The 273,254-nt window shown below is 42.9% G+C and overlaps 4 protein-coding genes across 6 annotated transcripts; 3 read left to right on the top strand and 1 right to left on the bottom strand.

The window, feature by feature from the left end:
- The first annotated feature begins 5,164 nt into the window (after positions 1-5,164).
- On the top strand, positions 5,165-26,287 carry LOC119942637 (phospholipase A2-like). Its single transcript, XM_038763514.1, has 4 exons — positions 5,165-5,291; positions 12,536-12,683; positions 13,856-13,962; positions 26,073-26,287. Exons 1-4 carry the CDS (start codon positions 5,207-5,209, stop codon positions 26,249-26,251), a joined length of 519 nt encoding a protein of 172 aa, XP_038619442.1. The 5' UTR covers positions 5,165-5,206; the 3' UTR covers positions 26,252-26,287.
- A 12,318-nt stretch (positions 26,288-38,605) lies between these two features.
- LOC119942663 (phospholipase A2-like) lies at positions 38,606-53,521 on the top strand. Its single transcript, XM_038763550.1, has 4 exons — positions 38,606-38,678; positions 42,687-42,834; positions 44,765-44,871; positions 53,296-53,521. Exons 1-4 carry the CDS (start codon positions 38,606-38,608, stop codon positions 53,475-53,477), a joined length of 510 nt encoding a protein of 169 aa, XP_038619478.1. The 3' UTR covers positions 53,478-53,521.
- Positions 53,522-54,983: 1,462 nt separating this feature from the next.
- BFAR (bifunctional apoptosis regulator) lies at positions 54,984-81,339 on the bottom strand. The gene is made up of 9 exons (XM_038762810.1): positions 81,099-81,339; positions 80,922-81,030; positions 70,798-71,133; positions 70,174-70,378; positions 67,961-68,130; positions 66,108-66,252; positions 63,692-63,856; positions 59,099-59,301; positions 54,984-56,626 (listed from the first exon to the last, which is right to left on the bottom strand). The coding sequence occupies exons 1-9, from the start codon at positions 81,337-81,339 to the stop codon at positions 56,434-56,436; spliced, it is 1,767 nt and encodes a 588-aa protein (XP_038618738.1). The 3' UTR covers positions 54,984-56,433.
- A 2,122-nt stretch (positions 81,340-83,461) lies between these two features.
- PARN (poly(A)-specific ribonuclease) lies at positions 83,462-272,314 on the top strand. Of its 3 annotated transcripts, XM_038763154.1 has the most exons (24): positions 83,462-83,536; positions 90,691-90,768; positions 92,720-92,799; positions 93,276-93,343; positions 93,429-93,510; positions 96,470-96,530; positions 100,012-100,177; positions 102,956-103,021; positions 105,649-105,687; positions 107,767-107,809; positions 108,796-108,876; positions 112,888-112,944; positions 113,905-113,982; positions 117,716-117,759; positions 124,006-124,048; positions 126,085-126,160; positions 127,988-128,098; positions 128,513-128,582; positions 154,254-154,309; positions 155,447-155,533; positions 161,355-161,429; positions 230,098-230,287; positions 256,582-256,769; positions 271,242-272,314. In XM_038763154.1, exons 1-24 carry the CDS (start codon positions 83,518-83,520, stop codon positions 271,292-271,294), a joined length of 1,911 nt encoding a protein of 636 aa, XP_038619082.1. In that variant the 5' UTR covers positions 83,462-83,517; the 3' UTR covers positions 271,295-272,314. The 3 variants fall into 3 exon arrangements, with proteins under 3 accessions (XP_038619082.1, XP_038619083.1, XP_038619084.1); XM_038763155.1 differs by lacking the exon at positions 161,355-161,429; XM_038763156.1 differs by lacking the exons at positions 256,582-256,769; positions 271,242-272,314 and adding an exon at positions 230,397-230,572.
- Positions 272,315-273,254: the final 940 nt, after the last annotated feature.

Here is a 273,254-nt window from a genome sequence, read left to right as displayed (position 1 = left end):
TTGGACACAGTCCCTGCCCCACATGGGGCTCAGAGTCTTAATCCCCATTTTACAGACGAGGTGAGGCTCAGTTAAGTTAAATGACTTGCCCAAGGTCACACAGCAGACAAGGGCAGAGTTGAGATTAGAACCCAGGTCCTTCTGACTCTTTGGCCCATGGTCTATCCATTAGGCTGTGCTGCTTCTCTTTAATTTTAAGTCTTCTATCTTCCCCATTAGATTTTAAGCTCTTTGAGAGCATCTTCTACTTCTGTATGTCCTCCAAGTGGCTAGTTCAGTACTCCGCACACAGCAAGCACTCAACAGAAATTCTTGATGATGATGATAGGATTATTGAAACTATTTTTATTGCTTGTACTCAACTTTAAGGGGCTCTGGTGTTTTTCCTTATTTACCAGATTGAACACCTGCCTCTCTTTGGTTAGAACTCCAACTCAGGCCCTCACTCTCCCGGGTGCGGCTACAAATATTGACTTGCTGGGAAGTATGCATTTGGCTAGTAATGGCACGTCAAGCAAGATAGAGAGCAAAGGTCAAGCAGGAAAAGGGATTTCTACCTTAGAGGGCCAGTAAAAAATCCTCCTGGGCTAGACTTTCATTAGTTAAGGAGAGGCCAGTTGTCCTTTGTATTTGAAGGCATCTATGACGATGCAGATTTCAGCTCTGTGTGCCTATCTGGCTGAAGAGGCCAGCGTGGGAGCCACAGCTATAACGTCAGGAAGCACACATAAAGATCGTCCAATTTTTAGGCCATGGTATTAGTTGTATCATCTATGCCCTCGTGCCATTTTTACCTTTGCCTCTTTACCTCATTTTATCTCACAGCTTCTACTCCAAAAGGACAACTCCTTTCTTGACTGCAGGGCACTGTGCTGGACAGCATACCTTAGTTCTCTCCTAATTTTGAGCTGAGCTGCCAGACTCTCTGAGGCTTTGTTTTCTGCTTGCTTAAAATATTTCTTCTGTCCCTCTTGCTTAGGGTTACCCACTTCCAGCTCAATAGAGAACAGCTCTTCGGGTAGACTACCATTGGTGCCAATGTCGTGGGAGAGATGGGAAAAATGTCCTCACAACTTTCTGAGCTCCGGCTCTCAACCTCACTCATCCTAGGTCTCGGAGAATTTCCCTTCAAGGTTGAAAAGTTCTCAGAACGGTGGCTTTCTAGCCTCTTAGCCCTTTGAAACCTGACCCTCCTAGACTTCATTCCCCGCACTAAAATCCCTTCCCCTTTCCACTTCTGCAATCAAAATTAAAAGTTAGCCCCTTTAATAGTAGTGTCACACAGCAGACAAGTGGTGGAGCAGGATTAGAACCCATGACCTTCTGAATCCCAGGCCCGTGCTCTATTTTCTATGCCAGCTTATAGCCAGTCTCAAAATCTTTGAATGTAATGCACATTTATTCAATTAGGCACTCAATTTTTTTTTACTTTGATTAGTCTGTAAATATTTTTATGTCCATCTTCCCCATTAGAATGTATGCACTTTCTGGGTAGAGCAATTTGTCGTTTGCTTGCTTTAGACTTCTGGAGCAATCAGTACAGTGCACAGCACCCACTGAACGAACGGTATTATTACTACTACCACTCCCACTAATACTATTACTACTTCTAGTATACTACTTCAATAGCTGGTGAGAAGAACTCTGCATGGGATTTTGTAGGCAGCAGAGTTGAGTGAGAAATCTAGCAAGTTGCCTTAATCATGTTCTAAACTTCCCAAGTTCCTAATAAATTGTGCTGTGCCAAATGGACACTCAATAAATGCCATCACTTCTACTATTACTTTAAATACTACTATTACTATGTTTAGCAGAGCTTTGTCTTTACTAGCAGAAACCATGTTCAGAAGAATATTCATGTGTTCTTGCCATCAGGATTCCCTTCTGGCCTATGAGAAGGCCAGAGTCATCAAGCAGAGTAGCTTAGGGAATACAGCACAGGCCTGGGAGTTAGCGAGTCCTGGGTTCTAATCCCAGCTCTGTCACATGTCTGCTGGGTGACCATGGGCCACCCATGACCATGACCACTTCACTTCTCTGTGCCTCAGTTACCTCATCTGTAAAGTGAGGATTAAGACTATGTGAGCCCCATGCGGGACAGGGACTGTGTCCAACCTGATTATCTTGTACCTAGTACAGTGCTTGGGACATAGTAGGGGCTTAGGAAGTATTATAATTATTATTATCACTTACCAAAGTGATGTGATAGCACTTACAGGGTCATACAGATCTCTATTGAGGTATAAAAAGACCTTGGTTGGTCTTTATAGACCTCTTCTGTTTTAGCATCCTCTCACTTACGTTCCTTAACTTAATTTCCTTGCTGTAAAATAGTTTCTTGTAAGCATTTCTTTTGGCTGAAACATGAGGAACTGTAAATTGTTATTGGCACAGTGCTTGTTTCCCTACAAATAAACTTCTTCTGTACAAGTCATCCTCATCAAATTCATTTTGGTGATATCCCTGGTCCTGTGCAATGTCTCCTAAGGCTCCCTGGTGGAACAGTACGGTCGCTTTTCCTCAACATATTTTCACTACACATTTTGGTTAGACAACTACTGGGGAATTATGGACTGCCCTTTTGACAACATGCTCCTGGATCTGGGCTGTGATTTTGGAAGTAATGTCTGGGACCGTACATTCAGCATAGGTCATGGTGTGCACACTGTAAGTACAGTTTTACTTAAAATGAGGTTCATCAAAAACACAGCCTCCCAAATGACTGGAGAACTGATTATATTGCAGAGAGATGCCCATTTATTGTTTATATTGTAGGCTCTGTAAAAAGACACTGTTGCTATCCAGGAATGCATTAAGGAAATTTCACAATACATGACCGAATGATAGTGGCTTGACATCCTGTAACAGGGGAAGGGCACTTCAGGACTGCATGTTTCTATCAGATACTCTGGTTTAGAAAGTTAGGAGGCCTTTTTCCCAATGGTGGAAAAAGATTTCTAATCCATTTTGCTCTGCAAAGAGGGAGCAAATGAAAAATTGCAGAGTGAATCTCCAAGCAGGATATTCTTCTCGATCTAGATATGTATTTTTCATATTACAGCTTGAACCCATTTTATTTTATGTTACTGATCACCATCCTCTTCATGCTAATCCTTCATACATTTGAAGGGCAGCCATCTCTTCTCCAGGGTGACTAATCCTAATTCCTTTCGAAGCAGTGTGATCTAGTGGAAAGAGCACAGGAAGGGGAGTCAGGAGACCTGGGTTCTCATCCCGGCTCTGCCACTTGCCTGCTGTGTCATCTTGAGCAAATTGTTTGATCTATCTGTGCCTCGCTTTTCTCGTCTTTAAATGGGGATTAAATACCAGTCCTCCCTCCCTGTTAGACTGTGAGACCCATGCTGATTAAGGGTTGGGTCGAATCTGATTGTGGTATATCTACCCCAAAGCTAAGTAGAGTGGTTGGCGCATAGTAAGCACTTAACAAATACCACTTTTATAATTTGGTTTTTCTCAAGGGCCATGCTTTGCACTCTTTTAATCACTTTCAGTGATTCCACTGTCTTACTTCTCCACATCCTCAGAGTGTAGCATAGTGGATAGAGCATGGGCCTCGGAGTCAGAAGGTCACGGGTTCTAATCCCAGGTCTGCCACTTGACCTTGGGCAGGTCCCTTCACTTCTCTGTGCCTCAGTTACCTCATCTGCAAAATGGGGATTGAGACTGTGAACCCCACATGGGACCGGGACTGTCTAATCTGATTTGCTTGTATCCACCCCAGCACTTAGTACAGTGCCTGGCGCATAGTAAGCACTTAACAAATACCACACATTATTATTATTAGAATCCAGAACTCGAACCCAATATAATTAATGAGCATGCCCAGAAAGTCCTTCTTCATCATCAATCGTATTTATTGAGCGCTTACCATGTGCAGAGCACTGTAAAGAGTTGAGTAAAGAGTTGGCCTTCTTGACACTGGGCCAACTCTTTACTCAAATATCAATCAATCACTGGTATTTATTGAGCACTTAGTATCAAACAGTCCATCAATGGATCATATTTATTGAGAACTTACTATGTGCAGAACACTCTACTGAGCACTTGGGAGAGTACAATATAACGGATTTGGTAGATATATTCCCCACCCACAAGGAGTTTACAGACTAGAGAGCAAGGTGGACGTTAAAATAAACTACAGATACGTTCACAGTAAGTGCTGTGCGGCTGAGAGGGAGGCGAATCCAATTGCAAGGATGATGCGGAAGGGAGAGAGTGTAGATGGGGAATGTCCTGGAGGGATGGGGTGTATCCTGGAGGGATGGGGTGTATCCTGGAGGGATGGGGCGAGGCCTGGGTGGACTGGGTGTGGCCTTGAAGGATGGGCATGACTTAGATGAATAGGGTGTGGCCTGGAGGGATGGGGCATCTCCTATAGGGACAGGTCATGTCCTAGAGGGAAGGGGTGTGGCCTGGATGGATGAGGCATGGCCTGGTTGGATAGGGAGTGTCCTGGAGGGACGGAGTGTGTCCTGGATGGATGGGGCAAGGCCTGGATGGACTGGAAGTGTCCTGGAGGGACAGGGCAGGTCCTGGAGGGACGGGGTGTGTCCTGGATGGATGGGGCAAGGCCTGGATGGACTGGAAGTGTCCTGGGGGGACAGGGCAGGTCCTGGAGGGACGGGGTGTGTCCTGGATGGGTGGGGCAAGGCCTGGATGGACTGGAAGTGTCCTGGGGGGACAGGGCAGGTCCTGGAGGGACGGGGTGTGTCCTGGATGGATGGGGTGAGGTCTGGATAGGCTAGACGTGGCCTGGAGAGACAGGGCGAGGCCTGGATGGATGGTGAGTGTCCTAGAGGGACAGGGTGGGGCCTGGAGGGACCGGTTGTGTCCTGGATGGACTGGACGTATCCCGTAGGGACAGGACGGGTCCTGGAGGGTTGGGGCGGGGCCTGGATGGCTGGGGAGTGTCCTAGGGGGACAGGGCGGGGCCTGGAGGGATGGGGTGTATCCTGGATGCACGGGGTGAGGCCTGGGTGGATGGGGAGTGTCCTGGAGGGCTAGGGCAGGTCTTGGAGGGACGGGGTGTGTCCTGGACGGATGGGGCGAGGCCTGGATAGACTGGACGTGTCTGGAGGGATGGGGCGGGGCTTAGGTGGACGGGGCGGGCCCTGGAAGGACGGGGCGGCGTGGTGCAGCGGTCCCCTGGCCCCGGCAGCCGGGCTGGCCCTGCCTGTCCGTCCCCATGGAGCCGCGGTGGGGGCAGGGGCCGCTCCCCATCCCGCTCCCGCTCCTGCTCCTGCTGCTGCTCCTGCTGCCGCCGGAGCCCGGTGAGTCCCCTGGGGTCCTGGCCCTGGGGAGCAGGGGAAGGACGGGCCGGGGGGTGGGGGGCACTGGGGACACGGGGACACACGGACACGGACACGGACACACATCTCTCTCAAGTCCCGGGAAACCAAGCCAGGGGGAGGCGGGCAAGGCCGGCAGAGAAGAGGGTCCCACGGGGGGGCAGAGCCAGGCAGAAAAAGCCCGTTCCCAGGGACCGTTTGCAGGGAGGAAAATTCATTGAGCGCCACGTCCGTTTTCTGAAGATGTAGTAGCGCTTCTCATCGGGGTTTCCCCATCCGACCGACGGACGAACTCACTCACTCACTCCCGCACTCACTGACACTTATCCGCATTCGTCGGGGACATACACCCTGAGCGATACAGTCACATTGAGCCACAAGCTCTGTCTCTGTCTCTCTCTCTCTCTCTCACACACACACACACACAGAGAGAAATTCAGACACACGAAACACATACACCACAGACAGAAATCCAGAGACACATAACACATACACACACAGAAATCCAGAGACACACAGCACACACACATACACACACAGAGAAATCCAGAGACACACAACTCACTCATATACACACACACACATACACATGCACTCAGAAATCCAGAGACACACGACACACATGCACACACATGGAGAAATCCAGAGACAAACAACACACACATACATACACACACAGAGAAATCCAGAGGCACATAACACACACATACACACACGCAGAAATCCAGAGACACACAACACACACATAGAGAAATCCAGAGACACACAGTACACACATACACACACAGAAATCCAGAGACACGTAACACACACACACACATAGAAATCCAGACACACAACACACTCATACACACCACACACACACATAGAAATCCAGAGACACACAACTCACTCATATACACACATACAGAGAAATCCAGAGGCGCATAACACACACATACACACACACTGAAATCCAGAGACACACAATACGCACACACAGAGAAATCCAGAGACACACAATACACACATACACACACAGAAATCCAGAGACACATAACACACACACACACACACACAGAAATCCAGAGACACACAACACACTCATACACACTACACACACACGTAGAAATCCAGAGACACACAACTCACTCATATACACACACACAGAGAAATCCAGAGACACTCATACACACTACACATACACACAGAAATCCAGAGACACACAAGCACACATACTTTTGCATACCATGCAGGCTTCTTGGAGAAGGCAGCAGGGAGATGGAGTATTTTCTTTGGCCAGCAACACCGCCACTGCTGTGTGCAAGCTCAGTGTCTTTGAACACCTTCCTTCCAAAACCGACCTGAACTGGGAGCTCAGAGTGGAGCCAAGAAGGGAGTAGCCTCTAAATCAGGCTGTCCCTAAAAGCCGGGTTGTGTGGCATAGGACCGTCAATTGTTTACTCAGTTGGATTTGGAAAAAGCTTCTTTGAGATCTTCATATGGGTAGTGGCCAGTGATTTAACTTTGGTATTTTCTTACCGTGCATCAGTATCGTAATTAGAGTGTGCCGTAGTCACCGTGCTTTCGGGACATATTTGTCCCGGGGGAAAGTATCGTTTCTGGACTAAGAAGAAACGTGGCACGTAGGGCAAATGGTGCTTTATCTGCAAAACAAACAGCCCAACCTGATTATAGTTGCCAGAGTGCCTGGTGTAGCCAGGGTGAACTGTGTTCGCATCAAAGCACTAGCAAAACTAGTCTTCACCCCAAGTATTTTGAAAGGGTCTAGAAAAGGAGGTTGAGACACAACCGATTTTTTCTTTCCCTCAAATGTTCCAAGTTCTATTGTTAGGGTTGAAAAAGGAAATAATAATAATAATACTTGTGAAGCGCTCCCTATGTGCTGAGTGCTGTTCCAAGTACTGGGGTTAATCAGTTTGGACACAATCCCTGTCCCATATCGGGCTTACTGTGAAAGTAAGAGGGCGTGGGATTCAGTCACCATTTTACAGATGAAGTAACTGAGACTCAGGGAAGTTTAGTGACTTGCCCAAAGTCACCCAGCAGATACGCGGCAGATCCGGGATTAGATCCCCGGATCTCTGACCCCCAGGACTATCCTCTTTGCCCCAGGCTACGCTAATTCTCGTCTCATCCGTAACTACCCAGGCTTCAGATAGACTGGCAGGTCCCAGGTGGCACCTCAGTCTGATTGGGCATAAGGGCAGAACGGAAGGAGTAAGAAAGACTGGCAGGGCCAGGAGGCATTCAGGTGGAGAATAATAGTGGTGAGAGAGGTGCAGACATGGGTGGGGGTCTGCCCAGGTGGATAGCAAGCTTCACCTCTTCAGTTATTCAGACGTCTCAGATGGGAAGATCAACATAAACATAGTAGGGAATCTTAATTTTTTTGGTTTCAATTGTATTTGTTAAGCACTTACTATGTGCCAGACACTGTACTAAGCACTGGGTAGTTGCAAGCTAATCAGGTTGGACCCAGTCCGTGTCCCGCATGGGGCACTCAGTCTTAATCCCCATTTTACAGATGAGGAAACTGAGGCACAGAGCAGTTAAGTGACTTGCCCAAGGGCCCACAGCGGACAAGTGGTGGAGCCTGGATTAAAACCCAGGACCTATGTCTCCAGCCCTGATTTCTCTTCCTCCTGCAGTCTCGCATTTCCTCCTGCCTTCAAGACATCTCTACTTGGATGTCCTCACATCATCTTAAACGTAATATGTCTAAAACTTAACTTTTTATCTTCCCACCCAAACCCTGCCCTCCCGCTCACTTTCCCATCACTGTTGATGGCACCACCATCCTTTCTGTCTCAAAAGCCCATAACCTTGGCATTATCTTTTACTCCTCTCTCTTGTTCCACTCGCACATTCAAGCCCTCAGTAATTCCTGTCAGTTCTACGTTCACATCACCAAAATCTACTCCATCCTCTTCATCCAAAATGCTACCACGTTAATGCAAGCACTTATCCTATCCCACCTTGAGTATTATATCAGCCTCCTTCCTGACCTCCCTGCCTCCTATCTTTCCCCACTCCAGTCCTTACTCCATTCTGCTGTCTGAATCATTTTCCTTCAGAAACGTTCAGATCACGTTTCTCCACATGTCAAGAAACTCCAGTAGTGGCCAATCCACTTCTGCATCATACAAAAACTCCTCACCATCAAGTTTAAAGCACTTAATCACCTTGCCTCCACCTACCTCACCTCGCTACTCTCCTACTACAACATAGCCCGCACACTTCATTCCTCTTATGCTAATCTTTTCACTGTACCTCGATCTCATCTATTTCACCGCCGACGTCTCGCCCATCTCCTACCCCTGGCCTGGAACGCCCTCCCTCATATCAGACAGATTATTGCTCTCCTTCACTTCAAAACCTTATTCAAGGCACATCTCCTCCAAGAAGCCTTCCCTGCCTAAGCCCTCCTCTCCTCTTCTCCCACTTCCTTTTGCGCCGCTCTTACTTGCTCCTTCATTCATCCTCCCTCCCATCCCCACAGCACATATGTATATATCTGTAATTTATTTATTCATTAATCTATTTATTTATTTAGTGTCTGCCTCCCCCTCTAAACTGTGAGCTCATTGTGGGCCAGAATGTGTCTGTTTGTTGTTATATTGTACTCTCCCAAATGCTTAGTACAGTGCTTTGCACATTGTAAGTACGTACTCAATAAGTACGATCGAACTAATGAATGAAAGGACATCTGATTCCCAGGCCTGTACACTATCCAATAGGCTACACTGCTTCTAGTGAGGGTATCTTCAAGTGAGGGAATGGCTATCCTTTCCTCCAGGTCTACTTTAAGCATTGGGTAAACTGGGCAAGGGCCCAGACCACTACCTTAAAGCATCTCTACCTACAGCAATAAAAGGACCCCCAGAGACGTCAGGGGGTCCATCTTTAATCGATGGTTTTTATGGAGCAGATACTTCGTGTAGAGCACTGAACTCAGCCCTTGAGAGGGAACAGTACTGCAGAGTTGGTAGACATCTTCCTCACTCACCAGGAGTTTAAGTCTAGAGGGGGAGACAAACATTAAAATAAAATATGGATATGTGCATAAATGCTGTGGGGCTGAGGGTGGGGTGAATGGCAAATTCATTCATTCATTCATTCAATCATATTTATCGAGCACTTACTGTGTGCAGAGCACTGTACTAAGCGCTTGGGAAGTACAAGTTGGCAACATATAGAGACAGTCCCTACCCAACAGCGGGCTCACAGTCTAGAAGGGGGAGACAGACAACAAAACAAAACATATTAACAAAATAAAATAAATAGAATAGTACATATGTACAAGTAAAATAAATAGAGTAATAAATATGTACAAACATATATACAGGTGCTGTGGGGACGGGAAGAAGGAAGGGTGGGAGGATGGGGGAGAGGAAGGAGGGAGCTCAGTTTGGGAAGGCCTCCTGGAGGAGGTGAGCTCTCAGTAGGGCTTTGAAGGGAGGAAGAGAGCTAGCTAGGTGGATGTGTGGAGGGAGGGCATTGCAGGCCAGGGGGAGGACGTGGGCCGGGGGTCGATGCTTAAAGCATACAGATCCAAGTGCATAGGTGACGCGGTGGGTAGTGGGGAGGGCGGGAGGTGGGAAATGAGGGCTTAGTAGGAGAAAGCTGCTTTGAAAGTGGAGAGAGTGGTGGTCTGTCACATATGAAGGGGGAGGGAGTTCTAGTTCAGAGGAAGGTCATGAGCATGGTGTCAGCAGCGAGACAGACAAAATGGAAGTAATAATAATAATAGTAATAATAATTAACAATAATATTATTAATAATATAATCGATATCATTAATATTAATAATTAATAATGATTAATTAATAATAGTGATGATAATTACAATTGTGGTATTTGCTAAGTGCTTACTGTGTGCCAGGCATGGTACTAAGAGCTGGGGTACTTACAAGATAATCAAGTCAGACACAGTCCCTATTCCACGTGGGGCTCAGATTCTAAGAAGAAGAAAGAATGGATAATGAATCCCCATCACAGATGAGGAAACTAGGTACAGAGAAGTTAAATGCTCATCCAAGGTCACACAGCAGGCAGGTGGCAGAGCAGGGATTAGAACTCGGATCCTCTGACGTCCAGGCTCGTACTCTTTCCCTAGTCCCTGTGGGTTGGTGTTAGAGGAGCAAAGTGTGAGGGATGGGTCATTAAGGAATCAGCGAGGGAAAGTAGGAAAGAGAGAGCCCATTGAGAGTTTTAAAGCCGATGATAAGGAGTTTCTGTTTGATGCGGGAGTGGATGGGCAACCACTGGACATTCTTGAGGAGTGGGAAGATTTGGGCTGCACTTTTTTTTAGACAAATGACCCAGGCAGCAGAGTGAAGTAAGGACTGGAGTGAGGTGAGTCAGGAGGCGAGGAAGTCAACCAGGTCAAGGCAGGATAGGAAAAGTGCTTGGATCAGCATGGTAGCAGTTGAATAGAGAAGAAACATCAGATTTTAGCAATGTTGCAAAGGTTGAACTGCCACGATTTGGTGACAGATTGCATATGTGGGTTGAATGAGAGAGATGCATCAAGGATAATGCCACGGTAATGGACTTGTGAGACCGGGAGTGTAGCGGTTTTGTCTAAAGTGATGGGAAAGAGGATGGAGTTTAGCTGGGAAGATGAAGAGTTCAGTTTTGGATATTAAAGTCCAATACAGAACTCCTGGAAGTTGCCAAATTAAAGTGGCCAAACTAAGATTGAAAGGGATTTGAAGAAAAGATTTCTTTAACTTCCATATTATGGTTCTAATTGGCTCTGGGCCCTGAGTCTCCCTCCTTCCTCACTGGGACATTCCACTAGACACTTCCCAGTGTTCCTATAATAATAATTATTATTATGGTATTTGATAAGTGCTTACTATGTACCAGGAACTGTAGTAAGCGCTGGGGTGAATATAAGCCAGTCGGGTTGGACATAGTCTCTGTCCCAAGTGGGGCTCATATTCTCAATCCCCATTTTCCAGATGAGGTAACTGAGGCACAGAGAAGTGACTTGCCCAAGGTCACACAACAAACAATTGGCAGAGCCGGGATTAGAACCCATGACCTTCTGATTTCCAGACCCGTGCTCTATCCACTACCCCACGCTGCTTCTCACATTCCTAGCAATGTGGGACCCAAAGCACTGAGAGCAATCTGAGGCCAACCCAACAGATCAATCAATCCATCACATTTATTGAGCGCTTACTGTGGGCAGAGCACTGTACTAAGTGCTTGGGAGAATATAATACAACAAGATAACAGAGTTGGTAGACATATTTCCTGTCCACAATGAGCTTACAGTCTAGAGGGAGACATTAATATAAATCACTCATGGATATGTACATAAATGCTGTGGGACTAGGGTGGGGAGGGATGAATAAAAAGGAGCAAATCAGGGTGATGAGTCGGAGCTAAGGAAATAAGGGCTTAGTCAGGGAAGAACAGATCATTTCTCCCCTTATTACCTTTGCGCTGCTGCTTTGTTTTATTTTAATGGTATTTGTAAGGGCTTACTATGTGTCAAACACTGTTCTAAGCACTGGGACAGATACACATTAATTAAGCTGGACACAGTCTTTGTCCCACATGGAGCTAACGCCAAGTTAAAAGTAATTTCAATATTTTGAGGAGGGGAAGTTGCATCCAGATCTTAAGGCCCAAGAGTGCTCAGAAGAGAGTGAAGAAGGATAAATTACTGTCTTTGGTGTTGGGAAATACTGGGCTTATCTTTGGTGGTGAGAAATACTGGGCTTACCCTGTCTTGGGGGACCCATCAGACCCTTAAATTGGGTTTGCATTCCTCCTGACCGCATGGGATTTAGAGTTGTTAGGCAACCCATACCCCCAGCATGTTTCCCGGAGGGCAGTTTTAAAAACTTTACTTAAATGGTCATCATGCAGAGTGTGGCAATCAATGGCTCCTCGTTTCTACAGAAGATTTAAGAAGAAGAAATGGATTTAAATTGCAGCCAAAGCGACATACATCTGTCATAAATATGACCTTCCTCCCAGTTGAACGCTGTTAAATGCTGGACGTGGTGACTGAAAAAAAGTTGCAGCTGCTCCTTCTCAGGAGGACTTTAAACGCCAGGGTGATTCTCAGCTCGCTGGGATGGTGGTCTGTCTGGAGTTGGGGGATGGATTAGATGTCTTTCATAGTTCCTCCCAGCTCTAGGAAGCCAAGAGTGAATGTACTTTGAAATCCTTGTCTGTCACTTGAACTCTGTCCCATTTCACCAGCCGGAGGGAAAGCCCGACCCAGGAGGAGTTTCATTGAATTAGCCAAAGCCATACAGTGCAGCACGGACAACTCCCCTCTGAATTACGTGAACTACGGGTGCTACTGTGGTTTAGGAGGAAGTGGTTGGCCCCGGGACAAAACCGACTGGTAAGAACCAAAGGGCTTTGGGCAAGGGCTTGGGTTAGGTGGCAGGAAATTGGGCCGGCTGGTCTCTCCTCTCCATATCATGGTTCTAATTGGCTCTTGGCCCCGAGTCTCAATAGCTTAGTAATAATAGCTAAGGACTGTCTTGGGCATCACCATCTTAGATTCATTCATTCATTCATTCAATCGTATTTATTGAGCGCTTACTGTGTGCAGAGCACTGTACTAAGTGCTTGGGAAGTACAAGTTGGCAACATGTAGAGGCGGTCCCTGCCCAACAACAGGCTCACAGTCTAGAAGACGGAGATGTCTCCTTATTCATGAGGAAATGACGTTTAAGATGGTGGCTCTCAGCCTGAAGAACCCCCAAATAACAGAGCTGGAGAAGCAACAATCCAGATGAGCTGTAGAGGTCTTTTTCAGTCAGAGGGTTCTGAGGTTCTTGGTTCCTCTCCTACAGCCTCATGCCAACTCCCAGAAACCCATTCAGCTAGCAGATCTCTGGCTCTAGATGCTGTTTGTGTAAATCTACAAGGAACAGTTTTGAAATCCTATGGGATCTCATGGGGCTGCAAATTCAGTCCTTTAGAACACTAAGAGAAGGGAACCCAGCTCCACTAATACAACCCAGCCCACACACTTGGCTCCTCTAATGCCAACTTTCTCACTGTACCTCAATCTCATCTATCTCGCCAGTGACCCCTCGCCCACATCCTGCCTCTGTCCTGGAACGCCTTCCCTCCTTAAATCCGACAGACAATTAGTCTCCCCCGCTTCAAAGCCTTGTTGAAGGCAAATCTCCTTAAAGAGGCCTTCCTTGACTCCTCCTTTTCTCTTCTCCCGCTTCTTTCTGCTCCACCCTGACTTGCTTCCTTTTATTCATCCTCCCTTCCCAGCCCCACTACACTAATGTACATATCTGTAATTTATTTATATTAATGTCAGTCTTCCCCTCTAGTCTCTAAGTTCATCGCAGGCAGGGAAGTGTCTGTTTATTGTTATAATTATACTATCCCAAGAGCTTAGTACAGTGCTCTGCGCACAGTAAGTGCTCAGTAAATACGATTGAATGCATGGATGAAATTCAGTCCTTAAAACCAGTAAGAAGAGGGACAAACCACTATGAAGGAGAAAGGATTATCACTGAGGGACCCTCCTCTCTTTTCCACATCTAGGTGCTGCCATAGTCATGACTGCTGTTATGGCCAGGCCGAGGCTAAAGGCTGCCACCCCGTATTGGAGCCGTACAACTTCATGTGCAAAGACAAGAAAGTAGATTGTGGTGAGTAGAGTAACCCATCAATTTGTCAGCCTGGCATTACTAAGCACAGTACTGTTTGGAGCTGAAGAGTTGTAGAGGGGAATAATAGGATGCAGTGGCTCACCTTTGCAGAAGAACAAGAGAGACAAACAATTATACGTGGTCACAGAGTAGAAATAAATTCTGTAAAAACAGAAGAGATATAGATATAGGGATTAATTGGAGAAGGCTTGGTGAAGGAGGTAGAATATTAGGAGGGTTTTGAAGACGGTAAGGGCTGAGGTCTGGTGGATTTGGGAAGCAGCAAGGCTTAGTGGATAGAACATGAGCCTGGGAATCAGAAGGTCATGGGTTCTAATCCCTGCTCCGCCACTTGTCTGCTGTGTGGCCTTGGGCAAGCCACTTTACTTCTCTGTGCCTTTGTTACCTCATCTGTAAAATGGGGATTAGGACTGTGAGCCCCATGCGGGACAGGGACTGTGTCCAACCCGATTTACTTGTATCCACCCCAGTGCTTAGAACAGTGCCTGGCACGTAGTAAGCGCTTAACACATACCACGATTATTATTGTTATTATTATTTGGTGGGGAGGTTTGGAGGTGCAGCATTAAGCAGCATGAGATCAGAGTCAGGAGTTCGAGAGTGAGGGCCACAGAGATTGTGAGCTTGGAAGGAGGTCAGAGTGGTGGCTGGGGAATAATGGGTGAACAGAGCGGATATCATCATCATCAATCGTATTTATTGAGCGCTTACTGTGTGCAGAGCACTGTACGAAGTGCTTGGGAAGTACAAATTGGCAACATATAGAGACAGTCCCTACCCAACAGTGGGCTCACAGTCTAAAAGGGGGAGACAGAGAACAAAACCAAACATACTAACAAAATAAAATAAATAGAATAGATATGTACAAGTAAAATAAATAAATAATAGAGTAATAAATATGTACAAACATGTATACATATATACAGCTATATGTAAGCTAGAGAAAACTGGTAGGCAGCCTCGAAGCCGATGGTAACAAGTTTTTATGTGACATGGAGGGGTATGTGCAACAACTGGAAATTTCTGAGTAGTAAGTAGCAAGTCACTACTTTGTTCATTTTCTGTTGACCTCTGTATCCCTCAACTAGCTTAGCGAGAGAGAGAGAGAGAGAGAGAGAGAGAGAGAGTGTGTGTGTGTGTGTGTGTGTGTGTGTGTGTGTGTGTGTGTGTGTGTAGCTTTCTGGTTCTCCAGCCCCATACCCCCTGGGTAATATGGCAGGGCATAGAGACTCCACGTCATTTAGCTCACATTTATTTTTTTCCACTCCTTCACTGTCTGCAATTGGCACCACAGTAACTGGATCCCTTACGGTTGCCAAAACTTTGCCTTTTGGAAATGAAAATCTCATTCAACAATAGTATTGAGAAGCAACATGGCCTAGTGGAAAGGGCAACCTTCTCAGCGCTGACTATGTGCCAGGCACTGTACTGAGAAATGGGTTAATACAAGGTTGGACACAGTCCCTGTCCCACATGGGGCTCACAGTCTTAATCCCCAGTTGAGGTAAGTAACTGAGGCACCTAGAAGTTAAGCGACTTGCCCAACATCACACAGCAGGCAAGTGGCGGAAGCGGGATTAGAACCCAAGACCTTCTGCCTTCTAGGCTCTTGCTCTATTCAGCGTGGCTCAGTGGCAAGAACCCGGGCTTTGGAGTCGGAGGTCATGTGTTTGAATCCCGACTCCGCCACATGTCTGCTGTGTGACCTTGGGCAAGTCACTTCACTTCTCAAGCCTCAGTGCCCTCATCTGTAAAATGAGGATTAAGACTGTGAGCCCCATGTGGGACAACTTGATCACCTTGTATCCCCCCCAGCGCTTAGAACAGTGCTTTGCACATAGTAAGTGCTTAACAAATACCGTCATTATTATTATTATTATTATTATTATTATTATTATTCACTAGGCCATGCTGTTTCTCAGTTCCAGACCCACTAAAACCTAAATTCATTCCTGGAGAAAACCAATTCTTACCTGATAAAAAGTGAAAACCTGTCACCCAGCTTCCCCGCTCTGAGAGTGCCCCCGGTAAAGGGAACTGAGAACAGGCTGCTGAAACCCAGGAAACTGTTAATGATAATAATAATAATAATAATAGTATTTGTTAAGCGCTTACCATGTGCCAGGCACTGTATGAAGCACTGGGGTGGATACAAGCAAATCAGGTTGGACGCAGTCCTTGTCATACGTGGGGCTCACGGTCTCAAACCCCATTTCACAGATGAGGTAGCTAAGGCACAGAGAAGTGAAGTGACTTGCCCAAGGTCACACAGCAGACAAGTGGCAGAGCTGAGATTAGAACCCATGACCTTCTGACTCCCAGGCTTGTGCTCTATCCACTACTCCATGCTACTTCTCATAAAAAAAAACCCAACACCGCCTGAAAGGCCAAACTCTGTCCCTCCTCCCACCCTCCATCTGAACTTGTTCTGAGGCAAATTCCCCTTCGAAAGATTTGAGAATCAGGGAGTTCCCAGTGGACAAGAAAGTCCAGTCTGGGGGCATTTCTGGTGGGAGGAGTAGCGTGACCATTCACCTGGTTTTACATTAGTCTGGTTTTTCAGGTGATCTGTCATTCATTCATTCATTCAATCGTATTTATTGAGCGCTTACTATGTGCAGAGCACTGTACTAAGCACTTGGGAGAGTACAATACAACAATAAACAGTGACATTCCCTGCCCACAATGGGCTTACAGTCTAGAGTAGGGGAGGCAGACATCAATACAAATGAAATTACAGATACGGACAGAAGTGCTGTGGGGCTGGGATGGGGGGAAGAACAAAGGGAGCAAATCAGGGTGATGCAGAAGGGAGCGGGAGATGAGGAAAAGTAGGGCTTAGTCTGGGAAGGAGGAGATGTGCCTTCAATAAGGCTTTGAAGGGGCGGGGGGACGTAATTGTCTGTTGGATTAGAGGAGGGAGGGCATTTCAGACCAGAGGCAGGACGTGGGCTAGTGTACAGTATTTTTACTTTAGGCATCTAGCTTCCCTGTGCCTTAGCTCAGCACTTATGTCCATATCTGTAATTTATTTATTTATATTAATATCTCTGTCCCCCTCTAGACTAAGCTCATTGTGGGCAGGGAATGTGTCTGTTATATTGTTGTATTTTACTCTCCCAAGTGCATAGTATAGTGCTCTGCGTGCAGTAAATGCTCAATAAATGCGATTGACTGACTGATTCCTGCTGATGAATCCCATGGCCTTGAAGCAGCCCCAGGTTCAAGGGAACCTGAGAGGAGAGCACAGTGGCTCTGGAGCAATGTGGGGCAAATCAGGGGTGCCCTTGGAAAAATGCTCTAGATTCGGGGGGACTCCCACAAAATGTTCTGTAGGATAACATTGTGCTTCTGGTGTCCGTATCCATATAGACCACTCTGGCTTCCCTTGGGAGGAAGATCAGGGGGTGAGTGGTGTCCAGCCTGTTAGTCCTTTTGCTGTGGGAAGGGAATGTGTTTGTTTATCGTTGTACTCTCCCAAGCCCTTAGTATAGTGCCCTGCCCACAGTAAGCATCAATAAATATGTCTGACTGACTAGGAAGTGTTTTGGAGTGCTCCACAGATCAGCATAGAGACATGTTAAATCTTACCATCTCCAGGCAGTGTTCTCAATCTCTCACCTCACCAACTCGACCATTTCACTAATTGTCCATATCCTTCTATCCTGCCTCTTTGCCCACATTCCCTTAACCCCAGATTCTGTCGTCACCCACTGTGGGACCCCTGGACCTTGGACTCATTCTACCTATCAAACAATCAATCAATTAACCATCTTTATGTTGATCTCTGTCTCCGCATCTAGACTGTAAGCTCGCTGTGGGCAGGGAAGGTGTCTCCCAACTCTGTTATATTGTTAAATCATATTCTCCCAAGTACTTAGAACAATGCTCTCTGCACACAGTAAGCGCTTAACAAATGTAACTGATTGATTGATTGAATTAAGCACTTACTGTGTGCAAAGCACTGTACTAAGTGCTTGGGAGAGTACAAAATAATAGAACAGAGTTAGTGGATACATTCCCTGCCCATGAGCCCAAGGTGTTATTGTCGTTATACTGTACTCTCCCAAGCATTTAGTACAGTGCTTTGCACATAGTAAGTGCTCAATAAATATGATTGAATGAATGAAGCTATCCCACCCCTCCTAGACTCCCTTCGAACTGTCTTATCTCTGAGAGTTAAAATCTATTCCTTCTGTTGTATATCAGCATTTAAGTGCTGATTACAGTGCTCTGCTCATAGTAAGTGCTCAATAAATGCCACTGACTGCCTGATGGATTGATTCAACTCCAAACAACTCTATTACCCCCCTGGGCCTCTGGCTCCATGCATCTCCAGGCTCACACCACCATCCTGGGACCCTCTTTTTTCTTCAGTCTTGCACTAGTGCAGCCAAGCTGCTAGTATAAATGCAATGAGTCAGTCAAACGTATTTATTGAGTGTTTATTGTGAGCGGAGCACTGTACTAAGCATTTGGGAGAGTACAACAGATACATTCGCTCCCCACAAGTTTACAATCTTAGAGGCTGACTTTTGCCACTTCAAATTCACTCTCCCCTGCTGTAATTCATATCTCTGTTTCTCCCCTGCCTAGTGTCATTTCTGTCCTCCTCTATTGACTTCCACATCTGCAGCCCACTCCAACTATTCCAAACCTTAAACTGCCTCCTGAAGCACCCAGTGCCCAACCACCTCCCACCCTAATCCTTGATCCTAATAATAATTGTGCTATTTGTTAAGTGCTTCCTATATGCCAAGCCTTGTGCAAAGTGCTGGGATAGATGCACTTTAATCAGATCAGGCATAGTCTCAAACCAGATGGGACTCAGTCGAAGGGGGAGGGAAAGCAGGTGTTTAATCCTCATTTTATAGATGAGGAAACTAAGGCACAGAGAAATTAAGTGACTTGCCCCAGGGTCACTCAGCAGGCAGATGGCAGCTGGAATTAGAATCCGAACTCCTGACTCCCATTCTGTGCTCTTTCCACTAGGTCACATGTCTGATAAGAGACAACCAATGACATCTCTCTCAATTATGGGTCTCTACACAATCCTGGTTTATTTGTTTGCTTTTCCTATTTCGCTTCACCTCCTGTGTTCCTTCTCCCTCCTTCTGACCCTGAGGCCATGTCACTGTTGATATTTCCACTAGAGAGCAGTCCAGGATACTCACAATTATTTGCGGTGATGGGCAACGGAAATCTACAAATCTCCCCTGGATAGGGAAACAATCAATCAATTGGTGGTATTTAATGAGCACTTGCTGTGTTCAGAGCTCTGTACTAAGCACTTGGGAGAATAGAGTACTTAGAAATTTTTTTAAAAAAAAATTGTTCCTTTGATATTTTCCACCTTCATTTTTTACAGCCTCACAAGTGTTTCTTGGCTCCTGAATCACCATAGACCCTCAATTGGGAGGGGTGAGGAAAGTTAATAGATTCAGAGTGATGAACTAAAACATTTGTAGGGATCTAACAAACTTTAACAATAAGCAATCTTATTAAAGAGGCCCAATAGTTTTCTAAAGCAAACAGCTTATTCTCCTATTCCTTTAATACAGGAAACTTTATAGACATTTACCCAAAGGGGTAAAGGACCAAGTTTTTCCTTGTGAAGTAACACTGGTTGAAAGAGTGTTGTTCTGCTCCTCCAGTATGTTGGAGATGGGGGTTAAATCCATTAGATGAGGAAAAGGAATTTTTTTTAGGTTTTTGAGGCTTTCTATCAACTCCCTTTAACATAGGGTTCGTTCATTCATCGATTCATTCATTCATATTTATTGAGCACTTACTATGTGCAGAGCACTGTACTAAGCGCTTGGGAAGTACAAGTTGGCAACATATAGAGATGGTCCCTATCCAACAATGGGCTCACAGTCTAGAAGGGGGAGACAGACAACAAAACAAAACATGTGGACAGGTTTCAAGTCATCAGAATAAATAGAAATAAAGCTAGATGCACATCATTAACAAATTAAATAGAATAGTAAATATGTACAAGTAAAATAGAGTAATAAATCTGTACAAACATATACAGGTGCTGTGGGGAGGGGAAGGAGGTAGGGCCGGGGGGGATGGGGAAGAGGAGAGGAAAGAGGGGTCTCAATCTGGGAAGGCCTCTTGGAGGAGGTGAGTCTCAGTAGGGCTTTGAAGGGAGGAAGAGAGCTAGCTTGGCGGATATGAGGAGGGAGGGCATTCCAGGCCAGGGGGAGGACGTGGGCCGGGGGTCGATGGCGCAACGGGCGAGAATGAGGCATGGTGAGGAGGTTAGCGGTGGCAGAGGAGCGGAGGGTATGGGCTGGGCTGGAGAAGGAAAGAAGGGAGGTGAGGTAGGAGGGGGCGAGGGGATGGACAGCCTTGAAGCCGAGAGTGAGGAGTTTTTGCTTGATGCGTAGGTTGACTGATAACCACTGGAGAATTTTGAGGAGGGGAGTAACATGCCCAGGGTGTTTCTGCAAAGAGATGATCTGGGCAGCGGCGTGAAGTATAGACTGAAATGGGAAGAGACAGGAGGATGGGAGATCAGAGAGGAGGCTGGTGCAGTAATCCAGTTGGGATAGGATGAGAGATTGAACCAGCAACGTAGCGGTTTGGATGGAGAGGAAAGGGTGGATCTTGGCGATGTTGTGGAGGTGAGACCGGCACGTTTTGGTGATGGATTGGATGTGAGGGGTGAACGAGAGAGCGGAGTCGAGAATGACACCAAGTTTGTGGGCTTGTGAGACAGAAAGGATGGTAGTGCCATCTTCGGTGATGGGATAGTCAGGGAGAGGGAAGGGTTTGGGAGGGAAGATAAGGAGTTCAGTCTTGGACATATTGAGTTTTAGATGGCGGGCAGACATCCAGATGGAGATGTCCTGAAGACGGGAGGAGACCCAAGCCTGAAGGGAGGGAGAGAGAGTAGGGGCAGAGATGTAGGGTGTCATCAGTGTAGAGATGATAGTTGAAGCCGTGGGAGAGAATGAGTTCACCAAGGGAGTGAGTGTAGATAGAGAACAGAAGGGGGATCAAGAACTGACCCTTGAGGAACCCCTACAGTAAGGGGATGGGAGGGGGAAGAGGAGCCCTGAAAGGAGACTGGGAATGAACGGCCGGAGAGATAAGAGGAGAACCAGGAGAGGAAGGAGTCTGTGAAGCCAAGGTTGAATAGCATGTTGAGGAGAAGGGGGTGGTCCACAGTGTCGAAGGCAGCTGAGAGGTCGAGGAGGAGGGTTCATAGAGAGACAATGTCATACTGATTTCCTTTAAGACAAAAGGTTGCAGGTGAAGAGTTTGGTTTTGATATTATCTGCATATTTCTGTGTCTGGGCTCCAAAAGAGTTCTCTAAGTGGCTCTATCCATTCAGCAAAACTTTTTCAAGTGGCTCAGAGAGCTAATTGTTCTAAGGTGTTGGACGCTTCTAGGACTTGCTCTTGTGTTTTGACAGGATCCCCAGAGCTGTTGAACTAGAACCACTTGACCTCATCTAAAATATGAGGAGTCTGATAACCCAACCTCTGTCTGCTATTTAGTGTTTGGCATTTCTGACAAAGAGGCTTAACAGGCACCTGAAGCCAGAAATTCTAGTGCGTGTTTTTTGGGCAAGTCACTTAAATGATCTGTGCCTTAATTGTGGGGGTGAGGTAGGAGGGGCAAGGTGACAGTGCTTATGTCACTTCCCCAAGGGCCCTCCTCCTCCCACCTATCTCTCCTCCTCCAACACTAAATTCGCAAGCCTCTCTGTTGATCCTAACCTCTTCTAGTTCCACTCTCAAGTCTCTCTGAAAATCCAGCTGTTCACAGTTTTAACTGTAACCTTTTTGCCATTGACTCCCCAGTCTACCTCACCAGTCCTGTGCCTGACAATTTTGCGTTTCTTCCTGCCTGGTGGAGAGACTCTTCTTAGCATCTCAAGCTTAAAATGACAAAAACTGAATCAATCAGTCAATCAATCATTGGTATTTACGGAACACTTACTAGATGCAGAGCACTGTACTATGTGCTTGGAAGAGTATGATACAAAGAGTTGGTAGGCACCGAGTTTCTCATTTTCCCTCCTAAGCCTACCCCTCTGCCACTCTGCTGCCCAAATTGTTGATTCATTCATTCATTCAATCGTATTTATTGAGCGCTTACTGTGTGCAGAGCACCGTACTAAGCGCTTGGGAAGTACAAGTTAGCAACATATAGAGACGGCCCCTACCCAACAGCGGGCTCACTGTCTAGAAGGGGGAGACAGACAACAAAACAAAACATAGAAACCAAATAAAATAAATAGAATAAATATGTACAAGTAAAATAAATAGAGTAATAAATATGTACAAACACACACACACACACATATATATATATATATGAGGCTTATATATATGTATATATATATATATATATATATATATATATATATATACAGGTGCTGCGGGAAGGGGAAGGAGGTAAGGCAGGGGGTGGGAAGGAGGAGTAGGGGGAGAGGAAGGAGGGGGCTCAGTCTGGGAAGGCCTCCTGGAGGAGGTGAGCTCTCAGTAGGGCTTTGAAGGGAGGTGGATGTGCGGAGGGAGGGCATTCCAGGCCAGTGGGGAGGATGTGGGCTGGGGGTCGACGGCAGGACAGGCGAGAACGAGGTACGGTGAGGAGATTAGCGGCAGAGGAGCGGAGGGTGCGGGCTGGGCTGTAGAAGGAGAGAAGGGAGGTAGGGTAGGAGGGGGCGAGGTGATGGACAGCCTTGAAGCCTTAGCTACCCATTTTTGTTGTTTTCAGAGAGAAACCTCCCACAATTGGCAAGGTTTCAAGGTTTTAGGAGAAGTAGCATGGTCTAGCGGCAAGAGAATGGGCTTGAGAGTCAGAAGTTGTGGGATCTAATCCCGGCTCCATCACTTGTCTGCTGTGTGACCTTGGGGAAATCACTTAACTCCTCTGTGTCTCAGTTACCTCATCTGTAAAATGGGGATTGAGACTGTGAGCCCATGGGGGTCAGGGACTGTGTCCAGCCTGATAACCTTATATCTACCCCAGCGCTTAGTACAGTGCTTGACACAGAGTAAGTGCTTAACAAATACCATAATTATTAATTAACGCACTCCCTTAGCCCTCTTCCCACTGTTCTCTCCCAGTGCTTAGTACAGTGCTCTGCACATAGTAAGTGCTTAATAAATACTATTACTACTACTCTTCCAAGTGCTTAGTAGAGTGCTCTGCACATAGTAAACACTCAATAAATACCACTGATTGATCGATACTACTACCGCAGTCTTTTTTTTCTTTCTGTTTTCTTTCTCTGATACATCTCAGTTCACTCCTCCCAAGCTGACCTCCTAGCAAGACAGAGTTGTCCCTCAGTTTGGCAGAGAAATATCAAATGGTGACAGTGAGACTGCATCCGTGAGCATTCGTGTCACTACAAGAAAGCCTGCTTGCCCTCTCGCTTCCTGGGTCAATGCAAATACAGCAAGTCCGAAGAAACTGGGTTCCAAATCCGGTTCTACCACTTGTCTGCTGTGTCACCTTGGGCATGTCACTTAATTTCTTGGTGCCTCAGTTACCTCATCTGTAAAATGGGGATTAAGACTGTGTTCCCCATGTAGGACGCGGACTGTCCAATCTGATTATTTTGTATCTACCCCAGTCTTAGAACAGTGTAAATGCATAACAAATACCACAAAAAAAATGCAGTTTCATTGGCAGACACGATTTTGCCCACAGGGTGCTCACAGAATCATAGAAGGAAGGGGAATAATAATAATAATAATAATAATAATGTTGGTATTTGTTAAGCACTTACTATGTGCAAAGCACTGTTCTAAGCGCTGGGGTAGATACAAGGTGATCAGGTTGTCCCACGAGGGGCTCACAGTCTTCATCCCCGTTTTACAGATGAGGGAACTGAGGCCCAGAGAATCAATCAATCAATCATATTTATTGAGCACTTACTGTGTGCAGAGCACTGTACTAAGCACTTGGGAATATGCTTTGACTAGGTAGAAGGGTCTGAATGAAAATGCATTTTGGAGAAGAGCCCTGAAGCACCAGAGACAACACCTCTAGGGACTCAATCAATCAATCATATTTATTGAGCATTTGCTGTGGGCAGAGCACTTTGCTGAGCATTTGGGAGAGTACAATATAGCAAAGCTGATAGACACATTCTAGGCTACAGCACCTTTTAGCATCTGTCTCCCCTTCTAGACTGTAAACTCGTTGTGGGCAGGGAACATATCTATTGTACTCTCCCAAGTGCTTAGCACAGTGCTCTGCACACAGTAAGCACTCAATAAATACCACTGCTGCTGCTGCTGATGGTGATAGTGTATGTTTTCTGGCCCCTTGCCATGTGGGGGAATCATTACCTAGACAACGACGGTTAAGAAGAGCAAGGTAAATCCCAATGCCAGCAGGGCTTGCACTTGAATTGTTTTTATAATAGTGGTAATAATAATTGTAGTACTTTTTAGTTGCTTATTATATGCCAATCACTGTACTAAGTGCTGGGGTAGTTACGAGGTAATTAGGTTGGACACAGTCCCTGTCCCACATCAGGCTCGCAGTCTCAATCCCCATTTTACAGATGAGGTAACTGAGGCACAGAGAAATGAAGCGACTTGGCCAAGGTCACACTGCCGACAAGTGGAGGAGCTGGGATTAGAACCCAGGTCCATCTGACTCCCAGACTCGTGTTCTAGTGTTAATCGTTTGCATCGAGCCGTCCGTCCTCTCAGGTGGAGAGGCAGGCCCGCCCTGAGGCGCAGCTGGAAGGTAGAGTTTGTGGTCGCAGAATAGAGTATATTTGAGACCCCAAACAGCAACAGATGACACTGGGTCTTCACTCATATTCTAAGTTCTCACTGAACGGTTTAGTAAGAGTCAAGGGGAGTCTTTTCAACTTTCTTACAAAAGCCCCTGCACAACCACGGCTGAAGAAAAGGGGACAAAAAGCGAAAATACGAAGAACTGTGGGGCGGGGGGCCACATTTTCCCAGAAAGCCCCTTTTCCTTGGGTATGAAGGTATGAAGAAAAAGCAAACATAGCATGAGAGAGAGAGAGAGAGAGAAAGAGAGAGAGAACACTCCAGGGCTGCTCCATGTTTAACTAAATGTAGATAAGTAGTTGGATAATTCAAGTAATGGAAAGTTTTATCAATAGTTTTGGTTGTGGTGAGCTGATCTTTATCTACAAAGAGCAAGTCTTTCTTCATTCATTCATTCGATGAGTGCTTATTGTGTGCAGAGCACTGTACTAAGCGCTTGGGAGTGTACAGCGCAGCAATAAACAGTCATGTTCCCTGCCCACAATGAGCTTAGTATTGATTTGTTGTATTTGAATAACTTTCTTTAGCCTTCTGTTAATGGTATGTTTCAGGCAAATTGTACAATCCCTGATGATAGGAACTGCATCTTCTCCAAATTTTGTAATACTGTAGCTCCAAATAATATTCTCAATAAGTATTTTCAGATCTTTCTGTTCTCAATAAATGTTTCTCTGATCATTATTTACTTTTGGGCATCTAGAGGAGGATCATCATCATCATCATCAGTCGTATTTATTGAGAGCTTACTGTGTGCAGAGCACTGTACTAAGCGCTTGGGAAGTACAAGTTGGCAACATATAGAGACAGTCCCTACCCAACAGTGGGCTCACAGTCTAAAAGGATCAGAGATTATACTTTGAATTAATTGATTTTTTTGAGGTCAGAAACCAGTAAAGTCTGGGAGTCACAAGGACCTGGGTTCTACTCCTGACTCTGCCACTTGTCTGCTGTGTGACCTTGGGCAGGTCACTTCATTTCTCTGTGCCTCAGTTGCCCCACCTGTAAAGTGGGGATTAATACTGTGACCCCTATGTGGGACAGGAACTGTGTCCAATCTAATTAGCTTGTATCTACTCCAGTGCTTAGAACAGTGATTGACACAGAGTAAGTGCTTAACAAGTACCATTATTAAAGAAACAAGGGGAGACACAAAATAAAATGCAACAGTGATGAAGAACAAAAGCCAAAAAACCGTTACATTTTGTAATATCAAATTTTAAATTGTGTTACAGCTTTCTAAATTCATTTTCTGCATGCTCACTCTGACCTTTTTAAATAACTAACTTGCTTTTTCTAATCTCTTCCAGACTCGCTGGAAGACAGATGCCAAAAAATGATGTGCAGGTGTGACAGTGAAGCTGTCAAGTGTTGGGCCAAAGTCAAATTGAACCGAAAGTATGAATTCTTCCCCCAGCATACATGTGGAAAGAAGCAACCCTCGTGCAAGGCAAGCAAGAACAAACGCACCATCTCAAATAAATATTAAAATGCAAAAATAAAAATTATTTTCATGGAGTAAAAATGGTTCCTCATAAATTTAACCTGAGGACTCGGGAACTGAAATATCTTGCGCATGCCCAGTGTCCTTGTCCTTGTTCCTTTTCCCACTCCTGATCATTGCCCCATTCCTGTCACTATTCCCAGTAATCCCTGCTTCCCCTGTGGCTGGACTGGCTCCAGATGCCAACTCTGTCCCTTTCTTCCCCTCCTCCCCATCCAAATACGATGGCTCTAACTCTCAAGCCCCAGTCTCTCTGGCCCCAGGTCCTTCAATCAATCAATCAATCAATGCTATTTATCGAGCGCTTACTATATGCAAAGCACTACTGAACACTTGGGAGAGTATGACACACCAGAACTGGCAGACACATTCCCTGCCCATAATGAGCTTACGGTCTAGAGGTGGGGACAGATGTTACTAGGAATATATAACATATAATTTGAGGATGTGATGTGAGGACTATGGGGTTGGGAGTGAGGTACAGATCCAAGTGCCTAGATGATGTAGAAGGGAGAGCGAACTGGGAAAAAGAGGGTTGGGGAAGGCCTCTTGGAGGAGATGTCACCTTAATAATGCTCTGAAGGTGGGGAGAGTGGTGGTCGGCTGTATATGTGGAGGGTGAGGGATTTCCAGGCTAGGGGGAGGATGTGTGTGAGAAAGTGGTTGGCAGTAAGATAGATAGATGATGGATAGATAGATAGACAGATGGATAGATAGATAGACAGATGGATAGATAGAGATAGATAGATAGTTGATAATAATAATAATAATAATAATAATGGCATTTATTAAGCACTTACTATGTGCCAAGCACTGTTCTAAGCGCCGGGGGGAAACACGGTAATCAGGTTGTCCCACGTGGGGCTCACAGTCTTCATCCCCATTTTACAGATGAGGGAACTGAGGCCCAGAGAAGTGAAGTGACTCACCCAAACTCACACAGCTGACAAGTGGCGGAGCCGGGATTTGAACCCATGACCACTGACTCCAAAGTCCGTGCTCTTTCCACCGAGCCACGCTGCTTCTCTCAATAATAATAATGGCATTTATTAAGCGCTTACTATGTGCAAAGCACTGTTCTAAGCGCTGGGGTGGGATACAAGGTGATCAGGTTGTCCAGATAGACAGACAGACTTATCCAGTCTCCTATTGTCCCCTTTTTTTCCTATCACCACTCCAGCTCTGGTTCCTCTTGGTGTCCAGCTTACTCACCAATCACTGCCCAGGATTCATTCATTCAATCGTATTTATTGAGCGCTTACCATGTGCAGAGCACTGTACTAAGCACTTGGGAAGTCCAAGTCGGCAACATATAGAGACGGTCCCTACCCAACAACGGGACCACAGTCTAGAAGGGGGAGACAGACAACAAAACAAAACATGGAGACAGGTGGTCATCTCCAAGCCAGTCACAGCATCCAGGGGTTTCCCGGACTACACTTGCTTTAGGCTTAGATATAATACCCAACGCCCAACAAATGGTTTAGAATATTGGTTGGGGTTTACTTTAAGAGCAGGTGAGGAAAAAAATAGCCCAGTTTCCAGCCTCTCTTAATTCCTCGGCTTTCGTTTCCTCTGCCATTCACAAAAGAGCTTGGCAGTCTTTATTGCGGGGCTGAGGAGTGAGCAGAGCCAAAGGGAAGCAGTGTGGCCTAGTGGAAAGGGCATTGACCTGGGCGTCAGAGGACCTGGGTTCTAATTCCAGCTCCACCACCTGTCTGTTGTGTGACCCTGGGCAAGTCACTTAACTTCTCAGTGCCTCTGTTCCCTCATTTGCAAAAATGGGGATTTAATACCTGTTCTCCTTCCTACTTAGACTGTGGGACCTGATTATCTTGTATCTACTCCAGTTCTTGGCACATAGTAAGCACTGAACAAATACCACAGTTATTAATTTATGTGTCTGTGCTTAATTTTACCCAACTTACTTCTTAAAAGCTTATAGGTGAAAATATGCAATTCCTCACAAGTAAGTAGCAACGGTTAAAGTGTAGTTTGTGAAGTCAAAATAACACACTTTGGATCTGGTGTGCTGAGGCCGGGTATCGTTTTTAAAACATGTTGTTTATCTATTGACAGCCGTAATTCAAACCATTCCATATTTATAATCACAGTTCTTGGCAAACATATCCAGGACACAGTAAAAATACATCACTCAGCGTGAGGTCAAATTATAAAACATCTCCTTTAACAAAAGCTAAGCTAAGATTTTATTAAGGGATTAAATTAAACGTTTTGCAAGGAAGCAGCGAGACAGCAGAGTGACTTAAATTAGTCTTCATTAATTGGAAATGAAGTTCCAGGAAGCCACTCCAGAAAAGATATTCATGCCAAAGGTATGCTAAGACCCAGAAGCAGCGTGGCTCAGTGGAAAGAGCATGGGCTTGGGAGTCGGAGGTCATCGGTTCAAATCCTGGCTCCGCCAATTGTCAGCTGTGTGACTTTGGGCAAATCACTTAACTTCTCTGTGCCTCAGTTACATCATCTGTAAAATGGGGATTAAGACTGTGAGCCCCTCGCGGGACAACCTGATCACCTTGTATCCTCCCCAGCGCTTAGAACAGTGCTTTGCACATAGTAAGCGCTTAACAAATGCCATCATCATCATCAAGAGGAACTGTTGCTAGCCAACGATGATGCTACTCACTGATGTAATGTAATCACTCAGATAAGCAAATGAAGAAGATATTACTAAAAGCCAAACAGTTGTACATTTGGTGTGATGAAATTTATCTGATTGATCCCAAACACCGAGTAAAACAATGAAATTCAAATTCGGCACCACTTGGACATAAATAGATATGCGGGAGGCTGTTAAGTGACTTGGCCAAGGTCACACGGCAGAAAAGTGGCAGAACCGGGATCAGAACCCAGGTCCTTTTGACTCCCGTGGCCATGCTCATTCCACAAGGCCATGTTGCTTCTATGTCCTGTCTGTCTCTCTGTCTCTTCTCTGACTGTCTCTCCATGACTCTATTCAGGTGACGGGAGTCTTATTTTGAGCAAGTCATTACTGAGCACCTGATGTATAAGGAGCACTACATTGAGCCCTTAGTACCAGACCACAACAGAGAAGCAGTGTGGCCTTGTGGAAAGAACATGAGTCTGAAGGACCTGGGTTCTAATCCCCGCTCCTCCGTGTGTCTGCTATGCTTGAACAAGTCACTTCGCTTCTCTGGGCCTCAGTTCCCTCATCTTTAAGAAATAGGAATTAAGACTGTGAGTCCAATGTGGGACAGGGATTGTGCCCAACCCAATTACACTGTATCTACCCCAGCACTTAGTACAGTGCCTGGTACATAGTAAGCACTTAAACAAATACCACAATTATTATTACTATAATTACAACAGAAATGAGGAATTTGGATCCGGTTCGTGAGGGAAGATTAGTTGGTTTAGTGACAGGGAACTGTCAGGTTCAGCTACCTGGAGTCCAGCCGACCTCAAAGGAGAATTGGGAAAGGAGGAAAAGGCTGGAAGGAAGAGAAGTCCGTCAGTCATTTTGAGAGAGAAGCTTCTGAGATGTAATCTTGGAGAGTGAGAACATACCAGAGAGGATCACAGATGTAGTCGTGGAGTAACGGGCTTACAGGAGTTCCCTGCCCACAAGGAGCTTACAGTCTAGAGGGGGAGACAGATATTAAAATAAATTATTGATGTGTACATAAGCGTCACGGGTCTGAGGGTCGAGTGAATATCACATGCTCAAGGGATAGGAGCCTTCCTTCTCAATCAATCAAGTATTTATTGAGTGCTTACTGTGTGAAAAGCGCTGTACTAAGCTCTTGGGAGAGTACAGTGTAACAATTCATTCATTCAATCATATTACTGTGTGCAGAGCACTATACTAAGCGCTTGGGAAAGTACAATACAATAAACAGAGACATTCCCTTCCCACAACAAGCTCACAGTCTAGAGGAGGGGAGAGACAGACATCAATACAAATATGAGACACATTCCCTGCCCACAATGAGCTTACACAGCTGTGGAGAAGCAGTGTGGCTCAGTGGAAAGAGCATGGGCTTTGGAGTCAGAGGTCATGGGTTCAAATCCAGGATCTGCCAGCTGCCAGCTGTGTGACTTTGGGCAAGCCACTTAACTTCTGTGTGCCTCAGTTACCTCATCTGTAAAATGGGGATTAAAACAGTAAGCCCCCCTGTGGGACAACCTGATCATCTTGCAACCTCCCCAGCACTTAGAACAGTGCTTTGCACATAGTAAGCGCTTAACAATGCCATCATTATTATTATTACAGTCTAGAAGAAGATATTTCCTTAAGGGGTCACCATGTGTTCTAGCCAGAGGATAATGTCTTCTGCAGTCCATTTATCTACAGACTTGTGAACAAGTTCGGATTCTCTGCTGCTCCAGTGATACACAAACAGAGCAACCTAAAAACTTAACAGCAGCTGCAGTAAGAAACAGGAGGTGGCTAACTCATTTATGTGTTAGCAAATAGAGTTTGTGGTGCAAATTGTTAGTAAGTAACTCTGGAACTACACCACTAAAAATGCCCTCTGGTTCTCTCTCTACAAACAACAACACCCTGATGAGAGTCTGCCGGGGTTTGGACAGCACAGAAGAAGCCCCAGATTGTCCTCAGAAGTGTCAAAATGACCACAAAATACCCAAGAGTCGCTACGGCTTGTAGCTACCCCAAGTGACTTGGGCAGTACAAACTGCCTAGATATGGCCAAAGTCCCATTGATCCTGTATTTCGATCAGTTAATCAACCTATCAATCATATTTATGGAGCATTTGCTATGTGCAGAGAGCACTGTACTAAGTGCTTGGGAGAATACAATAGAACAATATAACAGAGTTGGTAGACACATTTATTCTTTAATTTATTAATTATTAATTTATTCTAAAATGCAACACTCAATTTTTCAACATGTACAACCTACTGGAAATCAATCAATCAATCAAGCCATGATAGTTATTGATCACTTACTATGTGCAGAGCATTGTACTAAGCACTTGGGAGAGTACAATGCAACAGAATCAGCAACTGTAATGAGCGTACAGTTTAGTGGTGTATCTTTGGGAAAGTAGGTGTTAAAAAATGCCAAAACACGACGCTAGTATTCATTTCTTCCTTGAGGAGAGGTTCAAGACGTCCATTGCTGAATTATTTGTTGAGCTCAGTCAAATATCACACTATGCTACAAAGAGGATTTGACTGGAATAAATTATATTTAAAGTATGATTCAATGTTTAAGCCAACTAGTCAGGTAGCCTTTATTGCTTTGGTAGAGAAGAACAGTCTTGTTGATAAGATACCTTAAATTGCACATCACCGACAATCAGGCAAATGTAGATTTTGTTTTGAGGTATTAATTTTGCAGCTGCAATACTGAACTCAATGCTGATACTGTGAAATGTTTGGGTGGTGCACTTGATTAGCTATATATCGATGGAATTTTTTTTTTTGCTTCAGTATTTGGAAGGCAAAAGTGCTGTCAAAGGTGACAGACATTTAAATTATTTGAACTAGAACATGTATATTTTTTCAATCTTTTTCTTAATAAATAAGTCTGTTTATCCCCCTGCTCTTCCTTGCCTTTAATCACTATGCCCTCCTAATCCTCTTTTCACTGAATTTCTTGAAATATTACTTTGAAGGTGGCTTGACTGTGTGAACAATTACTAAGAATTGACAAGTACTGCATTTTTACCTCCCATCTTCTAGTTCTGCCGTTAACAAGGATGTTATCTCTGAGGACACAAAGTCCAAATTTGAGGCCTGAAACCAAGTGTTCAGGGATGAATGGTTCGCAAGTCTCAAGCTGTGCTGGACTTCACAGGGAGGATTTCAAAGGTCCTGGAACAAGAGGGAGGGGGCTGAGAGAGGAGTAAGGGAGGAAGAGGGGATAGACTCAGATATCAACATGGAACCCGTGCAGTTTGTCCCGTTGTCTGATACAAGATGGCAGCCTCTCCTGCCTTGAGGACTGGAATCCATTCTGGAGTCAATCGTCAATCAATCATATTTATTGAGCACTTACTGTGTGCAGAGCACTGTACGAAGTGATTGGTGGACTAAAATATAACAGAGTTGGTAGGCACATTCCCTGACCACAATGAGCTTACTATAGTCTAGAGGGGCAGACAGACATTAATATAAGTAAATAAAATTACAGATTTGTACTTAAGGGCTGTGGAGCTGGGAGCGAGGATGAATAAAGAGAACAAGCCAAGGTGATGCGGAAGGGAGTGGAAAAAGAGGAAAGGAGGGTTTTGTCAGGGAAGGCCTTTTGGAGTCTTGTCTCATGCCGTCGAGTTGTCTCCGACCCATAGCAATGCCATGGTCACATCTCTCCCAGAACGCCCCACCTCCATCTTCAATCGTTCTGGTAGTTTATCGATGGAGTTTTCTTGGTAAAAATACAGAAGTGGTTTACCACAGCCTCTTTCCGCGCAGTCAACTTGAGTATCTCCTTGCCCTCTGCTCTGTCCCATGACTCTGCTGCCAAGTACAGGTTTAGTTTTGTCTTGCAGCAGATCGCCTTCCACTTTCTAGCCAATGACCAAGCTAGGGATGGAGTGGATATGCCTCTGCTTGACTCTCCCTCCCAGAGTCGAGGCTGGTAGGGTACTGGAAACTCTCCAGGTGCAATCCTGAGACGGGCCTATTGGAATAGCTTGCCTTTAATAAGGCTTTGAAGTGGGGGAGAGTAATTGTGAGATGTTAGGTGGGAGGGCTTTCCAGGCCAGGGGCAGGACATGGGCCAGATATCGATGGCAAGATAGACGAGATAGAGGTCCAGTGAAAAGGTTGGCATTAGAGGAGCGAAGAGTGGGAAATGAGTCAAGGCAGAAAGTTGGGAACCTCCTGGCCGGAGCTGCTGCCAAGCGGAGACCTCTTGATAGAAACATATAAACCTGAACCAACACCATTTTTTTCCCTTTCCCCATTTTGTCCCCTACACTTCAGCTGTCCATTGTTCCACATTGAGCAATGATATGGCCCAACCCCTGTCATGTCTGCATTATCTGAACCTGCACCGTTTGCTTGTAATAATAATGATGGTATTTGTTAAGTGCTTTCTATGTGCCAGGCACTGTTCTAAGTGCTAGGGTAGATACAGGGTAATCAGGTTGCCCCACGTGGGGCTCACACTCTTAATCCCCATTTTACAGATGAGGTAACGGAGGCTCAGAGAAGTTGTGACTTACCCAAAGTCAAACAGCTGATAAGTGGCAGACCTGGGATTAGAATCTCTGACTCTCAAGCCCGTGCTCTATCCACTAAGCCATGCTGCTTTGTAACCCCACATCCACAGAATCTGGGCTATAGGGTAAGATAAGGAAAGGGAAAAAGTATCAAGTGCCTGATGACTTGTTTGGTCATTAACTCTTTCATTCATCTAATTGTATTTATTGAGCGCTTATGGTGTGCAAACACTGTATTAAGTGCTTGGGAGAGTACAATATAACCAAAAATAGACACATTCCCTGCCCACAACAAGCTCACAGTCTAGAGAGGAAGACAGACATTAATATTAATAATAAATAAATAAATATGTAAATCATAGATATATGCAGATACATACCTATGTGCTGTGGGGATGGGAGGGCAAATGAGTGAAGGGAGCAAATCAGGGTGATGCAGAAGGGAGTGGTAGAAGAGGAGAGGAGGGTTTAGTCATGCTTCTTGGAGGAGATGTGCCTTCAATAAGGTTTTGAAGTGGGGGAGAGCAATTATCTATCAGTTATGAGGAGGCAGGGTGTTTCAGGCCAGAGGGAGGATGTGGGCGAGAGGTCAGTGACAAGATAGATGAGATCAAGGTACAGTGAGAATGGTAGCATTAGAGGAACTGAGTGTGTGGGCTGGGTTTTAATAGGAGAGTAGTGAGGTGAGTTAGGAAGGGGCAAGGTGATTCAGAGGAAGTGTAGAGGAGACCCTCTAGAGGGTCCGTGAGGGAAGATTAGTTGGTTTAATGGTAGGGAACTGTCAGGTTCAGCTACCTGGAGCCCAGCCAACCTCAAAGGCAAATTGGGAAAGGAGGAAAAGGATGGAAGGAAGAGAAGCCCCTCAGTCATTTTGAGAGAGAAGCTTCTGAAATGTAATCTTGGAGAGTGAGAACATACCAGAGAGGATCACAGATGTAGTCGTGGAGCAAAGGGCTTACGGGAGTTCCCTGCCCACAAGCAGCTCACAGTCTAAAGGGGGAGACAGATATTAAAATAAATCATTGATGTGTACATAAGCGTCGTGGGTCTGAGGGTGGAGTGAATATCCACTCCAACGGTGCCACCGGGACCGTTTAAAGCCAATGATGAGGAGTTTTTGTTTGATGCAGAGGTGGCTGGGCAACCACTGAAGTTTCTTGAGATGTGGGGAAACATGGCCTGAACGATTTTGAAGGAAAATGATCCGGGCAGCAGAATGGAGTATGGATTGGAGTCGGGAAAGAGAGGAGGCAGGGAGGTCAGCAAGGAGGCTGATAAAATAATCAAGATAGGAGAAACTGCATGATTTAGTGGATAGAGCCTGGGCCTGGCAGTCGGAAGGACCTGGGTTCTAATCCTAGCTCTACCACATGTCTGCTTCGTGACTTTGGGCAAGTCAGTCCACTTCTCTGGGCCTCAGTTACCTCATCTATAAAACGGGGCTTAAGAATATGAGCCCTGTGTGGGACATGAACTGTGTCCAAACATGTGTCTACACCACCACTTAATACAGTGTCTGGCGCTTAACAAACACCTCAATTATTATTATAGGTTAAGTGCTTGTGTTAATGTGGTAACAGTTTGAACAGAGAGAAAGGGGCGGCTTTTGGGGGTGTTCTGAAGGTAGAACTGATGGGACGTTGTGATGGCTTGAATATGTGGGTTGAATGAGAGAGAGAAGAGTCAAGGATAATGCCAAGTTCACATTATACATGTGATATGTGCTATACACATGTTTACATGCATAAAAGCTCCCTGCTTGCTTCCATCAGTCAGGGAGAACATTCTTAAAGGGGAGCACTCTATAATCCTTCTCCCCACCTTGCAATTGCTCCAATAAAGGTTTTACTTGCTTCTTAATCAAACAAAAGAGCGTAATCTCTGTATACTTCCACATCATCATGGATAGTATTTATTGAGCACCAACTTTGTACAGGGCACCGTACCAAGAACTTGGGAATGTAAACTAAAATTAGTAGACGTGATGTCTGCCCTCAAGGAGCTTGTAATCTAACAGGAGAGTCAGACACAAATAAATTATAGATTGAAAGAAGGCATTCCGTTCCCTTATTTCTGAATGTCTGCAAAATTATAGCTATCAACAGCATTCATCACAATTCCATGTTTTTTGGTATTATTATTATTACTATTACTATTGTTACTGCATTTGTTAAGCAACTACTTTGTGTTATGCACTGTTCTAAGCACTGGGGGAGATACAAGTTAATCAGGTTGGACACAGTCCCTGTCCCACATGGGGCTCAAGCCTAAGTAGGAGGGAGAACAGATAATGAATTCCCATTTTACAGTTAAAAAAAACTGAGGCACAGAGAAGCTAAGTATTTGCCCAAGGTCACACAGCAAGCAATTGGCAGAGCAGGAATTGGTCCTCTGCTGAATATCATTGACTCTTTGTTTAAAGGCCTTTTAAAGCCTGGGTGTGGAGCAATATGAGTCAGCCTTAATGCAAGGAAGAGCACTCTACAATCTACAGATCAGGCTTTAAGAATAGAATTACTTGTTTTATTATTTGGGCATAAGAAGTCAAAGAATTCTGTTTATTCTAACCATTCCCCCTATTACTAATGTATTTTAACATCTTTCTCCCCCTGTGGATTGTAAGCTCCTTGAAAGCAGGAATCACATCTACCAACTCTGTTGTACTTCCCCAGGCACTTAAGTACAATGCTCTGCCCACAGTAAGCACTCAATAAATGCCACAGATTGAGCAAAACAGTTGAAAAGTCCCATTAACAATTGGAAGGCTTATGAAAAATAATATGAACTTGAAAATTCCTTATTTTTTTCCTTCTATTCTCTTCCAGGCATCAAGGAACCAGTATTCCCAGAGGGTGGAGAGAAGAGAAGAGAAGTCTCCTCCATTATCCTCTTTGTACGGACAAAGGGGAGAATGTGCTAGCTTCCCTCCCTGCCACTGAGTTCCTTATTCTTAGCTGTGTAGCAGTGGACAGAAGTAAACCTTCCATTCCACTAGAGATCACGGATGACTGTGTCTTCATTCTAGAGAACGGAGCAATCTAGTGGAATTAGCAACAGCATTTCAGGGTCTTCCATGCTATCGATACACTACCAGAACGATTGCAGATGGAGACCGAGGCGTTCTGGGAGAGATGTGCCCACGGTGTCGTTATGGGTCAGAAATGACTCGACGGCATAAGACGGGACATGCTTGATGAGATCCTACTAAACATGGAAAACCAGGTAAAATGTGAGGGCATAGTTTTAATTCAACTACTACAATCACAGTTCATGAAGGGAACTTAATTCTGAAGACATTCTTATAGGAATCTTCAAGCTAGGAGATTAATATTTCAATGTTTCCCCAGGCTTTTCCTTAAACATGTGGCATCTTAAAGAAATGCCATTGGAAACCATGGAAAAACCACCATCTTTAAGAAGGTGAAAACTAATGTTGAAAAACTGGACTATTTCACTACTCTCTTTTACCAATAAGATACTGAGCCAGCATGGCATTTCTTCTGCTCTTAAACACCTTAGCACTCTCTCTCTCTCTCTCTCTCTCTCTCTCTCTCTCTCTCTCTCTCTAATCTATTATTTCCATTATGAAGATTACTAAATACCTACAGTTTGTTGGGCATGTTCAGAACATGTAAAAGTTAGTCATTGTCTAAGAATAATGAGGTCAGGCACTGTGTTGTCATCAACTCATATTTGCTGGAGGCATCGTGCCATTACTGTGTTATGCAAACTAGGTATATTCATCATTAAGTATTATGTTTGCTTTCAGAATTTAGCTGTCAGCAATGTGCTTAAAGCCCAAATCTGGGTCTACATAAGGATATGTAGGGCTTTCAGGAGGATGGGTATTGTGTTCATTTATTCATTCGATCGTATTTACTGAGTGCTTCCCTTGTGCAGAGCACTGTACTAAGCGCTTGGGAGAGTACAATGCAATAATAAGCAGATACATTCCCTGACCACAACAAGCTTGCTGTCTAGAGGAAAGTGTAGAACGGGTATTGTAGACAGAGACACCCCCACTTAAGCAGGGCTTGTTAGGTCTCTTGCAAGGAAGCTCTACCAGGGACAGATCAGGGCACAGTCGGATGGTAGCTGGCCTCTACCCCAGGACTGTTGCCTGCCCTCTGCCAGCCTGCAACGACGGGATTGACCACCTTCACCCAAACCCAATTGACCCTCAGGATAAAGAGGTGGGCAGCGAGCCAGAAGGAGCAATCAATCAATCGTATTTATTGAGCGCTTACTGTGTGCAGGGCACTGAAGTAAGTGCTTGGGAAGTACACATTGACAACATATAGAGACAGTCCCTACCCAACAGTGGGCTCACAGTCTAGAAGGGGCAGGATGGAGGTGATAGGGGGCGGGAGAGAGAAAGGAGGAGGAGGAGGAGGAGGAGGAGGAGGAGGAGGAAAGGAGAGGGCAAGTCTGGGGGGTAGGGGAAGGGAGATGGGGTGAGCAGAGCAAATTCGGGGGGGGGAAGGGATGGGCAGAGCAGATCTCGGGGTGGGGGTGAGGAGGGAAGGAGAGGGCAAGGCAGAGGAGGAGGGAAGGGAGGAAGGGTGGGCAGGTCTGGGGAGGAGGAGGAGCGGGAGGATGAGGAGGGAAGGAAGGATGGGCAGGCCTGGGAGGAGGAGGAGGAGGAGGGATGGGAGGAGAGGGGCAGATCTGGGTAGGAGGAGGAGGAGGGGAGGAAGGATGGGCAGGTCTAGGGAGGAGGGAGGGGAGGAGAGAGGCAGATCTGGGTAGGAGGAGGAGGAGGGGAGGAAGGATGGGCAGGTCTAGGGAGGAGGGAGGAAAGGAGAGAGGCAGATCTGGGTAGGAGAAGGGGGAGGGGAAGAAGGATGGGCAGGTCTAGGGAGGAGGGAGGAAAGGAGAGAGGCAGATCTGGGTAGGAGGAGGAGGAGGGGAGGAAAGATGGGCAGGTCTAGGGAGGAGGGAGGGAAGGAGAGAGGCAGATCTGGGTAGGAGGAGGAGGAGGGGAGGAAGGATGGGCAGGTCTAGGGAGGAGGGAGGGGAGGAGAGAGGCAGCCTGGGGAGGAGGTGGGGAGGAGAGAGGCAGGTTTGGGGAGGAGGAAGGAGGGTTCGGTGGGGGTGGGTTGGAGTGGTGGTGCAGCGGGCCCCCGTCCCTGGCGGCCGGGCTGGCCCTGCCTGTCCGTCCCCATGGAGCCGCGGGAGGGGCAGGGGCTGCTCCCGCTCCTGCTCCTGCTCCTGCTCCTGCTGCCGCCGGAGCCCGGTGAGTCCCCGCGGGGCGGACAGCACTGGGGACACGGACACACACACACACACACACACACACACACACACACACACACACACACACACACACACACACACACACACACACACCCCACACCCCCCCTCTCTCTCAAGTCCCGGGAAACCAAGCCAGGGGGAGGCGGGCAAGGCCGGCAGAGAAGAGGGTCCCACAGGGGGGCCGAGCCAGGCAGAAAAAGCCCATTCCCAGGGACCGTTTGCAGGGAGGAAAATTCCAAAGATTAACGTTTCCCACCTGGCTACACAGGCAAGGGCAGACAAGGACCCAGAGAACCAGTCAAGCAGTGAGACCTAGACCCAGAAGCACACACACAAGCACAGTCACTGCCTTGCAGAGATCCAGAGAGACACACAAGCACACAGCCTTCTACAAAACCAATGCACACACCTGGGCCTCTTGGAGAAGGCAGCGGGGAGATGGAGTGTTTCACTTGGCCAGCAGCACTGCCGCCGCTTCACGCGAGCTCGGTGCCTTTGGATGCCTCCTAAAATCAACTCGAAACGGGAGTTCAGAGTGGAGTCAGGGCTGTCCCGAAAAGAGAGAGCTACAGCCCCTAAATCATTCAGGCCCGGAAAGCTGGGAAATGGCTGGGGCCTGCCTCCTCCAGCGGATTCAGTTGGGCTCTAGAAATGAACTCCTGGAGTGAGCGATGCCCGGCGTTCCACCTTTTTTTTTGCATCGTATTTCATGGAATCAGCGTTGGTGGTTAGAGAGTGACTAGTTCACCTTGCTTACAGGACATGTTTGTTGCTCTTGGAATGAAAGTATCCGTTTCTGCACTTAGAGAAAGGTGTCCTGAAATGCGATGTGTTTCACCAGCAAGGCAAACAGCCCACCCCGATCCTACTTGCCAGATTGCTTGATGCCACCAAACTGAACTCCTACTGAGACCTCCTCCAGGAGGCCTTCCCAGACTGAATCCCCTTTTTCCTCTCCTCCTCCCCATCCACCCCACCCTACCTCCCTTCCCCTCGCCACGGCACCTGTACATATGTTCGTACAGATTTATTACTCTATTTTACTTGTACATATTTACTATTCTATTTTGTTAATGATGTGCATTTAGCTTTAATTCTGCTAAATTAAATCTCTCTCTCTCTCCCTCTCTCTCAACACCCAGTTTGTTCTGATGACTTGACACCCGTCCACATGTTTTGTTTTGCTGTCTGTCTCCCCCTTCTAGACTGTGAGCCCGTTGTTGGGTAGGGACCATCTCTATATGTTGCCGACTTGTACTTCCCAAGCGCTTGGTACAGTGCCCTGCACACAGTAAGTGCTCAATAAATCCGATTGAATGAATGAATGAATGAACTGTGCCCATCTCAAGCGCTCCGGTACACTAGCACATTTATGCTTGCGCCAAACTCGCTGAGCCTACCAGAGGACCGTCAAGTAAACTTTGTCTTTCCCCCAATTGTTTTCAATCCCATCTCCAAGGTTTGGGTTTGGCTGGCAGGAACCTGGTAGCGACCCGGTCTCTGATTGGACCTAGGTATGCCAGGAGGTGGGAATGGATGAATCGAGAAAGACTGGAAGGTGCAGTTATCACTCAACTGCAGAAGAAATGGTAGGGAAGAGGCTTGGATTTGGGGAGGAGCAGCCCCACCCTGGGGAGAACAGCCAGATTCGCCTCGTTCACCTAGTGGAAACTAGGCCGGATTGGGAAGCTTTAATCATTGGGTAAACTGGGCCGCCATCCAAGGTCACAGTCCTTTGAGCACCACTTGGGACCCTCAAGGAGCTCCCATAGCTATGAGGGGACCCACCACCCCAGGGACCCAGCCCCCTCCAGATTGAGTGCTCGAGGTTTAGACAGGGCCATTCGGAAAGTTTCTGAAACAGTACTGGGGAGGATTTGTCGGAGGGAGGTGGCCAGTGGAAATACCAGGAGGAATGCAAGGTTTGGCACCTCTTCACTGTGGACCAGTTCATCCGGCCCGGGCTTTCAGCTACCTGTTGGCCCTGGAACCCAGTCTATCACCACCCTCCCCCTGGGCCTGGTTTCCAAGGCAAAGGAGGCAAAGCTGTCCTACTTGCTCCCTCCTCCCATCCTTCTTTCCTCCTGCCGTCATCACCACTGGGTGTTCGGGGTGAAAATCTGGTAGGGGGCTTCAGGGGCTTCTGTCCCTGGGCAGACAGAGGGAAGCCTGGCACTTACTGCGATATCTGTCCTCCGGCCCGATCCATGATGACGTCACGTTATGTTGCGTGCCCAGGGCAACATGTGCAGTCATGGGTATAGTGGCAAATTTTTATTTTTTAAATTTTCACTCTTGCTTGCGTGGGAAGGGGAACTCATTCCTATCCACTAGGGCCCATCGGAGCCTCAAATTAGCTTTGCCTTCCTCCTGACTGTATAGAATCGAGAGTTGCTAATCAATTCAGCGCTTAGAACAGTGCTTTGCACATAGTAAGTGCTTAATAAATGCTATTAAAAAAAACCCAACACCAACATATTAGTCTGAGAAAAATTTCAAAGGTCATCATGCAGTGTTATCATTTTTATAATTATATATTATTACAACATTTGTTAAGTACTTACTATTGTCGAGCACTCTTCTAAGTTCTGGGGTAGATGCAGGTTAATCAGATAACACACAGTCCCTGTCCCACACGGGGCTCACAGCCTCAATAGGAGGGAGTATGTAAAAACAATCAGCAATGCTCCATCAGCCTGAAAGACTGGACAAGAATTTAATTTAAGTTATGGCCAGAATGATTTAGATTAAATACTGAGATTCCAGCCAGTCAAATGCTGTGTGGTGCTTGAAAGGGCTACTCTAGGAAGTTGCAAATAATTACTTCACTGGAGAACATTAAAAATAAGAGCGACTTTCAGCTGCCCAGGATGGTTTAAGTATTATCATGCCCGTAAGTGGGTGATGAATTAGATTCATTCATTTATTCAATCGATTGTATTTATTCAGCACTTCTATGTGCAGAGCACTGTACTAAGCTCTTGGGAGAGTATAACAGGCACATTCCCTGGCCACAACAAATTTACAATCTAGAGGAAAAACGGACATTAATAGAAATAAATTAGGAATACTGATATAAATGCTGTGGGGCTGGGAGGGGGGATGAACAAAGGGAGCAAATCAGGGTGACGCAGATAGGAGTGGGAGAAGAGGAAAGAAGGGCTTAGTCAGGGAAGGCTTCTTGGAGGAGATGTGCTTTCAATAAGGCTTTGAAGGGGGTGGTGAGCCATAGTAGGGGCCGCTGCTGCTCTTAGAGCCTGGAGCCAGGCACCCCAGGCAGCCCCAAGAATAAGGGACTCCGTCCTCCATCATCTGTGAGAAGCTGAGATGAAGCATGCCCTAGTGCACAGAGCACAGTTCTGGGAATCAAGAAAGTCATGGGGTCCAATCCCGGCTCCGCCACCCTTCTGCTATGTGACTTTGGGCAAGTCTCTTCACTGGGCCTCAGTTACCTCATCCATAAACTGGGGGTTGAGACTGTGAGCCCCACATGGGACAGGGACTGTATCCAACCCGATTTGCTTGTATCCACCGCAGGGCTTAGTACAGTGCCTGACACACAGTAAGTGCTTCACAAATGCTTTTATACTATACTTCTATACTCTCTCTAGAGGCCAGTCCCAGAACCCCTGGCTTGCTACTACCCTCCCCATCTCTCCCTGGCCCCCCCAGGCCCTGAAGAGCTCCTGCCCTGGCCTATTCTTCTGGAGACAACCACCCCTTCCCCACTCGGGAGCTGGGCATTGCCTGCAGGATCCCAGGGTCCCCACCTGACACTCAATGGAAGCAGCGTGGCTCAGTGGATAGAGCACAGGCCCGATAGACAGAAGGTCATGGGTTCCAATCCCAGCTCCACCACCGCCCACTGTGAGGCCCTGGGCAAGTCACTTCACCTCTCTCACTGTGCTTTCCAATCTTAGGATGTCGTAGGTGAATCATTTTTGACAATCCTCGACCTGGTCACTCAAGTTTTGCTTTGTTTTACCAGGTGATGGGAAGTCCCGGCCCCAGAGGAGCCTAATTGAACTGGTTGAGGCTGTTCAGTGCAGCACCAAGGTATCAGTTTGGGCGTATACTGACTACGGATGCTACTGTGGCTTAGGTGGAAGTGGCTGGCCTCAGGACAAAACCGACTGGTAAGACCCACAAGGTCTCGGGCAAATGCGCACGTTTAATGATGGGAAACTGGGCGGCTGGGTGCCCTCAGTTAGACAGGTTTCTGAGGAGAGACTTTGGCAAGGAACCATGGGGAAATAGCAGATTGGGATTTGTCCCAGAAAGTTGCCACTGAGTCAACTTTACCTGTAGCTGAAAACTAAGAGAATTTTTTTACATTTAATTTACTCGGGAATAATCGATCAGCTCTTAAATCGTTTGACCTTCGAGGCACTTGGGAGTTCCCAGACACCCCCGTCCCAGCAACGGCTCAGCATTTCGTTTCAAACTGAGGGTCTCCTCACTTGCATCTGGGCCACAAGACAAGTTGAAGGCAGAGAGGAGAGCGCGATGGGAGTCGGCGTCCGCGTCTGACTCTCGTCAGGCTAAGAGGAGCCACCTTTAGGGCTCGGGGTTCAGTCGAAGGTCTGTGCATTCCAGGGAACTGTATTCCCAATTACTGAAAGGCGAAAATAAGCCAAAATATAAATTCTGTATGCTTCATCATGAAATCTAGTTATGTTACATCACAACAGTGATAGGTTAAATGATAGTGGAATGTTAATATGACCCTGTGAGAAATGAGGCACTGGATCCCGTTACCAAGAATCACTGATGTGGCAGCTCCTTTAAGAAATGGAAATAAATAGCTGCCCTTCCGGAGAAGTTGGGTTGAGTACGCCTCTGAGCAGGCTGTGAGGTGATCTACCTCTAAAGAAACTTCAGGAGCTCTTGTGTGCCCCCAAATTTTGGTGGCTCCGTGGATTTTATCATGCTCCTGAGCACGCTTTTTAATCAGTCAATCAGTGGTATTTATTGAGTGCTTTAAAAAAGAAAACGGTATTTGTTATGTGCTTACTATGTGTCAGGCACTGTACTAAGCATTGGGATAGATACAAGATAACCAGATTGGACGTTGTTCCTGACCCACACAGGACTCAGTCTTAATCTCCATATTACAGCTGAGGTAACTGAAGCACAAGGAAGTTAAGTGACTTGCCCAAGGTCACACAGCCAACAAGCGGAGAAGCTGGAATTAGAACCCAGATCCTCTAACTCCCAGACACAGGCTCTTTTCACTAGACAACACAGCTTGTTCGTGTGCAGAGCACGCTACTGTGTGGAGAGAGCTCTTTTAAGCCCTTGGGAAAGTACAGTACTATGGAATTGGTAGACATGATCCCTGCCAACAAGGAGTTTACAGCTTAGAAGTCTTGAAGCTTACTGTCTTTTCTGAGCATGCATTGTGGCATGAAATAATAATAATAATGATGGTATTATTAAGCGCTTACTATGTGCCAAGCACTGTTCTAAGAGCTGGGGTACATACAAGGTTATCCAGTTGTCCCATGTGGGGCTCTCAGTCTTAATCCCCATTTTACCGATGAGCTGAGGCACAGAAAAGTTAAGTGACTTGCCCAAAGTCACACAGCTAAGTGGCGGAGCTGGGATTCGAACCCACGACCTCTGACTCCCAAGCCCCGTGTTCTTAAATGTGCCAGTAACATCCTGGGGGTCTGGAATCCCACCATGTTAGATGGTGGTGAGGGGGAAGATGACTGAATAGGGGTGGAGGGTGGAGGAAGGGAAGAAGATGATGAGCCCTATTCAGAGAATTCTGTGTTTTTTTGTTTCTTACTTTCATTTTTATGCCACCCAGGTACACACACAGCTAACAAATGTGTGTCTGTCATCGCTGTTTGTGTAGCATTATAAGGATTGGGTGTGAAATCCAGCAAACTCTCATAAATTCTCAAATAGTAAGCGCTTAATAAATGTTATCATTAAACTCGGCCCTCAAGCTTCAGGAAAGGCCAGTAAAAGGGACTAGGAAGTGGAGGGAGGAGATGCTAGGCAAAGTGGTAGGAGTCACCAATCTGGGACCCTCCCTAATGTCTTTGTCATTCAAAGGTGCTGTCACCATCACGACTGCTGTTATGGGAAAGCTGAGGTTGCTGGTTGCAGCCCCATGGTGGATCCGTACAAATTTGTGTGCAAAAACAAGCAGGTGGAATGTGGTGAGTAGGGTATCGGTCAGTCAGAACTGAGTACTATACATAGTCCTGAGGTGTTATAGAAGAATAACATGAAGTGAGCCCTGCCCTCTCCCCGTGGAAACAAGAGAGACATACAATACACCCAGACACAGAGTAGACATAGTTTATGCCCAGTCAGAAGAGGCACTGAGCATAAAAATAGAGGAAAACAAAAGAAAATTATATGTCATTTATGTGGATCACTATAAGTACTGAGGGGAGTGTGTTTGGACTCAACAAAATCAGACGGAGTAAATCTGGGAAGACGTATTAATTGCTAGTCACAATGCAGCCCGGTAACCAGGAATTAAATGTCCAAAACTGAACTCACATCCTTACCCAGACCTTGTCTTCCCGTGACTTTCCTATCACTTTAAACAAACCACCTTCCACCCTGTTTCACATTCCCACAGTCTTAGCGTTATTCTCTTCTCATCTCTGCTTCAATCTGGATATTCAATAAATCATCTCCATCCTCACCTGCTTTAATTCTCTCTCCTCTCATCTGCAAGGCAACAGAATTTCTCTACCCTTACTGACTCCAACTACAACAGCTGTTTCTGACTTTTAAGTCCCTCTTCAAATCCCCTATCCCCAACACCCCCATCTCTTGCCCCATTGACCTACCCATGCACTTTGTCGATAAAACTATTAGGCATGGTCTCCCCAAAATCTCCCCTTCTTCTCCAGCATCCTCGACTCTCCCATCTTTTCCAGCAGTATCTCAAGAGATCTCCTGCTTCCTTTCAAATTCCACCCACTCCGCCTGTGCTATTGACCTCATCCTGTCTCATCTTACCAGAGCAATTGCAAACTTCCTTCTTCCCTCCCTGCCCTTCATCTTTAACTGCTCACTTTCCAATGGCTTCTTCCCCACTGCTTTCAACCACATCCATGTATCCCCATCCTTAAAAATACCCTCTCTTGACCCTCGGTCACCCCCCAGCTATCATCCCCTCTCTCTCACCATTCCTCTCCAAACTCCTTCAACAAGTTATGGAATTTGTTAAGCACTTCCTATGTGCTTAGCACTGTCTTAAGCTTGGCACATCACACAGTCGATGCCTCCATTCCCTCTCCAATTCTCTCCTCAATCCCCAGCGATCTGGCTTCCATCCCCTTCACTCGGTGGGTATGTCCCTCTTTAAGATCACTAATAACCTCCTTCTTGCCTCTCCTCCATCCTAATCCCCATCTAATTTTCTGCTGCCTTTGACACTGTGGATCACCCCCTCCCCATCTAGAAACATTATCTAACCTCACTTCACCAATACTGTTCTCCTGGCTCTCCTCCTCGTCTCTCTAACCATTCCTTCTCAGTCTCTTTCGGGGGCTTCTCATCTGCCTCCCACTCTCTAACTGTGGGGGTACTCCTAGGCTCAGTTCTGGGTTCCTTTCTATTCTGAATCTACATGCACTCCCTTGGAGAACACATTCGCTCCCAGAGCTTCAACTACCATCTCTACATGGATGATTTTCAAATCTACCTCTCCAGCTCTTACCTCTCTCCCCCTCTGCAGTCTTGTATTTCCTCCTACCTTCAGGGCATCCCTTCTGGGATGTCCTGCCAGCACCTCAACTTAATATGTCCCATCCAAATCCTGTCCTCCCCCTGACTTTCCTATCACTGTAGACAGCACCACCACCCTCCCTGTCTCACAAGCACATTACTTTGGCATTATCCTCAACTCATCTCTCTCATTCAGTGTCATGAATCCCGTCGGTTCTATCTTCACAAAATCGACCTCTTCCTCTCTATCCAAACTGCCATTATGCTGATCCAAATACTTGAATCAATCAATCAATCGTATTTATTGAGCGCTTACTGTGTGCAGAGCACTGTACTAAGCGCTTGGGAAGTACAAGTTGGCAACGTATAGAGACAGTCCCTACCCAACAGTGGGCTCACAGTCTAAAAGGGAAAAACAGCTTGACTTGACCCATATCAGTAGCAGTGATAATTGAAGAGCAAGGCCAGAACTCAAGATTTCAGAATCCCAAAATCTCAAGAAGTCTTCCTTTCTGGGCCCCCTCCCTCCTTTCCCCTGAAGTTCTCAAGCATACAGCCATGCCCTTAAGCCTGCTAGAGTCCCAATGAAGTGAGCTCCATTAATGTGTCTAAATGATAAAATCGGATCTTTTAATAATAATGATAATAATGGCATTTATTAAGCACTTACTATGTGCAAAGCACTGCTCTAAGCACTGGGGAGGTTACAAGGTGATCAGGTCATCCCACCGGGGGCTTGCAGTCTTAATCCCCATTGTACAGATGAGGTAACTGAGGCACAGAGAAGAAATGTGACTTGCCCAAAGTCACATGGCTGACACCTCTACTACTGCATCAGCCTCTTTGCTGACCTCCCTACCTTTGGTCTCTCCACACTCTAATCCATACTTTATACTCTGCTGCTTGGATCATTTTTCCTAAAAACCACTCAGTCCATATTTCCCCACTCCTCAATAAACCTCCAGTAGTTGCCCTTCCACCCTTTATTTGCCCTCTGTACCTACTATGCACTTGACTGTGTACCCCGCAAGCACTTTGATATTCACCTCTACCCCACTGTACTTAAATATACTTATACTCTACTATTTCCCCTAGCCCTATTTTAATGTACACCTCCCCATTATAGGCAGGGATCACATCTACCAACTCTGTTGTACTTTCCCTAGTGGTCAGTGTAGTGCTCTATCTACATTGATTGGTCACCAAATCCTATCAGTTCTACCTCCACAACATCTCTAGAATCTACCCCTCTCTATCCAAATTGCTACAACCCTGGTATAAGCTTTTTTCATACCCCACTTTGTTGCATCAACCTCACTGACCTCCCTGCCTCTAGTCCAAATTTGTTTTCTAAAAAAAAATGGACTCTACCACCCTATCACCCACATCCTACTTCTGGCCTGGAACATCCTCCCTCTTCATACCCAGCAGACATTCACTCTCCCCACCATCCATGGCATATTAAAAGCACATCTCCTCCAAGAAGCCTTACTCAACTAAGCCCTCATTTCCTTTTTTCCCACTCCCTTCTGCACCACCCTTGCATTAAGATTTGCACCTTTTATTCACTTCTCCCTCAGCCCCATAGCACTTATGTTCGGATCCATAATTTTATTTATATGAGTATCTGTCTCCCCCTCTAGACTGTAAGCTCATTGTGGACAGGATGAGCTCTCCCCTGTTCTTAATACAGTGCTCTGCACACAGTAAGTGCTCAATAAATACAACTGATTGATTGATGACTTTTGCTAAGAGTATCATCTCCGTGTGGGCAGGGAAAACATCACCTCCCTGTGTTGTACTTTCCCAAGCACTTAGTACAGTGTTTTCACCAGTGGGTGCTCAATAAATCCCACTGATATTGCTTGGTGACACTTGCCCCACGTTAGATTTGCTGTCTTGCCCCTTCAGCCCTTTTGGGTACCATTTCTCTCTGTTCTTCCTTCTCAGATTGATACCTTACCAGGGGATTCTGTGCTTTGTGTAGGCTTGAATAGAAGGTCTCTGCCTCCCTACGTCTTGCGCCTGCCATGTATTTTTCCTACAATTTACCAAATTAGAAACCCCACTGTGTGTCAGGCACTGGACTAAGCACTGGGGAAGATATAAGACATTGAGCTTGAACACAGTCCGTGTCCCACGGTCTTAATGCCCATTTTACAGATGAGGTAACGGAGCCACAGAGAAGTTAAATGACTTGCATAAAGTCACACAGCAGACGAGTGGTGGAGTAGGGATTAGAACCCAGGTCCTCTGACTCCTGGGCCTGTGCACTTTGCACTAGGGCATGCTGCTTCTGATGAGTGGCCTGTCTCATGCTTTCTCGTCAAGTACTATCGGAAATGACTCCACGGAACTTGATGATTGATTGATTGATATTTATTACTCTATTTATTTTACTTGTACATATCTATTCTATTTATTTCATTTTGTTAATATGTTTGGTTTTGTTCTCTGTCTCCCCCTTCTCGACTGTGAGCCCACTGTTGGGCAGGGACTGTCTCTATATGTTGCCAACTCGTACTTCCCAAGCGCTTAGTACAGTGCTCTGCACACAGTAAGCGCTCAATAAATATGATTGATTGATTGATAATAATAAAGTTATTCAAGCACTTGATAAATACCATCATCAGTGAATCAGTCCTCCATAGTAAGCAACTTTAGTGGGAGTTTGACTCTCTCAGACCGTTAAGAACCATTCAGCGCAGGGCAGCAATTTATTTGCTTGTTGTTGGTTAGGGACTGTCTCCTTCCATTACCGAACTGTACTTTCCAAGCACTTAGTACAGTGCTCTGCACACAATAAGCGCTCAATTAATACGAAGGAATGAATGAATGAATGGTGAAGCGTTCTGAAAGATAGTGGTAAGCTCTCTAGAAGGCGGTCCGTAGCTGGGGAGGGGGTGGGGGGGCCTTACTTCCTTCCCCTCCCCACAGCACCTGTATATATGTATATATGCTTGTACATACTTATTACTCTATTTATTTATTTTACTTGCACATATTTATTCTATTTACTTTATTTTGTTAATACGTTTTGTTGTCTGTCTCCCCCTTCTAGACTGTGAGCCCGCTGTTGGGTAGGGACCGTCTCTATATGTTGCCAACTTGCACTTCCCAAGTGCTTAGTACAGTGCTCTGCACACAGTAAAAGCTCAATAAATACGATTGAATGAATGAATGAATGAATGAATGAATTTGCAATACATGCAGCAATGTCCTGGACTACCCCCTGGTGGTTTAGAATGGTAACGCTTCTCTGAAAGTGCCCTATTGATGCATTGGGGGAGACTTGGGCTCAGTAATCGATATTGACAAATATCACCAAGTTTGATAAATGCTCCAGTGCCTGAGGTACCAGCACCTACCGGCATCTTCATGTCCTCTCTAAGCTATTCTTTCCCATTTAGTTATAATAATAATAATAATTATGGCATTTGTTAAGCAGTTACTATGTGCCCAGCACTGTTCTAAGCGCTGGGGTGCTGGACTCGGATCAAAGGAGAGAAGACTAATGGGTTGTATGACCTTGGATCGGTCCCCTTAAAGCACTTTTGGTATCCACCTCTCCCTGAGCCCCACAGTACTTACCTACATAAACATAATTTATTTTAATACCTGTCTCCCCGTCTAGGCTGTAAGCTCCTTGTGGGCATCATCATCAATCATCAATCATATTTATTGAGCGCTTACTATGTGCAGAGCACTGTACTAAGCGCTTGGGAAGTACAAATTGGCAACGTATAAAGACAGTCCCTACCCAACAGTGGGCTCACAGTCTAAAAGGGGATTCTAGACTGATTCTAAAAGGGCATGTTTACCAACTCTGTTGTATTCTATTCTCCCAACTTTAGTATAGTGCTCTGCACACAGTAAGCATGCAACTACCATTGATGGATTGTATTTTTTAAATGATACTGGTTAGGCGCTTTACTATATGCCAGGTACTGTACTAAGCGCTGGAGTAGATACAGGCTAATCAGACTGGACACAGTACGTGTCCCACTTGGGCCTCACCGTCTTAATTCCCATTTCACAGATGAGGGAACTGAGACACAGAGAAGTTAAGTGACTTGCCCAAGGTCACACCGCAGACAAGTGGCAGAGTCGGGATGTAATTGGCATGGCCTAGGCCTGTCTGAACCGTTTCACCTCACTGGAGTCAATCAGGCCTATGTGGTAGGTCCAGTTCTATTGCATATTACTGTCCCTGAAGGTACACTGAGATATTTGGAAGTTGGAGGCCAAAAATCCTTCTCAGCCACTGGGAAACTCTTCTAACTCAACAGACTACTGGCACTAGCTCAGATTCTTTTGAGACAATAGCCAAGATACTGCTAATCCATTAGCAAAAAGGCCAGCATGACTTTTGGCACTATCATAGGACATCAAGCTCCATACCAGGATCCCAAATCTCAAATTTGGAGTCATTTTGTCTAATTGAAGGCTTGCAGAAAGTAACAGCAAATGTCAAGAGCTGGGGAGTTGAGGCCAGACTTATTATTGTCATTAATAGTGCTAAAAAAAGAGCTTTAATCTATAATACAAGAAGGCGAATTCAAGTGAAAATATTTTATGGATGAATTATTTTAATGACCTCAGCTAAATTTTGGATCAGGGAAGCAAAATAATTTCCTTTATTTCATATTTCTATACAGGTAAAAGAATCCTGGGAATTAGTTTTAGAAATAGCCTAATTTTTATGGTATTTGTTAAGTGCTTGCTACATACATGCCAGGCACTGCAGTAGATACAAGTTAATCAATTGGATATAGTCTGTGTCCCACATAAGGCTCACAGACTTCAACTTAACTAAGATTTTAGTTGAGAAGATTTATAGAACTGCTTGAAATGGATTTGGATAGAAGAGCAAAAGTTTTTGCCCTAAATGTCTTTCAGTTGTATGTTTTTTTAACAGGGAGATTTGCTAAGCAGCCTCCTGTTCCCTGATATCATGTCTCCTCCTAGGTAGCCTCAGAAATCCTCTGCACTTCCACATCAGGTTAATGGGTTCTATCAATCAATCATTTATTTACTGACAACTAAACTGAGCTTAGCTTGGGAGAGTACAGTAGAGGTAGAATGCACAATCCTTGCCCAGGAGAAATTTGCAATCTAGTGGGAGAGACACAAACTAAATTACCGAGAGGAGACCAAAGAGCCTGGAAATGTGGATATGGGGATGAGTATGTACTTAAATATTAAGTATGTAAATTACAAGGTATAGATGTGCTGGTGATTCAATGTGGAAGTCGTACAAAAGTGCTTGGGTGATATTTGAGAGGAAACCATCAGGGGAGAAGAAAAATTCAAAGGCAAAAGTCTCCTAGACAAGGTAGGAATTCAGAAGAGCTTTGAAGATGGGGAGGGCCATGGTCCGACAGGATTTGAAGGGAAGAGGGAGTTAGACGAAGGGGTGGATTAGTAGATTAGCTTTGAGAGGAAAGAAGCGTGGGTACTGGAGAGATTGACAAGATCGAGGTACAGTTCCTAAACTGGGGTTAGAGGAGTGAAGTAGGTGAACTGGGTTGTAGTAGGGAATCAGCAAGTCCAGGTAATAGGGAAAGGGATGATGGAGTGGTCGGGAGCTTAGTACCATGTCTCACTCTCCCCAATGTATTCTCTTCCAGCACTTAGTACAGTGCTCTGCACTATAACTATCACTACTAAGGAGAGAAATGGGAAGCCACTGAAGGTTGTTGGGAAATGGGTACCGGGTGTTTGAGGAAAAAGACCCAAGTGGCAGTATAGTGTGATTAGAGGCAGGGAAGCCAGTGATGAAGCTGGTGACTCAAGTGGGATATGATGAAAAATTCCTCTCTTCCACCTAACTTTCCCATCACATTTGTCAATGTTTGAGAATCAGCGTAGCCAGTGGATAGAGCATGGGCCTAGGAGTCCGAAGGACCTGGATTCTAATCCTGGCTCCGCCACTTGCCTGCTGTGTGAACTTGGGCAAGTTCCCTGTGCCTTGGTTACCTCATCTGTAAAACGGGGGATTAAAACTGTGAGCCCCATGTGAGACATGGACTTTGTCCAACTTGATTAGCTTGCATTTACCCCAGCACTTAGTACAGTGCCTGGCATACGGTAACTGCTTAATACCCTTAAAAAAAAATCCCGTCAGTCCTTCCACAGTATTTCCAAGATCTGTCCCTTCCGCTTCACCTAAACAGCCGGGCCCTTGTCCTATCCAAGATAGACTGTTATGGGACAACCAGGATTTTCCTTACTTGCAAAAAAAAAATGCTGGAGTGTGTGTTGACTGCACATCCATCTTTTCAGCCACATTGGCCCACATGGACAGAACCTCCCCACCAATAGCATCACCTATGAACCCTTAGGGCCGGTATAAATATGGAGTCCTATGGGCTACTTTTCTATCTTTAACCAAACAAATGGAGCCAAGAATTTGAGTAACTCCGGTGAAGGGCAGTTTGTGACAACAGTTGTTTGGGTTTTGGAGAGCTCCACTTTTTCTGCAAAGTCTGATTCTCTCCGAAGGAAAAAAAAAGATTTATCCATTTGTGCATAATTTTCTTCAGCTTTCTACCCAACAGGTAGATTGTAAAATCTTGAAGGTCAGAGAATGCAACTACTACTTACTTTGCAACCTATAGTTCCTAATAATACTCTTTACACCTAGTAGGCACCCGATAACTGCTTTCTGATTATGTATTTTTAAGCATCTGGGGAAAAACTAAAGATTCCTAAAAATGAATTGGAATTTGGACTTCTTAAATCAGCAAAGCTTAATGAAACATGGTATAACATTGCTCAAGAATAAAAGCCAGATACTGCTTCATTTTTATATCTATTTTAAACCTTGCTATTGCTTCCTATATTCATTTGCTTGTACCCTTGTAAAATAACTTGCTTTTTCTAACCTCTTCCAGATTCCCTGAAAGACATATGCCAAAAAATGATATGCAAGTGTGACAGTGAGGCTGCCAAGTGCTGGGCCAAAGCTAGATTCAATCCATCACTTAAATACTTTCAACAAAATTCCTGTGGAGCGATCCAGCCCTCGTGCAAGGCAGACAAGGACAAAAAACATGTCTTCTCAGAAAACCATTAAAATGCAAAAAATAAAAATTTTCACTAATTAAAATCGTTCGATTATTCGGCCAGGGTAAGAGGGAGTCGGACTTTTTTCAATTTCCTGAAGGTGACAATGAAACTTTTTCCACTTTGCTTCTCACCATATAGGTATTAAGACGGCTTAGTTGGTTTTCCCCAGAGAACGCACGGTCATGTTTTAATCTGGACTGTCTGCTTTTCAGGTGGTGTGTTCCCTGTCGGGTACGGATTCGGCATCGGATGCCTTTATAGCCAGGATTTTTATTTTAACTCCTAGCCTCCCCTCCACCTCGCTTTCTTGCTGCCGAGTAGACTGTGAGCCCACTGTTGGGTAGGGACTGTCTCTATATGTTGCCAATTTGTACTTCCCAAGCGCTTAGTACAGTGCTCTGCACATAGTAAGCGCTCAATACATACGATTGATGATGATGAGTTCCACGGCTCAGAAGTAGCACGAGTGTTCCCAGTGACCTGGGAGGGATTCACAAAAACTTGTGTGTGTATGTGTGTGTGTATAGGATGGGGATTACGGGCAACCATTTGTCTTGGAACACATGAGAACTGTCAGAGATCACCTTAGATAATAACAGTATTTGTAAACATTTACTGTATGCCAAGCACTGTTCTAAGCCCTGGGGTAGACAACAAGTTATATCAAGTTCTCCCCCTTCTAGACTGTGAGCCCGTTGTTGCGTAGGGACCATCTCTATATGTTGCCAACTTGTACTTCCCAAGCGCTTAGTACAGTGCTCTGCACACAGTAAGTGCTCAATAAATACGATTGAATGGATGAATGAGTGAATGAATGGCACAGTCCCTGTCCCACAAGGGGCTCACACTCTTAACCCCCGTTTGACAGATCAATCAATCAATTAATCATATTTATTGAGCGCTTACTGTGTGCAGAGCACAGTACTAAGCGCTTGGGAAGTACAAGTTGGCAACATATAGAGACAGTCCCTACCCAACAGTGGGACAGATGAGGGAATCAAGGTCCAGAGAAGTGAAATGACTTGCCCAAGGTCTTGCAGCAGACATATAGCGGAGCCGGGATTCCCTCTGACACCCAAGTCCTTGCTCTATCCACTAAACCATGCTCCTTAGCTGCAAGGCTAGGTAGAGAGCACCAAGACAGGAGAGGATCTGTGTGTTTGGGTCGTGGAGTGTGGTAGAAAACCACAAACATACACCTGTAAATGAACCAGACCTGGCAGCTGAAGTTGTGAAGGCCTAGAGGGAGGGACTAGGAAGAACCACAGTGGAACTAGGACTTTAGGATACCTAGATAATTGGGAGGAGAGGACAAAGCACGGAAAGAGAATAAGGGAAAGAAGTAAGTTTCCTTTTTAGAGTATGTGTGAGTTCTCTGCTCCCAACAGCCCTTAGGAATTTGGAAATCAAGGTAGACTAGTACCAGCATCTCTGCCAAAATGTTCAACGAGCGAGAGGTGATTCCTCAACTCTGTTCACCTCAGATTCAGTTCTTGCGCAAATCAGAAGGGGATAACTGAAAAAAAAAAGCTTTAATTTTGCCTAAATTAATTCTTAAAAACCTTCAGATGCAAATATGAAACTCTCACTAAGAAACAAATGGCTACAGAGTGGTTCATGAAGTCAAAATAACACATTTTGGATCCAATTCATTTGTTTGTGGCCTGGCCTCGGGCAGCCCATTTGGAACACGTTGTTTTCACGTGAAAAGCCATAATCCAAACCATTCCGTAGTTACAATCACGGCTATTGGACATGCATATCAGAACACAGTAAAAATAGATCATACAGTGTGAGGTCAGTTTACAAAATGTACCAACAAAAGTACAATCTTGGAAATTATTTTAGGCATTAAATATAGCAAAAAAGATTCCAAGGAAGCACTGAGACAGCACAGAGTGGGTGGATAAAATTAGTTTGCATTAATTGCTTGGTGTCCTTCTCAATTCCCCTTTCCCTAAAAAGGGAATCAAATATTTATGATCAGAGGTGAAACATACCCAGTACTATTGAAAATGAGTCTACTTATCAAAGCAATTTACCATGTTTTCCCAAGTCTTTCCAGAATATCAACCAAACCCCTGACCAAGACAATCCCTTTGATCAAAATTTGATTTTTCACTCTGTTCTTCCTTCTGTGGCTGCTTCAGAGTTCTTGGCAATTCTAAAATTCTCAACCAGGGTTTCCTACATGTTGCTTGTTGCAGGGACTGAAAAGCAAAAGCCCTATCAAACCTTAAATTCACTTTTCATAATCGGAGAGCCAAATACAATTCCTTCTCCCTTACCAAGACACAAGCAATGCAACGCACTCTAATCATCCTAAACAGCCTAGGAACATCAGATACTACTAATGTACCAATAAAGGTAGTTCTGTTACAATCTGTGTTTTTATAGTGAGATTTAGACAGACAGCTCTTGAGGAATTAAGGGCCGTTCTTCCTACAGCACGCACCTGTCTGGATAGAAAGCAGTCCACAAGTTGGTCCAAGTAGATGCAGCTTAGGAAGAAATGGTAGGGAGCGTGCATTTGGTAGTCAATCTTTCCTTAACACCAAGTTCTTTCAGAACACAATTGCTGCTTTCTAGGATAACTGGGGGACTTCTATCTAAAGAATGCTTTCTTTTCTAAGGAGCTCAAAAAGCAATGCACAATCATTATCCCAATACTCCTCAATGACATATTCTTATTGATCCTCACAACAGCCCTGTGAGGTAGGTAGGTGGTGAGAACAATATTATTAGGAATAAGCAAAGGTCGGCTTTGGGATTATGGGCCCTGCTGCCACTGTCAAAATCATAATAAAATACAATATTCCTTGACATGGGACATCTTTTTTCCAACAAAGCAGCACCTTTTATCACTATAGAAAATATGTATTCATTTTGTTTGTTTTTTCTCCTCTTGTAAGCTTCAAAACTAAACTTTACGGAGGCTGGGCTATTCGCTCAGAAAGCATCAATCATAGTACTTGGGTTTCCAGTCGTCGTACTTCTTTGACCACAAGATCAATGTTAATAATTGGATTAAAGTACAGGGCCCAGTAAAATAGACAGTTGCAAACGAACTGAGGAATAACAGGCCAAAAAATGGCAACAAAAAGGCCCTGTGTTGATACTTTCCAGAAATGGCTCCACATTCTGTGAGGTACAGTCCTGAGGAAAGAACAAAGAGGATTCCTTTAGCACTGAGATCCGAGTGGGTATTTGGTGACTAATACCTTGGCTGATTATCAAAGACTCTTTGTCCTCATTTTTGTCCAAAAAATAATTCTAATCCAAGCATGAGATTGTTAACCCAACTGAAACATATTCAAACTATAAAGATGCTTCAGGTTTAAGGCAGAGGTGTACAAATTGGCCTGGGGGCCATTCCTGCCCTACTGGAGCTTCTTATCAGATTCCCCTCCCGTGGCAAAGAATGCCCAGGTCTTTCCTCCACCCACTACCCCCGCTTCAACTACCTCAGCTTCACGTATACACATATAATAATAATAATAATAATGGCATTTATTAAGCACTATGTGCAAAGCACTGTTCTATTCATTTTATTTTGTTAGTATGTTTTGGTTTTGTTCTCTGTCTCCCCCTTTTTAGACTGTGAGCCCACTATTGGGTAGGGACTGCCTCTATATGTTGCCAACTTGTACTTCCCAAGCGCTTAGTACAGTGCTCTGCACACAGTACGTGCTCAATAAATACGATTGATTGTCTGATTGATTGATTGTTCTAAGCACTGGGGACGTTACAAGGTGATCAGGCTGTCCCACGGGGGGCTCACAGTCTTAACCCCCATTTTCAGATGAGGTAACTGAGGCACAGAGAAGTGAAGTGACTTGCCCAAAGTCACACAGCTGACAATTGGCAGAGGTGGGATTTGAACCCATGACCTCTGGCTCCAAAGCCCGGGCTCTTTCCACTGAGCCACGCTGCTTCTCTATAACACATATATAACACTATATATACATACACTATAACACATATACATATAACACTATATATAACTTCTCTATATAACATATATAGCACGGAACGCACCATCCCCCAGCAACCCACGTAATATCAAAGTCCACCTCCCACAGGAGCAAAGATTAAATGAAGGAATGTGGCCCAAGCCCTCTAGCACAAATGTAGATGGGGCCTTAAATCATTCAGCCTGCCTCCCTCAGGTTTGCATTATCTACCCCACAGCACACTCAGGTCTGCTCTTGACTCACCTGCCAAGTATTTCCTATGTCTACTGCAAAAGAAAGTCTCTTTCCCCTGAGTATTAAGTCCCTTTAAGGATCACTAAGATCACGTTCGAAAATAATTCCTCTCCAAAGGCGAATGCAAAACTTTCTTGAAAAACAGGATCTTGGGATATCACCCCAACACTTAGAACCGTGCATGGCACCTGGGAAGCGCTTAAATACCATTAACAACAACCCCAAATTTGTGTGGCCTCTTCCTTCTCTACCATGAGAGCAGAGGAGAAAGGAAAGGACAGTGTGGCGTTGAAGCCTCCAGCCTTCTGGGAGGTCTGGGCTATAAATTCCTGAATGCACTGGGATCTAAACTGAGCCTGTTCTAGCCCAGATGTGAAAGTCCAAGAATTTACAATGAGTAAGAACTGTTCGGACTTGGGACAAAGTAGAATGACAAGTCCATTTGGTACATTTATGATACATAGTTTTAAAATTGCCCACAATGTTTCACAAAAATCCAGTTTAATTTGAACATATGGCAGCCTAGAATATCCTAAAGGAAAAGACAAATGCTCTATCCTCAATCCTTATTTATTTTTTTAAGGTATTTGTTAATTGCTTGCTATGTGCTAGGCACTGTACTAAGCAATGGGGTAGATACAACCTAACTACGATGGACACAGCCCATGTCCCTCATGTGGCTCACAGTCTTAACCCCATTTTACAGGTGAGGTAACTGAGGCACAGAAAAGTTAAGTGACTTGCCCAACGTCACATGGCAAAGTTTTGGTGTTAGGTTTAGAACCCAGGTTATACTGTTGTGGTATACTTGCCAACTGTGAGCCCATTGTTAGGTAGGGACCGTCTCTATATGTTGCCGATTTGTACTTCCCAAGCGCTTAGTACAGTGCTCTGCACACAGTAAGCGCTCAATAAATACGATTGAATGAATGAATGAACTAGAGTAAAAACAGTAATGGTAGCAAAGGCAGTCACCTGGGAATGTGAAAAAAGGAAGACTTAAAATGGGAACAAAAGAGATTCCTTCAATAATCATGGCTCTCTTCTGACACAGAAACATTTTTATAGGCAAAGAGTCTAATCTACACTTCAGAAATTATTCTTCCAAAGACATTTTATATAATAATTTAAACTGTGTTGGCAAAATGGGAAAAATATTTACTTTTCAACCTTTAATTTTAAAAGACCGCTAAGTAAATCATATATAGAATAACGGTCACAGGGCACTTATACAATTGTATAGGTGAAAACTGAAAACTCACATTTAAAAAGTGATTCAAGCCTATCACTCCAATATAAATTACATTATTTTGATGAATACTTGTCTTGACTCAGAATGTTTTCCTCAAGAAAGATTTATTTGCCTCAAACCTGTGCCCTCCCCAGTACTCTCCCCGATCTTGTATAAATGCATACTTACTTCATTTCACTTCTTGACCAAATCCTCCAAAATGAGAATAATTCCAGGACAGACAGTAACATGGCATTGACAATGAGGAATCGTGATGTCCAATAATGTACCTCCAGCCAATCCCAAGCAAATTCAGCAATTAATTGATATGGAAGGAAGGAATATTTAACAAGGAATTCTCTCCACTGCTTCCATGAGGGATCTTTAAGGTCCTTTAATAATAATAAAAAAAAAAGTGGGGAGAGAAAAACAGCAAAAACAGGTGAATATTTTTCAGTAAATATTTTATGTTTTATGGCACTGATTCATTTACTTATTTCATTTCCTTTACTGGATAACCTTATGGAAAAGTGTGTGTGTGTATGTGTGTGTGTGAGAGAGAGGAAGAGACAGAGAGACAGATAGAGTACACACACACACACACATATTTTTCCTTAAGGTTACCCAGGAAAGAATACATATATATGTATATACAAACATACACCCAATTAAGATGAATTGCCTCCAAAAGTCTGAACCTGAGATTATAGGCACATTCATGACTGCGTTTTGAAGAACAGGTAATAAAACTATGGAAAAATGATCTAAGCGCTTAGTACAGTGCAAGCGCTTAGTACAGTGCTCTGCACACAGTAAGCGCTCAATAAATACGATTGAATGAATCTCCAAAAGTATGTTAATTAATAGTGATGTTAAAATAAACCAGTCAGTAGACTACAACTTTCTCCACAAAGATTAAGATATCAAAATTTGGAGGTGTATGAAAACCCAGAAATCTAGGACTCAAGCACTTGTCCGTTAATGATTTATTTACTCATGAACTATTTTCTCACAATCAACAATTTTTACTGAATATGTACTGTTAGAACACTATAAAAAGCCCTCGGGAGAGTACAATGGAATCGAAATAATCACTGCTCTCAAGGAGCAGTGGAAGAGACAGCCACAAAAAAGGGAACAACATAAAAGAGGAGAGAGAAAAACAAATATATAGATGGGCAAGTGCATAAAGAATCAAATCAATACACGCGTTAGCACTACAGGTGGGTGGGAATGTAAAAAAGCATGCAGTTAATACATAAGTGCTGAGGTGGTATTGGAGAGAGAAAAAATACGATTCCCAAAAGGCTTTGAAGATGAGGAGAGCTATGGTCTGGCAGATTCGAAAGGGGAAGGCTCGAGCAGGGGGTTGGTGAACAAGGCAGAGTGATTACATTAGCTTGAGGAGAACAGAGTTGGAGCTGGAGTGTAATGGAAGAAGAGAATGGATACGTAAGGAAGAGTTGATGAAGTGTCGAAAAGCCGACAGTCAGCAGGAGTTTGTGCTTGATGAGGAGAGGAATGGATAACCACTGAAAATTTTTGAAGAAACACTGAGAAAAATGATCTCATTCTTTCATTCAATCGTATTTATTGAACGCCGTGTGCAAAGTGCCACACCAAGTGCTTGGGAGAGTACAATATAACAATGAACAGACACATTCCCTTCCCACAATGAGCTTACAGTCTAGAGGGGGAGACAGACATTAATATAAATTAATGAATAAATAAATCTGGGCAGCAGAGTATTCACTGGTGAGGGGAGACAGTGGAGATAGGGAGAGCAGTAAGGACTTAATCTTTACATTCATTACTTGTTGTCTTTTTCCTCCCTTATTACATTATAAGCAACTTAAGGGCAGGGATCCCAATTTAAGAAGCGCAAGAGCCCAGTGCTAAACGGAGCTCTGCCCACAGTAGTGCTCAGTAATACTGCTGATTATGATATTCAGGGAGTAACACATTCCTAATGCCCACTTAGACATGACTTCAGATAAATCATTTTTCTCTTAGAGATCACCAGACAAGAATATTATGACTAAGGGCAAACTTTCATCTTGAACATAAGCGTGAACTGGCAGGAGGAATGGGCAGAGAGCTCCTCCCCGAGTCATAGAGGAACAATACAAAATACAATACAAACAATACAAAACAGAACAAGACAGGGAGTCAAGACTTTCACAGAAAAACAAACCCATCCCTGTTCTTCCCCAAATGGATCAGCCTCCTCCCTACTGCAAAGGACAGCAAAAGTCTTTGGGCTCCCAATTCCCAGGGTTTGGTGACCTCTTCTCTCCCCAAAGCACATAAAATTATACTGAGTCCAGGTCAGTCTACTGCCACTAAAATCTACTGGTAAAAATGGCCCCAAGGTATAATAGCCATATAGCAGTTTCATTGCTCTCATTTCCTCCTGGGCCTAACCTACTGGAATCTATCCTTCTTAGGTAGGGCTTGGTAACTGTATCTCCAGGTATAGTTGTCTGCTGTGTGACTTTAAGCAAGTCACTTAACTTCTCTATGCCTCAATTACCTCATCTGTAAAATAGGGATTAAGATGGTGAGCCCCATGTGGGACAGAGACTGTGTCCAACAGATTAGCTTATATCCACCCCAGCACTTAGAACAGTACCTGGCACATAGTAAGTGCTTAATACTATTATTATTATTATTATTGTTAACATTCAGGTCCAACCTCAAATTTGGAACAATCTTCCAATAGCCTTTTCCATCCGTGTGCAGTTTAAATCTAGCGCCTTTTGTAAGTTCAAATTTGAGTACAATAAACATTACCCTGCTGGTAACCAGCACGGAGAGAAATCCAAATTTCAAACACCAACCAACTTTTTCTCATCATGTTAAACCTGGGGCCTCAGTGCTCTTTATCCAAGCCTGATTTAGCCTGCTTAATGGGGAAAACGATCCTCACGGCTTTTGGAGGTGGTCTTTGGCCTTGCTAATCCCAAATTGCGGATACGAACTGAGAGTTCCTGGTCAAGACCAAAAAGACCCCAAATGGTGACTTTTTTTGTCTACTAGCTCTTTGAATTTCTTCCCAGTCTCCGTCTCTACTCTTCTCCTCACCCCCATTGCACTCCAGTGCTCACAATGAAAAGTAAGCATCTCTGGACACAGGATAAATTATTTACCTTTAAGGCCGAAAGATCATCTTCAGAATTTCAAGAATCTCCTAGGCAAATGGCTAGGAAAGGAAGAGTCCGTCCCAGAAAAGGGATTTGCCCCTCTGCTGTTTCCATCCTTTGGTGCTCACCACTGACCAGATCTATTGCCAACACCCTCCAAATGACACTGCTTACAATAGTGGGGGAGGCAGTGATGGGCTTTCTTTTTAGTGGTTGCTGATAAGGGAGGGAAACTAAGATAATAATACTACTAATAATAGAGATATTTGTTAAGTGATTACTATATGCTAAGCACTGTACTAAGGGCTGGGGTGGATACAAGCTGATTGGGTTGAACATAGTCCTTGTCCCATGTGGAGCTCACTGTCTCAATTCCCATTTTATACATGAAGTAACAGGCCCAGAGAAGTGAAGTGACTTCCCTGAGGTCACACAGTGGACAAGTGTGAGAAGCAGCACGGCTCAGTGGAAAGAGCCCGGGCTTTGGAGCCAGAAGTCATGGGTTCAAATCCCAGCTCTGCCAATTGTCAGCTGTGTGACTTTGGGCAAGTCACTTCACTTTTCTGTGCCTCAGTTACCTCATCTGTAAAATGGGGATGAAGACTGTGAGCCCCCCGTGGGACAACCTGATCAACTTGTAACCTCCCCAGTGCTTAGAACAGTGCTTTGCACATAGTAAGCGCTTAATAAATGCTATCATTATTATTATTATGAAGTAGCAGGGCCAGGATTAGAACCCATGACCTCTGACTCTCAGGCCTGTGCTCTACCCACTACATCAGGTGGGAAAAGGTGACAGCCAGGCAACAGCTGGTGATGCAAAAATGTAAAGAATATTATTTGGGATCTGTAGTTTATCTCTAAAGAGAGCCTCGTTTTGCCATTCCTGTTTATTCAGTAAAAACACTAGCCTCAAATTCCATCAAAAGAGGGTAGGGCTGGCATAGATACAGTGCATAGGTAAGTCTCATATTGGTTACTGCTAAATTAATTCAGATTTTTTTTAACCATAATTGCTGCCAATAGCAAAACTGATTTGGATTGTACTTCCTTTCCCCGGCCCCCTTGGTAGTGATGCTTGTGAAGAGACAGGCTACAAAATCAAGTGGCTTGACAGAACAGGAGAAGTAAAGAGTCTGGACAATCCACCACTGAACAGTCACACACAGATAATAGTATGAAAGAACTGACTGCTTTCTTAGAATTTTTAAAAAGCTGAATGAATGAGTGAGCCTATGTCTGATGTGTATCCCCCTCTAGATTGTAAGTTCATTGTGGGCAGGGAATGTGCCTGCTTATTGTTATACTGTACTTTCCCAAGTGCTTAGTATAGTGCTCTGCACACAGTAAGTGCTCAATAAATACGATTGTATGAATGTGGATGAAGGCAACCATTCAAAGAATAAAACCCCTGCTGGAATACATGTCCACATAGCAAAGTGTTTTCTCATTCGTTAAAGCCCAAATGGTCTCTCTTTCTCCCGCCTCCACCCCACCTTTATTTCTTTCAGAGTGCTCATCCGGTAAACAGAAAAACTGGGTTACTTCATAATCTCTTAATAGTTAATCCACGGATGGTCATTTTGATTCTGTTACAGATCTGTAAAAAGGATCGTTTCAGTCGAGCTTTACCACTTACTAGAAGTTTCGTGAGAATATCCTCTTCGAGATCTTCAGGACAGATTGTGTGAATAAACGGTAAAAAGGTGTCTGCATAGTCAAACAGATACAAATAGAGCATACTGAGTCTTGGGGAACTCTTCAGGGCATACAGCAGGAACAGTGACTTGCCTGGGTTCACTGCCTGAAAAACATGAAAAGGTGGGAATTCCTCTTAAAACTCAACTTCATTCACATTTACATTTTCTACCCCTTAGCTGGTTTTAACACAATTTACAATGCTGCCTGGTTTTTTTTGTATACAAATGCCAAGTGCTTAACACAGTGCGCTGCACATAGTAAGTGCTCAATAAATACCACTGAGTGATGAATGCATTGGGAATTGGTTTGAGCCTATGAAATTACCTTGGAAAAGCCTCATTTTTATCTTTACACCTCCTCCTCTGATGCCTATGGGAGGGGTGGCCTCAAGCAAATGCTGCCTCCAATTCTAAAGAATAATTACCCTTTCTGTTCCACGCTATCATTCCATTGCAGCTTCGTTCCAGAAATGAAGCCTGGTTATGCCCAAGCTTGTCACAGTTCGGATCACCACATTCTGGGAAAGAGGATCCATGCCAAGGACATGCTAAGATTTTCCCTAAATGAGCAGAAACTTAACTACGATGGCACGCCAGAAATGATGCCGCTCACCGCTGTTCCCATTAGATAAACACAGAGAGAAAGAGATTCATTCAGAAACAAGTCATCACATGCTTGGTTTGACACCATGCACCTGGGAACCTTCAAATACTGAATAAAAACAATCATTTTTTTTAATGGTATTTATTGCTTATTATGTGCCAGGCACTGTTCTAAACACTGGGGTACATACTAGATAATCAGGTTGTACACAGTACTTGGCCCACATGGGGCTCACAATCTTCATTTCCATTTTACAGATGAGGAAACGGAGGCCCACAGAAGTGAAGCGACTTGCCCAAGGTCACAAAGCCGACCAGTGGCAGAGCTGGGATTAGAACCCAGGTCCTTCTGTCTCCCAGGCCCGTGCTCTCTCCACTGGGCCATGCGAGTGTTTACTGGGCGCAGAGCACTGTACTGAGCGCTTGAGAGAGTACAATATAACAATGAAATTGTACTCAATTAATTTAACATAACTTGGTTATAGATAGAGAAGGGGGCTGCTGAAAAGTTAATTTCCTTCTTACTGCAACGGACAGAGACGACCACCATGGCTAAATGGGCAGGTGACTCACCAGACAAACCTGGCCGCGGGATAAGCGCTGAACACTGTGGGTTGCAAGCTCGCCTTGCCACTTCAGGGCTTCGCTTAATTCCTTAGCTACCTTTATTCCCATTCCCAGACCTCTGTTGATTCTTCAGCTCTCTAACACTCTCGTCTGCCTCTCCAAGAACTCAGTCGGTGGTATTTTTTGAGCGCTTTACCGTGTGTAAAGTATCGTACTAAGCGCTTGGGAGAGTGCACTGTTGGTACAAATAACAGGACTCTACTCAGGTCGCAAGAGTCTCATTTCGGCTCTCAGTCGGAAGCAGTGTGGCCTCATGGTTTGAGCACGGGCCTGGACCTGGGTTCAACTTCTGGCTCCGCCACTTGTCTGCTATGACCTTGGGCAAGTCACTTCACTTCTCTGTGCCTCAGTTACCTCACCTGGAAAGTCAGGATTAAGAATGAGAGCCCGATGTGGGACGGGGGCCGTCCAACCTGATTCGCGTGTAAATATCTCCGCGCTTAGTACAGTGCCTGGGACATGGTAAGTGCTTAACAAATACTACAATTATCATCATCTTCAACATCTTTTTACTGATGGTCTACTGAATACTAGGCCGGGGAACAGGTAACAGAAGGAAAGAGGTTCCTGTCCTCAAGAAGCTTACAATGTAATGGGTTTCCAGTCAGCAGTTCCTGGGGGAGAGAATATCACATACAGCAGAACCCAAGAACTGAAAGACAAGGGCAGTCTCAGAAGGACACCCATTCTCAAGCTAGCTGGCAGGCTTCCCGCCCACTTTCCTCCTGTACAGTTAACAAAACGTTACGGCCGATTCCTTCTCAATCAGTGGAATCTGAGCGCTTACTGTGTGCAGAGCACTGTACTACACGCGTGAGAGAGTACAACAGAGTTGGCCACCGCGATCCTTGTCCTCAAGGAGCTTACAATCTAGTATCGGTAAAAGTGTCTTCCTCCAAAGACCTCTATGACTCACTCTCTAAAGAGTGGGTGGGATTTGGAGGATCTTTGACTGATGAGCCTGCTATACCAAAGTGAATACATAAAGCACTTTCAGACAGAATGGGCTTTTACAACTCTGACAAAAATAAACTATTCGGGAAAATTTCCAAAATTTCTAAGGAATATGAATCTATTTGAAACCAAATTTCCTTTGAAGACATAACAGTAAATACACAGATTTACCTTGTATTCCCAAAGATTCTGGGGAGGTTTAACTCCTAGTGCTTTAACACGCTCTAGTTCCATGAGAATGGCTTTTCTGTGACTACTGTTTTCTATACTATACGGGATTTTTGAAAATTCTTCATCTGTCAGTGTTAAAAGTAACCTGTAGTGATGGGGGATAAAAACCAATGTTATTTATTGAGCATTTACTGGGTAATGTTCAAAAAAGTGCATCAAAAGCAATACACATACCCCCTGGACTCTAGGGGGCTCATTCATTCATTCATTCAATCGTATTTATTGAGCGCTTACTGTGTGCAGAGCACTGTACTAAGCGCTTGGGAAGTACAAGCTGGCAACATATAGAGATGGTCCCTGTTATAAACTAGTGAGCGAAAAGATGGAAGCTGTAGAAAAAACAGGGACAACACAGATAGTAGCCGAAACATGGCAGGATGAAATAGCTGAAAAATACGATATAATATACAATAATCCAATATACGTATCTAAATGCTGCACAAGGTGTATAAGTACAGTGATAGAAAATTTTTCATATCCTAAATTCCACTTTGGAAATTTCCTCAAATAAATATTTAGTTAAAATATACCTCTCCAACTAAATAAACATGCAGTAGATGCAATCCTTCTATTTATACCCATTCACATCCCATGATGATCAGAACCTGTGACCTACATGGCTCCATACTCATGGAGTGACAGTTCACAGTTGAGCCATGCAACTGAATGGGAAGTACAGCATAAAGGTATTATCATTGAAACTTGACAGAGAACAGAACACAAATGTCACCCACAAGACCGAAGCTCACACGCTGTGGCCAGATGGGCACCGTTGTCTTTACAAATCATTTAGTCAGCCAGGGAGCTTGTCTGCTACTTGATCATAAATGTTTTATTTGAATAATTTGGCTCCTTTTCTACCAGGGCATCACCTGACAAGGTAGTCCAACTATATGGTATCATAAGAAGTTCAGTTTTGCTTCTGAAAATTAAATCGTTAAATTGTTTTGCTTTGTTTATCAAAAAACATGGCATTTTATACACTTTTTGAAGTTCTCATCTTTGGTGCATCGTTTCTATAAAAATAAAAATTGGCAGTAGCCAACATCATGAGGTCATTTATAACATACAACTATGTCAGAAAGGGATAATACACTATTACAGAAAGATAGCTATTTCCTTTTTTCAAAATTCCCAAAAGAGAATGAACTTTGAACCTTGATTCAAAGTTAAATTACTTTTGTTGGACAGTCTTCCCATTTGATTTACCTCATCCCCTAATTTGATCATTCCCAATTTTAACATGACTCTATAAGGCAGCTCATCCAATTTTTTATCACCAGGAATTTTAAAGATTACAATAAACAAGTTTCACCAAAAAACAGTCAGTGTATTAAACCAACCAAACCACTCGCTTGCCTCAGTACTCTCATCTGCAAAATGGGGATTAAACATCTGTTCTCCCTCCTACTTAGACTGTGAGCCCCATATGGGACAGGGACTGTGTCTGACCTGAAAATCTTGGATCTAACCCAGTGCTTAGCACATAGAAAGTGCCTAATATCATTATTATTATTACTACTATTCTATTGTTTACACTCCCACAACAATAAGAATTTATTGAGGATTATGACGTTGATATTCCTTTTTTGAAAAGTGTGAAAATTTAGCACTGTAATATACTTACAGCCCAAATCCCGCAAACGCCTACAAAGTCACACTACGAGTTTGTGATACGACTCAAGTCCATTTACCACCAAGTACAGGAGAATCAATATCAACACAATATCAACTTAATTATCCCTTTGATCACCCATATCAGTGCCATGGGAGCTTGTGATCCTGCTTCTCACCTGCCATTAACTCTCTCTGATAAAAATTTCTCTTTATAGAGAGAAGCCCAGGGTCCCAGCTGTTCTAGCCACAGGATAACTTCTTCTGCAGTCCACTTAGCTACTGACTTGTGAACAAGTAAGTCGTGTTCGGATTCTCTGCTGCTCCAGTGGTACACAAGCAGAACAACCTGCAAACACAACAACAGCTGCGGTAAGAAACACGGAGGGGATCTAACTCATTTATGTGTTAGCAAATGGAGTTTGTAGCACGAACTGTTGAGTACTGCAAGCCCACTAAGGGAGGGGAATCTGTTTACCAACTCTGTTACATTGTACTGCTTAGTACAGTGCTCTGCACACAGTAAGCGGGCAATAAATACCATTTGAACTAGCCCTGGAACCATTAAAAATGCCCAACAGCTCTCCCTCTGCCGACAATTCCAGCCTTTCGTGAGGCTGCTGTAGAATGGGCGACACACGAGAAGCCCCCGTTTATCTTGAAGAGTGTCAAAATGATAACACGATAACGGGAAATGGCTTTAGCTTGTGACTCGGGGACTACAAACTGCATACATTTGGCCAAAGTCCCACTGATCCTATGTTATTCTCAAGTGAAACTCTCAAGTTTTTTCATTGCTGGAAATCTGATTTTAATACCGGGATCTCTGGAAAAGGCAGTGTTAACAATACCAAAAAAAGATCCTAGTAGTCGCTTCTCCCTTCCCAGGGGAATGTCTTCAAGATGAGCAGTTCTCGAAGGCTGCTGCTGAACTATTTGCTATTGACTCTGATGTCAAAAAAAGTACTCAAATTATGACTCAATGCTTAAATCAACTGGTGAGCAATCTTTACTTAATCCTTGCTAATGTATATGCTAATACATATTCTTGGTATTCAAATATCTCATTATGTTATTTACTTATGTCAATAGTCTTGTTCTCTGCAATTTTCCCCAACTGTGATTTATTTTAATATCTGCCTCCCCTTCTAAACCATAACGTCCTGGATGGCAGGGATCTTACCTATCAACTCTTTTGTACTGTAGTCTCCCAAGCCTTTAGTAGTGTGCTCTGCACACGGCAAGTCCTCAAATACCACTGACAGATTACAAATCAGAATTTCCTTTTGATAAGGATGGCGGGAATCTCGTCTATCAACTCTACTGTAGTCATCCAAACCTTTAGTACAAATCAGAATTTCCTTTTGCTAAGGTATTAATTTTGCAATCAGGTTACCAGTTTCATTAGTTGGTTAGTTGCAACTAAATTACAGTTTCTGTGAAATGATTCAATCTCACTGGATTAATCACTGATATTTGAGAGATTCCCGTCAACTTCCTATTTGGAGGACAAAACTGTGACCGAAAGCAAGACTTCAATTTCTGACTTCTCCAACCACCTGTGGATCACTTACGCATTTGGGTACTCCCCCGGCTCTTCCTACCCTGGCAACACTTACATCCTCTTGATGATTTACCATCTCCTCCAATCTGTAATTTTAATTTTAATGTCCATCTTCTCTGTTAGATTGCAAACTCCTTGAGGGCAGGGATCATGTCTAATTCTACTGCACCCTCTCGAGCACAAGTACACCATTCTGCATGCATCAGGTGGTCAGTAAATAGTACTGACCAAACTAAAACGGGTATGCTTAATCTTCTCTTTGCTCCCCGTTCCCTAGAATTACCTCACCCTCAGAATGTAGACAGCGGATTCACCGTATGTATAGACTTGCTGAGAATTTGTTGGGCACTCTTGCCTTTCCCCTCATCTTCCTCTCAAATACTATCTCCGGAGACCCAAAATCACAGTTTGAAGCCTAAAACTGAACATTACAAACGCTCGTTTCTGACCATGGGAACCCTCTAACCCTTATGCTGAAATTCATCGAGCTGAATGGCTGTCCATCTTTATTCATAGAGAGAACCCATTTCAGGACACCATATGAGTGGGCTGCTTCTATTGCTGCCTAATAAGAAGAATTTCATAGATAGATTCCATGGCGTATTTGAGAGAATAAATTAGAAATGGTAATCCCACAGTACGATATCTGAATGCCACAAAATAAAAATTTATAATTCCAAAAGCATTTTGAAAATGTAATTAATTTTTATTCACTCAGTCATCCTGTCATGTTTTCAACTGACATTTGATTTTATAGTAGCAGACACAGGCTTCAGTCGCCAATGTAACCGGGACCGGGGGGAGAAATACAGGTAAAATTAAACTTACCGCCACACCAGTTAAAGCTGTGAGCACGCCAGAAAAGAATCCCCCTCCTCGTTGCTGATTAGCACGTCCTGAATTTGGAGCAACAGAAATCTGGTTGTTCCCATATTTCTGAAAGGCTGCAAGACTATGGACTACATCGCTATTCTGCTGAATATCTTCAATTCTTTGTTTAATGGCATCAGGAAACAATTTTTCAATGGCATCCCTGGAGAGAGAAGAAATTAGGAAAGTCCCTTTATTGAGGGTCATTCCAAAGCACGGATGTTAAATAATAATAACAACAAGAACAACAATAATAAAGATAATAATAATAATAATTGTACTTGTTAAGTGCTTACTATGTGTCAGGCACTGTTTTAAGCGCTGGGATAGATACAAGGTAATAAGGTTGGACACAGTCCCTGTCCCACATGGGGCTCACAGTCTTAATCACCATTTTACAGATGAGGGACCATGTAGACAGGTGTCAAAACTGTCAGAATAAATAGAATTATAGCTATATGCACATCATTAACAAAATAGAGTAGTAAATATGTACAAGTAAAATAAATAGATTAATAAATCTGTACATATAAGTTAAGATTGCTATATATACATTTGCTCTTAATAATGGCTGGAAATTACCTGAGGAGAATGTTTACTTTAGGGAATCCTTCCCATTTCTCTCTGCATTCTGGACACTCTGTTTTCTTCGAAGACACCCACCACAAAGCTAAGCAGTGGCGGCAGAAACTGTGCCCACAGTTCAAGGTGGTCGGATTGACCAGAATGTCATAACAGCAGTGGCAAGAAAATTCATTAACAGAAATCTGGCCACTGATGTCTGTGTCAGGTTCTTCTTCCTCATGGCTCATCATGTTACTTTCACATCTTATAGGTGCATCTTCCATTTTTCGAGCCTTCTGTGACCCATAGAGATTTATATCGGTAGAGTCTGCATCCTTAAAGGCATAATCAAACCTGAAAAACATTAGAGAATGGCTCTGTTTGGAATGGTTTCAACTTTAATTTTTCCCCTCGGCTTAAAGCACTAAAAAAGTTATTAAAACTTTAAATATCCAGGAATGATTTAACAATTTTCATAACGATACTTAGAGAAGATAAACAGTGGATTTCTCTCTTCCCCACATTCCCACTTCAATAAATTCCTAAAACTCGGTTCCTGTACATACTAAAAGTCCTCGGCGTTAGCATTTGGTACTCAAAAACCGAAGAACTGCACGAAGGAACACTCTTCTTTTCCCTTAATATCCTTTCCTTTAGGAAAGCACATCCAGTTTTCCCTACTGCAGGGGTTGTGTTCTTGCCAAGCCCTATATTAAGGAAAACTTGTAGTACACTCCTGTCCCACACTGCATGAATATGTACAAACAACCATTTCTTCTGACACAACAACACGCTGTATCCAAAACAGGCTTGCTTTGTCAGAAGAACATTGCCTAATCCCTTAACGGAGTTTTCATCAAAGCAAACCGTTGAACGCCACAAAAAGTCTTTGGAGGTGCCTATGGACAAATACTTTGGTTCCCAACTTCTTTTTCCACCCAGGAAAGCATTAATTGCTTAAAAAAAAAAAAAAAAAGGAATCCCGAGGACCAAGAATATTTCTCTGGGAAGGAGAGAAGTTTAAGCAATCACTCACTTCCCATTTAGGGGCATTTCAGCTTGATAGACAGAGCAGTAAATGAACTTTAATTGTCAGGATTTGTGTAAGGATAAATACTTGGGTCTACTACTTTGACTGTGAGCCCCATGAGAGATGGGGACTGTGCCCAACCTGATTAATTTCTATCTACCCCCAGTGCTTAAAACAGTGCTTAGGACATAGTAAGCGCTTAAAAAGTGCTATTAGTTTATTATGGGCAGGGAACACATCTACCAACTCTGTTATAATGTACCCCACCAAGCCCTAAGTACAGTGCTCAGCACACTGTAAGCGCTCAATAAATATGATTGATTATTTTATATTATATATTATATATATTTTTATATTATTGATTATTGATTAATAATAATGACAGAAAAATCATTGACACCTACTGCAAACAAAGAAGGGTAGAAAACTTCCGTTCAAGAAAATCAAAGGTGGCAAAAAAGGTAAATATGCTTCCTGGTTATGACGCTCTGGAACAGCCATAACATTCTGCCACGGTAACTTCATCCTTAATGAGTCCTGCATTTACAAAACCTCTGCATGGACTTTCCATCGTGTTATGCCCTTGCCTGCCACTCGCCTGTTGCCCAGTGAGACCGAGACCAGCAGGAAGTAGAAAGAGCGTGGGCCTGGGGTTCTAATCCTGCCTCCGCCACTCGCCTGCTATGAGACCTGAGAGAATTCGCTTCACTTGTCTGGGCCTCAGTTCCCCTACCTGCCAAATGGAGATTCAATCCCTGTTCTCCCTCCTACTTACAATGTGAGCCCCACGTAGGACCTGATTATCTTGTATCTATCCCATGCTTAGTACACTGGTTGCAACATAGTAAGCATTTACATACCACAAGTATTAGCAACCAGAGCATTTGGCTGGCGTTGTGAAAACCACTAGCATCAATTCCTTCCTGCTGGTTCTTGGTTCTGAAGTCTCAGGACTGTGGCTCATTCACTGTTCAGTGGAAGATTCCATCATCATCATCGTCCCACTTCTGACAAGACCCTTAACCTAGTTACTTTCCTAAACACTGCTTTTTGCTAATTCTGAAATGAGCATCACTCACAGGGATTTGGGGATAGATCTTTGAGGGGGCCTGAAAAATGAGAAGCGATGCAAGAGATCAAGAAAGGCATTTATTTCAAAGCAAAAGCTGTCTGATGGGGGTGCGGAAAAATATATCCCAACACTACACATTCTACATGAATGTCGTAGATACACCTTTCTTATCTTTGGACATACGACTGAAATTTAGAATAAAATGCATTCATGTCCATCTTTTAACACATCCTATTTTCTTCTAAAGATGGTCCCTTGCAGAAACCACCTAGATCTGAAAATTATCGTCACAAGAGGAAAAAGAGATATGCACTTCAGAAAGAAACCAAGATCTGTCACCTTTCTGGTATCAAAGGCATTAACAACATACTTTTATCAACTGCATTCTAAAAACAGATCAAGTGAAGAAGCACACAACCCTTGGAAAAAGTTGCCAACTGTCATGCAAGGGCATAAGAGATACTGAGAGGGAATTTATATACTCCATTATTCAAAAGATCACCAACAACCCTGAGCTTCTTGGAATGTGGTGAATGTTTTGGAATGTTGCTAATTTCCTAACTTCATTCAATTTCAGAAACGAAAGCTAAATGAGTAGCAAAACGGCCCCCTTCGTTTTGTCCCCGGGTGTACACCGCTCAAAAAACCCGGCTGAGGTGTATGAAATGATTAGCTATAGGCACATCCTTTACTCAGTTCGGGCACATGCCTGCGCTACTCGCTGAACTTTCTGGAAACGACATTCTGACTATATTCTAGTGCAGAGCAGCAGTGTGGCCTAGTGGAAAAAGCAAAATTCTGGGAATCAGGAGACCTGGGTTCTAGATTCCTGCCACTTGCCCAGAGTGGGCCTTGCTCAAATCGCTCAACTTCTCTGTGCCTCAGTTTCCTCATCTGTAAAGACGGAGACGGTACCTGTTCTCCCTCTCCCACTAGACCTTGAGCATGTGGCTCGGGCACTGATTATCCTGAATCCACCCCAGCAGCGCTCACTGCAGCGCTTAGTATAACGTAAGGGCTTAAATACCACGATTACTACTATTATCTGAAACCTGAAATTCAGAGTCAAACTTCTCTGTAATTGTTACTCTTTCTTAGATTCCCCTCCTCATTTCCAGGGCTTCTACATTGCTCGGTTGAATCTTCGGTTGAGCCCCTTCCTTCCTCTCCCCCTCGCCCCCCTCTCCATCCCCCCATCTTACCTCCTTCCCTTCCCCACAGCACCTGTATATATGTATATATGGTTGTACATATTTATTACTCTATTTATTTATTTATTTTACTTGTACATTTCTATCCTATTTATTTTATTTTGTTGGTATGTTTGGTTCTGTTCTCTGTCTCCCCCTTTTAGACTGTGAGCCCACTGTTGGGTAGGGACTGTGTCTATGTGTTGCCAATTTGTACTTCCCAAGCGCTTAGTACAGTGCTCTGCACATAGTAAGCGCTCAATAAATACGATTGATTGATTGATTGATTGAATCTCATTCTGTAGAGAGAAATAGAAGGGTTTCCCTCAAGTGTTTAACCAGACTTTGAAATGAAGGCGGGCTGTGGTTTGAGGGCAACAATTCCATCAATACCACTCTTTGTTCAAAGTCAATGATTAGACTGATCGCTGAAAAGGAAGTTGTATCCTGCATGGCGCAATTCTGCCCACCGCTCAGGTTTAACACGGCAACGCTCAAACTACGGGGCTTGGATGAAGTGAACTTCTGGCCATTTTATATGGGGAACAAAGCACTTTATGCCCTTGGTGTTAAAAGAGGCCACTCCTCTAACCCAGAAAGGGTCTGAGGGAGGGCCCAAATGGTGGCTCCATGTTCCCCCCCAGACAGGAGAGCGAGCCCATGGCGGTCTCCCTCCTCCCGCATGCTCAGCCCACCAACGGCGAGAGTGTTGAGGTGGGCTGGCCAAACCCGTTCACCTTGTCAGGTGCAGAAGCCGAGAGCAGTGGCCCCATTGTTGGCACCCTGTGCACTGGCTAAATGCTGGGCAGAAAGCGCTGGGGGACAGGGAGAGCTCAGCCTACTGACGCTCCGCCTTCCGCGGGATGAGCCTGAGTTCACCGGAACGACCAACTGGACTGATAATACTTGATCTCTTTTTAATGGTATTTATTAAGCACTTACTCTGTGTCGAACACTGCTCCAAGCACTCGGGTGGCTACGAGTTAATTAGGTTGGACCCACTCCCTGTCCCGCATGGGGCTCACAATCTAAATAGGAGGGGAACAGGTTTTGAGTGCCCATTTTTCAGATGGGGAAACTGCTGCACGGGGAAGTTGAATAACCTGCCCAAGGGCACATAGCAGACAAGTGGCAGAGCCCGGATTAGAACTCAGGTCCTAGGACTCCCAGGCTTGGGCTCTTTCCACTTGGCCTCACGGACATCTTTAGGTGAGCTGCTGCTTTTCCCTCTCCTTTGCTTCCCTTTCCCTCACTTACCCTCCCTCTGGCAGTAACAGCTGTTCCTATGTAGCAGCACAGGGCAATGGCATCAACCCACCACGTTCAGGGTGGGTGGCAATAAACGGTTTGGCTTTTTATGCACTGACTACTCTAAGGTTTCATTTTGATTTCAGAAGAGCCAAACAAAAAAAGGTAGTCTACCTCTGCTGTCACGCGATCTGGACGTCAGGAACAGATGAAATTGATATTTATGAAGCTAGAAACTACAGGGATTACATTTTTATGAATAAAAGCGATGCCTTGCTTTTGAGACGCGCCTAAACTTAATATTCCAATTTTGTACAAATACAATTGTATGAAATACTAAGTTTACTAAGTAGAACGGCACACCGAATCTGTTCCTTTCATTTGTTCCCTCCTACTTAGAATGTGAGCCCCATGTTGGACCTGGTGATCCTGACTCAACCCCAGTGCACAGTAAGTGATTAACACAGACCACAATTATTCGTCTCCTGCCATAAAATACTTATACCAATAAAAGAAAATCTCACATGTGAATTGTGCCAGTCATTCCAATCATCGGCACAGAGTCCTTAGACCTCATTTTAAACAAGATCACTTATCTTCCTCTTATTCAGTTCTACCCAGCTCTCTTATAACACTGGGCTGTCCTCTTTTCTTGCCAAACCCCACATCAAAGAAAATCCTCTTTGTGGTTCTCGCTCGCTCAGGTACACACATATGTGCTATGAATGGTTTCCTTTGATTCCCTGATGCGCCAGATCCCGTCTTACATCATGGGCTAACATTTCCCAGTTACACTCTAGCCAAAACCCCTAACTCTTCTATTGTAGTACCTTTTTATATGGTATTTGCTAAGCGCTTACTATGTGCCAGGAGCTGTACTAAGTGGTGGGATAGATACAGGCTAATCAAGGTGGACACAGTCCCTGTCCCACATGGGGCTCACAGTCTTAACCCCCATTTGACAGATGAGGTAATTGAGGCCCAGAGAAATGAAGTGACTTGCCCAAGGTCACTCAGCAGACACGTGGCAGAGCCAGCCAGGATTAGAACCCAGGTTGTTCCGACTCCCGGGCCCGCGCTAGCCATGCTGCACTTCCACTATGAACACTTGGTAAATAGCTACAGAAATCTGAGCAAGTTCAGAACATGGAAAAGCTAAATCGCTGTCCCACCTCAGGAAGCAGTGGGGTGGATTTCCTGGAATAAACACGTGACTGCGAAGGAGCCCTGAGTTCTGATGTCAGCTCTCTTGTGCCTCAGTTTTCTCGCCTGTAAAATGGGAATAATAAAAACCCTTCCTCTTCTACTTCAAAGGGATGTTGTGAGGATAAAGTGTGAAAGCCTTGAGGAAACATGCTATCAGAAAATAGGTTATCAATTCATATTTTACTAAGTGGCATGACATCACTGCTGTGTTCTTGTGCCTGAATATAGTCACGTTTGATGATGTATTATGTGTGTTCCCAGCCAAATCCGCCATGTCTTTAGAGCCCAAATCAAGGCTCGGGTGGGGTGTGTGCAAGGTTTTTTTTTTGGTCTGATGGGTTTGGGTTAAGGGAAACGGTGTTTGACGTAAGCCAAAAGCCACGTGTTGCAGGCACCAAGGTTTGGACTTCGGTTGTACATCGCAGGCAAAATAGTTTACGATGACCAATCAGTTTCACCAATATTGTACTCTGCTCCCAGTATTAAAACACAACAGTGTGTGTTTACGATGCAGAAGGGGTGACACAAGGAAGTAAATTTGGTCCAGGTAGTATGTAATCAAAAAGATTCTCTTTCTCCTAAATTCTGCTGTTTGTGCACTGCCTACGGCTCAACGTGGCGACCCAACTGCTAAAACAATGATCACCAGCCTTTGGAGGAAAGCGGGGGAATGGTGGAACATTTAAAAAACATCCTTATGGGCCCCCGTTGTCCCCACGGACAAAACTCACACCGGCCTTCAGGATCCTGTCAAACACAATCACCACTGTCATCATCATCATCCCTAAGCACCTAGTACAGTGCTTATACTGATGCCTGTTTACTTGTATTCCTTCCTCTTCCCCTCGTCCCCCTCTCCATCCCCCCATCTTTCCTCCTTCCCTTCCCCACAGCATCTGTATATATGTTTGTACATATTTATTACTCTATTTATTTATTTTACTGGTACATATCTATTCTATTTATTTTATTTTGTTAGTATGTTTGGTTTTGTTCTCCGTCTCCCCCTTTTAGACTGTGAGCCCACTGTTGGGTAGGAACTGTCTCTATATGTTGCCAACTTGTACTTCCCAGGCGCTTAGTACAGTGCTCTGCACAAAGTAAGCGCTCAATAAATACGATTGATTGACTGATTGATTGCTGTCTGCCTCCCCTCCTCTAGATGGTGAGCTCGTTGTGGGCAGGGACTGTCTCTCTTCATTGCTGCACTGTACTTTCCAAGCACTTACAGTGCTCTGCACACAGTAGGCACTCAATAAATGTGATTGAATGAATAAGCATTCAATAACACGATCGATCGATTGATCCCTAACAAACAGCAATGCTCACCAAGCACTCGCTGGGCACTGCCCCTTTGGGGGTAGGGGGAAGCTGCTCGAACTGAACGGTCCTGGCCTCCCTCGAGGGGCTTTCAGTTTGGGCTTTGTTTTTAGAGGTCAGGGGCAAAGGGGGGAGGGATGGAGAGGTGGCTGGGGGCAGGCCCACCCTGCGGTCTTGCCCCCTACCCGCTTTTGGTCTCCTCCAGGTGAAGCTTCCTGGGGCAACATCAGTAAACTGGGCCCAGGCCCGGGGGAGATGGAGGATGAGAGGTGGGGATGGCGGACAAGGGGTGGGGGAATAATAATAATAATGGTACTTATTAAGCGCTTACTGTATGCCAAGCACTGTCCTAAGCACTGGGGAAGATACAAGGTAATCAGGTTGCCCACGTGCGGCTCACATTCTTAATCCCCATTTTACAGATAAAGTCCCTGAGGCACAGAGAAGTGAAGTGGCCTACCCAAGGTCACCCAGCAGACAAGTGGCAGAACCGGGATTAGAACCCACATTCTCTGACTCCCAAGCCAGTGCTCTTTCCACTATGCCACACTGTTGAGAGATGGGGGATGGGGGGGATGAGGGAATGAGAGATGGAGAATGAGAGATGGGGGATGAGAATATGGGGATGGGGGATGAGGATGGGGGATGAGAAATGGGGGACGAGGGATGGGGAAGAGAGATGTGGGAAGGGAGATGGGGGATGAGAGATGGGGGATGAGAGATGGGGGATGAGGGATGGGGTGAGCGATGAGAGAAGGGGGATGAGAGAAGGGGGATGAGAGATGGGGATAGGGGATGAGAGAAGGGGGATGAGAGATGAGAGGTGGGGGATGCGAGATAGGGGCTGGGGATGAGAGATGGGGGTGGGGGATGAGGGAGGGGGATGAGAGATAAGAGATGAGAGATGGAGGATGAGAGATAGGGGACAGGGATGAGAGATGAGGGATGGGGACAGGGGGATGAGAGATAAGAGATGAGAGATGGAGGATGAGAGATAGGGGACGGGGATGAGAGATGAGGGATGGGGACAGGGGATAAGAGAAGGGGGATATGAGATGAGAAATAGGGGATGGGGATGAGAGATGGGAGATGAGTAATGGGGATGAGAGATGGGGGATGAAGGATGGGGACAGGGGACAAGAAAAGGGGGATAAGAGATGAGAGATGGGGATGGGGATGAGAGATGGGAGATAAGGGATGGGGACAGGGGATGAGAGAAGGGGGATGAGAGATAAGGGATGGGGATGAGAGATGGGAGATGAGGGATGGGGACGGGGATGAGAGAAGGGGGATGAGAGATAGGGGATGGGGATGAGAGATGGGAGATGAGGTATGAGAGATAAGGGATGGGGATGAGAGATGTGAGATGAGGGTTGGGGATGGGAGATGGAAGATGAGGGATGGGGACAGGGGATGAGAGAAGGGGGGTGAGAGATAGGGGATGGGGATGAGAGATGGGAGATGAGGTATGGGAGATAAGGGATGGGGATGAGAGATGTGAGATGAGGGTTGGGGATGGGAGACGAGGGATGGGGACAGGGGATGAGAGAAGGGGGATAAGAGATGAGAGGCAGGGGATGGGGATGAGAGACGGGAGGAGATGAGGGATGGGGATGAGAGATGGAAGATGAGGGATGGGGACTGGGGATGAGGGATAGGGGATGGGGATGAGAGACGGGAGATGGATGGGGATGAGAGATGGGAGATGAGGGATGGGGACAGGGGATGAGAGAAGGGGGATGAGAGATAGGGGATGGGGATGAGAGATGAGGGATGGGAGATGAGGGATGGGGATGAGAGATGTGAGATGAGGGTTGGGGATGGGAGATGAGGGATGGGGACAGGGGATGAGAGAAGGGGGATAAGAGATGAGAGGCAGGGGATGGGGATGAGAGACGGGAGGAGATGAGGGATGGGGATGAGAGATGGAAGATGAGGGATGGGGACTGGGGATGAGAGATAGGGGATGGGGATGAGAGGCGGGAGATGGATGGGGATGAGATATAGGGATGAGGGATGGGGACAGGGGATGAGAGAAGGGGGATGAGAGATAGGGGATGGGGATGAGAGATAAGGGATGGGGATGAGAGATGTGAGATGAGGGTTGGGGATGGGAGATGAGGGATGGGGACAGGGGATGAGAGAAGGGGGATAAGAGATGAGAGGCAGGGGATGGGGATGAGAGACGGGAGGAGATGAGGGATGGGGATGAGAGATGGAAGATGAGGGATGGGGACTGGGGATGAGAGAAGGGGGATGAGAGATAGGGGATGGGGATGAGAGATGGGAGATGAGGGATGGGGACGGGGATGAGAGATGGGAGATGAGGGATGGGGACAGGGGATGAGAGAAGGGGGATGAGAGATAGGGGATGGGGATGAGAGATGAGGGATGGAAGATGAGGGATGGGGATGAGAGATGTGAGATGAGGGTTGGGGATGGGAGATGAGGGATGGGGACAGGGGATGAGAGAAGGGGGATAAGAGATGAGAGGCAGGGGATGGGGATGAGAGACGGGAGGAGATGAGGGATGGGGATGAGAGATGGAAGATGAGGGATGGGGACTGGGGATGAGAGAAGGGGGATGAGAGATAGGGGATGGGGATGAGAGATGGGAGATGAGGGATGGGGACAGGGGATGAGAGAAGGGGGATGAGAGATAGGGGATGGGGATGGGAGATGAGGGATGGGGACAGGGGATGAGAGAAGGGGGATGAGAGATAGGGGATGGGAGATGAGGGATGGGAGATGAGGGATGGGGATGAGAGATGGGAGATGAGGGTTGGGGATGAGAGACGGAAAATGAGGAATGGGGACAGGGGATGAAAGAAGGGGGATAAGAGATGAGAGGCAGGGGATGGGGATGAGAGATGGGAGGAGATGAGGGATGGGGATGAGCGATGGACGATGAGGGATGGGGACTGGGGATGAGAGATGGGGGATGGGGATGATGATGATGGGGACAGGGGATGAGAGAAGGGGGATAGGAGATGAGAGATGGGGGCTAAGGGATGGGGAAGGAGGGGTCCCCCGCCCGCCCGCCCGTCCGCCCGTCCAAGCGGTCTCCACAGCCCACCTGCGGGGCCACGCACAGCCGAGGGTCCGGATCCCTCCGGCCCTCCGGGCTCCTCCTTTCCGTCGGGGCGCCCTCCGGCCCGCTCGCCGCGGCGCGGCGCTGCCCGGCGCTGCGCTTACCGCCGACACAGTCGGGCATGCGCGCGCGCGCCCCCGCCCCGCCCCGCCCCGCCCTCACTTCCGGAAGCAAGCGGGGCCGCGCCCGCGCCCGCCCCCCGGCGACCATAGAGAGGAGCCCCCTCCTGCCCTCCAACCTTCGGACCTCCCACACTTGCTAGAGAGGCCCGTCTGCCCCGAGGTTGGCGCCTGCGCACAAGGGGCGACCCAGCGCTTCGCTCCGGAGCGCGCGCGCGCGCGCCGCGGTCGGGGTCGCGCGCGTTTGACGCCGCCGCTGCGGTGTACCCTGTACGTTCATTCATTCGTTCGCTCATTCATTCATCCATCCATCCATTCATCCATCCATCCATCCATTCATCCATCCATCCATCCATTCATTCATTCATTCACCCATTCATTCATTCACTCACTCACTCACGTTGTTGAATAGGGACCGTCTCTATATGTTGCCGATTTGTACTTTCCAAGCGCTTAGTCCAGTGCTCTGCACACAGTGAGCGCTCAATAAATACGATGGAGTAAATTCATTCATTCATTCATTCATTCATTCATGTAGTTGAATAGGGACCGTCTCTATATGTTGCCGATTTGTACTTTCCAAGCGCTTAGTCCAGTGTTCTGCACACAGTGAGCGCTCAATAAATACGATGGAGTAAATTAATTAATTAATTGATTAATTAATTAATTAATGTAGTTGAATAGGGACCATCTCTATATGTTGCCGATTTGTACTTTCCAAGCACTTAGTCCAGTGTTCTGCACACAGTGAGCGCTCAATAAATACGATGGAATAAATTCATTCATTCATTCATTCATTCATTCATGTAGTTGAATAGGGACCATCTCTATATGTTGCCGATTTGTACTTACCAAGCGCTTAGTCCAGTGCTCTGCCTGCACACAGTAAGCGCTCAATAAATACGATGGAGTAAATTCATTCATTCATTCATTCATTCATTCATTCATTCATGTGTTTGAATAGGGACCGTCTCTATATGTTGCTGATTTGTACTTTCCAAGCGCTTAGTCCACTGCTCTGCACACAGTAAGCGCTCAATAAATACCATGGAGTAAATTCATTCATTCATTCATTCATTCATGTAGTTGAATAGGGACCGTCTCTATATGTTGCCGATTTGTACTTTCCAAGCACTTAGTCCAGTGCTCTGCACACAGTAAGCGCTCAATAAATACAATGGAGTAAATTAATTAATTAATTAATTGATTCATTCATTCATTCATGGAGTTGAATAGGGACCGTCTCTATCTGTTGCCGATTTGCACTTTCCAAGCACTTAGTCCAGTGCCCTGCACACAGTAAGTGCTCAATAAGTACGATGGAGTTCATTAATTAATTAGTTAATTAATTCATGTAGTTGAATAGGGACTGTCTCTATATGTTGCCAATTTGTACTTTCCAAGCGCTTAGTCCAGTGCTCTGCACACAGTAAGCGCTCAATAAATACGATGGAGTAAATTAATTAATTAATTAATTAATTCATTCATTCATTCATTCATGTAGTTGAATAGGGACCGTCTCTATATGTTGCCGATTTGTACTTACCAAGCGCTTAGTCCAGTGCTCTGCACACAGTGAGCGCTCAATAAATACGATGGAGTAAATTAATTAATTAATTAATTGATTAATTCATTCATTCATTCATTCATGTGGTTGAATAGGGACCGTCTCTATATGTTGCCGATTTGTACTTTCCAAGCGCTTAGTCGTGCTCTGCACACAGTAAGTGCTCAATAAATACGATGGAGTTAATTAATTAATTGATTAATTAATTAATTAATTAATTCATTCATTCATGTAGTTGAATAGGGACCGTCTCTATATGTTGCCGATTTGTACTTACCAAGCGCTTAGTCCAGTGCTCTGCACACAGTAAGCGCTCAATAAATACGATGGAGTAAATTAATTAATTAATTGATTAATTCATTCATTCATTCATTCATGTGGTTGAATAGGGACCGTCTCTATACGTTGCCGATTTGTACTTTCCAAGCGCTTAGTCCGGTGCTCTGCACACAGTGAGCGCTCAATAAATACGATGGAGTAAATTCATTCACTCATTCATTCACGCAGTTGAATAGGGAAAATAAATAGAGTAATAAATATGTACAAACATATATACAGGGACAGTCTCTATGTTGCTCTATTGTACTTTCCAAGTGCTTAGTACAGTGCTCTGCGCACAGGAATCGCTCAATAAATGCGATTGAAGACGAAGAAGAAGGACGATGGAGTGAATGAATGAATGCGCGGAAGGGAGGGGCGTCCAAAAAGGATTCCCCTCAGGCGAGGGGAGGCCGCTCCTTCCCGCCGGGGCGGGGCCGCCGCCGCCGTGACGTCACCGGGTCACGTGACCGCGGGCGGGGGCGCGCGCTGTTTCCGGAAGTGGCCGCCGCCGCCGCCGCCGCCGCCGCCGGGGAGAAGCGTTCGGGAGGGCGCGGCGCGCGCCGGGCTCGGCACCATGGAGATGATCAGGAGCAGTGCGTGACCCCCTACCCCCCACCTGACCTCTGACCTTTGACCCCGGACCGGCCTGTCCTTCCCCGCTGCAACCTCGTCCCTGCACCCCGGGCTCCCTCCTTGCCCCCCCCCCAACAGCCCATGGCCTTTTCCCTCTCCCCCTCTCCCCCAAAGCCCTTGTGTCTATTTGTACAGATTTATTATTCTATTTTACTTGTACGTATTTATGCATTCAGTCCTATTTATTGAGCGCTTACTGCGTGCACTGTATTAAGCCCTTGGAAAGTACAAGTCGGCAACATATTCCCCCTGCAGCTGCCCATGGCCAGGCCCTTTTCCCTCTCCCCCTCCATCACCCCCTTCCCCAAAGCCCTTGTGTCTATTTGTACAGATTTATTACTCTATTTTACTTATACGTGTTTATGCATTCACTCCTATTTATTGAGCGCTTACTGCGTGCACTGTACTAAGCCCTTGGGAAGTACAAGGCGGCAACATATTCCCCCTGCAGCTGCCCATGGCCAGGCCCTTTTCCCTTTCCCTCTCCCCCCCATCACCCCCTTCCCCAAAGCCCTTGTGTCTGTTTGTACAGATTTATTATTCTGTTTTACTTATGCGTATTTATGCATTCAGTCCTATTTATTGAGCGCTTACTGCGTGCACTGTATTAAGCCCTTGGAAAGTACAAGTCGGCAACATATTCCCCCTGCAGCTGCCCATGGCCAGGCCCTTTTCTCTCTCCCCCTCCATCACCCCCTTCCCCAAAGCCCTTGTGTCTATTTGTACAGATTTATTACTCTATTTTACTTATACGTGTTTATGCATTCACTCCTATTTATTGAGCGCTTACTGCGTGCACTGTACTAAGCCCTTGGGAAGTACAAGGCGGCAACATATTCCCCCTGCAGCTGCCCATGGCCAGGCCCTTTTCCCTTTCCCTCTCCCCCCCATCACCCCCTTCCCCAAAGCCCTTGTGTCTGTTTGTACAGATTTATTATTCTGTTTTACTTATGCGTATTTATGCATTCAGTCCTATTTATTGAGCGCTTACTGCGTGCACTGTACTAAGCCCTTGGGAAGTACAAGTCGGCAACATATTCCCCCTGCAGCTGCCCATGGCCAGGCCCTTTTCCCTCTCCCCCTCTTCCCCAAAGCCCTTGTGTCTATTTGTACAGATTTATTATTCTTATTTTACTTGTACGTATTTATGCATTCAGTCCTATTTATTGAGCGCTTACTGCGTGCACTGTACTGAGCGCTTGGGAAGTACAAGTCGGCAACATAGTCCCCCTGCAGCTGCCCATGGCCAGGCCCTTTTCCCTCTCCCCCTGTTCCCCAAAGCCCTTGTGTCTATTTGTACAGATTTATTATTCTTATTTTACTTGTACGTATTTATGCATTCAGTCCTATTTATTGAGCGCTTACTGCGTGCAGAGCACTGTACTAAGCACTTGGGAAGTACAAGTAGGCAACATAGTCCCCCTGCAGCTGCCCATGGCCAGGCCCTTTTCCCTCTCCCCCTCCTCCCCATCACCCCCTTCCCCAAAGCCCTTGTGTCTATTTGTACAGATTTATTACTGTATTTTACTTATACGTGTTTATGCATTCAATCGTACTTATTAAGCGCTTACTGCGTGCACTGTACTAAGCGCTTGGGAAGTACAAGTCGGCAACATATTCCCCCTGCAGCTGTCCATGGCCAGGCCCTTTTCCCTCTCCCCCTCTTCCCTATCACCTCCTTCCCCAAAGCCCTTGTGTCTGTTTGTACAGATTTATTACTCTATCTTACTTGTACGTATTTATGCATTCAATCGTATTTATTGAGCGCTTACTGCGTGCACTGTACTAAGCGCTTGGGAAGTACTAGTCGGCAACATATTCCCCCTGCAGCTGCCCATGGCCAGGACCTTTACCCTCTCCCCCTCCTCCCCATCACCCCCTTCGCCAAAGCCCTTGTATCTATTTGTACAGATTTATTACTCTATTTTATTTGTACGTATTTGTGCATTCAATCGTATTTATTGAGCGCTTACTGGGTGCACTGTACTAAGTGCTTGGGAAATACAAGTTATTGTGCACTTACTGGGTGCACAGTACCAAGCCCTTGGGAAGTACAAGTCGGCAACATACTCCCCCTGCAGCTGCCCAAGGCAAGGCCCTTTTCCCTCTCCCCCTCCTCCTCATCACCCCCTTCCCCAAAGCCCTTGTGTCTATTTGTGCAGATTTATTATTCTATTTTACTTGTATGTATTTATGCATTCAATCGTATTTATTAAGCGCTTACTTCGTGCACTGTATTAAGCCCTTGGGAAGTACAAGTCGGCAACATATTCCCCCTGCAGCTGCCCATGGCCAGGCCCTTTTCCCTCTCCCGCCCCTCCCCATCACCCCCTTCCCCAAAGCCCTTGTGTCTATTTGTACAGATTTATTATTCTATTTTACTTGTATGTATTTATGCATTCAATCGTATTTATTAAGCGCTTACTTCGTGCACTGTATTAAGCCCTTGGGAAGTACAAGTCGGCAACATATTCTCCCTGCAGCTGCCCATGGCCAGGCCCTTTTCCCTCTCCCCCTCCTCCCCATCACCCCCTTCCCCAAAGCCCTTGTGTCTATTTGTACAGATTTATTATTCTGTTTTACTTGTACGTATTTATGCATTCAATCGTATTTATTAAGCGCTTACTTCGTGCACTGTATTAAGCCCTTGGGAAGTACAAGTCGGCAACATACTCCCCCTGCAACAGCCCATGGCCAGGACCTTTTTCCTCTCCCCCTCCTCCCCATCACCCCCTTCCCCAAAGCCCTTGTGTCTATTTGTACAGATTTGTTATTCTATTTTACTTGTACGTATTTATGCATTCACTCCTATTTATTGAGCGCTTACTGCGTGCACTGTACTAAGCTCTTGGGAAGTACAAGTCGGCAACATATTCCCCCTGCAGCTGCCCATGGCCAGGCCCTTTTCCCTCTCCCCCTCCTCCCCATCACCCCCTTCCCCAAAGCCCTTGTGTCTATTTGTACAGATTTATTACTCTATTTTACTTATACGTGTTTATGCATTCAATCGTATTAAGCGCTTACTGCGTGCACTGTACTAAGCCCTTGGGAAGTACAAGTCGGCAACATATTCCCCCTGCAGCTGCCCATGGCCAGGCCCTTTTCCCTCTCCCCCTCCTCCCCATCACCCCCTTCCCCAAAGCCCTTGTGTCTACTTGTACAGATTTATTACTCTATTTTATTTGTACGTATTTATGCATTCAGTCGTATTTATTGAGCACTTACTCTATGCACTGTACTAAGCCCTTGGGAAGTACAAGTCGGCAACATATTCCCCTTTCAGCTGCCCATGGCCAGGACCTTTTCCATCTCCCCCTCCTCCCCATCACCCTCTTCTCCAAAGCCCTGGTGTCTATTTGTACAGATTTATTACTCTATTTTACTTGTACGTATTCATGCATTCAATCGTATTTATTGAGCACTTACTGCGTGCAGAGCACTGTACTAGGGAAGTGCACATGGGTGCACTGTATATATGTATATATGTTTGTATGTATTACTCTGATTTGTACATATTTATTCTATTTATTTTATTTTGTTAATATGTTTTGTTTTGTTCTCCGTCTCCCCCTTCTAGACTGTGAGCCCACTGTTGGGTAGGGACCATCTCTGTATGTTGTCAACTTGTACCTCCCAAGTGCTTAGTATAGTGCTCTGAACACAGTAAGCGCTCAATAAATATGATTGAATGAATGAATGAATACTAAGCGCTTGGGAAGTACAGGTCGGCAACATATTCCCCCTGCATCTGCCCATGGCCAGGACCTTTTCCCTCTTCCCCTCCTCCCCATCACCCACTTCCCCAGAGCCCTTGGGTCTATTTGTACAGATTTATTACTCTGTTTTATTTGTACGTATTTATGCATTCAATCGTATTTATTGAGTGCTTACTGGGTGCACTGTACTAAGTGCTTGGGAAGTACAAGTTATTGTGCGCTTACTGGGTGCACTGTACTAAGCCCTTGGGAAGTACTAGTCAGCAACATATTCCCCCTGCAACGGCCTATGGCCAGGCCCTTTTTCCTCTCCCCTCCTCCCCATCACCCTCTTCCCCAAAGCCCTTGTGTCTATTTGTACAGATTTATTACTCTGTTTTATTTGTACGTATTTATCCATTCAGTCGTATTTATTGAGCACTTATTGGGTGCACTGTACTAAGCGCTTGGGAAGTACAAGTCGGCAGTATATTCCCCCTGCAGCTGCCCATGGCCAGGACCTTTTCCCTCTGCTCCTTCTCCCCCTCCTCCCCATCACCCCCTTCCCCAAAGCCCTTGTGTCTACTTGTACAGATTTATTACTCTATTTTATTTGTACATATTTATGCATTCAGTCGTATTTATTGAGTGCCTACTGCATGCAGAGCACTGTACTAAGCGCTTGGGAAGTACAAATCGGCAACATATTCCCCCTGCAGCTGCCCATGGCCAGGACCTTTTCCTTCTGCCCCTCCTCCTGCTCCTCCCCATCACCCCCTTCCCCAAAGCCCTTCTGTCTATTTGTACAGATTTATTACTCTTACTTGTACGTATTTATTCATTCCATAGTATTTATTGAGCGCTTACTGCGTGCAGAGCACTGTATTAAGCACTTGGGAACTACAAGTCGGCAACATATTCCCCCTGCAGCTGCCCGTGGCCAGGCCCTTTTCCCTCTCCCCCTCCTCCCCATCACCCCCTTCCCCAAAGCCCTTGTGTCTATTTGTGCAGATTTATTACTCTATTTTATTTGTACGTATTTATTCATTCAATCAATCACATTTATTGAGCGCTTACTTCGTGCACTGTACTAAGAGCTTGGGAAGTACAAGTCGGCAACATATTCCCCCTTCAGCTGCCCATGCATGGCCAGGACCTTTTCCCCCTCCTCTCCATCACCCCCTTTGCCAAAGCCCTTGTGTCTATTTGTACAGATTTATTACTCTTATTTTACAAGTACGTATTTATTCATTCAATCGTATTTATTAGGCGCTTACTGCGTGCAGAGCACTGTACTAAGCGCTTGGGAAGTACAAGTCGGCAACATATTCTTCCTGCAGCTGCCAATGGCCAGGACCCTTTTCCTCTCCTCCTCTTCCCTCCACCCTACCCCCTTCCCCAAAGCCCTTGTGTCTATTTGTACAGACTTATTACTCTATTTTATTTGTACGTATTTATTACTCTTTTTCATTTGTACGTATTTATGCATTCAGTTGTATTTATTGAGGGCTTACTGCGTGCACTGTACTAAGCGCTTGGGAAGTACAAGTCGGCAACATATTCCCCCTGCAGCTGCCCATGGCCAGGACCTTTTTCCTCTCCCCTTCCTCCCCGTCACCCCCTTCCCCAAAGCCCTTGCGCCTATTTGTACAGATTTATTACTCTATTTTACTTGTACGTATTTATTCATTCAATCGTATTTATTAAGTGCTTACTAAGTGCACTGTACTAAGCGCTTGGGAAGTACAAGTCGGCAACATAGTCCCCCTGCAGCTGCCCATGGCCAGGACCTGTTTCCTCTCCTCCTCCCCATCACCCCATCCCTCTCCCTGCCCTTCTGCCTTCCCCAAAGCCCTTGTGTCATTTTGGACATATTTATTACTCTATTTTATTTGTACATATTTATAACTCTATTTCATCTGTACATATTTATTCCCCCTGCAGCTGCCCATGGCCAGGACCTTTTTCCTCTCCTCCTCCCCTTCCCATCACCCCTTCCTCCCCCCCTCTGCCCTATCCCCTTCCCCAAAGCGCTTGTGTCTTTTTGTACATTTATTACTCTATTCATTTTATTTGTACATATTTACTACACTATTTCATTTGTACATATTTATTCATTCATTTTCAGTCGTATTTATTGAGTGCTTACTGTGTGCAGAGCACTGTACTAAGTACTTGGGAAGTACAAGTCGGCAACATATTTCCCCTGCAGCTGCCCATGGCCAAGACCTTTTTCCTCTCCTCCTCCTCCCCTTCACCCCCCTCCCCAAAGCCCTTCTGTCTATTTGTATGTATTTATTACTCTATTTTATTTGTATGTATTTATTACTCTATTCCATTTGTCCAGATTTATTACTCTATTTGTCCGTATTTATTACTCTATTTCATTTGTCCGTATTTATTACTCTATTTCATTTGTCCGTATTTATTACTCTTATTTGTACGTATTGCTCTAATTTCATTTGTACATATTTATTCCTCTGTTTTATTTGTACATATTTATTTTACTTGTACATATTCACTATTCTATTTCTTTTGTTAATGATGTGCTTAGTGGAAAGAGCATGGGCTTTGGAATCACAGGTCATGGGTTCAAACCCCGGCTCCACCAATTGTCAGCTGTGTGACTTTGGGCAAGTCACTTAACTTCTCTGTGCCTCAGTTACTTCATCTGTAAAATAGGGATTAAGACTGTGAGCCCCCCGTGGGACAGCCTGATCACTTTGTAACCCCCCAGCGCTTAGAACAGTGCTTTACACATAGTAAGTGCTTAATAAATGCCATCATCATTATTATTGTATAGACATAAATCTATTTATTTTACTTGTACGTAGTTACTATTCTATTTGTTTTGTTAATGTGCATATAGCTATAATTCTATTTGCTCTGATGATTTTGACACCTGTCTACATGTTTTGTTTTGTTGTCTGTCTCCCCCTTCTAGACTGTAAGCCCGTTGTGGGATAGGGACCGTCTCTATATGTTGCCAACTTGTACTTCCCAAGTGCTTAGTACAGTGCCCTGCATGCAGTTAGCACTCAATAAATACGATTGAATGAATGAATGAATTACTCTATTTTATTCAGGATGTGTCTATACCTATAATTCTATTTATTCTGAGGCCTGTCTCCTTGTTTTGTCGTGTTGTCTGTTTCCCCCCTTCTAGCCTGTGAGCCCGTTGTTGGGTAGGGATTGTCTCTGTTGCTGATTTGTACTTCCCAAGTGCTTAGTCCAGTGCTCCGCACATGGTAAGCGCTCAATAAATACGATTGAATGAATGAATGACCTGCCCCCTGCAGCTGCCCCTTCTCCTTTCCCCCCCAGCCCCTGACCCTCCATGTGGCCACCCTCGCCCCTTCCTTGCCCCCACACTCCGGGGCCCCAGCCTCATCCTCGGTGGGTTGTTTTTGTTTTCGCAGATTTTAAGAAAAATCTTAACAAGGTCTACCAAGCCATCGAAGAAGCGGATTTTCTGGCTATTGATGGGGAGTTTTCAGGTACTCCGTTGACTGTTTGGGGCACCCCTTCCAGGGCCCGGGGTTCTTGCCGGAATCAGCTCAATCCCATTTATTGAGTGCTCACTGGGTGCAGTAGTGCCTGATCCCATCGTATTTATTGGGCACTTACTGGGTGCAATACTGCTTTATCCAGTCGTATTTATTGATCACTTACTGGGTGCAATAGTGTTTTCTTCAATTGTATTTATTGAGCGCTTATTGGGTGCAATAGGGCCTTATCCAGTCGTATTTATTGAGCTCTCACTGTGTTCAGTACTGCTTTATACAGTCGTATTTATTGAGCACTTACTGAGTGCAATAAGTGCTTTCATCAATCGTATTTATTGAGTGCTTACTGGATGCCATAGTGCTTTCTTCAATCATTTATTAAGCTCTTACTGGGTGGAGTAGTACTTCATTCGTATTTATTGAGTGCTTACTGGGTGTAGTAGTGCTTTCTTCAACCCCATTTATTGAGTGCTTACTGGATGCTATAGTGCTTTCTTCAATCGTATTTATTGAGCACTTACTAGGTGCAATACTGCTTTCTTCAATCCTATTTAGTGAGTGCTTACTGGATGCTATAGTGCTTTCTTCAATCGTATTGAGCACTTATTGGGTGCAGTACTGCTTTCTTCAATCCTATTTACTGAGCCTTTACTGGGTGCTATAGTGCTTTCTTCAATCATATTTACTGAGCACTTACTGGGTGCAGTACTGCTTTCCTCAATCGTATTTATTGAGTGCTTAATGGGTGTAATACTGCTTTATCCAGTCGTATTTACTGAGCAGTTACTGAGTGCAATAATGCTCTGGTCAATCGTATTTATTGAGCGCTTATTGGATGCAATAGCGCTTTCTTCAGTCATTTATTGAGCACTTACTGGGTGCAGTAGTGCTTTAATCAATCCTGTTTATTGGGCGCTTACTGAGTGCAGTATTCAGTCAATCGTATTTTTCATTCATAGTGAAATAGTGCCTTATCCAGTCGTATTTATTGAGCGCTTACTGGGTGCAATAGTGCTTTCTTCAATCGTACTTATTGAGCACTTACTGTGTGCAAAACTAGCATCTCTTTGCTTCTCATCCCAACACCGCAGTCGCCTTGCTGTGCAGTTTTTGCAGATGGATTCACCTCTTTCGATCACCTCTTATATAGTCTGGGGGGCATTATAGAGACCCCTTAGTGTTGGTTTTTGTGCTTAAAAGGGCTTGGCTATCTGCAGCTCCAAGAGGCAGTGTATGTGCAATGTAAATCAGTCAAATTGAATGTATAGCACTCTGTCCATAAGCCTGCAATGTAATTATCAACATGATTGAGGAGCTGTGTTAGACAATAATACAGTCCTCAGAAAATGCCATTAATTCTTTGGGCACTAACAGCCAGCTATTGCCCTCACAAGTTAACCAAGACCTACCATGTTTTAGAGTACTTCCTTTTCAGTTTGTATTTTATGACTTATTTGCATGTGTGAAGATAACAAACCTCTTTAAATGTTTGGTTCTGTTTGTTTAGAGTCTGCACAAATGACTCTAAATTATCACTTTTCAGAGATAGTGGTTTTTGAGGGCTGGGAACTCATTGCTAATTAAAGGTCTCCTGATAAGAAAACTTCCTTTTATCTTGTCTGCTAAGAATGACAATGAACTTTATTGTCTATATTGAAGGGTATTTAAGTTCAGTTCAGCACTTAGTACATGCTTGGCACATAAGCGCTTAACAAATACCTTAAGAGTTATTAATTAATTGCCGGGGGCAGATGTTGTAGTAGCACTTGCAATTGAGCTCTTTTCCCGAATGCTCACATTCATTAAAATATGGAAGAATTGAGCCCTAGATATATGAATTTCACATAGAAAAATATCTCTTTGCGTTGGTGGCCGTTGAGCGCTGTTTCCGATTTGTGTTTTAGTAACTGTGTATTAAAACTAACGTTTATTGAAATTCTAGGCATTAGTGATGGACCATCAGTCAGCGCGTTAACAAATGGTTTTGACACCCCAGAAGAAAGATATCAGAAACTTAAAAAGGCAAGTTGTAATCTAATTCAAAATTAGTATTTCTCTAAAGGCTGTCAATAAAGGCAAATGACTGAAAATGTAATCATGTAGCTTTTCCTTATTAACAAGAGTAATTTTTTCCAATTCCCAAACATAAAACAATAATATAATTTTATAGTAAACAATAAAAATAAAAGCTGGAAATACTGTGGAAAGTCCTCAGAGTATTGGAATTGACTTTTTAGTAACTGATATGGATGACCTTTGATATAACATTAATTAATGAGCCTAAATAGGCTTTTCTCAAGGAAAAATGCCTAATTTAAAGAGAGAAGTTAATCAGTGCAAGTGAAAAAACTAGTGATGCTTCCAGTAAGTTGCCTAAGGAAACATTTTGCCAAAGCGAAATTGTATGATGGAGAAATCCCATATTTTTCAAACCAGTCCTGCCGCTGTTGATAACTGTTCCGCTATTTGTTTTACTGGTTATATATTTTCTTTTCCAGCATTCCATGGACTTTCTGCTATTTCAGTATGGCCTCTGCACTTTTAAGTATGACCACACGGAATCAAAGTAGGTTATTCTTTAAGGCATTACTAATTTTGCTTTGGTAAGTAACATCACACTTTAAATTCTCTTGCATCTTTTGTTTCCACAGGTATGTAATGAAGTCATTTAACTTTTATGTTTTCCCGAAACCCTTCAATAGGACTTCACCAGATGTTAAGTTTGTATGTCAGGTTAGTAGGACCAATAATTTCTTTCTGGATACACAGTTAGCTCTTTATAAACTGTGAAAATGGGCAAAAGAAAAAGCACGAATGAATGACCCCCTTCCCTCCCCTTCATACCGTTTTGCTACTTCAACCTCTTCCTCCTAAAGCCTTCGTAGTGTTAAACTTTAGTGTGTAGCAGAAGACCCAGTGAGTCATCTACTCTTTCTTCCACTCTGGGGAGGAAGGGGGTGTCCTTTGCCCCCAGAGATTAATATATTTAGGGCTCAATTCTCCCATGTTTTGTCCCCCAACAGCTCTTCTCTGGATTTTCCTAATAAACTGGATTCCCAGCTGCCTCCCAAAGTATGCTAGTTTGAGAGCAGTTGATGACTACGGTTCCTTTCCGTAACTACTAATATTCAATTGTAAACCCCCCAGGAATAAGGAACTGTATCTTTTACTTCTGTTGTACATTCTCAAAAGCTCAATACTGTGTCCTACACACCGGTGGTCTCAGTAAATGCTGAACGTGATGGTGAGTGATCTGTGAAATCAGACAAATGAACCATCAGGCTCATATTCTGTGTTTGAAGTGGCAACAGGATGCCTGGAAAATCCATTTTCATTGATGTATCAACTAACATTCCTTCATTTCTTGTCATCCAAGAATTTATCCAAATCCTTTCTTGAGGTTATTGGTGTTTTCTGCCTGCACAGCTTCCTGTGGTAAAAAAAAAAAAAAAAATTGCAGGTGCTCACCATCTGCCATGGGAAAAATGTTATCCTTTTATTTTGAATTTCAAACATAAAGTGTCGTAGAGTAGACATATTCAGGTCATGGGGTAGGGACCGGTATGATCAGGAGCAAAGAAGAGTCACTCCGGAGGGGAAGATGCTGGAAGCTTTTGTGACCTGCAGGTTATACAACTCCTCTTGCAGGAGATGAAAGATTTGAGAAGAAGTGGCAGCAAACAGTGGTAATAGCCATGCATCTCCTGGAAGTCCTCCGGAAGTTTTTTTTGAAATAGCAAAATTGATTGAATTTTGCATCCTCTTTCTTCTTGTGCCCTCACTGTCATGGAAGTGCTGTGTGGAAAGGCCTTGCTAATCTACCAACTGGGCAATCGTTCCCTGTAATATACATTCCAGTTTCCATTGTTACTCCACAAGAGAGAAGGTGATAATAATATTTTGATTCAATTCTGTAGTAGCCTATTCGCCCAATGAGCAAACCATTTGTAATGCTTTTAGTTACTCCCATACAGCTTTTCATTGAAGGGACAGAGCTTGAAAATTGCAGGGAATTGTCCGTCCGACCGAACACTTTTCCTATTAAAAGATAATCAAATTAATACTGTCTACTGCTAAAAACAAATAAGAAGCCCCCTTGTCCACTCAAGCTGTATGACTTGGGTTTCTTCCTTGGCACATTGTTCTGTACGTGATAAGAGCTCAATAAATACCATTGATTGATCAGCATGGTAGAATTGTCTTGTCTTATGCCGTCGAGTCATCTTCGACCCATAGCGACGCCATGGACGCATCTCTCCCAGAACACCCCACCTCCATCTGCAATTGTTCTGGTAGTGTTTCCATAGAGTTAGGTCAAAGCAATCCAGTATTTGCAGCAGGACTCACTAAGGGTGTTTTTGAGAGATGGAGGTCTGTAGTGTATGGGGTTTTGGTATAAAGGAGGGGGACATTTCTCAATTTAGTGTTAATGGCGGCGTGAGTCTGTTGGCCATGGGCTAGCAGGAAGGAGAGCAGAGGAAATACCCATTTGCCAGGAGCAAAACCTTAAATATCCTGGATCCATGTTTGGGGGACTACTTGTTTTGATGTCTGTCTCCCCTCTTCTAGACTGTGAGCCTGTTATGGGCAGGGATTGTCTCTGTTGCTGAATTGTATTTTTAAAGCACTTAGTACAGTGCCCTGCACACAGTAAGCTATCACTCAATATGGTTGAATGAATATTTTTGAAGCCCGGTTTGCATTTTGTCCAGATGGCTCACATCCCATTTTCTCTTGATGATTTTTTGAAAATCGACTTAAATATTCCTTGTATTGAAAATCTAATTTGAAGCATAAACTTGAATTTTTCTCCCAGTCATGACAGTCTCCTAGATGGGCATCCCTCTCGCCACTAAACCTCGATTGATTTTTAATCTTTTTTTTTTTGCCCCAAACATTTTCATATGCAGAAAAAATAATTTGAAATGGGTAAAAGTGTTGTGGTTAAATTAACATGGGGTCATCCAGCACAGTATAAGCACCTTCCAATTTGGAAACACCAAATTAAGCATCACAAAATTCTGGTGATGAAAGGATATTGGTGTATTATTCTGATTTTATAGGAGAGGAAACTGGGACACAGGCAGATGTGCCAGCTCTTTGGCCAATTGCTCTCTTTGGATTTACAGTTGAGGGGGCAGAACCATTGGTTTGCCCCTGCAATTTTTTGAGCTGGATTCCCTGCCTCACTCATCCAGGAACAGGAGAGCCTCAGAATTACTGCCCAGTTGGTTTCCTGAAAACTGAGTCTGAAGAAGAATGTAAGTTGGAACCAATTTTCTCACAGGAACAATATCATAAATAGGGGGATTCATTCTTGACCCAATAAGTTCCTTATTTTTACCAAATCACTCAGCTGTGTACTCAGAGCTGAATAATACAGCTTTTATTGTTGTATTACACTCTCCCAACTCTTTGTACAGTGCTCTATATGCAGTAAGCGCTCAATAAATATGATTGAATGAATGAATATGAAGGCAGATATATTATTATTAAGTGCTTGCTGTGGGCAGAACACTACTATGTGCTGTGGCCAAAAAAACAGGTGAGATAGATTTGGTCTGTCAGTCAGTGATATTTATTGAGCACTTACTGTATGCAGAGCACTGTACTAAGCACTTGGGAGAGTACAATATAACTACTGGCCCTGCAGGAATCTAGTTCATAAGTGTTTTGTTTTCTCTTGTTTTAGAGCTCAAGCATAGTGTTTTTGGCCAACCAAGGATTTGATTTTAATAAAGTGTTTCGCTGCGGTAAGTTTTATTCACTTTTCTTAAAATATCTTCAAAGTAAAGCTTGAGTTAATGTTTAAATGTCTAAGCATGTTTAAATTTTGAAGGAAGTCCATGTCATTTAGGTGCATAAAACATACTCCTTTCTTAACTCCCCTATCCCTTCACCAAGTGCTCTTCTTCCTGGATGAGCCCTGGTGGGTAGGAGAAAGGAAATTCCAAAAGTATTCGAAGGGTGGTTCAGTGGGTTTATAGTAGAATAACAAATACTAACAACAGGTTAAGTGTAGATGGGAGTTTTTTTTTTTATGTTAGGCCTGAGAATAAGGTGAGGAGAGGATAGAAAAAGAAACTGCTTCTTTACCCCTATTGTGATAGGACTCTATTAGCGTCAGAAACGAAAGCCAAGGATCAAGAAGTGAAGTAGATGAAAAGGAGTTTAGGCAGCTGAAACACAGGATTCTTGGGATTCATGCCCTCTAAACTTTTGGGTCTTTAAAAAAAAAAAAACTATAATCTTAGTCCATGAAATACAGTTCTTTCAACTGTACTGAGTGTTTACTGTGTGCAGAGCACTGTACTATAAGCCTGATGTGGGCAGGGATTGTCTCTACTGCTGAATTGTAATTTTCAAATGCTTAGTACAGTGCTGTGCACACAGTAAGTGTTCAATAAATACAATTGAATGAATGAATAATAAACCGACACATACCCTGCCCACAGCGAGCTTACAGTCTAAGAATACTTGTAAGTGAGGGAGATTAGTATTATATTTGTGTGTGTGAGCACGTTATCTAAGGGGAGAGTGAGAAATTCTGATAGTCTGTGCTGCCAAGAAAAGTTTTCTTCATTCACCAAGTAACCATCTCTTGACTCCTTTCCTGCTAGGTCCCCATGAGTTGAGCTGGGGCTCCCTAGCTTTTATGTGGTCCCAAAAGAAGAATGGGAAGCTTCTCCAGGTTCCCATTCCACCCTTTTTATCCCCTTCTTGCTCACTTTGCCTCATAGTGTTTTCCTTTTGAACTTTCAGTGAGTAGAATCACCATTTCTGTGCTGCTATTTTCTTTTCCCAGACCTTATGGGACCAGTAAAAGAGCATAAACACATTCTTGAGGGTCCAGACTGCTTTACAGGGTACATTCAGTTTACAATTAGAGAAGAAAAAAATATCTTCTGAGTATTCTCATAGGATGCCTTTCCCCAACCTGTGACCTTTTTTTTTTTTTGACTGTCCATCTCCCCCTCTAAAGTCAGATTTCATTCTGGGCAGGGATTGTGCCCACCAGCTGTATTGTATTGCACATTCCCAAGCACTTAGTATAGTGCTGTGCATGCTGTATGTGCTCAATAAATAGCATTGATTGATAGTGGGAAGAAAAAATGTTTTAAGAAGCCCAGTGCCATTTAGGGGACAGTAGCGGCGGCTGACTTTCAGTTCTGAACTGATTATGTTAATGAAAAAATAGAAAAAGCAATCCCGGGAGAACGGAGGAAAAAAGAACGAAACTTCTTTAGTAATGTATTCAGTCACTCGTACTCTTTGTGGATGTTCTGCCCTCCTATATTTTAGCACTTTATAAAATGGAAGAGGAATATATTAAAAATGGTTAAGAATATTAATTCCTCTCCTATAAAATTAGAATAATACGCCAATATCCTTTCATCACCAGAATTTTGTGATGCTTAATTTGGTGTTTCCAAATTGCCCTAATCTTTGGAAAGGTGCTTATACTGTGCTGGATGACCCCATGTTAATTTAACCACAACACTTTTATCCATTTCAAATTATTTTTTCTGCATATGAAAATGTTTGGGGCAAAAAAAAAAGATTAAAAATCGATATATTAAGAATGGCTTCTTGAATTGATGCGTTGGGAGCCCATGATTGATGGGCAATGAAAAGCGTAAAAGTTAGGTTAAGCCTCAGAATTAGGCAGTGAAGTACAACTGAACAGTTCTTTTGAAAGCTAATATATGTTCTCACCTAAGGTTAAAAGGTAAGAGGTTTGAAGCTTGAATGAGTGGGATGGAAAATATAAGAGGAAAAAAGGGTACATGGGCTCAATTCTGCTAATAGTTTTAAAAGAACCTTGGTATCAATATAGTGCACTACAATTCATCTTTTTGGTGGCTGTTTGTATTTACTGTGCCTCTTCCCAAGGGTGTATGTAAGTAGTTTATCTCCTTCAGAATGGTGAAGTCTTCTAGACTGTGAGCCCACTGTGGGGTAGGGACCGTCTCTATATGTTGCCAACTTGTACTTCCCAAGCGCTTAGTACAGTGCTCTGCACACAGTAAGCTCTCAATAAATACGATTGAATGAATGAATGGTGGCATAAATTAATGAGAAGCAGTTTGGCTTAGTGGAAAGAGCATGGGCTTGGGAGTCAGAAGTCGTGGGTTCTAATCCCAGCTGTGCCATTTATCAGCTGTGTGACTTGGGCAAGTCACTTAAATTCTCTGGGCCTCAGTTACCTCATCTGTAAAGTGAGGATTAAGACTGTGAGCCCCACGTGGGACAGCCTGATTACCTCGTATCTACCCCAGTGTTTAGAACAGTGCTCGGCACATAGTAAGTGCTTAACAAATACCATCATTATTATTATTATCATCATCATCATCAATCGTATTTATTGAGCGCTTACTATGTGCAGAGCACTGTACTAAGCGCTTGGGAAGTACAAATTGGCAACATATAGAGACAGTCCCTACCCAACAGTGGGCTCACAGTCTAAAAGGGGAAGACAGAGAACAAAACCAAACATACTAACAAAATAAAATAAATAGAATAGATATGTACAAGTAAAATAAATAAATAAATAGAGTAATAAATATGTACAAACATATATACATATATACAGGTGCTGTGGGGAAGGGAAGGAGGTAAGAAGGGGGGGATGGAGGGGGGATGAGGGGGAGAGGAAGGAAGGGGCTCAGTCTGGGAAGGCCTCCTGGAGGAGGTGAGCTCTCAATAGGGCCTTGAAGGGAGGAATTAATGCCAAAACCTCTGCCGTGTTGGTCGGGTACCAAAGATGGAGATTTGGAGGCCCTCAAGTGTGCCATTTTTGGGCACTCTCTTCCAGGTTGGGCCCATGCCCTCCCTTCCCGGCACTTTTTCCTGTTACCTTGGTGAGTACTGGTGTGCTCTGAGACGAGTTCCTTACCTCCCACCGAGTGTATGCTGCTGGCCACTGGGCCCCAAATTACACCGAAGCACCTGTTCCAGACATACCATTAACTAAACCATTGAACATTTGTTACTCATTTCAAAGGGGGGAAAAGAAAACACTTGGAAGCTTCGCTAATTGCATGTAGCTGAAATTGCAAATTAGGGTTTCCTTTTACATTTTTTTCCAAATGGTCAATTACGGTAACGCCAAGGTAGCTTGCTTCTTTAAGCAAGTGGTTTTAGGTTGTGGGCTAACATTAGCTCGGGCTTTGACTCCTTTGATATCAGTTTCCATGATGATTCCCTAAGGTGTGTTTTTACTGTTTTTCGTAGGAATTCCCTATCTGAACCAAGAAGAGGAAAGACAGTTGCGGGAGCAGTACGATGAAAAACGCTCTCAATCGAACGGTGCAGCGACTCTGTCATACGTATCGCCAAATGCCTCTAAGTGCCCTGTGACTATTCCCGAGGATCAGAAAAAGTTTATTGATGAAGTGGTGTAAGTTGACATGACGGGAAGTTAAGGCTCATGTGGTAATTCGGTGTTTCAGAGTCTCTGGGAATCAGGTGACCTGGGTGATAGCCTGGCTCTGTAAGTAAGAGAGTCCATACTGGGGCCTTTCCTTCAATAGTGACGGTTTCTGACGAAAGAACTATCTAGGCTACTTCATGATGTGGACCAGCCCAGCAGGAGTCCTGGAAAACAGCTGGCTAATGTGGGCAGCAAGTCTGCGCCTCTCTCCTTAAATCCGACAGACGATTACTCTCCCGCCCTTCAAAGCCTTATCAAAAGCACCTCTCCAAGAGATTTCCCTGACTAAACCCCACTTTCCTCTTCTCCCACTCCCTCCTGCGTGTCCCTAACTTGCTCCCTTTATTCATCCCCCATCCCAGCCCCACAGCACTTAACATACATATCTGTAATGTATTTTTTTTTTACATTAACGTCTGTCTCCTCCCTCTAAGCTACTGTGGGCATGGAATGTGTCCGTTTATTGTTGTATCATCCTCTCCCAAGCGATTAGTACAGTGCTCTGAACACAGTAAGCGCTCGATATGTAAGATTGACTGACTATAGACCGTCTCTATATGTTGCCAACTTGTACTTCCCAAGCACTTAGTACAGTGCTCTGCACACAGTAAGTGCTCAATAAATACGATTGAATGAATGAATGAATACACTTGCCAGGTTTTGGAGCTCTGGAACAGCGTTGATACTGTGTTGCAGTCACACTGACCATTAGTGGGGCCTGAATAGTAAAATCACAGTGTGAAGCCCCTCTGCTTCCTTACTCTGCCGTTGCATCCCATGTCCTAGCAGAAACCTGAATCATAGTGACAAGAGAGGGACTCTGCGGCCACTGGCATTATAGAGAAGCAGCATGGCCTAATGAATAGAGCACGGGCCCGGGTGTCAGAAGTTCATGGGTTCTAATTCCTGCTCCCCTGCTCGTCTGCTCCGTGACCTTGAGCAAGTCATTTCACTTCTCTGGGCCTCAGTTACATCATCTGTAAAATGGGGATTAAGACTGTGAGCCCGTTGTGGGCCAGGGACTGTGTCCAACCCAGTTTTCTTGTATTTCCCCTCTGCGCTTTGTACAGTGTCTGGCACACAGTAAGCACTTAATAAATAGCATAATAAAATAATAATTTCCTTTGTGCAGGTTCTCGATTCTGAGGCTTTGGGGCCTGAAGCCTGTCCATTGTTCTCGATGGGAGACTGCATTATCGGCGTCACCATCATCTAAACTCGATATTTTATTTAGCATTTCTCGAGATAGTGAAGTTTCTTTTTGTTTGGCTAGAATGCTCTCAGATTGACTTGGTGTCCAAGAGAGTGAAAGACTTCATTTACTGAGTAGTAATGTGGTTCTGGAGTTTTGATCATGGAGTTGTTGGAAAGGGAAATCAAATTTTGCTGATGACAGCAACAAAGACTTTAAACCTCTCTTCACCTAGTTCTTCATTTCTCAAATTGGTAGAGAAAAGTAACGATACTGACCGTAAAAGTTTTTTTCATTGTTCTATGGATGGTCAGTATATGTAAGGATAAAGAAGATGCTTGGTTGCTGAAAATATCCCAGCAGTGTCCTGAAACAAAAGCCCATTTCTTGAAAATGTTTTCCACGGGATCGTTAATAGTCTAGAAATTGCATGAAAGATACTTTCAGTATGTTTGAATGAAGAATTATTCTGGAAACTGAAGCTGTGTTTTCCGGTAGTCTATTAACTGCCTAATCCATAAACCCTTGGCCATCATAAGAAATCTTTGCTTTTCAAAGAGTAGCTTCAGGTATTAATTATTGTGGTATTGAAGCGCTCACTATATGCCAACCACTGTACTAAGTGCTGGGGTAGATACAGGATAATCAGATTCCACATGGGGCTCACAGAGTAAGTAGCAGGGAGAACAGGTTTAGAATCCCCTTTTTGTGGATGAGGGAACCAAGGCACAGATATGTTATGTGACTTGGTCAAGATCACACAGCAGTTGTGGGGTGGAGCTGGGATTAGAACCCAGGTCCTTCGGCTCCCAGGCCCAGACTCTTTCCACTAGGTCACACTGCTTGGCATTGCCAAGGTTCAATGAAAAACAGATATTTATAGGTGTTGTAAAAAAAAAAATTGCCATCTCCCTCTCCATGCTTTCATTTGTTGGCATATTTTAATGATAGTTCAAATTTAAAATTGAAGAAGGGGAGGAACTGTTAGAAAAGTGCCTACACTGATTTTAAAATATATAATTTCTTTTGAAAATATATTGCAATAAAAAACTGCAACTAATATTAGGAAAAACTATTGTATGGAAGAGGTATGACTAGTGCAGTTTAGATGGTTCTATCGTAGTTTTAATCAACAATATGTTGAATATATATTGAATTAAAATTAATTCAGTATTAAATATTAATAAACTAATAATTTGAAGAATACCGGTAAGTGGAACAGGTAGCACACCTGAATCTTATAACCAAAGCTAAACATTCAAAAAATTCAAATTCTGTTTGAAAACTCTGAGACATTGAGAAATCAGCCTTGCAGCCCCTAAACTTTAAATAGATTTGGAAGCAGGAAATATTCAATTTCTAAGCATCGGCTGGCCCAACCCCTGCTAAATATTTTAGAAAATAGGAACATTTGGGTATGTTGTGAAAATGTGATTAATATTGCTCTTAGAATATATTCATTAATATATATTGGTAAATGAAGGAATGAAATGGCTCATCAAATATAATGTGCATAATATTTACTCCTCTAACACTTTACTCCTCTAACACAGAGAGAAAATTGAAGAACTGCTACAAAATGAAGAAAACAAGAATTTGGATTTGGAGCCATGCACAGGGTTTGTGTTGAAAATAATTTTATGTTCACAATTGGTGTGGTATAAAATTTCTCTTGCATATTCATTCAGTCGTATGTTGCACATTGTCTCAGGTCACTCCTATGAGCAGTTTGTAATAACTAAAATTTGAACTTTGACCATCTCTGGCAGAGCACAGTTGAATATTTAGATAATGAATGCTTTCACTCGTAATTCGTTCTGCTACCTTGTGGGGAGAAAAAAGGCAAGTTGACCTCTACTGGCTTTACAGTTGTGTATATTTTCACATTTAGTGTAAGGGAATGAGATGGTGGTGGGAAATTGTTAGAGATTGAGTGGTTTCAAAAAGGAATCAAGCTTCATATCACATTTTAGGTCTGTCAATCAAAGGTATTTGTTGAGTACTAACTGTATGCAGAGCAGTGTACTAAGTGCTTCAGAGAGTTGAGCACAATTTAACTGTTAGAACGGTCCCTGCCTACAAGGGGCATACAGTCTAAATGGAAGAGTATATCCTTATATGTAAATAAATGCAGTTGGGGTTGGGTGAATATGAAGTGTTTAGTACTTTTCCAAGTTCATAGGAAATGTAGCAGGCAGGGCATATAGGGAAATGAAAGCTGAGTGAGGGAAGACCTTTTAGAGGAGATATGATTTTAGGAGGGTTTTGAAGGTGGAGGTAGCAGCGCATATGAAGTGGGAGGGAGTTCCAGATCACAGGGAGGTCATGGGTAAAGGGTTGGTGGTGAGTGAGGGGTAAGCGACGTACAGTGATGAATTAGAAAAACTAAGTGGCCAGATTGGGTTTTCGTAGGAGATCAGTGAGTTAGGGTTGGAGTGGGTGAGGTGAATGCCTTCAGGTTGATGGTAAATCAGTTTCTGTCTGAGGCAGAGATGGAGGTTCTTGAGAAGTGGGGAGTTGTGGACTGAACAGTTGTTTTAATAAAATCTTCCGGGCAGCAGAGTGAAGTATGGACTGGAGAGGGAGGCAGAAGTCAGAGAGGTCAGCGAGGAGGCTGATGAGATTTATCAGGTGGGTAATGAAAAGTGCTTGGATCACTGTGGTGTACTTTTAGACTGTGAGCCCACTCTTTTAGACTGTGAGCCCACTCTTTTAGACTATGAGCCCACTGTTGGTTAGGGACTGTTTCTATATGTTGCCAACTTGTGCTTCCCAAGCGCTTAGTACAGTGCTCTGCACATAGTAAGCGCTCAATCAATACGATTGATTGATTGATTACTTTGAATGGAGAGGAAGGGATTTTAGCGATGTTGCAAAGGAAGGGTTTGGTGACAGGTTGAATGGGAGAGGGTCTCCTAGGCCCTGTCTCATAGGCCCATAACTTTGACATTATCCTCAACTCATCCCTCATTCAACCCATATACAGTGTCACCAAATTTTGTCAGTTCTATCTTCTCGACATGTCTAGACTCTGCCATTTCCACTCCATTCAAACTGCTACCACACTGATCCAGCACTTATATCATGCCATGACTACTGTATCAGCCTCCTTGCTGACCTCCCTGCCTCCTGTCTCTCCCAACTCCAGCCCATACTTCACTTTGCTGACCAGATCATTTGTCCAAAGAACGTTCAGCCCAGGTCTCTGCACTCCATAAAACCCTCCAGTGGCTGCCCGTCCACCTCCTCACCCAACAGAATCTTCCCAACATCAGGCTTAAAACAGTCAATCGGCTCCTCCCTTCCTACCTTACCTTGCTGATCTGCTACAACCCGGCCCATACATTTGGTTGTTCTTAATCACTGTACCTCGATTTCATCTATCCGGCTACTGATCTTAGCGCTTAGTACAGTGTGTTGCACACATTAAGCTCTCAATGAATGAATGAATGATCATTCATTGCCCAAATTCTCCCTCTGAAATGGAACTCCCCCCACCTTTCATATGCAGCAGACACCCCCCACTCTCCCCACCATCAAAGCCTTCCAAAACACAACTCCAAGAGGCCTTCCCTGAATAAGTGCTTATTTCCCCTACCTCCCCTCCTTTGTGTGTCACTTATGCACTCGGATGTATACCGCTTAAGCACTTGATATAATAATAATAATGGTATTTGTTAAGTGCTTACTATGTGCCAAGCACTGTTCTAAGCACTGGCGGGTCAGGGGTTGGGGGGATGTAGGGCAATCAGGTTGTCCCACATGGGGCTCACAGTCTTAATCCCAATTTTACAGATGAGGGAACTGAGGCACAGAGAAGTTGTGTGACTTGCCCAAAGTCACACAGCTGACAAGTGGTGGATCTGGGATTAGAACCCATGGCCTCTGATTCCCAAGCCCGTGCTCTTTCCACTGAGCATAGCTGCGTCTCTATATTCCTCCCACCTTCCACTTCACAGCACTTAAGTTCATATTCTTACACTCTCATTTCCCCAATCTGTAATTCATTTTAATGCCTGTCTTCCACTGTAGACTAAGCCTATCAACTCTATTGACTTGACACTTGTACTTGATTTGTACTTTCCTTACTGAAGTGAAGTGCTCTGCATACAGTAAGTGCTCAATAAATATCAAGTGATAAGATACCTAACAAATACTTGACCACATATGGTTTTTCCCTAAAATATATATCTATATGTGTGTATATATGTATATATAAAAAGATATTTTTTTCTTGCCCATCTAGATTTCAAAGGAAACTAATCTATCAGACATTGAACTGGAAGTAAGTGCTAATATTGTGTGTGTTATTTCTTTTCGAACCATCTGAATTGTTTATACTATGGAATGAATCTCACCTTTTTGGTTTACTAACTGTTAATGCCTAAATGTTATAGATGTTACCCTAAATATCAAGGATTAGTTCCTTGAATGCGGCGTATTTCTAGCGTACAATTCCAGTAAATCCTATTAAAGGGGAAGATCAGGCCAAAGCTGAGACATGATGAATCCCAATTTTGGCTTATTTCTTGTGTTTGTTGTACTGTTTCCTCTTTGATCTTTTCTCTTCCGCCGAGAAACTCCTTGCTAGATGCTTCATTTTGCAAGGGATCCAATCCAGAAGTAGAATTTCCAACACTAATCTTCCTCCACTGTTCTGGTGGTCCTCTCTGCCCAGAGTGTATACTACTTTGCTGTGCTAATTTTCTATGTGGATTCTCCCCTACTTCTTGCGAACTGTTCATGTATTGCAAAATGTTTCAGTATGGTTGGGAAGGGAGCCAAAAGTTCTGGGACATGGAGAGCAGGGCACTTTGTTCAGTTTTTTTAGGCAAGAATCTATTTTTTAGTTCCATGGACTGATATTTCCCATGATCATTATTCATTAAGTAGTGTTTAGAATAGCAAAAAAGTTTGGGATTGAGCACAGTTCAAGTATATAATTTTAGAGGAATGGAAACTATGGAATGGACTTGGTCCTTTCCATTCTGGGGTGATAAATTCAAATTATTTTTATTAAAACTTCCCCCTCCCCACTCTTTAGCCTCATCTGGCTCCACAGTAGTCCACTACCTTTCCGAATGACGTGAAGCTTTCAGTGGGGAGGGAAGGGGGAAAAGAGAGGAACAAGACGGAAGTACTTATAGAGATTACTTTCTAAAGAAAGGGGATTTATAGAGAAAAGATATTTCAAAAAATAGATTTATCTAATGCAGAAAATTGAATGAAATTTAACAAAATAAAATTTATTTAGTGCTGAAATTACTTTACCTTAAATATATGTCCTCCGGCACAAGTAATTTTGCATCTGTAAAACACATGACACTTTGCGGTTATTTGTGTTAGTGTTTGTTGTAATTCCCAGTTTAAAGTTAAATCTATTCCTGACTCTTTGGTCAAAATACCAATTAGAAATTTTCAAGGCTTGATATTTTTAACAGGTTAATACATTTTTGTTTTTCCAGAAGGCTTGGAAGACAAAATTTTAAACCATTTGTGTGACCAAAGAAGTGTTCTTGACCCAGTTACATTAGGGAGGGATGTTTATTACCGCTTCCAGTTTGTTTACCGGATTGAATGATCCAATTCTAAATACAGAGATATTTTCTTTGAACACTAGAATTAACGGAAAGCCTAAAATGCTAATGCCCTCCCTATCACGAGGCAAGGGCTTCAGTTTACAGAAAGTATAATTTGGACACTTTTTAAAAATAAGATAGACTGCATGTGGACCCCAGGATAGGACAGGTGTGTGTTTAAGCCCCGATGGACTATCTCTCCCTCCCTCTCCCTTGACCCCAGGAGTAATATAATGCGGAGCTCCAAGTAGCAGCCTGGGGCTGTCTTCTCTCTCCTTTCCCTGCCTTTCCAGTTCCCTCCACTCTTCAGAGTTCTCTGGTTGCCTTCTACTGCCCGTGGCTCAGATTGCTTGAAGTGGAATCCAAAATGGTAGCAGAAAGCTAGTTCCTTTCAGGGCAGAAAGAGAAGTAAGTTCCTTTTTCTCCTCTTCCCTGCCTAGAATTCCCCCGGTCTCCTGTAGCTGCTTGGGGCTAGAACCAGTTGAAAGTTTCAGGTGGAGGGTAAGGGGATTAGAGGGAACAGCTCTTCCCCCATCAGTTCCAATTCCACCCCACTCCCAACCCCACCAGGCCTGTGTTAAGGTGGGGTCCAAGTCAACTAAGCCCCAGGGGCTCTAAATTAGAACAGCTTGCCTATGGTGGGTCTACAGTTTCATCTTGTATTTAATGAGACTCATTCCATTTCACTGGAACAGAGCTTTGCATTTTCTTCCATTAAGCATGGTATTGAAGCAATAGCAACACCGTCGGTGCTCGCCTGCTAATTAAATGTTTTTGTTTGGTAGGTATCCCAAAGGCATACATATCGAGACCTTAGAAACAGAGAAGGTAATCGCTCAGATGAACAGTGGCTGATATTCAATAGATTCTTAAAACCAACAGGTTGAAGCGAATGTATTGTGTTTTTTTTTTATGGCATTTGTTAAGCCCTTACTATGTGCAAAGCACTGTTCTAAGCGCCGGGGGGATATAGCATGATCAGGTTGTCCCACGTGGGGCTCACAGTCAATCCCCATTTACAGATGAGGTAACTGAGGCCCAGAGAAGTTAAGTGACTTGCCCAAGGTCACACAGCAGACATGTGGCGGAGCTGGGATTTGAACCCATGACCTCGGACTCCAAAGCCCGGGCTCTTTCCACTGAGCCACGCTGCTTCGTTTCCATTCCGTGAAGTGAGATGAAACTAGGTATCCAAGCCCATTGGGTGTTAAAAGTTATAAAATGAAGTCTAAATAAGAATTGGAATGTTTTGCCCCCTTAACAATGAATAAAAGTCCTGAAATTTATGAATAGACAGTGAAGTGGGTTTCTGAGAAATGTTTGTTATTACACGGGTGTGAACTCATGACATTAAGAATGGATATTTATGGCTCAATAATAGCTTGCCCACTAATTATTAGGAAGTTGAGCTTTTATTAGACCCTACTCATAAGAAGTCCTGCAAATCTTAGTTTCAAATTGATATTTTCTAAGATGAAACTACCAGATGAATCAGCAGTCTTTGTGGGACTAGAAATTCCCGTCATGAAAAATAGCATTTGGATAATGACGTATTGATGCTTTTAACTGAAATCAGTGCATCTGAATGGATAAAACTGAAAAATTAGTATTTGTAATGGAAATGTTGGAAATTTTTTGTAGTAATGCTGCAAGTAAACTTTAGTTGCATTACAAAACACATATTGACAAGTTGGACTCCCAACAGACTATGAAGATGATTTTAAAATGGTGACTTGTAGTATATAATAGGACAAATTCAGAATTCTTTTTGTTCCTTGCTTCAAGTAATTTGTGTGTAATTTTTTATTTTTCAGAAAGAGCGATATATTACAGTTAGCAAAGTAAATGAGGAAGAACGCAAAAAAAAGGAACAACAGAAACAAGCTAAAGAGCAGGTAAATGGATTTTTATTTTCTTCTGTAAAGCGGAAATCATTTACACATGTATTTATCAATGTAGAACCTGCTTTTGATTTCAGATAAGCTTAGTGGATGTGTATAGAATGCCATATTAAACAAGCCTTCCTTTTCCATTGTCATGAAAATGGTAGGATGTTTGATATATGACTGAAGCAGTAATCAGAGTTTCTGAAATCTATTTGGAAAACTTAGTTTATTGTACTGGGGGATGGGAGTCGGCCAGGGGGAAGCCTAGTTTCTTCAAAAAATTAAAGCCAGATCAATCAGTCATATGTATTGAGTGCTGACTCTTTGCAGAGTGTGCTTTTTTTATGATATTTAAGCATTTACTATGTGCCAGGCACTTTTTTAGCGCTGGGGTAGATGCAAGGTAATCAGGTTGGACACAGTCCATGTCCTAAATGGGGCTCACAGTCTTAATTCCCACTTTACCGATGAGGTAACTGAGGGACAGAGAAGCTAAGTGACTTGCCCGGGGTTACACAGCAGACAGGTGGCAGAGCCGGAATTACAACCCAAGTCCTTCCGAGTCCCAGGCCCGTGCTCTATCCACTAGGTCATGGTCTTGGGAGAGTACAGTATAACAGAGCTGGTAGACACATTCCCTGCCCACAACGAGCTTATGATCTAGAGATGGAGCTAGATGTTAATATAAATGAGTAAATACTGAAGTGTACATAAGTGCTCTGGGACTGAGGGAGGGGTGAATAAAGGATACAAATCCAAGTTCAAAGGCAAAACAGAGGGGAGTGGGAGCAGAGGAAATGAGGACTTCGTTGGGGAGGGCCTCCTGGAGGAGATGTGCTTTTAATAAGGTTTTTTAAGGTAGGGAAAATGATCGCGGGTCAGATACGAAGAGAGAGGGTGCTCCAGGCCAGAGGCAGGGCATGGGCGAGTGGTCATCGGCGTACTAGACGAGGTCGAGGTACAGTGAGAAGGTTTGCTTTAGGAAAGTGAAGTCGGCAGGCTGGGTTGCAGCAGAAAAGCAATGAGGTGAGTAGGAGGGGCCAAGGTGACTGCTTTAAAGCTGATTGTGAGAAGCTTCTGTGTGATGTGGAGGTGGATGGGCAACCACAGGAGGTTCTTGAGGAGTGGAGAAACATGGACTGAACGTTTTTGTGAAAAAGGATCCGGGCAACAGAACAAAGTATGGACAGGAAGGTGGGTGGTCTGCAAGGAGGCTGATGCAGTAATCAAGGTGGGATAGGATAAGTGATTGGATTAATGTGGTAGTTTGGATGGAGAGGAAAGGGTGGATTTTAGCAATGTTGCAAGGGTTGAGTCGACGATTTCGTGACAGATTGAATAGGTGGGTTGAATGAGAGGGATGAGTCAAGGATAACACCAAGGTTATGGTCTTGAGACAGGGAGGATGGAGGTGCTGTCTACAGTGTTGGGAAAGTCAGTAGGAGGACAGGATTTGGGTGGGAAGATAAGGAGTTCTGTTTTGGACATAGTAAACTTTAAGTGTCAGTGGGACATCCAAGTAGAGATGTCCTGAAGACAGGAGAAAATGTAAGACTGCAGATATGGAGAGAGGCAAGGGCTAAAGATGTAGATTTGGGAGTAATCCACATAGAGATTGGTGGTTGAAGCCATGGGAGTGAATGAGTTCTTCAAGGGATCTGATGTAGATGGAGAATAGAAGGAACCCAGAACTTAACCCTGAGGGTCTCCCACCAGTAAGGGGGTGGGAGGCAGAGGAGGAGCCTGTGAAAGAGGCTGTGAATGAGTGGCCAGAGAGATAGAAGGAGAACCAGAAGAGGACTGTGTCAGTGAAGGCCAGGTTAGATAATCAATCAATCAATCGTATTTATTGAGCGCTTACTATGTGCAGAGTTGACAGTGTTGAAGTCACACCTGAGAGGTCGAGGAGGATTAGGTTGGTGTAGGATTTGGTAACAAGATCATCAGTAACATGAGAGGGTAGTTTTGGGGGAGTAAAAGGGTCAGAAGCCAGATTGGAGGGGGTCAAGGAGAGAATTGGAGGAAAGGAACCAGAGACAGTGGATATGGAATGCTGGATCGGAAGACTGGATCTAAACGCTGGTGTAGATACAAGCTAGTCAGGTTGGACACAGCCCCTGTCCCACATGAGGCTCACAGGTGAGGTAACCGAGGCACAGAGAAGTGAAGTGACTTGCCCAAGGTCACTCAGCAGGCAAGAGGTGGAGCCGGGATTAGAACCCATGACCTCCTGCTTCCTAGGCCTGTGCTCTATCTGCTACGCCATGCTGCTGGTACTCTCCAAGCGTTGAGTACAATGGTTTGCATCCAGTGAGTGCTTAGTAAATACCATTAATTAATTAAAAAGCAATATTCATCTATTTTAATGTTGAATTGCCATTGGTTTAGTTTATGCTGCTCATATGAAGGTATAGCCATTTAGTTACTAATAAATATTAATAATCGTTAAATCATCCTAGAAAAAATTAAGTCAGAGAGCCTTGAGACTTCAGGTCTGGCTACTCACTGACGGCTCATTTTCTCCCAGGTTGTGTCTCACTAACCCTGTCTTAATTTGTGCCAGAAATCTCAAGTAATTCATGGCATTTATTGAACACTTACTGTGTGCAAAACACTGTAGTATACAATACTGCCATGTGCTTAGTGCAGTGGTCTGCACACAGAGCTCAGTAAATACTGCTGATTGATGTGGTCCTTTGAAAACTTGCCTTAAATCAGAATCAGGAGAGTTAATTGTCTTATGGTGTTCTAAATGTTTTTAAAATACCTTGTTTTAGAGAATCAAGAGGCAAGTGTGTGGACAGTTTTGGGGAGATTGATCAGGTCACTGTTTAATTTTTGACAGCTCCTTTTTTAGGATCTGTAATTTGGGGCAATTTATAATCTAGCCACCAGGAGGCAAACTTTTTCCTTGGTTTTTAATTAATCAATCAATCAATCAATCAATTGTATTTATTGAGCACTTACTGTGTGCCGAGCACTGTACTAAGCGCTTGGGAAGTACAAGTTGGCAACATTAGGTAATAGGTAATTAGGTAATATTACCAGTTCATTTTACCAAAATGCTGCAGAAACAGGACTAAAATAATTTTGCCAAAGTTTAAGACTTGCGGGTGTCCTCAATAATTTTTGTAATAATTATTATCTTACAAATTTCTTCCATGTGAGTACCTTAGACCTTAAAGCACTCAGCCACCTTGTCCCTCTCCTACGTCACACTGCTGCTCTGTTACTATAACCCAGCACACACACTTCGCTCCTCTAATGCTAACCTTCTCACTGTACCTTGATCTCCTCTATCTTGCCACCGATGTCCTGCCTCTGGCTTGGAACGTCCTCCCTTTTCATATCTGACAATTACTCTCCCCATCTTCAATGCTCTATTGAAGGCACATCTCCTCCAAGAGGCTTTCCGTGACTAAGACCTCATTTCCTCTTCTCCCACCCCATTCTGCATCACCTTTATTTGCCCCCTTTATTCACCCCTCCTTCAGCCCCACAACACTTATATATATATCCGATTTTTTTAATATTAATGACTGTCTCCCTCTCTAGACGGTAAGTTTGTCTTGGGCAGGGCTTGTGTCTACCAACTTTGTTACATTGGACTCTTCCAACTGCTTAATACAGTGCCCTATGCTCAGTAAATATGAACAATTGTTAAAAAAAAAAAGCCTGTGGTATTTGTTAAGCACTCACTATGATTATGTATCAAGCACTTAATTTGTGCCAGGAATCTCAAGTAATCAGTGGCATTTATTGAGCACTTACTGTGTGCAAAACACTGTAGTATAGAATACTCCCTTGTGCTTAGTGCTGCTCTGCACACAGTGCTCAGTAAATACTACTGATTTTCTAGGCTATTCAAGTTAATCAGGTCTTTTTTCCAATTCCCCCCTTCTTCAGTCTGGGTCTTCAATGAGCTCAGGGGTTCACACCCTCCTTATACTTATAATTGATAAAAAATCAATAATCCTATCTTTCATGGTATTGTACTTTTTTAAAATTACTTTTTTACAGGAGGAATTGAATGATGCTGTAGGATTTTCCCGAGTTATTCATGCTATTGCCAATTCTGTAAGTAAATTTTAAGTATGTTGCATTAGATGTTTCATGTTGTTACTGCTCATTTTCTTAGTAAATATTTTTGAGAATTAAACAGTTAGTTAACATGTAAATTTAAATTTTTATTACATTTGAGAATTTACCTTAGTACTTACATTAGATCAAGGAAAGGACAGATGCTTTGCAGTGTGAGTGGTTTGTTAAATTCTAGTTAAAGGGGAGTAATTAGGAAAAACATCAATTATTGCAATCTCTTGGTAGGTGAAAAATAATTCAGCCTTTTCCCTTTTCCCTTTCCATGGAAATGTCATATTTAAGAAAATCACACTGATGAACTTTATATACTAAAGATCATATTGAGACTGAAACATTTAATCTATAATTGCATTACTAGATACCTGTTAACTTTTACTTATATTTTACTGTTTTAGGACTTATTACATTGTGAATTTATAAAAGAATAGCCTTTCAGTTGCTCAGCATCCTAAACAGATATTTTCACAATTTCCTTACAAAGAAATCGATAATATAGAATAGTAACCACATGATCACAACTAAGAGAAAAGATCATTTAGAAACAATTCAGTCTTAATTTTCTCAACTTATATTTGTTTCTGTCTCCCAAAAACAAAATATACTTGGGATTTGGGAACAGCCAGGGAAAATGATAGTAGTATTTATAGTAATGGTATTTAAGAAGTGGTTCCTGGGAGCAGAGCACTGTCCTAAGTGTTGGAAAAGAGTATGCAGGTGGAAATTAGGTCTGGCAAATGAATTGGGACAGGGGTTTAACACTACCCGCCCACCCCATTGTTAAATGAGATGTTGATTGTCAGTGAAATCACCCTAAATAAACTTTCTAGAAATTAGAATATGCACATAATTCACATGGACCCAGAATTGTTTATTTTGTCCCCAAATTTGTATTGTACACTGCTTTTAAAATCATTTCATAACATTGACTTTCTTCAGGGAAAACTTGTTATTGGGCACAACATGCTCTTAGACGTCATGCATACGATTCACCAGTTCTATTGTCCACTGCCTGAGGTGAGTGTCTTGTTAACCCACAATAAAATAATAGTAACCGTGGCATTTAAGTGCTTAATGTGTGCCAAGCATTGGGGGTAGATAGAATGTAAGCAGATCAAAAAGAACTTGAAAAGGATGTGTTCTCTTAATAAAATGAAATTTTATTTTTGTTTTTCTCAGAACAATGAAAATATAAGCTTTGTTTAGGGGAGTATTGCTTCCAGTGCTCTTCACAATTGTTAGTATTCTTGCAGTTCCACACTTTGCTCACTCTGCCTCCAGCTGCGCAAACTCCCTATTTATACCATTGAATAACATGCTATTAAAATTAAATGTCTTGTTGTCTCAGGATAACTTGAAGTCTCCAGGATAGAGCCCTGGTTTTTTTTACTCTGCCTTCAGTATCTGCTAGGCTGAACTCTAATTCTAACCCATTAGTAGCTGATTTCTTCACTTATCTAGCTTTATGAACGAAATTGCCTTATTCTTCCCAAATTGCTTGTGGGTTCAAGCCTTATCTAGCCTAGGCACTTGATGCTAGCAAGCACTGGAGGGAGAAAGGGTAGAGCAGGAGGCTATCAAGGGACCTGATTTTAATTCCAGTTCTGATGAGTTAACTAGTCTGTGGGCTAGTTCTGCAGCGTCATGAGAATAAGTTAAAAGGGGTATAGTATTCTGAGTGAAAGAAAGGTATGGAATAATTGTGATGACTTTATTATATATTAGTAGAAGCCACATATTTGATCATTTCTGCATATAGGGATGGTGGAGTCTCCTCAGCCCTTCAACCTGAGCAAAACTGCCCCCAAATCCACTTAGGAGGACCAGGATGCCCAGTAATGCAAGCATTCCCCATTCCTGCATCTTTTTGGCCATTACCCTCAACCCATGACTCTTAAATAAGCGACAGGATCATTCAGGTTCCAACCAACTTGCCTTACCTCCTGAGACTGACGGCAGGAAGCATAGAGGAATCTTACCTCCTTTCCCTCCCTCACATGTCCTTTCCTTCCTACACTTCCCAGGCAGTCAGGTCTCCCCTGCATCCCAAAACTTTCCCAGCCTCTACTGCAGTTAGACACAAAGATTGGAGCTCTAAATGGGTTTTTAATAGATGAATTGGAAGGAGCTCTAACAAGTTAAGTAGAAAACAGGTAAAACAATTCTAACACAGAGTGGCTTCCTCTTGCCTCTAACACTTTTCCCCTGTTTTCCCAGGACCCTCTTTTCTGTAAGCATCCTGGTGCACCCACTCTTGGCTATTTCCCATGGGAAGTCCAGGGTTTCCCAATTCACTCTCTGGATCCATCCTTCCATATGTATAGGTGCCAGGATCTGTTGCCAAGCCACATGATCATTTTCCATACTCAGGGGTAGGAACTTCCTCTACGATCCTAATCTTTGGACCCCAGCGTGGAGAATTGTTCTCCTGCAACCTGTCCCTTCAGGATTGCTTCCTAGATCCTCTCATGCCCTCTCCCTCCAAAATCACTTCCCAACTCTGATTCAAAATGGTTAAAGGGCATCCTCCTCCCATTAACTAGCCCCTGCCCTTTGTTTTCCCAGTTCTCCCCATCAGTTTCAAATGGAGGCAACCAAGCTAAGAAAACTAAGTAAGCAACCAAGCTAATCCAGTGAACCTTCCCTCAGGGATGGGGTCATTAGGAGTGTATTTTCTTCACTCTTTTCTGTTTCTCCTGCCTTTATGTGTGGGACTAGCTTGGATAACTGTCAGTCAATCAACTGTATTTATTGAGCATTTACTGTGTGCAGCGCTCTGTACTAAGCATTCAGAAGAGTACAATATAACAAGAGTTGGTAGGTGTTCTCTGAATGGGTAGTCCCTTATTTTGTGCTCATGTTTTAGAAACCATGCAATTAGGGAAGGAGTGTGGGCTTGTAGAAAGAGCACAGGCCTGGGTGTTGGAGAATCTGGGTTCTGAAACCAGCTCCACCCATTGTCTGTTGTGTGACCTTGAGCAAATCACTCAATTTCTCTGTGCTTCAATTACCTCATTTGTAAAATGAGGTTTAAATCCTCTTCCCTCTCTATTTAGACTGTGAGTTCCATGTGGGACAGGTTTGGTGTCCATCCTGATTATCTTGAATCTGCCCCAGCCCTTAAAACAGTGCCTGACACATGATAAGCACTTAGCAATAAAAAAAGATTAATTCTATAATTTTAAAATGTTACTGACATTTTTGTTTAGGCTTAAGACAATGGATTGTGAGTATGCATTGTAAATTTGGCTAATTAAAAATGTCCGAATTTCAGACTAGGTATGCCATCCCTTTGACATTTATAGACAGATAGTAATTTCAGTGTTTACCTAGTTATGAAAAGCAAATTGAAAATGACAATTTCCTGTGAAGAATGAATAATGATGATGAGAAGTGTAATTAGTTAGGGTCAACACTATAACTACTGACTCTAGTAATTATAGATGTAAATTAATTCATTCAAAGATGCAGAAATCCCATTTCAGATCTGGGCTTTCTGATCAAAATAAACTAGGAAAATTAATAGTGTAATATTTGCATTTAGATATGTGAAGCTTCAGTAATAGTCTGAGTAGTTTACAAAAATTGCCTGAGTGCAATGTATTCTATGCCTAATTTTAGTGTCTAAATTCAAAGCAAAGGCCTAATTTCATATAAAAGTGTCCTAGGGCATTGATGACACTGTAAATGCTTAGGAGAAAAAGTGCTATATAAATAATAAAATCACCCTTTAGACTGTGAGCTCATTGTGGGAAGGGAAAGTGTCTGCCAACTCTGTTGTATTGTACTCTCCCAAGTTCTTAGTACAATGCTTTGCACTTAGTACTCAATAAGTACCATCGATGATGATGGTGGTATTCAGTTTTATTTATCAAAATAATTTAGTCCTAATTCAAGTAAATTGCCATATCTATTGTTGATATTAAACAAAAATCCCTAGTTATGGGACAAGTACCTAGTAGTTGAAGTCTACCTGTTGGTGTACAATCTTAACAACATTTTTGTGACTGTTCGTATAACCCACCACAGCCTCAGGCATACTTTATTCATTACATGTTGAATTCTTTTGTTAACCACCATAACTTATCAACATTTAGTAAGTATGTTTTTATTTAATATCTGCCTTCAATCATTTTTAGTACCAATCCCCTTAAACTGAAAAGCCACAGCAAATCTTTCACTCTTTGCAAGCAATAAGCATTACTTAATCCATATTAAACATCATTTTATCTGCGTTTTTTTGACTGAATTGGTATGAATAGTTTATAGCATTCTGTATTGGCCTAGTTTCAGTCCAAATTACAGACCATAGTACCCTACATTTTATAGCTGAGAATGCAGAGGAGCATTTCATCCTGTATTGTCAATTTTGATTAATTTTTAGGGTATCTTGTTGTACTGCAGTATACTTTGGGGTCTTAGACTATTAAGTAGAAATAGTTATAAAGGAAAATTTGAACTTGATTGTTTTAAAGAGCCACAGTCAAGCTGTGTGTGTGTGTGTGTGTGTGTGTGTGTGTGTGTGTGAGAGAGAGAGAGAGAGAAAGAGAGAGAGAGAGAGAGAGGAATGTGGTAAAAATTGGTAGAAATAGTTTTTCAGTTTGTCTTTACATACAGAGACTGGAAACGTTTGTAACAGTTTGGAGAAAGCAGTTGAGGTATTGTCTTACCAGTTTGGGTTGTGAATATAAACTATATCATGAATTTTGAGTACACTTGTCTAACCATCAACCACTACCTTGAATTTTAGGATTTGAATGAATTTAAGGAAGTAACAGCATGCGTCTTCCCCAGGTAAATTTTATTTTACATATCTTGGTAGAAGATGACCAGTAGCTGCAATTGTCATGTATGTGTGTATATAATATGTTTGTGTATGTGTAGATGAAAATTCTGTGTATAATTTCATAGAGTGATGGGGCCTTAAGTAGTCATTAAGGGCAGTTCCCTGTCTCTGGGCAGAATATCCAATCTTTTTAAGAACTGCCACCTGCTACCTAATTTTTGAGCCCAACATTTCCTGAATCAACCCATTCCTCTCTGCCCTGTCAGTCCTTTGTGATCAATCAATGGTATAGAGTGCTTACTCTGTGCAGAACACTGTTCTATACACTTGGGAGGCTATATCGGTTAATAGACTCAATTCTTGTCCACAAGGAGCTTAGAATCTAAAGAAGATAGACACAAAAAGAATTACAGCACTTAGAAAAGTGACACAGTAAGCGCATAAACTCATTCTGGGCAGGGACTGTGTCTGTTTATTGTTGTACTTTACTCTTTCAAGCGCTTAGTATGGTGCTCTGCATGCAGTAAGTGCTCAATAAATAAAATTGAATGAAGGAGGAACAAATCCAATTTTTTAAAAAATGGTAGGGGAAGAGGTAGAGGGTAGAGATTTTTATGTAGGTTCTCTAGCTGTGGAGTAGTGCATAGGTGATATAGAAGGGCCGAAATGATACAAATGGGGAAATGGGGTGGGGAGATGGGAGATTAATTAGGGAAAGCCTAGAGGAGATGGGATTTCAGAGTGGCTTTGTAGATGGGGAGAGCAGTGACCTGCCAAATGTAAAGGAGGAGTGATTTCCAGAAAGAAGAGAGAGGCTGTGAACAAGAGGTCACTGGCCAGACAGATGAGAATGAGGCACAGTGAAAACTTTGGCTGGAAAAGAGTGAAGTGGGGTAGAGTGGAAGAAGATAAGTAGGGTAGGGAGAGCTGTTTGAAAGCCTTACAGTGATCAGGAGTTCCCAGACTGAGCCCCCTCCTTCCTTTACCCCTCCTCCCCCTCCCCATCCCCCCCGGATTACCTCCTTCCCCTCCCCACAGCACCTGTATATATGTATATATATGTTTGTACATATTTATTACTCTATTTTACTTGTATATATTTATTCTATTTATTTAATTTTGTTAATATGTTTTGTTTTGTTGTCTGTCTCCCCCTTCTAGACTGTGAGCCCGCTGTTGGGTAGGGACCGTCTCTATATGTTGCCAACTTGTACTTCCCAAGTGCTTAGTACAGTGCTCTGCACACAGTAAGCGCTCAATAAATACAATTGAATGAATGAATGAATGAGTTCCTGCTTGGTGTGGAGGAATAATAATAATAATAATAATAATAATGGCATTTATTAAGCGCTTACTATGTTCAAAGCACTGTTTTAAGCGCTGGGGAGGTTACAGGGTGATCAGGTTGTCCCACGGGGAGCTCACAGTCTTAATCCCCATTTTACAGATGAGGGAACTGAGCTCCCAGAGAAGTTAAGTGACTTGCCCAAAGTCACACAGCTGACAATTGGCGAAGCCGGGGTTTGAGCCCTTGACCTCTGACTCCAAAGCCTGTGCTCTAGGAATGTGGTGTTTGAGGAGTGGGGAAAGTTGTGCAATAAACAAAGTTGTAGAAAAACAGTGGAGTATAGACTGGAGAAGAATAAAGAGAGTCTGAGAGGGGAGAGTCTGGAAACAGGGTAGTCTGCTGCTTTGTCTACTGTATCCACCGCCTTAGTTTCAGATCACTACTTTCAGATCATTTTTCTGAAACACTGTTCTGCATGTCTCTTCTTCCTTTTTCCCCTTTTTTCTCTCCTCCAATCAGTCAATCAATCATATTTATTGAGCGCTTACTGTGTGCAGAGCACTGTACTAAGCGCTTGGGAAGTACAAGTTGGCAACATATAGAGACAGTCCCTACCCAACAGTCCCCATCCCCCCACCCTACCTCTTTCCCCTCCCCACAGCACCTGTATATATGTTTGTACAGATTTATTATTCTATTTTACTTGTACCTATTTACTATTCTATTTATTTTGTTAATGATGTGCATGTAGCTTTAATTCTGTTTGTTCTGACGACTGGACACCTGTCCACATGTTTTGTTTTGTTCTGTCTTCCCGTTCTAGGCTGTGAGCCCGTTGTTGGGTAGTGGCCGTCTCTATAAGTTGCCAACTTGTACTTCCCAAGCGCTTAGTACAGTGCTCCGCACACAATAAGCGCCCAATAAATACGATTGAATGAATGAGTGTCTCTCCACTCTGCAAAAGCCTTAAGTTGTCACCCATCTACCAGAAACTTCTGACCAGTGACTTCCTAGCCGTTCCATCGGCTGTTTCTTACTGGTGCACTCTTATTCCACTATACCTCAGGTCACTCTCTTTGTTCCTCTAAGACTAACCTCACTGTAACTCATCCTCACCGCTCACCCTCACCTTTGCTTATACCTTCCCGCTTCCTGAAACATTTTCCTTCTCTTTATAGGACAGACCATGGTTTGCCCCATCTCCAAAGCCCATCTCCAGGTGGTCTCTCCCAATTTTTTATTTTTATTTTTTTTATGGTATTTATTAAGCGCTGACTGTGTGCCAGACACTGTTCTGACCACTGAACAAGACAATTGGGTTGGACACAGTCCCTGTCCCACATGGGGCTTACAGTCTTAATCCCCACTGTACAGATGGGAATTAGCGTGGCTCAGTGGAAAGAGCCTGGGCTTTGGAGTCAGAGGTCTGGGGTTCAAATCCCGGCTCCGCCAACTGTCAGCTGTGTGACTTTGGGCAAGTCACTTCACTTCCCTGTGCCTCAGTGACCTCATCTGTAAAATGGGGATTAAGACTGTGAGCCCCCCGTGGGACAACCTGATCACCTTGCAACCTCCCCAGCGTTTAGAACAGTGCTTTGCACATAGTAAGTGCTTAATAAATGCCATTATTATTATTATTATTATTATTATTATTATTATCATTATTATTGTTATTATGAGGGAACTGAGGCCCAGAGAAGGGAAGTGATTTGCTCAAGGTCTCACAGTAGACACATGGCAGAGACAGGATTAGAACCCAGGTCCTTCTGACTCTCAGGCCTGTACTCTATCCACAAGGCCAAGTTGTTTCCAATTGATTTCAGGTGCTTCGGTTGATTTCTAATCTTCCCATTTTATATCCTCCTAACTTACACTTCAATAATCTCCAGCCCCTAAACCCTTAGGTTGTCAATGCCTCCAGCACTTATTTACGTATAATAATAATAATGATGGCATTTGTTGAGAGCTTACTATGTGCGAAGCACTGTTCTAAGCGCTGGAGGGGATACAAGGTGATCAGGTTGTCCCATGTGGGGCTCACAGTCTTAGTCCCCATTTTACAGATGAGGTAACTGAGGCTCAGAGAAGTTAAGTGACTTGCCCAAGGTCACTCAGCAGACATGTGGCGGAGCCGGGATTCGAACCCATGACCTCTGATTCCCAAGTGTGTGCTCTTTCCACTGAGCCATGCTGCTTGACTCCTGGGAAGATGTTTTCAACTGTTTTCTCCCTACCCTAACTGGGTTTGACAAAGGACAAATTCAGCCATAGGACTTACAAAAATATTTGTCATTCGTGACCTGCTCCAATAATAATAATAACAATAATGATGGCATTTATTAGGTGCGTACTATATGCCAAGCACTGTTCTAAGTACTGGGGTAGATACAAGCTAATCAGGTTGGACAGAGTCCCTGTCCCATATAGTGCTCACAGTCTTAATCTCCATTTTACAGATGAGGTAACTAGCCACAGAGAAGTTAAGTGACTTGTCCAAGGTCATAAAACAGACAGGTGGCAGAGGTGGGATTAGAACCCAAGTCCTTCTGGCTCCCAGGTCCATCTCTATCATCATCATCATCATCATCAATCGTATTTATTGAGCGCTTACTATGTGCAGAGCACTGTACTAAGCGCTTGGGAAGTACAAATTGGCAACATATAGAGACAGTCCCTACCCAGCAGTGGGCTCACAGTCTAAAAGGGGGAGACAGAGAACAAAACCAAACATACTAACAAAATAAAATAAATAGAATAGATATGTACAAATAAATAAATAAATAAATAAATAGAGTAATAAATATGTACAAACATATATACTTATATACAGGTGCTGTGGGGAAGGGAAGGAGGTAAGATGGGGGAATGGAGAGGGGGACGAGGGGGAGAGGAAGGAAGGGGCTCAGTCTGGGAAGGCCTCCTGGAGGAGGTGCGCTCTCAGCAGGGCCTTGAAGGGAGGAAGAGAGCTAGCTTGGAGGATGGGCAGAGGGAGGGCATTCCAGGCCCGGGGGATGACGTGGGCCGGGGGTCGATGGCGGGACAGGCGAGAGCGAGGTACGGTGAGGAGATCAGCGGTGGAGGAGCGGAGGGTGCGGGCTGGGCAGTAGAAGGAGAGAAGGGAGGTGAGGTAGGAGGGGGCGAGGTGATGGACAGCCTTGAAGCCCAGGGTGAGGAGTTTCTGCCTGATGCGCAGATTGATTGGTAGCCACTGGAGATTTTTGAGGAGGGGAGTGATATGCCCAGAGCGTTTCTGGACAAAGATAATCCGGGCAGCAGCATGAAGTATGGATTGAAGTGGAGAGAGACACGAGGATGGGAGATCAGAGAGAAGGCTGATGCAGTAGTCCAGATGGGATAGGATGAGAGCTTGAACAAGCAGGGTAGCGGTTTGGATGGAGAGGAAAGGGCCGATCTAGGCGATGTTGCGGAGCTGAGACCGGCAGGTTTTGGTGACGGCTTGGATGTGAGGGGTGAATGAGAGAGCGGAGTCGAGGATTACACCAAGGTTGCGGGCTTGTGAGACGGGAAGGATGGTAGTGCCGTCAACAGAGATGGGAAAGTCAGGGAGAGGGCAAGGTTTGGGAGGGAAGACAAGGAGTTCAGTCTTCGACATGTTGAGCTTTAGGTGGTGGGCAGACATCCAAATGGAGATGTCCTGAAGGCAGGAGGAGATGCCAGCCTGGAGAGAGGGGGCGAGAGCAGGGGCAGAGATGTAGATCTGGGTGTCATCAGCGTAGAGATGATAGTTGAAGCCGTGGGAGCGAATGAGGTCACCAAGGGAATGCGTGTAGATCGAGAACAGAAGGGGACCAAGCACTGAACCTTGGGGAACCCCCCCAGTGAGAGAATGGGAGGGGGAGGAGGAGCCTGCAAAAGAGACTGAGAAAGAACGACCAGAGAGGTAAGAGGAGAACTAGGAGAGGACGGAGTCTGTGAAGCCAAGGTCAGATAGCGTGTTGAGAAGAAGGGGGTGGTCCACAGTGTCAAAGGCAGCTGAGAGGTCGAGGAGGATTAGGACAGAGTAGGAGCTCTATCCACTAGACCATGCTGCTTCCCAAGTGAAAGGAGCTTGAACCTGATGGAAGTCAGAAAAAAACAATTCTCGGCCCCTCATGTCATCCAGGAGGGCCTATGCAGAGGCTTACCGCAGATGAAGAATTGGCAATTGGCCCACTAGAGTTCAACACACCTAAATCAGCCTCATGACCCAGAATCCAGAAACTGGCATGAGGCTTTGTAATCTCCTTTTGCAGGGGGACAGAGCTCATATTCCTCCACTCTTACTGGCCCGTCCCAGAGAATAGGCAAAGGCATCCTGCAGGCTAAAGAGGAGTGAGTGGGGAGGGATGGAGGGAGGCTGGAGCAGCTCTATCTTTTTCTGACCCAAATTAAGGGGAAATATGGGGGAAAGATGATCTCCACAACCACCTCAGCAACATGAGCTATAACACTTCTTCACCTGGGTCCTGTTCCCCATCCCCCCCTTTTTTTTATGGTAATTGTTAAGCGCTTACTACATATCTTATATTCACTATTACTTCTCCCTATCTAGTATAATTCAGTGCCTGTCTCCCCACTAGGTTCCTTTAAGGCAGCAACCAGAACAATTAGATGTGAACGCGGTGTGGGCAGGGAATGCATCTGTTGTTATAGTATTCTCTCCCAAGCGCTTAGTTCAGTGCTTTGCACACAGTAAGCACTCAATAAATACGACTGAATGAATGAATGAACTAGAGCATTCTGTTATATTCTTCCAAGTGCTAAGTACAGTGCTTTGTACGTAGTAGACCCTCAGTAAGGGATATCGAATGTTTGAAACTATAGTGGGAAGCTCTCTCCAATGAGTTTGAGCGATAGTCCAGCCTCTCTTCAAGCACACAAAGCATTTTAATAAAAACGAGGAATAAAATAGATGTTTTTGTACTTATCTTTTGTTAATCACTTTCATTCACTCTTTCAATTTTAGGCTATTAGATACAAAGTTGATGGCAAGCACCCAGCCTTTTAAGGTATTTAAAAAATCGGAACAATTGCATTTTTGGTTCTAACTTGTTTTGAAATTCAAACGTTTTGTAATTAGCATTTAAATAGTAAAGTAACACGGAGCAAAGTGAATAATAATGAATGACCTAATAAAATGAGTAGTATCATCATTAAAATGTTGGAGAAAAGCTAGGCCATTCTAATAACTGTATTTTACTACATTAAACTGTACTTAAGTCATAAGTGTGTATTTCGTTTTCTGTTGTTCGTATTTCATTCAAAATGTGTCCTGGGTTACATTTGAAAAGTCAGTGGTCCGGGATTATGATTACCAAATGGAACCGTCTTACTCTATATGTGTTAGATATTAGTAACTTGATCGGACACCCTGTATTTGGTGGGATAATCTCACGTTGGTGTGTTCTGTCCTTCCACCTGCAAAGCCTCTGGCAGAATGCATTAGGATCCTGTTTCCATTTGCGATGGAGCGAGGAAAACCAACAGTTACAGTGGTGGCAGAGCAGTTGCAGGGAGGTTAAGGAGGGGAGACTTTTCCTTTTCTTCCTTATTGGATTTGTGTCAGCTGCTGCCATTGATACTGTCGCTGTCACCCGAAGTAGATCAGGTCCTGGATGTTTCTCGGGTGGTCCCTATGAGTTATGCTGGAAACCTTCAGGATACAATCCAGTCTCACTGGTGATAATAATAATAATAATAATGATAATGGTATTAAGTGCTTACTATGTGCTTAGCACTGTTCTAAGTGTTGGGGTGGGGGAATACAAGGTGATCAGGTTGTCCCACATGGGGCTCACAGTCTCAATCCCCATTTTCCAGATGAGGTAACTGAGGCCCAGAGAAGTTAAGTGACTTACTTGCCCAAAGTCACACAGCTGGCAAGTGGTGGAGCCGGGATTTGAACCCATGACCTCTGACTCCAAAGCCCGTGCTCTTTCCACTGAGCCACGCTGCTTCCCCACCTGTTGTGGTGGTCACAACAACCAGAATTGCCATTACCCGTACCACAGTGATCAGGAACACACCCCTGCAGTGGCCAGAGCAGTTGGCAGCATTTGCTGTCATGGTGGTGTAGTGAAGCAAGTAGCAGTGGCAGGTATTTTGGTTTGTTGTGTGGGGGTGTATTTATTTCATTCATTCTTTTCCAGCTCTCCCTCTCTTTTGATCTCCTCTCTTTTGATGGTTCTCCCTTTCTCTGCCTTCCCCTTTCACCATCCCTTCCATTTTGCTAAAGAAGCAGCGTGGCTTAGTGGAAAGAGCACGGGCTTGGGAGTCAGAGGTCGTGGGTTCTAATCCCGGCTCCGCCACTTGTCTGCTGTTTGACCTTGGGCAAGGCACTTCACTTCTCTGGGCCTCAGTTACCTCATCTGTAAAATGGGGATTAAGACTGTGAGCCCAAAGTGGGACAACCTGACCATCTTGTACCTACCCCATCACTTAGAACAGTGCTTGGCATGGTGTAAGTGCTTAATAAATACCATAATTATTATTCCTGTCCTTCTCCCCCTTACTCTCATCACCGTCTCCTCCTCTATCCCCCACCTCTCTTTTTTGCTTTGGAGTCCCTATTCTGCCTTTGACTCTTCATTCCTGAGCATTGTCAGTTGAGGAAATATAGCCTTCTGCTTGCTTTTCACAACAAAATAATTTGGGCATCCACTAATTAAAGAACAAAAGATGGCAATGTTAGATACTGATTATTTGATAATAGCCAGCCGACACAGGGGCTCAATATTTTGCTGCAGTCGCTATTACATTTTGTTGGCCACACTTTCTTAAAATTGGAATACAAATGATAAACTAGAAAATGTGCTTTAAATATATAGAGGCTGTTAAATACAGTTGTTTTTGGTGTCTCTGTGTTTTGCTGAGCCTAATGACTGGTTTTTGTCTCCGTGTACCTGATCTCTCGATTTTATCTCTAGATCAGTCCATCTAGTTGTTTCTGGTAGCCTGAAAGTCCTTTAGTTGAAAACTTAGGTTATTAAATGTGATTTAATTTAGTATGCTGTTTTTGCTTATATTGTGTGCCTTCTTCTTGCAGGAAATTATTAACAATACATCCCTTGCAGAACTGGAAAAGCGACTAAAAGCAACTCCATTTAACCCTCCTAAAGTTGGTAAGAACAGCTAGTTAAAAAGCAGTTGTCTGTGAAAAGAATGAAAATGTTGTGGAACTGGCATGTCAACCCATTGGTTTCAGATAGAACAAAGCAATCCTGCCAATTCATGTTATCTGTAATCTATATTTAATGTCGATATGATCTTTTAAAAATTCTGGCAGCACATCCACTAAAAGAGCAGTTAATCCCACAGTACTTGGATGGTGTTTAGATGTGGAGATAATGTGGTATTTTCAGTTTTTATTGATTTAATTTCTCCACCCGTTAAGGTATTTCACCCATGGTGTTTTTTTACATTAAAATAAACGTGTGCAGTTTAGTGTTTTTAACATTCCATTTGTTTCACAAAAATATTGGCTGAAAACTTTTAAAGGTACCTATCGTAGGGCTAAAACTTTTAGAATAGAATACCTGGCTATGAATCCAAACTACAGATAATTGTTTCTTTTTCTGGAAACTAGCCCTAGTAAGAGGGAATCAGAGTCTCTCAGTCAATCTTATTTGTTGAGCACTTACTGTGTGCAGAGACCTTTACTAAGCGCTTGGAAGAGCACAATATAACAACGTAATGGACACATTCCCTGCCCACAACGAGTTTACAGTCTAGAAGGAGACTTAAAGAAACTAGACCACTTCTTATAAAAACAAGATGGGGAAATAATTGATTTTTAAAAAGTATACTTGTTAGCAGGGAAAATGGAGCTAATCAAGTAGCTGGTTAGCATGTTGAAGTAGGAAAAAAATGGCCCTTTTAGGAAAATTTTGATAAATTAATATTTTTCAATTAGTCATATTTATTGAGCGCTTACTGTTTGCAGACCACTTTTTTGTCTAGAGAATATTGTTATTCAGGTTTAGATTGTCTTATAATGTGAAAACTAATGTTTTTATTATTCCATTATCACTGTCTTCATTTTGAATATTAGTTTCTAGCATTGGAGTTTTCCTTTTATCTCTTAAAAGCACTTAATGTAACTAGGAAATTTGTCAAACTTTTCTGAGGCAATAGTAAGTGTTCTCTGATATTTTTGGATACTCTGTGCAATTTAGCAAAGTTAAATGGTTGGACTCAGTGATGTAATAAAAATTTCAAGAAAAACCATTCTGACACTTTTGCCAAGCTAGCTAGCTAGCAGCTTTTCCCCATGATTTTTAAGAGAACAAATTTTTCATTGATTTTGTGAAAATAGAAAATAAAATCATTTTGTACTAACAGGGTACTTATTAATTAGCATAATCAAAGGACAGGTTTTTAAATTTCATGTAGCTTTTGAAAGTATCTGAGCAATTAGCATACTCTAAAATAAAGCTAGTTGTATGGAAGATAGGTGAAGAAAGGGTTATTTTGATGGTAGTCTCTTATATATGTATGTATGTTTGTACATATTTATTACTATATCTATTCTATTTATTTTATTTTGTTAATATGTTTTGTTTTGTTCTCTGTCTCCCCCTTCTAGACTGTGAGCCCACTGTTGGGTAGGGACTGTCTCTATATGTTGCCAACTTGTACTTCCCAAGAGCTTAATACAGTGCTCTGCACACAGTAAGCTCTCAATAAATATGATTGATTGATTGATACCAACTCTAGTATTTGCCTTGTATTCAGATCAATAGCCATCTTAATTAAGCTTCTGTCTAGGAATAAATATCCTTCATTTTTAGAGATCGTTTTATCCATTTTGAAGCAAGTCTTGCATGGTAGAAGAAAGAGGAAATGGTTCTGGTTAGTTTTCTTATAGTTTAAAACCTTTCCATAGTCTGATGGATAGAGTGGAGTGCGTCATTATCACACTCGGGACAAAAAACACTTCTGTTTTTCAGAAAGCGCAGCAGGATTTCCCAGCTATGACACCGCTTCTGAACAGCTCCACGAAGCAGGCTATGATGCGTACATTACAGGACTGTGTTTCATCTCCATGGCTAACTTCCTAGGTACCAAGTACACACTTGTCTCAAACAAAGAAATGGTTTAAACAACTGTATCTGGGACTCATTACCGTGCTACAAGTGGGAGGGATGTTGGGGCTATCCGAGTCAGTCAATTGTATGTATTGAGTGCTGTCTGCAGAGCAATGCCCTAAGTGTTTGGTAGAGTACAATATAACAATAAACAGACACATTCCCTGCCCACATTGAGCTTACAGTCTAGAAGGTTGTAGTTCAGTATGACCCAAATATGCTTGGGAACGCAGAAGGATAAAGGTTTCTCTTGCTAGTTGGCATTTGGCTAAGGCAAGCTCTCCCTCCTCTTCGCCAAACAAACTCCAAAGAGTAATTTATATTTATTTTTCCCTTTTTTTGTGTTTGTTGAGCTGATCGTAATATCCTTCCTCTTTTTTTATTCAGGTTCTTTTCTCAGTCCTCCAAAAAATCACGTGTCTGCCAGATCAAAACTCATTGAACCTTTTTTTAACAAGTAAGTAATCAGCAGGACCCAATGGCAGTGCTACCTGAAATAACTTTGAATGAAATCTGTCTTTTAATTTGAATACTTTTTGATTGCTAGTTTTGTAGTAGTAAAAATATAGATGTGGGATGAATGGATCATTTTCCTGTGATAACTAGGATATTCTTTTTCTATTATTTTTATGCACGTGGGCACTAAGCAGACCTAAATGGACAGTGTTAGGAAGGGCCCAGTTTAAAGTAGTGTATGTTTTGTGTGCATCTCCTTGGTGTGGGCTGAAATGTAAGGAGAGGAAACATGCACGTGTATTTAGTTATAGGAATTTCATTTACCGGCACTAGGAAAATCAAATTATGAAATACATAGCTGGACTGTGAGAATGGATTATGCACTTGTAACAGTTGGGTGTCGTAGTTTTAGTTTTAGTGTTCGTCCTAGAATTTCAAAATGCTACACTTTTTTTTGGTGAACATTTCTGACAGGATGGGAAAGCACAGAGTCAGAGATTTAACTATGAATCCCATGTCACAGTGATGCCTCTCTCTGTATGGTTCAGGGACAGTGTGTCAGCGGAAAGGGCTGGGCATATTTTGAACCCCATGTTCTCGGCACTTTCTACCTATCGCTACCAAGTGTGTACTTAAGGGAATTTCTTTCTCGGGTTGTTGTTGCAGAGCCATAGTGTAGTTTTGGGTCTTGGTGAGAACCTTCTTCCTTGGAAGCCCAGGAGAGGGTAAGAATGCAGGAGAAGTTTGGAAAAGGGGTCGTACAGGAAACCCATTACTAACCCCCCTCTCCCATGGGTATTGAGCGAGTTTTTATTTCTAGGAGAAAATCAATTCTGCATAAAGAAATAAACATGTTTGAATGAAGTGCATAGTCTGTGGGGAGAATGATGAGATTTTGATAAACTCTGAAACTTTCCTTAAAGTAACTTTTGTGTGGTCTTTACCTTCATTTGAATTTATACCTATGCGAGTGGTGTAAGTGAGTGCCTTTTTGGGATGAGCAGGCATTTTCATTCATTTCAGGTAAAAACCCTTGATGAGGAAATCATTTTATCTAAAGCAATTTAAATTCCCTGAGGTATTTTGTGAAATTAGAAGACATTTTACTGATCATTCCCTCTCTGAAAATGAATGCCTTTTTTATTTGAGATTAAATTGTCTCTGTGCTGTATTTTCTTTAAGTACTTATAAGTACATCTGAACAGAACAAACAAAACTAATTTTCAGATGTTGCCTCAGTGAAGTAACAAGGGAAAATGAAGAGTTGACATTTAGTCATTAGTTTTGAGGAGAATCGTTTTTTGTTTTGTTTCCAACTTCCTCCCAAAGTGAGAGTATCAGAGGGGAGTTTAGGAAAGAAATATTATGGATTGTATCAGTTAAGTAAAAAGCATATGATCCTCACATGCGTTGCCACATAAGAGAATCTGTGGAAAACGTTTGATATTGTGAAAAATGTTTCCACCTCAGTAAATTTAAGCAGGTTGTTTTTTTTTGCCTTAATCTTAGGGGGCATATTGAATTCAAAAGTTTGTAAGGACTTTCTCCGTAAATCCAACTCCAAACATACACTTGGGTAATTAGAAATTAATCTGACAAGTGTAGGGTTAATTTGGGGAGATTTAGGAGGGCATTTTAGGTGGGGGGTGATTTCTTTTCACCAAAATAAATGGAATAGGTACAATAGTGGAAAGAGGACAAAAGTATTGTAATTACACCTCAACTCCCACACTGGATCTCCAATTGGCTCCGTGCGTGTATTTTTTCCCGTCCCTTTTTATCAGTGCTTTCTTAAATAGATGGGTACAGCAGCAGCAGTAGTGGTAGTAGTAGTACTAGTAACATCAGCATTTATTTAATGCCCTCTTGGTACACTGTACATGGTGCTTGAGAAGTATAGAAAAAAGTGATGTTTCCTGCCCGCAAGCAGTTTGTATTCTAAAGAGGGGGTCAAACCTAAAAATATTTAATAATAATAATAATAATGATAGTATTTTTTAAGCGCTTACTATGTGAAAAGCACTGTTCTAAGCGCTGGGGGGATACAGGGTGATCAGGTTGTCCCATGGGGGGCTCACAATCTCAATCCCCATTTTACAGATGAGGTAACTGAGGCACAGAGAAGTTAAGTGGCTTGCCCAAAGTCACACAGCTGATGTGTCAGAGCTGGGATTAGAACCCATGACCTCTGACTCCCAAGCCCATTCTCTTTCCACTGAGCCATGCTGCTTCTCAATTAGTGATTTACAACTAGTGATCAAAATAAATTGAACAGATGTATATGCATAAGTGCTAAGGAGGGGTAATGTGTTCACAAGGTTAGAATTGTCTAAAGGGATGATGATGCAGGTGCTGGAAAATTAGGGAAAATTTATTAGAGGAGCTATGGTCTGGTCTGTCTGACAGTTCTCCCAAAGCATGTTTCCACTGTACACTTTAATAGTGCCAAGTTGCTTTGTTCAATAATTTGCACACAGTTAAGCACTCAATAAATGTCATTGATTGACAAAACTCTTTTGGGGAATTAGCATTCTTTTTGTAACATGTTGCTGTCTGAATAGAGCATGATCCATTATCAGAAGAAGTGGTTGTGCACATATGTAGAGTGGATGCCATAACAAGTTTGCCATAAGTTTCCCTAGTCTGTCAAGAATGTGGTCTTGCCCTCTCTATAATTTATTTCAATGTCTGTCTCCCTCTGTAGACTTTAATCTCCCTGTGGGCAGGGATTGTGCCTGCCAATTCCATTGCATTGTACTCTCCCAAATGCTTAGTACAGTGCTCTGCACACAATACTTAGCTACTGTCTAGAGTAGGAGACGGACATCAGTGTAAATAAATTGTGGATATGTTCATAAGTGCTGTGGGGCTGAGGCCAGGGTGAATAAAGGGTATAAATTCAAATGCAAGGGTGATGCAGAAGGGAGATGGAAAAGAAATGATTGATTGATAATACCCTCTTAATAATTATGGTATTTGTTAAGCATTTACTATGTGCTAAGCATTGTTCTAGTGCAAGATAATTGGGTTGGACACAGTCCCTGTCCCCCACAGGGCTCTCGGTCTTAATCCCCATTTTACAGATGAAGGAACTAAGGCCCAGAGAAGTGAAGTGACTTGCCCAAGGTCACACAGCAGACAAGTGGAGGAGCTGGGATTAGAACCCATGACCTTCAGACTCCCAGGCCTGTGCTCTGTCCACTAGACCCTGCTGCTTCTGTATTATTGGAGAAATGACTGCACAAAGATGGTTTGATAATGGCAGAGTAACTAATGAAGGAATGTTAACAGCAGCAACAGAAAGAGTGGTCAAAAGGCCAAAACCTAAGCTCAGGAAAGATAAGTGGAAGGAAGAAGTTTATCAGAGTCCTCCCCCACCACTACCAAACAGCTATTCAGAGTTGTCCATGTCTTTTCCTTCCTCCCCAGGTCTTCCATTTTATAGCCAAGATTTGACCTAGTTTTTTTATTTCCTCATGGTGTTTGTTAAACACTTACTGTGTATCAAGTGCTGTTCTAAATGCTGGGGTACATACAAGTTAATCAGATTGGACACAGTCAATATCCCACATAGGGCTGACACCTTAAGTAGAAGGAAAAGCAGGTATTGAATCCCCATTTTGCAGTTAAGGAAACTGAGCCCCAGAGAAGTTCAGTGAGTTGGCTAGGTCACACAGCAGGCAAGCCCAGATCCTTTGGCTCCCAGGCCCGTGTTTTAGCTTTTTCTTTTTTCTAATAGAAAAAATGGGCTTTTGCACTTTTGTCATTCTCTTTCAAAAGCAATAGAAAGTGTTGGATTGTAGAATAAAAGAATATTTTTATTTTGTAATTTCAGGCAATATCATAATGGTTGTCAGTAGGACTGCTTCATCTCAGAATGAAATATACTATACCGAGTCAAAGGATGGGACTTGTACCCTAGAAACTATGAGATTCTCCTGTTTAGTAATTCATTTTAATTGAATCTTGAAAATATACCCTATGAATTTATTTCAAGAGGAGGATTAGAAGTGTTAATTTTTGAAGGAGGAAATCCCATGCTGTTAAGACAGTTCATTTGACAGGCAACATAAACGACTATTCAGCCTGCAGCTACCATAAGCTATCGTAGAAGACTTGGTGCTAATCCTCTTTTCTTGCTGGCCTCAGTTGTATATTTTACATAATTTTTAGGACAAAAGTATTCCTGTATTTATCAGTATTTCAGAAAGTACAGTGCTCTGCACACAGTAAGTGCTCAATAAATACGATTGAATGAATGTCCAACTCACAAACCCCTCTGAAGTAGGGTAATGAACAGCGTAGAATCAAACGGTCGGTGCTTGATAATGATTTGTCACCTGTCACTCCTAATACATAGATCAACCAAAAGGGAGCTTTCTATTTTTAACAAGATTAACGAAATACATCCCGAACTCAGTTTGTTTTTGATGTGGTTAAAGATTTGAAAGAGTGTAAATTAAATCATACTGCAAACTCATTATTGTAATGTAATGTAGGAAATTTGCGCATTGAAAATTTCCTCCTAAATCCGATAAGTACTTTGTGCCTGTTTCTTCATCTGTGAAACACGGATTAAGTCCTACTGCTTCCAGTTTAGATTGTGAGCCGTATGTGAGACAGGAACTGTGTCCAACCTGCTTATATTGTATCTACTCCAGTGCTTCGCACATAGTAAGCTCTAAACAAATGCTATTATTATTTACTAAAAAGTTGTTTTTCCAAAGGCTAGTCTGATGCTATCTGATTCTTTGCCTGAACATGCCTGATACAAATTGCTTTATTTTTTTTCTAGTATGAAAAAAAAATTTCTCCTTGGATCAATGAAAATCATTCATGTTTGATGTGACAAAGATTAATCTATTTTTATTCTTACTATGATCATGTTGTCACCTGTTCTTTCAGTCCTTATAACTGAAAGCTCGTGGGCAGGGAATGTGTATACCAATTCTGTTGTACTGTGCTCTTTTAACCACTTAGTACAGTGCTCTGCGTACAGTAAGTGCTCAATAAATACCATTGATGGATATTAATATGTAGAGAGTGGAAAATACAGATAAGCGTTCCAACTGATGTTACCTTTTCCCCTTGAAACAGGGACATGTCTTAATCTTTCGGGCTTTTTAAAGGCCACTTTTACAAATAATTGTTATCATAGAGACAATTATCATCAAGCTAAATCAGTCTTTGACATGGATACATTTTTGGATAGATGTTTGGGCATAAGTTTTTGGGGTTTTTTTACTCACTATTTTTCTCAGCATGAATTCCTAACTCCAAATTGGATGGAGGTAGACAGCCCAAGTATCCAAATACCTTTTGGTTTTGCTTTGGCCTGGCTAGTTTATTGAAAGAGCAAATGTATCAAAACAAAAATCCCATTTTACCATCCATTATCCCAGATTAGCATTTGAGTGTGTCAGTTATGATTTAGTAACTATGTTGTCAAAGATTTAGACATTTTTGGGGCAGCTGCTGTTTAGACAATGTGTGAATGATTGTGGGAGAGACTTACTGAAATAGAAATTGCTTTCTAATGATTATATTTTAAGAAATATGCTGTTTGAGGCTTTGGATGTAGCACTGTTATCACGTTCTAGTACACAGATACTTCTCATATCAAGCCTGGTTGCAAAAGGGAGAGAATGAAGAGGTGGTTGCAGAATGAAATTACTGGAGGAAGTGAGATTCAGGCATTGAAATAAGTATCAACCAATTAATCATATTTATCGAGCCTTACTGTGTGCAGATAACTGTATTAAGGCTTAAATTTAGCAAAATTAGAAATCTCCAGGTTTGCTTTCACTAAAATCATTTTCACACACTTTTTACATTCAAAATGTTAATTTTTAGAATTTTTAAATGTTAGTACACAATAAAGCCAGATTGCATAGGGCACAATTCCTACGTTTAAGGTTATGTGATAAAATGGCGCAGCTGATGTAGTCTGGATTCAGGATCTTGCCCGCTTCTGTCTGAAATCCACAAGCCGCAGTGAGTTTAGAAAGAGAAGTAGGTCAGTGGCAGTGATCAAGCTGGAAATCATTAATCCAAGGTTCATTATTGTATTACAGCCCGCTGTTGGGTAGGAACCGTCTCTTTTTGTTGCCAACTTGTACTTCCCAAGCGCTTAGTACAGTGCTCTGCACACAGTAAGCGCTCAATAAATACGATTGAATGAATGAGATGAGTTGGCAGATACGTTCCCTGCCCGCAAAGACCTTAGCATTAATCAGTTTCCTTTATATACATATACTTTTTTGTATATATATTATATCTATCTTTCATATGCTCTACTTGTTTAGAGAAAGTGCTGTCCTTCAGGATCAAAGATGACCTTTTGGACAGTAAGAGTTATTAGTATCAGCAAAAGCGAGAGGCTTTTTTGTATATTTTTGTATTGGCTGGGGGAAAAATTTTCAAGTTTCTGAAGCAAGGTATGGAAAAACCTAATGTAGATTATTTTAACCCACTCATATAGTTTGGAAAGGAAAGATGCGTATTCTCACTAAACTGAGAGCTCTCAGAGGTGCCTAGAAATTTGTTAGGTTTTTTTTTTTAATGGTGTTTGTTAACTACTTACTATGTGCCAGGCACTTTTCTAAGCTCTGGGGTAGATACAAGGTAATTAGGTTGGACCCAGTCCATGTCCCACAGGGGGCCTCACTGACTTAATCCCCATTTTACAGATGAGGGAACTGAGGCACAGAGAAGTAATGAACAGGGCTATTAAGAGACCAGGTTGTAAATGAAGAGGCAGGTAATCACTTTCTAAAGCCACTGACTGGTTGTCAGTAGTGCTCTGACTGAGAAAATGAAAGTGCCCTATTTTCCTTCTCTCAGTTTGGGGGTCAGGGCTGAGATTTGAAGAGCGAGGGTGGGGTAGGAAAGAAGACAAAAGAATGGCTCCTTTTGAACAAAGTGCCATAGGTTGCAAAGGGTTTCAATCAAAGCAGATGGAAGGAAATTTAATGGCCTGGAAGCAGGCAGTTTGCATACACATGGCAGTGTGATGTGTTGTAGTGTGTACTTTGTAATTATAAGCAGGCAAACAGTAACGCGTGGAATCAGGTTGGTTGTGAAAATTCAGGCGACGTAGAATTAGAACCCCGATATAGCAAATGAAGAACATTTCCTCTCAAGTGCACCTACCAATCACTGTTTGCTTATGAAATATCAGGAGATGCCTGAGTATTTAAATTGATATATAATAGAGGAAGCACAGATTACTTTGATCTGGAACACATGTCCTCTTTCTTGAATGGGCATAATCAGCAATTTATGGGGTCTATGTAATTTTATACAGCAGACTTAAGTAAAGGAAAAAAAATCCCTGTTGCCTGAAGCATATCCTCTGAATTACAGTGGAAGGGAATGTTTCTAACCCATCATCCTATCTTCCCTCACTCAACCACCTCAATCTCAAAACCCTCCTAAAACATGCAAGTTAACATGTGCTGATGAGGAAATCATTTTTCCGCTTATTTGCTTTATTTGAATTTAAAAGGTCAGTAAGAGTTTATACAAGAGCTACACATGCTAGGGCAGGGGATTAGTTTAGAAAACTTGAGTCTCTCTTTATATAAGTCTCCATTTTCATTGGGTGACCCAATTGTAGTTCTAGGTTGGATGTGTTTAGGAAATACCTCATAAATTATTCAGAATTTATGTGGTTTGAATCTGTTTTATTAAAAATACATTGATTCTTGGTTCACAAAAAGCACCCCAACTTTTTTCTCTTAATATTAAGCAAGCTCTAGGACCTTCTATTCAACTGGCATAAATGGGTGATAATAATAATAATAATTTAGAAAATGCTGAGAGTGCCAAGAATTTGTAAATACTAGATAATCAGATTGGATATAATCCCTGGCCCAAATGGGACTCATGATCCAAGAAAGAAGACAGGCATTTTTATCCCCGTTTTACAGACGAGGAAAGAGGTGAGGCATGGAGAAGTGACTTACCCAGCAGGAAAATGGCAAGGCCAGGACTTGAATCCTGGTCTCCGGACTTACAGTCCCATGCTCCTTCCACAGAGTCACTATAACCGGGACAAATGTAAATCTGGTGGTGCTGAAAGAGGGTAAAATCAAACACTAAACCCCAACAAAACAACTGGAAGATAAATAACAATGCTATTTATAGAAATGCGCAATTTCATGTCAGCCTTGTAGCTTCTGTACGTTTTTTAAATTCTCCCTCCTAACTCTTTCCCTTCATACCTGGAACATTACTGTACCCAGGTATTGCTTGAGTCTTCATACATATTCAAGGAACTTCCACCATCCTTTCTTCTCCCCTATAGCCTATCACTTTTTCTTCCTTCACACAAGCCCCAACTGGCTAGTTTACTCATTTATCTCTTCTGGAACAGATTAAGAAGATAAATCTTTTGGAGAGGAGCAAGTTATATAAAAGCTGGTGTGGATAGAATGTTGTATCCTGATAATTTGCTTTCCTCTGAAGAATCAATCAATGGTATTTATTGAGCACCTACCGTGTGCAGTGCACTGTACTAAGAGCTTGGGAGAGTACAATGAAGTGTAGGTGGTAGACATGTTCCCTGCTCACAAGGAGCTTACAGTCAAAAGAAATGGTTAGGACAATGTTTTTTGTTTTTTTTTTAAATGAAACGGCTTTCCTTCAAGGGTGTATAGGTTATTCCAAACAGTATTTTAACCAGGGAAAGTTAGGTAGCAAATGTTGCTTGCCAGATTTCACAGATGGAAAGTTTTGGGAAGCTCATTGTGGGCAAGGAATGTGTCTGCCAATTCTATTGTATTTTACTCTCCCAAGTACTTAGTACAGTGCTCTGCACATAGTAAACACTTAATAAATACCATTGAATGAATAATGGTAGTAATAAAAACTAAAAGCTCTAAGGGTTGACATGTTGAGGATAGGACAATGAATTCAGACACTGTTCCTGGCCCTAAAAACAGTATTTTTCAAGCAGTTGATGATTAATAAATGCTATTACAACTAGGAGAGGAAGGTACAACAGAAATACAGAGAAAGACTTTGGCTCTATTTAATCCATCAATGGTATTTGTTGAGTGCTTACTCTGAGCTGCACACTATACTAAGTACTTGGGAGAGTACAATTCAACAGAATTAGCAGACACATTCCCTGCCCAGAATGAGCTAACGGTCTATTTAGCCAACAAAACATCCATAGAACAAAAGAAAGAACAATAATAATAACAAGAAGAACTAATTACTGCCTGATGAGCTGGGGTGTTGTGGGAAAAGAGGAAGGAGAGGGCTGAGAAGTGGAGAGAGTGCTTGAAAGACAATGATCTATAGTTTATACTTGATTTGGAGAGGACTGGGTGACATTTGAAGGCTTTGAAAGAGGAAAGTACAGAACAGTGTTCTAGGAAATTGATGTGGGCAACAGAGTGAAGGAGAGATTGGAGGCAAGGGAGACCAGTGAGGAGACTGTTGCAATAGTCAAAGCGGGAATAATTCTATTTATTTATATTGGTGCCTGTTTACTTGTTTTGATTTCCATCTCCCCCCTTCTAGATTGTAAGCCCGGTGTGGGCAGGGATTGTCTCTCTCTGTTGCTGAATTGTACTTTCCAAGTGCTTAGTACGGAGCTCTGCACACAGTAAGCGCTCAATAAATGATTGAATGAGTAAATGAATGAATCTGACTAGTTCTTGGACCAGTTTGATGAATATGTGAGTAGATAAGAAAGGGCAGATCCTGGAAATGTGGAGGAAAAACCCACAGGATTTTGTAACGGACTCAGTCAATGATATTTGAGTGCTTGGGAGAGTACAGTGTAATAGATTTGATAGACACGTTCCCTGCCCCTTCTAAAGGAAGAGGCACACATTAAAATAAATAAATTACCGACATGTAAAAAAGTGCTGTGAGGATGAGGGTAATAGTAGTGTAGAATAAAGGGTACAAATACCGGGTGTGCCCTTCGCCACACACACCCTCACAAGAGTGAGGGAGAATTTGCCGGGCGCACCTCAGCCCTGTCTTCAAGGACTGATGGTTGGTGCAGTACCATGGCTCAGTCAATCACTCAGTCAATCACTGGTATCTATTGAGCACCTACCTTGTGCCGAGCACTGAACTAAGTGCTTGGGAGGGAGGGTACAATAAGTGCTTGGCACGTAGTAAGTGCGTAACAAGTACCATCATTACAATATAATGTAGTTGTATCCACCCAACTTGCATCCATTCCCATGCTTAACTTAGTACAGTGCTTGGCACATAGCGCTTAACAAATATTATTATTATTTATATTAAATAATAATAATAAAAAACAAATGCCATTATTAGAGTTGGTAGACACATTCATTCAATCATACTTGAAATTTGAACATATAAATACACGTTTCCATCCCAAAGTGCACAGCTTGCAACACCTACACACAGTAAGCACTTAATAAATATGATTGAATGAACCTAGGGCCAGGAGTATAGGACCTTCTGGTTCTCAAGGCCCCCTCTCCCTTCTTCCTTCACACAACCTCCTCCCCTCTGTCGACAGACTCCCCCCCCCCCCCCATCATCAATTTGTCTTTTTGCTTCCCCATTAGATTGTTTATTCATTTATTCAGTCGTATTTATTGAGCGCTTACTGCGTACCGAGCACTGTACCAAGTGCTTGGAAGAGTACACTATAACGATAAACAGATAAAATTCCCTGGCCACAGTGAGCTAAGCTCCTTGAGGGCAGAGACTGTCATTTACTTCTGTATGTCCTTCAAGCCCGTAATGCAGTTTCCTCCTGCACATAATAGATACTTAATAACTACCAATGATGATTTATTGGGTACGATCACAAAGGGGACCCATAGAAGCAGCATGGCATAGTGGATAGAGCGTAAGCCTAGGAGTCAGAAGGTCATGGGTTCTGATCCCGCCTCCGCCAATTGTCTGCTGTGTGACCTTGGCCTCAGTTACCTCATCTGGAAAATGGGGATTGAGATTGTGAGCTCCATATGGGACAGGGACTGTGTCCAACCCGAATTGTGTGTATTCACCCAAGGGCTTAGTACAGTGCCTGGCACATAGTAAGCACTTTAACAAATACCGTCATTATTATCACTATTCAGAGCTGGGCTTGGATTATCCCAGTTTAGAATCAAAGAACTGGTGAGGGAAGGCATGCCCACGACTTTTTTCCGAACTCAAAAACGGCCTTTTTTCCACTGATTTTTTTTCACTTGTCATTCTTTTGTAAAATCCAGTAAATTCCTAAGAAAAATAGTAAATTAAAAATGAAGGGCCCTTCATACAGGGCAGAAATACCTTCACCCACAGAACTTTTTTTTATTAGGTCAGCAATTTTATTTCTAAAACAAAAGTACATTTTCCTGTTGGCTTCATCTTTAATTAACAAAAAAAAAAAAACTCACCCCAAGTTGGATTTTGGTGGTTTGTGTGTATATATGTGCGTGTGTGTGCATGTATATACACACATGCAAGCTATCTATATTATATATAAGCCCATAATTTATATTATGATGGAGATGAGACTGTTTAGAGGAAGTCTGAGATTGAAGGTACGACGCAGTTTTAGGCAGACTCCTGAAAATCAGCGGCCTTGCCCAGACTAGACCATGTAAGGCTCTAGCAATAACTTGGAGTGCTACCCCAAACACACATTTCCATAAAACCTAATTAACAGATCTTGTAAGTGGAATTTACAGTATATTAAGTTTTATTTAGACTGCTGTCTGATTTCTTTCAAACACCTTCTAGTTTTATTTAGCAGAGGGCATGCCTTAAATTGGTGACATTCTCATACCTGTCTCGCTGGTATCAATAGCCCAAGGGGTAGGTACCAGGGGATTTTTTTCCCAATAAACTTTTCCTGTGCCTAAGGATTCTTCAAAAAATATGAAAGGGAATTCTCTTGGTGCTGATATCTATTGAGTGCAGAGGGCAGGGTGCATAGGCAACTCTTCAATTTGAAAGTTGGTTGTGTGGCATAGTGGATAGAACATGGGGCTGTCAGTCAGAATGTCATGGGTTCTAATTCTGACTCCACCACTTGTCTGCTGTGTGACCTTGAACAAGTTACTTCACTTCTCTGGATCTCAGTTACCTCATCTGTAAAATGGGGATCAAGAATGTGGGACAGGGACTATGTCCATCCCGATTTGCTTGTATCCAACCCCAGTATTTAGTAAAGTCCCTGCACAAAGTAAGTGCTTAACAAGTACCATTATTGTTATTATTATTGAGGCAGCTCATACACAGTCCTGGCAAAAAAATTAAAGCTGCTTCTCTGCTTTGAATCAATTAATCATTCATAATTTTTTGAGTGCTTAATTTGTGTGGAACACTCTACTAAGAACTGGAGTAGATACAAGGGATTTCCAGGTAGGACAAAGGACATGAGCAAGGACTCACTTGGCTTTTTTTTAATGGTATTTGTTAAGTGCTTACTATGTATGAAAGTAGCGTTTTAATTTCTGGGACAGATATAAATTAAATAAGGTCAGACAGAATCCCTGTCCCACATGGGATTCATAATCTAAACAGGAAGGAGAACAGGTAGTGAAACTCCATTGTGCAGTTGAGGCGACTGAGGCACAGAGAAGATAGTAATTTGCCCCAAATCACACAGTAACAAGTGGCAGAACCGGGATTAGAACCCACGTCACATAGCAAGAATAGAACCCAGGTCCTCTGACTCCCAGTCCCAGGCCTGTGCTCTTTTCACTAGCTCATGCTGCTTACCAAGTGCTTAGTACAGTGCCCTGCACATAGTAGGTGCTTAGTAAATACCATTGATTGAAGTAATCCCTTCCCTACCCAAAATAATAATAATAATAATGATGGCATTTATTAAGCGCTTACTATGTGCAAAGCACTGTTCTAAGCGCTGGGGAGGTTACAAGGTGATCAGGTTGTCCCACGGGGGGCTCACAGTCTTAACCCCGGTTTTACTGATGAGGGAACTGAGGCGCAGAGAAGTTGTGACTTGACCAAAGTCACACAGCTGACAATTGGCAGAGTTAGGATTTGAACCCGTGACCTCTGACTCCAAAGCCCGTGCTCTTTCCACTGAGCCACGCTGCTTCTCTAAAAGGTGCTTACACTCCAAGGGTGAGACTGACATAATACTTACAAACAGGGTAATCAAAATAATTGAATGTGCAATTGAATAAACACAGATACAAAAGTGCCGAGAGTGGGTATAAGTGCTAGAGATACTTGGCTGATGGGGTTGTATTTGGGGTGCTTGGGAATTAATCAGGGAAGGTTTGTTAGAGGTATACCAGAAGAAAGATGAATGAAGCTGATATTCTTTTGAACATCACCCTCATGTAATTTATTTTTCACTCAGAGCACGAAGGACGGTGGCTATATTACAGACTTCATTAGCTGCTTCTAATATGCTGTGATTTTTTTTAAGCCTCTTACAATAGAAAGACCTAACTCCTGCCCTGAAGAGGATTCCTTCTAAAAGAGACATTTTTGGTATCTTTTGAGAGTGGCTTTTGTTTTCACCTTTGCCTCAAGAAAGGATTTTGATCCAATGATGTAATTGATGATTTAATTAAGCTGAACTAACAGGGTAGTAGGTGGCCTACCCTGACCTTTTAAAAACAACCCTTCTTCAGAACCTGCCGATATTACATTTGTTTAATGCCCACTTTTAACGTTTTCATTACTGTACATTGTAGATCTAATTTGATTCGGTTTTTAGGTATACTCCGTTCAGATACTTTTTTCCCTCCAATGCTGCTGCTGAATGTGTGACAAGATAGGGCATGAGTTGGCCTCGGGACAAATACCGGGCAATGCTCTATTTGTCAAAACAGCAAGCGACTAGATTAAAAACTGTGTCCACACCTGAGTGGAATTAAAATAAGTAAAGCTGAAACAACTCTCTTCTATCCAGAGTTCTCACCCGTATTTCACACAGAAGCAATTCAGTGAACGTTCAAAATAAACCTGCTTATTTGGGAGAGATTCCTACTTTTTCCCCCCGTCCCCCCTCCTCTGACTATAAATTAGTTTTTCATAGTGCATAAATATGTATATTGATGAGTTTTAGTACACAAGCTTCTTCCTCAGAGCTTTTACTGCTGCGGCTTGAAGGAAATGCCAGGAGTACTGGCAAGTACAGTAGGGTCGGTGAGTCGTTAAAGGTTTCAATTTTCAATTGAAAGATTTGCGAGCTGAGCTGTGCGGCAAATTAATTCACCCCTAAATTTATATCGAGGCGAGATTTTATGTAGTCGGGTGGTGTCCTGGTCTTCGGTGGGGTGAGGGGAGAGCTATTTCACTTGAAAGCGTGTATCTTGAGGTGTCGCTTACTGGAAGTAGAAGTGTAGTTGTGATGAATTGAAGTGAATCAAGCATTAATATTAAGTTGGATGAGTGGAATATTTATACACCGATGAGAAGGTTGAGACATTCTTTGCGTGACTTTTTGCTTTTCATAAAGAAGGAGAGGTGCTGTCTGTCTTTTTGTGTTTTTTTTTTCTGGATGGGATGGGTTTTTTTTTTTTTTGGTTATTATTATTAAATGCACAGGGATCCTACAGCAGCATGATCTTTCACTTCTCTCCCCATGAGGGCCGTGGGGCCAGGCTGATGATCCAGAGTTTGAACTTGAGGCCTCTGGTATTCAAGCACATGGACCCTGATGCTAAGCTTCCCAAGTAGTCCCTGCTGTTTATGAAGAGTTTCATAGTATAATTTGCAACAATCCAGTAGTTTTTCTGCTCTTATAATTCAGATCAATTAATGCAGTTAAAACATTAAGATTAACCACTTCTGTAGGAATTGGGTTAAAGAAGTCATCTTCCAGCTGTTCCTTGAGTCGACTATTTCTAGTTAACACGACGCCATTGCAGGTTGTCTTTTCATCTTATCACTTTGTCGCCCAGGTGTGGAACCAGGGTACCCATAAAAGAATAGAAGCCATCACTTGTACTGAGAAGCAACATAGTCCAGTGGAAAGACATGAGGCTGGGAGTCAGAAGATGTGGTTTCTGATCCCAGCTCTGCCACATGTCTGCTGAATGGCAAGTCACTTCTCTGGGCCTCAGTTACCTCATCTGTAAAATGGGGATTAAGACTGTTGAGCCCGCTGTGTCCAACCTGACTACCCTGTATCTACCCCAGAACTTAGAACCGTTCTTGGCACATAGTAAGCTCTTAACAATACCACTTGGTACTAATAACATTGTTAATGACCTACTGTAATGTTCAGAATAAGGAGAATAAGAAGAAATTGGGAAAATGCTATTATGCTAACCATTGATTCATTGGGAATTAGTGGGTTAAGGGTAGGTGGTCCGAAGATACCGCTATGATTGATATTATTTTGATACAGATTAATTTTATTTTTATGTCCACCCCTAGCAGAATGATTTAATCCTGAGCCACTCAGTGTTATTGTACAGTGATAAATGCTGTAAAATTGCAGAAACACCAAGTCAGTCTGCGGCACTCAAGCTGAGAAGCCCCTTAAACGAAGTCACAAGCATCTGTAGAAACTTTCCTTCCTACACCAAATTTACTTATGGCAATTTATGGATTCTGTTATGCCAGAACAGCCTCTTGTGGGAAGAATGCACCTTCTAGACTGTAAGCTCATTTGGGTCAGGGAACGTGCCTGCTAATTCTGGTGTATTGTACTCTCCCTAGCGCTTGATTGATTAGGCAGAATGCGGTATATTTATCAAATTACAACTTGGAGCAAAGAACTGTACCCTGAGTGGTGAGGGAAATTCCAAAACAAGACTAAGATATGGGTCTTGTTCTTGAAGGTTTTCTTTCATTCATTCTTTCTTTCTTTCATTCATTCATTCAGTTGTATTTATTGAGAACTTACTGTGTGCAGAGCACTGTATGAAGCGCTTGGGACAGTACAATACAGCATTTCAAGAGAAACAATCCCTGCCCACAACGAGGTCACAGTCTAGAGTGTGGGAGACAGACATCAATACAAGTAAACAGACATAAATATAAATAAACAAATTTACAGATATGGACATAAGTTCTGTGGGGTGGGGAGGCGGGGGAGAGCAAAGGGAGCAAGTCAGGTTGACGCAGAAGGAAGTGGGAGATAGGAAAAGTGGCTTTAGAGTCTTTACTGGGGATAGGGAAGTGTATCGGGTTGTAAATCGAAGTCAGATGTCCCTTTTCTGTTTGTAAGTCTCCCAGCACCCAGGACAAGATTGTATGCGTAGTTAGAGGCTAGTAAAAAGGATCTAGTCAAACTAAAATGCCATTATCTGTTACAATCTGAACCGGCACATAGGAAAGTTGGAATCCTGGCCTTGTGTTTGTGCGCAGGGTTGATTACTTGATTTTTGCTACTGATCCCTTGCCTTTGACCCCCTCCACTGCCTCCTGGCCTGGAACTCTCTCCTTCTCCTCCCTACCTTCAGAACCTTACTAAAATCACATCTCCTCCAAGAGACCTTCCCCGAACTAAGCTTTCATTTCTCTTTTCCCCTTTCCCTTCTGCATCTCCTATGTACTTGAATCTGTACCCCTGAAGCGCTTGCTATTCATCCCACGCTCAGCTTCTCAGCACTCCCGTACATATATCCCTAATTTATTTTAATGTCCGTCTCCCTCTAGACTAAGCTCACTGCAGGCAGGGGACATGTCTATCAACTCTATTGTATTGTACTTTTCCAAGTGCTTAGATCAGTGCTCTGCACTCAGTAAACTTTGAATAATTACAATCTATTGATTGATTAATTCCACAGCATCAAGCACTTACTTTGTGCAGAGCACTATTCTAGTCTGGGAAAGATCTTACAGATACAGTCTGACCCACAAAGGGGCTTAATGTGGGAGCTAAAGCCAATGGGCAAGTAAAGGAAAATTAAAAAAGAAATAGAAATAAAAATGTAAAACAAGAACAGTAAAACAATGAAAGCTTAGTTGGCTCATTTACCAATAACTTTTGGGGGCACATTATGGGAAAAGGTATTTTTGGATTCTTCAGTGTTCCAGGTGTCTTGTTCAGAGTCCAACAGCAGTAGCCTTCCTAGCATTTTCCACATGGCAGGATGCCGTGGTTGGTGTTTATTCTTTCATTCATTCAATCGTATTTATTGAGTGCTTACTTTGGGCAAAGCACTTTACAGAGGTGTTAAATGTTGCAGCGGGAGTTACATGTAGCAGTGGCTCCAGTCGAGGTCACGTGGTGCTAATGCTTTTTTGTTTCTTTTTCAGTCCAGCAAAATACTCCTTGGGTGCGTGGCTTTGATAGGTTGGAGCAAAGAAAATTAGTAGTATTTTACTGACAAGAATAACGTTGTCTAGTAAATTATTTTCCTGGATAGTATATAGATGATAGCAAGATTGCCTTACTGGGCTGACTTGAGGACTTTGTCGAGGCCTCATATTTCATTTTTGGCTCTGGTCCTGACTTTAAATTAACCACCCAAGGCATTTTATCATTTCCAAGAGTTTAACTCTTCTCTAAGACAAAGGCAACATTTCATAAGAGTGTTGCAACAAGAAGAGAAAAACCTCTCTTTCCAGAGATGAGGGTTCCCACGGTAGTGATTACTGTCTTTCTTTAACAAAACCCATAGTGAAGCCAATCTCCTTCCATGTATTTATCAGCATTTCCACCTGCTTGGTGTTTTTCTGAATTTTTTTGAAATGGAAACTGTCAAGGAGGGTGCCCATCCACCTCTGCGTCAAACAAAAACTCCTCACCATTGGCTTTAAAGCATTTAATCAGCTTGTCCCCTCCTACTTCCCAATTTCAGTGTATACACCCCAGCTCTTAGTGTAGTGCCTGGCACATAGTAAATACTTAACAATTACCATCGTTATTATTACCTCACCTTGCTACTCTCCTACTAAACCCAACCTGCACACTTCATTCCTCTAATGCTAACCTTTTCAATGTACCACAGTCTCGTCCATCTTTCCCCCGACCTCTTGTCCACATCTTACCTCTGGCTTGAAATGCCCTTCCTCCCCGTCTCACACAGATAATTGCTGTCCCCCACTTCAAAGCCTTATTGAAGGTACATCTCCTCCAAGAAGCCTCCTATTACTAAGCCCTCCTCTTCTCTTTTCCCACTCCCTCTGCATTGCCCCGATTTACTCCATTTGCCCTCCCATCCCCCCACCCACGTATGTCTATATCTGTATTTATCTATAATTTATTTATTTATATTAATATGTGTCTCCCCCTCTAGACTGTGAGCTCATTATGGGCAGGGAATGTTTCTGTTGTTACATTGTACTCTCCCAAGAGCTTAGTACAGTGCTGTACTCGCAGTAAGCTCTCAATAAATGCGACTGAATGAATGAGTGAATGAACAAAACAAGCCAGAAAAACACATCAGAGTTTGGAGTTCTTCCAGAGAAGTGTACCAAGTCACATTCAAGAGTTCCACAGTTGTGTGATTTTTGCAGCAATTGCTGTCAGCCAAGGTATATATTGGTGGTTTCAGCATTCTTCTGGGGTTTAGAGTCATTTGACAGTCCCCTAGGCACATCATTAAATTAGAGTCATAGAAGATAATGGACTAAGAATACAACAGCAAGCCTAGTTACAGCAAACTTCAAGGAGCAAAAAAACTGAGGTTACTTGAAGCCAAGGAAATTAAATAGCAATTTTTTTTGTATTTCTCTCCTTTCCCTTTCCTTGTTGCACTGCTGTTCTCTGTCTCCTTTCATCCTGCTTCTGGCATGACTCTGTTCCAACTTCCAGGCCCCAGCGACCCTCTTCCTTGCTCCGTTTCCTGTCCTAGTCCAGCCTTCTTTCCTATTACATCTGTGTTAGAGACAAGTTGATTCTATGAGAAAGGGAAATGTAACCAAAGTAAAAATACTGTGAGGCATCTGCTGGGACATGTTTATATGGACCATAATGTCCAGGTTGATGTCTTCGGTGTAAACATTTAAACCAGTTGTGCAGTATGAAATTCTGGGGAAAGGTTTTTCTGTTAAGCCAAAGTAACAAGTAAATAGACAAGAGAATGTAATGGTCTAACTTTCTGTCATCAGGATATTTGAACCAAAAGTGTATTAGGAAACTTTTTAACACATTTCCAATTAATTCCACTTTAAAATACAATTTTAGGTAATTATTGTTGATAATTATATTATATTGTTGATAATTAAATGCTTATATGTGCTAAAGTTTGGGTTACATACACAGTAACCATATCAAATGCAGTTTCTATTCCACACCGGGTTTGTAGTTTAAAAGGGAGGGAGAACAGGTATCACCATCTCTATTTTCAAGAAGAGGAATATGAGGCAAAGGGGTTTTGCTCAGGGAAACTCAACACACTAGTGCAGTGTTGGCATTACAACCTAGGTTGTAAAACACTCAGTCCCATCCCAAGCTCTTTCCATTAGGCCATGCTGCTAAACTGTAGAGTTTGAGTAAATTCTTTGGATTTCCCTAGGCCAGCATCAGTTGAAATGCCTAATCTTTCTTTACAACATTTCCAAATGTCCTCTTGCCTCTCCTTCCTCTCTTTGAGAGTGATCATGCCAATAAATTAGTTTTATTTATTTGCACGAGTTATTTTAATTGTTATGAATCCTTGCATGTTGTGAAAGTTATTATTTATCAATGTGTGTTAAGTACAGTTATTGAATAGGTACCCTCATTTGGTAAATACAGATGCATTTGGTCTGTTTGCTATTATTGAGTTCCACATTGAAAAATGATGGTTAATTGCATATTTCTTGAAAATTGCACAATTGAATATCACTTAGAAAATCAACTTTAGTAGATTAGTCTTGGTCTCATATTTTCCTGTTAGTGAATGGCATTTGAAGTACAAGAAATGTCAGCAAGAATCTAAACAGTGTCCTATTCATTCATTCAGTTGTATTTAATGAACGCTTACTGTGTGCAAAGCACTGACCCAGAAGCAGGGGCACCAACGAAGACATTGCCTGGAGGAATTGGGAGGGAGCAAGATGCTACGGGCGGAACTTTCTCCAACCACTTTCAGTTTACATCGACATTGCTGGGACGAAAAGTCCCTGAAATGTTCATGGCGTGCAGCCCCTTTCCCCTTTTCCCCTTTCCCTCCTCCTCCTCCTCCTCCTCCTCCTCCTCCTCCGCCTCCTCCTCCTCCTCCTCCTCCGCCCCTTTTCCCCTTTTCCCCTTTTCCTCCTCCTCCTCCCATGCAGTCCCTTTCCCCTTTTCCTCCTCCTCCTCCTCCTCCTCCTCCTCCTCCTCCTCCTCCTCCCATGCAGCCCCTTTCCCCTTTTCCTCCTCCTCCCCCTCCTCCTCCTCCTCCCCCCATGCAGCCCCTTTCCCCTTTTCCTCCTCCTCCTCCTCCTCCCCCTCCTCCTCCTCCTCCTCCTCCTCTCCCCCCCCATCCTTGAGGAAGGGGAGATGAGATGTTGTGCTGTCCCTGGCCAGGCAGTCCTGGACACAATCGATCCCTGTAAACTGCATCTTAAACTAAAACCTAAGTTGGAACCTGTTTTCTCCTAGTAACAAAGTTTGAAACGGGAGCTGGGTTTCTGAACCAGGGTCGGGGGCCCAGTTTTAACCAAAATGACCCAAAATTGTGTATTTGGTTAATTATCGAATTGCAGTATAGCTCCTTCAGTATATTTCTGTTCTCAGGCAAGATCTGTGGAACTAACTTTAATGCAGTAACATGGTCATGTCAGCCCTGCCTGATGACTGCCTCTGCTTGGTGAATAGCTACCTCCCCACCCATCCACCTCGACCGCTCCACCCTCTTGTTCTTTGAAAACTTTTTTGCCCTCTCCGTCTAGCACAGTGCACCACATCAAGTGGGGGATCAATGAATACCGCTTCTTCTACTACTACTATTACTAGTACTGTGATTCTCACCATCCCCAGCAGTTATGGCTGTAAACATTTGTCTCCCTTTTTTGGTCCAGGTCCCACCAGAGTCGAAGTTCTGGGACTGCAAGGAGGGAAGGCCAGTAGCGGCCTGGGCTTCCTCCCCCAGCCCAGCTGGCCCAGACCAGCTCAGCCCCATAGCTGTGGTGGTCCCAGTGGGTGGGGAAGGGGCCAGCCGTGTGCTGAAGCACATATGTGCTGAAACACGTATGTGCTGTACTGTAAAAGCGGTCCCAGGCGGGGGGGTTGGGGGGGAAGAGAGGGGTGAGGCTGGGGGCAGATTCAGCAGGTATGGAGGAGAGGAGGAGCGTGGGAGCTGTGGAAAAGCTATATATCAAGTTATCAATCCTATAGCACAATGCAGCATTACAAAATGGAACCTTTTTTTTAAATGGTATTTGTTAAGCACTTCCTATGTGCTAGGCACAGTAGTAATTACTGGGCTAAAATACAAGCCAATCAGGTTGGAAACAGTTCATGTCCCGCACGGGCTTACAGTCTTAGCCTCCGAAGCAGTATGATGATGTTGATGGAGTGTGGGCCCGGGAGTCAGAAGGATCTGGATTCTAATCCCTTCTCTGCCACTTGTCAGCTGCATGACCTTCAGCAAGTCGCTTTACTTCTCTGTGCCTGTTACCTCATCTGTAAAATGGGGATTGAGACTGTGAGCCCTAAGTGGTACAGGGACTGTGTCCAAACTGATTTGATTGTATCCACCCCAGTGTTTAGTACGGTGCCTGGCACATAGTAAGCACTTAAAAATACCATAATAATCATTATTATTTCACAGCCAAGGTAACTGAGGCACAGAGTGACTGCCCAGGGTCAAGCAGACAAGTGGCAGAGCTGGGATTAGAACCCAGTAGCATGACCAAATGGACAGAGGTCCAAGGTTCTCTAGGTTCTGTAGGTTTTCAGAAGGACTTAGGTTCTAATGCGGGTACCACCACTATTCTGTGTGTGACCCTGGGCAAGTCACTCAACTTCTCCGTGCCTCATTTACCTGATCTGTAAAATGGGGATTAAGATTGTGAGTCCCATGTGGGACATGGACTATGTCCAACCTGACTAGCTTGTATCTACCCCAGTGCTTAGTACAGTGCCTGGCACATAGCGCTTAACAAATACCATAAAAAAGGGCAGTTTTTGTGATGACATCTTCTCCTATAGTGCCCGGGTTCCCCTGCTGGAACAGTAAGTCCCTAAACTCCTTAAACAGAGATTTCACTCTAATTTGGAAATTGATGTATGGATCTACTGGACACACAGAACTATCTTATTTTTTTGTAAAATCATATGAAAAGTGAAAACAACATGCATACGTTATTGGAAATATATTAAGTTTTTCTTCTGCAACTTAAAAAAGATCCCATTTAGGCATTAAATACAGTTAATGGCTTTCCCCAGAGTAATCAGGTTACTACTCCCTTGCCTCTGGTGGGCTCAAGCCCATTTAATTATAATCCAAGTGGGATATTGACAGATTGCTAGGTGAAACACTCATTACCATGAGTAACTGCAGTTGTTTTTTTTTAACTGGAAGGTTTTTCCCATGCTAACAGCTCCATTTATAGGAGAGATTCTTCCCATGCTAATAGCTCCATTTATAGGAGAGGTGGTGACACACTTCACTTGGGTACTACTTAGTAATTCTCCTGTAATTGCAGGTTAGCGAAACCAGTCTTATCAAATACTCTTTGAGAGATTGGATTGGTCTGTGAATTGAGAAGCAGCATGGCCTAGTGGATAGAGCACAGGGTTGGGAGTCAGAAGGTTGTAGGTTCTAATCCCAGCTCTGCCATTTGTCTGCTGTGTGACCTTGGGCAAGTCACTTCACTTCTCAGTGCCTCAGTTACCTCATCTATAAAATGGGGATTGAGAGTATGAGCCCCATGTGGGACATGGACTGTGTCCACCTTGATTTGCTTGTATCCATGTGCCTGGCACATGGTAAGTGCTTAGCAAATACCATAATTATTATTATTATTGTTATAGATAATGTAACCACAGCTGAAAAGGAGCGGGCCTGTACAATAACTTATTAGTGAGGTAAAACTCTTTGGAAAGCATCATTATAACAAAGTGACTCCATTTTGATATATTGTTTTCCAAATAAAAGAGAAGATAAGTTGTTTTGAGAAGAATGATTTTTAAATGTGCATTTTGGTGGTTTTAAGGATCTATCCTTTAAAAATCTACATTTCATTTCATTGCAATGCCACTTTCCACTAGAGATCATTTTGCTTTATACTCTTGAATGCTTTTTTTTATTCCATATGTGTTTTAAAAGAGCATCAGCTTTGCAATGAATTTTTAAACTTGTCTAGATGCAAGTTTAGATGAAACTGTGAGCCCCATGTGGTACAGGGACTGTGTCCATCTTGATTTGCTTGTATCCACCCCAAAGCTTAGTACAGTGCCTGGAACATAGTAAGCACATAAAAAATACCACAATTATTATTATTATTATTATCTGATTCCCCCAACAGAATACTAGGCCACCATCATCAATACATTTTCTTTGGATAAAAAAAGATTAATTAGAAATGCACTGAATCCTTCCAAGTACCCAAACTTCCCTATCTCTTCCAAATACCCAAACTCCCTTCAAAAACATTTTTTCTTTTACTCTTTATGATATCAGTAATAGTAATTAGTTTAATAAGCTAATTAAAACTCATCTTTGTGTTATTTCTGGCTAAGTAGTTTTGGTACCTTACAGTGTGCTTAATTCATCTAATTTGTAATGGAAGAAAAACTTAATGATGCATTAATAAGATTCAACTACTCTCCCATCTTTCCCAGCAGTATCTTCAGATGAGATCTTCTCCCTCCTCTCAAGTGCTACTCCATCCACCTGTGCTTCAGACCCCATTCCCATCTTATGAAATCTCTCGCCCTTTCCCTTCTCCCCTCCTTAACTTCCATCTTCAACCGCTCATTCTCCACTGGTTCCTTCCCCTCTCCCTTCAAACATGCCCACATCTCCCCCATCCTAAAAAAAACCCCTCTCTTGACCCCACCTCCCCTTCTAGTTATCACCCTATCTCCCTCCTACCCTTCCTTTCCAAACTCCTAGAACGAGTCATCCACACCTGCTGCCTCAAATTCCTCAATGCCAGCTCTCTCCTTGACCCCCTCCAGTCTGGCTTCTGTCCCCTACACTCCACCGAAACTGCCCTCTCAAAGGTCACCAGTGACCGCCTTCTTGCCAAATCCAATGACACCTACTTTATCCTAATCCTCCTTGACTTCTCAGCTGCCTTCGACACTATGGACCACCCCCTTCTCCTCAACACGCTATCCAACCTTGGCTTCACAGACTCTGTTCTCTCCTGGTTCTCCTCTTATCTCTCCGGCTGTTCATTCTCAGTCTCCTTTGCGGGCTCCTCCTCCCCCTCCCATCCCCTTAACTGTAGGGGTTCCTCAAGGGTCAGTTCTTGGTCCCCTTCTATTATCTATATGCACTCACTCCCCTGGTGACCTCATTCGCTCCCACGGCTTCAACGATCATCTCCACGCAGATGACACACAAATCTACATCTCTGCCCCTGCTCTCTCTCCTTCCCTCCAGGCTCGTATCTCCTCCTGCCTTCAGGACATCTCCATCTGGATGTCTGCCTGCCATCTAAAACTCAGTATGTCCAAGACTGAACTCCTTATCTTCCCTCCCAAACCCTGCCCTCTCCCTGACTCTCCCATCACTGTAGATGGCACCACCATACTTCCTGTCTCACAAGCCCGCAACCTTGGTGTCATCCTCAACTCCGCCCTCTCGTTCACCCCACATATCCAATCCGTCACCAAAACCTGCCATTCTCACCTCCACAGCATCACCAAGATCCGCCCTTTCCTCTCCATCCAAACCGCTACCTTGCTGGTTCAATCTCTCATCCTATCCCGACTGGATTACTGCATCAGCCTCCTCGTTGATCTCCCATCCTCCTGTCTCTCCCTGCTTCAGTCTGTACTTCACTCTGCTGCCCAGATTATCTTTGTGCAGAAACGCTCGGGTCATTTTACTCCCCTCCTTGAAAATCTCCAGTGGCTGCCTGTCAACTGCGAATCAAGCAAAAACTCTTCACTTGGCTTAAAGGCTCTCCATTACCTTCCCCCCTCCTACCTCACCTCCCTTCTCTCCTTCTACAGCCCATCCCGCACCCTCCACTCCTCTGCCGCTAACCTCCTCACTGTACCTCGTTCTCGCCTGTCCCACCGTCGACCCCCAGCCCATGTCCTTCCCCTGGACTGGAATGCCCTCCCTTCACACATCTGCCAAGCTAGCTCTTTTCCTCCCTTCAAAGCCCTACTGAGAGCTCACCTCCTCCAGGAGGCCTTCCCAGACTGAGCCCCCTTTTTCCTCTCCTCCTCCCCATCCTCCCCATCTTACCTCCTTCCTCTCCCCACTGCACTTGTATATATAGTTGTACAGATTTATTACTCTATTTATTTTACTTGTACATATTTACTATTCTATTTATTTTGTTAATGATGTGCATATAGCTTTAATTCTATTTGTTCTGATGATTTTGACACCTGTCTACATGTTTTGTTTTGTTCCCTGTCTCCCCCTTCTAGACTGTGAGCCTGTTGTTGGGTAGGGACCATCTCTATATGTTGCTGACTTGTACTTCCCAAGCGCTTAGTACAGTGCTCTGCACACAGTAAGCGCTCGATAAATGCGATTGAATGAATGAACTAATCTTTCTTTTATTAAAGGAGAACTTGATGTTGCTAAAAACTGTATAATTACACCACTTCTATGAAACATTGATAAAAGCTTGTGTTCCTATCTATTCGAAAGAAAATGGAAGTTATCTAATTTCCATTTGTTTTTCATTCTCACTTTAGGTTATTTCTTATGAGGATCATGGATATCCCATATCTCAATTTAGAAGGACCAGACTGTAAGTGATTTTCAGCTTTGATTTTGAGAATTTGAGAGAGTTGCCTGTAAGGAGAGCTAGCAAAATATTCCTAAAGAAATTGTTTGACTCTTTTAAACTGCAGTGATGGTTAAGTGTATGAGAATAACGACATTTCATTTGCACATCTAACTTTTGTTTAGTTTTCCAAAGCTTGTAGAATGTCTGTTTAACTCTCTTCTAAATTTTTTCAGCTGAACCAAAACACTGCAGAATAGAACTGCTGCATGATTTTTTCTAAACATCTTTGTTCCCATTTTTGAGACTGATTTATTTGCTTGCCTAGTATAGTTGCATTGTGGAAAAAAAAAGGTTCCTTGTACAGCCATTTTATTTGGGGGGAATTTAAACCCAGGAGCTTTATTGGAATACTTTTGTTTAAACCTTTGTTCCTACAATTCCTACAGGTTTTTTCCCTTAAAAGCTTGTAGCATAAAAAGTCTATGGGAGAGAAACTGACTTTTCTTTTTTTCCCCTCTCCCGGTCTCTCTTCCTTTTCCTTCTCTCCTCTAATCCACCCCCTCCCTTTTTCCCTGCCTCTATTTAATTCTTGATTGTGTGCCTCAGGGATGTAAAATTGGGAAAACCATACTTAAACAAAACCAGTCCATGCGGTTGAGTAATCAGTTATTTAGGCTTTGTTAAAACAAACAAAACAAAGAAAGGGTAAACTAAAAAGGGAAACAGAAATAGCCTGCCATAGCAATCCTAACAAAGAGTTGATGCTCCGTGTCTTAGAAAGAGCCACAGTGAGACCTTAATAGTCTGAGAGAATACTGCAGTCTAGAATCCCAGCAGGTATAAACTCAGCCTAGATGAGTCTGCTGAAATTGGAGTAAACCAAGAGATGACTGAACCCTACTAATCCTATTTAGAAAGCCCAACTCGAGGTTGTTTAGGAACCATGCAGGGTTCACAGAGTCCATAAGCTGTGATGTAGTCTAGCCTGGGTTTGGCTCCAAAGCTTCTGGATATTTTTTTTGTCTTCAAAGAAACCCCTGGAGCAATGACTCAGTGACAGCCAAAAATAGAACTTAGAGTTGTCTGTAGAGCAAGAAATGTTGTAACGTTCTTGGTCACCTTTCAAATATAAACCTTCCATTAAAAATTTTCTTGTAGTGCAGCCCAAGAGAGATCATGTTCTCCATGTGACCTTCCCAAAAGAATGGAAAACTAGCGACCTTTACCAGCTTTTCAGTGCCTTTGGTAAGTGATTCACAATTCTGAACTTCAGTTTTCTTTTGGCCTGGATAGTGGTTGGTGTAGAGACGAGGAATGATTCATTTGAGAATAAAAGCATGTTAAGGCCCACACTTTTCCCCTTTCCTGTTTGTCACCTTTGCCACCTTTCGTAGGCTGTTGCAGTCCAGAGCCGTGAACCAATTCAAGAGTAATATCAGTGGGTGATGTGTCTCAAAAATCAGGTCTATCTTTTGAATAGATTTTATTATACATTTTGCTCTGCCCAGAAAAAAGTTTACTAAGAAGACTTAGTAAGTCTTGAGTAATAATGAGTAAGAATGACCTGTATAATTTTCTTCTATAGTCTAGCCCACACACTTCATTCACTCCTCTAATGCAAACCTACTCACTGTACGTCAATATCGTCTGTATCACCACCGAACCCTTGCCCAACTCCTGCCTCTGGCCTGGAACCGTTCCTCTTCCCCCACTCCCTTCTGCATCCCCCTGACTTGCTCTCTCTCTTCTTCCCACCTCCCTGCACCACAGAACTTATATACATATATGCAATTTATTTCATTCATTTATTCAATCATATTTATTGAGCGCTTACTGTGTGCAGAGCACTGTACTAAGTGCTTGGGAAGTACAAATCGGCAACATATAGAGACGGTCTGTACCCAAAAACAGGCTCACAGTCTAGAAGGGGGAGACAGACAACAAAACAAAACAGGCAAGATACCTATCATTAGCCCCCAAAATATAAATGATCAAAAATATATAAATAGATATGCTTAGTTTTAACACCCCCAAAATGTGTTGCTCAAGACACCAGAACATTTTTAAAGGTTGTTCTATGAGATTTCCTCACCCAAAGGATTTGTTGAACATTTCAGTCCTAACTCAGTGAAGAATAAATGGTCAGTAAGTATTTTTCCAAGTAGCAAACGGTAATTTCTTCTGCTTCTCTTAGTTTTAGAATGACCCTTATTAATGTCTGTCTCCCCCCCCAAAGACTATAAGCTCACTGTGAGCAGGGAATGTGTCTGTTTATTGTTGTATTGCACTCTCCCAAGCACTTAGTACAGTGCTCTGCACACAGCAAGTGCTCAATAAATACAATTGAATAAATGAATGAATGAAATATGACAGTCCACCACTCTCCCCACCTTCAGAGCCTTATAATCACATCTCCAAGACACCTTTCCTGATTAAGGCCTCATCTCCCTTATCCCCTCTTCCTTCTCTGTCACCTATGCACTTGGATCTGTATACTTTAAGCACTTGATATTCATCCCACACTCAGGCCCTTAGCACTTTTGTACATATCCATAATTTATTTTAATGTCTGTCTCTCCTTCTAGACTGAGCTCCTGATGGGCAGGGAACGTGGCTGCCAGTTTTATTGTGATTGTCAAATCGATAAATCATTGGCATTTATTGAGCCAGCTTGTAGTCTAGAGGGGGAGACAGGCATGTCTGTAAAAAAAAAAAAAATGTATGGGATAGGTACGTAAGTGCGTGGGGCTGAAGGAGGGGTGAATAAAGCATGCAAATCAAAGTTCAAGGGTGACACAGAAGGGAGTGAGAAGAGGAAGTGAAGGCCTAGTCGGGGAAGGCCTCTTCGAGAAGATGTACCTTCAAAAGGCTTTGAAGGTGGGGAGAGTAAGAGGCCTTTCCTGACTAAACCCTGAGGTAGTGCAGTGTTCTACAGACAGTAAGTGCTCAAAAAGTACCATTGATTATACTGGGGTCTTTTATACTTTCCTTCAAATACTTAGTTTCCCGTCTTTATACAGTAAGCACTCAATAAATACAATTGATTGAGTCCACTTGTAGTGAAAAATTTCTTTAATGGTATTCATTAAAGCAAGTATGTTGTGCCAAGTGGGGATATTAAGTTGAATGGCCTCCTTTTCTTCCTAAACCACCTTTTGGTAGGCTGCTTCTGAGCATCTTCTTCTGCCCTTCTGAACATCTCTTCCCATCTTTAGACTCCTGTATCAGGGTTGTCGTCTTCAAATATTTTTAAAAGGTCACTTGCTTTCTTGAATATTGATATGAGGCTTTTTCATCCAAAAATCTAAATCCTAGCTGGTTGTAGAGCAAAGTTTAGTCTAGTCTTAGTGAGAACCCTGGGCACTTCCTCCTTTTCTGCCAGAGAACAGGCATTTCTCTCCTTCATCCGAAAGCAGCACAGATAGGGGGCAGGTAGGTGACTTTAGGTGGAGTTACTCGGCCTCTTTAATCTTGCTGACTCTTAGTTTGTGTTGAGGGAGTAGCTCTGAAAGAGAGAATTTCTTGCTTTCACTTGAAAGCAGTATAAAATTGGGGCAGGAGAGGCAGCTCTAGAATCTAAGCTCATCTTTCATTCATTCATTCAATCGTATTTATTGAGCACTTACTGTGTGCAGAGCACTGTACTAAGCGCTTGGGAAGTACAAGCTGGCAACATATAGAGACGGTCCCCACCCAACAACGAGCTCACAGTCTAGAAGGGGGAGACAGACAACAAAACAAAACATGTAGACAGGTGTCAAAGTCGTTAGAACAAATAGAATTAAAGCTAAATGCACATCATTAACAAAATAAATAGAATAGTAAATATGTACAAGTAAAATAGAATAATAAGTCTGTACAACTATATATACAAGTGCGGTGGGGAGGGGAAGGAGGCAGGGCAAGGGGAATGGGGAGGAGGAGAGGAAAAAGGGGGCTCAGTCTGGGAAGGCCTCTTGGAGGAGGTGAGCTCTCAGTAGGGGTTTGAAGGGAGGAAGAGAGCTAACTTGGCGGATGTGTGCAGGGAGGGCATTCCAGGCCAGGGGAAGGACGTGGGCCCAGGGTCAATGGCGGGACAGGCAAGAACAAAGTACAGTGGGCAGGAAATGTGTCTGTTTATATTGTACTCTCCCAAGTGCTTAGTATGCTTCAGTACACCTAAGATTTCTGCCTTTGCTATCTGATCCCATCTGTGATGTAGCCCTCCTGAGAACCCGGCTGAGACAGAGAAGCTGTGCTTCATTTTGGTGTACAGAAAGGGGCCAGGAGGGAATAGAATTCCTGGAGGTAATTGGATGTCAGCTGGGGCTTTCAAATCCTGGGTTACGTCAGCATTTAGCGTAAGACATAGCCTTGGGTCTTCCATATTGTGTTTCGAACTGGGGATCTACCTCTACCAAAATCTCAGAATCTAGAAAGTGCTCAGATTCTTGAATCAATCAATCGTATTTATTGAGCGCTTACTGTGTGCAGAGCACTGTACTAAGCACTTGGGAAGTACAAGTTGGCAACATATACAGTCCCTACCCAACAGTGGGCTCACAGTCTAAAAGGGGGAGACAGAGAACAAAACCAAACATACTAACAAAATAAAATAAATAGAATAGATATGTACAAGTAAGATAAATAAACAGAGTAATAAATATGTACAAACATATATACATATATACAGGTGCTGTGGGGAAGGGAAGGAGGTAAGATGGGGGGGATGGAGAGGGGGACGAGGGGGAGAGGAAGGAAGGGGCTCAGTCTGGGAAGGCCTCCTGGAGGAGGTGAGCTCTCAGTAGGGCCTTGAAGGGAGGAAGAGAGCTAGCTTGGCGAATGGGCAGAGGGAGGGCATTCCAGGCCCGGGGGATGACGTGGGCCGGGGGTCGACGGCGGGACAGGCGAGAATGAGGTACGGTGAGGAGATTAGCGGCGGAGGAGCGGAGGGTGCGGGCTGGGCTGTAGAAGGAGAGAAGGGAGGTGAGGTAGGAGGGGGCGAGGTGATGGACAGCCTTGAAGCCCAAGGTGAGGAGTTTCTGCCTGATGCGCAGATTGATTGGTAGCCATTGGAGATTTTTGAGGAGGGGAGTAACATGCCCAGAGCATTTCTGGACAGAGACAATCCGGGCAGCAGCATGAAGTATGGATTGAAGTGGGGAGAGACACGAGGATGGGAGATCAGAGAGAAGGCTGATGCAGTAACCTTTTGAACCTTTTGTAGCTTTCCTTCAGTGGCTATCTGGCCTTGAAGCCCTGCTGTTGGTCTGGTGAACAGAACCCTGGTTTAATGCCTTCAAATGGTGATGGGTTTTTAACCATGGAATCACTTAAGTATCCCACTAGGTAGACAGACCTAGCAGGAATCCTGAAAACTGATGACTGAAGTGGACAGCAAAGACTGCAGTGGCTAACAAAGCAGCCAGTTGGTGGATCTTATCACTTCGACACAGTGTCGGCTTATGCTACTGCCATTTATACCATAAGTGTGCCTAGATTCAGTGCTTAGAACATTGCTTGGCACATAGTAAGCACTTAACAAATACCATCATCGTCATCATGGAAAAAACAATCTGTGCATCAGCCAATCAATAGTTTTTATTGAGCACTTGTTGTGTGCAGAGCACTATACTAAGTACTTGGGAGAGCATAATAGAATCAGACAGGATCTACCTACTCTCCCAAGCGCTTAGTACTGTGCTCAATACCCAGTGCTCAAATAACATTAGTTGACTGATATCAGTGTAGTGGGGAAGATAAATAATACAATTAATTGCATATAGAAAGAAAAGGGGGGGGCTGTGTTCATGAATTAGAGCAGAGTTGGTAGACACATTCCCTGCCCACAAGCAGTTTACAGTCTAGAGAGGACAAGCAGAACTGTAGTCTGGAAAGGGGAATTGGGGAGGAATTCCAGGCAGTGGGGAGGAAATGAGCAAGAAATTGGGAGCAGGAGAGACGAAAACGAGGGACATTGAGTAGGTTAGCATGATAGAAACCAAGAGTGCGAGCTGGGCTGTTCTGGGAGAAGAGTGTAGGTTAGTAGGATGGAGAAAGCTGATGGAGTACTTCAGAGTTAATGGTCAGGAGTTTCTGCTTTAGGCAGAGAGGAGTGGACAACAACCATTTGACGTTTTTGAACCAAGAGGTCGAGGAGGATTAGGGTAGAGTAAAGTCTGCTAGATTTGGCAAGTAGGTCATTCTAAAGAGCACTTTGTAATGTCTGCATCCTGACCTGCATATTTGTTCTTTGTACAGTTCGGTGAGATAATAATAATAATAAGGTATTTGTTAAGTGCTTACTATGTGCCAAGCACTGTTCTAAGCACTGGGGTAGATACAAGGTAATCAGGTTGTCCAACGTGGTGCTCACAGTTTTAATCCCATTTTCCAAATGAAGTAACTGAGGCACAGAGAAGTTAAATGGCTTGTCCACGGTCACACAGCAGACAAGTAGGAGCAATGAAGAGTGTAAGCAGATGGAAAGAGCTAACGTGTAAGATAGAAATGGTAAGGATCCTTGAAGCCAGTGGTAAAGGTCTTTCTGCTAGATACCTGTATTTAAAACCACGCATTTTGTTATTGACGTGTAGCTCTGCGGTTTTTCAATAGACACTTAGTTTGTCTTGGAAGCACCTTTCTGTTGCTTTGTCGATAGAGGATTGGGAAGAGAGACCCGAAAATGCCGAGGTAAACTACTCCTTCCCTAGAGGTGGTTGAAATTGAAATAGGCTACTTAGAAAAGTTGAGGATTTTCCTCCCAAGATTAATATAAAAATCATGGATCACCTTTTCTGGAATGCTTATAAGCATTCCATAGGTGGAGGAAAATGAAGCAGTTCGTGCTTTAAGTTCCTTGCAGCTTGTGATTCTGTTTAAATTCATAAGTGTAATGGAAATATTAGTGTACACCTTTTCACACTAATAGGGTTTAAATGTCATCTTGTATTGCTAGAGTACTTGGCGTGTGTCGATCCTTAAGTGCACTTTTAAAAATTATTTGCATAGAGTGTGTTTCTTTGATTAAATTGTACCTGATAGTATATATGGGCAAATATTCACTTTCTGTGTTTGAACATTTCAGGAAACATTCAGGTGTCTTGGATTGATGATACATCAGCATTTGTCTCTCTTAGTCAACCTGAACAAGTGCAGATAGGTAAGGATTTTTGAAAATGAATTTTCTTGCCCGATCTATGGAGTGCATATTTCACCACAGTAATTTGAACAAAATGCAGTGAAACCAGTAGATTTTTAGGTGTTTTCAAGTTGCCTAGATATGGACATAAATATGATACTATAACCAGCTTCTGGAACCTGAGCTTATTGTCATAAGTTGTTTTCTTCTGAATAAAAAGAAACACTTAATGGTATTGGAACCATATTTATTTATTACAACATTCCCTCACAATCTCCAGAAGAGGCCCATAATAGATTTTGCTTCGTTACCTCCATTTCCTATCATTTTAAGATATTAGTGGATTGGTCAGCTGCATTTCACTGCCTGGGGGTAGGGTTTTTTTGTAAGAGCAAATGTGGCAGAAATTAAAGGGGCAGCCAAATTGATGCCAATATTTGTCTTTCCCAATGTGAACTCCACATTTATAAATTGTTGTATTGGAAGATTCCAGATTAATCACGTAATATTGAGGCTTTATAGAGTGTCAGTTCACAAGCAGGTGTACAGAAGGCTATTGTATTTTCTCCTCAGATTAGATTTGAAAAGTATTGCTTCAGTGGAGCTTCTCTTTTCTGAATGAAATGGTTTTGCAAATCAATCGCTGGTATTTATTGAGCGGCTACAGAGTGCATAGCACTGAATTAAATGCTTGGGAGAGTACAACAGAAACAAGACATGTTCCCTCCCCTCAAGGAGCATACACTCTATTGGGGGAGACAGACAGACAAAAATTCTGTACAAATAGTGGAAGCAGGAGGAAGAACAAGGATATAACAGGTAGTAGTACAAATATTAGGTTTAAATAGCTAAATCAATAATTGAAATATACAAATAAATATATATGTATGCTGAGGATACGATTAAATACTCAGTACAAAGCTTTATGCCCCTTAAGTGGCTTTCCTTAGGGAGAAACTCTGAGAATCTTATTTTGGGTTTTGAAAAAAGCTGTATTGCATTTTAATGTCTAAGGATCTGTATGGCACCTTCAATTTTAGCATGAAAGGTGCAACTAAGATTACTAGCAGATACTAGATCATTTTAATGGTACTAGGTGGTTGTGCATTTAAGCTAAATAGCTCTAACCATGGAATTATAAGAAGCTTGAGAATTTCTACCAAGAGCGTACTTGTCTGGTAAGATCTTGGCACAGCATTAACTGAGAATGCTGTTCTAGGCATTTAACTAACTTGGGAGTGCAGGCCCCCTGAACTTGTGATGGTCATTCAGAAAACTGAAAAATAAGTTCATGCTGAGACATATATCTATTTGCTTGTGGAGTAAGTACTAGAGTGAGAGAGGGCAAAGGTGGAGAGACGTGCAGAAACAGGATTTGTTAGATTGGGGGGTTGTCCCAAGGGTAATTGTTGACCTTTTGAAAATCCATTTTTTCCCTGATCCAGGACTATTACATTTAAAAAGCTAAGTACTAGTTACTGATTTTAAATGCACTGGGTAAGAAAGGTTTTTAAATTTCATGATATTTCAGATTTAATGCTCTGTACCTATGAGGTTTGTTGTTGCACCATAAATATGTGACTACATATTTCCCCACACCCAGATAGTGCATATAAGAAAATCCCATTTTACAGGGAGAGAATCGATTGCTAATGTAATATAGGAAATAAAACCAGAACAGAACCCAGTAATTGGCTTTTTTTTGTAATCTTTCTGCTTTTCTACAAATAGACTGCTATGTAGATGATTTTTTCTTGAAGCCATCTTCAGCGTTACTAGCACACTTTGAAGGTCATTGCAGTCTTCTTTCTTGGGCACTAGAAAACGATTAGGATTTAAACATTGCCTTTAACCAAATCAGTGATTTTTATAAAAATGCTGCTATATGAAGCACCGAGAGAAACACTTTAGCCTCAGGTAGGCAGTGCTGGTGACTTTGGTCCATTGCTTCAGCTTCTAAAATTGTGTACATGTCATTAATTTTTTTTTTTACAGCAGTGGAAGTCTTAATAATAATAAAACATATTTTGTTATCTTAAATGTCCTGTTAGAAACCCCAGAGCTAACTTAAACAATTTACGTAGTCACAGCGATGGAACCAGTGGGGCCTGATAGATCAATAATACAGCAGTGGAAAAATCATTAAATTCCTATTTATAAAAGCAGCTCAAAGTGCTCTCTCTGGCTCTTCTACAAACTATTTTTGACTCAAGCTCAAAGATGATTTTACTGACACCTGTTTTTTGTAAATGGATAATTTAAGTAGTTTTTAAAACTTTGTCATGCATTTTGCTGAGAACTGATCATATTTGAAGTTTGGGCAGTGATTGGTTTGCACTACTTTTAGGTATATTGGATGTTTAAGATGAGCTACTTGGTTCAGGGAAATAAATTTAAAATGTTTTTATTCTCATGGAAAACCTTCACTGACTAGGTACAAAGTTATTTCATTCAGGGAATCTCAGTACAACCCGCTCTATGTCAAGGGGTAAATTTGCCCAGTGTATAAATGAGCATGAATGCAATGTATGAAAGCAAGACTGAAGGGAAATTAAAGCATTGTACTATTCGAAAGGATTCTGTGGGATGGTCTTGTGACATTACCTAGGGGAATACAAAATGAATAGATTAGTAGGTCTGTTCTGGTCTTAATATCAGTATTAAAATATGGTCTTTTCTTTCACCCAGAATAGTATAAAATATGCTTTCTCGTGCCAGGAATTCTTTGGAAGTGTCTTTTGCAGTGGTGGTTAATATCACTGGAACATTTATTTTGGATAATCATCCTTACCAGTGGTATTTATTGAGTGCTTACTGTGAGCAGAGCATTGTACTGAGCAATTGGGAGAGTAGAACAGAGTTGGGAGACACTTTCCATGCCCACAGCAAACTTACAGTCAAGAGATGCTGGAAAATAGGACCCATGTGAATAATAAAATGCAGTTAAAAAAGCTGATGATGCAACATAAACATTTTAAACAAAGGGAATATCAAAAATGTATTTTTTGCAAAACCACCTGAACATAGATGATTCCAAAAATGCCTTAATCTGCTTGAGTTAGGTCTACATTAGCTTATTTGTTAAAAGGAAAAGATGAGTGTGACTCCAGAATTTGTATTCTACCTGTTTGTACCAAACTGAACTACATAAAAAATCGACTTCTGTGTGGATAGGTAAGCTAAAGATGTTGGTAAAATTATGTTGACAGTTTATATAGTACTTGAATTGCTGGGCATCATTGAAATGTTACTGGTCATTTAGCAAATAAAAAAAGGGCAAATTTTGCATAGAAGCTACTAATGTACTTCTGTTAGTATTCCGTTAATTTGGTTTTGAGTCGTTAGCTTATCAGGATTCATGTTGGGTAGAAAATTTAATATACGGGCATTCTCCACAGTAAAGCTGTGATGTGTTCCTCGAAAATACGGTTGTATGGTGAAATGCTGTGTTGGGGGACTTATTTTACCATAGACTTACATATTGGGATTCAATCAGTGTTATTCGTTGAGTGCTTATGCTGTGCAGAGTACTGCACAAAGCAAGCACTTGAAAGATAAGTATAAGTATAAGGAACTTGGTAGACCCAATCCCTGCCCACGGAGAGTTTACAGTCTACAAGGGTCAACAGACATTAAAATAAGAGTACGTACTGGGGCAATGGGATATGTTGCAAAACCTCTGGAAAAGTAGGAAATTGTTTTTGTGCTATTTTACTCTTATGTTAATCATCACTAAACTACTGTGTAATATTTATCAAAATAATTCAAGGCATAATAGCCCAGCAGTAACTAAATGAGGATTTTTATGATTATGAAGCTCTGCAAAAGTAGAAACGTGTTCTGCTGACTGTATGTGTGGTTTTTCTTCTTTAATTGGATACATTGAGATTGAACCAGGCTTCTTCTTTTCTTCATAAAGCACCTTGATTACTGGGTGTAAGAAGGGTCCTGATAATAGTAATGATTTAAGGTATAAAATAGGTAATCTGCAGGGTTAAACTCCAAGCTCACCATAGCCAAATTACGTATGTTAAACTGAATATGTATTTAAAAAACTGTTTTAACTGACTTTTATATAAAGTATGTTCTCTATGCAAATTACAGTTGGAAAAGATAAACGGAAATCTGAATTGAATTTTATTTCTCTCGAAATTTCTAATTCCAAATAAAATGAGTAGATAGCAGTATGGTCCTTCAGTTTTTCTGTTTTTTTAAGAGCAAAAATAATGCAACTTTAATTTTAACCTGAGAATCAAGGTAAAAACATTTTCTGACATAACAAAAAAAATTCTTAGTGGGGGCATATTTAATATTTATCACCTGTCAAGTCAGACATCATGAATATTGATTTTTGGTTGGCTTTGTGACACCATTCTGTAGAATTGGAATGTTATGGTAAGTAAAGTATTTTAAAAGCTATTTTAATGGTTAAATATTTTTCGGGTGAAAGATATTTAACAAAACTGCTGAGTTTCATATATTCCATTTGGACCAATGAAACATATGACTGGCAATTGTAATGAAACTGGAAGAGTGAATGGAAGGATTTATGAACATAGAAACTCAAAAATGTGTAACTGTGAACTATCCAAGCTTACTAGAGAATTAGAAGCAGCATGGCCTAGTGGTGAGAATTTTGTGAGTCAGGGATTGTGGGTTCTAATCCCGGCTCTGCATCTTGTCTGCTGTGTGACTTGGGCAAGTCACTTCACTTCTCTGGGCCTCAGTTGTCTCATTTCTAACATGGGTATTGAGACCATGAGCCCCACGTGGAACAGGGGACTGGGTGATGTGTCCTAGGGATTAATAGATGAAAACCTCCTGGAGGAGGTGGCTTTTCCTGAAGGTGTTGAATGTGGGGGAGAGTCAAAATTTTTCATGTAGTTATAGTTTGTTTTATGTCTGTCTCTCCCTGTAGATAATAAGCTCCTTATGGCAGGGATCCCATTTACAAACTATTGAATAGTACTTTCCCAAGTGCTTGAGTACAGTGCTGTGCACATAGTAAGAGCTCAATAAATACCATTGATTCATTGATAATGTGGCAGATTTGAGAGGGGAAGGATTTTCATATAGGGGAAAAGGTATGAGAAATAAGTAATGAAAAAATGGTATTTGTTAAGCACTTACTATGTGCCAGGCACTGTACTAAGCACTGGGATGGATATAAACTCATTGGGTTGGACACAATCCCTGTCCCATTTAGGTCTCACTCTCCCAATCCCCATTTTACAGATGAGGTAACTGAGGCACAGAGAAGTGAAGTGACTTGCCCAAGGTCACGCAACAAATGGCAGAGCCAGGATTAGAACCCCATGACTTTCAGACTCCCAGTCCCTTACTCTGTCCACTATGCCATGCTGCTTTTCGATGAAAGACACGAGATTGGGAAGGAAGAGCTGGGAGGCAGCCTGAAGGTAAGGAGGAGACAACTGGTGGAGTACCAGTGAGAAGAGAGATTAGTCAGAGAAGGCTCTCTGGAGGAGATGTAATTTTAATAGGGCCTTGAAGACGGGGAGAGTGGGAGTCAATTGGTTATGAAGAGGAATAGAGTTCGGGCAGGAGGAAGAGCGTGAGCAAGAGGTTGGCAGGGGGATGAGAGCGAGGCACCATGAGTAGGTTGGGATTAGAGGAGCTAAGTGTGTAGGGGAGGATGTAGTGCGAGAGGAATGAGTATAGGTAGAGGGGGGGATACACTACCAGAACAGTTGTAGATAGAAGTGAGGCGTTCTGGGAGAGATGCGTCCATGGCATCGCTATTTGTCAGAGACGACCCATCAGCAAAAGACAGGCAAGACAAAAGGGGAGAGGGACGATTGGTTGCCTAAAAAAGCAACGGCGAGGAATTTCTGCTTGATTCGGAATTGATAGATCGGCAAACGGAGTATTTGGAGGAGTGGGGAGATGTGTGCATAACAATTTTATTTATTTATTTATTTTTAGAATAAAAGATACAGCTAGCGGAGTGATGTAGTATTGTCTGGAGAGAGGCAGAGAGGTGAATGAGGAGATTGATGCAGTAATTGAGATGGGACATGACAAGTACTTGGATTAGCCCACTGTTGGGTAGGGACTGTCTCTATATGTTGCCAATTTGTACTTCCCAAGCGCTTAGTACAGTGCTCTGCACACAGTAAGCGCTCAATAAATATGATTGATTGATTGATTGATTAGCGAGGTGCAGTTTGGATGGAGAGGAAGAGGTGGATTCTGGAGATGTGGTGAAGATAGAACAAACAGGATTTACTGGCTATGGGGGTTGATGGAGAGAGATGAGTAGAGGTTAGTGCCACGGTTTCAGGTTTGTGAGACAAGTAGGATGGTGGTCTCTGCAGTGATGGAAAAACGGAGGGGAAGGGAAGGTTATGGAGGGAAGATGGAGAGTTCAGTATTGGGCATGTGGAGTTTCAGGTGACAGCAGGACATCCAGATGGAGATATCCTGAATGCAGGAGGAAATACGAGATTGCAGAGGAGAAACACAGGCTGGGGAATCAGGACCTGGGTTCTAATCCCAGCTCCTCCATTGGTCTGCTTGGGCATGTCACAACTTTTCTGTACCTGTTTCCTCATCAGTAAGAAGGGGATTAAATCTCACTCTCTCCAGTTTAGACATTGAAGATGGAAGTTGGCACCTCTCAGACCTTAAGCTTTCTGATATAGTTAGTGGACCCAAGCACACTATCTAAGAGCTTAAAACGAAACCCACTCACTAAATTTAATCAAGAATAAAAAAGTTGTAAGGGTAGCCTAGTATTTCATTATTTGGACCGATACATGTTCTCAGATGAGTCATTTGTGACAAAAATTGTGAGGAAATGACTCAGTTCTGTTATGATTAAATTTGTTCTATCAACAATAGAGTAAATTTCATCTCCATGTACTTAAAATTTAAGTGCAGGGCTTTGGGGGAACCAGAAGGTGTACATTGCCTAATCCAATTTGCAGCATTCTTGTAATACGGAATGTTATAGTGCATCTAACAGTTAAACACACACACACACACACACACACACACACACACACACACACACACACACACACACACTTACATTAGATGCCAAGATTGAGCCTGATGTTAGAAAATCCCAAAATTTTGCTTGATTGCATAACGGGGTATTGAATGTGAATATAATAAGTCTTTGTGAGATTTCTTCCTGAGCAAGTTTTTAGTGTCGAATCCAAGACATTCCTGATTTAATTATTATTAAAAATCTGCCCTTATGAGCTTGAAAAAAAAATGAAAACTAGCTAGCATTTGACTTATTTGCTCTGTTTATTTGGTAATGCTTCCCCAGTGGGATTCAGAAATTTCAAACTGATCTTTCACTTAAGAAAGATCACAGTTATTGCATCAGCCTCTTCATTGACCTCCCTGCCTCCAGCCTCTCCCCACTCCAATACGTAACTTACTTTGCTGCCCTGATCATTTTTCTAAAAAAAAGTTCTGCGCACATCACCTCTCTCCTCAGAAACTTCCAATTGTTGCCCATCCATCTCTATAGCAAACAGGAACTCCTCACTATTGGCTTTAAGACACTCAATCAGCCCCCCCTCCCCAACTCATTCTCCTTCCTATTTCGACTGGGAACCCCCAAAAGGGACAGCGACTGTGTCTGAACTGATTATCCTTAATCTACTCCAGCACATAGCTCAGTGCTTGGCACACAGTAAGTGCTTAACAAACATCAAATTTATTATTACCTAACCTTGCTAACCTACTCCCTGTCATCCTGCACACTTCTGTCCTGTCACGTACCTACTCACTGTGCCTCAATCTCATCTCTCTTGCAACCGACTTCCCTGCTGACATCCTCCCCCGGGCTTGGAACTCCCCCCCCCTTTCATATCCGACAGACCAAGGCTCTCCCTTATATTGAAAGCCTTACTAAGATTATGTCTCCTCCAAGAAGCTTTCTGGGATTGACCGCTCCTTACCCCAGGCTATTTGCCATCCCTTCTGCATTTATTGCATTAAAATATCTCGTCCCATTGTAATAATAATAATGATAATAATGATGGTATTTGCTAAGCGCTTACTATGTGCTAAGCACTGTTCTAAGCACTGGGGGAGATATAAGTTTTCAGGTTGTCCCAGGTGAGACTCACAATCTTAATCCCCATTTTACAGATGAGGTAACTGAGGTACAGAGAAGGGAAGTGATTTGCCCAAAGTCACACAGCTGACAAGTGGCGGAGCCGGGATTAGAACCCACGACCTCTGACTCCCAAGCCCGGGCTCTTTCCACTAGGCTATGCTGCTTCTAATAGAAGTGGCGTGTCCTATCCTCTCCCCAAATGTAGGTTAACTTTTGCTGATCTTTTCTCCCTCTTTCCCTTTATTTGTCTCTCCTTATTTGTTGTGTTGTGGTAATCTTGACCTGGCCCTATACTCTGTCTTTCTCTCCTGGGACTTCTCATTGCCTTTGTAAGTATCCTCTTCACCTGGTATTCAGTGTTACTGTTTTCCCTTGTTCCGTAACATTACATTCCCCTCTGAGACTTCTTTTAACTTACAGGATTTCCCCGAAGACTTTCCCCCCCATCTTGTCCCTCTTCCTTTTGCTTTTCACTCTCCTTAGGAACCTTTCACCTTGCCCATTTCCCTGGTTATGGCATAACGATTTATTGAGACCCTATTGCACAAAACACTATGCAAAGTACATCAGAATTTAATAGCCGTGCTCTCTGACCTCAAGGACCTGACAATCTAGTGAGAAAGACACACAGTAATATACTTTACAGTTAAGAGAAACTGGGCTATGTGCATGATCTTATGCTTAGTAGCCGAACCACAGTCACTTTCCCAAAAGCTCTGATGAGGACATTTGATTTATCTGTCTGATTTGATTTGATTTGATTTGACATTTGACATTTGATTTGACTGTCCAAGCACTAGGACCTTTAGCTCTTTCTTCATATTAATCTGGACAACAGAATGGAGAAATAGTCATTTTTAGTTGTGAAATCACCTCTGATTGTTGCACTTTTTGTGCTGAGCTCCGTCAACTAAATGCAAAGCTGCAACTCCTGCTTGGAACAGAAAAAGGCTGTTTTGGGAGTACCACAGATTCAGGGCAAAGAATTTGCACACAGTAAGTGTTTAATAAATGCCATAAAAAAACTTAGCAGTTGGGAATTTTTTACCCAAGAACTCTAATGGAAATTTTGCTTAGTGCTCAGAGCTTAGAACAGTGCTTGGCACATAGTGAGCACTTAACCAATACCATAATTATTATTTTGCTCACTGTAACAATGCAGCGATCATAGCAACTCTGTTGCTCTGCTCTAGATATCCTTCAATTTGATTCCAGTGTACCAGGCAATTGGATAATAAGTCATGCTTACTTGGAATAATGGATTCATTTTCGCTCTGTCGTGTGAAACCCCAGAATGAGTTTGATTCAGTTCTCAGTGTCAGCAAACTAGCTCACACAGGATCATTCCATTGCATCAGCTGCTAAAACATCTCTCTTGTTCTATGACCATATAGAACTTGGCACCTGTTAGCATCTCCATCGAAAGATTTGTCATTTCAGAAATTTAACACTCTTTATTGTGTCTCTTTTGTCTCTCTTTAAATAAAGAAGGGATTTTAGTTTTTTCAGCTGGCTGCCATTTAGAGAAAGACATCTTTCGACTTCTGAATTGTTCCTCAAATTAATTGATTTTGAATTTTTTCTTCTGATTTAAGTACAAGCAATTGATCCTAAACAGTCATTATAGTCCATTTTCCAAATTCTTCCTCATATGATGTTCCGGGATTGAACCTTTAAAATGGGCTACCGTTTGCATTTAGCACATATGCATATATGGCAAGGCTGTATTTATATCCCATGTAATTAACACCGTTAGGACAGATTCAAAAGTTGATTTATACTTTCAAGCCTGTGCTTTTAATTTTTTTAATGTGGAAGGTGTATTGCTTACGCATGGAATTCCGTAGCTGCTTTTTCAGCCCTGCTCTTCCCCCAATGAACTCAATAGGAAAGGTGGCTTTGGACAGTATACTTAGTGTCGCATAAAATGCTCACAAGAATACCAGATTATTTTCTAGTTGTTAGGAGTCTGTTACTGAGCATTTACAAGTTATTCTTCATGAAAATGTCCCTAGATAAACTAGCCTTCACAGTAACACACTGGGCTGTTTAACTTTTCATTTTTGTCAAGCGAGTGAATTGTTTGTTCCCTTTGATATAGGTTTTGTACGAGAACGTTAATCAGCCATGTATTTTGCAGCCTCCCCCCACCCCCCCTGCTCCACTCTGCAGGGAGAATTAACCTCGAAGGGACAATTCAAATAAACCAAATTCCTAAACAGCAGAGCCAGGAGCATTTCCTTCCAGTGCAAGGAGACCTCTCTCCTGGGAGAAGGCGCGTGACTGCCACCGACGGCGTCCCACGAGCCACGAGATGGTGCTGTCATGCTAGCCATCGCAAAACCCCAATCCCATTTGAGTCAGAACTTTCAAATTTACCAGATTTGCATCTCATTCTTGTGGCCACACTTTCACAAGGTTGACTTTACCACGTACAACCCAGACAAAACGAATCTCTCAATTCTAGAGTGAAGTTTTTGAAAGTGTTAGACTGGAACATTAGCTAGGCAGGCGGTACTTTTGTAGTGACTTTTTGTATGGTATTCAAGTGCTTACTACGTGCCAGACACTGAACTAAGCGCTGGGGTAGGTTGGACCCAATTCACGTCCTGCATGGGGCTCACAGTCTTAATCCCCCATTTTACAGATGAGGTTACTGAGGCCTAGTGAAGTGACTTGTCTGTGGTCACATGGCAGATAGTTGGTGGAGCCGGGATTAGAACCCAGGTCCGTGCTTTTTGCACCAGGCCACGCCGTTTCTCAAACTTTTACCAAAGAACTGAAGATGCTGAAAACCAAGCAGGGGCAATCATCGTGCTAGCAATTCATCTCACAATCTGATTGGGTCTTGGCATTTAGCATAAATGACCTACAGAATGAAAAATGTAATGTAAGTTTATAACAAACCCTCTTGCCTAACCTGCATGCAGACCAGGACAGATAAGCTTCAGGGCCTGTTTGTGTAGGTCAGGTGAGCTCGCAACAATAAGACCTTTCTCTTCATTCATTTCATTCATTCATTCAATTGTATTTATTGAGCGCTTACTGTGTGCAAAGCACTGTACTAAGCACTTGGGATGTACAAGTCGGCAACATATAGAGACGGTCCCTACCTGACAACGGGCTCACAGTCTAGAAGGGGGAGACAGACAACAAAACAAAACATGTGGACAGGTGTCAAGTTGTCAGACGGACAACAAAATACCATCATACCATAATAATGATGGCATTTGTTAAGCATTTACTATGTGCAAAGCACTGTTCCAAGCGCCGGGGGGGATACAAGGTGATCAGGTTGTCCCATGTGGGGCTCACAGTCTTCATCCCCATTCTGAAGGAAAATATGAGGATCACATGTATTCCAGGGATCTGCTAGCCAGTAGTTTTATTGTTTTTTGCCATACCAAACTTTACCAGAGCTCTAGAAAAGCAGCTGAGACGAGTGATTCAGAGGTCGACTGTTCTAGTCCCAATTCCACCACTTGTCAGCTGTGTGACTTTAGTCAAGTCACTTGTCTGTGCCTCAGTTACCTGATCTGTAAAATGGGGGATTAAGAATGTGAGCCCCACGTGGGAAAACCTGATAACCTTGTATCTACCCTGGTGCTTAGAACAGTGCCTGGCACATAGTAAGCACTTAAATACTGTCATTATTATTATTATTGTTATTATTATGTCCTCCTTTCTCTGCCCACGCTCACCTAAGGGAGGAGGTGTTAATGAGCAGAGTGCAGCAGCTAGAAAGGAAACAGCCTGTGAGAGGAGGAAAAGCAAAGGCTTCACAATAAATCCGAGTAAATGTAAATCCAGATCTAAATGAGCAGAAACTTTCTACTCTTCCCCCAGAATGATCAGTGGCATGTTCAAGAGGAGGGCAGAATTTGAAATGAACAAATGGATTCTGACCATCATGGCCTGGAGACATTGTGTGGCTTTCAGGTTATCGTCACCACTTAATTTCTTGCTTTAGTAATAATAATTATGGTACTCGTTAGGCACTACTCTGTGCCAAGCAGTGTTCTGAGTCCTAGGGTAGATACATATTAATCAGATCGGACGCAGTCCCTGTCCTACTTGGGGCTCACACTCTTATCCCCATTTTACAGATGAGGAAACTGAGGCACAGAGAAGTTAAGTGACTTGCCCAAGTTCACAAAGCAGATATGTGGCAGAGCCAGGATTAGAACCCAGGTCCTTCTGACTCTCAGGCCTGTGCTGTATCCACTAAGCTGCAGTGTTTCTCTACAATATTAGTCTACAATTTACTATTCGATTTACTATTAAGTTTTCATTGCAGGGCAAAAAAAACCATGAGGAACTTGCTAGTCTACAGTAGCTGAACCAGTTTTGTGATTTAAAAAAAAATCAAACTAAAGGTATTTGTGAACCATTCGTGATCCAAGTCATTTACAAGGTCTCTTAAGTTAGATTAGAACCCTACCCCAACCAGTTTTAGGCTGTCTGGCCCCAACGATCCAGTGTACCCTAGCAACGAGGTTTCACATTTTATTTTCATTTTTAGATCCCAGTTTTGAGGTTTTGGGGGGCTTTAAATTGGCTTTTCCAACAGCTGTTAATGGAGCTTCCCATCAAAAACGATGAGCCTCTGGCAGGAGACTAGAGGGCTAACCATTCATTCATCTATTCAATCGTGTTTATTGAGCACTTACTGTGTGCAAAGCACTGTACTGAGCGCTTGGGAAGTATAAGTGGCAAAATATGGAGACAGTCCCTACCCAACAGTGAGCTCACAGTCTAGAATGTGTGAGCTATGTGCACGTAGGAGTTGATTGCTGGTTCTGGGGGGTTTGTGCTGTGCCCGGTATGTTCTCTCTTCTGCCAGTCATGTCCCAACTCGGGTACAGGGTGTATCGAATGGAGAGAGCATGGGTGTGGCACATTGCAGAGTGCATGTTTTTTACATGCAGAACCCATTTACAGCCAAAGTGGCCACAGTATAATGCCAAAATGATGATGATAATAATAATTATGGTATTTGTTAAGGACTTACTATAAGCCATGGCACTGTACTAAGTGTTGGGGTGGATACAAGCAAATCATGTTGGACACAGTTCCTGTCCCATGTGGGGCTCACAGTCTCAATCCCCAGTGCAAGGCAGTGAAGATTTTACAACTACTTTTATCATAGCCTCTACCATGATCTCTTTAGCAACTCAATAGCTAGACCTCCTAGATCTGTGAATTCTCAGGTCCATTTTGGTAGAAGATGACTAGTTTTGTCTAGTGGAAAGAACATAGGACTGGGACATGTCTGCTGTGTGACCTTGAGCAAGTCACTTAACTTCTCTGTGCCTCACTAACCTCATCTGTAAAATGGGGCTTAAAGCTGTGAGCTACATGTGGGACAGGGACTGTGTCCAACCTGATTACCTTGTATCTACCCCAATGCTTAGAACAGTGGTTAGCACATAGTAAGTGCTTAACCTAAACCACAATTATTGTTGCATATAGCCTCAGCTTTTTTTTGCCTCTTAGTCATTCAAATTAGAGGCCTCTCTTAGAAAAGTTACAGTCAGTTTGGCTTTTGAAGGAGTATGACATGACAGCTTACAGTGCTTTAGGAATACTAATTAATTCCACATTTTAATCAAAATAACTTCATAAAACTCCAGACGATATGCTTTCTACTTTACATAATACGCCTTCAGGGACATTGCAAAGTAATGGTTAAAATAGAACGTGTCTGCATGCAAGTGAATGAGTCAAATTGAGGGTAATATGCCTAGCATCATTGTTTTGTTTTTGCAGTGATATTAGCACACCAATCTATCAATGGACTCAAGTCTTTTCTCCAAACTATGTGAGTCTGTAACAAGACTGACCGATGGGAAAGATGATGTGGTCTACCCCAAAGTCTGCAGTGTGGGCTGATAGTATAATCAGCTTTATTGAGCACGAATTTTGGGCAGAACACATATCGAGTGCCTGGGAAGATGCAGTAGAATTAGGAGACATGACCAAGCCATCCATTAATGGTATTTATTGAGCATTTACTGTGTGCAGAGCACTCTACTAAGCGCTTGGGAGAATGTGACATACCAGAGTCGGTAGACATGCGCCATGCCCACAACAAGCTTTCAGGCTAGATCCAGGCCCTCGGTGAGCTCACAAGCAAGTATGGCTAAGTGTAGAAGCTAGAGCAAAGGTCTAAAAAAAATTATAGTGGTCCCATTTGCAGCCTTCATAAGATTTAGGTGATTGAGCTTTTTAAAAACTAGACTCATTATAAAGCCCAAAGCGTTACCATTAAATTCTTGCATTCTTCTTGGGCAGCCCCCTCTTAACTGACCACCTCGTTCCATCTTTCCGTCAGGCTGTCTTCTTTTCCAGTGTCTCCTTGCTTGCTCAGTTCCCATTTTTCCAGTCTGGGCCCCTCCTTAAATCAGTCAATCACTGGTTTTTATTGAATGCTTAGTGCATGCAGAGCACTGTACTTCTGCCTGCCCATCTCGTCTCTATTAATTCTGACCTAGGCATACACCTGGAACCAGGGTGATCCCTGGCTCTGGGGGAGCATGGCAGACCCTGCTTCTGTAGGCACGCAAAGTATCCGATGATGCTTTTAAAACCGTTTATCTAGGCTCAGCATCAGCCCTTGCTGCTAACCTCTTAACAAAGCTTCTGGATTTTGTATGTTTTTAGTACAGTGGTAGCAAGTGGTACACACTGTGTGATTGGAAGCCCAGAGTTAAACTGATTCAGCAGTTATCAAATCTGTTTCAGCCCCCCTAGATCTGGTGAATGGACCTCCAAAAACTTTTATAATTAGCTAAATGCTCATCCACCTCTAGTAGATACATGAAATGTTAATAATAATGATAATTGTGCTATTTAAGTGCTTGTTATGTGTCAAGCACTGTACTAAGGGCTGGGGTGGATACAGGCAAATCGTGTTGGACATGGTCCCTGTCCCATGTAGGGCTTACAGTCTCAATCCCTATTTTACAGATGAGGTAATTGAGGCCCAGAGACGTGAAGTGACTTGCCCAAAGCCACACAGCAGACATGTGGCGGAGCCGGGATTAGAACCCATGACCTTCTGACTCCCAGGCCCGTGCTGTTTCCACAACACCATGCATTTGACCCACACAAATTTTTCAGGTCAATAGTTCTATTTATTGATTTATTAAATACATTTTATTTGTATTATTTATCCAGCCATTAGACTTATTAAATAAATAAAATAAATAAATGCCAGAACTGTATTACTAAGAAGACTCCAGGAACAGACAATCTAGACAGTTTTTATAAAATCCACCCCCGAGAATAGTATTTACTGAGCAATCATTGGGTGTAATACATTGTGCTGAACACTTGGGAAATTCAGAAAAAGCAAGTGAATCATTCCCTGTGCCCGCTGGGCACTTATATTTTAACGGGGAGACACACATAAAAGTATTAACAAATGTAGTGATCAAATAAATCAAAGAAATACATATATATATATAAGGTTTGGGGATTGGGAATAGGTTGATACAGAAGTGCTAAAGATAATAAATAGGGTTTATTTGACTTGCGGAGCTGAGACTTGAGTGGAGAAGCTGCCTTCAAGCAGATCTTGAGGTGGGGGATATACCTTACTGTATTAATTTTAATGCAGTGATCCTGATCAGCTTTCAGTTGTATAAACATTTGATTAAATGTTTTAGACTGTGAGCCCACTGTTGGGTAGGGACTGTCTCTATATGTTGCCAATTTATACTTCCCAAGCGCTTAGTACAGTGCTCTGCACACAGTAAGCGCTCAATAAATACGATTGATGATGATGATGATGATTAAACGGACATGTTACAGTGGAAGTCATTTTTCTGCAAACATAGAAGTTTCAGGATGTTGTGTACATCACTACAGTTATTTAGTTCACTAAAATATGCCAAGCTCTGTAAATAAGCCCTGGGGGAAAATATTCACTAAAATATGCCAAGCCAATATGCCCATATGTAAGTAGGCCCTGGGGAAAAATACACCAAAAATTAGGAGTCAATGTAAGAAACTCACAAGAAATTCACAGTGTAAATAGAGGGAGGAACTGATGGAAGAAAAATCCAACTGTCATGTCCAAATTGAGGTCCTTAAGGGAAGTAGCATCGCCAAGTGGAAAAAGCACGGCACTGAAAGTCAGAAGGACCTGAGTTCTAATCCCGGCACCTACACTTGTCTGCTGTTTGACCTTGGGCGAGTCACTTCTCTTTGCCTCAGTTACCTCATCTGTAAAGTGGAGATTAAAACTGTGAGCCCCATGTGGATAGGGACTGCATCCAACCCAATTAGCTTGTATCTACCCCAGCGCTCAGAACAGTGCTTGTCACATAGTTACCAGTTAGTTCACTGTCTTAAGGTTTCATAGATGATCATCATCATCATCATCATCAATCGTATTTATTGAGCGCTTACTATGTGCAGAGCACTGTACTAAGCGCTTGGGAAGTACAAATTAGCAACATATAGAGACAGTCCCTACCCAACAGTGGGCTCACAGTCTAAAAGGGGGAGACAGAGAACAAAACCAAACATACTAACAAAATAAAATAAATAGAATAGATATGTACAAATAAAATAAATAAATAAATAAATAGAGTAATAAATATGTACAAGCATATACATATATACAGGTGCTGTGGGGAAGGGAAGGAGGTAAGATGGGGGGGATGGAGAGGGGGACAAGGGGGAGAGGAAGGAAGGGGCTCAGTCTGGGAAGGCCTCCTGGAGGAGGTGAGCTCTCAGCAGGGCCTTGAAGAGAGGAAGAGAGCTAGCTTGGCGGATGGGCAGAGGGAGGACATTCCAGGCCCGGGGGATGACGTGGGCCGGGGGTCGATGGGGGGACAGGTGAGAGCGAGGTACGGTGAGGAGATCAGCGGTGGAGGAGTGGAGGGTGCGGACTGGGCTGTAGAAGGAGAGAAGGGAGGTGAGGTAGGAGGGGGCGAGGTGATGGACAGCCTTGAAGCCCAGGGTGAGGGGTTTCTGCCTGATGCGCAGATTGATTGGTAGCCACTGGAGATTTTTGAGGAGGGGATTTTTGATGCAACTGACATCAAGACTGCAGGAGTGTCATTAAGAGTTGATCTCTTCCGCACGTATCCAGGAAAAAAAATGAAGCCCTTTCGAGCCCCACAGCTATTGGAGTGACCGTTGGATCGGAAATAGGATTTGATAAAGTGATCCAAAAGTCAAGTGCTGCTGAAAGGCACTCTACATGAAATTCAGATGGGGTTGACAAATTTATTTAGGATTTTAGAGTTGGGGAAAGTGGCAAGGTATATCCAACCATAAGCAGGAAGTGTGATGTGTTTTTGCACTAGAGGTGATAGTCCATCAATCAATCAGTGGTATTTATTGAGCCCTTACTATGTGCAGAACACTCTAAGTGCTTGGGATAATAAAATGCAAGAGTTAGTAGACACATTCCCTGCCCAACGCGAGCCTGTAGTCCAGAGGGGGAGACAGATATTAAGTAATCAATGCTATTTATTGAGCACCTACTTTCAGAGCCCTGGACTAAGTGCTTGGGAGAGTATAATACAACAGAGTGGGTAGACATGATCCTTGCCCACAAGAAGCTTACGGGAGGTTACGCCGATTCCAGGCTCCATCTCTGTGAGCCATGCGGCATGCATTTGAGGTGGTTGCCTGGGAAAGCAGGTGACGTTTATGGTGCTCGAACTGAATGCATTCAGTTCTTCCACAAGGCAGATTTTCACTCTTCTTTTTGGATAGAATACCGTTGGGGGTTTGGGAACGTTCTTCCGGCAACACTGTGTGCCTGGAGAGAACCTGTCATGAACTTAGAAGATACAGTTAAGTGCAAGAGAGCAGGGTTGATTTTTAATGTGGGGGTTCATTCATTCAAATGTATTTCAAATGTACTAAGCTCTTGGGAGAGTACAGTATAACAACAGACACATTCCTGCCCACAATGAGCTCATGGTCTAGAAGGGGAAACAGACATTAATATAAATAAATAAAGTAAATAAATTACAGAAAGATATATAAAGATATTTACATTTGCTGTGGGGATGGGTGGAAGGATGAACGAAGGAGCAAGTAAGAGCAGCACAGAAGGGAGTGAGAAGAGGAGAGAAGAGTTTAGTCAGGGAAGGCTTCTTGGAGGAGATGTGCCTTCAGTAAAGCTTTGAAGTGGCGGTTGGGGGTGGGGGTCTTCAGGAATGTAGCATCTGCATTTCTGTGAGACTTCAACAGCAGCAGACAGTGTGGTTTCCCCACATATGTACAAGTCACAGTGTAATACAGTGCTTGAGTTGGTGGGAGTAATATAGGTAAGCTTACTGTGGGCAGGGGATATGTCTACCAACTCTGTTATATTTTACTCTCCGAAGCGTTTAGTAAAGTGCTCTGCAAACAGGCACTCAATAAATATGATTGATTGCTATCAGGGATCTTCTCACTCTTTACAGAATCAGAGGAAAAGCGTAATAGATATTGAGCAAATGAAAAAAAACCCCAAAACCAATGAAGATACAAAAGAAAATGGAAAAAGGGAAAAAAGTTCTGCATTGGGTGGAATATGAGAGTGAGATTCAGTTCACACAATCAGCTGGCCCTCCGGAGTTCAAATTATTCACCGCATTTCAAATGGACTAAAGGCCACATAAACAAAGGTGGAAGAATGGCATCTTGGTCCATCCATTCACTTTTCACGGTATCTTTTATTATATAGCCTACAATGCCATTACACCTGGAGAACCTACATAGCCTAGAGCCCCGTGTGGAACAGGGATTGGGTCTGACCTGATTAACTTGTATCTACCCTTTAGAACAGTGGTTGATGCATAATAAGCACATAACAAATACCATAACCGCCCCCCCCGCCAAATCTCTGTATTTTAATTTCTTCCATTCAGTATTTGGAGGTTTCTTTTGATCTTCTTTTTGGTTCCCTCACCTCTTTATATATATTTTCTTGTTTCATTTATCATTTTTGTGATTGAACTCAGCGCTGGCTTCTGGCCGGGGTATTTTCCCAACGTATTCATCTCTCTTGGACATAGCCAAACTATCTTAGACAAATGCCATGAGGCTTTCGGATGGAGGATAGCGTTGGTTTTAGAGTTGGAAAGGGAGAGTTTTAGTCCAGTTAGGTTCCAGTAGAAGAACATGTCTATAAAGTGGCCATCTACTTAAGTATCAGTGAATTCATTCTCTGATTAATATGTTATCTGAGGAAGCATCATGAAGCATATTTGGCCATTAGTGAGGTTAGGCATTTTCAATCTTCTTGAGAAGTTTTAAACTATTAGGAGATGATGAACAATTATGCTATTATGCACGCTCTCCTTTCACCTCTGCACATCAACAGAGAGGATGGTCAATTTTCTTTGGAGCCCATAATTACAAAGCATTGCTTAATTGTAATGCACTAAGAGATGTTCAGCTAATTAAATCATTCCTTTGGCTGAGTAGCCCTATCCCTCTAATCTGGCACACAGAGTCCTTTAGCACATGAGTGAAAATGAAAAGTGTACATAAGGATTCTTAGCTGTATCGGCTTCACATAGGGCAGGCCCATCATTTAGCTCTGTCTTCTTACTGAAAATTTATTTCAGAAGGCAGTAAATCAGTGCATGACACACTTCATTAATCTTAAGGTGGCTGCATGTTTAGGTCCATTTTTGTATGTATCCTGACGATTCTGCCTGCTTCTTTGTTTTGCATAGTCCGTAAACATCTGAGCATGCCGTAAATGTAAAATAACAAATTCATAATTTGCATAATTATAAAAAAGTTGAAACCAAGCTTCCTAAACTTTCCAGAATCACCCAGGGATTTTAATCTAGCAGTGATGAGATGTAGTCTGGTTCTGTTTCATGCCTCTGAGCATTTGATTTCACAGCTGCCAAGTCCTACATTTATTAAAAATTAGTAAGATGTTAATTTACACAGATACTCCAGGAATCTCCAAATTGGAATTCTATATGAAATACATTGAATAACTATCAACAAGCAGAGAGAGTGAAGCACTGCTCTCCAGATTTCCCATCATTTGTTAGATTCTTTTGCTAACTACACGTTTTTTTAAAAATGTGTCATTGTGTCCTCTCTGTAACCAATTATTTTTGTTTCAAATGTTGCATTGCAGTGGGTTCTGCCAGGATTCTAAATTAGATTAATATTTATAGGAATTGGAAGTAATTTAAATAAGTGCTAGTAAATACTGTATTTTGTAGCTGATAAGAGAATGGGCCTTGGATGGCTTTTGAGAGAAAAAGTTAATAAAGTTCTGTTTTCATCCATTATGTGATGTGGAAATTTTAACATCATCAGTGATATTTATTGAGTGCTTACTGTGTGCGGAGCACTATACTAAATGTTTAGGCATTTTCAATCTTCTTGAGAAGTTCTAAACTTAAGGAGATAATGAACAATTATGCTATTATGCATAATAAAATAATATAATACAACACCAGAAAGTTTGATTACCAGGCTTAATATTTTTCCAAAACTTTATGGTGGAATAGTATTTTAAATAGATATTTTTTTCCAAATGGCAAGCATTAAAGATGACTTTAAAGTTTGAATGTTTTATTCGGGAATTCATTTATTGGTTTTCCTTCCAATAAGAGCTGCTCTCTGGCTTTAGAAACACAGTTAAGTTTTTGCAGTCATTTTTAAAAGAGTAGGGAATATCTATTAAGGTTTTTTTTAATTATTTCTTCCTATCCCGTTAAGTTTGAATTCATGCAGTGATGTACTTCAGCTAAAATTTCCAACTTTTGAAGTAAAAGCACTTTTCATAGCTTCATAACTAATGTTCAAGTAGGAAAGTGTCCCAAGTATGAATCTTGATTCTTTAAAAGCCCAAAACAGCCCTAAGAGATGAGGTATTAGTTTCCCTTGAAGTCGGAGCCATAAAATGTCTAACTTGCCCCTTGTTTACTTTTGAGGTCTTCCCAAGTTAAGAGTTAAATCCTAAGAAAAAGCTCTTTACATAGTTGGGTAGGGAAATTCATTAAAGATTTTACCTTTAGTTTATGTGTAAGGACTCTTTTAAATTTGGAAAGAAAATCTGTGTTTTTGGTATGTTTAAGTTTCATGAGTTCAAAGTGGCAAAGTCTTAGTCATTCACAAAGTATTCATAAAGAAAATGTTTTACAGTAGAACTCTGCTAGCATTTTATTTTCCACAATGCCTCAGTACTTCCATCTGATTTTGTGTCTGGGTATACATATATCTGGAGATTTGTAGTTATGTTTTTGGAAGATTAAAGGACTTGTTTAGATTCAGAACAAAATCCAGTCATTTGATTATATTTGTAACCCAAGGTATATGAAAGTGGTAAAGGAAAGAGGCTTTTCTCTTTCTTTCAAGCCCGGTAATATTTGGAGCTCTATCTAGTCCTCATGCTCTAATGCTGGATTAGGGCTGCTAATAAGACAGCACCAAACAAGTGTGAGACCCTGTCTTCAGTACTGAAATATTTAGCAGTGTATCACTTCATTGTGGAAAGCTAAACAAAAAGAGTGGAAGCCACATGAACCTTTAAGAAAAACACACAAAAAACCCTCAGGAATTGAACCAGGAAAACGCAAAGGATCTTCTCTTTGTGGGATAGAGGAGATCGATTGTTTAAAGAATGTGAAAGAAGTCTATCACAAACAACTGGTTAGAAAATTGACAAACTTTCAGAGTGAAATGTAAGTCAACTCTTATTATAGCCTAGGCCTACAGAGATCATTTTTCTTAAAGCATAAACAGTGTAGCTTCAAGTTACCCATCAGGATGACTTTCCACCCTTTTGCTAAGATATTTGCTAGAAGAGATTAAGAAATAGGATAAACCAGGCCCTGCTATGCATGCAAGCCACTCCCTTGGTTTGAGGCATTTGGGGAGCTGAATCTATTCTACAGGCCCCTGAGGTACAACAGCAGCTTCTGTTAACATCAAGAAGTTACTGCACGGCCTCCTAGGAGCAAATCTGAAATCTAGGTGTGCTTGAAGCAAAATAATTTTTTTACTTCACCCTCAGTTGCCAAAAATGTCATTTTCCAAAGTACTGAAGACCAAGGTACTAACTTTACCAGCGAACCTGACTACTTATATTCATACTTTTCTTCAAAAGAAGAGAAAATACTTCAACGGCACCATCTCCACAATCCTCACACCACCTCTAGGAGATCTTTATTGGGTTGGTTGTTGTCATGATTAGTGCTCTGGTTTAATCTTTATCCATTATCCTTAATACCATTCCAGAGCCCATTACCCTTTGCTGTAGGTCACATAACATTTTAATTCAGACGGTGAAAGCAGTAGGCATAATCTATACTTAGAAAAGAGGTCGAACTTGTCACTTGCGAAAACAGTGGGTGTAAACAACTCACTCAACGAGTTTGGCAAGGAATGGGGAAGACGGACGGAGATGGGGTGATAGGCAGAGGAGCAGTAGTGTTAGGGAAGGATGTTTTTTTTTGGATAGGGGTTACGTGGGCAAGTTTGAAAGCAGTGGGGAAGGAGTGCATTTAATGAAGAGTGAGTGGTTGAAGGTGGTAGTTGGGGGTGAGGGGTGTTAATAATTCATTCAATCATATATATTGAGCGCTTACTGTGTGCAGAGCACTATGCTAATGAAGTATGAAGAGGCCTTTCCTATGAAGCCCATATCGTCCCCCTTTAACAACCACCCCAATTACAAGTCATAGTCATTTACCCCTCCCTGTCTCAGAACCTTACAAACTTACTTCTCCCTCTCTTTTAACACTCCTATTCAGTCTGGAACTAAATTTTGTCTTTTTTATGGCATTCATTAAGAGCTTACTTTCTGCCCAGCAGCGTAGTATGCGTTGGGGTTAGATACAAAATGATCAGGTTAGACACAGTCCCTGTCCCACATGGGACTTACTGTCTAAATAAGAAGAGCAGGTATTGAATCCCCATTGTACAGATGAGGAATCTGAGGCCCATCATCATCATCAATCGTACTTATTGAGGGCTTACTATGTGCAGAGCACTGTACTAAGCGCTTGGGAAGTACAAATTGGCAACATATAGAGACAGTCCCTACCCAACAGTGGGCTCACAGTCTAAAAGGGGAGGACAGAGAACAAAACCAAACATACTAACAAAATAAAATAAATAGAATAGATATGGACAAGTAAAATAAATAAATAAATAAATAGAGTAATAAATATGTACAAACATATATACATCTATACAGGTGCTGTGGGGAAGGGAAGGAGGTAAGAAGGGGGGGATGGAGAGGGGAACGAGGGGGAGAGGAAGGAAGGGGCTCAGTCTGGGAAGGCCTCCTGGAGGAGGTGAGCTCTCAATAGGGCCTTGAAGGGAGGAAGAGAGCTAGCTTGGCGGATGGGCAGAGGGATTGGGGGCATTCCAGAAACCATATGAGCTGCTCAAGGTCTCATAGCAGTGGCAGAGCTGGGGCTTGAACACTCGCCCTCCCACTCCCAGGCCTGGGCTACCACTGGGCTGTACTGCTTCCCACATTTCTAGGTTCCCTCCCTTGCTCTCTATTCAGACATTGTTCAGGCAGTTGGCATGTTGTGATTTCTTTTTTAGGAAAGTGGCATTTGTTAAGTGCTCACTATGTGCCAGGCTTACTTTGGCACATAGCTCTTACTTTGTGCCAATCAGTGTAGTAAGCATTGGGGTAGGTACAAACTAATCAGGTTGGACACAGTTCCTGTCTCACATGGGGCTCAGTCTTAATCTCCATTTTACAGATGAGGTAACTAAGAGAAGTGAAATGACTTGCCCAAGGTCTTACAGTGTACAAGTGCTGGTGTCGGAATTAGAACCCGGGTCCTTCTGACTCCCAGCCCCATGCTCTGTTCACTAGAATAAAAGCAGCATGACTTAGAGGCAGAAACACGAGCTTCGGAGTCAGAGGACGTGGATTCTAAACCCAGCTCTGCCATCATTACCATACCATCATTATTATTATATCCATAGTCTTCCTCCACTACATCTTATCTTACCCTCTTTATTATACTCAAGCTCCTCTCTTTGCTTGTTCTCTCCTTAAATACAGTGGATTGATTGACCTCTTACTCTGGTGTGGAGTTCCTTTCCATTTCAAATTTGCCAGACCATAGCTCTCCCCATCTTTCAAGCTTTCCTGAAATCACAGCTCCTTCAGGAAGTCTTCCATGATTAGATTATATCCAGGTTATAAATCCCCACCATCTACTACTTCATTATTTCTACATCAAATATGTAAAATTGCACAAGTATTCATGTGCAATTGACTCATGTGTAAGCAGCCATCTGTACCACTTTACATTCATATTAATTTACCCTACTATTTAAGTCAGCTCATTTGCATATCTACTTTTCCTTCTATATGTAAATTATTTCAGTGCCTGTGCCCCCCATTGAATTGTAACTTCCTTGGGGGTAAGGTTGGGTCTAACAATAATAATAATAATAGTGCCAGGCACTGTACTAAGCTCTGGGGTAGATGCAAGCAAATTGGGTTGGGAGACAGTCCCTGTCCCACGAGGGGCTCACAGTCTCGAACCCCTTTTTACAGATGTGGTAACTGAGGCCTAGAGAAGTGAAGTAACTTGTACAAGGTAACGCAGCAGACAAGTGGAGAAGCGGAATTAGAACCCGTGACCTTCTGACTCTTAGGCCCATGCTGCTTCTCATGGCGTACTAAACTCTTTTGTATTCTTCCAAGTGCTTCACACAGTGTTCTGTACATAGTACAATCTACTGTACATATAGCTGATAAGTATATTGATTTTTGTGATAATAATAAGCTTGGTATTTGTTAAGGGTTTTCTATGTGTCAAAGAGTATGCCAACCTCTGGGGTAGATAAAAAACTTCCAGTCTAAAGTGGGAGAACAGGTTTTCTGTCTTCCTGGATTCTGCTCTTTCCACTGATGATGAAGATTGGGAGAAAGAAGAAGGGAATTGGGAAAGAGAGGGAGAGAAAAACCATTCTTTTAACTTGTCAGTTATCTCAGGAGCTTGAAATCAGAGTTCCTAATTTTTACCTGCTGAATCATTGCTACTCCATTTAACTCAGAATCTCGATCCTTTTTGAATGTTCCAGGTGTAGAGCAACTGCACTTCTTTACTGGTATTGAGAGTTGTTAAATTGTTCCATGTGTTCATAGGCTGACATGTGACACCATGCAGGATTTCACACGTGTCAGATGTTTAGGAGATAGGGAAGCAGAAATGCTAAGAGAGCTGATGACTTTAAACAGTGTTGATTTGCTTTCAGACAGCAGGTGAACTTTGGTCTAGAGCAGCTGCTACAGCTCAAATTTTCCTTTATTTTTGCCCTACCCTTACATGAGCTGTTTATCCACCTGAGTGAGTAAACTTCTCGGGGAGCCAGATTCTGAATGAGCCATTTTAACAAAATTTTAGGACTTCCCCTAATCTTGAGACAAAGAAATGCCAATTTAGAGCAATCAATCATATTTATTGAGCACTTACTGTGAGCAGAGCACTTCACTAAGCGCTTGTGAGAGAACAGTATTACAGACTTGGTAGACATGATCCCTGACCACAAAGAGCTTACAGGCTAGGCGGGGAGACGGACATTAATACGAATAAATAAATTGTAGATGTGTGCACTTCATTCCATTTTCAGTATAGGATAGGAAAAATGTAGGACAGTTCTTATTTTCATTCAGCGCAGTAAAAAAATAGTCACCACCAACCTTTATTGAGATTTTGTGAACTGGAAAAGTGGAAGGTAAAGGGTTGTCCTCCAAAAAGCCTTCCCTGACTAAGCATTCCTTTCCTCTTCTCCCACTCCCTTCTGCGCCTCTCTTACTTGCTCCTTCATTCATCCTCCCTCCCTTCCCCACAGCACATATGTATATATGTGCAATTTGTTTATTTACCTATTTATATTAATATCTGTTTCCCCCTCTAGACTGTGAGCTCGTTGTGGTCAGGAATGTGTCTGTTTATATCGTATTCTCCCAAGTGCTTAGTACAGTGCTTGGCACACAGTAAGCACTCAAATACAATTGAATGTATGAATGATTATGGAATACCTTTAAAAAACAGTACAATTTGTCAGTACTTAATAAAGATTGCACAATCTCTTGTTCGTCACCCATTTCAAGATTGGGGTTTTGAAGGGGGCTAGTTGCTTTTGTGACTTTGCCCAGCAGTAGAGTAAGAGTTTTCTTCCTTTCGGAGAAACTTTGAAACCAGGAGTTGAGGAGTTAATATTGATTTGCCCCTTGATCCTATTATCATGGGCCTCTATTCAATTTTCAGCCCACAGATTTTGCCTGAAATGAAATGCCTGGGCCATCCTTGTTGAGTGAATGCTAATTTTTATGTCTAACAGTTTTCATTTCTTCATCAGCTATAAAAAAGCAGTTTGCATTTGCAAGTCTGCAGATATCTGTCCCTTTTGGTGTGCAAGTTGACAGGCAAGAAGAGAGAAAGAGGCTCACAGTTTTGAAAGCTGTCAGAGCAGAAAAGTACAGAAGCAGCGTGGCCTAGAGGGTAGAGCATAGGTTTAGGAGTCAGAAGGTCCTGGTTTTAATCCCAGCTCTGCCACTTGTCTCCTGTGCGACCTTGGACAAGTCACCTCAGCTGTAAAATGGAGATTAGGACTGTGAGTCTCCATGTGGGACAGGGTCTGTGTCCAACATGATTTATTTGTATCCACCCCAGTGCTTATTACAGTGCCTGGCACATAGTGAGCGTTTATGAAATGCCACAGTTATTATTATTATTATTGTCATTATCATTATTATGCAACAGGTCATCTGTGATATGGGGATTATAAGAAGAAAACAAGTTGGCATAGTTGAATTGCACTGAATTCAAATCCATTTGCTCTGCTGACCTACTCTCATGCTGCCTTATTATCTAAGTATAAAGTGCAAGGTGACCTCTTTAACAGTGATTTCCCGCAGTTTTCCAATGTTGCTCTTACTGGCATATTTAAATGGCCCCTTCGATTCAGAGACTTTTGATTACATTATTAATATGGCGAAAAGAAAAGTATTTTAAGAATCAAGACCCATCATGAAATATTTGATGGGCAACACTTGAATCCATTTTCAATAAGGATGGGCAGGGATCTTTTTTTCCCCTCTCTTCCCCTCTCTTTAGTAGCTGCTCTAGAATATCAGAACACTTATGCTAAAAGAATAAACCACAAAGTAATCAGTGCTCCACTTTCACTGTAGTCAAATGTATTCAGGTATTAAAACTAAGCAGTGCAGATGTTCGATTTGTGCCTCCTAGAGAAAAATGATAGTCGTGATGCAAATCATGATTCAAAGGAATTTAAAGTTTATCTTTAACAGGTAAAATAACCGTCTGTTTCTGAAAGCCACACAATTGTGGTGTGAACTAAAGGATAACTTCTGTCAAAATTGTAGAAAAGTCTTCCTTCTCGAAATAATCGATTTCATTTGCCCATGCCCGCAAATATGTTATTTCTTAGCTAGATTTTGTTTGAACCCGAGCATTTTTTCTCAAATGGGAAATGCAGTCTCATGCAATTTAATTGGGGATAGGCACTAGATAATTGCTTTAGGACCTTTCTGTGATCTCTTATAACACAAATCTTCATCTAATGTCATTTTATATTGATTTTTACAATCCTCCTTGTATTCTCATGCCCCCTAAAAAATGCTCCATATGACAAATTCGCAAGGTCGAGAATCAGTCCTGAATCAACCAATAGAGGTCCCTTTAGTTTTGTTTAAAAACTGTGTAATCGAAACAGCTTGTGTCTCTCTTAATCTTGCCATCTAGTGAGTGGAGACTTCCCAAGGACGCTGTGCCAAAGGAAATATTCCTGGAAGCTGAACAGCCGAGCTATCTAGAATTTTGGCTAATATGCTATTTTCCATTAATGCAAATCATTTGAGAGTATAGACAAATGTTGGCTTCAGTAGTAGCTTGCATTTGAAATTCAATTTTAATAACTTTATATTGGCTTTCTACAAACGACATGGCCCAGAACTATCCCTGACAATCAGGTATCCTTGATATTACTGTAGCCGAAACTTCCATCAGCATTTCTAGTTTTGCCAACTAAATATCACCCCACATATTATTCTGTTTTAGATAACCTGACTTTCTAATTGGTCCATTTGAGTTAATTTCCACTTTAAAGGAAGGCTTTGGAATAAAATGTATAGATAACTTTTTTAAGTTTAGCTTTATCCTCGGTTTAGTTATCTGAGTTTGCTACTTTTTACTTCCATTTTATAGAGTTGGAACCATTTGAAAAAACAGACTGTAGAGGAAGTTTTCAGCAAGCAGAGCGTTTATTAAAGCATGCACCACAGTTTTTCTTGTTTCTTCAACAGTCAAAATAACAAAACTGTAGAAAGCATTTCTGTAAACAGTGCACCACTTTTATTAACCTGATGCGAACTGCAAGATTCATTTTGGTACTGAACCAAATTTATTCCATATACAACCTTCTACATTTGTATCTAATTGTACTCTCTTCTTGACAAATCTTGTTTATGCCATAATTGCAAATCCTGTGATAAACCCTTTACTGCCTTATTTCTTGAGGGTGGCATGATGATGATGGTGGACATTCTTGATAATCATAAAAAGCTGACGTGCTAATATCTTTTGCCAAGTGCTGATACAGTTAAAAATATATTGGGTTCATTTCTCAGCCTATAAAGTAGGATGTTTTGTATTGTATTGCTCAACTGAATGAGCAGCTCAGCATTGCATCACCCCTTATATAGAAAGTGGAGTAACGTCCGTCTTTAGAGAAAAATCTTCACAACAGCTTATTCATTTGAGTAACATCGCAGCACACTTTTCAACCAGCATTGAGCATAAACTTAAATATTAATCAATTAATGGTATTTATTGAGCACTTACCCCGTGTAGAACTCTGAACCAAGCTCTTGGGGAATTACAATACAAGAGAATTGGTAGGTGCAGTCTCCACCCATAAGGAGCTTACAAGTCCACACGGTGAGATTGACATTAAAATAAGTGACAGATAGGGGAAATAGTAGAGTACAAGGCTATGTAAATATGTGCTGAGTTTCAAAGTGCTTTAGGGTTGCCCAGTCCTTATCCCTCTCATTCTACCCACATACTCATTCTGTTACTAATTCATAACATCTCCAGTATCTGTCCTTTTGTCTCCATCCAAACAGCTACGACACTGATCCAAGTACTTATTATGTACTCCCTTGACTACCTCATCAGCCTCCTTGCTGACCTTCCTGCCTTCTGCCTCTCTCCACTCCAGCCCATACTTCACTCTGCTTCCTGGATCACTTATCTACAAAAAAAATTTAGTCTTCGTCTTCCCACTCCTTAACCACCTCCAGCGGTTGCTCATCCACCGCCGCATCAAACAGAAACTCCTCCCCATCGACTTTAAAGTACTCAACCAGTTTGGCCCCTCCTACCTTCCTTCACTGATTCCCAGCTTACACACGTCAGTCCTCTAACACCGACCTACTCACTGTACCTTGATCTCGTCTGTTCGCCACCGACCCCTTGCCCATGTTCTCCCTCTGGCCTGGAACTCCTTCCTCCCTCATATGTGGCAGAAGCAGCGACACATATGAAGCAGCGTGGCTCAGTGGAAAGAGCATAGGCTTTGGAGTCAGAGGTCATGGGTTCGAATTCCGGCTCCGCCAGTTGTCAGCTGTGTGACTTTGGGCCAGTCACTTAACTTCTCTGTGCCTCAGTTACCTCATTGGTAAAATGGGGATGAAGACTGTGAGCCCCACGCGGGACGACCTGATCACCTTGTAACCTCCCCAGTGCTTAGAACAGTACTTTGCACATAGTAAGCACTTAATAAATGCCATCATTATTATTATTATTATTTTTAGAGCACCATTCTCCCCACCTTTGAAGCCTTAGTAAACTCACATCTCTGCCAAGAGGCCTTCCCTGACTAAGTCCACATCTCCCCTACTCCCTCTCCCTTCTGCATCACTTATGATGGATCTGCCCATTCACCCCATCGTCTCCCCCCAGGCACTTATGTACGTATCCATAATTTATTTTAATATCTGTTTCCCTCTCTGAATTATTTGTTCCAAATGAGCAGGGAGCGTGCTGCCAAATTCTCTTGATAGAGTACTTATTCTTCATTTGTTTAACTGCAGGTGAAACAGTTGCAACCTTTTTAATAATTATGGCATTCGTTAAGCGCTTACTATGGGTCAAGCACTGTTCTGAGCTCTAGGGAAGGTACAAGATAATCAGGTCAGACACCGGCCCTGTCCCACGATCTAACTAGAAGGGAGAACAGGGTGAGACTGACATTAAAATAAATTACAAATAGGGGAAGTAGTGGAGTTACGTACATATGTGCTGAGGCCTTGGGAGTCAGAGGACGTGGGTTCTAATCCCGGCTCCGCCACTTGTCTGCTGTGTGATCTTGGGCAAGCCAGTTGACATCTCTACACCAACATTTTTGGAGGGTCAACAAAAACGGTGATGATTTTGCGCATTTCTAGGGATCTTACATAGTTCAACAGGGTTCAGACAAGATATCAGCTGGCATCCTGGAGAAGCAGCGTGGCTCAGTGGAAAGAGCACGGGCTTTGGAGTCAGAGGTCAAGGGTTCAAATCCCGGCTCCTCCAACTGTCAGCTGTGTGACTTTGGGCAAGTCACTTAACTTGTCTGTGCTCAGTTTACCTCATTTGTAAAATGGGGATTAAGACTATGAGCCCCACGTGGGACAACGTGGTTACCTTGAATCTACTCCAGTGCTTAGAACAGTGCTTGGCACATAGTAAGCGCTTAACAAATACCATTATTATTATTATTACACATACCTTATCCCTCTCATTCAACCCATGTAGTCACTCTGTTATTAAATCATGCCGATTCTACCTTCATAACATCTCTATTGAGCGCCCCTTTTGCAGGTGAGGTAACTGCAGCACAGAGAAGTGAATTGACTTGGCCAAGGTCACACAGCAGGTTTGTGGCGGAGCCAGTATTAGAACCCAGGTCCTCTGACTCATAGGCTCGTGTTCTTTCCACTAGGTCAGGCTGCTGCTGGGAGGATGGGGCATTGAGGTGGGGCAGGAACGAGGTGCTACAAAGAGCAAAACCCCCATTAAGTAGGGGATGGGGGGGTCAGAGATCACAGGCAGGAATAATGCATGGCCAGTTCAACCAGCCTGTAGTATCTTGGATCCTTTGCTTGCTTAGGGACTGTGATGCTCTGCAGTCCTCCATGCCGTTAGCACCCTTGGCACGTGCTGAGCATGCCCAGGTTGTAAAATTTTGCCCTCCACTCCCATGCTCACAGTCCTGCTGTGGCAAATAGGGAAACTTGCAACAGCAGGTGGTATCAAGCACTGGAGAACCTAGCTTTGAGCGTGATTGTGCTTCACACACGTGAATTTTAGGCGTGGAGTCTGTGATGTTTGCTATTTTTTCTTTAAGAGGCCTCTAAAGTTACGTCCTGTCAAACATTCATTAAAACTAAACCCAAGAGAAGCAGTTTGTTTAAATAGTTTTCAGATGAATTAAGTGTTTTGGGGGGATCAAGTATGAGTGAGGAAATAAAAAAATAGGTATTCAAGTCTCAGAATCTCTCATTATTCTCTAAAGCTCCAACTTAATAATAATAATAATGGTATTTGTTAAGTGCTTACTATGTGCAAAGCACTGTTCTAAGGGCTGGGGAGGTTACAAGGTGATCAGGTTGTCCCACGGGGGGCTTTCAGTTTTAATCCCCATTTTACAGATGAGGTAACTGAGACACAGAGAAGTTAAGTAACTTGCCCAAAGTCACACAGCTGACAGTTGGTGGAGCTGGAATTTGAACCCATGACCTTTGACTCCGAAGCCCGTGCTCTTTTAGACTGTGAGCCCACTGTTGGGTAGGGACTGTCTCTATATGTTGCCAACTTGTACTTCCCAAGCGCTTAGTACAGTGCTCTGCACACAGTAAGCACTCGATAAATACGATTGATTGATTGATTGATTTCCACTGAGCCACACTGCTTCTCCTAACTTGTCCATGAGAATAGTTTATTTTAAGCCTTCAAGATGAAAATATAATTTAAATAGAAGTTTTCTATTTGTAGTTGTTTCCCTTTGTGTTTTTTTTCTTTCTGATGTTTGTGACTATCATCCCTTCTTTTTTGTCCTTTTCTGCTCTCCCCGTTTGGCATAGCATTCCAGTTTTCTTGGATAGATCTTGTACTTTCTCTGTAAAGCATTGTCAAACATCAAGTTTTAAGATTTTCATATTTGGGTGGTCTGCCGATCTGCCCTTCAAAAGGGCAGGCTTCTTCCAGTTCACCCCGTCAGCCTTGTTCCTGCATCTGTTGAGTCATGTGCTGAAATTCTGGAGTGACTGGATTTAAAGGAAGAGTAACCTTGTGATGCCTTTGGAAATGTAGAATGATTAATTGTGGAAACGGACAAAGCTCATGTTGTAAGTTCTTCCTTTATTATATTCCCTTCTCATCTCCAAATTTATGGATCAAATTTACCAAGGAAGGTTTAACATTTTTTCTAAATTCACATTTTCTTTCTTCTATATGGTGCTTAGCACACATTGGGCATTCAAATGTTCAGAAGCATTGGGGCTCGTTTTTCATTTTGAGCACGGAACTGGGACCTCGCGGAGGGCAGTGAACAAAAACAGAAAGCGGAGATCCAGTCGAAGATTCCGCGATGGAGCTGGGAATGAAGTTAGAAACCTAGCCAGAGAAGGCCAGAAATACATCCAGTTACTCAGCTGGATGCGGGGCCAGACTCCCAGGGTCGTAACTGGAGCCAGAGGCAGACCCGCAGGGGAGTATCCACCCCAGGCCACACCAAGACAAGAAAGAGGGCCCAGCGCATCCAGTCCTGGCTCCTTCCCTCTTTCAGGGAAGTGAATCCCAGGTTGGGGCCTTCACTGGGAAGAGTGAATTTGGGTGGAGCTCTGGCGGAAGGGATGACCCAGGACTGAGGCTTGTTATTTGGGATACGGAGGAACTGATTTCTAGCTGCTTCTGCTGCTGCTGCTGCTTCGACTGCTGCTGTTAACCTGAATCAGAGCACTGGAGAGGGAGGGGCCCGAAACCAGGCTAGAGCCACCCCTCCGGAAGTGAGTCAGGTCCTTAGGCAATCGAGGCGTCAGGTCCTTGGCTGAGAACCATCTGGATGGAAAGGGTAGAGGTGTCAGCTGGAAAGTTCTGAACAGTTATTGAAGCTGCTATTTTAGCGTAGTTTGAGTTTTCTCTTCCTGCCTCCCCCTTCCTCTCACAGCCTATTTCCTGGCCACCGTAAGGAAGAAGTTCTAATCACCAGCATCATCATCATCATTGGTATTTATAGGACACTTTCCCTGGGTGGAATACAGTACTAAGCACTTGGGAGAGTACAGAAATATGGAATTCAGAAGCTATTTACCATCAGCTTTAAAGCACTCAGTCACCTTGCCTCCTCCTACCTCACCTCGCTACTTTCCTACTATAGTCCAGCCCTCACACTTTGTTGCTCTAGTGCCAACCTTCTCCATGTTCCTCAGTCTCATCTAACTCGCCTCCAACCTTTTGCCCGCGTCATGGCACTTACCTGGAATGCCCTCCCTTTTCATGTTTGACAGATGATTACTCTCCCCATCTTCAAAGCCTTATTGAAGGCACATCATCTCCAAGAGGCCTTCCCTGACTAAGCCCTCATTTCCTCTTTTCCCACTCCCTTCTGCCTCACCCTGACCTGCACCCTTTATTCACCACCCCCGCACCCAGCCCTACAGCATTTGCATATATATCTGTAATTTATTTATATTTGTCAGTCTCCCCCTCTAAACTGTAAGCTCATCTGTTATATTGTTGTTGTACTCTCCCAAGCACTTAGTACAATGTCCTGCACATAGTAAGCACTCAATAAATATGATTGATTGATACAGCACAACATAGTTGATAGACATGCTCCCTGTGCACAACAAGTTTACAGTCTGGGAGGAAGACAGAAAAGTACCAGCATCAACAGACCTTAAAATACTCTCCTTGCTACCCCAACTCTGTTGCCAACTCCATAGGGGTGAAAAAGTGGCAACATGCCCACAGCTAATTCATCAAGGGGTCCATCATCTCCTTCAACTTGACATCCTCTTCATAAGTGCATAAATTCCCCCGTCTTTAACCTCATTCTCGCAGGTGATCATGAAAATAAAAAAGAAATGATGACCTTCGACTTTGAAAGTCAACTGCCTCTTCTGTGTTAGACTAGAATACTAGTTGAGATCCATGAAGCATCCACATAATGTCATCATGAGTTTTGTTTTTCCTTTCCATTATACTCTTTATCATCAGCATGGCCCAGTGGAAAGAGCATGGGCTTTGGAGTCAGAGGTCATGGGTTCAAGTCATGGCTCCACCAATTGTCAGCTGTGTGACTTTGGGAAGTCACTTAACTTCTCTGTGCCTCAGTTACCTCATCTATAAAGTAGGGATTAAGACTGTGAGCCCCTTTTGGGACAATCTGATCACCCTGTAACCTCCCCAGTGCTTAGAACAGTGCTGTGCACATAGTAAGTGCTTAATAAATGCCATCATTATTATTATTCCACTTTCTTCTCCATTTTATTGTTCTCCTGCTACAAATATGACCATGTGTTTTGGGTTTTGGACATGTCCATGTCCACGTTCTTGTGTATGTGGGTAAGGCATTTTTTTAATTTCTAGGCTGTATTCAGGTGTGTCTGTATTAGTGTGATGATCCCTTTGTATGTGCTGTAATTTCTTCAGTATTATGTCAGTCAGTCTTATTTACTGAGCACTTTCTATGTGCAGAGTGCTGAACTAAGCACATTGGAGAGTACAGTGTAACAGACACAATGAGCTTACAGTCAAGAGGTGTGTTTTCGTGTATCCATATGCCTTTATGTGTGATTGTGCCAGTATGTTTCCCTGTTTGTCAGTGGGAGTGTTCCTCTAAGAGTTTATTGGTGAGGATTTGAATCAGTGGGTGTATTTATCTTTCTTCATGTTGGATGTCCTTATATATTTCTTTTTTTGTGTACATGTGTGTGGCATGCACTACCGTGGGCGCCTCCTGATATCCATGTATTTCTCTGGGTATGTATTTCCAGACGTAGGATTTTTCCACATTTGGGAGAGTGAGATTTGGTGCAGATATCCAGCCCTCACCTCTTTCACCTCACCTCCTCGCTATCATTATCCTGTGCATTGAAACCCGGCTCCTGCTAGATGATATGCTTTAGAGTGTCGGATGTTTGTGTCAGTTTAAGATATTCATTTGCCAACAAGTCCATCTCGCTTGGGGAAATTTATTGCTCGATGGCATTAGAAGTGAGCCTGACCTTTTTCTCATGTGTCTAAACTTATATTTTTTTCCTTGGCACTCTACTGTTAACTCCATGGTATGGGATTCTCATGTTGCAAAGATGCCTGAGATGTTCTGGCACAAACACCGGGAAAGATGAAAAAAAGAAACACAGGTCTGAGTCTTTGAGAAGACTCTGCAGAATAAGAAACTTTCCATCACGGCGCTCTGCCATAGCTGAGGTTGCATGACTATTTCTGCAGGATAAAAAAAATTGTTTTGAGATTCCTTAAGTCAGGAGTTGAAACACTGCCCTTCATCTGAGGCATATTTTGATTCTAATGACTGGTGGTAGAGCAAGGTCATCTCCAGCCAGAAGCCAGGAGGCTGGGTGGCAGTATGGCCTAGTGGAAAGAGCACGTGCCTGGGAGTCAGAGGACCTGGGTTCTAATTCCGGTTCTAGCAGTTGCCAGCTGAGTGACCTTGGGCAAATCACTTCTCTGTGCCTCAGTTGCCTCATCTGTAAAATGGGGATTAGGGCCGGAAGGCCCATGAGAGACAGGGACTGTATCCTACCTGGATTAGTTTGTATCTACTTAGTACAGAGCCTGGAACATAGTAAGCACTTAACAAATACCATTAAAAAAAAATGGGTAATATCCCAGAATGCCAGTCTACTTGGCAGAGTCTCCAGGGATGAGACATCTTGAGACTGTTGATGTCATTTGTAACATTGTGAGTGGGTTTGAGGGATGCTTCGGCCCCTTTCTCCTCCACAGTTTCCTCCACTCTGTAAAAGGCCACCATTCAGTTGCCCAAATTTTCTGGTGTAATCCCCGATACTGAACAAGAGTATTATTTCTTGCGAGGCTCAAAGTAGTGGCACAGACCCTTAACCGTACCCATCTTTTGGTTCCCCTCTTTTGTTGAAGTTAATTCTAAAGGGATTGGGCACTCCTTCAGGAACTGGGAAATTGGGATAAATCCCCACATAAAGCTGAGGTTCTACTCCCTGAATGTGCCTATTTTCTGTTTGAGGCAAACTATGGACAAATACATTTTCCATCACTAAAATCATCTTAAAATGGCCACAGCATGTTTTGCGCTCCTACTTTTTTGTTTTCTAACTGAAAAATTTTCTCAATTCCCTTGACTTGTAGCAAAGTTTTCAAGAGTTTCCAAGTTTAAACGTTGAAAGATGTAAAATCTGGAATGTTCAGAGGTCTTTGAACTCTTTTCTGTTGCTGGATTTAGGGATTAAAATTTAGTTCAGAAAGGTAGTTCAGTTAATCTGGAAATGAGTAAATTGCTTTTACCGTTTAGATTTTCCTTAGCCGTAATTTCTGAGACAATAGTTACTATTCACACTAAGTTAGTTTGATTAAACTATAGCCTCTAACTCCTTTCATTCTGTATTTTTAGGTTTGTTCTAAGTAACCTTTGTCCTGAATTCGTCCAGAATGAAGTGAACGTTCTGATCAGTCCCTGTTCTTAGATCAAAAATAATGTTTGACAAATTAAAAAAATGATTGAGCCGAGTACTCCGTATCAGGTGTCCCCTGACATTTGGTCCGCATCCTTCCCTTCTTAGATCTAATAAAAGAGTCGTCAGTTTGTGTACATCTTCTCTTTGTCAGTTTCTCAGTCATACTGCTTACTGCAGGCCTGTCTGTTGCTGCTTATCTGTAATGGAATGGTGGGAAGATGTTTTACTAAATAATGGAAATTATCTTTCTCAAAAGCGGGTTCAGTGAACACTCTTCTCTAAATATGTGTTTTGGATTTAAGTTCCTCATTATCAATTTTTAAATTAGCAAAGCTTCTGATAATGTTGTGTTGTACTTCCTAATGAGTTAAGATGGAGTGATAAAGAACCAGTCTGAACCCAGAGATGATCAGTCAACCCAGTCTACATAGCAAGTTAATCAAGTAAAATACTTATTTTTGGTTCTGAACAGATTGAATTGTCCTATCCTCAAAATCTGATTTCCTTCTCTTAGTATGTGGCATACATACTAAGTCTTAATATTTAACCTCATTCATGAGGCATTAATTTGATCTTAAAAAGCATCACAGCAAAGTGCAAAACACCCAAAACCACCAAACTAAAAACACAAACATGTACAAATCAGTTCATTACTTATTTAGTCTACAGTGTGTCATTGATGTTTATTTTAATTTCTCTTGCTGAAGCCATGTTCTGTGCATCTGCTTTTGTGTTCATTGTGTAATTAGGAGAAAGGATACCCTGAGGCAAAAGACCTGAGCATCAATTGTGATAAATTTAATAAGTGAGAATAAATGTGCACACCCGTTTATGGTGACTGCTGATGTGATCTCCATCAGATGTGTAAAGTCATTTTCTTCAGGAAACCTCCTAATTATCATTACTATATTAACCCTCAGTCAGGAAAATGCCATTCCCTTCTCTTCAGAAGGGGTGATAACAGAATCTCTGCCAACCTTTTCAGAGTAACTTTTTAAAAACCCATTTGCAGATACCTAATATGCAGGGCTCTGGCCAGGGGATGTTCAGCAAACCTCAAGATGACAAATGTTATTTGGGCATTTATTTGATAAATTTGGAGACTCAGCATGGCTTAATGGAAGGAGAAAGGGACTGGGAGTCAGTGGGTCTGGGTTCTAATTTCAGCTCTGCCAGTTGCTTGCCATGTGACTTTGGGCAAATCACTTAACTTCTCTGTGCCTGTTTCCTAATCTGTAAAATGGGGTTTAAATCCCTGTCCTCTCTCCCAATTAGTGAGTCCTATGTGGGACAGGGACTGTGTCCAACCTGATAAACTTGTATCTACTCCAGTGCTTAGAACAGTTGCCAACTTGTACTTCCCAAGCGCTTAGTACAGTGCTCTGCACACAGTAAGCGCTCAATAAATACAATTGAATGAATGAATTGAATGAACAGTGCTTGACATATAGGAAATGCTCAACAAGTACTGTAATTATTAACAAATAGTAATTAATTTAGTAGTGGAAGATGAAACTTTCTTTCCTGCTAATGTAATATGCCCTGTGGTTGGTTACTTTGGAACAGTTCCTTGTGATTTGACTTATAATCCTATAATTTATTTTCTCCTAACTGAATTAGGCTTGCACAAATTCCATTTTTGACATGCTCTGTTACTGATTCAGTGACTAGCCAACCACTGAATTGAAAAATTGTAGCTGTTGAGAATTATCATGAAGTAATTGGCCCCTTTGGTTCAATGTTGCCCAAATCATCCTCCTCATCCTTTGCTCTTTTGTACCATAACACCCAAGCATATATCACACAATTTCCCAATTGGACCAAAGGTTTGCTCCAGCCAGAAAGGGTGATGACACAGAAGCACTGGAACACTTTTTGAATGTTGGGAAGGTTATTTCTGTGGCTTTTATGAATGTTAGGCAGTGAACATCAATCTACCAGGGCAGAGAGGAGCCTGCAATTCTTGTCCTTTCTGCTTCAAAGTGCTGCTGCTCCTCTTATATTTATGAATGTTTTTTCTTTTAATGTTTTCTAGTTCTACAAATTTAATCTTTCCTTAGGTGGCTGTCACCAGTCTGCCCACCCCCCCTCACCCCTGCATTTTATTCTTTAATTATGAGCTTATTAGGAGCCAAGGATTGTGTCTAATTCTCATCCTTGCATCTTTTTCCTCAGATCTTAGCACAGTGCTCTCTCCCAGGAGGTGTGAGCCCACTGTTGGGTAGGGACTGTCTCTATATGTTGCCAATTTGTACTTCCCAAGCGCTTAGTACGGTGCTCTGCACATAGTAGCGCTCAATAAATACAGTTGATGATGATGATAAGCCATTGAATGAATGAATGAATGATAGCTACAGTGGATGTGGGTAATTCATATGTTTTTAAGTATAAAAAATTGTTAGAGAAGCAGCGTGGATCAGTGGAAAGAGCACGGGCTTTGGAGTCAGAGGTCATGGGTTCGATTCCCAGCTCCGCCACATGTCTACTGTGTGACCTTGGGCAAGTCACTTAACTTCTCTGAGCCTCAGTTACTTCATTTTGTAAAAAATAGGGATTAAGACTGTGAGCCCTACGTGGGACAAACTGATCACCTTGTATCCCCCCAGCACTTAGAACAGTGCTTTGCACATAGTAAGCACTTAACAAATGCCATCATTATTATTATTATTTTAATAAAACTGATCCCTCAGCAGTGGATTTCTTTGGAAGGTTTGAAATAAGCAATGGTTTTTATTAAGAAAAGGTGAAGGTTTTAATGGGATTTTTCATGGATATGGCAAAATCATCAACAAAAAGAGTATCCGATTTTCCGGTACCCCAGACCGAGACTCAGGAATGCAGGCCTGTACCTCGACTAAGGCTCCTGCCACTCACCTGATCGTGCATCTAAGGTAGAGTTAGCAGAAGTAATAATGGTATTTATTAAGTATGTAATGTGTGCAGAGTGCCATAGTGAGCATTGTTAAAGAATACATAAATGCAAATTAGACACGACCCTCAGGGGGGCTCACAGGGGGAAGGAGGAGGCAGGTGTCAGAAACATAAGGAGACAAGACAGAAAACAATGAGATAACATAAGGCATGGACAGACATGCAACATAAAAACAAAGTTCAGAGGGGTACCATGGATAGCCGAGCAGAATTTCAGGCTCCCCTTGTCTCATATTCCACTGTCACAGCAACTGTTACAGCCTCAGTTACAGTCCATGGGAGTAAGAGGTTGAGAGGGAGGGACATTCAAAGGATCGATGGGAGAAATAGGTTTGAAGAGGGGGAACATGAGGCAAACATTTAAGTGGTCTTGAAAAATACAGGTGGGTCAGGAGGCCAGCAACTGACAGTGATTTATGGCACATAGTGGAGATGTGATTCGGATATCTGCTGAAAGACTGTTAGATGATGGGATCTAGAAGTGGATCTGAGGAAAGATCAGGCCAACCTTCTCTTCCCCTGCCTTTCCTGTGGTTTGTTGTAATGTGTTAGACTGTCTCTAAGGAAAATTTGCCCGATGAGGGAGCACCGAAAGAAAAGTTAGAACAAACATGGGGGAATTCCCTTTAGTTTAGAAAGTTGGGATGTGATTGAAGTTTACACTATCATCAAAAGATGTGGACAAGATCAATATGAAGTTCTTCTCCAAATCCCATAATATCAGGATGAGGGGACAGTTATTGAAGCTCAACAGAGGTATGTTCAGAACAAACTGGAGGGTGGGACAGCATATGAAAATCATTAATTCAGGAAGTGTCAGGTACAGTTGTATGGTCTTTTATTTACCACGCTATTCCATCTTGATATAGTCATACAACTACTACTCGTATCCTTGTTTTTCCTCTAGCTCTCTCCATTGGTAAATTATTTGTGTATCCTCCATTAGATTGCAATCTCCCTGAGAACAGGGAATTATAGGACGTGCTTCTGGCGTACTCTCTTGGTCATTAGTACAATGTTCTGCACCCATTAGGGACTCAATAAATTTCATTAATTGATCGGCAGTGGCTCAAGAGGAAGGTAGATAAATTCATGGATGAGGAGAATTAATATTGAATGTTGTGATGAACTTAATTTCTTACCAAGAAACATTTGGAGAAAACTTCCTTGCGGGTGAGATATTGGGTTTATAATAGAGTTATTTAAATAGAAGTCTTTCTAAATTGGTATTTTTAGCTCATTTCACTTTTCAATCTGTGGCGTTCAAAAGCAAAACAAATACGCACCAAAATAGACTGACCATATTATCTGACAGCAAAATAATAATTATTGTAAAGTGCTTCCGCCTTGCCAAGTTTTAAGGAAAACACCATGGTAGGTGCAAGATGATCAGCCTTAATTGGTACTTGGACACTGGGCATTCTGTGGGAGTGAAGAGTGGCCCGTACCCTGCCTTGTTAGAGATAGTCTTCAACAGCTATTTTTGGACTACATTTCTCAGAAACACTTGAGAAAGTGGAAAAAAACAGGTTGTTAAAGACAACTTTCAAAGATATTTTTCCAGGTATCAACTGGCTACCTTCTTCTCAGCTTTTCCATCCACCTGCCCCTGCTCCCCTCCAGGCAGTGGTAGATTATAAAGTCTTCAAGGGTAAGGATTATGTCTTTTAATGAATTGGATTTTTCCAAGTACCTTAGTAAAGCACTCTGCAAACAGTAGAGCTTCCTGATTGAGTAGAAGTTGGGATGACCATTAGGTAGCTGTACTAAACTCCCAGAAATTGTGATAGTGATATCATTCCAAGATGAGATGCCCCAAATTCAGAAACTTTCCAGCATCATCCTACATATCCCAGTGTTTCCTCATTGCCTTTTTCTGCTTGTGCTTGCCTACTCTCTCTGTTCACCTCTCTTAGGCCATCCTGATGCCACCCTTCAGTTCCACCTTTGTAGAAAAATAGGTTTTTAAAATTCTCCCCAGCCCCTTTATTCCAGTAGCCCGCACCTATCACTCCGTGATTCTGTAATATTGTCAATCTTTTCCAGCCTGACCAGAAGGAACCCTACATTGGCACTCTTAACATCCCATTGTTCGTACTTATTGATTTTTCATTCTGCGTGAGACACAAAGTACAAAAAAAAAATCAATTCTTAAAAACTAATGTACTTAGGTACTCATCACTTTGCAACTGGAAATGAAAAACCCAAGGTGTAGCCAACCAAGTTTATAAAGTAATCCCAGACCATCGGGGTGAAATCTAGATTGCCCACAAATGTTTAAAAGTATTTTCAAATCTTAGATAATCAAATTGATTAACCACAAAAATATTACTCATTCTGGGACTCTGAAAGAAGGTGCACAAATTCTGTTGTTCATTTTCTGATTTGTCTATTTGATTTAAAGAGAGAAACGGAATTGGATGTGAATTACAATTCTTTGATATAAAACTAAAAAGAGAACGAAGGCCAAAATTGATTCCAGAGAATGAGATTGGCATTCATTTTTGTGGAATTTATGTCTGTTGTCGAGTAGCTGTTTCCTTAATACATTTCCCATCATCTCCAAGTGTACATTAGCTGCAGAAAATGTGCGTGTGGGAGGCAATAGGCAGGGAACTCTTCACTTCATAGGTTTGGATTGTCGCCTCCCGAAAGTTGTATGGTAGAACAAATGTCTCAACATTCCATCAAGCTACAACACTTTTGAGGATAGTCCCAGTTATAGCTTTATTAAAATGGTGACATGTTGCTCGATAACCTGCAAGCTAAAAAAAAAAGCCAAAAAACCCCAAACCCACCATTTTCTATTAGCTTTTAGCAATAAATGACATTTCCAGCATTATTAGTTGGCAGTTACTTATGATGTTCAAGATGAAGTAAGAGGCAAGCTTGGCTATTTTGTACAGCTTCCTTTTTCCTCATTTTATTCTTTGCCAACATTTTCACCATCTATCTTGCTTTTTCAGCTTTTATTTACTTTTCACTTGTGTGATGGAAGTTGGATAGGATGATCATTTTTACCCACGAATCAAGTGTCTGAGGAATTAGCGCTAGAAATGATATCCTGCTTTATATTAACCCCGTTCAGTTTCGGACCCAGGTCTTTAAGCCCATTTTCACTGAACTTGAGATTATTTTAGCAATGGGATTCTTTGCTTTTAAATTGATTCCATCAGAAATGACCCAGTTATAGCTTTTATACTGAACTGGGCTTGGCCATTTGCTAGTGGTAATGATCATCAACTGGTTCCTTTGTCTGGGAAGGGGCAAAGAATTGTGTTTAAAATAGACTTTAGAAACATATGGTGGATTGTGTAAACTTGATGTTTGAGATTTGCACTGGTCTTAAAGCGTGCTTAACGTATAGTTGCCTCTTTTTCTCCTTGAAAGCTCAAAGAAATCTTGTCTCTCCATATTTACCTTTTGAAAGGTAATTGCAGCTAAGGTCCGGAAGAAAGTCTAGCTTGGCAAAAGGTTTGATAGTTTTTAAATGGGTTAGGGTAGGCAAGTAGATATAGTGCAGACTCACTTATCTAAGGGCATCGTAAACACAGTCTGATCTTGCAAGGTCAAAAATTCACTTTAACAGAATATTTGGTGATGAATGCACACACAAATCCCTTTTTTTAACTTGACACCTTTACTTCACCCAGTCTCCAGTACATAAGCTTCCAAGCTTCTTTACTCGTCAGCCTATTCACTGTGGTTCATTCTCATCTCTTTCACTTCCATCCCCTTGCTATGTCCTCCTTTATTCCTGGAACTCCCATGCACTTTTCACATCCAGCAGACCACAGCTTTCCCCAGCTTCAAGGTCCCTCTGAAAGCCCGTCTCCTCCAGGAGCCCTTCCCTGATTAGCCTCTCATCTCCTCTATTTTATCTCCCACCTGCCCCTTTAGGACTTTCATCTCACTTAAGCACTTGGGTGGTACTTCTTTCGCCAGATTCCTTCCCCTTACCTGTAAGAGGCAGCATGGCTCAGTGGAAAGAGCATGGGCTTTGGAGTCAGAGGTCATGGGTTCAAATTCCGGCTTTGCCAATTCTCAGCTGTGTGACATTGGGCAAGTCACTTCACTTTTCTGGGCCTCAGTTCCCTCATCTGTAAAATGGGGATTAAGAAATTGAGCCCCCCGTGGGACAACCTGATCACCTTGTAACCTCCCCAGTGCTTAGAACAGTACTTTGCACATAGTAAGCACTTAATAAATGCCATTAAAAAAAAGAAAAGACTTTCTTTGTGTCTCTCTTCTCCAGCTAGACTCTAAGCTCCTTGAAGCAGGGATCATGTCTGCTACCTCCGTCGTACTTTAAATGCTTATACAATGCTCTGTACAGAGTAAAACCTCAATAAATCACATTGATTGAGTGCCAAACTGTTTCCTGGATGAAGAAACAAAGATCTAAAGGGAAAAAAAATCCCAGAGCCTCCCCATCCCCAACAAAGCACTTTGCCTCCACCGCTTATCTGCTGTGTGACCTTGGGGAAGTCACTTCACTTCTCTGTACTTCAGTTACCGCATCTGTCAAATGGGGATTAAGACTGGGAGTCCCATGTGGGACAGGGACTGTGTCCAGCTCGATTTGCTTTTATCCATCCCAGTACTTAGTACAGGGCCTGACACATAGTAAGCGCTTAACAAATATAACCATTGTTACTGTATAGTCTTTCAAACTGTGGCGTAACACTTGGCAGTATTTTTTCAAATCTGTGGTGTACCATATCTTCTCTATTAAAAGTGCAGCCTTCTTAAAAAAGATGAGATCACCCCATTATAGGTAAATTCCTTAAGGGAATTTCCTTCCTTTGCAGCGAGAACCCCATTTTAAAGAGTTCCTCTCACAGTCATTAACGAGCTTCTCCCTTTACTCTGCTATTAAAGACAACTGCTTTAGCTTTAACCTTTGAAAACATTTTCTCCTCAAAACCCTCTCCAAATGTGTGTTCTGTCAGCAGGAACTGTAGCCTGGTGTGGGCAGGGATTGTCTCTCTTTATTGCTGAATTGTACTTTCCAAGTGCTTAGTACAGTACTCTGCACACAGTAAGTGCTCAATAAATACGATTGAAAGAATGAACACAGTACTAAGCATTTGGGAGAGTAAGCTCCTTGTGGACAGGGAACCTGTCTACGAACTCTGTTATATTGTACCCTCCCAAGTGCTTCGTACAGTGCTCTGAGCACAGTAAGCGATCAATAAATACACTTCATTGATACAATACAATAAAGTTGGTAGTCATGATCCCTGCCCTCAAGGAACTTACAGTTTGGAGGTGAGAGACAGACAGTAAAATAAATTACAGAGAGGAGAAATTGCAGAGTATAAGGATATGTATATAAAAGTAGTGGGGCTGGGGATGGGGTGAGTGTCAAAGTATGTGAAGGTTATACAACCAAGTGCACTGGCAACACAGATGTGAAAGACTGTCATGTTGTCTTCAAATGTAGGTTTCTAGTTGCCAATAATTACATTGTAATGTATTCTAGGTAGTATTCATTCATTCATTCAATCGTATTTATTGAGTGCTTACTGTGTGCAGAGCACTGTACTAAGTGCTTGGAAAGTATAAGTTGGCAACATATAGAGATGGTCCCTACCCAACAACGGGCTCACAGTCTAGAAGGGGGAGACAGGCAACAAAACAAAACATGTGGTCAGGTGTCAAGTCATCAAAATAAATAGAAGTAAAGCTAGATGCACATCATTGACAAAATAAATAGAATAGTAAAGATGACAAGTAGAATAAATAGAGTAAAAAATCTGTACAAACATATATACAGGTGCTGTGGGGAGGGGAAGAGGAAAAAGGGGGCTCAGTCTAGGTAGTACCTAGAGCAAAGTGGTTACATAGAGAAATAAAAATATTAGAGAGTAAAACAGTAAACTGTGATCAAAGCAAGATTTGTGCCCCATCCACAAGTCTTGTTACAGTGGTTTTCCTTCTGACTTTTTTTTTTATGGTATTCATTAAGTGCTTACTCTGTTCCAGGCACTGTACTAAGCACTGGGATAGATAGAAGATAATCAGGTCGGACACAGTCCATTTCCCACTTGGGATACACAGTCTCTTAATCCCCAGTTTGCAGATGAGGGAACTGAGGAACAGAGAAGTTAAATGAGTTGCCCAAGGTTACACAATGGAAAAGTGGCAGAGCTGGGATCAGAATCCAGGTGCCCTGACTCTCAGGCCCTGACTTTCTCCACTAAGCCATGCTGCTTCTCTCTTTGAGGGCATCCTCAGGTTAATGGAAATTATCTATGATATTCACTTGTAGTAAAAACATTTTACAATAACAAAAATTACACCACCTATACTTGTGCGGGACTTTTAAAAATGGAAATGCGGTAGCTAATTGAACTTTAATTGACTTTAATTGAACATTCTGAGATCCTAATCGCTAGATGTATTGCTTATGAAAGCTGTGGAAGTTCAGGAGCATTCAGCTAAGAAGCAACTAGGGCTTAGAATTAAATGCCTTAAGACTACAAAATGTAGGTACATTGGGGAATTCCTTTCTCTTATTCCAACCTTCCTGTCAAATATTTCACAAAGTCTGTTGTGCCACAAGTGGTCAGGAACTTGGTATTCTTATAAGACTTAGCGTCCGTCATCTCAAAATCCTAATCTCACCTCGTCTCTAAAGGGGGGAAAAGTTTTCATGCCGACTCATAGAAAATGCATCTCTCTTGAATCTCCTGCTCTTTTCGGTTTTTATGCATCAAACGATCGATGGTATGTATCGATCACTTGCTGTTTGCAGAGGATCCCTTGAAGATCTCTTGTTCAATCATTGATCTGACTCTGTCCACCCTAATGCAGCTGATTAGAGTAAACTCTTTATAAGGTTTCCTGCCTCAGGTAGCTGGCATCCTTCCTGTCGCTCTCAGTATAGCGTATGTGCATTGATACTGCCATGTAGTTTGTCAAGACCTAGATAACAGAATCTCATATAAGGGGGAAATAAAGAAAGGGAGCAGTGATGGTTTCATGCCATTAGAAGTGAAGGGTTGTTTTTTTTAAAAAAAAAGCTGTAGGCAATGTTGGGGTTTTTTTTCTTGAAATGGAGCAGTAAATGTAAACTCCGTGTTTTCAAAACAAATTATTTTGTGGCCCGTGTGCCGAGTACAGAGCAGAACAAATTGATAGCTAGATAATTGATGTCCACAAAGAGTCAAAGAGTGCAGTACACCTGAAAGTGGAACGAATCTCTCCTCCCTCTTCTTACGATTCCTCCCGGGCAGAGTTTGCTCCCCAGTTAGGTCAGTGTGTTCTTTGACAATTGCTTGTCCTTCGGTCAGATGTTGCCAGGCAGACGCAGATCAATTAGAGTGTCCCAGGGCAATGTGTTCTATGCCGCAAGGACTTCAGTCCTCCAGAGTCATTAGCCCATACTTCCCTGCGCTTGAAAAAAAAAAGTTTAATAACCTCTTCAGCATTCTTTGTGCACCCCTTCTCGAGTTACAGAAGGAATTTTTATGAAGGAATAGCTGTTATTTTTTTTACCTCTTTATGGATTTGCAATCATCTGCTTTGGAGAAAGAATGAAAATGATGTTTTTAAAAGACCAATTTGGGAGCAAATCTTTGAACCCTGGTTCTTAAATCTCAACCTATTTGCATTCCCACAATAATGCCTTCTTGCCCCTCAACAAAACAGCTCATTTTTTTCCTCAGAGAGAATATGAAGTTTTGTAATACCCATTCTGCTTTCCTGGCAGCACCTATGTTTTTAGTTGTTGGATACAGAACTTAGATACTAAGCAAAGCAAATTAACATGAATCATGGCCTTGTATACTGCTGACAGGCTGCACGTGAAGCTCTAAGGTGCTGTAGTTCATTTCTCTTCAGGATGAAGTGTCCAGATGGCCTAGTGAGAAGGACACAGAACTGGGACTACTTTGTTGGTTTTGGGGTTTTTTTGTGGTACTTCTTAAACCCTTACTATATGCCAGGCACTTTACTAAACACTGTAAAGTAGACACATTGGGGTAGACACATCAATCAGGTTGGACACAGTCTGTGTCCCACATAGGTCTCACAGTTTTAGTACGCCTTTTTCAGATGAGGTAACTGAGGCACAGAGCAGTTATGTAACTTGCCTGAGGTCACACAGCAGACAAGCAGCAGAGCAGGGATTAAAACCCAGGGCCTTCTGATTCCCAGGCCTGTGCTCTATCCACTAGACCACACTGCTTCTCTGGAACTGGGAGTTCCAGTCCCAGCTCCCCCACTTGCATTTTGTGTGACCTTGGACAAGTCACTTAATTTCTCCAAGCCTCGCTTTCTTCTTCTATAAAATTATTTCCCTTCCTCTTCAACTCTTGAGTCCCATGTAAGACAAAGAATGTTTTCAGTCTGATGATCTCGTGTGTCTTCCCTTGCTTGGCACATAGTAAATGTTTGATAAATAGAGTTGTCATTATTATGTTGTTATTATTATTACCATTATTATTTTGCAAGGTTATTAGAGACAACTTTAGTGGAAGCCACGCTTGCCTTCCGCATCAGTTTATCCAAATAGATATTTAGCTAAATTATACTGTAGCAAAGCAACTCTCCATTTGTAATTTGCACATAAACATCCTTTTACATTTGAAAAGTATTTAAATAGTAAAAGAGAACCCTGAATTGTGGAAAATCATGTGGATTTCACACTTTAACAAATTAATAGGGGGACCCTTTTTCTGATGAAATTCAGGATTTTAACTGTGGCATTTGTTAAGCACTTCCAAGTGGTGTGCTAAGCACTGGGGAAGATACAGTGCAAACAGATCAGATACGGTCCCTGTCCCACATGGGGCCCAGAGTCCAAGAGGAGAAGAGAACAGGTATTGAATCTCTTGATGAGAAGACTGAGACACAGAGAAGTTGAGATTTGCCCAAGCTCACCCATGAAGCAAGTGGTAGAGCTAGGATTAGAACCCCTGTTTCATGACTCCCAAGCCTGTGCTTTTCCTGTTCCATGGGAGAAAGAAAATTGCTCATCCTATTAGGCCACACTGCTTCCCAAGGAATAACTTTTACCTCTGAGGGAGTCTGCAGATGTCAACAGTAAAAGCTAAAGTTTCCCAAGGCCAGTGTTAAAGCTCTCCTCCCACAAATGTCACAGCCGCCCTGGGCCCCAGAAATGATTATTTCTGGTTGATGTGAACTCTGCCAGGCCTGGCCCTTGAGTAGACTGGTCCAAGAACAAATCACAGTTCCCTCTCTTACCTTGGGTTTGGCTGACTCAGTCCTGGGAAGATTACCACTCTTGGCAAGCATGATGGTCGGGTGCTGCTGTCCAGTAGGTGCGTAGGAACTAAAAGCCCACGGAGCAAGCACACATACCCAACCTAGCACATGTATACACTCCTACACCTTCAGAAATTAGGGTAAGCGGGGGCTGTTTTGAAGTAGGCAGGACTAGACTCTGGGATTTTTAGCTATGCAGTTGCAGAATCTTTTTTTAATGGAAGAGGCCTTTCAGACATATGGGACAGTGGTTCAGATGGGAAGAAGGGGCAGTCAATCAATCATTCAGTAGTATTTATTGAGCACTTACTGTGTGCGGAGTACTGTACTCAATTGGGAGAGGACAATGTAACAAGAGTTGGTAGACATGTTCCCTGTCCACAACAAACTCACAAAGGGAAATCCTCTGAAGTACCTATTCATTCAGTTGCGTTTATTGAGTGCTTACTGTGCTAAGCGCTTGGAAGAGTACAGTATAACAGCAGACACATTCGTGCCCACAATGAGTTCACAGTCTAGAGGGAGAAGATACCTAGGCAGTATCTCTCCTCACCCCCTTGACATCAATAAATACCAAAGGTTGAGTGAATGAATGAATAAATAATGACACTCTCTTTCAAAGTTCCTGGGAGCAGGGCAGCCAATGAATAAGGAAAATGACAAACTCCTGAAATGGGTGAAGCCCGCCCATGGTTTGGGATGGCCAACATAAGATCAGTGGGACAGGCTAGTCGGATGTGGGACCAACTTGCCTATTTCAGGACAGCTTTTTGCCTTTCCTACATTACTATTCTTTTGCTTTGTCAGAGGTATTACAATCTCTTGCTCAAACATTATTTTTAAAGAACCTTCCATGCCATTTTAACAGTTTGGCCTATATAAACAGAACTGGAAGATATTGTTCCAAGCCATCATATACCTAGAAACCCAGCACTTTCTATTTGACTGCCGTGGTGAAATTACAGTAATTTGATCAATATTCCAGCCTTTGTAAGATCTGTTTTTTTTTCTCCAGGATTTTTTTTAAGGCTTGTAAAGTGTGTCTCTTCAGGAAGCTTGGCGCGACTAGTGTACCAATCTTAATTTTCCCCTTTAAGTGAAAAGAATGTTGTCAGTGGTTCAAATCATCCAGTTGTCTGCCAGTTTGCTATGATTGTTAAGTATTGATCAAAACTGTGATTGAGGTTTAGTGGAAAATTTATCCAACTTCTGGTCTAGTCTGAGTTGAATAGTAACGCTGTTTCTCTACTTAGATGTTCATATACACTTGTATCTACAATTATAATATTTCTCTTTAAATAAGTGCAATATACAAATGTTTCTCATACATTTTGATTGTCAATGAAAAGCTGCATTACGCCTGCTATCAGTAACAAATAATAAATAAATAATAGGAATGATAAATATGTCTAGTGCAGTTTCCTGTTTATTGTTTACTTACAGTCTGGTATTTTGGAGAATTGTCATTGAGGTTTGCTGCAAGTAAGAGTATAGTAATTTTAAAGGCTAGCAAACCAGGAGTAGTGTAGTTTTAACTTCTCACTGATCATGATCATGTGAAAAGTCGAGAGGGGTTGGGAAGGTAGTGGAGAGAACAGGAGTGTCTTATAGAAGTTTGATGACAGTATTTGAAATCTAAGCACTTCTGCACTTAGGCAACTAAAACTGTGTATGTAATTGTGTTTGAAGACCTAGGTGAAGGTGCATTATTTTACCACAGCACTTTTCTAACAGTGCATGCTTGATAACCGGTATAGTGGCAAGCACAACAAACCCTTAAGTATCAGAAATGTTAAATTCTGAGAGGGTGATGGGTCTCATTCTTGATCCAGGAAAGAGATGTATGCAAATGGAAAGGTAAATAATAGTAATAACAATTATAATGTATTTGTTAAGTGCTTACTATGTGCCAGGCACTGTTCTAAGAGCTGGGGTAGATATAAGATATTTGGGTTGGACACAGCCTCTGCCCCACATAGGACTCACAGTCTTAATGCCTATTTTACAGAAGAAGGAACTGAGGCACAGAGAAGTTAAGTGACTTGCCCAAGGTCACACAGCAGACATGTGGCAGAGCTGGGATTAGAACCCATAACCACCTGACACCCAGGCCCGTGCTCTACCCACTAAGCCATGCTGCTTCTCATTATCTAGGATGCACCTTGTAAGAAAGCATACCAACTAAGTAAAATATCTGTAATTTATCTATATTAATGTGTTTCTTCCCCTCTAGACCGTAAGCTCGTAATGGGCAGGGGATGTGTCTGTTTATTGTTATTGTACTCTCCCAAGTGCTTAGTAAAGTGCTCCGCATACAATAAAAGCTCAATAAATACAATCGACTGACAGACTAAATAAGGAACTGTGATATGATTATTGGCCTCTGCAAGAAACTGCAGAAGGAAAAGTTTGCTCTACTGACTGGTAATGGCTTTTTAACGTTAGTAAAAATGTGCCCGCTCTATGTTGAGTAACAGCCTTTCTTCATTTCTTCATAGAGGATTTTGCAGTAGGCTAAATCCTTCTGAGCATCTCTGCATGTCTTTGAATCCTCTGTCAATTAGGGTTTTCTTAAATCATTTAAAAGAAAAGCCACTTTATTAAAAATTGTTACCGCAGCCTTAGCAACAGCCATGGCAGACTCATAGCGGAAATTTCCTCTTCTTCATCTGAAAGTGGCTCAGAATTGGGATTAGGTAGAAGAGCAGACATTTTAGCCAGATTTAGCAGCATTTTCTACCATGTACCATTTTCTGCTGCTTTGGGATCGATAGTGAAGAGAAGCTGACTTTCAGTTTGTTTTTAGGTAGAGGAAGCAGTAGGGCAGGGGAGGGGCTATAATTCCCTGCAGTAATTTGACATAATTTCTGGAAGGATTTACAGATCTTGGGCTATGTCAGCAATTAGCCTGTGATAATAATAATGGTATTTGTTAAGTGCTTACTGTGTGCCAAGCAAGGACTGTTCTAAGCTCTGGGGTAGATATAAGATAATCAGGATGTCCCATGTGGGGCTCACAGTCTGAATCTCCATTTTACAGATGAGGTAACTGAGGCACAGAGAAGTTACGTGACTTGCCCAAAGTCTTACAGCTAAGTGGTGCTGCCGAGATTAGAACCCATGACCTCTGACTCCCAAACCCATGCTCTTTCCACTAAGCGACGTTGCTTCTCTGTGATGTATCTGTGTACTGCGGTTCATTAATTTGAACCTTTCCTTTCCATCCATCCCTTTCCTCTCCATCCAAACTGCTACCCTGCTCATTCAAGCTCTCATCCTATCCCGTCTGGACTACTGCACTAGCCTTCTCTCTGATCTCCCATCCTCGTGTCTCTCTCCACTTCAATCCATACTTCATGCTGCTGCCCGGATTATCTTTGTCCAGAAACGCTCTGGACATATTACTCCCCTCCTCAAAAACCTCCAATGGCTACCGATCAATCTGCGCATCAGGCAGAAACTCCTCACCCTGGGCTTCAAGGCTGTCCATCCCCTCGCCCCCTCCTACCTCACCTCCCTTCTCTCCTTCTACTGCCCAGCCCGCACCCTCCGCTCCTCCACCACTAATTTCCTCACTGTACCTCGCTCTCGCCTGTCCCGCCATCGACCCCCGGCCCACGTCATCCCCCGGGCCTGGAATGCCCTCCCTCTGCCCATCCGCCAAGCTAGCTCTCTTCCTCCCTTCAAGGCCCTGCTGAGAGCTCACCTCCTCCAGGAGGCCTTCCCAGACTGAGCCCCTTCTTTTCTCTCCCCCTCGTCCCCCTCTCCATCCCCCCGTCTTACCTCCTTCCCTTCCCCACAGCACCTGTATATATGTATATATGGTTGTACATATTTATTACTCTATTTATTTATTTATTTATTTATTTTACTTGTACATTTCTATCCTACTTATTTTATTTTGTTGTTATGTTTGGTTCTGTTCTCTGTCTCCCCCTTTTAGACTGTGAGCCCACTGTTGGGTAGGGACTGTCTCTATGTGATGCCAATTTGTACTTCCCAAGCGCTTAGTACAGTGCTCTGCACATAGTAAGCGCTCAATAAATACGATTGATTGATTGATTGATTAATTAATTCATTCATTCATTCAATCGTATTTTTTGAGCGCTTAGTGTGTGCAGAGCACTGTACTAAGCGCTTGGGAAGTACAAATAGGCAACATATACAGACAGTCCCTACCCAACAATGGGCTCATAGTTGGTTCTATTTACTGTGTTTGTTTGGAATCAATGGTATGCTTGTAACAATGCCAGGCAACTAAATGGAAATGATAATGCAGATTTCTGACCAATTCCCTGGATTGCAGGTGAATAATGTACAGAATACCTGTAGCAGATGGATTAAAAAGTTTTCTGTGGAATAAGTAACTCTCAGAGCTGGCGAAATACACTTGTATGTGCATGTTCAAAAAGTAATAGTAATTGTAGTATTCATTAAAAGCTTCATAGATGCCAAACACTATGCTAAGGCATGAGATACTGGGGCAGGGCACGGTCCCTGTCCCACAAGGGGCTTATAGTCAAAGTCATCTTCCATAGCCCAATGTGGGTTGCATTCTTAGAGGAAAATTAAGTGAACTAAAGGGAGTTAATGCTTGAAAATTGTTTTCTATTCTGAAATGTATAAATCGGACTTTATAACCTGATATGAGCTCAGTGTTTAACACATTTTAGTTTCAGGGGAAGCATTAATGTGGTAAGTGTCACTTATAGTAAGAAAAGAGGCAAAGGCCCTGTTGGAAAATGTGATCATATAAGTATCTGGGCTCAATGTTTTGCTCTGTATTCTATGAATATTTCTCAACTCCCATTATATGGAGGCTTCACCGTTATTTTCAATTTTCAATCCAACGTTTTACGTAGGATGCCAGCTGATATCTTGTTTGAGCACTATTGAGCTATGTAAGATCCCTAGAAATGTGCAAATCCATCACCGTTTTTGTTGACCCTCTAAAAATGTTGCCGTAGTATTAAATGTGTCTGCATCGGCCAACTTATTCCATTGGTTTTTCTTTTTTTGTGTATGTGTTTTTAAGCACTTATCATATGCCAGGCACATGATAACGTCTTTCCAACTCCCAGGCACGTGCTCTGTCCACTAGGCCATGCTGCTTCTGTGGCATAACCAGGAAAGCTTCCTCACCTTTCACTCAGAAACAAGTTCAGGGTAGTAAATATGATTGAGGACATCCTCTTCCTTTTGGCCTAGTTGAAACCTTTAAATTTGTATGTCAGGGGTAGAAAGCACATTAGTGAATAGTTGCCACAGGGACATGCGTGGATATTAAGTATCATACTAAATCAGAAACAGTTCAGTGTATTGGTGTCTAGCAATCGCTTTTAATCATTCTAGCTATAACCTTCCAAAATTGTGCTTAGGTAATAGAAAGAAAACCAAATAAAGCATAACTATCTGCTGAGGAATAATATTCAGAATAGTATTTAATTCATGTTGCCATTCCCCGAGTTACTACTGCATGTAACTTGGCTCTCATAATATAGATAGATGAATTTCAGAACTGGCATTGTTCCAAGCTCTAGCAGTAGTATCTCTAATTAATTTCCCAAAGTCATTCCCATTTTTGTTCCCTGTTCAATTCTACATCAGAGGGTAACTAATTCTTGGGGAATCTGTTAGATTAATGTACAAAAAGTAAAAAATCTAGGTACATTTTCTATCTAATGGCAAATTGGTAGTTCTGGAGATGAATTAGAAAAGATTAATTCCCAATTAGAGAGTGATCCTTGTATAGTAGAACACATTCCTACTTATGCAAAAGCACTTTGAAAAAGTCAGCGTTGTTGTAAGATTCAAGTATTATAAGCAAAAACACTAAATTGTGGATGTTTAGCTTTTTTGTAGCATTAAGAAAAATTAAGCTTAGCAGGGAGTCCTGTCCTGTATTATGTTTTACCTCTTAGAGTGTTGCAAACTTATATCAAGTAGCCATTAACTAAGGTGACAGGAAAGAGAAAATTAAATTCCGGTATATTTTTATCCTGGAATCCTGAAACAGTGCTCCCTTTACAACGGACACTTAAAATAGTGGTATTCTTTTCAGTGACTTTCCTTAACTGTCATTTTGGGTGCATTTTTGTTAGTATGCAGAAAACGTGTTCATTTAGTTAAAAGTTGATTTGTTGTCTGGTGTTCTTGAATTTTAACTTCGTTTTTACTTTGTTCATTTGTTTTCTCGGATTTGTCATTCATGCAGATTTAATTTTAACAACAAATCTATGTTTAGTCATCTACAATATTTATTGGGCACTACTATTATACTATGTTATTGTTATATCATACTCTCCCAAGCGCCTAATACAGTGCTTGGCACACAGTAAGCGCTCAATAAATATGATTGAATGAATGAATGAATACTGGGTGCCCAGTGTAATCCAAGGCACTATCATTTTTCAAATCTGTTACTATAAATTCACAATATTGGAAAAAATTGCTTTATCTGATCTGCCCATAAGCCAACTCCAGACTACCTCTTCGACAGTCTCACTGCATCTGCTTTATCTCAAGCTTGTTCAGAACACTGTGGCTACCAACATACCACTTTTCTCCTCTTGCTTCTTTCTAACTTATTAACTTCATCTTATCCCTTGAGGCCTCTCTTGCCTTCAAAGCTTGAAACTGCTGTCTCCCCGTTTACCTACTCCTCTTTCCCAGTACTCTGTTTTCCTCTTTATTAGTTTTCCATTCTCCATTGCCTTTTCCCAGACTGCCTCTTACACCTAGTATTGTATCTGCTTTCCATCTTACCGGACAGTCAGATATGCTCTCTCGGTTCCTTCCTGAAAACTTGTTTGGTTCACGATTTCGGTGATTTCTGTTTTTAAGTTCAGCTTTTTTCTTTTTATCAGAAGGCCTTCACTCCAAACATTTAGGGCACTGATCTTAATGCACTCATCTGATGTGGAGCTCCTCGACCGCTGTCATTTTCTCAGCTCTGAATTCAGTCTGTCAATCGTTGGTATTTATTGGGTGCTTAATGGGTACAAAGCATTGAACTATGCACTTTGAAGAGTACTTTAGAGTAAATAGACATGAGACAGACAAATAGGGAAAGTAAGCAGGCATACATAAATAGTGAGGGGGCAGGGGAGGAGTGCGTACAAATTATAAACTATACGAGTAGCAGCATAGCATAATGAAAAGAGCACAGGCCTTCAAATCAGAGGATGCGTGTTCTAACCTCAAATTCAGCAGACCGCTTCGTCATTTAACGTCTCCAGGTCTCAATTTCTGCATGCACAGAATGGGGATTCAATGCCTGTTCAGCATCCTGCTTAGACTGTGAGCCCCATATGGGACTGTCTGACCTGATTATCTTGTATCTACCCCAGAACTTAGTACAATGCTTCACCTATAGCGAGCACTTAACAAATACCATTATATCGTTATCGTTGTTATCATCGTTATTAACCAGCAGATTCAGAAGTGCCGACTTTTCATTCTGAGTGCAGAGCAAAAATGGGGCTGGGATTTTAGAGGAGTTGGGAACTAGAAAGGTACAAGCTTCCAGGAGTTCAAGGTCTAGTAAGCCACCATTTTGGGTCTTTTACAACTACCGTCACAACTATCTTCTGGAACATGAATTCCACTGTTAGAATTGAATAATAAAAAAAAATCCTCTGGGCTCTGACTTTGATCGATCAAAAAAACCTTTCGTGTTTTTGATTAAATATTTAAACAACATTGCAATTTTCAACTCTAAATACATAACGTTGCCAAGAGAAGCAGCATGGCTCAATGGAAAGGGCACGGGCTTGGGGGTCAGAGGTCGTGAGTTCAAATCCCGGCTCTGTCAATTGTCAGCTGTGTGACTTTGGGCAAGTCATTTGACTTCTCTGTGCCTCAGTTACCTCATCTGTTAAATGGGGATTAAGACTGTGAGCCGCACGTGGGACAACCTGATCACCTTGTATCCTCCCCAGCGCTTAGAACAGTGCTTTGCACATAGTAAGCACTTAACAAATGCCATCATTATTATTATTGAGACTTTGTCTTTTCACATGAGGCAGGTAACAGGCTACACTGTAAGAGCTTTTGTAGTCTGTTCATTGTCTTTTGCTAGCCATCACTGAAAGTATGGTGCTATGGATTTTTCTGTGGTATTTCAATCTGAATTTCAAAAATGAAGCCACAAAGTGCTTTTATAAGTTGGCAATAGGGAAATATTTAATATATCCTTATTTCTATTTTGTATTTAAATGTTAGAATAAATAGTAATTGAAATATGGTCAAAATTCCATTTCAGGCAAAGTAAAACTGAAGTTTGGCCTGATCAAATAGCTAGATTTATTTTTCAAATTTCGAAATGACAGTATTAGAGTGGGGATGCCTCAAATTCACCTCACCACTCTAGTAGGAGGGAGGGGAATAAAGTCATGAATTAACGGAAGGAGACAGCACCTCACAATGAATGCAGAATGGTTCAGAAAATTTTGACATAAGTGTAGAAGCAAGGTAGCCCTTTATCCCTTAATGTTTACTAAACCTGAACATTTGCAGTTTCTGAACCAGGTGGTAGTTTTTTATAGGTGGTAAGGTGTGAGGCTATCACAGTGGACGTTTCCAATAAGGGAGAGGCCCCATGAGGCCTTGAGATTGTCTCATGATCTACACTAGCCTGCATTATTCTCTCTCTAGCCTCTCTGAGTGAAGTTCCATCTCCTCCAACAAGCTTTCCTGGATTAACACCAATTTTTTGGAATGGTATTTGTTAAGTGCTTGCTATGTGCTAGGCATTGCGATAAGCACCAGGGTAAGTACAAGCTAATAAATTTGGACACTGTCCCTGTCCCACATGGACCCCGCTGTATTAATCCCCATTTTACAAGTGAGATAACTGAGGCCCAGAAAAGTGAAGTGACTTACCCATGGTCACACAGCAGTCAAGTGACAGAGCCAGAATTAGAACCCATGTCCTTCAAACTCCCAGGCCCATTCTCTATCCAGGAGGCCATGCTGCTTCTCCATTTATCAGTCCATCACCCAGTGGTACTTTTTGAGCACTCACCATTTGCAGAGCACTGTACTGAGCTCTTGGAAGAGTACGACATAACAGAGTTGATAGATACATTCCATGCCTACAGCAGGGAGTTTTACACTTTGACAAACTCAAATTCCCTGACACCTTTACCCCATTTGACTCATTTTTGCTATCATATAGAGATGGGTAGATATTTATAGTGAATTACTGTCTTGTTCTCATTTATTAGAGTGTTCCCAGGGCGGTTATGGCTGGCAGGGATGAGTGAGGGCAAGTAGTATTGCGCTTATCGCGCGCACTCTAATCAATTCCCCTTTGCAGGTTCTCCTTTCAGAAATCTGAAGCCCGAGGCTCATTTGTCTTTCCCAGTGGGAGATTCCATCAACTAGTACCGTTAGTTTACGCTTTAACGTGGAGAATTAGCGCTTTGCTTTCTCTAAGCCCCCCGGGAGTGCCTGGTGCTATTGGTGATTTTAATTTTAATGAGCTTTGGGCTAGATCTGGATTCCAAAAGGGTAAATGATTTCCACCACAGCCAAGTTTTCATTGGTCAGGTGATTATGGAAGTGCAACATTTTGCCATGACAATATTGTACTTACATCCTGCAGTACCCTGGTTAGCGCTCTTAATTGGTTCCATGAAAATAGCATGTTAAGCGAAGGTGTATACGGCAGGACTGTGGACAGTCTGTTAATGTTGTATCTAGCCTAGTCCGTAGTACAGTGCTTAATAAATACGTTGTTATAATTAGTATTATTACCAGTATTAAGAAGGCTGTGAAGTAACTGCCCAGAGGAAATCATGCACAGTGCATTATTATATTTTCAAGAGCCAAAAGTTAACCAAAACACTATAAATATTTTTAAAAGAAGAACATAGAATGAATTATTAAATGATCAAGTAGCAACATAAGTGGGTATCAATAATGAGATATTTTCAAATTAGGTTTTGTGTATATTTGGAACTAAAGTACTTAATTTTTCAAAGTATTATCCTTCACATTTTATTCAGCAAAAATACACTACATGCTTATAAGATGTCATCTATACTAATCAGATGTTGTCAAGTAATATTAAATTGAAGTAGGCTTTAATCACTATCGTGTCAGTCAAACTACTTCAAAGGGAGGGGAAGAGAACTATTTCAACCAAAGTAAACTTTGCAACTCTAGCTCAATTTGTATTGCTTACAGCAATTATCACAAAAGTGTGAGCCAAAGGAAAAGCGTTGTAACTGGGGTAGCTGTATCTGCATATAAAATGGAAGATGTAAGAGAAAGATATTCCACTATTAACACTGTGGCTTATTGGAAAGAGCATGGGACTGGAAGTCTGATCCCAGCTCCACCCCTTTTTAATTTATTTTTTATGGTATTTGTAAAGCACTTACTGTTTGTCAAGCACTGTTCTAAGCGCTCCGGTGAATACAAGTTAATCAGGTGAGGCACATTCCCTGTCCTACATGGGGCTCACAGGCTAAGGAGGAGGGAGGACAAATCTCCATTTTGCAGTTGAGGAATTAAGCACAGAGAAGGTAAGTGACTTCCCCAAGGTTACACAGAATGCAAGTGGTGGAACGGGGATTAGAACCAAGGTCCGCGTGCTCCTAGGCTTGTGCTTTATTTACTAGACCACTTGTCTTCAGGGTGATTATGGGAGTCACTTCTTTGTGCTTCAGTTTCCTCACCTGCGAAATCGGGATAAAGTACTTGGTCCCCCTCCCTCTATGACCGTGAACCCTATGTGGAACAGAGACTGTGTCTGATCTTCACAACATCTCTAGAATCCACCCCTTCCTCTCCATTATATCATCATTGTTATTATTATTCATTCGTTCAGTCAGTCAGTCATATTTATTGAGCGCTTACTGTGTTCAGAGCACTGTACTAAGCGCTTGGGAAGTACAAGTTGGCAACATATACAGATGGCCCTTACCCAACAGCGGGCTCACAGTCTAGGAGGGGGAGACAGACAACAAAACAAAACACGTTAACAAAATAAAATAAATAGAATAGTAAATATGTACACGTAAAATAGAGTAATAAATCTGTACAAACATATATACAGGCGCTGTGGGGAGAGGAAGGAGGTAGGGTGGGGGCATAGGGAGGGGGGAAGGAATGGGGGCCTCAGTCTGGGAAGGCCTTCTGGAGGAGGTGAGCTCTCAGTAGGGCTTTGAAGGGAGGAAGAGAGCTAGCTTGGCGGATGTGGGGAGGGAGGGCACTCCAGGCCAGGGGAAGGAAGTGGTGCTGCCATGCTGATCCAAGCACCGATCCTATCCCGGCTTGACTACTTCATCAGCCTCCTCACTGACTTGCCTGCTTGCCTGCTTTCTTTCCCCCACCTCCAGTTCATCCTTCATTCTGCTCCCCGGATCATTTTTCTGAAAAAAAAAAAAAAAAAAACTATTTTGTCCACATCTTCCCACTCTTCACAAAACCCCCAAAGGTCACCCATCCACTTTGGCATCAAACAAAAACTCTTTACCATCAACTCCAAGGCACTTACTCCGCTCTCCTTTTCCTTAGCTCGCTGATGTCCCACGCCCTTTGCTCCGCTAATGCCCACCCACCCACTGAACCTTGCGTTCATCTGTCTTGACGCTGACCCCTTGCCTCTGTCCTCCTCATCCCTCCTCCAAGAGGCCTTCCCTGATTAACCCCTCACTTCCCCACCCTATTTGCCCTCTATTCTGAATCACTTATGCAATTGGGTCTGTGCCCCAGAAGCACTTTCATGCTTCTCTCCCTCTCCACCCATCCTGCTGCCCTTGTGCACAAATTCTTATACTCTGCCATTTCCCGTCTCTGTAGTTTACGTTTAATGTCTGTCTCCCCCTTTAGACTGTAAACACCTTGCGGGCGGTCATTGTAATAATAGTAATGATAATAATGATGGCATTTATTAAGCACTTACTATGTGCAAAGCACTGTTCTAAGTGCAGGGGAGGTTACAAGGTGATCAGGTTGTCCCACGTATTGACCAAGGGAATCATAATGTTCTCTCCCAGTCGCTTAATACAGAGCTCTGTGCTAAATAAATAATTATAGTAACAATTGTACTTGTTAAGCACTTCCTTCGTGCCATTGCACTGTACTAAGTGCTAGGGTAGAAACAAGGTAATCAGTTTGAACATAGTCCATGTCCCACATGGGGCTTGTGGTCTAAGTGTAATAATAATAATAATAATGGCATTTATTAAGCACTTACTATGTGCAAAGCACCGTTCTAAGCACCGGGGAGGTTACAAGGTGATCAGGTTGTCCCACGGGGGGCTCACAGTCTTAATCCCCATTTTACAGATGAGGTAACTGAGGCACAGAGAAGTGACATGCCCAAAGTCCCACAGCTGACAAGTGGCGGAGCCGGGATTTGAACCCATGACCTCTGACTCCAAAACCCATGCTCTTTCCACTGAGCCACGCTGCTTCGCCTGTATGAGGCAGTATGAGGCGGTAGGACTGAACGCCCATTTTACAGATGAAGAAATGGAGACCCGGAGAAGCTAAATGATGTGCCCAAAGTAACATAGCTTACAAGTGGCAGAGCAGGGATTAGAACTGAGGTTCTCCAAATCCCAGGCCCGTGCTCTTTCCACAAGGCCACATTTCTTCCCTGTTTTTTGATTGATCTTATGTGAAGACTTTATTCAAAAAGCCAATTCAAATGAACATTTTTAATGTTTTGCATGAGACAGTCATGTATGGTTATTATTTCAACCTATGTAGGAAATATTGTGTGTTGGCTGTATTGCTTTATTGAATTATATTGGTTAGAGTTTTCAAATACAATACACACATTCCATATAGGGAAAATGTTGGCTAACCCCTGCGCTCATTTAACAATGCCTCGTGGAATATAATTATTGGAGCCTAGGGAGCAGGCAGGCCTGTTGATAGTTCAGTAGTTCTTGCCCAATATTCTCAGGGACTAAAGCAAAGTTGAGAAAGAGGAGTTTATCATCTCTAGGGGTCTCTCTGTTGGGAAAATGCTGTCTTTTATTTTCATTTTTGTATTTCAATTTGAATAGCAAGAATCAAAATATCCATGTACAAAACCATCTGGCACCCATGGCCCACATCGTCCCTCAGGCCTGGAACTGCTTACAATAAGCACTCAATAAGTACCATCGATTAATCAACCGATTGATTGTGCTATTATTATTATGGTGATGGTGGTATTTGTTAAGTGCTTACTATGTGCCAAGCACCGTTCTAAGTGCTGGGGAGGATACAAGGTAATCAGGTTGTCCCACATGGGGCTCACAGTCTTAATCCCCATTTTACAGATGAGGTAACTGAGGCACAGAGAATTTAAGTGACTTGCCCAAAGTCACACAGCTGACAAATGGCAGAGCCGGGATTAGAATTTATGACCTCTGACTCCTAAGCCGATGATCTTTCCATTGAGCCACACTGCTTCTCAAAAATGCTCATATTCTTCATAAGCGAAACCAGGTTTGAAAAATTGGCCCTCTGATATTTGCATACTATAGCTAATATAGTCTTCTCTTAATAATAATAATTACAATATTTGTCAAGTGATTACTATGTGTCAAACACTGTTCTGAGCCCTGGGATTGGTACCAGACACAGTCCCTAACCCTCATGGGACTCACAGTCTTAATCACTATTTTCAGATGAGGGAACTGAGGCTCTGAGAAGTTAATAATAATAATAATGGTATTTGTTAAGCACTTACTATGTGTAAAGCACTGTTCTAAGTGCTGGGGAGGTTACAAGGTGATCAGGTTGTCCCACAGGGGGCTCACAGTTTTCATCCCCATTTTACAGATGAGGTAACTGAGGCCCAGAGAAGTGAAATGACTTGCTCAAAGCCACACAATGGCAGTTGGTGGAGCTGGGATTTGAACCCATGACCTCTGACTCCAAAGCCCATGCTCTTTCCACTGAGCCATGCTGCTTCCCATCAAGTTAAGTCCAGGGTCGTACAGCAAACAAGTGGCAGAGTTATTGAATAAAGAAGTGGTCACCCTGGTTTTTTTTTTTTAAACACCTTTATCCCTAATAGACTCTGGCTGTCCCCATGTTAACTGTACATAAAAGAGCAATGGAGGGAATGAGGAGCTGGGTGGAGCGTAGGAATAAAAGTGTGATTGAGCACAGGTTATTGAGTAGTTGTTGTATATATTAAGTGCTTACTGTGTGCAAAGCACTGTACCAAGCCCTGGGAGAAAATGCACAGCTGGGAATTAGACAAGGTTCCTGTCCCTTGAGGAGTTCACAGTCCAGGAGAAGAAGACTGACTTCGGAAGGCTGAAACCGAAACGGGCCTGGGAGGAGATTTTGGTGCAGGAGGAGAGAAGAACTGGGAAGGGAAGGAAGGAGGGATGGCTGGACGAACGGACTGAGTAATGGGCAGGTAGGAGACAAGGATTGGGAAAACGCCGTGATCTGAGACCAGATCGGAGAGGATGCGTGGCTACAATGGAAATTCAGTGCGGAGCTGGGAAAGAGGGTAGGAACACTAGAGCCAAGTGCAGGATTGAGCCTAAGGCCATATTTGGGCTAACAGCCGAAGCGAGATGGGGAAAGCAAGGTCTGAACTGCTTCTGTTGCCCACGGATTTTTTTTCACAAGACTTGTACCCTAGATTGAAATCTCAGCCTTTGTGTAAAAGGGAGCCTGCATTCTCTTTCCAGTAATTTATTCATATAAGTCTGAAATATTACATATGGTTCTTGTTGATGAATTCTCTGGCATCTTTACTATGCCCAGTAAGCCCAGTGAATGGCAAGAGATTGGTGGCGAATAAGGGCAGTGACTCAGTGAAAGAGAGTCTTTGTGTCTGTACACATTCCTCAGCTGCACATTAGGTCTGTTTGGTAATCTGCCTTGTAATTCAGGGGTGTCCATGTGCATTCTTCTGAACACAGTTACCATTATGGATTTTCATTTTCTGTTTGAGCCTCTTGAGTATTTGCTATTTTGTGTGACCTAAGTTATGTCCCTCTCTATCTGGGGAAATTTGAGAAACTATCAATCTGCCAGGGACCCCAGTACCGACATAGCGTGCCATGAAATGTGAGGGGAGTTTTGCCAAATCCACACACAATGGAACAGGAACTTTTAAAACTATATGGGCTTCTCTTCAGCTAAGGAGCTGAATCAGTTCACTCAGCAAGAAGGAAAACTACTCTTAAATTGTAATGATAAGTGTAGGCCTTGCTGGGTGGGGATTGCATCTGATCATGCGAAATAATAATAATAATAATGACCCTTTATATTGTGCTTTTTTGTTTATCCCAAGGGCTTTCCCATGACTGATCTCATTTTACCCTCACAACATCCTTGTTGATTGGCAACCGCTTAAGTGTTTGACTAAATTATAAGGCACACACCTGATCATTAAGCAAAGAATCACCACCACCCTTCACTCCCCTCCCGGTGTTGAACTGAAAGTACTTTATCCTTGTATGTAGAGATGATGGGACTCTATTAATTTTTTCAAAAGTTTATATGTAAGGCATCTTTGGATGTGAGTAGGGAGAATTGTTCTATGGCAACCTCTGTCCCTTCAAATTTGGCTGTACTCGGTGACCATTTTGTTGACAGGGATTAGCTAATTCCATTAGAAATAGAAAACGTCACGCTATGGTCAGGACAGACTTTCCTGAGAGGGCAGAGCTGTGGTATGGAATGCTTTTAAAGGCCGCAGAAGTTTTGTGACGTTTCTCCATTGTTGCCATAATTAATCTGATTTCAAGGGTATGGGAACTAATTTGTAAATTTTCTTCTTTAACCGAGGTAGCCTCGATATGGTCCACATTCCAACAACAGTGCCTAATTTATACCACATGTGTGATTCATGGGGATTTAATTGCAAATCACTGAAGACATTGTAATAGGATCTATCTTTCAGGCAGTCTTCAAAAAAAGCCTTCTAATTTATGTTACTGATGTTGAAAGCAGATTACAAAATACTGCATTATAGTTTTTATAGGGTTAGCAGCACTGAAGAATAACCCTTTACCAAGTTCTAAACGTTTTGTTGTTTTGTCAGTGACATGGAAGACTTTAATAGACTGCATTGCTGTGAAAAACCTAAAAATAGCATCTGAGCAACATTGATTTTTTTTACCTTAAAGGATGGGAAACGCACCAGTGACTGTAACCACATGGTGTTCTTAAAGTTTGGGGTTTTTTATTTTGAGATACCTAGTTAAAATAGAGGCTTGAATAATTTTTCTCCAGCTGTTGTGTAAAAGGTTAGTTTTCCCAACTCTTTCGGATAATTAAAACTGGAGGACACCGGTTGATGGCCAATTCATTTTGCTGATTCATCTGTAAGAGTGATGGCTCTAGGCCAGAGCTTGGCTTGCAGATTAAAGGCTGAGAGCTGCAAAGCTGCTGGGATTCGAAGGAATGTTGGTAAATTGTTGCTGTGTAAAGCAGGCAATGAAATTGTTGTTGGGTGTTTCCCCCCTCCCCACTTTTTTTGTTAATGATCCTAACTCTGCATGTTTTGAAAGAAAATCCTTTCACTAGAGATAGGCAATTATGTTTCAGTGATGTGTAGCCCAGATAGTCAAGGGCTAAATTATTGGGAATAATTGGACATTATTAAGAGATCCTCTGAGCTCATTAATGATCCTATTAAAGTCTTTTCCCTTTTTCAAAATATTGAACCAAACCCCCCTCTTCTCAGCAATCAACATTAAGCTCGAGAAAAGGATTACTGCAGCTGTCGTCCTTCTCTGGCACACTTGCAAAGTAAACCTGCTGGGTTAAGTAATGAGATTTAAGGAAAAAATCCAGGAAGTTTTCTCTTGCCAGTAAGCAGTCTAGAAGGTATAATTGTAGAACTGATGGTTTCTCGTTAAAAAGTGTCGTGAGAAAATTAACCCTTTTTTAGAGCCTAATATCCAGTTGTAGACGTCCTCTTAAATGGGATACCTTTAAGTCTTAAATTTGGAAACAGCCAGGCATTGAGAAGAGCCAAATCGTTGTACTTATTGAAGAATGTGGTTGGAGTGAAAAGGTTTTAGGTTTTGGTCAGGAAGAGATAGGAGGTATGTGTAGAATTACTTTGGGGGAGCCTATGAAGTATTGAGGGGCCTAGCCCTTTATTCATTCATTCAATTGTATTTTTTGAGCGTTGACCGTGTGCAGAGTTCGTCCTAGTGCTCAGGATACCATTCAGAGATCTTTTGGAGAGCTCCGCCTTGCTGAGGACATCAGGGGTCCCCTGGATGAAGCAGTTTGGTTTTTCTTTTTGGTTTTGTTTTTTTGAGGTATTTGTTAAGCACTTACTGTGTGTCAAACACTGTTCTAAGCACTGGGATAGATACAAATTAATTACGGTGGACACTGCCCCTGTCCCGCATAGGTCTGACAGTCCAAACAGGAGGGAGAAAAGGAGAACTGAGGCACAGGGAAGTTAAGTGACTTACCCAAAGCCACACAGTAAGCATTTGGCAGAGCCGAGATTAGAACCCATATGACTGGTGGAACCTTAGTCATCATCATCATCAGTCGTATTTATTGAGCGCTTACTAGGTGCAGAGCACTGTACTAAGTGCTTGGGAAGTACAAATTGGCAACATATAGAGACAGTCCCTACCCAACAGTGGGCTCACAGTCTAAAAGGGGGAGACAGAGAACAAAACCAAACGTACTAACAAAATAAAATAAATAGAATAGATATGTACAAGTAAAATAAGTAAATAAATAGAGTAATAAATATGTACAAACAAATATACATATATACAGGTGCTGTGGGGAAGGGAAGGAGGTAAGATGGGGGGGATGGAGAGGGGGACGAGGGTGAGAGGAAGGAATGGGCTCAGTCTGAGAAGTCTTCCTGGAGGAGGTGAGCTCTCAGTAGGGCCTTGAAGGGAGGAAGAGAGCTAGCTTGGCGGATGGGCAGAGGGAGGGCATTCCATTCCCGGGGGATGATGTGGGCCGGGGGTCGATGGCGGGACAGGCGAGAACGAGGTACGGTGAGGAGATTAGCGGCGGAGGAGCGGAGGGTGCGGGCTGGGCTGTAAAAGGAGAGAAGGGAGGTGAGGTAGGAGGGGGCGAGGTGATGGAGAGCCTTGAAGCCCAGGGTGAGGAGTTTCTGCCTGATGCGCAGATTGATTGATAGCCACTGGAGATTTTTGAGGAGGGGAGTAACAAGCCCAGAGCGTTTCTGGACAAAGATAATCCGGGCAGCAGCATGAAGTATGGATTGAAGTGGAGAGAGACACGAGGATGGGAGATCAGAGAGAAGGCTGATGCAGTAGTCCAGACGGGATAGGATGAGAGCTTGAATGAGCAGGGTAGCGGTATGGATGGAGAGGAAAGGGCAGATCTTGGCAATGTTGCGGAGCTGAGACCGGCAGGTTTTGGTGACGGTTTGGATGTGAGGGGTGAATGAGAGAGCGGAGTCGAGGATGACACCAAGATTGCGGGCTTGTGAGACGGGAAGGATGGTAGTGCCGTCAACAGAGATGGGAAAGTCAGGGAGAGGGCAAGACCTGGGATCTCAAGATAGCTGGAGGAGGCTAGGAGCCATCACCTCCTCTCTGCCCTCCCTCTCTCCCCTCTCCTTCTGCCCCTCCACACAAAACAAGGCTTTCCCAGACTAAGTCAAACTCCAGGACATTCATTCATTTGTTTATTCATTCGTTCATTCGTTCAATCATATTAATTGAGTGCTTACTGTGTGCAGAGCATTGTACTAAGCACTTGGAAAGTACAATTCGGCAACAAATAAAGACAGTCCCTACCCAACAACGGGCTCACATGGGATCACTTCTGCCGGGATAATAACCTGTATCTGTGATGGACTCTTCAGACTGCTGGGAATTGTATTCCCACCAATACAGGACTACGGCCGCCCATGTGTGGCCACCCAGGCTCAAACCCAACCCTAAATCTATTAAGGTCCGGAAGACCTGACCTCAACTCAACGTTAGGGTGACTGGGCCCACTAGCCAGCTCTCCTCAGCACCCAGTGACCAACATCCTCTACCTGTTAGGTCCTGGGACCCCTGAGGCTGGGATAGGGGAGGTTAGGAGCTGAGTGCTGATGGTAGGGAAAGAAGTAGGGGACTCTCAGCCTGGAATGGAACCCCTCATGGCCAGGAGCAGGGCGGGTATAGGGAAAAGAATCCGGCCTCTTAGAAGTAGCGTGGCCTTTGAAGGAGCCAAAAGACATTCCTTCATTTAGTAATTCAGTTGTATTTATTGAGCACTTACAGTGTGCAGAGCACTGTACTAAGCACTTAGAAAGTACAATATAGACATATGTTCTGGTCCAGGCTCTGCCACATGTCCTCTATGTGACCTTGGGTAAGTCGCTTCTCTGGGTCTTGGTTTCCTCATCTGTAAAATGGGGATTAAGTAGCTGTTCTCCCGCCCCTTTAGACTTTAAGCCTCATATGGGGGAGAGACTCTAACTTGATTATCTTGTATAATCTCATATATTCCAGTGCTTAGTACAGCACTTGGCACCTAGAAGGTGCTTAAGAAGTGCCACCGTTATCATTATTATCATTATTATTATGTTTTAGGATTTCTCTTAAATTATGGTATGAATATTTGATAAGTAATTTATAAATGGTCATCGTGCTTTTGACTAATAGTCGGGCGGAGAATGTCCGATCGAGGAACATTTCCTAGTCTTACAGACTTTAAAGAACTATTATTTCTGATGAAATTTAACTTCTGTCATTCAGAGAAATGTTCTCTTCCATTCTGTGTAGCTGTCAACACCAGCAAGTATGCTGAAAGCTATCGGATCCAGACTTACGCTGAGTATGTGGAAAAAAAGCATGAAGAGAAGCAGACCAAGAGAAAATGGGCAGAAGATAGTTGGAAGGAGGTGGAGAGAAAGCGGTTAAAAACTCAGTGCACATCTTATGTTCCACAGAGTCGGTACTACTGTGCTAACAGGTGAGAGTTTTTGATATTTGATTGGTGCTGTGATGGGTAGTTGCTGGGGGAGGAGGACAGGTATTGAGCCGTTTACCAACTTTCATTGCCTCTTCTTGGCTTCTTTTAGATGTTGGCTTTGAGGAAAAACTTGATTGCCTTGTTCCGATTTTCCAAATTGACAACTCAAGTGATAGATGCTTGCACTTCCTGAAAACTCAGCATTGTCACTCAGGTGGACTGGAACCAAGCACACATTAAATGAGAAAAATCCTTGAGTCCCTGAGTGAATTTTTCAGCCTCTGTGGTATATGCGTAATTAAAAGGACTTTTAGGAATGTCACGGTGAAATTACAAGTCAATTTTTCCCTCTTTTCTTGCAGCCGACAACTCTGTACCTTGGCCACAAAATTGAATGCTTTTAAAATAACAATGATAATAATAATGACAATGATAAGGGTGGCATTTATTGAACTCTTACTATGTGCCAACCACTGGGCTGTGTACAAGGTTATGAGATTGGACACAATCTCTGTCTCATAAGCAGCGTGGCTCAGTGGAAAGAGCATGGGCTTGGGAGTCCGGGTTCTAGGTCATGGGTTCTAATCCCGGCTCTGCCGCTTGTCAGCTGTGTGACTTTGGGCAAGTCACTTCTCCTTGCCTCAGTTACCTCATCTATAACTGAGGCAGTCTCTGGGGATTAAGACTGTGAGCCCTGCGTGGGACAACCTGATCACCTTGTATCCACCCCAGCGCTTCGAACAGTGCTTTGCACGTATTAAGCGCTTAACAAATGCCATTATTATTATTATAAGGCTCTCATAATCCAGCAAAAACTATCTTTTCATTTGTTTTCTAAGCAATCCTACCCAGACTCTACTAAAGTAGTCTCACCAGACTGGGGGGTTTTTTGCACCATTTCAGGGAAAAAAAAATTGTTGGTCCAAATTTAGAGATCATTTCCAATGCGCCTGTTTCTTCTAGCAGCAGAGAGGTGATGAGATGGGCCCAACAGCTCACTAATGGGATATTGCAGTGCTGGTTACAGTGCATATGTCATTGCTCACCTCTGATCTAGATGATTGAGCCTTTCATTTGACCCTGTGTTAGAATTTTATGAGCCTCATCCTCCTTTAACTGAGGCCGTATTTCTTTTCAAAATGTTACAGACGTTTAAGGGTGGACTTTTGGATTTTCTTCCTTGGCTTTGTACAGATCTTTTCTCATATTGATAAGTGGTGCAGTTAGAATACCGCATGATAGTCTTAAACATTTTAAAAAGTAAATGCTTCTGCTGAGAGAGGAAGGGACCCGGTCTCATATGTCCCGTTTGTTACCACTCACCAGGAAATAGATTGGGAAAGGAAGAAAAAGACTGCACTAAGTTACCATGATGGAGACTGAGATTAGTGCATTCGGGTTAAGAGGCAGAGGAAGAGGAAGCGGATGGGATCTTCTAATATAAAGGTGTAAGCAAGCCTAATAAGGAAGTGTGTAATTTCTGCGGACTGGGTTAGAAAAAGATAACTGCCGGTGTCGTCACTAGATTCGCTTTTACTCACTGCTTTTTGACCCCTTCAAACAAGCACCCAGAATTTTCAATTTCCAGGTCTGTGCCTGCCTGTGAGACAGGGAGATGGGGATAATAATAATGATGATAATAATAATAATAATAATTGTGGTATTTCATTCATTCATTCAGTCGTACTTATTGAGCACTTACTGTGTGCAGAGTACTGTACTAAGCGCTTGGAAAGTACAATTCAGCAACATATAGAGACAGCCCCTACCCAACAACGGGCTCACGGTCTAGAAGGGGGAGACAGACAGCAAAACAGAAGAAGTAGATAGGTGGCAATACCATCAAAATAAATGGAATTATAGATATATACACATCATTAATAAACTAAACAGAGTAATAAATACGTACAAATATACACAAGTGCTGTGGGGAGGGGAAGGGGGTAGGGCAGAGAGAGGGAGTGGGGGTGATGGGGAGGAGGAGGAGAGGATAAGGGGGGACTCAGTCTGGGAAGGCCTCCTGGAAGAGGTGAGCTCTCATAGGGCATTGAAGCGAGGAAGAGAGCTAATTTGGTATTTGTTAAGTGCTTACTATGTGCCAGGCATTGTACTAAGCACTGGGGTGAATACAAGCAAATCGTGTTGGACACAGTCCCTGTCCCACATGGAGCTCTCAGTCTTAATCCCCATTTTACAGATGAGATAACCGAGGCACAGAAAAGTGAAGTGACTTGCCTATCGTCACACAGCAGACTTGTGGCGGAGCTGGGATTAGAACTCATGACCACCTGACTCGCAGGTCTGTGCTCTATCCACTCCACCAGGCTGCATCTTGGTCATCTGTATTAGGGAACATTTGAAGACTGTGGGTGGGAGTTGCCTAGGTAGTCACCATTGCCCTAGACCTGGGTTAGTGGCTACCCAAATCTGGCCAGATTTTGACTTGCCGGGAAGAGCCTGTTGTGCTCCAGAGGGGAGCCCCCGTTATGTTTTATAGCACCTCCTTTCCCAAGCACGTGCCGTCCCGCTGAGCGGCTTGCAGGTCGAAGAAACGGAATAGTAGTGATAATAATAATGTCACTTGCTAAGTGCTTATGATGTGCCGAGCACTGAGGTAGATACAAGTTAATCAGGTTGGACACAGTCCGTGTCCCACACGGAGCTCACACTCTCATCCCCATTTTACAGATGAGGGAACTGAGGCACAGGGAAGTGAAGTGACTTGCCCAAGGTCACACAGAAGACATAGTAGAATTAGAACCCAGGTCCTTCTGACTCTTAGGCCCATGCTGTATCCACTAAGCCACACTGCTTCCCATGCAGAAGCTTCATGGTGAATTCTGACATTATTGGCCTCTCTGGGCATCTGTGGGGTATTCATTCATTCATTCAGTTGTATTTATTGAGTGCTTACTGTGTGCAGAGCACTCTGCTAAGCACTTGGAAAGTACAGTTTGGCAACAGATAGAGACATGCCCTGCCCAACAATGGGCTCACAGTGTAGAGGGGCCAGACAATAAAACAAAACAAGTAGACAGGCATCAATAGCATCAAAGGTAGGAGAGTAAAATGATAACTACCCTTTTCTCCTCCACTGCAGAGAAAGCCCCACAGCTCTCAGGAGGAAAAAGATGGACAAAACACTAGCCCATGCGGCTAAGACAATCCCCTTCACCATTGAGGTTCCAGGGGCCACAGGCATCAGTGACAAATAATAATAATACTAATAGTGGTATTTGTTAAGTGCTTACTATGTGCCAGGCACTGTACTAAGTGCAGGGATGGATCCAAGCAAATTGGGTTGGACAGAGGCCCTGTCCCATATAGGGCTCACAGTCTTAATCCCCATTTTCCAGATGGAGGTTACTGAGGCCCAGAGAAGTGAAGTGACTTGCCCAAGGCCACATAGCAGACAAGTGGCAGAGCCACGATTAGAACCCATGACCTTCCGACTCCAGGCCTGTGCTCTATCCACTATGCCATGCTGCATCTCCTGCCTAGAGCTATTGCTAGGGGATGTAGCGTGGCTCAGTGGAAAGAGCACGGGCTTTGGAGCCAGGGGTCATGGGTTCGAATCCCGGCTCTGCCAATTGTCAGCTGTGTGACTTTGGGCAAGTCACTTAACTTCTCTGGGCCTCAGTTACCTCATCTGTAAAATGGGGATGAAGACTGTGAGCCCCCCGTGGGACAACGTGATCACCTTGTAACCTCCCCAGCGCTTAGAACAGTGCTTTGCACATAGTAAGCGCTTAATAAATGCTATTATTATTATTATTATTATTATTATTATTATTATTATTATGTAGACCTCTGGGCAGGTATGAAAATTGCAGTGGTAGGAGCAACTTGTATATCCCAAGTGCTTCTGGGATGCTGGGCCACTTGATGTCATTAAGGTGGCAGTGAAACTTGTAGGTAATGGGCGTTTATGGTATATATTTGCACTTGATTGTTTATATATTCAGTTAGTTTCTTTTTCCTGTCAGTGTTTGCTCTGCTCCCCCCAACTTCTGTTGTTTACTGGTATTGTTTGAGCACCTATTGTTCTTTTTATCCCCTCTCCATAATGTAAATACCAGAATCAGCTCTGATCATTTCTTCAAAAAAAAAAAAATCCGAATGTAGAGATTAGGTTTCAAATGTAGACATTTATCTGAGTTTCTGATATAGACTGCTAGTATAGCTAACATAGATTTATGGGGGGTTTTTCTAGTTTGGAGTTCTTTAAGGTGGCAGCAGGTATACTCTTATAGGAATGTAACCAGGATCCAGAATTATCAAGAGCTTTGTGCTTAGTTACTAGAAAAAATACAGAACTTGTGTTTTAAATAAATTGCCAGGGAAATAAATTTGCCTGGAGGGAAGAGAAGAAACAGCATAATGGAATCTGTGCAAACACAGGCTAACAATATCGAGAAAGCTTCACCAAAGTTGTGAATGGAAAATTAATGTCATTAGCAGTGTTTTGTAAGCAGAAGCGACTGTGATCCAAATAGGGTTCCCTCCATGAATGTGTTGCTATCCAGAGTTGGTATTATTTTATTTGTGCCTCATTTTAATCATCAGGTAAAACATTTTACTCTGAACAAAAAGCGTTGGTACTCCAAATGGATCCCCAAGTAGTTTCACTATTTTCTGCCCGTTCCTCAAGAGAATCTAAAGTTGTAAATTTCCTAGAAAATTGGAACCCATGAGAATAAGTTCCGTAAGTTCAGTTCTTTATATGGGTGTTTATTTTTTCCCAGGATAATTTAATTGCTAAATTCACAAGATGAAATAAGGCAAGGAGAGGCGAATTGTTTAGAAGTTACTTTGAAATTTTCCAGTGAGCAATTAATTCCAATGCAAAATGAATGAGTAAAGTTGGCTTAGGCTGTGGGTGTGTTTTATGGCCTATTCGCCAGGGTGTGATTCCCCAGAGGCCTTTTATTGTAATTGAGGGTGTGATTAATTTAGCTCCTGTTAAATTTTGAACAGTGGGGCATAGTGGAAAGTGATGATGACCATCATCATTATTGTTAATCCCAGGTCTGTCACTTGCCCGCTGTGTGTCCTTGAAGAAGTCATATAACTAGTTTGTGCCTCAGCTTCTGCATCTGTAAAATGGGGATTTGGTGCCTGTTCTCCCTTCTACTTGGACTCTGAGCCCTGAGTTGGACAGGGACTGTGTCTGACCCAATTAACTTCTACCTCCCCCAGCACTTACTATAGTGCTTGGCACATAGTAAGCATTTAACAAACCTCAGAACACATAATAATAGTACTGATAATAATAAGAAGCAGAAGTGGAAGGAGGACAACTCGATGCTCTTTCAACCCTCTGATTAGAATCCCTGATGAGCAATTCCTGAGGCTACTTTTATGATTATTATTAGTAATAATAATAATAATAGTATTTGTTAAGTGCTTACTATGTCCCAAGCACTGTTCTAAGCACTGGGGGGCGGGGGGGGGGGGGGATACAAGGTAATCAGGTTGTCCCATTTTACAGATGAGGCAACTGAGGCACAGAGAGGTTAATTGACTTGACCAAAGTCACACAGCTGACAAGTGGTGGAGCCGGGATTAGAGCCCATGACCTCTGACTCCCAAGCCCGTGCTCCTTCCACTGAGCCACACTGCTTCTCTTTTCAAGCTATCTTTTCATCTGCAGGCCTTTTTCCTTCTTATTTCTGGCCCCTGGTTCTCTGGATAAAGCCGGTCCTCCTTCCAGTTTCACATTTGCTGTCCTCAGAAGAGCATCATTTTCAATGGACCCTCCATCATCTCTCTTGAGCTCCTTGTCCTCTCTGTGTTCCTCATATATCATCCTTGAGCTACAGGCGCCCGACCCGCATTACTTCACACAGCACTGCAGAAGCCACTTCCTTCCAAGCCGCGGCCCATGACGCGGAGCTGCCGGGATCCATCCAGCCTGGCTCCCTTGCCCACGTGTGGTCGCTGATCGCTAATGCCCAGCAGGCCATGAACCTAGTGCCCCCCCTTAGAGGGGCAACTCTGGATGAGGTTGGACCCACACCACTTGCACGGGGCCATTCTAGCTCCGTTATGCCCAGGGAGGGATTTCGCCATCCCCAAAGGGGACCCTCCCCAGGATTGGCAACCCTTCAGAACTGGGAGGGGAGGCCCGTCCAGGATTTAGGGAGAAGCAGGAGGAAGAAGGGCAGGAGCGGGGCTTAAGTTGCTGACCCCACAGCTCCGAGAAGCCTTCCCCCAGCTCTGCAGTGTAGCGGTGCAACTGAAACCATTCACTACTCTCCTACTACAACCTTGCCTTTGCACTTTGTTCCTCTAATGCTAACCTTCTCACTCTGCCTCGATCTTGTCTAATGCTAACCTTCTCACTCTGCCTCAGTCTCGTCTATCTCACCGCTCACCCCTCGCCCGCGTCCTGCCTCTGGTCTGGAACACCTTCCCTCCTCAAGTCCGACAGACAGTTACTCTCCCTCCCTTCAAAGCCTTATTGAAGGCACATCTCCTTCAAGAGGCTTTCCCTGACTAAGCCCACCTTTCCTCTTCTCCCACTCCCTTCTGCGCCGCCCCGACTTGTTCCTTATATTCATCCTCCCTCCCAGCCCCACAATACCTGAAGTCCATATCTGCATTTATATTAATGTCCGTCTCCCCCTCTAGACTCTAAGCTCGTTGTGGGCAGGGAATGTTTATTTTCTTATAGTACTCTCCCAATTGCACAGTTCAACGCTCTGCACACAGGAAGTGCTCAATAAGTACAATTGAATGAATGAATGAATGTCCTGTTCGGAGCTAGCTGCAAGAGCAGGGACCCCCAATCTCCAGAGACCCCACTACAGCCCCCAGAGGGAAGACTGAATGGCTCCCATCTGGGCAGACCCGGGCAGAAATGGAGAGGCCAGCAGCCGCTGCCCATGCCTGCCTTCTTGCACCCCTGGGGTGAGGGAGCGCAAGGAGGAGTGGAGAAATGACTACGGTCTGCCAGTGTTAACCCATCATCTCTCCCCCCTCCCTCTTCTCTCTTCTTCCCTCTTCCTCTCCCCTTGAAATTCCCTTTCTCTTCCCCACTGGTAGCAACAGCTGTTGCTTTGAAACAGCCATCTGGCACCCTGATGCCATCACACAGCATCGTGTCCTGCCCCATAAATTTTTCGTTTGAGTATTTGCACGCCAACTACTCAGAGGTTTCCTTTTGTCTGGCTCTTCTGCACAAAAGGTTTCCAACCTCTAGGATAGAGTTAGGCTGAATGTGGGAGGTGAAAAATCCAGGCTTCTGAGTTGGGGAGGGTGGCGATTTTGTAGACTACGATGGGAAGATTGGAGGAGTATATTTAGGGAGGATGAGGAGGAGATCAGTCTTTGCCCTATTGGTGTTTGCGGGCCGTGCTTGTGGATGTCTCGGAAGCAGGATAAAATGCGGGATTGCAGGTGAGAGGAAGGGCAGCCTTGGATTTAGGTCTTTACTTGCGAGAATGGGGCTACATCCTGGGTTCAGCTTCCTCCCTTATACCCATATGAGGAAAGAGGAAAGGGAAGGTTCTTAATTGAAATATCGGGGTAAGAATCCTATGGGATACAAATTTCTTTCCTGATCATGGCAAACACTAACTCCACTCAAATAAAGTGCATCCTCTAAAGAAATATGGAAATGTTCTGCCTATATTTTTGTCATCTTGAACATGTGTATTAGGGGCCTAATAAAGGGATTATTAATTAAATTTGATTTACTGGCTTGAGAGAGGTCAGAAAGAATGAGATACTCTATAGACCTTTGCAAATAATTGGGGATGTTAAAAGCTGGGTGAGGGTTTCAGATCCTTTTATATTTCTGCTGACCTGACTTTTCATATTGCCAAAGTACCTTTTATTCTCTACAACCTCCTTAATGAAAAATGGCATATAAATATCCCTCGTCTAAGCCTGGATTTAAAAGTTTGACCCCTCAAAACGTAACTGGTGATTAGATCCCATGAATACTGTCATGAGTGAATGACAGAAATGTGCTCGTGGTTCAAAACAAAAATTCAAATGGTAAAATTTTCTTTGGGCAATACCTTAGGAGAGTATATTCCTATTCAGAATTTGGGGTGTCTGTTGATTAACCCCTTTTTCTGAAATGTCAAAAGCAATGATACCTTAAACTGATGAAGAGAGGACTTGCCCACTTTCCTTGATGGTCTGTAGAAGAGATGTTCTGCTGTTGAGCTAAGCTTCATCATTTTATCACTGAGACAGTGATCCCTTAAGAGTGCTAACTTGTTTTGGTATATTGTATGGTGTATAAAGGAAATACATTAGAGTAATTTTTAAGGGTTTATAATGTCACATTAGAGTAAGGAAATCACATGGAAGGTACATTTAAGTGGCCTAAAGGGAAGGGAGAAGAGAGTGATTATATTATCAGTTTCTATCTTTATTGGACTTCTATTCCAGTATTAAGTAGGTAGTCTTACAGTTAGGATAAGTTGCCCCAACATAATGGTACCTTTTATTATTATTGGAGCACTAGATCTGATAGAAGACCAAAGGAACTAGAAGTTAAAAGGAAATTATTCATGTCATTGCCCCCCTCCCCTTCACCCAGAGCAGTAGCACTGCTGAGCAGGTAGATTAAAATACCTAGGGGCCTGCAGACATTTTTACAAATATGCAAAATGTTCACCAAGACTTGATTATGGTAGAAATGATGTCATATTTCAAAGTATATACTTTCCCCAAGCATGACTTCTTTTAGGCCTAGAGCCTGGGGATCAGTACTAATTTGATATATTATCTAACTGCTTAGGCTTCCTTCTAGTACCTCTCTTCTTTTAAAAAAAAGAATCAGGTCTCTGAGACTAGATCAAAGTTTCCTAAAAAGAAATGCCAAAGTGTCCCATGTGCTTTTTGAGGTCTTTCTTTAAATAAGCCAGTTTGGAGTAAGGGCTTCCTTTCTGCTGGTCCTTGGGCTAGTCTTTTCTCCTTCCATGGATGCAGGCTTGTCATTGAGTACTCCTGATTTTGCCCACTCTGATGAGCATGGCAGATGACTCACTATTTGTATAAACAACCCTCCCATTTTTTCTTTTTTGTTCTAGAGCTTCTCACCTTGAAGAATGAAATTGCCAGGGCATTCCTTTGAATCCTTTGTAGGTTTTTGAGTAAATATATATATATATATATATATATATGTATGTATATATATATATACATATATATATACATACATATATATATATATTTTTTCCCTCTTCATTTTTGCCAACTAAAATTATTTTCTTCCCAAGGTCCATGCTTATTTCACACGATGAGAGCAGTGGAAACTTTTGACATCTGCCCTAAGTCTTAGAACATAAATGATCAAGACTTCAGTGATTTAATTTGTATAAGGACTGATGGGCAACTATGAATTCTCCTGGCCAATTTCATTTCAACCCTTTCCCCCATCAGTTGGACAGTGGAAGAAGATCAGAGCTTGGGCTCTGTAAGAAGCAGATGCTCGGAAGATGAAACTAACGTTCATCACAGCTCAGCTTTACAAACGTTGGATCAGTCTCCAATGCAAGATTTTAAACTAGTCAGTGGATCGGCAAATCGGAAAGGTTGACAAAGGAATTGCCTCTCGGAAGAAAATTATTCTTAGCATCTGGAAGGTGCGCAAGGTGATCTTAGAAGCGTAGGAGCTTTGGCACCTTTTATAGCAAGATTTCATGTGTCCTTTCAGGCCAGTTCTGCTTGCCTGTTCTGCTCTTGAGATGGGAGGGCAGAATTGGCCTAGGAACGCTTCCTTTTTGTTCTACCCTGGGCCTGGCGGGTGGGAATACCATCACTGTCTCCTGGAAGAGATCCTGCAGCGCGAATCGTCATGAGACTGCAGGATTGGATATGTGTGGAACTTGCTTTATTATTCTATGGAGTGTCCGTTTGCCTGATGGCCCTTTCCAAGAGGAACTAGAAGCTTAATTTTCAAGCATTTACACCAGAAAATATTGAGCTAAAGTTGGAACCGATAGTATATAGTTCATGATCCTGTGTTTCTCTTTGATTCATGTAAAAATATAATGTGACTCGTGTCTTCTAATTGAAATAGGTGCTAAAGTTCTCAAGGCAAAATTTTGGAATGATATTGGAGAAAGTTAAATCTGGTGTAGCATACCACGGCAAGGTTTGAACGTCTTTTCTGGTTTGTTTAGCATGCTGTAGCACATCTGGCAACCAGATGGATTAATTTTTAGATTAAGATCTACTTTAATAATAACCAAGTTGGCATGTGAAGTGTCAACTATACAAAAGCTGATGAAAGCACAGTTTAAAATAGCAGGAAGCTTATATTTATTAAAAATCATATTGTAGGACTGCTTTAACTGGGTTTATTAAAGAACTGGAGTGATTACTTTTGCTGGAATTGAGGCTTTTTTTTCCAATGGAGCATCTTCCCTTAAATTCTGATACTGCAGAGGTGCTGCAAAATACAGTTTGGGCCAAAACAAAGGTCATTTCTATTTTTAAAAAAAAATCAGTCTTCAGAAGTTTAAAGAATCTTTCCAAGGAATTCTTTTCCTTCCAACCACATTTTCTGCACCCCAGAATTAATATTCTCTGGGACCTCCCACCCAAGATAACACAAGAATGAGATCCAGTTAATCCTCAGGGAATAGTAGTAGTTATAGTATTAGGCTTCTACTGAGTACAGAGCACTGGGGAAAAAAAATACATGGGTGAAAATTAGACCCAGTCCTTGGCCTTCTGGATGGTAGGACTGCAAAACTTCCTGTTCCCTTGCCCTATTTTAGAGGAAAGTTTCCATCGTTATCTTGGACCTGTTACAACCAGCATGGTGAAGAAGAAGGGTGAAACAATAAGCACACTAAGTGCTTCTGTGAACTGGAGGAAGTTCTGTTTCCTCTCCTCCCTGGCAGGCTGGCTTGCAAAGGACCCACGGTAAAAAGTCCTGAGAAAAAAGGAGGAAATCTCAGATGCCAGAAGGATGTTGGCAGCAGGGAAATTCCCTCCCCCTAAACTATGATGACTGGGCTGGGCCAAGAGGAACTGGAAAAGGGGTTTTCCCCTTCCTCTGGTCCTCTTGACTCCCAACATTCCTGGTTGGGTTTTAGTTTTGGTTTGCCTCAGAGAAATATTGATCCCAGAAACCGATTAACAGGCCTTTTCCCACAATACCCAGAGCAAAACTTTCCAGAGTTTCATGATTTTCGTTACAGTAGTTGTAAATGTCAATATTCATGTGTGCTGTCAAGCGATATGCTAAATTAGAGTATTCAGTAAGATCCGATAATTGTAGCTACTGTTATCACTAACATGATTTCATTCATCACAAATATTGGATGACTGTGGGAAGCTACATGGCATAGGACAAAGAACATAGGCCTGGGAGTGAGAGGACTTGGGTCCTCCTCCTGGCTCTGCCACTTGCCTGCTAGGTGACCTTGGACAAGTGACTTAACTGCTCTGTGTCCATTTCCTCATCTGTAAAAGGGGGATTAAACACCAGTGCTCCTGTCCTTAGACTTCCTGGTGGTTCTCTGTCTTTCCTAACCTACCCCTCTCCTATATTTTCTAGCTCTTACATAATTCCACCCACAGGAGATGAAATGTGGTGAAAGTAGTGAGTTTGTGGTAACAATGATAGTATGTATTTGGTGGCAGAATTAATGTGGTGATTGGGGGAGTGATGGCCCACCTCCTATAGGCTTTTTTTTTCATGGTACTTGTTAAGTGCTTACTGTTTGCCAGACACTGTTTTAAGTGCTGGGGTGGACACTGCTTATCAGGTTGGACACAGTCCAAGTCCCATATGGGGCTCACAATCCTAATCCCTATTTTTCAGATGAGGTAACTGAGACACAGAGAAATTGAGTGACTCACCCAAGGTCACGAAGCAGACAGGCAGCAGAGCCAGGATTAGAACCCAGGTCCCACTGACTCCCAGATCTGTGCTCTATCCACTAGGCCATGCTGCTTCTCTAAGCTCTTCAATCCCCTCCCTAAAGTGGGGACAAAATAAAAATTGTCTTGGTTTACTCTGAGGAAGTAGTCTAGTCCAGTCAAGTAGTAACAGTACTAATAGCATTTATGAAATGCTTACTGGATGCAGGCGTGGGAATTAGACATGGTCCCTGGCCCACAGGGGGATCACAATCTAAGAATAAAATGAGGAAAGAGGGGCCTGGCGACAGACACATGAGGAAAGATGAAATCATTGAAAACGTGAAAACAACAGAAGGCAAGAATGCAGTGTAAAAGCAGAATTCAATCATCAGAGTTCAGTCGTATTTGAGCACTTACTGTGTGCAAAACTGTACCAGGTGCTTGGGGGAGTACAACTTAACAATAAACGGACACATTCCCTCCTCAAAACGAGCTTGCAGTCTAGAGGGAAGACACACAATATAAATAAATTACAGATATAATAAACAAATTACAGATATGTAAAGCAAAAATCAGGAGGGTGCTGTGACTGGAGGAGTGGAGGTTTCAGGCTCCTCCTGGCCCGGAGTTGAACAGTCACAGCTGAAGCAGCTGGTGCAGACTTCCTAACATCCTCCGGTTCGAGGAGACCTCATTCTGTCACTGCTTAGGACGTTCTCGCCACGGTGATGCAAGGCAGGGCAGGAATGAGGCCCCGGGATGATATGGACGGGCCCAGATTAGCCAGGAACCCGTGAGGAAACTTGGCTGTACAGTAACATACTGAGGCTGCTAATTCTCTTGTATTCTACTTTCCCTAGTGTATTACTAGGGAGAATAATTGCTTATTACTCCCTAGTGCTTATTACTGTGCTCTGCAGTCAGGCAATGGTATTTATTGAGTGCTTACAGTGTGTGGAGCACTGTACTAAATATGATAAACACATTCCCTCCCTACAGTGTGCTTACAGTTTGGAGAACGAGCTTACAGTCTAAAGTCTGCACATAGTAAGTGCTCAACAATTACCCTTGACTGATTGATTGCAGTGTATGTGACAGAGAGAAAACGTGGGCCTTTCACCGATCTTACAAACAGGGAGATTTATCATTTCCAAATGTTGGCAAAAATCTAAGCCAAGTTGTGCAAGTGAAATAACTGAAGTCTTCTGATTGTGAATGCTGTATCTTTTGGAATGGAAATAATAATTGTGGTATTTGTTAAACGCTTACTTTATGCTATACACTGTTCTAAGCACAGTGTTTAGTACAGAGGAGCAGAGTGCCCTAATGAAAAGAGTACAGGTCTGGAAGTCAGAGGACTTGTGTTCTAATTCTGGCTCCACCACTTGTCTGCTGTGTGGCCTTGGGAAAGTCGCTTAACTTCCCTGTGCCCAAGTTTCCTCATCTGTGTAAAATAGGGGTTCAATACCTGTTCTTCCATCCTACTTAGACTGTGAGTGCTCTATGGGGCAGGGACAGTGTCTAATTTGATTAAATTATATCTATCCCAGTGTTTAGTACAGTACTTGACACATAGCACCTCACAAATACCACAGTTATTATTATTGGGAGATACAAGAAAATCAGCTCATACAAAGTCCCTGTCCCACACGGGACTCTCAATCTACGTAGGAGGGAATATGGGGATTGAATCCCCCTACTTTTCAGATGAGGAAATTGAGGCAGAAAAATTGAGTGGCCCAATGTCACATAGCAGGCAGGTAAGCGGCCGAGTCTCCTAACTCCCAAGCCTATGGTCAATCAATCAATCAATCAATCAATCATATTTATTGAGCGCTTACTATGTGCAGAGCACTGTACTAAGTGTTTGGGAAGTACAAATTGGCAACATATAGAGACAGTCCCTACCCAACATTGGGCTCACAGTCTAAAAGGGGGAGACAGAGAACAAAACCAAACATACTAACAAAATAAAATAAATAGACTAGATATGTACAAGTAAAATAAATAAATAAATAAATAAATAAATAGAGTAATAAATATGTGCAAAGAGGCAACACTGTCTCCACTAATTAAGACTCAGACCTGCAGGTTCTGCACATTTATTTCTGACATGTAGCTCCCCCTAACCAACAGCTAACCAAGCTACTTTCTTCTGATACAAATTATGATGGCTAAAACAACATCATTCATTTCAAACAAAAAGAAATGGAGAGATCTAAGGAAGCACCGAACATTTAAACATTTTGCATTCTATTGTTCTCTCGAGCATTTAGTTCAGTGTCCTGCACAGAATAACTGCTCCATAAGTACTCTTGATTGTTGGGTATTACAGGGGGAGCAAGAATGTATAAAACTCTGTAGATGAGAGGATGTTCTAGTAATAATAATAATAATGGTATATGTTAAGCATTTACTATGTGTCAGGCACTGTTCTAAGCACTGGGGTAGGTACAAGCTAATCAGGTTGAAAACAGTCCCTGTCCCATTTGGGGCTCACAGTCTTAATCCCCATTTTCTAGATGAGATATTGAAGCTCAGAGAAGTGAAGTGACTTGCCTAGGTTCACACAGGAGACAGCTGGTGGAGCCAGGATTAGAACCCAGGTCCATCTGACTCTCAGGCCTGTGCTCCATCTACTAGGCCATGCTGCTACTCGTGCTTCTCCTGAGTATAACAGTCAAGCCTTGGCACAACTTGGATAGGAGGCAGTGGTAACAATTTGCAAGGCCATCCCACAGTGTATTAGTCTACACCGACTCATGTGGCCCTTGGCTCTGTTAGCCACCACCACCATGGCTGGGCCTTGCAAGGAAGTTTCCTCCTCCCCCTCTGCTTCCCCTTTCCCTTTCTCCTTCTCCTTCCCGTGGGCCCAGGGCTTCTGGAGGCTTCCCTGAGGATTCAGGATCTGCCCTCCCCCGCTGTAACAACAGGAGGAGGGACTGTGTGTGTTGACCCCTGAAGGGGCTCATACTGCTGCTGCTTCTCTCCTCTGAGGGTGGAGGATGTAACCTCATCGAGGGCTGGTGTGGGGAGGAAAGAACGAGGAAGCTGGGTGGTATGGGGAGAAACCAGGATATTATGTCTTTGGGTTCATATTCCAGACAGGCCCACCCCTAAGACCAGAATGGTGATTTTTTTTTTTGCTTTTCTAATGGTATTCGCTAAGCGATTACTATGTGCCAAGCTCTGTACTGGAGTAGATAGAAGCAAATCAGGTTGGACACGGTCCAGTCCGTCTATTAACTGTCCATTGTGATCCCTTCTCCCTCCCTTTGCTTTCAGGGGGTGGCTATAGGGTAGGGAAGGGGACTCAAGGCCGGGCCCCTCGGATTTGCAGACCTCTCCTGCCGGCCGATCGGTACTTCAGTCTCCAGGGCTGACCCCCTGCTCAACACTGGACACCACCACCACAACACAAGTTCCTCATGAGCCCAGGAAGGGCTGGAGGGGAGAAAGAAATGGTGGCCAGAGTGGGGTGAAGTCCTGAGCCCTTGCGCTGTGGAAACACAGCTCTGGCCTCTTGTTCCCCAAACCTCTGAGATCCCAATGCCGACCCATGCTACAGGTGAACCAGCTGATATTTAATCACGGTAACTGTTAAGCGCTAACTAGGCGTAGTGGTTAGAGCACGGGCCTCGGAGTCAGAAGGTCATGGGTTTTAATCCTGGCCCTGCCAATCAATCAATCAATCGTATTTATTGAGCGCTTACTGTGTGCAGAGCACTGTACTAAGCGCTTGGGAAGTACAAGATGGCAGTGTGGCCTTGGGCAAATCACTTGACTTCTCTGTGCCTCAGTTACCTTGTTGGTAAAACGGGGATTGAGAAGATTAAAATGGGGAGCCCTATGCAGGACAGGGACTATCCACCCCAGCACTTAGTACAGTGTCTGGCACAAAATAATAATAGTGCCTGCTATGTGCCAGGCACTGTACTAAGCGCTGGGGTAGATTTAAGCAAATCGGGTTGGACAACTCTATATGTTTAGAGGTGCTTCATTTTTAGAGTACAGGATGAGAAGCGGTGTGGCTTAGTGGAAAGAGCACGGACTTGGGAGTCAGAGGACGTGGATTCTAATCCCGTCTCCGCCACTTGTCTTCTGTGTGACCCTGGGCAAGCCACTTCATTTCTCTGTGCCTCAGTTCCCTCATCTGTAAAATGGGGATTAAGACAGTGAGCCCCACATTCATTCATTGTCGTATTTATTGAGAGCCTACTGTGTGCAGTGCACTGTACTAAGCACTTGGGAAGTACAAGTCGGCAACATATAGAGACAGTCCCTACCCAGCAATGGGCTCACAGTCTAGAAGGGACATGGGACAATCAGATTACCTTGTATCTACCCCAATGCATAGAACAGTGCTTGGCACATGGTAAGGGCTTAACAAATATAATAATAATTATTAGTATTATGTCCTTGGGTCCTGGCAAGCTATGCTGCCTGCATCCTCACATCGTTGGCTTTTTGGGCCCAATTGCTCAAAGCTTCCATTTCATTTGACTTGTTGAACAAAAACGTTACCCACCCCTGGGTTAGGAAATGGGTGCTGTAATGAACCCATCTGATGGCTATTTTTCAATATACAAATCATCATTACATCATCGTTATGTCTATCACCAGTAGAATGCTTTGTACTTGTTATTTATTTTACTTTATTAAATACAGGAAAGTTGCAAGTGCACACAGAAACAGCAGGTACTATAAAGAACAGTTAAGCAAAGGCAAAGGTTGGAAAGTGTAGCCACTCGATCGTATTTATTGAGCGCTCACTGTATGCAGAGTACTGTACTAAGCACTTGGGGGAGTACAGTGCTTAGAAGCAGCATGGCTCAGTGGAAAGAGCATGGGCTTGGGAGTCAGAGGTCATGGGTTCTAATCCTGGCTCCATCACATATCTGCCGTGTGACCTTGGGCAAGTCACTTAACTTCTCTGTGCCTCAGTTACCTCATCTGTAAAATGGGGATTAAGACTGTGAGCTCCACATGGGACAAGCTGATCACCTTGTGTCCTCCACAGCACTTAGAACAGTGCTTTGCACATAGTAAATGCTTAACAAATGCCATTATTATTATTATTACAGTGTAGCAATAAACAGATACATTCCCTGCCCAAAGTGAGCTTACAGTTTAGAGACCCCATCCACATGCCTAACCTTTTCTCCCAACTCCAAATCTACCTGCCAACTCGTGGACCTTGTTAGATCCACATTGTGGTAATAAAGCAAATGTTGAGGAGAAATGAGAAGCAGCTTGGCCTAGTGGAAAGAGCTCTGGCCTGGGAGGCCTTCCCAGACTGAGCCCCCTCCTTCCTCTCCCCCTCCCCATCCCCCCAGCCCTACCTCCTTCCCCTCCCCACAGCACCTGTATATATGTTTGTACAGATTTATTACTCTATTTGACTTGTACATATTTACTATTCTATTTATTTTATTTTATTAATATGTTTTGTTTTGTTGTCTGTCTTCCCCTTCTATACTGTGAGCCCGTTGTTGGGTAGGGATCGTCTCTATATGTTGCCAACTTGGACTTCCCAAGTGCTTAGTACAGTGCTCTGCACACAGTAAGCACTCAATAAATACGATTAAATGAATGAATGAGTCAGAGGGCCTGGGTTCCAATCCTGGCTCCACTACATGTCTCCTGTGTGAGCTGGGGCAAGTCCTTCACTTCTCTGTGCCTCAGTTTCCTCATCTGTAAAATGGGGATTAAATCCTACCCCCTCTTACTTAGACTGAGCCCGATGTGAGGCAGGGACTGTGTCCAACCTGAATATCTTGTATCTGCCCCAGCACTTAGCACAGTGTGTGGCACATAGTAAGTGCTTAATTACCATTTTAAAAAAATGATAGTACTAGTGTCATAAAAATTAAGTACAAGCCTACTTTTCCTTCCTATTTAATTTACTTGGTAGTTGCATTTTAAATTGTGTTTAACTGAAGTAGAGAAAAAGAACAAAATATAGTATATTGGTGTCTGCCGAAACCAGCTTGTTTTTTAAAAGGTTAAAAAAATAATTAAGCATTACAAACAGACACTTTGTAGTGTTAAAAAGGGTAAATCACAGCACTACACGTGAGTAAAAATCAAAACCGCAATTAGGGCCAGTGTGCTGTTGATGGTTTTTTGAATCTATTACCCCCATTAACCAAAAATATTGTCTGCTGAAAAAAATTAAGTTTAATTGCTGAATTTAGGGCAAATGGGGTAATGACCGTTGCTCGACTTGATTTTTATCTATGAATTCTAACTTTGTTGCCTTGCCAAATGGCTAGAATGAATATGGCTTGATTAAGATAGCAGTGGATGGATTGTTTCCCATCTGAGGCATGTAAGTCCCTGATTACCTTGTAATTTTAAAAAATAAAACCCAGCAAATATAGTGTAACAATGCTTCTAAATGGATTTTTGATGCTATATCAGTCATTTACTTTTCTGACAAACAGAAATTAGGAATTCATACAGATGGTTATGGAGAACATTGGCTCATTCACTTACAAAATTTGAGGTAGGATTGCCAGGGATTTGTGAGTCTTGAATGAATAAAATGTGACTGTCCAAGTGAGTTGGTTTCCATTTGCTCCAGCCAAAGATCTACTGAGGTACAAAATAAACTAACAGCGGTGTACATCTTTCACAGTGAAAGGAATTGTGATCTCTTGGACCTCTCAGTCATCCCTTGGTAAATAGTTGTCACAGCCTGCCACTGCTTAGTTGTTGAAGTAACATGGCACAGGTCAGGAATAGCTCAATCATATGGTACTTTATCCTCTCCTGTCTCGTCTATCTCGCCGCCGACCTCTTGCCCACATCCCGCCAATGGCCTGGAATGCCCTCCCTCTTCATAGCTGACAATTACTCTCCCCACCTTCAAAGCCTTCTTAAAGGCACATCTCCTCTTCCCAGACTAAGCCCTCGTTTCCTCTTCTCCCACTCCCTTCTTTGCCTCCGTGACTTGCTCCTTTTATTCATTCCCCCACCCAGCCCCACAGCTCTTACGTACATATCCATAGTTTATTTATATCAATTTATATCTCCCTGTCTAGACTCTAAGCTCGTTGCGGGCAGGAAATCATCAATCGTATTTATTGAGCGCTTTCTGTGTGCAGAGCACTGTACTAAGCGCTTGGGAAGTACAAGTTGGCAACATATAGAGACAGTCCCTACCCAATAGTGGTAGGACACATAGGAAATGTGTCTGTTTTATTGTAATGATAATAATGATAGCATTTGTGTAGCGCTTACTATGTGCAAAGCACTGTTCTAAGCATTGGGGGGGATACAAGGTGATCAGGTTGTCCCACATGGGGCTCACAGTCTTAATCCCCATTTTACAGATGAGGTAGCTGAGGCTCAGAGAAGTTAAGTGACTTGCCCGAGGTCACACAGCAGACATGTGGCAGATCCGGGATTCGAATCCATGTCCTCTGACTCCAAAGCCCATGCTCTTTCCACTGAGCCATGCTACTTCTCTTGAGCCATGCTGCTTCTCTACTCTCCCCAGAGCTTAGTTCAGGGCTCTGCACAGAGTAAGCGCTCAGTCAATACGATTGCCTGACTGACTGTGAGCCCACTGTTGGGTAGGGACTGTCTCTATATGTTGCCAATTTGTACTTCCCAAGCGCTTAGTACAGTGCTCTGCACACAGTAAGCACTCAATAAATACGATTGATGATGATGATGATGATGACTGACTCTCCCTCCTGTTAGTCCAGTGGAAAGAGCAGTGCTCTAAGATTCAAGAGAGCTGGCTCGAGGTCTTAGGACCATGTGTAACTAGCTAATGGGGATGAGAACTGCACATGGCATATCACAGTGTGCCGCACACTTGCCCACCTACTCTCTCGATGTACTCCGTGTCCTAGTGGGAACAGACTGGCAGAGCCTAGAGAGTGGCAGTGGTGCCAAGCAAGCCACTAACACTAGTTGCCTGCACTAGTTCTCAATCCTGAAATCTCAGAACTGAGGCTCATCTTCGTTTCTGACAGGAAACTCCATTTCAGTTCTCCCTGTGCCCATAAAACTCCCCCAAAGTCTCCTCAGACTGTTGATTCATCTTATCAAATTATTCATGCAAATTGGCCTAATTTGTCTGTTTGAATCGACTAAGTAGCAGACTAAAGTGTCCTCTTAGGATAATGAAACTATTAGAAGTTGAAGCACAATTCCCCACTGATATTTCCGATTACCTTCAGTGCTTCTCTTTAGCCCATACAGCTTTATTTTACTTCTTCTTCAGATCTGAGAACACAGTTCCAATGAAGGTCAGGTAAAGGTTAAAGCCAGTGAAAGAAAGAATGTTGGGAGCCTTCGGGAATATGGAAATTCCTCCGGCCTTCTTCAGTGGGACCAGTCTGGTCTATTTTCAGGACTGAGTCTCCCAGTTGGCTTTTGTGAGGTTTTTCTTTCCTCTTTAAATTTACTAGTTGCTTTCCAAGAAAAACATTAGAAAACCCAAAATGACAATTTACATTTTTCAAACATTTTTTTGATTGTTCGAAACTATAAATTTCGTCATTTCTGGAGTGGCTGTGTCGTTTTGAAATAGATTTCTTGTTCTCTTTTGGAAACGTCTTTGCCAATTCTGCTACGTATAAGTGTTAGTGGTATTTATTGAGCACTTACCATGTGCACAGCACTGAATTAAGTGCTGGGGAGAATACAGTATAGCATTATAACAGACACATTCCCTGCCCACAACTAAGTGCTGGGGAGAGTACAATATAACAATATAACAGACACATTCCCTGCCCACAATGAGCTTGTAGTCTAGAGAAGGAGACAGACATTAATATAAATAAACTATGGATATGTACATGAGAGTTGTGGAGCTGGGAGGGTGGATGAATAAAGGGAGCAAGTCAAGGTGGCAAAAAAGGGTGAGGGAGAAGAGGAAATGAGGGCTTAGGCCTCTTGGAGATGTCCCTTCTATAAGGCTGTAAAGGTGGGGGGAGTAATTGTTGATTATGAAGAGGGAGGGTGTTCTAGGCCAGAGGAAGGATGTGGGTGAGACGTTGGCGATGGGATAGGCGAGATCGAGGTGCAGGGAGTTGGTTGGCATGAGAGGAGTGAAGTATGCATGCTGGGTTGTAGTAGGAGAGTAGCAAGGTGAAGTAGAAGGAGGCAAGGTGATTGAGTGCTTTAAAGCCAGTGGTAAGGAGTTTCTGTTTGCTGCAGAGGTGGATGGGCAAACACTGGAGGTTCTTGAAGAGTGGGGAAACATGGACTGAGTGCGCAGCAGAGTGAAGTGTGTCCTGGAGTGGGAAGAGACAGGAGGCAGGGAGGTCAGCAAGGAGGCTGATACAGTAATCGAGATGAGGTAGGGTAAGCGCATGGATTAAAGTGATGGCAGTTTGGATGTAGAGAAAAAGGTGGATTTTATCAATGTTACGGAGGCTGAACCAACGGGATTTAGCGATGGTTTGAATAAATGGGTTGAATGAAAGAAAGGAGTCAAGGATAATGCATGGTTACGGGTTTGTGAGATGGGAAGGATGGTGGTGCCGTCTACAATGATGGGAAAGCGAGGGGAAGGACAGGATTTGGGTGGGAAGATAAGGAGTTCTATTTCTGACATGTTAAGCCTGAGGTGACGGGAGGACATCCAAGTACAGATGTCTTGAAGGCACGGGGAAATGCAAGATTGCAGAGAGGGAGAGCTATCAGGGCTGAGTGTAGTCATAATTGTAGTTTGTTACGTGCTCTTACTGTGTGTTTCCATCTAAGCAGAATGTTTCAATTATATTAAACTTTTCCGCTTTCTAAGATCCCTGTCAAACTCTACTCTGAACAGCTGTTTAGCATGGTAGCATGTAGAATTATGGAAATTTGGAAAAAACTCATCATTAATTTTCTTCTGAAACCCAAGATTAGGCATGCCTGTTGGAGGCGTGTCAGAAATGGCCTAAGAGATCAGTAATACTCGGGGTGGGAGGAGAGGGAGTGCTTTACACGTGGTTATACCATTTAACTAGTCAGTAATATATTGCACCCATACACCCTTCTATTCCGTTGGCATCCCCTAACCATGTAGCCACACGTGAACTCAGGGATTAAGACTGAGCCCCATGTGGGACAGGGACTGTGTCCAACCTGATTAACTTGTATCTACCCCGGCTCTTAGTACAGTGCCTGGCACATAGTAAACACTTAACAAATACCATAAGAAAGTAAAAACCCTTGACTGCCTGGCACAACTCATGAGACCAGATGGCTCCATTCAGATGGGAAGGAAATTCCTACCAACACAGACATCTGGTTCTCCCTCATCTAATAATAATGGTACTTGTTAAGCGCTTACTATGGGCCAAGCACTATCCTAAGCTCCGGGATAGATACAAGTTAATCAGGTTGGACACTGTCCCTGCCCCAAACGGGGCTCAGTCTGAGTAGGACAGAGTAGGATTTCATCCCCATTTTACAGGTGGGTTACCTGAGGCACAGAGAAGTGATTTGCCCATGGTCACACAGCGGACTTGTAGCAGAGCTGGGATGAGAACCCGGGTCCTCCGACTCCCAAGCCCGTGTTCTTTCCACTAGGCCTCGCTGCTTCTGTAGTCCAAAAGGGTTTAGTCAGAAACGGGGTGGCCAACTCACACTGTGATAATTCTGTCATCTGGCTGGGAAGGAAGAAACAGGAGGAAAAACATTTGAATAAACAGAATCTGAAGTTTGGCATAACCTTAGGAGGGAGGGAGGAGTGGTTGGGTTGTAAAGGATTATATTTTAGGACTTCGGTCAATCCTGCTGACTAAAGATCGGGTGTCTTGACCTGCTAATAGACCTCTTGGAAGAACATAACTACCTTTTTGACCAAGGGAAAAATGTCACAAAGCTGTGTGACAGCCTCTTTTTCTCAGTCCTGACTTGCAAGTGTTTAACCAATTCATTCCTTATTTCCCTCCCCAAGGTTTCTCTTGTGAATACAAAAGCTGTCATAAAGATGCTCCTCCTTCAGCATTCCCTGAAATTTTCAAGATCAAGTTCACCTCCCATTTCTAAGGGTGACAAATAATAAGAGAACTTTTTTGACCTAATCTAAATGATCTACTTAAAAACTGTTGTTCAGGCAACTATACTTCATCCTTAGCACTTAACATTTATTACACACCCAAGGTGTCCCAAGGACCATATAATCGCACAGAATATGTAAAGACCCAGTCCCTGCCCTCAAGAATTTAGGTTGGGTTTTTTGAGCATATAAATAGAGTTATTTTGCCTTTGGATATTCCAAAGGAATAACGAACTAGATATCATTTCAGTGGCATTGGTGATTAGGCATTAAATCCCTCCTCTTTCTCTCCTTCCCCGCCCAATTTACTGCCAAACATAACAGAGTCAAAATTACTCTTTTAAAAAGCCAGGTTTTCCTGCCATTGCAGGTTTGGAAAAAAGTGCCCCAGGACGCCTACCAAAGCCTCAGTTATTACACTCTTAACTCTCTTTAAGTTCTAAAGCTGCTTTTTATCAGCCATCTTTATGAATTTTTTTATTATTAATCAAAGAACTAGCTGTATTAGGAGCTTGTAAATTTGATCTTTCTAACAACAAGCAGGGTGGAGGAGGAAGCAAGTGGGAAAATGTGTTTGAAGTATTTCCTAGCATTTCAACAGATCCTAAGCTGTTTTAAAATTTCTCAAAGTGCTTACCAAATGCTCAACAATACCATTATGCTACCCAAACTGCTGTTTGAGCAATGTCCAATTATCGTTTACCAAGTTTGGTAGTGAAGGTGTGTCTGTAGCACTATTTCTTAATCATAACTTGTTACAATTGCTTTAGCTGTGGCATCCGTATTCATTATAAATTAGCTCACTCTGGGTGGTGTTATTGTACTGCAAACAAAACGAGAAAGCTGTAATAAGCAGATATATTTTCAGACCTTCATTTTTGTTCTGATTTTCAAGATATGACTAATGTAGTGTTGGTAGTGAATTTTTACTGTTTTCTTGAAAGACTATCAAGCCTTAAATTGCAGGTGCTACATTTGAATCTATTTTCTGCCTATAGAGGGGAAACTGTGTATGTTTTTCTACAACTGGTTCGAACAAAATAGGCAGGATTTGATTTCGCCTCTGAGAAATAATTTATGAGATTGTTTTTTAAGCATTGATAGTGCTCACATAATCAGAAGAGAATACAAAATACGGTTGACTTCACATAAATCTTAAAATAGTCGCCAAAGATAATTCCAGTATTTCCTGTTTCTTGTAGGAATAGGAATGCTTACATTTTGTGGTAGGGTCGGGGAGGGGAGTGTTATTAGGAAAATAATAGCTTTCAGGTAGCGTGAGAGGTAATGTGACAGTGGAAAGAGCATGGGACAGGGATTCAGAACACCCAAGTTCTAATCCCAGCTCTCTCACTTGCTGGGTAACCTTGACCAAGTCTCTTAACCTCCCTGGGCATGTTTCCTCATCCGTAAAATGGGGATAAATTGCCACCTTCCTCTATTTCTTAGACTGTGAGCCCAGTGTGGAATAAGGACTGTGTCTGTCTTATCTACCCCAGCACATAGGCCAGTGCTTGACTCATAAGTCAGTACTTAATATTAAGCAAACCATTTCCTGATTCTACACCTGTATATCATGAAGTTCATTAATCGGATTTAACTCGAGATCTTTTCCTGGGTCTTCAAGCACTGAGGAGGGAAGCAGCGTGGCCTAGTGGATAGAGCATGGGCTTGGGAGTCAGAAGGACGTTGTCCCTGGTTCTAATTTTTGTAAGGTTGAAAAAGTAATCTCTTGATAAAAACAAATCTAGGCAATACTCCGTCATCTAATCTCATCTACCGAAAAGGTTTTTGTCAGGGCAGGCTTTAGTTTTTGTTGGCTTAGAAGTGTGCTAAGCAATTGGAAGAAGTGAGCTAGCTGTGCTTAGCAGTGTATTTTCTGTATGATTGTCACTGAACCCCATTTTCTGCCTCCCCCAGTGAACACACACACACACACACACACACACACACACACACGAGGAGATAGGCTGCCTCTGAAGGTCTAAAGAGGGTTTAGGTTTTTTATGGTATTTGTTGAGTGCTTACCGTGTGCCAGGCAATGTACTAAGCACTGGGCTAGATACAAGCTAATCTGGTTGGACACAGTCCATGTCCATGTATTTATTTTATTTTGTTAGTATGTTTGGTTTTGTTCTCTGTCTCCCCCTTTTAGACTGTGAGTCCACTGTTGGGTAGGGACTGTCTCTATATGTTGCCAACTTGTACTTCCCAAGTGCTTAGTACAGTGCTCTGCACACAGTAAGCACTCAATAAATACGATGGATTGATTGATTGTCCCACATGCAACTCACAGTCTTTAATCCCCATTTTGTAGGTGAGGTAACTGAGGCACAGAAAAGTGAAAGTAACTTGGCCAAGAACACACAGCAGACAAGTGACAGAGTCAGGATTAGAACCCAGGTCCTTCCAACTCTCAGGCCCGGGCTCTAATCCATTAGGCCACACTGCTTCTTAGAGTTTGAATCAAAGTGCAGAGGGTAATCATTCCATAGCCTTGCAAAGAACCTAAGAGCGTTCTTACAATTGGATTGTAGTCAATCCAGGTTGGTTCATCTGTTTCAGGGAAGGTGGGAGAGGGTGTCCAGAGGCTTTGGAGGATGTAGGATGGATCCCAGCATATATAGTGGTCCTCAAGACAGTTTCAGGTTCCTCCTCAGATTGGGCAATAACACTTATTGAGTGTCAACTGTGTGCAGCAAGCACTGTACTAATGTACCAGTAATAACGATGATGGTATTTGCTGAGCACTTACTAGGTGCCAGGCACTGGTCTAAGTTCTGGGGTCGATACAAGCAAATCAGGCTGGGCACAGTCCCTGTCCACATGGGGCTCACAGCCGTAATCCACATTTTACAGAAGTAATATCCGAGGCCCAGAGAAGTGAAGTGACTTGCCCAGAGTCACACAGCAGACGAGTGGTGGAGCTGGGGTTAGAACCCAGGTCCTTCCAACTCCCAGGCCCGGGCTATATCCCTACCCACGCTGCTTTTCCAGAAGAGTCAAAGAGCTCATAATCTAGCAAGTGACCCAGATGGGGCCTAGAATAAATGGCATATAGGAGGAAGTAACAGAGATCTCAGCACTTATAGCCACGCTGCTTTGGAGGACAATGGATCCCTCCCTCCTCCATTTCTCCCCTACCCTCCATCCCACCCCCACCCCCAGCTGCCTGGTAATGTGGTCTAACATAGGTAAGTGAGTGTCTGTTTGGTGGCTGAGTCAGAGGTGGAGATTACTGTGTGCTCTGCACACAGTAAGCGCTCAATAAATACGATTGATGATGATTGGCAAACAAGGCTGCATTCCTGCTTCAGGGAAAGCACAGCGCTCATCCCCCCACCCTACCTTGGAGAAAATCCAGCTCACAAATAGCAATAGTAGTTTTGGTGACTTAGTCTCCCTATAACTCTGACTTCCATTATTGTCTCACCTTCAATTTTAGTTTTACATCAGCAAATACAGAGGGAAAAAGAAGTATGAGTCCCATTAAAGAGGAAGCTGGCTCTGAAGACCCAGACACGGAAGAAGAAGAATTTTCCGACACAGAACACGAACAGACAGAGTCCCTTCTAGAGGGGACGAAGAAAGCCAAGAAATTCAAAAAAATGAAGAAAGAGCACATCCCTGCAGGTGGGTGCCTGAGCTCAAAGCTGCACATCTCCCACACTTCTCCAGGGTGAACAGTGGTCGTGTGCGTGGTTTAGAAGCCTTTCATTTGACCATGTTTCCTATGCCGAGCGCTTTAAGTCAGAGTGTATTTAGGCCTCATTTTAAGTATGGCATGAAGACGGGTAAGCTAATATACTTTGAAAGCAAATTAGCCACAGAATCCCTTGTGGATGGAGGCTAGTTTGATCAAACTCAGACAGTTACATAAAATTGTCTATCTAAGCCAAACTCCATTTCATCTAGCTAGACAAACTTTCCATTTTTTGCAGTCACCAACGCAGGTCTAATGTACAGTGAATTTCCAAAAGCACTGTGGAGTGGCTGCTTGTTTAAAACTTATCCAAGCCATTATTTGTCCCTTATCTCCCTTTTTTTTTGCTCATTTTTCTGTGGTACTTGTTAAACATTTACTATATGCCAGGCACTGTGCAAAGCACCGGGATAGATGCCAGATAATCAGGTTGGATACATTCCTTGTCCCACATGGGGCTGAAGTCTTACTAGGGTTTTTACTGAAACAAAATCTTTGATAAAAGGGAAGGACTTTTAACTAAAAATTCTCACAGTTCCTCACTCACCCTATTGCACCATAAATGGTCCTTAACTTCTTCACCCATGTTGATGGAAGTCAGAGAGCTCCTTAAGACTGGAGGGGGAGGTAGGCAACCACAGGGATGGATATGGTCCCTTGAAGAGAAATCATGTGGTGTACTAGGCTCTTAAAATGTGCAGGGCATTTAGCTGAGCAGTGCCCTGAGCATATCAGGCCTGCATCATACTTCCAGGGGTGTGGCAGCCTGTCAGTGATTTTTTGCCACGAGGTTGCAACACTTTCCTCCAGACCTGGTCAGGTGGAAAGCAGCGTGGTTTAGTGGTTAGAGCATGGGTCTGGGAATCAGAAGAACCTGGGTTCTAATCCTGGCTCTGCCATATGTCTGCTATGTGACTTTGGGCAAGTCACTCAGTTACCTCATCTATAAAATGAGGGTTAAGAGTGTGAGCCCCATGTGGGACAGGGATTGTGTCCAAGCTAACTAACTTGGACCCCAGAGCTTAGAACAGCGCTTGACACATAGTAAGCACTTAGCAAGTACCATAATTATGATTATTGTTAGCTTGACTTTCTTTGAAAGTATACCAAATTTTCACTGCCTTTTGGGCTTTGGAGACAGTTATTTGGTTTCACACAGGGAAGCAGCATGGCCTAATTGTACAAGCACAGGCCTGGGAATCAGAGGACCTAGGTTCCAATCCCAGCTCTGCAACCTACCTGCTTTGGGACCTTGAGCAAGTCACTTACCTTCTCTGTGCCTCAGTTTCAGTCAGTCAGTCAATTAATCAATCGGTGGTATTTTCTGAGCACTTACTGTGTGCAGAGTACTGTATTAAGTGCCTGGGCAAATACAGTGCAACAGAGTTGGTAGGCACTTTCCCTGCCCACAGTGAGTTTACAGTCTAGAGTTTCCTCATCTGTATATTGGGGATTCCATATCTTTTAATTCATTCATTAATCCAGTCATATTTATTGAGCGTTTACTGTGTGCAAAGCATTGCAGTAAGAGCTTGGGAGAGTACAATGTAACAATAATAATAATAGTGGAATTTGTTAAGCACTTTGTGTCAAGCACTGTACTAAGTGCTGGGGAGGATACGAACAAATCGTGTTGGACACAGTCCCTATCCCATGTGGGGCTCCCAGTCTCAATCCCATTTTACAGATGGGGTAAGGCATAGAGAAGTGAAATGACTTGCCCAAGGTCACATAGCAGACAAGTGGTGGGGCTGGGTTTAGATTCCATGACTTTCTGATTCCCAGGCCTGTGCTCTATCCCCTGCGCCACGCTGCTTCCCCAGACACATCACCAGACACATTCCCTGCCCACAACGAGCTGACAGTCTAGACCAGATCAGTTCTCCCTCCTACTTAGACTGTGAGTCTACTGAGGGATAGGCCTGACCTGATTAACTTGTGTCTTTCCCGGTAGTTAGTACAGTACTTGGCCCACAGTAAGCCCTCAACAAATAGCACCATTATTATCATCCTGCTACAACCCAGGCCACACACTTTGCTCGTCTAACACCAACCCACTCACTGTACCTCCATCTCATTTATCTTGCCCCTTGCCCATGTCCTGGCACTGCCCTGGAACATCCTCCCCTTTCATATATATCAGACCACCACTCTCCCCACCTTCAAAGCTTTAGTTGATCAATCAATCAATCAGTCGTATTTATTGAGCACTTACTGTGTGCAGAGCACTGTACTAAGCGCTTGGGAAGTACAAGTTGGCAACATATAGAGACAGTCCCTACCCAACAGTGGGCTCACAGTCTAGAAGTTGATGTAACCACATCTCCTCCAAGAGGCCTTCCCCGACTAAGTTCTCATTACCCTCATTCCCTCCCTTCTGCATTGCTTATGCATTTGGATGTGCACTCCTTAAGCACTTTATATTCACCTCACCTTCGGTCCCACAGTACTACTGTACTTGTCCATAATTTATTTTAATGTCTGTCTCTCCCTCTAGACTGTAAACTCCTTGTGGGCTGAGAACATGTCTACCAACTCTATTGTACTCTTCCAAATGCTTAGTACAGTGCTCTGCATGCAGTAAGCATGCAATAAATGCCATTGATTGGTGATGATGAGGATGGTGAATATCATTATTTGCCAATGCAGGCAGCCAAATCGGATAATTTGGGACAAAAATATCTGTCGCAGGTCACAGGTGGCTATCTGGATTGAGAAAATTACTAACGATCAGGCTTTGGAAGCTCAAACCTTGTTTCCTCCATACCAGGTTTCACACAATGATTCTGTCAATTGACAGTATTTATTGCGCTCTCACTGTGTGCAGAGCACTGCTCTAAGCGCTTGAGAGAGTATAAAACACAAAGTGCGTTCTACCCCTCAGTCCCAAGGGCTTGATTTTTGTTCTGTTCTAGCTCTGGGAAATTTTGATAAAATCCAGTACGAGTCACAGACTCCACCAACAGATGAGCTTTTTCTGCAGCCTACAGAGTTTAGGTGAAAACCTTTTGAGTTATTTAGGACTCCAGTTCTATAATGCTGCAATTAAAATGTACCTTTTTCTCTCAATGGCCGTAAAACTGCCTCTCTCTGAAGAATCGAGCTCCAAATTGTTAAATCTTTTGCTTCTGCGTCATTGTTAATAAAAAAAGTATTTCTTCCATCTTGACAATTTTGAATTGAATCAGCTAAATCAAGGGAGTTAAGGGTTTTCTGGCTTGCTAATCTCAGTGTAACATCTCCGAATAGAGCAACCTTGGCAGTTTAATGAATCTTAGTAGCCCAGTTGGTTGAAGCATTTTAATCCTATTAGCATCAGCAAGATGTAGGTCAGATATATCAGACGCTTAGCATGTTGAATCTTCCAGTTCTGATTGCTCAGTTACTTTCGTAAAGCACTGAAATGAGTGACACTCCCAAGTTCAAACGATGGTAGGCATGTGTGTTGAACCTTACAAACCACTCAGGCTCAGGGTTGGAGCAGCTCATCTTTGCCTCCTACTGTGGAAAGTAACAGAGCAGCCTCATGGAAGCCTTGCTCAGAGTGCTCTGGGAGGTGTTTTGTCACCAAACTTTCGGGTTTCAATGCCACTAGTTCACAACACTCCATCTGCGTAGGCCCTACACCCATCCTTAGCATTTATGTACCATATCCCTGCCTTCAGCACTTAGATTTTGCATTTGTTCTTTCAAATTATTTATTCTGTTATTTAATCCTGATATTTCTGTACTGTTTCCAGCAGTAGCCTTCTTTTTCCTCCTCCTCCTCCTTAGAGAAGCAGCGTGGCTCAGTGGAAAGAGCATGGGCCTGGGAGCCAGAGGTCATGGGTTCTAATTCCGGCTCTGCCACTTGTCAGCTGTGTGACTTTGGGCAAGTCACTTAATTTCTCTGGGCCTCAGTTACCTCATCTGTCAAATGAGGATTAAAACCGTGAGCCCCACGTGGGACAACCTGATCACCTTGTATCCCCCCATCAGCGCTTAGAATAGTGCTTCACACATAGTAAGCACTTAACAAATGCCATCATTATTATTATAATTATTGTTATTATTATTACTGCTCTCTCTACCTTGATCTCTCTATCCCTCCACCAACCCCTTGCCCATGTCTTCCCTTGGGTCTAAAACTCCTCCTCTTTAATATCCAAGAGTCCACCTCTCTCCCCAATCAGTCGATCCATCAGCGATATTTATTAACCCTCCTCAAATCACACATCCTCCAAGAGACCTTACCTGACTGAGCCCTTCTTTCCCCTACTTGTCCTCCCCTCTATGTTGACTTGTGTGTACCCCTTAAGCACTTTGATACTCACCCCAGCCCCACTGCACTTATGTAAATATCCTTATTCTCCACTATTTCCCTTAGCTATAGTGTATTTTCAGGTCTGTCTACCCCCGGAGAGTGTATGCTCCCAGTGGGCAGGGATCATGTCTTCCAAGTCTCTGGTATTGTACTTTCCCAAGCGCTTAGTTCAGTGACCTGCACCCAGTAAGCGCTCCGTATATACCATTGATTGACTGTTACTGCGTCACCCTTTTTGCTGACTTCTCTGCCTTCAGACTCTCTTCTTTCCAGTCTGTATTTTGATCTACTGCCCCTATTGTTTTTTTAATCATTCTGCATGTTTCCCCACTCCCCCAAAACCTCCAAAAGTTGCCTGTTCATTTCCACATATCCACAAGAAGGCTTCCCTGACCAAGCCCTCATTTCCCGTATTCCCTCTCCCTTCTTCATCTACCATGCACTTGGATTTCCATCCTTTATTCCACCCATCCTCAGCCCCATGGCACTTGTGTACATATCCATACTTCATTTTAATGTCCATCACCCCTCCGGACTGTAATCTCCATGGACAGGGGAACGTATCTACCAACTCTGGTATATTGTACTCTTCCCAAGTACTTAGTACAGTAAGCACTCAATAAATACAATCCATTGATTGATCGATTGTTTAAGCAGAAACTCCTAACCATCAAGTTTAAAGGACTCAGTCAGCTGAGTCAGTAAATGCAGTTGATTGATGGGTTTCTGTTGAGTGTTAACTGAATGTGGAAGACTGTACTAACTACTTGGAAGAGTACTACAGAAGCATGACACATGTTTTCTCCCATCAAGGAGTTTACAGTGTAATTGGGGCAGGTAAGGGAAGATGAGCGTCACTGACTAATCATTTTTCTTTTGTCAGCTCTCTTATAATTTAGCTATAATCCTCTAAATTGTGGAATAATAGGACTCATAGCAATCCCTTGTAGTACATCTGGAAAAAAAAAACATTAGTGGAACATAGCCCTAGTGAAGGAAAAGATTTGGGAGGGAACCTGAGGGATTCAGTTTTGCACTTATTGAGTCTGCGATCTCAGTTTGACATCAGTGTAAGGGTATCCCAGAGGCAGGAGGAAATGTGAGAATGCAGAGGAGGAAAGTGGCCCGGTTACCGAGAAAGAACTGGGAGTCATCCATGTAGAGATGGTAGATGAAGCTGTAGGAGTGGATGCGCTCCCTCAAAAGATTGTGTAGAACCTTGATATTCATAAAAATAATAATAATTGTACTTGAGCACTTACTATGTGCCAAGCACTGTTCTAAGCTCTGGGGTAGATACAAGTTAATTAGATTTGACACAGTCCCTGTCCCACATGGGGCTCACACTCTTAATCCCCATTTTACAGATGAGGTACAGATGAGGCCCAAAGAAGTGAAGTGACTTGCCCAAGGTCACGCAGCGACCTAATAATAATAATGGTATTTGTTAAATGCTTACTATGTGCCAGGCACTGTACTAAACGCTGGGGTGGATTGGGGTGGATACAAGCAAATTGGGTTGGACACAGTCCCTGTCTCACGTGGGGCTCACGATCTTGATCCCCATTTTGCAGAGGTAACTGAGGCACAGAGAAGTGAAGTTACGTGCCCAAGATCACACAGCAGACAACTGGTGGAGTTGGGATTAGAACGCAGGTCCTTCTGACCCCCAGGCCCTTGCTCTTTCCAATTAGCCATGCATCCACTGGTGGACTTGGGAGGCAGAAAAAGAAATGGTCAAAGAGACTGAGAGCAGTCAGAGAGAGAGGTAGGAGGAGAGCTAGGAGAGAAATGTGTCAGAAAAATCCAGGTATGGTAGTGTTTCCATGAGAAGGGAGTGGTTGATAGTGTCAGAGGTAGCTGAGAGATCAAGAGAAATTAGGACAGCATAGACTCCATTAGATTTGGCAAGAAGGTGGTTGTTGACAACCTTGGAAAGAGAGGTCTCCAAGCACACTGTGAAGCAGTGTGGCTCAGTGGAAAGAGCCCGGGCTTTGGAGTCAGAGGTCATGGGTTCAAATCCCGCTCCGCCAATTGTCAGCTGTGTGACTTCAGGCAAGTCACTTAACTTCTCTGGGCCTCAGTTACCTCATCTGTAAAATGGGGATTAAGACTGTGAGCCCCCCGTGGGACAACATGATTACCTTGTAACCTCCCCTGTGCTTAGAACAGTGCTTTGCACATAGTAAGCACTTAATAAATGTCATTATTAATAAATGCCATTATTATTATTAGGCCTCAGTGGAGTAAAAGAGATAACTAAAGTGTCTGAGGTCAAGGAGGGAGTTCCCTGTTCCAAAGCAGAGGTAGTGGGGTATATGCTACCCATTTGAGAAGTTTAGACAGGAATCAGTCAGTCATGGCTTATTGAGCACTTACTGTTTGCAGAGCTCGGTTTTGAGTGCTTGGGACAGTACAGGACAACAGAGATTCATTCATTCATTCAATCGTATTTATTGAGCACTTACTGTGTGCAGAGCACTGTACTAAGTGCTTGGGAAGTACAAGTTGGCAACATATAGAGGCAGTCCCTACTCAACAGCAGGCTCACAGTCTAGAAGGGGGAGACAGACAACAAAACAAAACATATTAACAAAATAAAATAAATGGAATAAATATGTACAAATAAAATAAATAAATAAATAGAGTAATAAATACGTACAAACATATATACACATATATGCAGGTGGTGTGGGGAGGGGAAGGAGGTAAGGCGGGGGGGGTGGGGAGCGGGAGAGGAAGGAGGGGGCTCAGTCTGGGAAGGCGTCCTGGAGGAGGTGAGCTCTCAGTAGGGCTTTGAAGGGAGGAAGCAGAGCTAGCTTGGCGGATGTGCGGAGGGAGGGCATTCCAGGCCAGGGGGATGACGTGGGCCAGGGGTCGACGGCGGGACAGGCGAGAACGAGGCACGGTGAGGAGATTAGCGGCAGAGGAGTGGAGGGTGCGGGCTGGGCTGTCATGAGGGTCACACTTGATCCTAGAGTTGTTTTCCTGAGTTCCAGATTTTATGGTCAACCTCAGATATTTCAAAAAGAAAAGGCTACAGGACTAATAGTAATAAGACTAATAATAACAATTACGGCACTTGTAAAGCACTTATGTGCCTAGCACTGTTCAAAGCACTGGGGTTGATAGACACATCCCCAGCTCACAAGGAGTTTACAGTCTAGAAGAGGAGATAGGCATTAAAAGTGCTAAGGGGCTGTGAGTGGGGTGAATATCAAGTGCTAAAGGCTACAAAGCCAAGTGTTTGGGTACTTGGAGGGAGAAGCAGGAGGGAATAGGGGAAATGAGGGCTTAGTTGGGGAAGGCTTCTTGGAGGAGATGTGATTTTAATAATGCTTTGAAGGTGGGGAGAGTGGTGGGATAGATGACCGAGTCACAGAGTATAGGTTAGCAGACTGAGTTGTAGTAGTAAATCAGTATGGTCAGGTAAGAGAGGGAGGACTGATTGAGTGCTTTAAAGCCGACGGCAAGGAGTTACTGTTTGATGCGGAGGTGGATGGGCAACCACTGGAGGATCTTGAGGAGTGGAAAAACATGGACTGAATGTTTTTGTAATACAGTGATCTGGGCAGTAGAATGCAGTAGGTACTGAAGTCGGGAGAGACAGGAGGCAGGGAGATCAGCAAGGAGGCTGGAGCAGTAGTCAAGATATGATAAGTGCTCGGATCAACATAGTAGCAGTTTGGATGGAGGGGAAAAGGTGGATTTTAGCAGTGTTACAAAGGTAGAACAGACAGGATTTGGTGACAGTGAATGTGTGTGTGTTGAATGAGAGAGATAAGTCGAGGTTACAGGCTTGTGAGACAGGGAGGATAGTAGTATTATCTATAATGATGGAAAAGATAGGAAGAAATCAGGTTTAGGTCTGGGAGATGGGGCAATAGCTGGATCTTAACACAAAGGAAAAAAAGGAGTCCCTGTTCCAAGCCCAGCATACTGACTGTATCCCAATACCTGAGAAGTGACGGGAAGAAAAAGATTTTCCCTACCACCCTGCAAAAGTTTCCAATCCCTCTGTCTGAGGGCATGAAACACAGTAACCCACATTTTGTAGTCTTAAAGGTCCTAAAACTTGCTAGTTTCTTATAGAATTCATTATTATATTGGCTCATATATTCACTTACCTAAATCTTTCTCCCATTCTCAGGAAATGGGCATCATTTATTTATTTGTTAATAAATTCTTCCTTATCCAAATGAGCTCAGGGTGCCTTAAAAAGTCATGTTTGTACTGTTTCTGAGTCGGTTGTTAAGTTAAGGAATAATCGTGCAGTATGTAATATGAATTTCTATTTCAACTAAATATTTACATACAGTAAAGTCTCACTCAATATACTCTTTAATGTGAGACCCCCCAGCATCCTTTTTGTAAGTTTCCAGTCAAGTTCAAAAAGAAAATTCATTAAAACATGGCTTCCTGCTAATTTTTGTAATGTAAATGTAGAAAAATAGTTTCAAACCTTCTGCCTCTTTTCTGTGTAAAACGTTACTCATTAGACCTTTAATGTTTGCCAAAAACTCTGTTTTATTGGAGCCTTGGAAAAACTGCTGAACTTTTAAATTTTATACCCGTAAGGATATAGTGTAAACGTTTAGAATGTACTTAAAGCAGTCATCCCCGCAGATACTGTTACACATTTCATTAAAGTTAGAAATAAGTTCTAAAGTAACTGTCAGTCATTTGGAGGACCAGGTCAACCGAAAGCCCAGATACCTCCCAGGAAGATTTTTATTGACAGTGTTAAAAGTGTTTTACAGTTTCAGCATTGAGTATGAATTTGGTGCTGCGCTTGTGGAGACACTGTGCTAACAGTTCCACCAGGTCTCAGCTCTTCCTGGTAATGCCGAACTTCACTTTTTGGAAAGTCTGGTTTGGTTTTACCTGAAAAAACAACTCTCCTGAGTGGAAAATGGGGATGCTGGCTCAGGTCATTTCTCCCTTCTAATGAAGGGCTTCAAAGGTCTGAGAGGTGGCAGCCAAGTTCTTTTTAACGTTTATTCTCTTTTAGCGTTTTTCATGGAAAACCAGCTGTTTGTAAAGACTTTGCACTCTCATAAACTAGGGCCTAGGAAATTCCAGTTTCAGAAGGGCTGGCTACTTCAGGCATCGCATGCTTCTGAGAGAACTTAATGTTTCAGTCATTCTGTGGGTGTTTCAAGTTCCCCCTTTTGAGGCGGAAGTAACAGGGGTTTGAAGTTCTCTCTTATGGCTTCTAAAATGGGCCTTTTGAAGACAAGATGATTTTGCTACCTTCCAGGATCAAAGTGATGATGCAGCTGATGTAATTCCATGTCAGTAGCCTGAAGGAAGTCAATACTAGCGGCCCGGCTGTTTAAGAACATAAGAAATGCCATTACTGGGTCAAGCCAATAGCCCATCTAGTCTGGTGTTCTGTCTCTTAACAATTTCAACAGGATGTCTGGAAGGATCAAGTGATGATTTCCTTCCTTGACCTCCATTCTTATGTTTAAGGCTATGCCATTTAACCTCCCTAACTTTTCTTTCTGCATCCTAACTTTCCCTCCAGTAACCTGTTTTGGACTACCCATTCTTAATTTACCCAAAAACCTCATGAACTTCTAGGAGTAGTGGTGTCCATAAGATTACTTCTCAGTGGGTGAAGAAAGGTGTTCTTTTGTTTGTTTAAAACTTACTATTTCCTTTTGAGCATTGATGGTTGCTCCCTCATCCAAATGATAGGGGATTTCTCCCTGTCCATCTATTTCCTGGTCAGGGTCTCCTAATCTTTGGTGTCTGTCTTCATACAGATGCTTCGCTATTTCCTTGAGCATCTTGGTTTCCCTTTTCTATCTGTTATGTCTGTCTTGTGGTAGTACTAGTAACAGTATTTATTCAACACTTTCTGTGTGCACAGCACAGTATTAAGTTCTGAGAAAGGATGCCCAGGTGAACAAAAGGTCCCAAAGTTCACCACTTGGTGCAAAACCCCGGAGTGGATGAACTAGGGTTTTTTTGATATAGTGGCCAAACTATGCCTTTGTGTGGTCTTCTATCCCGCTATCCGAGTTCACCCTGTCTTCAGTTGTGGCCTTCTTGACTGCTATTGCCCATTTTCCTGATAATTTAAAAGAGCAGTCAACAATGCCCCGGTGATCTCTTTCCTGGGAAGTGACTGGTAGCTCAGAACCCATCATTCTGCTGTGGTAATCTGGTTGATTTTTTCCCTAGACGCATTGCCTTGTACTTGATCAAATTAATCTTTATTAAAAATTTTCCTATGCCTACAACCTGGCTGCTATGGAAACCCAGCCTAATTCCCCCAACTCCCTGTAGCCTGTGCTTATTAAGCAGCCTGGGTGGAGTACTGGCAATGGAATTATCACCCTTTGGTGTTCTGTGGTCTGAAGCTGGGACGGGGCACTAATTCATTCATTCATTCAATCGTATTTATTGAGCGCTTACTGTGTGCAGGGCACTGTACTAAGCGCTTGGGAAGTACAAGTTGGCAACATATAGAGATGGTCCCTACCCAACAGTGGGCTCACAGTCTAGAAGGGGGAGACAGAGAACAAAACAAAACGTATTAACAGAATAAAATAAATAGAATAAATATGTACAAGTAAAATAAATAAATAGAGTAATAAATATGTACAAACATATATACATATATACAGGTGCTGTGGGGAAGGGAAGGAGGTAAGGTGGGGGGATAGCGAGGGGGAAGGAAGGGGCTCAGTCTGGGAAGGCCTCCTGGAGGAGGTGAGCTCTCAGTAGGACCTTGAAGGGAGGAAGAGAGCTAGCTTGGCGGATGTGGGGAGGGAGGGCATTCCGAGCCGGGGGATAACGTGGGCCGGGGGTTGACGGCGGGACAGGCGAGAATGAGGCATGGTGAGGAGATTAGCAGCAGAGGAGTGGAGGGTGCGGGCTGGGCTGGAGAAGGAGAGAAGGGAGGTGAGGTAGGAGAGGGCAAGGTGATGGACAGCCTTGAAGCCAAGGGTGAGGAGTTTCTGCCTGATGCATAGGTTGATTGGTAGCCACTGGAGATTTTTGAGGAGGGGAGTAACATGCCCAGAATGTTTCTGGACAAAGACAATCCGGGCAGCAGCGTGAAGTATGGATTGAAGTGGGGAGAGACAGGAGGATGGGAGATCGGAGAGGAGGCTGACGCAGTAATCCAGACGGGATAGGATGAGAGCTTGAACGAGCAGGGTAGCGGTTTGGATGGAGAGGAAAAGGCGGATCTTGGCAATGTTGTGGAGCTGAGACCAGCAGGCTTTGGTGACGGCTTGGATGTGAGGGGTGAACGAGAGAGCGGAGTCGAGGATGACACCAAGGTTGCGGGCTTGTGAGATGGGAAGGATGGTAGTGCCGTCAACAGTGATGGGAAAGTCAGGGAGAGGGCAGAGTTTGGGAGGGAAGACAAGGAGTTCAGTCTTGGACATGTTGAGTTTTAGGTGGCGGGCAGACATCCAGATGGAGATGTCCTGAAGGCAGGAGGAGATGCGAGCCTGGAGGGAAGGAGACAGAGCAGGGGCAGAGATGTAGATTTGGGTGTCCTCAGCATAGATATGATAGTTGAAGCCGTGGGAGCGAATGAGGTCACCAAGGGCGTGAGTGTAGATCGAGAACAGAAGGGGACCAAGAACTGAACCGTGAGGAACCCCTACAGTAAGGGGATGGGAGGGGGAGGACTCAAACTCAATCTGTTTGAGTGATTATTAAATATAATTAAGAAATTAAACCTAGGCCTGTCCGGATCTCAGAGTGTGAAAAACTAGGTTCATGTGATCACTGTTAATCCAATACATGGAAATCCGGTCACTGAAGTTATAATCTCTGAGTAATTATTCTGAAAGGAAATGCTCCCTTAGATTCTTGTATTGGGGTTTTAGTGGACCAAGCCCTTCTCCTGGAAACACTGTCAAGCCTTGCTTTCGCTGACACCATCCTCTCCTAGTTCTCCTCCCACCTCTCTGGCCGGTGGTTTTCGGTCTGTCATTCACAGACAGACAAGGCTCCTCAGTCTTCCACCCTTTAACTGTGGGGATCCCTCAAAGCTCGGTCCTGGGTTTCTGAGTCCCCTTCTGTTCTCCATCTACACCCACTCCACTGGGCAGCTCATCCACTCTCACGGCTTCAAATTCCATCTCTACACGGATGCGTCTCAAATCTATATTTACAGCCATGACCTTCCCCCCGCCCCGCCTTCAGTCTCACCTTTCCTCCTGCTTTCAGGACATCCCTACCTGGGTCTCCACCCTCATCTCCATCTCAACATGTCCAAAACTGAACTTCTGTTCTCCTCCACTTAGCTGGGAGCATGGTCCTGGAAGTTGGAGGACCTAGGTTCGAATTCCATCTCCGGCACTTCTCTGCGGTGTGACCCTAGTCAATCAATCAATCAATCATATTTATTGAGCACTTACTGTGTGCAGAGCACTGTACTAAGCACTTAGGCAAGTCACTTAAATTCTCTGTCCCTCAGTTACCTCATCTGTAAAATGGGAACTAGATCCTCCTCCCTCCAACTTAGACTGTGAGCCCTATGTGGACAGGGACTATGTCCAACCTGATTATTTTGTATTGACCCCACTGCTTAGAACAGTGCTTGACATATAGTAACGCTTAACAGATATCATTAAAAAAAAATTCCCTTTCCAATTTCCTATTACTATAGACAAACTGCTGTCTTTCCTGGTTCACAAGCCCACAATTGGCATTATCCTTCACTCATCCCCAGCCTTCAACCTCCATATTCAGTCACTGAATCTTGTCGATTCTATCTCACAACATCTCTAGAATTTGCTCTTTCCTTTCTTGCCAAACTGCTACCACACACACTGGCTCAAGCATGGGTTTAAATCCCATCTCATCTACTGCATCAGTCTCCTCACTGACATTCCCTTGTAGGCAGCTCTCCTAAACTCTTCCCAGTTCATCTCAAAAATTTTTTCTGAGATTTCAGTTCTTCTTATCTCCCAGGTCTAGCCAATTATCTTTCCCTGTTATCCCCTAGTTGCCATTAGATTCAGTAATCTCCAGATATTTTGAATTACTGATATCAAGCCCTCTCTGATCTATGGCTTCCTTATCCATTTGGAAGCTTCTCCTTTATTGCCTTTAAAAAAAAAATGGTGCTCTCAAATTTGAATTCTCCAAAGTCCCGTAAAACTTCTGGTGTCTGTGTTATCAGGATCTGGGCTGGGAGATTGCCAGTTTTCAGGTTTTCCCTCCAGCTTTGTTTTATAGCTTAAATAGTGCATGATAGCACTTGTGCAGCTAATTCCTGGTTTGTCGTGGTTTCCATTATAAACGCTTTCTCATCTAACTTGATAAATCAGCTGTAAAAATTCACTCTGGACTGAAGCTTGGTATCTCAGTGCCTTGGCACAGTTACCGTGCCTTCCGTGAATGGTGTGAATTGAGGAAAAGGGCTCCTGGCTTTTGGCTCAAACAGACATTCAGTGGAGAAGTGTGTCTAGCTGAACTAAATAAAGGCTTCAGTCAATATTAGTTGGAAACCGGCCCCCCCCCCCAAAAAAAAAATTCCATGCCTTCTTTCGCCTCAGCCTTGATTTTTATGTTCCCACCTGTCAATTTTCCACTGCTCACTAACTGCAAAAGACATACAGCAAGCATCGAAAGCGTTAATTTCCCAATAAATAGCCCCTTATATTTCTCAAATAAAAGATATATAAAACGTTGTGAGCTAACTTTATCCTCTGATGGTCCAGCCCGTGGAAGCCTAGCCTTTGGGGGCTTTTGTTTAAAAGGACTGGTGTTTATGCCGTGTGCTGTACCATTTAAACCCCTAAAGAGCAGAGATCAAGCCACATTGAGTCTGCAGCTCCATTAATCCAGTATTTGTCCGTGTAATCCTGGGTATTATCCGTCTCTGGTTTTCTGTAGTTCTTCGGTATTAGCTTTGCAATTATTTCTGGAAAATAGAGACCTGATCCTGAAGGGATTTTTCTCCCAGTGGTTAGGCAAGTGACTTCACCCATGCCCTGGTATGAAAGCCTGCTTACCTCATACACCAAAGCTGCACGCTTATCTGCAGTAAGTAATTGAGTCCTCTTTTCAAGATGCTATCTTAGAGTCCTAAAAATGTCTTTTTTTTTTTCTTTTCCACCAGAAAGCATCAAGGGGAGTTCAGCAGGCCTCTTTGAAGTTCCTGATACGTGGTAGCCAACAGCTGTTCAAATGAAAAAAAAAAAAGCAAAGTTGATTCTGAGAAATCACCAGACTACACCACTTGGAAGCCATAACTGTACTTAATTTAATAAAACGTGGTGTGAGCATGGTTTAAAAACAAAGCGTATCATCTGAAAAACCAGTCTTTTAAACTGTCTTTTGAACAATCATCACTGTTTTAATCTGTCATAAATGGATATATTATTAACTGGTTCATCTTGTTAGTCACGTGAAACTTTTCCTGTCATAAAATGTTAGATATAAGAGTCAAAATGAAGTGTGTTTCGGGCCGCCCGATGTGGTGTATTGGCTGTGAAATGAGCAGAAAGGGCCAACATTCTTCCATGCTGTGGTCATGAATTAGTGTTGAGCCGTTTCCTGTGTAGAGGGGTTATCACACATCTCTCCATGTTCAGGTTTTCAGGCAATTGCACTGCATGGTCATCAGCCTCACGATGAATAGATCTGTCAGCGTCTCACTGCTTCGCCCCCGTGACTCTGACTGAGACTCACATTACACTTTCAAACCCTTTTTCCAGTAGGAAAATTTCAACCGAGGTCAACTCAGAAATGAACCCAATATGTGCACTGGCCTTTTGGAAAACAATTTATAGAGTACTTTCCTAAGACGTTAATTTCTCATGTGGGAGGCAGGGATGGGAGAGGGTAGGTTCTTTCCTCACATGCCGTTGAAAGTCTTGGTCTGGATTTGTAGTTTTTTGGATTTGTTTTTTTGTTTGTTTGTTTTTGGTGGGGATTGTTTTTGATAAAAAAAACAATGTGTGAGTGGGTCTGAGCGTGCATGCTTGTGTGTGTGCATGTGTGTATGAACTCTGTGGTAAACTTACTACTAGCTACAGCACCAGCCCAGACTATAAATACAACAAAAAGCCCATGGCTCTGCTATGGTAGATCAGCTTTACATCATTGTTAGATATTTAACGTTTTTGTATCATGGAAATGAAGAAAAATGTATTTCCATAACATAAAAAAATTAAAGAAATTTTCGTAGGACTTGTGTTTCATATTACTAGCCAAACTACTTTTCCTCAGTCAGAAGAGGTGGTTGGACAGAGTCGCTCAGACTGGTTGAAAGTTTTTTTTCTGCTTCCGGCCCATTAGCCAACGCTTCTCAAGTTGGGCATCTGGGGAGGTGCGTTAACTTTTTTCAAGTCAGCAGGGTTACCTGTTAGTACCTCACTGCTGCAGGAGTGACCCAGAAATAACTAGCCCCTTATGCGGCCATTTCTGCTTCAATTACCTTTCATTCCGAAAACTCCAGTTTGACAAACACTAGTCTATCCCAATCCTGTAGGCGATGTCTACACCGAAAGCTTTCAACAAAAATGTTAGTATATAAAACAAATGACTCAGCGCTTACACAACAGCAGCGGGAAATAATTGTGGCCTAATAGCAAGAGTCCGGGCTTGGGATTCAAAAGGCCTTATCACTTGCCCACCATGAGACTTACGACAAATCACTTAACTTCTCTGTGCCTCACTTTCCTCATTTGAAAAATGGGAATTAAATACCTGTTCTCCCTCCTACTTAGACTGTGAGCCCCATGTGGTAATAATAATAATAATGGCTTTAAGCGCTTATTATGTGCCAAGCACTGTTCTAAGTGCTGGGGAGGTTACAAGGTGATCAGGTTGTCCCACAGGGGGCTCACAGTCATAATCCCCATTTTACAGATGAGGTAACTGAGGCCCAGAGAAGTGAAGTGACTTGCTCAAAGTCACACTGCTGACAATTGGCAGAGCGGGGATTTGAACCCATGACCTCAGACTCCAAAGCCCCTGATCTTTCCACTGAGCCACACTGCTTCTCTGGTACAGGGACTGTGTCTGCCCTGAGCATCTTATATCCATCCCGTTGCTCAGTTTAGTGTTGGTACATTGTAAGTACTTAACAAATACCACAGTACTTGTTTCAGCTTTACAGTATATTGAT

This window comes from Tachyglossus aculeatus, chromosome 21, assembly GCF_015852505.1.
Source record: "Tachyglossus aculeatus isolate mTacAcu1 chromosome 21, mTacAcu1.pri, whole genome shotgun sequence".
Taxonomy (NCBI): Eukaryota; Metazoa; Chordata; class Mammalia; order Monotremata; family Tachyglossidae; genus Tachyglossus; species Tachyglossus aculeatus.
This window is presented reverse-complemented; position numbering and strand designations above follow the sequence as displayed.

Bases quoted from the DNA above. Each gene is read 5' to 3' on its own strand.
- BFAR (XM_038762810.1), bottom strand. From the start codon at position 81,339: ATGAATGAACGTACAGGGTACACCGCAGCGGCGGCGTCAAACGCGCGC. The intron at 81,031-81,098 runs GTGAGGGCGGGG...CGGTAAGCGCAG, and splicing joins GGCCCCGCTTGCTTCCGGAA to CGCCGGGCAGCGCCGCGCCG. The intron at 63,857-66,107 runs GTAAATCTGTGT...CATGTTTTTCAG, and splicing joins AGAATCTTTGGGAATACAAG to GCAGTGAACCCAGGCAAGTC.
- PARN (XM_038763154.1), top strand. The intron at 93,344-93,428 runs GTAGGTTATTCT...TTGTTTCCACAG, and splicing joins TATGACCACACGGAATCAAA to GTATGTAATGAAGTCATTTA. The intron at 128,099-128,512 runs GTACCAAGTACA...TTTTTTATTCAG, and splicing joins CTCCATGGCTAACTTCCTAG to GTTCTTTTCTCAGTCCTCCA.
- LOC119942663 (XM_038763550.1), top strand. From the start codon at position 38,606: ATGGAGCCGCGGGAGGGGCAGGGGCTGCTCCCGCTCCTGCTCCTGCTC. The intron at 42,835-44,764 runs GTAAGACCCACA...TGTCATTCAAAG, and splicing joins CCTCAGGACAAAACCGACTG to GTGCTGTCACCATCACGACT. The intron at 44,872-53,295 runs GTGAGTAGGGTA...AACCTCTTCCAG, and splicing joins AAACAAGCAGGTGGAATGTG to ATTCCCTGAAAGACATATGC.
- LOC119942637 (XM_038763514.1), top strand. From the start codon at position 5,207: ATGGAGCCGCGGTGGGGGCAGGGGCCGCTCCCCATCCCGCTCCCGCTC. The intron at 12,684-13,855 runs GTAAGAACCAAA...TTCCACATCTAG, and splicing joins CCCCGGGACAAAACCGACTG to GTGCTGCCATAGTCATGACT. The intron at 13,963-26,072 runs GTGAGTAGAGTA...AATCTCTTCCAG, and splicing joins AGACAAGAAAGTAGATTGTG to ACTCGCTGGAAGACAGATGC.